The sequence below is a fragment of the Xiphophorus hellerii genome, chromosome 20 (assembly GCF_003331165.1).
Source record: "Xiphophorus hellerii strain 12219 chromosome 20, Xiphophorus_hellerii-4.1, whole genome shotgun sequence".
Taxonomy (NCBI): Eukaryota; Metazoa; Chordata; class Actinopteri; order Cyprinodontiformes; family Poeciliidae; genus Xiphophorus; species Xiphophorus hellerii.
The window spans coordinates 6,229,517-6,517,874 of record NC_045691.1 but is presented as its reverse complement, the minus strand read 5'-3'; the positions used below and the strand labels follow the sequence as shown (position 1 = coordinate 6,517,874).

The following is a 288,358-nucleotide window of genomic DNA, read 5'->3' as shown; positions in this document are numbered from 1 at the left end:
TTGTTTAAAATTAAGTAGAGTGATACATATCTCCTAGTCCCCTCTACTATCTGCTTGACAGTTTGTTTTAAGATATTATCATCTTTCTCCAACCTCCAGGGTTTGCTAGATGTCTCTCTGTGAAGTCTAAATTTGATAGGAACATCACCAACCTCAGTCAAAGAATGGAACCAACCACACTGCATGTAAAGAAAACAACGGATCATGAGAAGAAGACAAAACCACAGTCTGTAACCCTGAAAAAGAATATATTCACATCTTTATAATTGTCTTTAATTTCATAAAACAATAATTATTATATGTTTTGTGGATACCATTTTGGGATCTTTTATCTTACATTATGTTGTCAGACAGTTTCCATTCTAGTGATTTCCTAAATTCACCGGTCTAGCAGAAACTGAGCTCAGCGTTTTAAAAATGTGGTTAATCACAGTTAATTCATGATTTAACAAGGGATGCAATTACCTTCCCTCAGCAGGACAGGTTGCTTAGGATAGCTTTCTTGCCTTCATAAACTACATCAACTGAAAACTGTTTTCTTCTTACTTACACAGGCTATTTTGGTCTGAAATAAAATTTTGTGTGGTGATCTAAAATATTTAAGTGTCATAAACAAAAAAGACAGGAGGAATTTGTGTGAACAAATACTCTTTTACTGCGCTATCTATGTCCTCTAATGGAGTATGGAGGCAATTTTACTTCTGGCCAAGGACCCTGAAGTGCTTATGCTAAAGAAATGACAGAACCACTCCTGTTTTATTGATGCATGGTGATCACTGCCATGAGGGGCCAAAAATAATGACTTTGGTAGCTAATGAGGCAACATTGGCATAAACCAACCAATGACTGTCAGGGACAGCCAATCTCCATGCACAGTATGCTGGAATAACCTTGATAGTGGAAACTGAATTTGATTTAGCAATGGAAAAAAGAGAAATCAGTGACGGTGTGTTTTGAGCAAAATTTCCATACAGTAATAGGCTACACAAGGACTTACAAATAGGTTTCCAATTGTCCCATTAGCCCTAATGAAATAAGCGGAATATTTAGACTGAGCTAAACATTGAGAGCTGACTGGAGGGAATGTCAGCAGATTTGTAATTTTTCCAGACCAAATGTGTTTGATTTTCTGACATTGGCTTAGAAATAGACACTTTAGCCATGAATGAATGTGCTTTGGATTTCAAGTTTCAATCTATCAAGTTTATTTGTATAGCACATTCCAGCAACAAGGCAGTTCAAAGTGCTTTACATCACAAAAACACAAACATACAAAGTTATAAACACTACTCGGTGGAAATCTTCTTCAAGGAAGTTATTAAAATACAATAATCTGTTCATTGTCGTTTTTCTCATTTCTGTAGCTGTTAGGGCAGAGTTACATAGATATAGAAAAAGACCTTTGACAGCTTTATAAAAATGGTAAACTGCCCATCAGTCATCAAACACAAAGGTACTATCATAAAATCTCTTTTGTCCAAATACATTAAAAGGGGACAATTTCCAGGGAGAGGAAAGAAAACAGACACACTTTCTTTGTGTTGCCATTTTAAGTTATATCAAAATAATCCCTCTATTTTTTTCCTGGCATATTTCAAATTCACGATAGAAGTCTGGACGTTTTCAGGCTTCTCTGCAAAATTGCAAATGAGGAAGGCATTGGGTTGTACTCAGGGTTTGTTATTGAACTGTTATTGAAGACATTACACTGAAACCCTTATGAAGTTATAAGGGCCTAGGAGAGGGTTTTTAATTTAATTCTGAATAAGGAATAAAGCATGAGCGATTTGCCTGGCAGGAATCACAGGATGGGTTCTTGACACAGTGTCACTTTGACTCAGGGTGTGTCATTTCCATTAGAAATGACAACCAGCTTAACAGTCTGATGAAAAACAGAAAGAGGTGGAGGGGAAAAGAGTGGGAGGGATGATATAGAATCAGATTTTAAGGTTGAAAACATGAAATGTTTGCAGAATGCAAAATGAGAGTTTAATATGCCAGTGGGCAGGAAGATGCCACAAAGCTGAAATTTTGTTTGTCATTTCTTCTATTTTGAGCTAGATTAGAATGAAACTATTTGTCCTCTAAATGCAGTTCGCTGATGGTAGTGCACAGTACGTAAGGATTTCCTTGGATTATGTTCATCCTGTGTGATGAAACCTTACTAGAAAACAGATGCCCTCTGGGAATCTTACTTCCCGTGTTTCCTAGTCAAAACATAAACCTAAACATCCACACCATACATAGCTGATTTCCTCAGCTCATAGCCAGGCTGGTTTGGTGCCAGTTGATACATAGGCAACTTAGTTATCAGAACTGCATTGGTGCTGGGTCAGAATAATATTCTTTCATGGCTCATGACGTGGGTTTTAAGATCTGAAAATAAGGTAAGTATTGCACTTTTTTTTCTTTTTCTTATGCTGATAGTTCTGTGGAGAATAGTTGGAGTCAGTTGTCTTTCAGCCAGTTATTTGGGAGCACATATGTTGGATCAGTGGCATTTTTGCATTAATAACACAGAGGACGAGTTCTTGCTTTTGTGACCCCTTTCTGCAAAGAACATGCTTATGGAAAAACATGAACTTACAGATGTGTAACTTATTAAAATATCAAAAACTAAAAGGCTATGGTTCTGTTTGATACTTGTCTTATAGTTCTTTGATAATTCAGCTATACATGTAAGCATTTTGGATTATAAACTAGAGATGATCAAATGTGACCCAGTTTCTTAAAACACAACAAAAAATTACCTATGAAATTCCACTTTAATACCAACTTGGATCAGATATTAACAATAGTGTCACTTGGTCTATTTTTCCTACAGCACTTGCACAGCATAAATAAATTGGGATTCAACATGTGAGTAGGAAAGAAGAAGTTTAGGCGGTTGATTCCATGATGCTTTTATGTTGGGTACAGACTATTCATGGAATATTTCTTCATTAGATCTGGATGTTGTATTGAGGTTCCTTTATTTTTGCAGTTAATTACCATGCCAAAAATAGCAGTGTTTTAGGTTTTTAGTTTTAGGGGGCTTCTTCTTATTAGAACTTTTGTGGCCCCAGATGGGCCACCCTGGGCAGAAAGCCATGTTGCCTATATCAAAACATACCATTATGTGGGATTTTGTGGGGCAGGTGGATTGCCGGACCACTGGTTTGTGGCACATCAAGATCCCTAAATTGTTTTAACTGATATCTCTCACTGTTTTTTTTATAACCTTACAAGTTAAGTTGTGCCACATGATTTTTGGCATTATCCTGATCAGCCCATGTATTGACGAAATTAAGTCACACACTTTTCCCTGTTGTATTGATCCAGTTTTCCACATTCTACACACTTTGTGAATGGATTAAGCTACCAGACAAACAAGGAAAATGTGATGTTCCAACATCAGCAGGGGTGATCGATGGCCGAGACAGAGCAGGTCCACAGTTTCAATGGCTGTGTTTACTGAGGCAATGCAATGGATCAAGAGGGGCAACTCGGATAGTAGAGGCAAATTGGAATCAATAAAGCCGCTATAATCATTTACGAAGTTTATTAATGATGTTGCCTGAAGCTGGCAAAGAGAGTAACACTTGCATTTAGGCAAAAAAAGAAAACAACAAACAAACACTAGCATTTATGGACCTTGCTTTCTATCAATCACTACAGTCTACAATTGCTTTCAGCAATGGCCTGGCTACCTTCACTCACCACACATAAACACCCCCCTCAATCATGTAATGAATGGCATCAATTATATGGCCAAGCTGCCAAGATATACAAATGATGTAGAATGGCTCAAAGTCTAAGGGCTACCAAAAGTGACGATGCAAGTCTCAGTTTAATTCACTTTCTTTCACACGGCTCCGAGCTGCAGCTCAATAGAGTTTTCATGAATTTTAAAAGGTATTTCTTTCTGTTCATGACTGACAACAGCATCAGTCACACAGGATACAGCCATAAGGCAGCTAGCGTTTTCCACCAACAGGTGCAGCCTATGCTCATGGTATTCAAAAGATTTCCCTTTGGTAAAAAAGCTCTCCAACTCAGAGTCAGAGAACGTGTCATCTGCTCCCCAAGACAGCAGTGAAAAACACACAGTGCTTTTCAAGGCACTTGAATTGTTTCTGCAGGATGTGGCAGCTCTGAAGAATAACATTTTTCTTCAGTCAAATATTGTGGTTGTGCAGCACAAATGAACAAATCTACTTGTTCTGACTGTCAAATAACACTCTTGAGTACATGAAATGAGTGAAGAGAAAGACATAGTGGTCTGATATGCTATTTGATAGTTGAGAGATTACTATCTGAGTTTGCTATTAACATGGAGAAACAGAGATGAATAAAATGTGTCTGGACTGAGTATAGTTCTATTTACAAGTTATTGATCTGAAGACCAGGGTGTACTTGTAATTTATTAGCAAAAGAAGATAGCTGAAACCCATGGAAAAAAAAACATAAAGTAACATTTAGACCAGGGGTCTCAAACTCCAGTCCTCGAGGGCCGCAATCCTGCAACTTTTAGATGTGCCTCTGCTGCACCACACCTGAATAGAATAATTAGGTCATTAGCAAGGCTGGGAGAACTGATCTACACAAGGAGGAGGTAATTAAGCCATTTCATTCCAGTGTTTTGTACCTGTGGCACATCTAAAAACTGTAGGACTGCGGCCCTCGAGGACTGGAGTTTGACTCAAATAATGGTAATTGTGCATAAGTATACATTGACTGTTCTGCAGCATTGCTTCCCACTCTTAAGCCTTTAAAAAGATTAGACCCAAAGGTACAACACCATGTTCATGAGATTAGCATATTGAAACAGATCTTACATACTGACATAAAATTTTAGTCCGGTTTGACATTGTCTCCTTCACTGAACAAACTAAAGAGGTCAACCCTGGTTACAGTCCAGAAAAACTCAAAAATACAAAAATAAAATACATAATAGTGCTATATTTTGTTTGTTGTCATTCTATCTGGAGAAAAGGATGAAATAAATTTGTGTTACATCACCGAGTATTCAAATCAGCAGTTACCACATCAACATAATAATCTAGAAATCATTTATGTAACCCATCAGACTACATATTATACACATACTATGCACTGCATAATAACAGTTACAAAAAAACAGTAGAAACCCCAAATTTAAAAAAAAATCTATAAATCTTTGATTCATGAATATTTCATAGTAAACAGATGTTCTTTCGATGAATCAAAGCCATGCTAGTCATTGTTTGTTCTTTTTTTCTTCAAAGGTTCTTTGCAAAGGAATCCATAGAAAATGAACAAGTGCACTCCACCAAAAAAGTCTCCATAGATTTTCTCAGAAGACTTGAAATATAGAAAAGAAACAAAAGTGTTTCATCTCCATCTGTTTCATACTGGTAGCCTGCATGGTAATGAACGCTAAGTTATATCTAGAAAAACAAACAAAAAAAAAAACATGACTTAAATTTGGTTACTGTAAAGTTAAGTAATTTATGTAGTAATTAAATTGATTTAAAGTTTGATAAAAGAAGCCAGCAGTAAAACAAACACAGAAAATTAAGATTAAAGAACAAACATTTTTATTGCAATTACTGTATCAGGCAACAGTCAACATGCCTCTTTCCAAAAGTTTGAACACTTTCTAATGTTTCTCAAGGTCTCATGTAACTTGCTTCTTTAAGCTACAGTATTGCTTGTTCAGAAGTTATAATCAAGAAAAGGTATGAGATGCAAGCCATACTCAGACCTTAATCTAGTGAGGAATGGCTACACAGGCTTCTGAAAATCAAAATTCATGCCCATAAGGAAAGACAACTAAAGAAGTGGAACAAGCTGGACTGCATTAAGAAACTATCTTTCCAGTTCAGATCAGGCTTGTGGTAGGCCAGTGCACCCTAGCAGCAAAGGAGACACTTCACTGGTACAGAGGAAAATTGTCTCAATTAAATAGACTAAGGTAGATGCACACATCATAGAAAGTTATTCAGTGAAAAATAATGCAGAGTTGGAAAGAGGAAAGTTTCAACAAACGGCATGGATAAATGTACAGTATGTGCAGAAACAATAATATGCAAAAATGGTAGCTGAACTTTTCTCATTGCCCTCTGAGTTCCTGTATTGGAATATCACTGGAATTCAATAGTAATTAAATAATAATATAAAAAACCTGAATAAAAAAAACACTGTATAAAAACAAAAATGTTTATGAATTTACTAGACACAAAGAAACATCCTTTGTAGGCGTGAGATTCACAGGTTGGTTTTCACTGTAATAGGATTGTTCCAGAGGTTCAGTCATCTTGAAGCCTTCAATCAAATATGAAAACAACACAAGAAGCACAAACATAATTATCCTCACCCAAATAGTTAAACACAGAGAGGCCATGTTTCCCAGCACACCACCCTGTTTTCTAGGCTTTCTAAACACTTTCTCAGCATGAAAAATTTAAAATATGCAAAACAGCTTTGGCTAGTAATTAAAAATGAAAAGGACGTCAGCCCATGAATAGTATAAACACTAAACAAATGATTCATTATAATGAACAGAAGGTCAGACTTTGAAAGAGACAACTAATAAGACATTTGTTTGTGCACAACGTTGAGGTGTGTTGACATTTTGTGAGACAAAAGAAACATGCTGAATCAAGTATGTTGTTTTCCCAAAGAAAAGCAGGTTTTGTAAAAAAAAAATAAAAAAATAAAAAAAATATATATTTATATATATATATATATATATATATATATATATATATATATCACTGTCGCTTTGCATTCTTCTCATCTAGCTTCTTTGATAAAGAAAAAATGGTTTGATGTAGCTGAGAACTAAACTATCACAGGCTGTATGAAAATATTTTTCTTTGGTATACACTGAACACAGAATCCCACAATCCAGCTTCAGGGGTTGTTCTGGTGAGCAATAACACACATTTCTGTAATGGTGTCACTCAAACAGAATTAGAATTTATATGGGCAATGGTTTATTTTGTAAATGAAAAACACTAAGACTGATTGTAGACTGTCACCAATAAAAAAATAAAAATATTGAGGACATGTTCAGAATGAAAACGACAAGGAAATGTCGTTTAATTCACATGACTCATCGCGTGAATTAAGTTGACAAGATGCTTTCAGTTTCACATAAAAGGGCACAATGATGTCAGAATAGTATTGAAACACCAGCCATGAAACCTTATGATGATGAGTTGCTGTTTTTCTTTGATTGGTGCTAAAACAATTCTCGGAAACCATCATAGCAATGTTCCTAAATAATTTTTCATACTATATGTCAGTGTTGTAGTCTAGACCACCTAACCCGAGACCAAGACAAGACCAAGACCGAGGGAAGTCGGAGACCGAGTCAAGACCAAGGCCAGCGCCCCGTGCTACATGACACAATAAAATTTGAAATATGATCAAAATTGCTAATCAAATTCATCTGAAAGATTCACATTCCCATTAAAAACACCTACATATTAAATACTTAGAGCTGAAATAAATTTAACCAATATTAAAAGCAGAACAAACTCTTTGTTCTGCTTATATAAAAAGATTATGCCCTGGGCATTTGCCCATATCATTCATGTCAGAAATCAGGGCTGTAAGTGAGGTAAGTCCTATCTTCTTAGAGAAGAAGAGAAGAGAAGTTCAGAAGACTCGGATCGTTCGTGAATGTCTCGTCATCACTACATTGCAGACTTTTTGACACAGTGTTGTCCCATATATGCAACACGTTAGTCAACACCCCCACACAATAATTCAGTGCAGTGAGTGACTTTTTTTTCATCACAAATGCTTATGCGTCTCTGTACAGCTAGCTTTGCTAACGTCACGTCAACAGAGCTTACCTTTCTTTGAGCTTCTTTTCTAAGTGACGCAACATTTTTCCCAAATCTTATTTCAGGGGGTGTAGTGAGAAAGTTAAAGTAAAAAAAAAACAAAAAAAAAAAAAACACCCTGGCATTAAAACGTTACTATGTAAAGTTCTTGTCACTGGTACAGAGTTGATGAGAAGTAAGAAGGATTAAGCTAAAGTTGGAACAGACTCGGCCACATTAAGACATGTTTGGGTTTTGTCCCTGTTCATACAAATTCTGGTCAAAAGTATGTGTAGCTCTTTCATACAAGTGTAGTAAAACAATATCATCATCACTCCACATCTCTGTCTTCAGGGTCATTTTCCAAGATGCCAAGGTTTTGTCATCACAATTAAAAATGCTTTGCTTCGCTAAAGGCTCGAGGGCTTATTTTTCTTCAGTGAAAATCTGATAAATCTAATTTCTTTAATAACTGTATTAAAAAAATTGAACAACTGAGATGTAGAAGAGTCATATAGAATATGTGAACATTTAAAGGTGACATAGAAATACATATTCTACCTTTTCAATCTGCTGATATGTGTTTAAGAACTGTCCCTGCATTTATAGCTTGTTGTGTGAATTATCTGTTCTTATTGATTGCCTGCTAATAATATGATCATTATTATTTGCATGTTTTTTTCTGCTTCATCATCTCATATGATATTTACTTTTTATGTATTTTGTATTATTGTATCATTTATCTGAAAATTTAGAAATAAAGTATTGAAAAAAGAAAGTGGATTTCTGAAAATACAATAATGAAAGAGGTAAAAATGCATTCATTGAATATACTGAGGCAATAAAACTCAGACAACATACAAGCAGACAAACGGATGAAAGAACTAAAATCTGCATCACGTACAAGAAGCACTAAAGCACACGTAAATTGATAATAACAGCAAAAATCCTTTTTCACATAATCATCATTATTTCGATTATTTTGCTGGATTATTACCATATATTTCTCATCGGAAAACACAAACACACATCAAAACAAAATAAACAAAGAACATTTACAGAGTACTGTTTTATATCAGTAAAGCAGTTAAAATTACCCTTTTAATTAAGAATGCCTCATTTCACAGCTGAGCATTTGGCAATTTGCTAAGTTCACAGTTGTCTGTGCTCTAGGGCAAAGAAACACTCTACTTGTGTTTCATGTTCTGCTACTAACACCAAATGACAGAGAAACCAACATACACATAAACGCAAATGAATAGATCAGCTGTGGATCATCTAATGATGAATATAGTCAGTAATAGTGCACTTTAATCAACAACGTTACACGTTTTTATTTTATAATGAATCACCTTATCAATCACCTTACATCCATAAGGTTGTATCACCTTATGGATAAAATAAACTGAAACCTGAACTTTACATTTTTTTTGTTGAAAAGGTTGAGTGCAATCAAAGATTAAATTGAAAAATCCCAAAGCCAATTTTTTATCACTGAATGCAGTAATCTTAAAATAACAGTAGTTTTAAAAAAAATACCATTAGAAACAACATGCTTTCTGCAGTCCAGAAATATGCTAGACAAGAACGATTAAAATAAATCATTTGACTAAATATGTTTTATTAAGTTTAGCTAATCCTACAGAGTGAATGAGATCTCTGATGAATGGAACATTCCTCCAAAATAGCTCATCCCCAGGGCTGGACGGCTCTCAATAGATGAACCAGGCAGCATAAACAACAAAATCTTGTAAACAACTCCCACACTTGACAGTTAGTCCTCTGCTGCTCCGTATTTTAAGATTTATGAATATGATGCAAATGTGTTCAATTTCTTTGTGTCGTTTCTGCCCAGACTCATGTTCATTCTTGATGAGCAAAACAGAAACGACAAATTACCAAAACAGCTTCCTTTACTTATTTTGCTTTGTGTGCCCAGCAGAGAGGGCTTTAGCACAAAATGAATTTGGAAATTATATTTCTCTTACGGTCTTACTCAACTGTGTCCACTAGAGTCATTTTGTATAAATCAAACAAACCACCCTCAACATGAAATCCTCTCATAAGCTGATGGGAAAACTGACACATCAATCAGTCAGTGGGAAAATGAAAGCAGCTGCTTCCACTGTAGTGTTTCATGGGCTTTTTAATTGGTGGGTAGGTGATAATGGAAATTGGACAGAGGACATTCATCCTCCGGTCAAAGCTCTCTTTAGGACAGAAGCAATCTAAGGCCCTGCGTCTCAAGGGCAGAAAGCAGACAACTGGAGACTAAGGAGGTTTTAAAATGAGCGAGTGGGCATTTTATTTAGTCACTTTGAAAACACTTGTATTTCCCACATCAACTCTGAAATTGAATTTGTCTTTTACTGTTAAGCAGAGGTTTATTTTACTTTTCCTTCTGTGCTGGATTCATTTTGCACAAAAGAAACTTGAGCTTGATTCCTACCATCCAGTATAATGAGCAGGAAAGACAAACTCTCTCTCTGTATTTATTTAAATGTCTAAAATTGTGACTCTGCAGCTCTTGCAACAAGGCCTCGCGGTTTAAGGGATAGATTCTTCTCTTTGAAAGCCTCAGTGCTACTGAGCAATAACTCCCTGTATTGATAGAATATGATGCTCAGCAACAGTGCAAGAATCCTCAAAAGCTGCTTTGAATTATTTCTCATGAGTGCTTTCTTGTATTGTTTAATTTTCTCTCTCTATGAAGTACAAAAATCTATGATATACATTGAAGCACTTTATGCAAGCCAGTGGCCGATAAAACATCTAATTGTTCGTCTGTGCTAAAAAAGAAAAACTAACCAATCTAGCCAAATTTGTGAATGAGTCTTTTGTGATCCAACAGGGACAATTTATGAAGTCTTGGCAGCCTGTGAAGACCCATTACCTAATCATTGTCGGGCTGTCACTTCCAGATGACCTCCTCTCCACAGAAACACAGAGAGGAGCATTAAAGTGAAATTCCAAAACAGTGTGAGGCTGCCTCCTCCACTGCGTCCTCCATATGGTGCCTCAACTTTATTTTTCTTTTTAATTAACACCTTTTGAAGGTAAGCAGTGGCCTGCTTTTTGCAGAGGGCAGGACAAAAGCATGGAAAAACCAGTTTCTGGAGGAGGCTGAGACTGTTCAGATAATCAGGGTGAGTTTGACAGAAAAAGAAAACGCTGTGAGGAATAAAGTAATTGTTCACATCTTTATAAATATTCTTTTCCTTTATGTTCATGCAAACAGGGGGTCAAACTCAACAATAAGTAAAAGTTAAAACATATAATCATTTATGTAGGCCCTTATGGAACTGACATTTAAGTCTTTAAACCTTAATTTGTCCTTCTTTAAACTTAAGTCAAAACATACAGACTTAACAGCATAAAAACTGTATAAATGTATTAATGACTGCTCTTTCCCTCATAAAGAAAATCATTACACTACCAAGTGAGGTTCTTTGAAATTCAAAATGTCATTAAATATTTAATAAGCCAGTTAAATATCCCTGAAATGAAATTAAATCAGAGATTTTGCTTATGTACAGAAAATAATACAATCTTTGCTTGTAAATCAATTTAATTTAGAGTACCTTGCAAAAGTTTGTGTGTCATTAAACACACAAACGCAAACTTTCAGTTAGTCAACAAAAATGTTCTTACCATAGATTTTTACTTATATTTAGCTCTGGATTCTGACCAGGATAGGCTACCATATTAATGCACTTTAATCCAAAAGTAGTTCATTGCAAATTTGGTGTCATTGGAAAATCTGCCCCTGTTTCATGTTGTTTTTGCAACCTTTAAACAGACCTTACATTCACACTTTTGTATTGCTTGGTACATCTTCCCAATAACTTTGACTAACCTTCTTATTTCTGAAAAACAACATCCCCACAATGTGATGATGTCACCATCATGCTTCACAATGGGAATTGATGTGCTTATAGTTATACTATATGTAACATTAGGTTTCTGTTAGAAACCTAATGTTGCACATTGACCAAAGAGGTTCAAATTTGGTCTCATTTGACTGGAGCACCTTATTGGAGAAGTTTAATTTGTCCCCTGAATGACTTTTGGTCTGGCATAGAGAACATCATTTGCAGCACACTGCATTACCTTTGGTGCACATACTGCTTCAATAAGCAGTATATTTTGTCTTGCCACCATTCTACAAAGCTCAGATGTGTGGAGTGCACTACTACCTAAGTTGTGGACCTCTGCAGTTCTTCCAGTTAAGGTTGTCATGGGCCTCTTGGTTGCTTCTTTTATCAAGGCTTTGCCGGTGAAGTCCATTTACTAATCTGGTGATTTGTGATGCAATTGGGTGTTCTTGTTTCTGTATCAGGTTAAAAAGGGAGCCATGTATATTTGCACAATAAGAATTAATTTGTCTATTCCATTAAACTATCAGATCATAGCAGTAAGAAAAGCTGCTCCATTTCTTTATCAGCATCTCAGAGAACCACTTGAAATCTTTAAATCAGCCATCACAAGACTGTGAATCTCATTTAGCAGCTTCGTGTCACCTGTCTAACCTCTCCTTTAGTTTGGGTGTCAATGTAGCCATTTGTAATAACCAAGACCGTCAGGATCGGCTGGTCAGACCCATGAGAAAATAGGCGGTAGATATTGCCTCAGAGTTGATGATTATCGTCTTTCCCCAAGCTGAGCACAAAGCCTGTCTATTTGAGCTGATTGGGTTGAGCCTGGTGATGTCAGTTCTCAGGGAAAATGGCTAATGGTATTCTGTATATTATTTTTGGGACAAATAGTTTTATTTTTTCAAATCAAACAACCACATGCAGTTACACAAGAACAGACATTGGTGAGAGAAGTCTGATTAAAACAGGATGATATCATTTGTTCTAAACAATCAATTCTACAGAAAATCAGATGTTCAACTGTTTGTTACTTCTTGTAGTATTACAATCTCAATGATAGATGTAGAGTTGGCCTGGAAGGCTCTTTTGTAATTTTTCAGAGTATCAGCGTTGCCAAACTATGCTTGAAAATTCAGTCAGTTTGGTGGCAGTGAACTATGGCACTATTACAAAGTCAATTAGGTACGCTCCAGTCTGCTGGACTCCTATTCTAAGGGTACAGTGTGTGTGGACTCAGCGGTGCCTAAGGCGCCTGTGGTTTGTAGTTAGAGAAGGGAGGTCAGGCAGAAGTCAATTGTTTTGATTGAAGCTGGGGCTTCTGCTTTAAAGGTGAAAATAACATGGAAGCTATTACGCTGCCACGTAGCATTTTAATGTCATGCACTTTCAGTGAGTGATTACAGCGACATGCCTGTGTCAGTCCATTTTGTAGTGGGATGTCTGGGATGATATAGTATATTTGAAAGGTGTCTTATGGTTGACCTGGAGGAGGGCTCTAATTAAATTCACTTTCTTTTATGTAAATTTGATATGGCATACCCTACCTCCTTCCTGTTTTGCTCACCCTTTAGAAGGAGATTCATTGTGACACTGTGATTTGGTGTTTAAAATCACTACAATGATTAGTTTGATGCAAATTAAAGGTCAGCCTTCTAAGCCGACAAGTTTTGACATCTGCAATGTTGTTGTTCACCCTTAACATGAAGCTTTTATGAAGGCTTCTTTTACATTTTGACTTATTAGTGCAAACAAAGCATAGATTTGCTTAGATATATTTCTTGGAACTTATTCAGGTGTCATAATTGGGATTCTGACCAAATTTCTTTCAAAATGTAAAATTCATTGAATGATTATTTATTAATCTGTTTTACTGTTTGCCATTGTACCGTTAAACTAAAATGGAAAAGAAGGAAAACAAATCAACAGTCCTCTCTCAACACCTCACTGCAGATGACAGCAGAACATAATAGAAATATAGCACTTCCAATATACAGCAGTGCAGTGACCGTTCAAAATGTGCCTCTTTTCAACGAACTGATCAGGGATTGGAGAGTGAGTGATTTAAGCCAGTTGTTTCTGAAGGAATGGAATATGCTATCAGTGATGGCTGAGGTTTCAACATTTATATTGAATGAATTAACATACGCCTTAGAATTGAGACCACAATTGATATTAAATAAGTTAAAGTGAAAATAATGACTTTTATTCACCTATACAGTATGTTAACATAACCACACACACACAAAAAAGGATTGAACAAGGGGCAGAGATAATCGTACGTGAACCAGGGATGTTACTGGTTTTGACATAATCAGAACATTGCTATGAACCACTGAGTTTAAAATTAAACATCTTAATTGGGGTTTTTGGAAGAAAGTTAAATTGTGTGACTGTTCTCCATTGCAAGGAATGTTGATTAAATACATTATTATTAAAAACATACCATTGTTTGTATTTTTATTAGTGACTCATTCTGCTGCCAACAAATACACAACCTCAGTTTTTTCATGCAAACAAAAAGGGACTACTGTGGATTTATGACATGCCATCTATCTTTTACATCAAAATAAAATCTGATTGTGGAAATGACACGCCATCCTGAATAACCAAAAACATGAATCCATGTTTTAGTTTTTGAACAACCCATGTTTTTAAACAATAACATATTCATATTATCTCCTGTACAGTTTATTTATAAGATTCAATGTAAGCTTGCAAATGCCCATTAGTTCTCCTAAAACCGTGACAATGATATATATATATAAAACTTTAAAAATTTGTCCTTGCATAATTCACATGGTTTCATGAATTCATGCAAGACAGTGAAGCCATACAGTGAAACCCCTGGTCAGGACAGTGATGGAATAAACTGATTCAGGCTAAAAGTTCACGTGAGTAAATGAAAAAAGACTAATTTTCACATCATTATCACTTTGAGATATCAGCATTAATCTGGTCATCCCAACATTAAAACAAATTACTATAATCAAAGTAATGATTTTGTTGGCAGGTTATTTAATCCAATGTCACAGTTAAAAACACACAGCTAATTTAACCCTTCACCTTCTTGCTACATTAATACACACAACAGTTATATTGTTGATTGTCTGTGGGAAAAAATAAAATGACCTAAAACACACAAAAAAAAAACTATTTGGTGTATTTGGCACAATTGGTTTGGTTAACCTGGATCAGAAATACAATAAAAAGAGCACTGTGTGCAAAGATGGAGGAGATTTCACTGCTTAGGAAATGTTCTCCTGAGTTGCTTGTTGAGTAATATTTTTACTCTGTTACTGTATTCTATATATTCCCGCTTTTTATGAATTGAGTACTGGTCACCAGTAGTAACAATAAGTGTAAAACATTTTTCTCAATCTATTTTGGTTGAATCCAGAGTCTCACTAGAAATTAACAACTTATTGTTTTGCCTTTGGTCTATTTTTTATTTCAAATATTTACTACTGCATGCAGATTACAAGCCACATTTTCATAGATTTCATAAAAAAATTTTTTTTCTTGCCCTGATGTTGGTTTTGTGTAGATTGCACATTACCCAAAAGTCAGTATTAATTTCAATTCGTGTTGGCTGACTGACACTTGACTCATTCTTTCCCACTGGATTCATGAGAATGTGTTAATGTGAAGATAAGCTCTCCCTTACAGACTTCAGAACAGCAAAAAAAGAAGCAGCCTTTTGGAATCCAAAGCAAAACATGGAAATCAAGATGGCATGTGGCACATGTTAATTATTTACTTGAGTGGTTCCACACTCTCAACTAACAATAAGACATGAGTGGTGAACTAATAACAGAGGAAAAATGTACAATTAGGAAACTTGGTGGAGCAGAAAAAAAACAACAAATTGTGTTCTCAGGCCTAATACTTTAGTATTCTGTTTTTTTAACTGATCATGAACTGAAAATGGCCAAATCATAACATATCACTATATAAAACAATGTCCAATTTACAATAAATAATCTAATATACACCTGTACAATATAAACATTTTTACTTCTTCTTCTTTTCCTGATTTCTGAGACTCAAACAGAACTACAGATATTCTATTATTGAAACATAGATGTAAAGATAGCATTTAAAATAATTTCATTTATATAATAAAAATCTTTGCAACCACCAAACAGAAAACTTGACTGTCTCCGTTTTAAACTTCAGCAAAAAAAAAAAAAAAGAAAGTCATAAAAAATATGACTCTGGACCTCTAAGTTCCTTTTAATTTTGAACGTAGAGCCACCTATGAACTTTGGTGACTTTTCAGCTTTTCACATTTCATTTGTAAAAGCAAAGTACAGCTCCTGGGAACATTATGATAGTGAATAGTTCAAACATTTCCTTTTAAATGTCATACTCACAACTGCTAGATCATAAGTCTGCACACATCGTGATCCTATCCAGTGCTGACCTCCATTAAATCATTCTGTTATCCTCAATTATCCAGCAATAGCTGATTATTACAGGTAATTTAGGACTATTTATATTCACTCTGAGAACATCCGTGACTTTCTTGTTTTTTCGTGGAATAACTTACAGACAAAGAGGTCTCCACAGAGCACTGAACAAGAGAGCTACAGCGAAGGAATTAAAAAGCTGTTTGAAATTAGCAGGACTGCAGCTGATTTTTATGAATTGTCTGAAAGACCGTCTCCCAACTATTTTTATGAATTATGTCTGAAGACCGTCTCCCAACTATTTTTTTCACAATAAAACAAATTGAAATGAACAATAACATAAACACATATATAAAAATTTAGGAGTTTGTACAGAGAAAAGTATGTTTATCTACCAGAAAAAAATTAGGGCACTTCATGCTTCCTTCTTTTTTTAACATATTTTATGGAATATTGATTTTATTTTCCAGCAGAACATGGTACCAGCTTACACTGCCAAGAGTACCAAAAGTTGTTTCAGTGACCACAGTGTTACTGTGCTTGATAAGCTAAATTAAACTCCCTCTTAGAGAATCTATGAAGTACTGTCAAGCAAAAGATTAGACCCACCAGACCCAACAATGCACATGACCTGAAGGCCACTGAAGCAACCTGGGCTTGCATTGCAACATGCCACACCTCACTGATATAGTAATTCATGCAAAAGGGGATCCAGGCAACTGTTGAGTACATAGAAATGAGCATACCTTTGAAAAGTCTGGCATTTCTGTTTAAAATATCATTATTTATTGATCTTATGTAATATTCAAATATTCAATATATTTTAGTCACCAAATTCTGAGTTTTTGTTATCTGGAAGTTATGATAATAAAATTTACAAGACATGAAGACTTTAATTATGTCCCTGTGTGCAATAAATCTTTTTAATATATGACTTTCACTTTCTGAAATAAATCATGATGATTTTCACTAGGGCTGAAAGGATTCCTCGAATGATTCGACTATCTCGATTATTAACATTAAAATGTATCTGTCTCGAAGCTTCGTTAAATTATGTTTTGTTATTTAGTCCCCCGTGTTCCAGCCGAGACAATATTTGCGTTGCTCAGCTCTCTCACTTCTGCCTATGAGTTGTTGACGAAGCTAAGTTTTAGCAGCATAACGTCCAATTTTCAAGTTCGGCCCGTGGGGATTTTATTGATTGATGATAATGCCCGGGTTTTCATAGTTTTTGGGGGACCAATAAGCATCCTTAAAATGACTGGCGTGATGCCTGGAGTACGGCAGTCTTTGTCTTCTGGGAGCTGCTGGCTCAAAGCGAATGGTGGGAAGAGCGCTGCAGGAGTATTTATACAGGTAAGCGGATAGACTGACGACGGCGGGCAGCTGAGTATATGATGCTTATAGTGTAAGTGTAGCTTTGCAGAATAACCTCACAATAAATTTCATATCATCCCGGTATCAATAAACAGGTGACGGAGCGCATTGTGGCAGTCCACAGCTGGTAGATGTGTTTCTGTGTGTGATGAACGAAGGTGTCAAATCCTGTCGCTAACATAAATACAAAAGCTACAAATGGCTGGGAAAGGTGAGAGTTCATCTATTAAACTGACTGGAGATGAACACATAAACCAAAAGCTGGAGCATAGACATTTTTATAAGCGAATTTGTGAGTATGACTCTTAATTATTAACTTGAATATAATTTCAGAATCTTGCATAACTTTTCTTCAGGTTAACTTAGAAAGCAAGCTATTATTGTTAGAAGTTAATTTTCTAAACTACAGAAAAGTTATTGTTGGGGATGCTCAGATACAGAGGTGTGACCAAGTCACTGTGTTGCAAGTCTCAAGTAAGTCTCAAGTCTCTGTCCTCAAGTCTGAGTCAAGTCTCAAGTAAAGACAGGCAAAAGTCGAGTCAAGTCTCAAGTCAGGAACCTTTAATTTCGAGTCATTTCGAGTCGTTTTTATTTTATTTTTTTTAATAATTTGCAATTATACATAAAATTCAAATATTAGACCATTTGTTCTTTTTAAAATATGTATTTGAGGTTCATTTGTGATCCTCTTATTCATCTGGTATTCTTCAAATCTGTCAGAAGTAAACAGATGTCAGAAAATAAATTATAGCCTTTCATGAATTACATTTGACTTCAGTTTACTCCTTCTATTCATAAATAAACATCAACACTACAACAATCATAGTTTTCAAAAAATGAAATAAGTATAAATGAAGTTATCACAAGTAAACTCAGGAAGGTCTGGTGCATTTATTTTTCTGCTTTTATTTCTAAGTATGTTAGTTTCAGTCCTCCGTAAATATGGGACAGATATTCTAAACACAAAATTTATTTGGGACAGTCACTGTATTTGGTCTTTTTTTTTTTCCAGCAAAGCTATACTACTTGGAAATGGGTTCTGTGCGACATGTGACAGTCACGCCGGTCAGTGCATTAAGTCAAAAACAGTTGACTTAATGCACTGACTGCAGTAAACAATATATTGTCAATATAATTTTCCAACGTAGATGTCTTCAAATACACCAACCATCCTTAGATGATACTAGACCCGGCTCATCATCATGATGGGACAGAGAGACTCTGTTCCCTGTGTTCAGGTCCAGAATCTGCTTTCTGTTCCGGAGCCCCGCTCACTATCCACCGGCTTCCTGAGCTAACACGGTGCACATTATTTGTGGAGGCATTTGAAGGACCGGATTTATGGTAAATCATCACCAATTTAACCCGGAGTACACATGCTAACACGAAGTTAGCTAAAGTCAACTATCTTACAGCAAAAGAAAAGTGCCACCTACCGATCTTTGTGAAGCTTCAAATGCCGGACAAAGTTGGACGTCGTGGCATCTCCATCCGATATTCTCTTCTTGCATGTTTTACAAGTTGCAGTTCGTTTTTTAGTCGAAAGTTCATAACCTACGTAGCCAAAAGAAATTACTCGCGGAAGCATATTCGAGCGGTTATTTCGTATTTCGTTCCCTGAGCTCTGCAGCTTTGCCGCGTTTTTTTAAACGTCCAAATCCTGTTAATTTGATTGGTTGTGCTGCAGCTACGTACACATACATACATAAGGAGAGAGGAAAAACATAGTGACGGTCTGCGCATATTGATACGGAATGAGTGAAATTAATTAATGACGCCACTTTATAAATAATGTGTTTTAAATTTTAAGACTTTGAGTAAAAAATATCAAGTCTTTTCAAGTAAACAGCTTCAAGTCGAGTCAAGTCCCAAGTCAATGGCATGAAAGTCAAAGTCAAGTCCGTGTCTTTGAGCATTTTTTCAAGTCAAGTCTCAAGTCGTGATTTTAACGACTCGAGTCTGACTCGAGTCCAAGTCATGTGACTCGAGTCCCCACCTCTGCTCAGATATGGAAAATTGGACTGATGTTGATATCCAATAGTAGCACTGGTGTTATGCCAGATTTAATAATATTTTATTTTATCAATTTTTTTATCTGATTAATCGTAAGAATAATTGATAGATTATTCGATTACTAAAACATTCGTTTACGACAGTCCTAATTTTCAAATTTATTTAAGATGCTGTGTACGATGTAATGTACTGCTGCAGTACATTACAGTGGATTTACAGGTCGACTGCATGACTGCTGAGCTGATATCTCTCAAATTGGAGGAAATACACAAGGCATTAAATGTATAGCAAAAAATATGATCAAACAAATTAAACCCTCAAAAAAGACAGTCTGTTATACTTTTTTGCTTGTGTTTCCCACATAATTGCCCTAAATGTGACATTTTGTTGTGTCTGAGCAGTGAAAAGGCGTTTTACAACCTTTTAGAGCAGCTGCAACGCAATTGTGACCAAGAGGCCTTTAAAATAGAAAAACAATTTCCAACAAAAGGATTGCTAAGAAGAGATACAAGTAATGAAAATTAGGGAGCAAACTTAACCAAAGCATTTTCAATTACATTATGTTGAAAAGACCTAAATATATCATTATACTGCTGGCTTTGATTGCAAAGCTTTACTAAAGTTTATGTGATTGGGGGTATAAAAGCTGAGAGGAAAGGCGATAAGAAAAATGTCTCATAATATAGAAAAGTTTGCCAACATTGCTTGAGGCCAAAATGTGTGACTTCAGTTTTTGTAGATTTGAGACATTTTTAAACAGTCTATCTGTCATTAAATGATGTGAAATGCATGTCTTTTCACATATTTTCTGTTGGATCCGTTTATAGATGAATTGCCTCCTTTAGCTGTAAATTTATAGTTTCTGTTTCTGTTCACATACTTCAAACGGACAGAAATGAAACATTTGCTGAAGTATTTGCAAATCTTTCCGAAGTTCAGTTGCCATTAATGCATTTGTCTTGCTTTCAAATTCATCTCCCTCTGCATGTTTTATTCTATCCGTAAGGCAGCACGTTGGATAGATATGTGTAAAAACAAAGAGGTTAGAGATAAGATGGCTCGTCCTTTCTCACAAAGACAGACACCCTCACTGTGCCGGGCCTCGCACTGCTGCAGGTATTTGTCTATTGGTTTCCATTAATTCCAAGGAAGAGAAGGACATGGTACCGAGATAAAGTCAGGATAGCCATCTATGGTGACATGTGAGGAACTGGAGGTTGATGCTTGCTTTGAATGATTTCCACTTATCGAAACTCACCCATTTAAGTAAACACCTAAAATGGCTGATAATAGAGACTATTTGAGTCAACAGGACAAGTGGGTCATCACAGGCACATCCCCAAGGATGAAAGGTTCTCATGACTGCAGTCAGGACACACAAACATCACCCAGCAGAAAACCACATACCCAAATAATAAGCTCAAGCTTAAAGAAAGCAACTTTTATTATTACAGATTGTGCATCCTTATTATGAAAATTGAAAGGACTCAATTTTATGAGATAATTACTCCATCATGATTATAAATTCCCTTGACAAATTTTAATATTTTATTTAAATTATGTTTCAGTTACTTTTCTCTTGCTATGCCACAACTGCGTAAACAACATGTTGTAATATAATTATTTGTATGTAATATTTTTTTATGTTTGGGTGATGTAAAAATGCAGTTTTATTTCTCTACAAATGGATTTTTGAATACCATTTTTATAGCAAAATGTTGTTTTTGGTGTCCATAAAATCTAAACATAAGTAATCTTTTGACCATTTAAAGCAACACTGAGACAGGAGGTTTTCAGTATAATCCATTCTATTTATTTCTGTGTGGGAGACTTGCATCTAGACATTTATGTAGGTGGTGTATAAACACCACACAGAGCCAAGACTGAGAAAAGTGTGACTAATTAATTTGTTCATTGATTATGTCCTGTCCTTCTAGTCACACTGGTCAGTTTCTGTGACTGCTGTCATGGCAATAAAGTAGTGCCTGCCTAAAATGATAATAAGCACAAGAATACTGTAATTTCAGGTAGTTGCTTTTGAAGAGTTTTGCTTTTGCAGGGAAATTGGAGTGTTCAATTTTTGTCTGAACATGCAGGTTTTTTAACTTTGCATTACAAAGCTACTCTTTTAGTTATTTTGTGCAAAGTCTCACATTGGGCAACAGCATCCATCTCCTGCTGTAGTAAAGAACCAAAGTATTCACATAAAAAAGATACGTTCATGCATATCTGCATTTCATTCCGAAATTTAAGATAATGCCAGTGCACATCGCCAAGTTTAACATACAAAAGCTGTGCAAAAAAATACTTCGTTTATTTGTTTTATTGAAAATTTCTTAAGTTTACACATGCATACATTAACTATTGATTTGTGTTATTGAAATTAATATTACAATTACAATTGGCTGAACAGAGTAAACACAAAGTATCATTTCAAACATGTTTTGCTCAGAGTCAGTGCCTCAATATCCATGTTATTACCTTGACAGAGTCCCTTATGTCAATAAACCACATTTCTTTCCTGTTTATTTATTTTTTTGTTATACAAGATATATCACATGTGGTTGAAGGAAACAAAATCCTAAAGGTAGCAAACTTTCTTTTTCCTGACAACTGAGTGTTTATTTTCCTTTGATTTTCATTTTTGATATATTTAGTAATATAACATCACTAAATGTTCTTTTCTTGTTTCAGGTGGTGTGTGCATCTCACAGTCAGTTAAGATTCCCCGAGAACCAAAGCAGGGAGAGTTTGACAAGATTATGCGAAGACTCGGAGAAAATACAAATGCAAGAGTCGTCATACTTTTTGCCAACGAAGACGATATCAGGTAAAGCTTGGATTAGCTACATACTGTAATAGTGCTTTGAAGATAAGAAAAGCAGGACTACCGCAGACACAGGAGTTTCTACCTGTCCATCGGCACACTGTGTAATGGATTGTGAATCAAAATCAAAGCGGAGCAGGTTGGGATGCTGACCTTATCCGTGGCAACATCTGTTTCCTCTCCTTTGCAGGAGACTACTCCATGCAGCAAAAAAGGCCAACCAGACGGGTCATTTTATCTGGGTGGGTTCAGACAGCTGGGGCTCAAAGAGCGCTCCGGTTGAGAACCAGGAGGAGGTGGCAGAGGGAGCAGTCACCATCTTGCCGAAGCGCCAGTCCATCAAAGGTAAAACGAGCACTGCGCAGGCATCATGTGTCCTTGTCTTTTTAAAACTATGTGCACGAGTTAGTGGAATATTCGCCTCATGTGAACCAAGGTTGTTTCTGTTTCTTTTAATGCTTTACATGTGCAGTATATAACAAAACATTATTTTTTTTACACATTTGTTAAAACTGTCACCATATCGCGACAGTATGTTATGAGACAGATAACCTGTGACAAAATCAATCTCCTCCCTAAGCTACTATTGTTTGAATGCACTGGTCCCAATTTATCCTAACAAAAAAACACAAAAATGAGTGAGGAGGAATGTCTTAGCACTGTCAATAAACCACATTTCTTGCTGCTTAATGTACTAATGGCAGCAAAACAACTTATCATAAGAGGAAAACAGTTTATCTGCTGTCACCAGTGGCTACACTAAATAGCCTGAGCTAGTTCGTCTGGGTAGTAATTCTAGCAGAGGACAAGTTGGTACGCTGCAGCAGCACCTCACCAGGCAACAAAGGAGGAGCTGAATGGGGAAAGAGCAGTGCCACATGAAGAAGTGATTGACAGCACAAAGACCCATTTCCTGGCTCGCACTGGTTGTTTCTGGGAGCACTGGGAGAAGGCAGAGGAGATAAACTTTTTCACAGATTATCTGTCTCATACTATACATAGTGACAGTTTCAACAAATATATATATATATACAGTACAGACCAAAAGTTTAGGACACACCTTTCTAATTCAGTGGGTTTTCTTTATTTTCATGACTATTTATAAGGCAAGAAATCCCACTTATTAACCTGACAGGGCACACCTATGAAGTGAAAACCATTTCAGGTGACTACCTCTTGAAGCTCATCAAGAAAATGATGATTACTGCTTTGCACACTCTCTGCATTTTCTTGATGAGCTTCAAGAGGTAGTCACCTGAAATGGTTTTCACTTCATAGGTGTGCCCTGTCAGGTTACTAAGTGGGATTTCTTGCCTTATAAATAGTCATGAAAATAAAGAAAACCCATTGAATTAGAAGGTGTGTCCAAACTTTGGTCTGTACTGTATATATATATATATATATATATATATATATATATATATATATATTATAAAAGTTACATACTGCAACTTTAATGGAAAAATGTTTAACAAAAGTTGATTACAAGTAGTAAATAAATTTGAAATATGCATATATTCTGTATAATTAATTGTAAAACACACTCAGTTATATTACAAGTTATCACCTAGCCATTGCTCTGAGATTGTATCACCTGTATTGATTACATTGGCTGAACTTATGACAGCGAACCCATTGATGTTTTCAGGGTTTGATAGGTACTTTATTAGCCGCACACTGGAAAACAACAGAAGAAATATCTGGTTTGCTGAGTTCTGGGAGAACAACTTCAAATGCAAACTCAGCCGTCACGCCGTGAAGAAAGGGTCCGGTCTCAAAAAGTGCACAAGTAAGATCTTCTCTTGTTCAGGAAAAAGCTATCTCATGTGTGTTTGTTTAAACATTCACCCAACTCCAAAATATTCTGTCTACATCTGTGACACATTGGGCTCATCATGAAAGTGTTTTGGAAAGCATTGCCCACCTATAAAAAGTTGAAGTGCTATATATTCTCAATTCAAACCCACAGTTCATCTGGCAGTTCGTTTTATTGCTGCTCTGTACTTTTGCTGACTCATGTTTGTTTACCCATATGGCCATAATGAGTGAAAGGCTTAGATGGGCTGCATGAAAAAGCCGGCTCTGTGCCAATCTTTTTACGGCTTTTTAGTACAATCTCACTGCGTGGAAAAGGAAAAGCATTGCATAATTTAGAACTCTATTTAGTGGGACAATATACAGTGATAGAAAAGCGTAAGTCCCACTCTAAAGTATGCTGTGCAGACATTTACCAAAACTAAAAGAAAATATATACAACCTCATATAAACAACAACATATTCCATATTACAGATTTTCTGTTGTTTTTCAACAGAGTATACAGTTTTTCTATACAGCAGTCCAAACAGTTGCTAAGCACAGGCATCTGGCTAATTGAAAGTAATTTAAGCACTAATACAGAAGCAAATAAATTAATACTTTTCCATCGTTATGTATACTTATTTATAATATTAAATTTGCCTCAGGACGTGCCGTGGTGGCGTAGGGGATAGGGGATATTTGGAGGCCTTGAGTCCTCGAACGCGGCCGGTTTGACTCCCGAACCCGGCGACATTTGCCGCATGTTCCCTATTCTTCCCTCTTCCTGTCAGCCTACTTTCGTATAAGGACACTAGAGCCCACAAAAAGACCCCCTGGAGGGGTAAAAAAAATAAAATTGCCTCAGAGTAGTTTACAAAACTCCACCTCCATAGATCATCTGCTGGAGGGAACTCTAGAATCTCTGAAAAAAAACAACAACTTTTATTTAGTTCTTTTTTTCTCTCGTAATCTGAAAAGATGTGGGGTTTTTCTAATAAAGCTAAAGAATTGCTCATTAGTAATGTGAGTTGCAAAAATTAAGGATACTATCCAGACTTTTCTGTCTAATAAGACCAGTCAGTCTGGGCCATAGCTTGTCACTGATATAATGTCATGCCATTGTCAGTTTGTCATTTCCTTGTCTATATTTAGTTGTGATAAAATTAACCCTTTAAAAAAACTTCACTATATCCAATCACTCCCATTCCATGACACTGAATTCAGAATTCAGTTTTTTTATCTGAGCTTCCAATTTGGCACTTGAGTAAAGTGCTATTTTAAGACATTGTAGAAAATGAATGGTGGGTAGAGCAGTCTAACTATTTTAGGTTTTGAACAAGAGCTGATCAAAGGTAATCCAGATTCTTTGACTATAGCAAAGTAGCCTTTCACCACCAAATTGCCAAATTGAAAGCTGCAATTCAGATGTTAAATTTAGTGTCATCCCTTCCACCTCACAAAGAAACTTTTCAAACTTCAAAGAGGTCATCCAGATAAACCGACAGGACAGGCAAGTACTCTGAAGTAGGCAGCATACATCTATAGCTCAGGTTGGAGAATGTTGTCAAGACAACTATTAATCTGGCCATTGTACTGTAAAAGAATGGCAAAAACAAAGCTATTGCTGAGACAAAGCCATAGAAAGAACCATTACCAGTTTGTCTCAAGCCATAGGAGAGCATGTGGGAGAAAGAGACAAGGTGAGACCAAATTTAGATTTTTTGTCTTGCAAGCAAAATGTCATCATATCCCCTGAATACACCATCCCCACAGTAAAACATGGTAGTGACAATGGCATACTGTGGGAATGGTATATTCAGCAGGGACGGGCTATGTGATGTTTATTTATTTTAGATAGCTTTTTTATACAACAGTAATGGTGGAGGCAAAAAGAAGTTAAATTAGTTTTATAGATGACACATTTAGTTTGTTGTGGATCTCATTATTTTCACTAAAATGGTCCATTTGGCAGGAGTTTCTGCAGTGTAGGTTATCGTGTATATTAGTGCAGCATTAACGTTGCAATTATATATATGTATATATACATGTATATATATAAAGCATTTCTTTTTTTTTCTAGAAAAAGCTAGCTAACCTTCTTCAATTCTTACATAGTGGATTTTTTAGTCTGCATCAAACATTGGTAAAGGCATACCTTAGTGCTTCCAACTGGAGTAATGCCATTATTACACTCTTTTCCTGGGGTTGCATCTATTTCCTCATATTATGCCTGCAGCATTAGCAGAGCAGAGCACATAGTGCTGGGGGGAAAGGTGGAGGCCCACAGTGCAACAAAATCTGTAGAGAGGAAGTTATGATGCAAGAAAGCTTTGAGCTGTGCATAGCATAAGAAAAAAAGGACAATTCTGATGTTACGCTGATGATTTTGAGTTCGAGCTTATTCATTTGGGAGTATGTACACGAACATTAATCCCACTATAAAGCATATGCACTGCATCGGATTAAGCCATAGGGTAATTTCCACCTGCAGTCCTCAAGGAGGGTAAAACACAAAATGCTTATAAAAATAGAGACAAAGTGAAATTTTAACAACATATCTTCATCCACCACCAACAACAAAAATGTCTATGGTTAAAATATAATATTTAAAAATAAAGAATTAAAGATGTGCTTGTACATACAACAAAAGTATTCATAAACATTAATGTTTTCTCCCCTTTGGTTATGTTAAAGCGAAAAAATGTCAATGTATTTTACTATTATTATTAATTATAATATATGGTTATTTATTAATAATATAACAGCACACAAAGATGTTCTTTATCTAAGGAATCCATACCACTTATCAATCAAGTGGTATGGATTCTTTCGCAAAGCAATATAAACAGTGCTGGAGGAAGTAACATTATATTGTGTCCAAACAAATGCCTTTTTAAAACGCGAGGGGCGCAAGTCCCTTTCACACATAATTATTGCAACTTCCATGCTCCACCCCATCAAGTTTTTTCTCTAGGACTGCTCCATCCATTTTCATATGAAATCTGACTGATTAACTGGTCCTTGTTAAAAAATAAAATAAAAAAAAAGAAAACATTGCCAGGGCATGATGCTGCCAATACAAAAACATTTCAGCTCTGGATTGTGTGATCAGGGTGATGTGCAACTTTATTTACCCCCAAAAGTATTATTTTTTTTCCATGAAAAAACCTAATTATTAGTTGTCCTGGGAAATGCAGAACTAAAACTTATCATGATGACATGTGAAAAAATTGTCTGAAAAATTTTAGAATGTATTGGTAAAACCAAATATCTAAGCATTGTGTGGACCTGCTTAGAAAAAACTAAACTCAACACGTTACTTGGTAAAAAATTATTTTCCCTACTTTGTTCTCACTCTCACATTGAATAATTAATGACTACAACATTGCTTTGATACTGGAAATGTTCTGCGATGGAAAATATTTATGAACACAGTTCTCCTGAGGAGTGTCACAATACAATTAAGATAACTCCTGCCTGAAGCATACATTAGACTATCATTCTCAGAGTTCTTCATCTCTAAAGTCATGCACAGTGGAGGAATTTCTGATTTGATCTGCTTGATACAATCCAGATTTCCATTTGAGATGGAGACTAAGCTTTAATTCTCTTATTGAACTGTGACAGAGGCTTTGATTTGTATCAATCATACCTATATGCAACCTGTTTGCTGACATTATCCAATTAAAATCTGCACAGGAATTAAAAGCACTAAAAACTACCATTGAAAGGTTCAGGACATCTGGCCACTTAAAGGCTGAGAACTTTACAATCATTCATTTAACATTAAACATGTTCATTTCAAAATATTCTTTTAAAAATGGGGGATTTTAGTGGCACTGCAAATGTTTTTGAGGGAGAGCACAATATGGACTGGAAAACACAAAACTAAGGCTGCCAGCTTTTCAGAGCAGCTTGGAATGAGAATTGCTCCCAAAGGAAAGAAAGCTGTGATTGTGGGTAGGAGACTGAGGTCCAAACGTATTTAGTCTCCCACTTAGAAACAACAAGGCTGCTTTAGATGTGTTAGAATAGCAATTCAGTCTTAAAAAGATTCAGCTCTGACGAAATAACAGTTGTAAGAAGACGACAATGAAAAATAAAATTATATCAAAGAACCTATGCTGGTTCTTTGATTTATTTATTTTTATATTTATTTTTATTCACCCAGTATTTTCAACTGATGAATGTAGAAAAAAATCCTCATCACCAATATTCTAGATCAGCTAAGAGAGTCATGAAAACGAAACACACCCAGGGAATAGCGGTACATGGATGATTTAGCGGAGACTATAACTAAATCTCATTGGAATTCTTTCAATTCATTTTCAACCCCAAACCAGTATTGTGAATGTTTCTTTGATTTAAGGGGAGGGTGGTGGGGTACAGATTTCTACCCCTTAATAATGTAGATGTTTTTTAGGTCCACATTATTAAAGTATGCACTTTGCATTAAACTGTATTCACAAAAATGTTTTCTTTGTTAATAAAAACAGTATCATGTATAAGAAAATTGATAAATTCCTGTCTTTTACAAGGATAAAGAAATGTCTGCAGGCTTAATAATGGTTACATGACATCCAGCAAATGGGTATACTATGTATTCAAGAAATTGGGCAATAGCCGATGATGTAAAAGCTTCTCTAAGGAGTAACATATTTCATAGTGGAATTAGCCACTACCAGTGCCTCCAAATCCGAGGCCATGGTCTTGAGCCGGAAAAGGGTAGAGTGCCTTCTCCGGGTCAGGGGGGGTGTCCTGCCCCAAGTGGAGGAGTTTAAGTATCTCGGGATCTTGTTCACGAATGGGGGAAGAGGGGAGCGGGAGATCGACAGGCGGATTGGCGCAGCGTCTGCTGTCAAGCGGGCGCTGTACCGGTCCGTCGTGGTGAAGAGAGAGCTGAGCCAAAAAGCGAAGCTCTTGATTTACCGGTCGATCTACGTTCCCACCCTCATCTATGGTCATGAGCTTTGGGTCATGACCGAAAGAACGAGATCGCGGATACAAGCGGCCGAAATGGGTTTTCTCCGTAGGGTGGCTGGACTCTCCCTTAGAGATAGGGTGAGAAGCTCAGTCATCCGGGAGGGACTCAGAGTAGAGCCGCTGCTCCTTCACATCGAGAGGAGCCAGTTGAGGTGGCTCGGGCATCTGGTCAGGATGCCTCCTGGACGCCTCCCTGGTGAGGTGTTCCGGGCACGTCCCACCGGGAGGAGGCCCCGGGGAAGACCCAGGACACGCTGGAGGGACTATGTCTCTCGGCTGGCCTGGGAACGCCTCGGGATTCCCCCGGAGGAGCTAGAAGAAGTGGCTGGGGAGAGGGAAGTCTGGGCCTCCCTTCTGAAGCTGCTACCCCCGCGACCCGACCTCGGATAAGCGGAAGAAGATGGATGGATGGATGGATGGATTAGCCACTACCTAAGGGCAGAAGGATAGAGAAAGAAAGAAACATAGTTGCTGCGGTAACCTCTAACATTTTAAGAAAGACTATGTAATAAGTGGAGTACCATATTGTTAAAATAATACTTGCAGGGTTCTAACCTAAATCACAATATAGAAAATAAATGTAAGGGAAAGATCAAAATATTACTGGAACTAAACCTACATAATTAGTGGTAAACATGAATATGTCTATGTTCAATCACTGAAAATAATATTTTATGTGTATTATATTAAAGGGAAAAAGAAAAATGCAAACCGTTTTTACAATGATTAAATTAATCAAGTACAGTGTTAAAAAGTTGGTACCATAGCATACCTGCAACATGATGTTTTACACTGTTGACATCTGCACCCATACATCCTGCTTGGATCTGATTTAAAAGGTTAATAAAATCTAAAATCAAATCTCACCTTAAAAGTAAGGGGAAAGTAACGTGCAACACAAAAAATATTAAAAGTATAATTTGACAGTGTTGCATAACTACCATTGACCAGGAGGAACAGCACAATAAATCAATATCTTTAATGGACACAAAGTTGAACAATTACTGTCACCTTTCTACTGAAGGGCAGTTTTGTGGCTTGGAGTATTTGCATATTTAAGGCTCTGTTTTAGAAGAGAATGCACTACTTTCAGAAAAACAAAAAGGAACTAAAACCCAACACCTTATTTCTCTAAGTTAAAGGCGCTAATCACTGAATAACCACACCACCTGGAGCCAGATTTGCAAATACACAATCTATAATCCTATACACAGTCATGGGTATTTCTAAATAAGACTGAGTCATGACAGTATTCATGCAGTGTGTCCTTATAGGAATTATAGCATAGAAACTGAGATCAGTTTATCATCCCACAAAACAGCATGAAAAGGAATAAAACATAGGATAACCCTTTGATGTAGCTTTCCCAGATGTGTGCATTTGTGAAAATGTGCATTTTTTTTCTCATTTGTAATAACTTTCAAGTAAATGTATACAGAAGATCAGGAACTAATTTAATTTTAGATCAAAAATGTCAATCACACACTGTCCTGTCTTGTTTATATGAGTAGGAATAAATTAAACATTTGATTCTTTTTACAAGTGCAAACCCAAACCTCCCAGCGACTGCTTACTGTGTAAGAAAAATTAAGTGACAAAACTAAACATCATAATATGTTTGCTTTACAGCAGTTTATTATCAGGGTTTTGCCAAAACACAACAGCCTGTATCATATTTGTTTCACTAAAATAAAAAAACAACACTCCGAGTGGTGAGTGTTACACGACACTAGTTAATGGAATCTGTGCTGTGAAAATGTACATTACTCTGACTCAGGTTAGCTGTTGCAGGGTCGCAGGTAATTTCCTCTTCAACTATTTCCTTTTTACTGTTTATGAGCAACAAACTTATACATTTTAAGGACATCCAAAACAATAGATTAGCACTCCCATATTGTGTCTAAAAATATGTTAACTAAAATTTTGATTCTACACATTACGGAGCATCTGCAACATTTTCAGTCTTCTGATGGCTTGTTGTATTACAAGTTAACCAATAAAAGAGGAACGAAGTATAAAATGTAGCCCCATAGGGTTAACCTGTAAGAGACTAAATATTTAGGAGACAAGCAATGCCCTGTGGTAAAAATATGTGAAGGGCCAGAAAATGAATACATTTTTTATTGCAGCAGGAAACCTCAACTGAAAAATGTAGGACAGTCCAGCATTTTATTCAGTGGATAAAAATTCCCACTTAGGGAAATAATAGCTTTTAATAAAATGACTGTTTCTGCTAACAAATTCTATTAAAATAAATATGGATGAAACATATTTTTTCACACTCGGTTGTCAACTGAGAAGAATATCACTCGAGCGTAAGAAAGTCTGCAAGCTCTAAAAAGTCTGCAGATCAGACTGTAATGAACTCTGTGTGTGTGGGCCTGCCTCTTTGTTAAAGGCTGTGGGATCCTTTTTATTCTGTATAGAATCATGAACTTTTAAAAGTAGCAACATATTTCTAATATAAATATGGCTTTTGTCAGAAGAATGGTCATTAGGTTGTCTTCAGAAAAATTCTAAATATCTGGAAAATCTCAAATTACATTGTTCAACAGACACTATCAGCTTCTCTCCATGTCCATTTCAGTTCTTGCACTTCAACCTTAGAGAAAACTTGTGAGATGAGCTAAAGAGAAAGAAATATAAAGGACTAAGGCACCGAAAGCCTTGTGAAACAATGTCCACTTTACAAAAAAACTGTTCAAGGGAGAGGTGCCAAAAGTTTAGCAATTCTAAAAAATTAAGTATTAATTGAACTTTGCCCCTACTGGATTATACTTTTGTTTTTCTCAACATTATTTGCTAATGTGGTAAAAAAAATATATCTTATTTTGAGGCTATTTGCACTTCTTTATTATTAAAAGTTCCATTAAGAGTGAAAAGGGCCTGTAAATTATGCAAAGCAATAATCTAGGTGTTTCCACTTTATCAAGTCGTTTGGTGAGAAGGTTAAAGACTCTCTAGAAATGCCAAATGCTCACCCCACACAATACAGATCTTCTAAAGCAGACTTTCCCTATTTGCTTGGTTTTGTGGCAATGAGAATGAGTCAGATTTCTTTTGTAGCATATGTGTTGTTTCTGCTGAGATGAAGAGCGCTGCAGTGTCCCTGAGGCAGCTGCGCAAGAGCCACATGCCCTGTCCTGCAGAGTTATCTGTGTCCGGAGGAGGTAACTCTGCTTCTTAGCATGATCAATGTAGATGCGCATGACTCACTATGGAAAGAAGGGGAAAGCTGTTCCTTTCCCTACGTGAAGAAGAGGTAAAACTGATATTGATTAATGCAGAGAGCAGAGATAAGGTAGAACTGAAACCAGTCAAACTGTGGACTCTGCTTTGCCGGTGCATTAATGATGTGGGAGAGCTGCAGAAAACAAAGCAACACAGACAAAGCGAACATGTGCTTTTCCATCCAACCATCTATTTTTTAAACCGCTTATCCTGAAGAGCCTTGCAGGGTGGCTGGAATGTTTCCCAGAATGCAGTGGGCAAGAGATAGGAAATATTTTGGAAAGCTTGTCGGATTTGTAACAGGAGGATTTTCTTTTGTATTGTAAAAATGAAATTCAGCACAGAACATGTTTTATCTATTTAACAGAGATACTGAAATGTAAGTTTTTGCAGCAAATCAGGGTAGTAAAATGCACCTGGTGTTTTTTGCAAGCATGCTCTTATATTAACTTCTGTAAATCATTAAATTATTAGTATGTTGCATCCAAGTCTGTGACATAGAGGCTATCACCCTGTGGTGTAATGGAAGCCTGGAATTGCTTTCATAGCTGCTTTCAGGTCATGTGCCTTGTTGGATCTGGTATCTCTCATCTTCCTCTTGACAACAGCCCATAGATTTTCTATGGGGTTCAGGTCAGGGAAGTTTCCTGGCCAATCAGGAACAGCAATGTCATTGAACCAGGTTTTGGTATCTTTGGTAGTGTGGGCAGATGCCAAGTCCTGCTGAAAAATAAAAACAGCATCTTCAAACAGCTTGTCAGCAGAAGGAAGCATGAAGATGCTCTAGAATTTCCTGCCAGATGGCTGTGTTGACTGTAGACGTCAGAAAACACAGTGGACCAACACCAGCAGATGATGTGACACCCAAAACCATCAGACTGTACAAACTTTACTCTGGACTTCTAGCAACATGGATTCTGTCTTTCTTCACATACTGGGATCTTAATTTCCAAATGAAATGCAGAATATACGTTCATTTGAAAACTGGACTCTGGATCATCGCACAGCGGTTCTGAGACCCACAGAAGAACACAAGATTCAAGTATAACATACCAGTAACTTAAGGCATCTGTCAGTTTAAAGTGATGAACAGCTGCAAGAGGAGGAGAAGAGAGTCCAACGTTGCATAAAGTAGAAAGTGTGGTCTCTGAGTTCAGTTTGTGTGTATGCGTATTACTGAATGACTCCTGTGAAAGCCAGGGGCCTGTTGTTGAGGGGGAAACAGAGAGATGAGCAAAGGAGTAAGAGCCCAAAGTTCAAATGTGTAGGGCAGTAGGACAAGATGGGAAGGCATAACAGAGAGAGAGCTGAAATTTCTGACAGAGTTGTGGATAAAGCTTTCGCTAAGAATGCTGGTTCTGGCCCAGAGACTGTGGAGTCTTTTTCCAGATGGCAACAGACAGAAGACACCATGAGAAAGGATAGAAGGAATCCCCAAATTTCCTGTGTAGACAGAAAGGCAGACAATTGATAATAATAAACTTCACCAGTAATGGGCGCAGACCACAACAACATGGCGACAGGCATCATTACATAAACTCAGCCTATCCATGATGTTATGTGCTTCCTAGTGGAATAGCTGATCAGGCTGGATAGGATTTAGCTATTGATCCTTTTTTCGAAGTTCAGAAAACTTATTTTGTGTAGTCTGGCTTGTTTCCAAAGACTGCACAGTAGCCAGTAGGGCTAGCCAGTTTGTATGACTTAGCCGAGCCCTGTTGGATCCCTCCATGATCTCTGAGGGGTGGAGTAAGTTACAAGACTATGTCTTCATCATTGTTTTAAATTAAGAATTAATACAAAGAATATTTTACTAGGATTTTGTCTCATTATATTCATACACATGTACTGGCTTCTGAAAATATTGGTAATTGACTTAAGTGATATCCTGTTTTGAAAAAGAAAATGAAATTCCAATCAAATGATACTCTCTTCCCAGATTTATATTGTTCTGTAGATGCTTTTTTAAAAGAAGATGTATTTGTGTTAACACACACCAATCTATATAATTAGTCTAACAAGTTTACACTAATGATCAGTTAATAAGGTGAAACCAATAACTGGCAGGCAGCTTCTTCTTACCCACTTAATTAGAATCAAAGGTGTCTCTATGTTTTCAAACTGTGCTTCTGCATTTGGAATTAGTTTTTTCATCATTCAAATAAAAAGGGGCAATAACTGTCACATGTTGCTACTATGACTCTGTCTTCACTTAATTTTAAGAACTGGCATCAGCATAAAAACGTACTAAATGTGCTAAATAGTAAGATCTTCAAATTGAAGAGGCTGTAGGTTTCTGTTGTCTTGCTCTGGGTAAAAATTCTACCATAAAAACCAGGAGGAGATTTGTTGGTTTAAAAAAATAAAATAAAAATAATAATTAATGGAATGGAAATGGAACAAAAATGTGATTATAAACAAGACATGTATGACATTTGAAATACTGTTTGACAACCCTCCACTTATACTAAAAGGCTGTCCTAAAAAGTGCATACAACTCTTTCAGGTGTGAAAACAAAGGCAAAGTTGGTATCTGATTCAAAACTATCACCATGACAATTCAGTAAGTCAGACCTTTTTATCAGCAGTTAATTCAAAGGGATCAAGCCGTATGCTAAATTCAGCTCATCAGACAAATAGCAAGCTGTAACTCAGGGACAATTTTAGCTAGTATGAACTCTTGGACATTATGTACTGAGAATGATTTCAGCATCTTAATACCAAAAAGGTTGCAGGTTAAAATCTGAAGACATACCGCCCAACCAAATTCTTTGATTCCACTGACAGAAAATATTTTTGCTTATTCCCCAATTTGTTCAAATTTATCTATTCAGGAATACATAAAAGAAAGATTTAAATGCTATATATCCAATATAAATAATACATATGATATTATTTAGTTCTGGAAGGACCCAATGTGTACCAGCTGTAAAGTTTGCATCCCAAAAAACATCTTTTAACATAAAGTGACCAAATGATGACCAGCAACTCAGCACAGAAAAACTTTCTAATCTGTTTGAACATTCATGAACAAAAATAATGAACCTATGAAAATGCTATTTAGCTAAGGAAAAATACTGAAATCAGACCACCATGGAGGATAGCTTGTAGTTTCATACAACTGTCTTAGCAACTGGAAGCTCTAAAAGAAATTAATTACATAATTTTTTTTATGATTTCGTGTAATCAAATATACAGTATATGCCAATACACCAAAGTAAAAAAGTGTATATGTTTTTTTAGCTTTTCAAATATAAACATCAGTAACTTAAATCTTCCTGAAAACATGTGATTTACCATTAATGTAATATTTGTATTTTCATTGAGGCTTTTCATTGAAGTGAGGCTTAAGCTGCTCAGCAATACAAATGATTTATATACTGTAGATAGATAGATCTTATTTTTCACACCAGATATAAATTTCCACATAGAAGATTCAAAGGAAAAATATAGGATTTTAAAAAGGTACATGTGGGACATATAGCAGTAGTGTCAGATTTATTAGAGAGGATACACAACTGTCTTGGCAGGGAAAGACTGGCTTGCCTCTGGCTCATCACAAGCTGAATAAAAAGGTCAAAAGTCTTTAGCCCACACTCTCTGTCACATGAAGTCTCGTGTGACTTCTCAGTGGAGAACACCCACACTTTGCCTGCGTTTTATGTAATCTAAAAGGGTTTCTCTGAAATGCCAGCCGGGGAAATGTGTGTAAGAGAGCCAAAATGCTGATGAGAGGGAGCTAAAGAGAGAAACAGGGGGGGAAAAAAAGGAAAATGGTCTTATGGAAAATACACAACAGAAAGTTAGTGTGGGTGGCCTGCCAAGCCTCCAAGGGAAATATCACTCTCACACCCACTGTGGCTCACAGGATTCCCCATGGCATCAGTGTGGCGGCCAAAACTGTGGCAATCTCTGTCCAATCAGGGGCCTGTGGCTCCTAATTACCGAGTCGTAACCTCCAACAATAATTCATGCATTTCAAAAGCTCATGAGATAATAGGGGACATTAAACCCCCTCTGGTGTGAAGCGAGGAGCTGGAGACACCGGGAATGAAAGACAGCTGACAGAAAGCAACCTTCTCAGATTCAGGGTCCAGGACTCTCTCAGATTAAAGTGGCCAATGAAAATCGCCTGAACAATAGGAAAGGGTCTGTTGAATGATAATAAAAAATCTGCTACGAAATGCTTTGTTACGGAATGATATTATTTACACCATGAGCCAGTCTCTCTTTACGATTACTACTGAATGGAGAAGAATTCTTCAAAATAAACCAAAATGTTGTTTTTTAACATATAAAGTGTAACATTTTTCTGAGATTGTCTGAGGGATACATTCGTACATTCACAAAACTCACTTTCCTCTAACTCTTCCAATCAATGGGCAGCCTCTTTCAAATGAGACTGCTGTGCTGTGTTAATGCCTGCTTTGCAAACTTCAGAAAGCAGCTCTGAAAGCCTGCCTTTCTCAGGCTCAGCACACAGAGCTTGGATCTTGATGTTGACCATTAGGAGAGAAGCTGCCCGCCAGGCTCCACCTCCCCTCCTGTATAAATATATATTAATTTATGTTACACTGTATAATCAAATACAGTGCAAGAGTTCTTATTTTCTAATTGTTGGATGCAATATTTGTCAAATGAATTCATTTATCAAGCAATTTATGTTTATTGATAATTACATCAGAAAATAGATATAAGCTTTTATTATATAGTTTTCTATATAATATAAGCTTCTTCTTTGATATGTTAATATTTTATCAAGGTACTTTGTTATTTTAAATTATGTCATATTTAACTCACTCAGATAGGAAACTATTTTAATCACTGTTGGTTTCACTTAACAGTTTTTGTAAATATTCCAATGACAATTCAGTTGCACAGCATTAAACAGTTGGTCTTTTTTGCCGAACATTACAATCATAATTGCAGGAATTTTAGCAGCATATCCCTTGTTATAGTCTTATTAACTTGCAAAGCCTAATTGGATTCCATTTAGCAGTTTTATGCTGCTCTATCATTAGCTCATCCACAGTAATTAGTCTATTGTTAATCTGAATTGAACACACCTGATTTATTATTATTTTTTGTTTATAATCTCTTATGCACAGCAGAGTTACAATGTGAATGCTTCGTGATTTGAGGCTTAGGGAGAGAAAAGGGTGAGTTAGGATTGACATATTGTGTCTTCTTCACCAGCATTACCTTCTTCCAGCAATTAACAATCACAAAAACTATGGAACAACTTGGCCAAAACATTAATCAATTCTTATCCCCAGTTATTACATTGAGACTATAAGGGGATTATCCCTGTCCTAAGGAGGCATGTCTCCATTTCTACTTTTAGTCTGTGCTTAATTGGAACCTGCCAGGTCAGAATTCACTCAAATTTGAACTAACATGAGGTTATTTAACCTGCTGACGCCACATGACATGATGTTAATAGTTAATGGCAAAAGAATGTTAGCCCAATATTCAATGGTTACAGAGAAGCTAAGAGGGAATTGCATTCAAGCCTTAGTGGAGATACAAGAAAGATTTAGTTTTTTTAACTGATGAGATTTCCCAGAAGAGGAAAAACTTTCCCTCCAGATATTAAAATTGATTTGCTCCTCTGTAGCGATCCCAATGTTTACCTACTAGCTAATTGCAAGAGGCAGAACCCATTCAGTGGTGAAAGAATAGGACTCACAGAGGAGAAATGCATTTTCTTCTATGTCTTTTGGATTACAGCCATATCCTTCATATGGGTGGTTCATTCCAAATAGCTTGCCCAGATTAGTCCAACTTGAGCTGCTCTACAATGAGTTAAAAGAGAAGTTTTACCAAATGCTGGCACACTTGAAGAGCATCTTTAAGTTGCTGAGTGAACAAGTCTCAAGATGAACATTTTCCTTCCTATTATTGCACAAAATTTGCATCTAGAAACAGGGTTCATTTCAGATTTTATGAGGTCTCTTTTTTATTCTTTTGTAACTGTGTATGTCAATTCCAATTTTAAAATTTTATGTGTTATGTCATTTTAATTTTGACACAGAGAGAGAGAGAGAGAGAGATAGACTTATGCATATACAGTATGTAAAACTGGATGTATACTTTTGGCTCTAGGAGACAGGAGAAAATCCACTATATGTTTAAATATGATCAAAATTGTATTTTGTGCTGTCAGTCCTCCCTAGAAAAACAACACCAAGATGAAAAATACTTCAAATAAGTAATTGAAAACAAATCCAACATGAATCAAACATGACTGTAGTTGCAAATATTGTGGAATAAATGGTTTGAATTTGCAAATGTGCCTTGTGTCTTACAGATCAGGAGCGAATAGGAAAGGACTCGGATTTTGAGCAAGAAGGAAAGGTTCAGTTTGTTATAGACGCTGTATATTCGATGGCTCATGGCTTGCACAACATGCACAAAGAACTCTGCCCTGGGAAGGTGGGTCTCTGCGCAAAAATGGATCCCATCAATGGTACCCATCTCCTCAAGCATATTCGTCGGCTAAACTTCTCAGGTCAGTTCCTTCCAACAAAAATGTCTTTCTCTGCTCAACGACAACAATGAAAAAGAAAAAAACTTTTTTCATTTTGTTCTATGACCAATTCTAACATGTAAACAATATTTGCTGAAACGCTTTTTCATATCTTAATTCTGCATTTTCAAAGCCAAACTCATAAACATGTTTATTTTATATATTGGCACATATTGGCAAACAATCACATACCTATAAATAGTCACCTAAAATACTTTTTTCAATTAACATGAAAGCAGTAAATGAATGAAACCAATACATATTTCATAAAATTTAGGTAAAACATATTGCAACATTGCAAGCTGAAACAAGAAAACTACTGAAGGTTTTCAAAATTGCTTGGAGTACAATTTTGCAGTTACAAATAACTGAAGCAGCAGTGCTATAGAAGCCAAATATTTGTATAATTCCTGTCTGTGATCTCCAACCTATTGATTCACACAAATTAATATCCTGCTTGCTCAAAAACTTCCTTGATTTGAAACAAGTTGGTGAAATTATCTCAAGATTATCATGATTGTCTGATTAGAGATGCTTGGAAAAGCAGCAAAACCTAAGAAACACAAACCCAGAGAAAGCAAGCTGTTATTTACTATGCTGATGGAAACAAGGTTAAGTCACCATGTGCCTTGCAACCTGTTTTTTCTGAACTTTCTCCAGCGAGTAATAACAATTTTAGTGTTTTTTCTGGTTTCTTCACAGTTTTTTCTCTCTCGTTTTCAGACTTCCTTTGATAAAGCTGTTCAGGTTCTCTACACACTGCCACTATGACTGTCAAATATGTGTGTCATGATGTGAAGCAAAGTACCACTGCGTCAAGAATTTCAGGGCTGTCTATTAGAGTTTTCATATTAATTAGTCAGAACCTCTTGGTGTAAAAGCTGCCACTGTCTCAAATGTAAACATTTAAAATGATCTAAGAAAACAAGTTAGTGTATTATCACACTTCCTAGAAAACACAGCGCAGGAGTTAAGCCAGTTTTAGTGTAATGTGAACCAGCTGGTGCATTTATGACCTTATTGGATTTTCTCCTTGAGTCGATGACTGTTTACATGAAAAAAAAAAATCCTCAAAGTCTCTGGCAAGTGTTACCACATTGAGTTAAGTACTATTTTAATATCAATGATATATTCTGCCTAAATATAAGCACTTACATTTAGAACACAATCCAATCCCAGAGTAGACCTAGGTTTTACACGTTTTGGTCGATATCATTGTGTTTCCATAAATACTGTATGTTCTAATTTCAGATTAAAAAAAAAAGATGGTGTTTGTGATAACCCTACCGTATAAACCCAAATAAAGCTAAGACCCACTACCGGATAGGAATTGCAACATACACATATTAAGCCAGGGAGGTCTTATTATGTTAACCTTGACATGATGAAAGTGTTAGATGAAATCGCTCTGTATAAAGAATTACCAGGAGTTACTCGGTCGGGCACCATGAAAGTCATGGCTGAATTTCATGATTATCCATTTTAAAATGTCACCCTTGATGCATTGTGAATGAAAAAGTCAACTAATTTGGATTAAGATTCAACCTCTGGCAAACATTTTATGTTTAGCTCCAAAGGCAATTGTTAAGATGCTTGATGGCTCAAAGAACTTTGTTTATAGCCCACTGGCCTCATATAGCTGGAAACAAATCTAACCTTCTAGTATTAGATTCACAAACTGCAAACTTAAACTGAAATGAATTTTTGCAACCAAAGACTATCAAAAACTGGGTAAAATATAAATTCCCTTAGTTGTAACTTCATAAAGCACTGTAGCTTGTGATTATGAAGGCTATTGGTGATGAAAAGAAAATCCATGTTCAAAACCCTTTCAGTTAATGGATAAAAGATGCCAGATTTTGAATGTTTTGCTTGACCTTATTCATAAAAATTCACAAGCAGATTTCCATCACAGGTTCTAGACTGTCCTGTTCTTGAGAGTAAAGTTTAGAAGTAATATAATTTATCATAGCTTCCTGAAAAACGAGGCCTTGAGTCTGTACGTGGGAAGAAACCAGTTGAAACAAATCTATTATTTCAGCTGTTTGAAGTGCTTCATATAATCTACTTTATGGTGACATTGTTGGAAACGATATCTTTTCACAAGCACACAGTTTACTAACCTTCTCCTCCAGCAGACACAAGCACCAATGTACAACTCTACTGACTTCGTTCCCCTTATTTTTTGGCCTAATTTCCCTCCCTTCCTGCAGCATTACATTATACCCACTTATCAGTCAAGTTCACTTTCATGACTGGCATGTTAATAATTGACTGCTTTCACACAAAACGCACTGATCCAGAGTTCCATTATGTAGACACTGTTTTATAATGCTACGGGACTCAAGACAATTAAAATTCCTTACAGAGACTTGAGTATGCACTGTTTATACAGATAAATTATTCATTTGAACTCCTGCTCTTCAAGCTAATTTGTCATTCTAATATCTACTTATTACAGAATGTCAGTTCAATGTTTAATTCACATTTGAGAGGTGAAGGGAAACATTTTCCTTCAAATAACTGAGTGAGTCATTGTGCTGTCTTTCACATTACAAAAGATCAGGCACACTTTATTATGGTAATAAATGCTTTCATATATCAGACATTTTCATGTAATTTTTGGTGTTTAAAATAATAATACTTGATGTCACCTGGACTCATCCAGCTGCTGCTGCTCAAGCAAAACACTGGTTACTGCCAATTAGAGACATCTTCCAATGTGATCCTGTTTTCACAAGAAGAAATTAATTTTGATTTTTAAGTTTTATTTTCAAGCCTGTTGAGCAATGATTTCACCACAGACCTAAATTGAATGAAAGTTATGAATTACTTGCGTTATCACAAAGGAAATATCATACTAACACATGAAAATTGCTAAATTAATTCATTTTGTGAATGGTGAAGCATTTTATATTTGTCAATTTGTATGGTAATTGATGTATTTCTGAAATAATATTCAATATAGGTTGATTTCTTACCATCACATGTGACTTAGCTGTATGAGCTTGGTGAGAAAAAAATCACACAGAGTAAATAGTGTCCTTCAAAATAAACTATTGAGATCCCCTTAATGTCCCAGATGTACCAGCTGAGCAGCTCAGAGTCCCACAGCACAGAGCAGGAAAAAACTGGAGATGGGATGTTGTTCACAACATGCCTCATTGTTGTATTAATGCCATACAACAGCTTCTGTGTTCTCCTGTTAGTCCTAGACAAGCATTTTGATAAGTAGGTGTTTAGATTAGTGGTCTATACTTGATTTCTATCTAAAGTACTCCTGTGAGATCTGCACGTTCAGATCGAATCACAAGAGTTGTGAAATATTTTGACACAAATAAAAGAAATAAAAGAAACAGTAACTGAATGAAAAATTCAAATTTTTATTTTAGAACACAGGTGTTGCATGACATGTAGGTTCATTCAAAGCAGTTTGTACAATGTGGAGACCAGGAGGTGGTGTTGTGTTTCCTACTAGTTTTTTTTTTTTTTTTTTTTTTTTTAAGATGCCTGCAAGCAGTAACATGAAGCTCTTGTGCAGTAAGCACTTTTTGGTTGATTTTTGTTTCTACCAGGCAGACACTATTCACACACACTGTCCAGGAGGGTTGCTTTGAGGTTACACGACACTCCATATAATTGCATCAGCTCACAGCTGTATATCGATCTGGCGTGGATCCATAAACCAGCAAACTGCTGAGAGTAGATTTGCTACGTGTCACATTTTCAAAGATGATATTTATCTTTGTGTTGTGTAAATTATGTGTTACACTTCAGGAAACAAATTGTTGTTCTGCCTTTTTTCTCTCAAATCAGCAATCGAAAAAAATGCTTACAAAAGTAGGTCAGTTATTTTCCTTTTGTTGTGATGAATAATTTACAAGCAGTGAGAGTGATGTATTGTTATGTTTTATGTCACAGTTTTTCGCTGACATCTGCAAAAAGATTTGTTTGGACTGCATCTATTGAAACTACACAAACAGCTGGTTGGATGAAGAAACAAATGGATATTATTCACATAATATCTGCCAGGATCAAGCTGGCTCATACTGCAACCCTTAAGAAAAAAGCAGAAATCATTTTTTTTTTTTCAACTGTGATTGTACAGCATTGTCACATATGTGCCTGCAATTGTGAAGACATTTTCTGTCCTGAGCTGCAGCTTTTCTTTGGAGCAACCTAAGCCATGGCCACAAAAACAACTGAACAACCACATTTAGACCATCCTTCCCTCAGTGAATGTCTGGTAGTTGTTCAAATTTTATTGGGCCACAGCTGAATGAACCTTTCTGTCAGCGTTTATGTCTCTGGCAATCACATCATAGAAAGGGTGGTGTTCCTGTTCCATTCACACACCAAAAAATCAGTACCTTATCCACTTTTGTTCTCACTGAGGACATACGTCACAGTGTCTGCAATAAAAGAAATCTTTTAGAGCTCCTTCTTTTACACGTCCCTCACTCTCTAAAAGATTTTGGTGTTAGTTGTTGTGTAGCTAAAGGGATTGTTCCAGCTGACATGTTTGTGATAATTCAACAGAGTCTGTATATGAGTGTGTTAGTCAGTCATGAGTTTGACACATGCATTTATTTTGGTTCTAGATATAGACAAAGTCGTGGAATATTCAGATCTTTATTTTCTCTACATTTTATGTATTTTATTGGTATATTTATGATAGACCTACACAGGTTTGCCTTATAATTTTGAAGCAGAAAAAATATATATGTTCACAAGGTGTTTTAAAATGTTTACAAGTAAAAATCAAAAAATTATAGCAAACACTACTGTATTTTGCTATAAAGAAGTGTCATAAAAAACCAGCTTTGCAAGATGATGCACTCATCCCCATATATTACAGGGGGAATGGCGATTATGCACAGTATTAGTTTTCCTCCACATGCAGAATTTGCATATGAGCCAAAGAGTTCAATCTTGGACTCATCTGACCAGAATATTACGCCTCTCATGTTGGCTGTGTTGCCTACATTGGCAAACTACAAAAAGGACTTCCTTTGTCTTTCTTTCAACAATGGCTTTCTTTTTGTCTCTCTTAAAGGCAACATTTTTGACAACCAATAGTTCTCCTGTCGACAGATTCTCTCACTGGAGACATGAAACTAGACAGTTCCCATGGGCTTCTTATTGGCTGCTTTTCTCATCAATGCTGTACTTTCCCAGCCTGTCAGTTTAGCTAGATAGCTATATCTTGTTAGGTTTGCAGTTGTCCACTAGTGCCTCTGTTTTTCCAGAATAAGATTTTCAAACCTTAGGAGGTCATATAGTTTATGATTGTTTTTCCCCCTCATCCTAACTAATGTTGCCATTTTCATCTAACAAAAGGGTGGTACCCCCCTTCCCCCAGGGCTGCAGCCTTAGGCACCTGTCTATCATGTCATGTACAAAGTTTGTGTTTATTCTTTGGACAGGTTATACTGAAATGTGAATTTCCTTCTGGGATTAATAAAGTACATTAATCATTCATTTATTCTCTAACTAACCGTTGAAGCCTTCCCAGAACAACTAAATTTATAGGTAAATTAAATTACACACCACTACTCTACTAAGTAGGTCCCTTCTGAAAGCAATGGATTGACTTAATTTTGATTGATTTTCCTTAAAGGTAATAAAGCATAAGTGGAGTGGAAGGAATCTCCTCTGCTCTGACTGCTGGCGGTATGCTGCATAACGGAAAACTTTGTAACACTGTTTACAGTGCTTAGGAAGAGGGAGAGGCCCATGTTAGCACTCAAAACAGAGTGGGAACTGCAGCAGAGTTGCAGAGCAATTGGTGCTTCACATGTCACCATAAGAGTCTCCAAAAATACTGAAAAAAAAAACGTAATTACAGTTGTTGCTCGTCGCTTTTTTGAAAAGTTGCTAGAGGGGCCTAAAAATAGACTGATAAAGTGCCAAGCAGGCAGCAGTGTTTCTTTCATCCTGACCACTGCTACATCCCCTCCGCTCATTCCTGCACTTGGCTGTGCCCCACACTCTCAGTTGGCGCCACCTGCTTTGTATGAATTATTCAAAAGTTTCAAAAGAATTTTCCTGTTTCACACAGGGGATAGTTACACTTTGAACACTAATTATATTGCAACAAAATGTGAAAATTTAATAACTGTGAATGTTTTGCAAGGCCCATCTATTCTTTTTGGACTCTACAATTTTTATTTTTTTTAGGAGATAGGGGAGAAAAAAATTCAAATTCTTCTTCAAAGTCTTCTTTACATCAACAACATATTCACAACTTACAACAAAATTGTAGAAGCAGATGAAGCGAAGAAACATTATATACTCTTAAAATGTGAAGTGGGATTTACGCAAATTCTGCACATGGGTTATTAGAGCTTAATGATTAGCTGTCATGTATTTGTCAGTCACCAAATTGTTTTGCTTGTTTAATGATGCAGGAAAAGCACAGGTTGGATTAATTATTTCCCCAGTAATAATTAGAGAGTGTATGTATACAGTGGTGAAGACGAGAGAGGGCCACCATCATTAAATATTACATATAATTACAAGCACTTCATTAACCTCAGCTGTTTCTTTAAGAGCACAAAATAAAAGAGCAGATGAGTGGCCCATAGTACATATGTGTGACCCCAGGTTATGCACAGGAGAGCGCAGTAGTGGCAGGGGCCTCAGTGGAACTCATTATGCCTCTAACTTTTGAGTGGACTGTTTAGACAAGCACTTTATGGAAAATGACAGCCTTAATTTCTCATCATTAACTCAAATACTGGCCATGCTGTCTACAACAGCGTATCTCTTTCTTCTGACTTCTCTTCTTATATGTTACTACAAAAAGCAGAGGAAATAAGACAAAAATATTTTCCCTTTTTTTTTCTTCTATGCCAATGATTACAGAATTGTAAAGTATTTTTTTGACATAAATGGAAATACCTTGTTGCACATAAGAAAAACAAACAAAAAATATTTTAGAAAATATCTGCTTCTTTGTTACTTCAAAGCCTTTACATATTTAATGTTTGTAAATTATAAATATATATATTTGGTGGCTTAAAGTTGTAGTTGGAGAAGAAGACAGCTTTAACTGAATTTCTACGTTTTTTTTTTCCTCTTTTGGTGCAGTTGTGTCCAGAAAGACTTGAGGAGATGGGTTAACTCAAAGACTTCAAAGCTCTAGTTTGAGATCTGAAGATAAACCATAAAATCCCTTTGCAACCATGGAAGTTTGAGAAAAAAAAGCACATCACTATTAAAATCTTTGACAAAACATGTGACTGTTTAGAAGTGGGGTAATAGATTAATGTGTTTATGCAGACATGTTTCCCCTCAGCTTGATAAAGTCACTGTAATCCTGCAGTGATCACTCAATGCTTTAGTGTGGGCGGTATTGTCACATAGGCAGAGACTGGGTAAAACAGTAATGCTTGTAATCCAGTAGGGCTGACTCATCGAGATATGGATTAGGGCAGTATTCTCCGGAGTCGAAACAAAGAGCAGGAAAAACAATGCTCATCAGCAGAAATACTTTGGCTGCAAGTGAACATGTTTATCCGCCTGGTCTTAAACAGGATGTGCATTGTGTTTGGGACACTTAATAATGACACATCAGTGGCCTAAAACAGAAGGAGGGGGTGCTTGAAGTCAGGTAGTTGTTAAAAGCAGAAGTGAAAAGAAGTTTCTGTGTTTTTCCTCTGAGAACTATGTATAAAGTTCTCCTCCAGATTCTGGTAGAGAACTTGGTTATTGTTTATTGTGACTCATAATTATGTATTGCCTTAAATGTGGTAAAATATTTTGTTATGTATAGCTTTAAGAATGTCAAAGCTATACATAAGAAAATCTGACAGTCTTAAAATAAGGAAGTAAGATCATTGTTAAAATAAAGTATTTTTTTTCACTGACTAGACCTTATTCATATAATCTACTAAATTCTAAAAACGCTGTTTATTATATTTTATCAATATATATGATCTTAAACATTATGTCAGTTTTCTCACGGTTGTTTCTTCATTTACAGCAGTTTTTGTCTCCTTTCACAGTTCTATCTAACCCAAAAGACATTTTCGGAGTGACCTTTCAGTTGACAGAAACAGCTACGTATCAGTTTGCACAATGGAACAGACCTTTCAGTCACTGCACTGATTGGAGATATGGGCTGTGATATAGAAATATAGAGCCAGGCTAGATAAATTGTGGCTGCAGTAAAAGTTTTTTTTTTTTCCAACAGTTAATGTGCTATCTCCTACACAGCATCACATTCTGCTTTCCAACATAAATAAGGTAAAAATGAAAGTCAGGATTGTGTTTAAGGTCTTAAAAGGAAAGACGTTTTTGCACCAAGAGTGCTCAATAGTCCATCCACATTTGTTGGAAAACCTTTCAGATTCAGATTATGTTCTAATGTAGTAGAATGACAACTGGTGTAACAAGAGCAATGGCACGTCTTCCTTTCACAGATCACTGCTCAGTACACAGAAACCAACAAATGTGTTGTAAATTATAATTGTCTTTCTCTCATCTAGGCATAGCTGGCAACCCAGTGCTCTTCAATGAAAATGGAGATGCCCCGGGACGCTACGAGATCTACCAATATCAGATCAGAAACCGAACACCTGAATACAAAGTCATTGGTCACTGGACAGACCAGCTACATCTGAATGTAAGTACTTTTCTTTCCCCTTCAATTTATTCTTCACTTACACTCTGCGGAACGTTTGTGTCCGTGTTTCTAATGAAAATCTATAAAAAACATTTTTTTAGCACTGAAACAGCTTGTTAGAACTGCTCCCAAATCATTTGATAGTGCTAAGTCCCATCTTCAAAGGTATAAATATCCAGAGGGGGCTTTGAATGATTAACAGGGCAGACAGTGATGAAAAGAGAGCCATAAGGGCTTAAGGACAGACATATTTAATAAAATCTCTCCAGACGCATTCAGTGACTTAAAAAAAAGAACATTGTGGGGAGACAATGTCATAAAATAACAGTGATTTACAAATAGAAATGGAAATGTTAATGTTTTATAAAAGCAAAGGAAAGGGACTTTAACAGGCGGGCAACTGAACAGCAGCTTAAGAGATTTTTTTATTTTTTATTTTTTACTCGCTGACATGTTGTAGAGAAAAGAAATACTTTGAGGTTTGAAGCTGGTACCTGCTGTGCTACTTGGCTGTACTGATTCTTAAGGCAGTATTTAATTAGTGTTCTTTGAGGTCTTAATTAAATGCACATTTAAAGAGAAATTTACCGGCTTTGAACAAATAGCCACAATTGAATAAAACTGATAACAGTAAAGAGGAAAGACCTCGTCTGAAATCAGGGATTTAATTCTTCTTTTTAAGCATGTTTGCAAAAGAGGAAATCCACAAAGGAAAGCAATATCTGGAAACGAAATTTGTGTTTTATTTCTCTGATTGATTTTTTACACAGTTATTTTCTCTATAAACCTCAAAAAAAAGAGAGACACTGTTGTCAAATCCCTGTGGAGAAAACAACAGGTTTTCTTTTTCATCTAACATTTTGTCCTTCAGATAATTTCACCTTCCACTGAAACATTTTGCTGAATCTAGAGCGAATGCTGATGTGAAGCCTAGTCTGACCTTTTCCACTTACTCCTAAAATAAATACTCACAACTAAGTTTACAGCAGCCGAAGGTCAAACACTCGAACATTAAGTAACTACCTTCTAGATTCTCCTTGGTCTGCAAAGTTCTCAGGGTCTTTCTGGATCAATAAAGCCTCACAACCTCCATATGCCTCTAATTACAGGACAGAGACTATCCACCTTCTCCAATGTTAGAAACTCTTCTCAGCTTTTATCTTGCTCTATGTTTCCAACTATCTCTTTTTTTGTTCCTCTCTTCTCTGCAGGTGCGTTCGATGCAGTGGCCAGGTGGAGTCCGTCAGGTTCCGACCTCAATCTGCAGTCAGCCCTGTCAGCCAGGCGAGCGCAAGAAGATTGTGAAGGGCATTCCTTGCTGCTGGCATTGCGAGCGTTGTGATGGATATCAGTATCAGGCAGACACCTACACATGTAAAATGTGTCGCTTTGATTTGCGTCCCAATGAGAATCACACAGGTTGCGTTCCAATCCCCATTGTTAAGCTGGAGTGGAGCTCCCCCTGGGCTGTCATCCCTGTGCTCATCGCAGTCCTTGGCATCATGGCCACTTTGTTTGTGGTGGTCACGTTCGTCCGCTACAATGATACTCCAATTGTGAAGGCATCAGGGAGAGAGCTGAGCTATGTGCTGCTAACTGGAATCTTTCTCTGTTATGCCACAACATTCCTGATGATTTCTACCCCTGACGTAGGAATTTGTTCCCTCCGTCGGATCTTCCTGGGCCTGGGGATGAGTATTAGCTATGCCGCTCTGCTCACCAAAACCAACCGTATTTACCGGATCTTTGAGCAGGGCACCATGTCTGTAAGTGCACCCAGGTTCATTTCTCCAGCCTCTCAGCTTGTCATCACGTTCACACTGGCTTCAGTGCAGCTGCTCGGGGTGTGCATCTGGTTTGGTGTGGATCCCTCCAAGGCCATAATCGACTATGAAGACCAGAGGACATCCAACCCTGTGCTGGCTCGTGGTGTGCTCAAGTGTGACATCTCTGACCTATCCCTTATCTGCTTGCTGGGCTACAGTATGTTGCTCATGGTTACCTGTACTGTCTACGCCATCAAAACAAGAGGAGTACCCGAGACATTCAATGAGGCCAAACCCATTGGTTTCACAATGTACACAACCTGCATTATTTGGCTTGCATTCATCCCAATCTTCTTTGGCACTTCACAATCAACAGAAAAGGTAAGCTTGAGTCCAACTTATTTTTTGTCAAGGTTTGTGGTAACAGACAATACTGTGATGAAAGTCTTAGACATTCATTAAATAATCTAAAAAATAACCTCAAAAGAAGAATACTAAATATATAAATAAATACAGTATATACTATAAAAATAGTAAAAAAAACAAAATGTACAGATAACATGGGATACTTATTTTTCTGAGATCTTACCGATCAAATATGTTGTTACAGTTTATTTTATGGTAACAAGAACTTTCTAAATGAATCTTAAATTATCTTAAAACAAAACTTTGACGGGATGTCATCTGAAATTTTTAGACTTCATCTGCACAAGCTACTAAATGAAAACAGAGTAATAAACAAAATCATTCTCTAATGACTCTGAAGGCTGCACGAAAGCTTATGACTCATATATATGTGACGGCTGTATGCCACATTGCATTAGAGGGCCATGAGCTGTTTTCACAAACACAAGCTCACTCTCATATTCCCATGCCAAATCAATGTGCCCAGCCTCATGAACCATGAGTCTGGATCATATCCAGTGGAAGCTCTGGAAGTCCGCAGGTCAAAAGGGATTCAAAAAGGCCCGGGAAACTCAAGGCCGAGTGTAGACCTCACACTCAGAGGAGACAGTCCGGGTAAAAAGCTAACAGGGTACAACAATGACAAAGAAGAAATGTGTCAATCCAGTTGAAAGGGTTGTTTTGGCAGAGTAACAAAAGGGTCTCAGTGGTTACAACAGAGGACAGTGGTGATGGAAAGACTCATACTGGCATGAACACTGACAGATGCAACACATTAATCCTTACCTCCTTCCTCTTGGGATTTAACAAAACAATGCCTCAAAAAGCTGGTTTGGAAAACCTGGCTCTGACAGTAAGCTGTGGGAAAAAAACATTCTTGAGAGACCTAGAGTATGCAGTCTTTTCTCAAAAAACACCAAAAACATATTCTAAAATGTGAAGCATTGCATAAAGTTTGTATGTAATTCCAGCCAATTAATAAAGCTATATGTGGCAATCAGAAATTCCATTTTTAGTCAGCATAATGACATAATGACTTGCAAAAGTATAAATCTCTCTTAAACCTTTTTCACATTTTGACTTCAAATTTTAATGTATTCATCTGATAAGCCATCACAAACCTTTGCATAATTGATAAGTGGAGTGATAATGATTGTAGTTTTTATAACTTCATGTTTAGCTCTATACATCTTCTATTCTACACCATCTATTCTGATCAGTTCACTCTCCTCTATAAAAGAACATCACTTTTGTTATTGTGGACACAGCCAATGTTGGAGACACAAATGTTTACTCTGTCTCCGACATGGCTTTTGGCAAACTTACGAGGGGACTTCTTATGACTTTTTTTTATTCTATTTTGGCGTTCTAGAGGGCATGAATAATTTACTTGTCAACAAATGTTCCTTTCTGAGCTGAGGATCTTTGCAGCTTTTCATGAGTTAGCTATTGTGGACCCAGGCTGCTTGTCTGAATAATGAGCTTCTACCACATCCTGCTACGTAGACAGCCATGTCTTTGTAGGTTTGCAGTTTTTTGCAGGGATTGAACCGTGAAAACTTCAAAGCTTGGGATAATATTTTATAATCTAACCCTGATTTAAACTTCTCCACAACTTTATCCCTGTCTTATCTATTGTGTTCTTTGGTTTTAATGATGATGTTTTACAATGAAATTGATAGTGCTAAGTCCCATCTTCAAAAAATATTTTTTGAGCAAAATGTTGAAAATAGTTTGTAAAAAAAACCGGCAATGTTTAAAATCAGCAAGCAAGCTGATTACCTTCTGGTGGCATTTTGTTACATTTTGTTACATCATGGATGTATCCATGGATGTATCCATTGAATACATCTTGGATAAATACACTATAGAGTCAGCATCACTTCTCATTCTTCATGATAACAGAAGTGGCATGACTGAGGGGAAGCAGTCCAAGTGCTAAGCCCCACATTATTTTTTAATGCGAGAGATGCACATCTTAAGTCGCATGTCAACAGGAGCCATGGATATCAGTGAGTTCTTTGTTTAATCATTCCATCTAGTCTCTCTGAAGATGAAAGAGAATTATACAGTCACAGAGAGACGAAACAGCTTTTTTTGAGGATGAGGTAATCCATTAGCCAGCATGGCTTTGAATTGATAAACAGAAAATGAAGGGAAACTCTTTGAAGGGTTAATGAAGTCTTATATTTTGTTTTGTGCATTATCCATCAGATGAAACTTATTTCCAAACCCTCAAAAAAATTTCTAGGTACAGGATAATTTAAATTGCTCTCCCTTTCTTGCTCCAAATTATATAAGTTGCTTGTCACCTATTAGTTTCTGTAGACAACTGTACACAATGGCTAGAAGATGGTTTTACTTTTATCATTTTCGAAATGTTCTGACATTGCCCTGAGCGATCTTAAGGTAAGACCCATAATGGAACACAAAATGGAAGTTTAGCTTTAGGGAAAAGTTTATTTTTTCCTTATTCTATTCTCCTTGGAGAGAAAATAAGCATGTGCAATATCTAACCAGGTTCCTACAAATTTTAAGTGTCAAGACCAAAAAACTCAATTGAACTTGCTCAGTAATTGGTTTCTGCTTGTCAAACTATGCTTAAGAAGGTATTCCACATTTAACGTCAGAAACTATCTTCATAACTTATGTTTAATACCACCAAGGTTACAGTTCAAATGCAACCAAAAAAAAAAAAAAATATGGCATGAAGAACAAAAAAAAAATCAATTAATACAAATAGATTAGACCACAAAAATGTCTAAATAAATCACTTCAAGCTCACATTTTTTAATACTCTGTACAGTGGCTTGCAAAAGTACTGTATATATTGTATATATTGTAACAATATATACAGGTCAATGATAGCTGGAAAGTTACCAGATTTATCAACAGCAGGTACCAATTTTGCTCCAGTTCCTCTCCTTATCATTACTGTTGATATTCCCTGTACGAAATGTTGAATAAACAGTCATGTTGTTTCCACATTAGGGCTGCAACGATTCCCCGAGTGATTTGAGTACCTCGATTATTAAAGTTTCTCAAGGAAAATTTATCTGCCTCAAAGCTTCGTTAAATGATATTTTATTATTTAGCTCACCGTGTTCCGGCCGGGTTACTACTTGCGCTGTGCATTGCTCTCACTTCCACCTGAGTTGTTGACGAAAGCTAAGTGTTAGCAGCATAACACTCAGTTTTCAAATTCGGCCTGGGAGGATTTTATTGATTGATGATAATGTCTGGGTCTTTGTCATTTTTCGGGGGACCAATAAGCATCCTTAAAATGACTGGCGTGATGCCTGGAGTACGGTAGTCGTTTCTCCTCCTGGAGCTGCTGCCTGATGGCCGGTGTTCAGAGCGAACAGCAGCGAAGAGCGCTGCAGGTGTATTTAGACAGGTGAGCGGATAGACTGAACACTGCGGACGGCTGCACATTAGATAATTAACGTAAATGCAGCTTTACGAACGAACCGGAAAATGTATTTCACATCATCCCGGTCTCAACAAATGGGTGGCGGAGCTCATCATGGTGGCACGTAGCTGGTAGATGTTTCTGTGTGTGACGAACAAAGGTGTCAAATCCAACTTGTGGTCCAGTGTTGTACCACTGGACCCCATCAGTTGTAACACTCCACACACAGCAGGATGATCGGGTTACAATTGTCGCAGGTAAGTGGACAATCTTTGAACTTGGAACGTTCTAAGATTGTCATAAGGGGAAAATTGGGACAAAATTTTTTTGTTTTATCTCTACCAGCTTTGCACATCGAATGACTGAAATTTTTGCCCATTCTTCTCTGAAAAATAAAAAAATAAGTAGTAAAATAAAAAAAAGGTAAAATAAGATTGCTGCTTGAATAGTATGGAGAACATTCATTCAGCATTTGAGAGAACAGTTTTAAATAAGATAGACGAAATTGTGACAGCATACTTCCTTTGTGCATTTGTTATACAGCAAAACAACTCGCTGGCAACAATATCCTCTAGGCAGCGTAACAATAATAATTTTATAAAATAGCTAAATGCTCATCAGTTGATGTGATGTACATCAAAATTGATGCAACACGATAACAAAATGAAGCAGTTGAAAAGGAGTGAAAAGAAGTACAAATACATATTTCTTCTGTTGCCTTATTCTAAATTACACTCAACTTCAAACACAAATAATCAATTTATCTGCTATCCTATAGAAATTATACAAATAGCAATTGCAAAATTGCATTATTGATGTATTACTTTCTAGAAATCTAAAATTTATACAGTCATAGGCTATAAATAAATATTGAATAGATGTAAAACATTTTATTTGGACCATATTGTATCATGAAATTGGACAAAATATCAGTATTTTTTTAGTATTATTTGGGCAATAATACTAAAAAATTATTTTAGTATTATTGACCAGATTACCAGCAGGTAATCTGCAGGTATTACCTGCTGGTAATCTGACCTGATTACCAGCAGGTCAGTTATTATTTGACCTGCTGGTAATCAAAGGAATACTGCTTAATTTCAATTACTAGGCCTATTGACTTGTGCATCTCTAGCTGTAAGGACGGAACATGCCAAAGCAAACACACTTTATCTTCATCACATTATAAATGACAGGCTCCAAAAAGCCTCACAGCCCACATCGACATGTCTTTCTGAACAATAAAATGATTCACATCTTTCTAATTTACCTTATCTTACCGCCTCATCGTTCTAATCACCAGTTTATAATGCTTCTCTGCAGCAGCACTACAAGCACTATCATTTCTGTGTCATCTGGTGTAGGGATTGATGTAACGAGTGCCATAGGAGGCTTTCTCTGTCATTCAAATGAGGACATCTGGTCTATCTATGGGGGTTCATCATCAGGCTTTATACTACCTTCAGGAATAGATGTGACACCTGCTTACCTGGAGAAACAGTCTAAATCAGTGGCTGTCTGTAACACTGAAGCAAGAGGAGGGGCGTCAGACAATAGGCCATGCATTGGAATGAGGCTCCAGCACAATGGGCTCAGTTCGAATTCAATCAGCCCACACAAACAGGTCCTGCCATTACAGTGCATGAATGGCCTGATTAATTGAGTGGTGTTATTTATTTCCCTCATGAAGCCTCCACCACACTATTGGCACTGTCAACAAAAATGCTGTTAGCACACCAGGCAGACAAAGAGTGGGAGTTACAGTGAGTTCAGCAAGACTAAAAAAGTCAAACAGGGGTATGCTTGTGCGGTGTGTGTGTGTGTGTGCGCTATGTGTGTGTTACTCAGTGTGGATTTCTGCTACCTGCTACTACTCCCCCAATTCCCAGTGCTTTCAGTGTCTCTGCATGGTAGAGCTCAACTCGACTCTCTTTTCTTTGTTTGTCCTCTAGAGATAATACTTTGTACTTGGGTTGAAGTTTCAAGCAAGCTAAGCTGATACTAGACAGCGATTTTGAAACACTGCAGACCACTGAGATTCATCACATGTTGATGTTACAAAGTCTCTCTAGCAACTTGAACTATTGCACTCAACTTGTTCTCTGGAGAAACATATTTGCAAATGCATGCCTGGATCAGAAATCTGTTTATATAGATGTAGATGGGTAACACCAGGTTGTGAATTGTCATGAGAGCACAGCAACATTAGTAGCTTCCATGTATGCTTATATGGCAATCTTCGATCAGATATTGCTGCGAGATTTGTTAATTCAATTTCCACTTAAAACGTAAGAGAAAAATCTGTATTCTTCAATCACAGCATTTTAACTTGGTAGAAATTCAGCTGATTTATCTAAGAAGTATATTGAAGGCTTCAGCATCTGCATTCAAAGGCAAAACAACTGAAAATCAAGTTTGTGAATCAAGAAGCTTCATGCAATGAAAAAAAGCCAGTTCTCTCTTCTCATCTGTAACAATAACAGCATTATTTGCACTAATGTCCCACAGGCCTAATAATGAATAATAAAGATTAAGGCAATGGAGCAGAAGGAGCTGAGTGACATCCTGGACTTCATACAGTGCAGTTTTTGCATTCATTAGGCCTACAGTGCAATGTGCAACACCCTCTGGGCCTCAACTGCTGACCTCTGGGCAATCCAATAACGCGAACAGCAAATCAAGGCCAAAGAATTGTGATCTTTATAAATGACACTGTCCCGTGAAGCACACATTATTGTGTCCCCTTAGGCTTCTATTTGTTTATTGGCTTAATTAGAGCGCAATTATAGTGACTTCTCATGCAGCAAGCCCTTCTGTTGAACATTTCCATAGCATGCTGAGAAAAATCACAGTGGCTAAAATGCAAAGTGAGATTACATAGTTTAAATTAATCTCATAATGTAAACTGTGAAGCAAAGGTCCTCCCTGGGTCACTGATTGAAAATAAACTCCACTGAGAGTTAGTACTTTTTTAAAATACCAGTTGTGTTGCTCTTTCTCTAAACAGTCACCTCCACCACAAGTACTGATGGACTTGTGTTGTTTTTCTTGCATGCACTTCAGTGATTAATGACGCTATGAGCTGCTTCGTCTCTGTCGTGTTTTGCTTCGAGCATGATCTGCTGATGGTGGTATGATGACAGAAACAGAAGATATACAGCAGCCCTCGTTTACGATCTCCACTCAGCGAATGCTCAGGTGCACTGCAATCCGGGAAAACAAATTAATGGATTGAGTATAGAATTTAGCCTGACAGTAAAAACAGGACTCCGTGCAAATGCAGCCTCATGAGGCAGACTGGGGACGGACGTTTCTCTTCTAATGGCACATTTACCGCACCTGATGAAATACCAGACAGAAATATACTGACTCAAACACCTTTGCAGTAATTTAACCGATACAAATCATGCAATGATAATATAAAATTAGGTATTTGGGGGGTTATGTTGCATGAAGGTCTGGTGTATTTAATGAAATGGATGGCCTCAAAAGCAAAGAACCTCATTTTGTTATATTGACATATCATGCCAAGACATCAGCCACAAAGTCATACTTGGCACACAAGTGGATCTTCCAAACAAACAGCAACCCTAAACATAGTGTCAGATTAATAACATTGTAGCTTATGGATCAAAAGGACAATGTTTAGGACGGCCCTGATCTCAGTCTCATAGAGAATCAATGTTCATACACAGCAGGCTTTAATAATAGTGAGGGTGTGTTCTTCCTGTTTGTATTGTCCAGTCTGTTTCATTGTTGTCTTGCTTCATGAGCAACCTTTTCAAAGGTATAATTTTGTAGCCTTTTGTGCATATTTATAACAATGTTCCTGATATTTGGCATACATGGGAACTGGACAGAACAGCTCATACAGACATTTTCTGTCACACATAATCTTACACTCCTGGCTTTGAATGTTAGCGCTAGGAAGAGAAAATCTGCACATTCTAAAATCCAAATATCACAAAACGGATTTTTGAGAGATATTCTAATGGTTTTGAGACTTACTTCAGATTTATTTGTTGGCTAATTTTTTAATTTATTCTAACCATACTGTCCATGTTTCAATGTTCACTTTCAATCTATCAGATAACCAGTGAATAAAGTAACAGATTTCAGTGTGTGTTTCTTGTGTCCTTTATATTTGTTAATGTGAGTAGGAGATTTGTTTGACTGGTCAATCCTTAAGAAAACCAAGCCTCGAGCAGTACACTGGTTAATACTCTCTGCAGCTGGGAGGGGACCACTGCAGCTGTTCTTTCTTTCATACTGCCGCCATTCTTCCAGTCTGCTCTTCAGCCAACAGACTCACAAAGTACCTTGGTTGGCGTCTGATGAGATGCAGTCAGGTCTGGGGGGAGAGTGCCCTGGAGACTTACAAATAATAATAAAAACAAACTAGATATTCAGGCCAAGGTCACATCTGGGAGTCTAAACGCTACTCTCCATCCAGTTACTAGAAGGAGATCTGAATAAATGTAACGTCATAGAAAAAAAACAATTAAATCCTGTGCATGAAGGATTTTATGAGCTGATTCTAATTTCATGCCACGTGGAAATTACTGATTCTGACTTGCTGGTGTGTGTGCTCAAATCATTTATATGACTATTTCAGCCAGCCGTGCTTTAATTAGTTCTAAATCAGTTTTCATGGTAACCTAAGAACAGTATCAGTTGCTCAAGCTGAGATTCACACCACATTTTCCTTCAGGCAGAGTTACATGAAGCAAAACTGCTCCTGGATTCTTTAGAAATAAAATGGACTTTTAAATTAACAACCCTGATTACACAAAAACCAAAAATCCATATCTTAAAGTGGGAAGCCCACTTGTCAGTGCTTGATTAGAAACTTGCATGGGAAAATACAGTGAATGGAGCTCGGATACCCCGTGAATTTGCTTATAAAAAAAACCGATTCGCATCAGACCTGTAAATAAACTGCTAACACAAGTGTAAACGAAAACATATCACTGATTAAACAAATAAAGATGATGTTGGAGCAAAAAATGTCATTTAGCTAATGTCTTCATTACAAGACATTGCCTGACAGGTGAGGTAAACTGAATCATCCAACTTACAAATTGACAGCATGAACAACATGCTGTCAAACATTACATTTTCTTCCTGATTGTCAGCAACTTTGTCCAAAACTTTCAGCAGCCGTCCTTTTTTTTTTTTTTTTTTACTTTCCCTCTCCACTGGTGTAACTGATGTCTTTTAAGCACAGGCGTCCAATTATGCATCATGCGGCCCCCAATGAAACTATGCATCGGACACAATGAATGAAAGGTGGGTTTGCAAGAAAACCTTTTAACGGCTGTTCTGATAACCATCATCTCTGTGTGGAGCTTTGCCTTTTGTAAAGACAGCCAACATGGAGAATGTCAGGATTGTATTCCTCTTTGCTTTGTAGTACAGCTCAGTGCTGAGTCAGACCTGCAGAGAAGTGTTCTGAGGTGACAGGGCTAACTACTGCTCCATTGATCGGCCCGGTGATGTAGCTCAAGATTGAAAATTGTGTTGTAATCCCAAAATGCCTCATGTAAACAGAAATAATCTATCACCTACCACTTCTAAACTTAAACTTTATATATAGGAACAATTTCCAAACTATTTCACACAATCATTAGGACAAAATACAGTGGACATTTACACAGTTAAATGATTGGATCTGATACAGATGCATTTGGATAAATTAAGATATCAATGATAAGGTAATTCATTTAAATAATTCAAAAAGCAAAACTCCTTTTTCTATCATACATTTCCTTCCACATCTTCTTAATATTGGATACAACCCCCTGTGAAAAACTGATTCTTTAGCAATTAAACTGTTACTGACTGTCTGCTGGACAACAGTTAAATCAACAGTGCTGTCCATAACAATGTAGGCCATAACAGTGCAGTTTTAAAATGTTTACTTTAAACTCATTTTATCGAACATTCTCATTCTCTGAAAATCTGAAGTTTTTGTTTTTATATGACCTGAACGCAGGAAGAAATAATCTTAAATATAAATGCTTAAAATATAACTTTGTGCAATGAGTCTATACACATTGCAGGTTTTCTTTTGAGTCAGGTTTTCTTTTATTTTTAAAATCAATTTACTGTAATAAATTAACACTTCTGATGAATTGAAATCCACTTATACAAGCAACACAGAGAAATAAACCTGATAAGACAAAATTTCGAAGATCTTTTTCTCTCATCTTTTTACAAGTTTTAAATTGGACTCCATCTTATGAACATACACAAACAGTTTAGTTCTGTTGGTTTTATGGATTTGATTTTGAAAAGGAAATAAAAGTACATTACCATCCCAGTATGAGACTATGTTTCAGTTGGAAATAATTTTAGGAGGTCTTTCAGATGTCAGTACCGCAGTTAAAAAGTCACTATAGTTTTCATAAGTTTAGTTTTAAAGTTCATGCCTGTAATCCTGGGGCTCATTAGCTGCATCAGTGGCTGTACTTCTTGTCTGCTGTCAGGCAGTTCAACCTATCTTCAACCACTTTAAAAATCCCAGTTTAGCATTAGCATTAACCTTGCTTATCAGAGCACTTGCCAGAGAGATTCATCAAGTTTTTACTGCAGCATTTGTTAATGTGACTGAACCAAAACCAGATAAAACAGCCAACTTAACTTTAGTTGGAACTGTACTCATTGTACAGTTTGTTAAACGTTTTTTAAAAAAAGAAACATCTGTAATTCCACCATAACCTAAGAAGGAACATTTAGTGTATACAAATAAAAAGGTATATAAGTAAAGTACATTCAGCCAGTTAAATTAGAATATGTAATTCTGAGTTTACAAGATAATCTACAGATGAGTAGATCAACAAAAACAGTTACTTGTATTGTACAAAAAGGTTGTTTACATGATATTCAATGCTGCTTAGTGATTTTCTAAAACAATCTGTGTGGTTCTTATCATGTACCAATTTTACTTTTCTTTGAATTTGGAAGTTGTAATTTCCAAGTTACACATTTGGAAAATCAAACAAAACCTCTTGAAATGTAAATGACGACTTTGAAAGTCGTCATTTTCCCTAATTATCCTCTAATTATCCCTAGGTTCTGGTTCAATATAGCTGCATATCTGAAGAGTAGCTAAAAGGTGTTGGAATAAATTGTTTATTTGCACTTCTGACAGTTTGTAGCTCATTAAACCAGAGGCGCCCACAGCCCAACACATCTATCTGTGAGGTTAAATGCTGGAAATAAATAGATATGTATTCTATTGATTTTCTTTGCTAATAGTAGGTAGGCTGGGAACTGAACACAACACTTAGGAAATCCTAATGGTTTTATTCTCTCAATATTATAACTCAAATGACATCATTTTGAGATTCGAGATCCAACCTTTGCTTCTGCCCTCACCTTAGGTGTGAGGGCTTATTTTCGTGGCTGTGGCGAAAGCTCATTGTATGATGCTTCTTTGATCTTGTTAAGATTATTCAAATATGGCATCTGAAAATTAGCTAGTTTGCAATGTCACTGAATAAATAAACAAGATAAAATAAACAACCCAAACCGACCATTACCCGATTTTTTGCAACATTAGAATATGTATCATAACAACTATCACATAATTAGCATTAACGATGCAATTTAAATAAATTATTAAATTTCCTAACAGACAAAGCTGTGGAATCTGAGTTGTTTGATTTTTTTACTTTTTCCACACCACACATCAATTTAACACAAAAATGGTCAGATACTTAAGAGACTACAAAAATATCCTAGTTTGTAAAACAATGATGAAAGATATATCAAAAACGCCTCTCAGTTCAATCCATAGTCTTAAGTACTAACAGCAGAAAGTATTAGAGAGAAATAACTTAATTTTAACAAAATAAGTGTCCAACAGGACAAGACTCTAAACGTTTACTTTTCAGTTGACTGAGTTGATGCAGGGTCAGTTATCATGTAAAACACATTTACATAAACAAAAAATAGAGTTCTAGGGTTTCTAAAATATTGTTTGAATATAATTTTGTGACTGGAGTAGTTAGCAGAAATCTGCTTTGACTGAAAGCCATGAGTTCATGTGCTTTTTCCAAAGATTTTTTTTACCTTATTCACAAATATATTAAAAAATACATAACTTTTTTCATAAATTATGTAAGTTATTCCTTTAAGGGCACCTATCTATCTGACCTGCACCCTATGGTTTAAACCAGTCGTGAGAATTTTGATATGAATTTATTATTTTTCCGTCCATCCATAACGTCCATGGTTATGTTGCATAAAATGTTATTTTTTTGTTAGTCCTGATATCCACAGTATTACAAGTCTGTAGAAGCTAAAATGCAACTTTCCCAAGGTAAAATATCTTCTTTTAATGGCTCAATTGTGAGTTATGTTTCTGTCATGAACAGTCAATAAACAGTTGGAACTCAGAAGTTAAAAGTGAATTACTTCAAAACTGAATCAGTTCCTCATGGTGTAGCTGATGTATAGAAATGACAATCTTCTCCTCTTCCTCGAATCTTCCGTTAACATGACTCATTAATTTGCTGCAGCTTTGCAGACGATTAAAATGGAATGAGTGAGGCTGATATTCAGAGATACCCTCCCTCCTGGTCCGCAGGATTTGACCATGCGTAAAATTTTCATGAGCTTGTTTCTTTTTATGAGTCTGCTTGTTATGAATAATAGCAGCGTCCAATTCACTTGAAGTTATGAAATCGGTTTCCAGCTTTACGTGATGGTCATATTAAAACTATCATTGCAGGAAATTTAGCAAATATGCTGGCCTTGAGTTGCTCAGCACAGACTTCATAAAAGAAGAGATGCTGATTTAAAGCAGGTTTTATCACATTGGTTGTGTTACAGAATTTTCAACTGGCAAAGAAGAAAACAGGAACTACTCAAATAGCAGCCTGGCTTACCCATGGCTCATTGGATGCTTTCATTCTAATGACTTAAAGCAGATGTCACTTGTTCTTTATGGTGGTTATTTAGAAAAATCTGTTTGTTTTAGCTGTTTTTCTGGTGTTTGTCTTCCGCAGATGTACATCCAAACAACCACACTAACCATCTCTGTGAGTCCTGAGTGCTTCGGTGTCCCTCGGGTTGCTCTACATGCCCAAGGTCTATGTGATTCTTTTACACCCAGAGCAGAATGTGCCAAAGCGCACTCGCAGCCTGAAGGCTGTGGTTACCGCCGCCACCATGTCCAACAAGTTCAACCCCAAGGCTGGACTCAGACCCAACGGAGAGGCCAAGACTGAACTATGCGAAAGCCTGGAAACACAATGTAAGAACACAAATGCAAATCAGATACCCTTTGACTGAAGACCGACAAAGGTTTGTTTTCCAGAAGTGTTCTGTCCTTTTGTATGCAAAACAAACTCAATTTATGCTATCATATAAATCTGAAAGTAAAAAAGATTACTTTTAAAAAATTGAGTAGCAAGAAACTTGAAGCTTCACTGAATCCAGTAAATGTGTCACTCTTGCTGTTTTGATGCAGAGGCCAAGAGGGTATTGGTGTTAAGAAATAACTTTGGGAGTTTAAGGTGTGTTTTGCTATTGCTATATTATCAATTAGAAATATGGTGTTTTCTGATGTCTGTACATCTCACAGTCTCTTACCGTTTTACTAAACTACATCTTATCCCATTTAACATTTCACTTCCAAAAAGCATCTTTTCATACGTCTCTGTTTATACTGTTTGTGTTCATGCCTAAATAATGAATTATTCCCTTTATTAACATGATGCTGATTGATTACCAGTTAAATACAACAGTCCTGTTTGCACCCCATCCCAGTCTCATCTTTCAGTTGCTTTCCACCATCTACCTCAATTAATTCGTTTCGCCTCCACACGAGTAATTTTTTTTCCAAAATATTTAATTTTGTTGTTGCATCCATTTAGTGTCTAATTGTAAATGTTCAGTGTGTACAGAACACATTGCTAAACTACACATTTAGATGTTTAGACAAACAACACAAGTCTATCATTAAATCTACTATTTTTGTACATATTAGTAACTAATGATGTTTTCAGTTAATAAAATGAGAGATGGCTTTAATATGCCTTTTTAAACCACATACATCTTCCAAAAAAACTAACCCTGCCCATTCATAAATTATGATATATGGCCTCACCATACACGTTATAATTTTAAAAAAGCAATGAGGCAGTTTAGGATGATAGCAGGTATTGCGCGGCATCACCAGTCAACACTATGCATTAAATTTGAAAGGAGTCCTTGCATGTCACTCTTTTCAAAACAAAATTGCAGGCTAACTTAGTGCAGTTACTTCATTTATATTTCTCACCTTCTTATTATTCTTCTAAATAATTATTTTTGAGTCTTGTCTAAGCTTGTAAACCCTGCTGTAGACTGGTTGCAAAAAAAAAACACCTAATCTTTTTGGATGAGATTTCCTGAAAACTAACGGCCGATCTGGCTTTACAATTATTTATTGTCTTTGAATGCTGCTGGTTCCTTTTGTCCACTTTCCAAGCTGGACACAGTTTATCTTGTAAAAGCCTTGTTTTTTTGAATGAAATCATCAATGGTTGCATTACAAATGCTGCCACATCAAAATAGTTAAGCATATACAGCATAACAACCAAAAACTATATTTTCTTTTCTCCAAAAATTAAAACAAGACTGAATGTTTTAATAAGCCTAAAAAGCTATTAGCCCATTCCCATTAAATTGCCGATTAAACTTAGTTTTTGAAGAGCAAACACAATCATTAATCAGAAATGTAATTATTGTTCTTTGGTAACCAATTTTAGTAATTTTCCTACATGCACAGCCTATTTCCAAGTTTCCAAACATATCTTCAAAGGAATTGAGACAAGCACAAATTCTGAATATCTGGACACAATCAGAATTTGAATAGGAAGGCCGCCTCGGTTTGCACTTTTAGTCAAATGGGAAAAAGGAGAAGCTTCTCCTTTTATGTTAATTTAGATCAGATGTTTAGTGCTTAATTCAGTTTCTTTACCATTTTATCAAGTATGCTTCTACAGCAATCCAAAACAAACAAGCCAACTTTCTCTTGACCATCTTAAGAACAGACAGGGAGATGGGCTCAAAAACTGTTTATTTTTTTCATCTGAGATATTGCACCTATTTGTGATTTTTTAATATCACCTGGTAATTTAAAGATTTTTTTCTTGTAACACAGTATGTTCTTTAGTTTACTCTTAATTAAATCTCATGAGACAGAAGAGATCAAGAGTGACCTGCTTCAAATATACTGTACATACAAAACAGAAATTAACTGCCATTTGTAATGCTCCTGCTACCGATCGGAAATTAGTGCAAAGCATTCACAAATTCAGCCTGTTGTTTAAAACACCCTGAAAAATTAAGCTTATTATTAAAAAATGGAAATGTGAGGTAAATGTAGTTGGTGTATTAAAATGGTATTTTCTTACAGAAAGATAGATAACAATAGACCAGATCAAACATTTATTGAAAAAGAGATTTCAGTGATGGAGCAATCCCTTCTGTGGAAAACCAACTGAGCAAAGAACTGGCTCTACCATCAGCTCTGGTTAGCCCTGGATCTGCATTTGTGGAAAAATCTCCTTTAAGAAGCAGTCGAAGACTTCAACAAGTAGCAAGTTGTCCTCTGATTATTCCTAATACCCATAAAAGTGTACTGCGGTATCAGTGACACAACCAGGGTTTATTCAAGAAAGGTACATAATGACAACTGAGGGAGCAAAAATACTTATGTTGCGTTCAAAGCACTCTTCTTCTGCTTGCCTTGGGCAGGAAGCAATTTTAATCAGTTTTCTCTGTCAACAGAAATCAATTCACTCAGTCTGGTCTGAACCTGGCCTGAAGATGGAATCAAGGCTTTTGTTGCACATATTAAAGCTTCAGTCCCATCTATTATTTTAACACCAAGAATGGAAGTGTTTTCTTGTGCATACAGAAAAAGAGCTGACGCTGTTTGTTTTTTTACCTTAAAAACTTAACTGTATAAAAAATGTATGACAATGCAACAACACAGTAACTAAAGCACAATGCTCAGTTTATAGTAGAAAGTGTACATGTATTTCTGCTCGAGATTCAAGGTTCCTTTAGGGTTTAATTGGGCCTTTTGTTACCATAAGTGGTGCGAAGGCAAAAGACACAGAATTGATAGCTGGATACAATTTATCCAGATGGGATTTCAGTTTCCAGAGGCTGTACAGTGCTTGGCTATTTCAATAAGAACCATTTGTCATTGTCAACGCTGGTGTGGATGAAATTGAAAAATTCCTGTCTAGGGCAGCTCCCACAACAGCCGAGATCTGGTTGCAATATGTCAGGATTTATCTGCTCCACCTCAGTGAATCAGCTAACACGGTATGGGGACACAACTGGATAGCTGACTTTTGACAGTTGCAAGAAAAGAAGGTGGAGAGGTCGCTGTAGGCAACGCATGTATACAGTACCGCATAAATAAAAAAACAGAAGAGAAATATTAGGAATTACTGATATTTTATTACTGTCGTGTGGTGGCTGAAAACTATTTAGCTTTTATTTTTATCCATTTTTTTTTGGACATTTCATGTGATAGTTGTTACATCAGACAAACAGCCAAAAGAAAAATCTTCACATGGTAGATATTCCTCTTTCCCTGTATTTGAGTCTCAGTTCCCTCTCTTATTTCTTCTCTTTCAGCCTTCTCCACAAAGCAAACCTACATCAGCTACAGCAACCATGCAATCTAAGGGACAAAGGTTCTTATCTCAATTCAAGATTTCCACCCCGGCGGAGAAAAAAAATACAAGCCGTGGAATTTCACAGTAGAAAAAAAAAAAAAGAAGTGTCATTGTGTAGTGGGAGATCGCACAAGCATTGCCCAAAGACATGACACGCTGAGGAGAATCCACAAAGAGGGGCGGAGATGGACAAAAGAGACGAAGGGACAGATAAATGTACAATTTTAAGGTTCCATCTTCTGTCAACCAAGAGTACACACACGCCGACAAAAAAAGAAAAATACTAACAGGACAGAGGCCTGGAGACTGAAAGATGGAGTTTTTCTTTAGTGTTTACATTTCAGTTATGCCGTCTTTTAGAGACTCCTGTCATCTTACGCACTGCTGACTGGAACTGAATCCAAATGTTCTTAGTGTTATCTTCAAGTACTTTAAAGGCATCACAAGGGATTAATCAACACCAAAAAGGCATGAAGACATGATCCATGGACTTCTAAAACGGGCTTCTGTTTGTTTTTATTCATAATACATTCCAGTCTTATGACTCAGATGACTGGGAACGGGGATCATCTCAACAATGCAGCAGATCTGTACCAGACTACATGTGTTTTTCTGTCCTCTGTCAAGGTCCAACTGAGTTAAGAAGGACCACGCTTATATAAGAGGATATTTGCCGTTTTTGAGCATGCCAGTTTCAACATCCTGTATTGTGTTGTTTACCAAATAAAATAAGGAAAAAATTATGAAGAAAAAAATACAATATCTTTGGAATGCTTTTAAACTTTGTTGCAGCGTTGTTGAAATTGTTTTGGCACGAGCCTACTGTACGTTCAAAAATCTGTTCTCAATTGGTGAAAAGGTCTAGTGAGTGATTGTTTATCTGTGCTTAAGTGAGATCATGATTTGTATTAACAGCTAGCCTAAAAGGCTGCCACTGCCCTCCTCATACTTGTATGTACTTTGAAACGGTGGACCACAGTCGGTGTTTTAGCCGTGGGGATCTCACTGTGAGCCGTCATCCAGGATGACCCTTCCATCACTGCCATCAGTTACCCTCCCGGTCACATGAGAAAACGTACGGCTGAAGCTTAGCTGTACAGATCCATTAGCAAGGGAATTAAGATGAAGTATGCCCTTGAGGAGATCATACAGCTTGCCCTGAGGATGATATCCATAATGGGCAGGCTACAGAGAAAATTCATTACTGTACATGTCCTCTTCTGGCACTCTCATGATAAGAGGGAGGGGTAAGAAAGTTGTAAAGCTTTTCAACAAATGAAAATCAAATTGCAAAAGATATGCTATATCTCTATAAATCCACCCCCAGCTCGCTGAATAGATTAATATTTGGCTTTGTGCAGTATAAAAGCCCTCTGATGTCTTGGGAAAAATGTTGTGGGGTCATTTGTGTTGTGAGTTCAGTGCTGCTTCTCATGCCTCCCTCTTTATTACTTTCAACACCATTTGTGTTGCAGAATAAAATGTGAGTGCTGACCAAATTAAATGGCAAGTTAATGTATGTTATTAAATAGATTGATGATGTCTGCTTTATGTCCTGACATATCCTAAAATTGAGGAAAATTTACAAAAAGATGCAGTGCCTGGCTATATGACTATGTATTTGTAAAACCTCAAGAGAACTTAAGAAGTGTGTGAAGCATGTTTAGTTTTTTTTTATACAAAATTTATTATTTCTATTAAAAATGTTTTAAAACATCTGTGTCCAATTTTAGGATTTTGTCTATGAAAAACTGGTTCGTGTTTCTGTTTATTTGATCAGTTGGGTTAAACAAGTCTCTTCATTTTTCAATAAGAAAAAAAAGGAAAACTATGTCAGCAATTGCCTGAAAAATATATTTTATAGCAGGAGCTCTGATAATGGCACTAGAAAATGGTGACTCAGAGGAAGGAAACATAAAATTATTTTCAATTCAAGGCTTAGCCGTGCTTAAATCTGAGGTCTTTGAAGGCAGCATGCTTGCCGCCGTCATCATCTTCCTGCCTTTCCGTACAAAAGGATTGAAAATAACAGTTGTTACATAGCAAGTGTGCTAAATGCATGTCCACAGTGCACAATTACAACAATATACATGGGGGAGTGTACATTATCCTCCCACAACACAATGGAGAGACAGTGGAGGGTAACCTCATGAGATTGCAGGATTTTACATAATACACCATCACGACTCCTGTTTTCTGCATGTTTTGAACAATGTGTTTTAACAAATTTGACAACACCATCTATTCTGCATAAAACCTATAGATCTAGATTATCTGTCCTGATAAAGTCAAAACAGTCAAAACTTACGTATATTTTAGAAAACACACAAAGAAAGTATGAAACAAATAAATTAAACTTGACCTTTTACAGAAAGAGCCTTTTAAATCACTGTCAAAACCAGATACATTTATAAGTGAATGATGACTTAACATATATTACTGATCTGTCCAGAAGCATGTCAGTATCTATAGTTATGTTCACACAACAGATTTTTCTGGGCACAAAAAATTATTTTCAAACAGGAATGTGTCCATAGGCAACACAAAAAAGGGATGCTAGGAAATGTGAGTGAGCTCTGTGGAAGCTACCATAACCGGTAAAGAAGTTGGATCTCTTCCAACTTCCAAATAATATCTTTATTCAGAAAAAAACATTTTGCCCTAGGATTATGAAATAATATGAATCTTGGATTTAAGGGGGAAAAAACAACCCAAATCTTAAGGGTGGCAATGCAACACAGTTCTTGCGACGACTAAATCAGATAGTTCAAACAGGAAGTGAACATAAGAACCACCAAAGATAAAGTAAAAAACTCAGCAGGTAGGAAAATATTTTAGGTTCTTCCTTATCCTTAAATGCCTGTCCAAAGTGCATTTTACATGACCTCTGTCAAACACAAAATGTTGATGTCCAAACATTGCATTGTTAAATAAATCAATATCTGTTCTCTCAAAATATTCTTTCCACATGTCTTCTTTGGGTAGAAAGCTACACCAGCAAATTGCTTTTCACTGTGGCTGAGCCAAATGAAGGATAAAGCATTTTTCTACACCAGCCATCTTATTGTACATAAGTATTTAACTTCAGGTGTAATCACAATGTCTGCAGCATCAACTCAAAAGAAGTTTTTGGTGCCAAATAAGAAATAATGACGAGGAAACTACAGACAGACTTCTAAAGCTTGAGTGGTGTGGCAGACAGAATCCTGAGCTATTATATGTCACTGTAGTGCAAACAATACTCCTGGTAAAGCACAGGCTGTTCATGTGCAAAAAGTAAGACACACAATGGCTGAATGACTGTAATATAAAAAAGGATGTTGTAGTGACTACAGCTGTTTAGAGGAATGTGATGGTACAAGCCCATGAGCATCAGAGTAGACATATTGGTCAAAACTGAAGAAGAAATTGAAACACCCAACCTTACTCCTGTTCTTTGTTGTAAGTGGATTTCAGTTCCGTGATCAGATAAAAGCAGGTTGGAGTCTGACTCCATTATTCTTTATACCTGAATAAGTAGTTATAGCTCTGTATTTAACTTCAAAGCACATTTTAAAGAGAAATTAGAAACATCAAATACATTTTTTTCTTGTTAGTATTTTATTCTATATTTGTATTATTTATTCTATGCAAACAACTAAACATATAACACTGAGTTCATTTCTGAGCTCCTCTGTGATTTCAGGCTCGAAATATAAGGGGTTTTCTTGTAAATGTGGCATTGACAGCCGAGTATCTAACAGCTGGTGTCTCTGTGCTTCGATGAGCCTGTTTGAGTCTGGAAGGCAGCTCATTTAAATTTTAGAACATGTGTAATGTTTTTTTTAGTTTTAAGAAAATGTTCTGTGTTGAAAAAACTCAAGACATTCATAATGACATGTCAACTGAAGGGGTCAGTGCAAGCTGTCCAACTGTTTTTTTTTTTGTGCAGATTAACGGATACAAATTCTCCTTCTGAGGGAGAAAAGTTTATCTGAGGAACTGAATAAAGTATTACAGCAAACTAGAATGAAAAAGGTTTTCTCACATGTAATTGTATCACTATACGATGAAAGGTAGAAAAAAAATCTGTCTTCAGGAAGTACATACAAACACAAAAGTATTTTGAGGTGCAACTTCTAACATTTCTATAAATTGCAAATACATTTGTGAATGTTATTCCTTGTGTTGAATAAAAACCCACAAATGATAATTTCATTTAGCTTGAGTCATGAAAGCTAACTGATTCTATTGATCATTTAAGCGGTATCTGACTGCTGTGGAAGTAAGCTGGAGTACCGATGCTGAGGCAGTCCTTGTGCAAATATAAGTGGTTGAGCAGATGAAATGTTTATCCACTAGGCACAGACCTTTTCTCATAAGCACCTGAACACAGAACAATACAAGTACCCTCAGGTGACAGAATGAACGCAGGAGTGCATTTGTCTGGAATCGAGCATCAATTTACAGCGGGATTGAGAGAAGCGTGGCGGTGGTGTTTTCTCTCTGGGCTCCTGTGAGTGGGCTCTCTCAGCTGTGTTCTGATGCCATTGTGTACTACGACAAACAGGGGCTGCTATGCTGTAAAAAGCAAAGATCTGGAGGCTGCATCAGAGACACAGTTGGCCAATTTAATGCTGAAAGAAGACGCTGAAAATGTATGTGTCCACAGTTTTTTTGTGATGTTAAACTAAAAAAAAGAACATTTTCTGAAAGCTTTGAAAGTCCGCATCCCACTTATAAACAGTCGGCCGACGTTTCATTCATCTTTTGTCTTAGTGGTGACTGATCCCAGAAGACATGCTACTGTAGCTAAAACACAGTGCATACACTATGTTGCTAGGAAACTGCCTCATGAATATCCTGCTGTTATTGCACAATCAAAGAAGTAGGGTTCTGACAGCTAAGTAAGTGTGTGAAAGCAAAATTCTGCACAGATGCACTTTTCAGCAGTGCTAACTTACTGCTAACTTATGACTAGCAGTAACCTTTTTTGTATATCTCCCCATTAATCTAACCCCCCCACTTTCTCAGACTTTACATTATTCCATTCTGCTTATACAAGCTCATCAAGGCATGTTTGATGCATGTAGACATATCGAATCAGTTAATCTGACACCTACATCATCCGTAAAAGGATATATGTTTTTTGTTGTTTTTATTTTCTCCTAAACACAAATGCATTTGACTCTTGCTGTGCAAATCAACAAATAATTCTGATTCTGAAACTTTTGTTGTAGTTTTACCATTTCTATTCCACTCACACTTTGGCACAAAATCCTAATTTGGTTGCTGAAAAAAAGAAAATGCACATTTAATCTAAGGAGTCCACTGCAAACAGTCCTATAGATTGCAGCTATATAACTGCTTTACATGTTACAATGTGAAAATATGTATCATCTGTAAACGGTTTGTATTCTGGAATGCCTTCAAAAGTTTGCAACATGACCTCTGAAAAGTTCAGCTCAAGTCTCAGAACAGTTAAAGTGAATTTGGAACATAACCTCAAAATTTTTACCACCATCTTGGCCGTCCTTGAACTGCAACCTACGTACTAAGAAAGCAAATTTTACGTAGTTGATGACTCATTGCCCGTGTTATATGCTGACTAAAGCTCTAACCAACTGTACATAGTTTTAACGAAAGTTACTAGCCTTTAAAAAGCTTCAGAATATAGTACGTCTATTGTTTTACTTCTTGTATCATATGCTCAGAATAAGAAAACAGTCAAAATAAATAACGAATGCCCATTTATCGATTTCCCTTTAAGTCTGCAAAGAGTTTACATAAATAATAAAATTAATCACTAACTATTCGGGATATTTTAATCCTTCCACTTTTTTGCTATTGTAGATCTTTTCACAACTTTCAGTGTTTTTCACACATGATCACATATGGGAGGGCATTAAATTGATTTTATTAATTAATGCAATTTTCTAGATATAAGTGAAATAACTAATTCTGCTTTTCACTAGTGCATCACATTTAGTGGATTTATACTATCCTCTAAACATTATCTTGATTTACATCCATATCATTGAACTAAAGAAGAGAAGTATCTTTATGTGTATTTTGTTATAAATGTATGTAATCACTATGCACAGCAGATAAAAATGTCCTTAGGACATTTAGCTTTAAAATTGAGACTTTAGAGATTACAGTTGTCTGCAACGCACACCAAGTGATCATCTCAAAAACAGAAAAATGTTTCTAATTGAGCCCAGGGGAAGATGAGAAGCCAGACAAATGCTTTATGTAGAGATCCTGAGGTCTAAGAGAGACACTTATTTTCCTCCGGGAGGGAAAGACGAAGAAGAAAAAAAGAAGTGTGAGGAGGTGGGCAAAGCCTCTGCGATGAAACTAGGCCATCCTAACAAGGACAGGGAACGGCTGTGACAGAAGAATCTAGTCTTGTAAACGACAGCCAGCTCTTATATTTACCATCGACGTTTCCTTCATTTGCTATGCACCATTTCACCCTCTGTTTTAGGCTCTGTTGACCTTCAGTGAATTATGTTGTATAGTAAACACAATTCATTACTTTCAGTGCTCTTTCAGAAGCTGCTTGACTATACACAAGATGCAAGGCACATAGTATGACGAGAAGGTCAACTTGTTTCTTCTGAATAAAAGAGTGTCACGTCTAAGGGCTAACATAGTATTCTTTCAATATTTAAAGTACTAATAAATCTTGAGAGGAACATTCTTTAACAGTAGATTCACTCTTCCTACATTCAAAATCTTTTGGTACATAAAATATACTTACAAATTTGATACAATTCCTCCAATTTGTCATGAAATGTACATGTATATAAAAATCAGTTCCTCAAGGTCTTAGGCCAATGTATTCAACCGGAAAAAATGTGAACTGCTACGTCCAGGTTTTGGGTCAGTCTTTGCCTCAAGCGAAAAAGTTCAAGTATCTGAGTGTCTTGGTAGGATGGAGCTGAATGATAGATTAATTGGGGCTGTGTTAGCATACAGGCACTGCTTCAGTCGTGTTGAGAATTAGTCAAGTCATTTTTTTGTAGAAATAATTTTACACTTTGACATTAAAAGGAGACTTTTTTGGATTTTTTTAAATAAAAAAATATGTTCATGATAGTTGAGTTGTAAAAGCAATGAAAATGATAACATCCCATATAGAGACACATTGAAAGCACATCTAGCATAAAATGCCACTCTCACCACTGTCTGCATACTGCCCTGGAAGGAGAGCTTACACTGACCTTAAATGTTTGTTTTACATCTCTGTTTAAGGGGGATTAAACCTGCGGTATGCATCAATTATGAAAAAAAGTTCCTTTTGTTTTTAACATATTTTCAAAACAGTCACTATGTCATGAGAGTACAACAAATCACACTGTCAATCACACTTGTGTACACTTTGCTCACACCCTTCCCCCTTACTCTCAGCTACGCTACAGCTGGTTCACCACACCTGTGTGTTGTGACAGGTCCAGGTAGTTAGAATAGACAACAATGACAGCAAATAAACAGTTCTCCTGTAATGGTAAGTTGTTTCTCCGCCATTAACACATTTAGCAGCATGCACACAAACTTGATTTGCAACACTGACACTCTCCTCCTGGCTCTGATTGATGGTCTTTGACCAGGAGCAGAGTATTTCTGCAGTAGGACCACAGGGAGAAAATGGAGATTTGTAATGTTTTTGTTTTGTTTTGTTTTACAGAATGTGTGTCTCATGTTTTATTAGTTTAAACGGTCACAGTATGGTGACAGTTTAAATAAATATGTAAAGAACATGTTTTATAGAAAACTACATACTGCATCTTTAAGTGTTTCACATATTTTATTCTTTCTACATTTTTTTTATTCTGCAACCCAGTGGACTTCTGTTTTATCATATCTCATATCCGCTTTTCAATTAATTGTTAGTAAATTGGAAGACCAATCAACTTTAGATTAATTCGATAACTTGCATTTCTAGTGCCTATGCATTTTGTTGCAAATAGGCAGGAGTAAAAACCTAACATAAAAATATTAAGGGTTGCATGTTAAACAATTTCAATAAGCTGTAAATGGCTACTCATATTGGTGGAGCAATATGACAAAAAGACCCAACAGCATCTTTACCTTAGCTGTAGAGTAAAGTTAATGTTGATCTTCCGAAAAACTTTCTTCTGTTGTTCAACATCTGGTAGAAATTTTACCCGTACGTTAGATCTTATAAAACTGTGACACTATAGCAAGAAGGGGTGAGTATTCCAGTGTTCGTACATAAGGTTCCACAAAGTGAGACACTATGTATTAATAGTCAAGCTGGTGGGAGATACATCCATCCATGGATCCATCTATCCATCCATCCAGCTTAACTCTGGTTAAGCTGGTTCTTCTGCTTAACTAGAGTTGGGTCATGAGGGTAGCAGCATAAGTAAGGAGGCATAGACTTCCCTCTCCCCAGCCACTTGGGCCAGCTCCTCCAAAGGAATCCCATCTGGGAGATTTTCCTTAGAAAATGCCTTTTACTTTTGTTGAAAACAATATGCTCAACAATTAATTATGAGGATTTTTGTGAATTTGCCCCAAACTTCCTCAGTGTCTTCTTTTATACTGAGGAATTTAACCTAATTTCTGAGAAAATAGTATAGTATACATAGCATAGCACACATGATGTAAAATTAACTTTCATCTGTTTGATATGTTATATCTTTACAGTTTTACCATTGTTAAATCCGAAGTGAATTACAAATACAGCTTTTTATTGAAGTTTTGTTTTTAAAAATTTCAAATTCTTCCTGTTTATTTTTTAGTTTGAGTAGCATACAAACCACAAACCACCCTATTATCAATACGTGGTTTAAAATAGCCAAACGTGGGAAATGCACCTTATCATAGTGTATTAAAAAAGGCATTCTGGTTTTCATTGTAAGAGGATACTTCACTATTGTAAAGTCATTTTTGGCTTCACTTGAACACTGAAAGAAATTGTGCACTTAAGTCATCGTTGACCAAAGATCATTTAAGATTTTATGTATTTGCATCAACATGTTTTACATCTCTTAAGTCAGCATAATCATTAGATTCCAGCACACGTTTGTCTGATGTAAATTAGGACTACTACTTATCAAGTAGAACAGCTACAGTATGTTGTTGCATAAGCAGAGATGCCTTAGCAAACACACTAATTTGTTGCACAGGAGAATAATGAAGTAGAATGCGAGTTAAAACAGTACACAAGTCATGTGACCAGGACTGGAGTGACATCATCTGTGTATAACTAATGAAGTGACAAAGCGGACAATGAGCACAGAGGGAAGATCCACATTTATCCTTTATCCCACAAGGGTACTCAACAAGAAGGTTGTTAAGAATTTGCTAAGAAGTAGGTCATGTCTAGATAGAGGTGAGCTCCCTGAAGCTGTTGGAAATCATGATTTATTGCGAGTCATTCAAAGCCCCCCTCTGCAGTGTCACAGTAGATGACACTGTAGGTAAATCTGATATATGGGCTAAAAAAGCATTCGGGTTTTATAAGTAGGGAGTGTCTGGTCACAGAGAGGATAGAAGTTCATACTGTAAGACAAATAAGAGAGGACGAAGAAGGAAATAGCTCCTTATTTTTAATATACTGGAGTTCCTCCTTCCGGCTAGAGACTTGGGCCTTTTGATATAACCACTCACAGTCAGAAATATGAGCTACTCTCTGAGCAACACTTGCTTTGATTATGTTTAAAAGTTTTTGTTCTTACCAACTACTAGAATTAATGACCAGGATATTCTGTCTTTTGTCATTGAGGCAGGTTGGAACTAAACTAATATGAGGAGCAAGGGAATCTTCATCTCCTTGAGGTTCACTTTTGTACCACATTAACTATCATTCAACAGGATTGATTTGGCTGCACAGACCACAATTAACCGCATACTGATGAACTAATGTTTTGCAGAATCATTTTTCAGTGAATACTTGTGTCCATCTTTCACATGACCCAATTTTGTCTTCACTCATCCACCAGGGTTGTGTATAGTCATTATTTCTCCAAATAAAAGATACAATTTGTCATAACAAAAAGCATTTGAGTTTAGCATATATTCCTGTATGTTATCCTGTAGAGTTTCAATATTTTGCAAACAGCTGCGACCTATCACTGACATTCATTTTCAGTAAGCTACTAAACAAAGTCAAAAAAGGCTGATGTACAATAGGAAGAGGCTCTCCAGTGATAATAAAAAGGTTAATGGGCCAATAGCAGAGGTTTAACCAAGTCATTGTTTCAGAAGTCACACATAAGTCTCAAGTTTAAGTCCCAGGTCAATACTGAAGTAAAGACATGTACAGTAAGTCCAGAGTCAAGTCTAAGTCCTAAACTTTAAATTTATAGTTATTTGACTAAAAGTAAGACATTTGTCCTGTTCTGCCTCCAGTCATGAAGGACTGAACTACAAGTAAGATGTAAGAACGAAAAATCCCACAATGCACTGCATGATTATACTTTCACTTTCAGCAGGAATAGGAGTTTCATAGCATGAATGTGAAATCAGGTTAACAAAAGAGGGCTCCTGTAGAAACTCTGCCTCTTTCTACACTCATCTGTGAGGACGGCATTGTTTCGAAAAGCCTCTTCATCTATTGTTAATTTTAAAACCTAAGCCTTATCAGGCAAAAATTTATAGATGATAAATGAGGTTGAAGTATTTGACTATTATTTTCCCAATAATCATATGGTGCCCGATTTGACAGTTTTTATTTAAATTGCTTGTTTTGTTAATCATTTCCATAAGCAGTCCTTTATATTCATAATCAAACCAAATTGTTGCAGATCTGACCAAATATGTCTCTTAATAAAATAAGTAATAATTAATCTGTAGAATGTAAACCTTGTTTTTAAAAGGTGTATTATGTTTGTCTGGGTGACCAGGAAGAGAAATATACAAAATTTAAAGGACGAGATGAACAGTCACAGCATGAACTAGAAAAAAAAACAAAAATAAAACATGTTTTATGTTTGTGAATCCTCTCCCAGGTGTACAGGGTTGTTGTGTCTAATGCAGTGGCATTGATTTTTATATTACATTTAATATGTATAGAGTATAGTTAAACTGATACACATATAAAAAATAACAGACTGGGAAAAATAATCACACTAGGGAGATCTTTGCAATAAGCTTTTTTATTCACTGTACAACAAGACAAGGTGTCAATTCAAAAAATGGTGACAGATTGTGTTTTAGAAACACACACTGCCTGTGCAGGGAATGGAAAGAAGTAATCACAAATTCACATGTCAAACCAGAATTGATTATAATTATTGTCCAGGACTCAAATTCTCTCTAAAACTAACAACACCTCACATATGCAAGAACAAATCAAAAGTCCTTTCAGATGCAATTATGCATGTTTTAATTCAATTCTTTGTGTTTTTGCAGTCATTAGTTTAGGATGTGATCCTAACTAAACTTAAAATTTGTAAATCATGTGATAACTTCTTCAGTTTATCTTTAGTAATATTCCACCTGTATTCAGCAGCTTCGGCTGCATGGTGTTTACAACCTGTCTTCAGATATGTGGAATGTATTAAGACGCCTTTTCTCTGAAAATCCTACTGACAGAGAAATTGGTACAGTGTTTCATCAAGTTTTAAAAACCATATTGCTTCCAGATTCAAATACACAAAGTGGCTCCGTCTATGCTTTTTTTGTCGCCTTAAGGCCACAGTTCATGCAATCACAAAAACAAAAAACACAAAAAAGATGAGAAACTACAGTCTTTTCATTTCAAGATAGAAAAGATATTCTGAAAACAAAAGCATTGGCATGTGAAGGATAATGGTTTGTATTAGCGTCTATATAGCACAAATCAAAAGGCAATACAAACTGCTTATTAGACTATAAGCTGAGGTGCCGAGCCAAAATCAGAAATCTGCTGCAAAGAAAATTGGCACATTTATGGAAACCACATAGCATCTTTTGTCAACAACTTAAGCACACCAGTCCTCACTGATGGTCAATTAGGCGTGAGGAATAACAGGGGGCAGTCTGCTTTCTGTGGTAAGCACAGCCAGAAACTACGCTCATAAAACTGAAATATTTCAGCCTCCTAATTACCCACCACCATCTGCATCACAGGAATCCTAAAAGTTGAGCTCTGAAACAAACCGTGCCAAACAAAAAACCAGGAGTATATATTATATATTGGTCTTTATTTAGAGCAGTCTATTAATAGAGACAGGTTCACCTCAAATATTGCCATAGCTTTGCATTTAAATATGCAATATTTACTAAAAAGAATGAAATTTGTGTTTCATAATTTAAATAAAAACCACATGGAATACAGAAAAATGCAAAAAATATGACTGAGTAGGAAGTCAGAGAATCAGTGAAATGTATACTGTTCATCTTGAGGGCAACTGAACTAAGCTTTGCAGTAATTTATTCACAGATTTCTAGGGAACAAATATTATGTGAGTCTGCTTGAAGATGTACTGTACACATTAAAGGATCAAAGACATTATTTGTCCTCTGGAAAACAGACTTTGTAAGATGCTGCTGTCTGAGGAAGTGTTGGCCTTGCAGGATCTAACATTCCAGCAAGCTATCTTGCCAGCATGAATAATGTGCTTGTGAAATGTAACAAACTCGTGTACATTTATTATGATTAATAATTTTAGGTTTCAGTTTAACCTACAGACTTCACATTCAAGTAAATATACAGATTGGTAGAATAGATAGAACAGACATATGCAAGCAGTTTCATATTGTTCACAAATAAAACCTTTATTAGTTAAATTAATTGAATAAATGAATGTATAGTATATAAAATGATCAACTTATAGGATGCGTTGTAATACTCAGGCCTACAACAACACATTGAATGTATGCATCATTAAATATATTTGGCACTAAATTCAAAGGCATAAGAACTTCTGCTCTTGACACCACTTTGTTAGAAATGTAAATTCTGTTGCGACACCTCCAGGCGCTGCAACCATCTTCTGATGTCTATTCATTTCTCATTTTGTACTATTTATTTCTTTATCTTTGTATATTATGTATATACACATAACCTGCATCTTAACTCGAGTCGAGCAAATCTCAATCTCGTTGTAAACTGTTGATGACAATGACAAATAAATCTTCTTATCTTATCTTATTTGCACTGACGACAAAATTATCAAAGAAATGAACCTGTACATGGCACATGTGGCCTCTGAACTACAATAGAAAGGCAACAGTAACACACTTTTTTGTAACATTTAAACTTATACAAACAATAGTGGAGTAAAGCTAAAAAAAGAACCAATGTGTGTTTTAATATCAGAATAATAACCAGACGGTCAAAAGAACCATTTGTGAATCTTGAAATAGTAAAGTTACATGGTAACATAAGCAATATTTCCACTACATAAATTGAATAATTTCCTCAAAAGATAGGCACTAACTCAAGACCAGTGTGGAAAGACATGGGACTGGGTCCCACCGCATACAGTTTCACACACAAAGCTAAGTGTGCATATTTAAGATTTGAAAGAAAAAAAAATAAAAATATGTTATATTGTGGACATATGCTAAGGCATATGTCCACATTGCCAATCATTATCCTTTCAAAGTATTCCCTAAGCAATACCAAGGAGTCTAGAAAGTGGAGCATTTCAAAGCAAGCATTCTAAAAGCCAAATGAGTCTCACAAAATTGTTGAAAACACTCCAAGAAATGACTACAGGGAGCTGCTCTGCATGTGTGTGAAAAAGTTCAGACAGCATAAAACCTAATGAGTCTCAGTCACATAAGCTGTGAGTGAAAACATGTTTTCCTGGCTTTTTATCTGGAAATTTTTGCGCTGATGGATATTACCCTCCCATAGAGTCAATTTAGGGAATACTGTCGAGAAGGCTTACAAGTATCTGAGGTTGCTTACAAGTACCTCTTTTTCTCCAATGTGACTTGCTGGGATCTGACACCTCTGACATACTAAGATGGTGATAACCTGCTACAACATACTTACCTAATGAAGTTGGGAGTGAAGAATAATCCAACATTTAAAATGTTCTTCTGTGAATGGGTCATCGCAGATGTAAATGTAAATGTTTTGTCCAGGAATGTTTTTGTAAGGTATCCTATCTGGCAGGGTAGAACTCGAATCGTTGTCAGAGTACAAATGAGAAGCCCAACAGATTTACTTCCACAAGTCAAGCATTAAAGATTTCTCTATAATGCTCTGGAAAAGAAAGGGAAAAAGAGAGCTAAGAAATTAACAAAGATGGGGCAAAAAGTTACAAACAAAAGAGGGGGATAAGAATAGAAGAGAGGGAGAAGGATAAAGGGACTACAAGAAAAACACCAGCAAGTCTGCTTCTACTCAAATGTACTGTTGATCTGTGTTATTAATACATTTAAACAGGTAGGGTTGGGGGACAGCAGAAATGACCCCGATGACCACAATTCACTGGTGGTCATCCATTTGCCGAGATCCATCAAGAGAGGAAGGCCCTGGCACCTCCACCCCATGGTGTCCACCAAACCCCAGCACAGAAGATAAGATACAGCCACCCCAACATTTGGTCAACCCCCGTAACAAATAGAACATTATGAGCTTGCTACAATTTAGAAAGCACCAGCAATGAGATGATAATTTCCCTGCTGGCTTCTAACCCAGACCGATGCATCAAATGTGACTACGGGTTCCCCAGACCTCAAAACAACCACGATATACCAGCTATGACTCAAGCCTGACGTACCTTAAAACCCCAATCCCACAGCTACCAGAGCAGTATGTCTGCTTGCAGACTCTCTAAAGGCATTGCATGTAGCTGTCTCAAGTCACCTCTTAAAGTCCCAATACAGACACCCCCTCCACCAGCAACAATACCACAATACCTCACGGGATGAAACCAAAGGCCCCCCCATCCCTGTAGGTGAACCAATCAAAGGAGCCCAGAGAGATTGATCTGATGTAGACGCAGAGGCTGTCTCAAGACTAATATGGTCAAACAAAAGGCCTCTATATTGGTTAACACCAAGAGTATTTTGCTTTTCCAGTTCTGGAGGACAGTTTTCTTAGCAACACATAAGTCAGTGAGAACCATGTGAACTGAATTTCAACTGAATCATCAAAGTTGTCCAATAAGTAAACACGGCGGCAAGGTGGAATGCTACATTTCAGACACTTTGATAGATTTTCACATATCCAGCCCCAGAACATCTGAACAGGTGGGCAGAACCAGAGTACATGGATGTGACTGTCAGGTATATTACCTATGCACCATAAGCAGGTTACCCCTGTCATTCCCCGCTCCAAATAAAACAACTATTTTTGTGACAAGAAACAGTGAATTGTCTCACTACAATTTCAGTTCATCTGGGTACAGAAAATGGCAGATGGAAATTTGCATTGGAATAGAAAATCCACTGAAGGGATGGATATTATGTGAACATAGTTGATTACCAAGTAAGAAGGTGAGCATTTGGTAATAACTGCATTATGGGCCATTCAGACACATAATGCACGGTCTGAATGACTGGAAAAGGAAGATATTCCTGTGTTTGTGTGTAAGTGAACTGTATGACACAACTTTGTGATGATCCCTTCTGTCACAACAAGATCATTATCTAAGAGCGTTGCAGTGTACTGCTGTGACTCACAATTCAGGCTGGCACAATTGGGTCTTCGTCTAAACTTCAACACAATGAGTAGTGCCACCACATGATTTTATTTCATTACAAAAGTAGATGCACCGGTCTTAAGGCTTAAAGAAAATCTGTTTCTGCTATTAACAGTGATTGGAGTTGAAATTTCATCACAATATTTATAGAACTATTTTTATTAATGACATGCTACAGCAATCATCACAAACACAAATGCTGCTCTAAACATAGGCCTCTTCAGGACACCAGTGACTTAAAAGTGTGCTGCACACAATAAGTGCATTTATTAATAGCTTTTGAATGTATTGATTTTTATTCTTGTGCTCATGGAACAAATGATGGCAAAAAATCATGAAAATAATAATTCAAGCAATACAGTAATTTTTTTGTAATATCCAAAGATTATAAATTGGAATATATTACTGTCACGTCACGATAAATCAAAATTCTCACAATAAATAAGATATTGTCTATATTGTGTATAGACTGACTGCAGCGAGTAGTCAGTCTACTACTCGCTGCAGTAGTAGACTGCAGTCTATATGCATTCTGTGTACTAATAGTACACGAGTTGATATCTCAACTTTATTGCTCCATTTCTCAATGTTGCAGTCATTTAAAGTATTCATCAGTTTATTTTTAAGGCAATACATTTCAAAAGTATCTTTACTGACCAAACTGTGGAAAATTACCTGAACTAAAGTTTGCAAACCGAGAACATACTGCTGAATTTAAAACCCTTGAAAACTTAGAACAGTGACCACAGGAGAATAAAGAAAAAGGACAAACAGTGCAAATAAAACATCAGCATGAGGAAACTTTCCTAACAAAACACTTGGGCGTAAGATGCAGAAGGAGTAATAAGAAGCAGAAGTGCTAGCTCGATATCCATGAGAGCAGAGCTACAATATTACACCACATTTCCTTCTGTGTTTGCTCTGTGCACAGTTCGTAGCAGGCCTTTATTGGGAAAATTTGCTGCTTGCTGTAAAGGAGAGGAATGTTGTGCATAATAAATCCAGGCATAAAATAAGTTTCAAAAAGATAAGACTTTTATGATGAAAAGAAACCTTGGTGATACCAGTCAACTTTACCTGCTGAGGCAAAAGTACTTGTGGGCTGAGTTCTAGACAAAAAACAACCTTTAATTCCGGTTAATGGTTGTTATTGGTACGACAAGGCTGGTTATTGGTACGACTTTTTTTGCTTCAAGCCAGAAAGTCTGTGAGAAACAGTTGTTTGTTGCACCTTTAATCTAAGTAATGTGAAAAATCTCCAGCCTGCCTAATTTGTAAATCCGTCAAAATTTTAGAAAGACTTGCAACATTGCAAAATGAATTTTGCTCAATCCTAATGCAAAGTCAGAGAACTGATGAGTAGTTCTTGTTTTTTTTTTCAAAAGAAACAGACAAAACATAAAATGAAATAAAGCCTCTTGAATATAAGACACGATCCACACAATCTAAAAAACTGCTATAGATGAGACATGTTGTGCATAATTGGATGTATGTTGTTTCCTACCTTTAACTTATTTCAATAAGCTTTTTTTCCCCACACATGCACAGTTAAATCATAATAACTAAAAATGTTGAATGATAGAAAGAACATAAGACTTTGAAAGAACTGGATCTGTTCTATAGCTCGCAGGTGCTCGGATGAATCAGTGCAGAGTGTGAGTCTGTCAGCTGTTCAGAGAGCCTCCCTGCTGCTTGTATTTTAGTGCAATCACAAGTCCTTGAAGCTGACTAACTGCTTTCATCTTGCTGTAATGACTGAAGGCACTAACAAGGAGCAAACACAAGAAGAGGCACATGTTCTTTGTGTGTGACCCGTAAAAAAATGAATGTCAGCAGATGGACTCTTGAATCAAAATAAGTTGGCACGGGCAGATAAACAAAAAGAAAAAATACTGAATCAATGAAGAAGGTTTGTGCAGCAGTGGCTCTGTACACAAACGATCAGAGGTGAGATTCCTGGAAAGGTTTTATTTGCTGAATGAAGTTAACAATTGAGTATCCATACCAAAAAATCTTTTTTTTTTCGGTATCCTTTTGGTAATAATTAGTTGTGCTGAGCATAACAAGTTTAGTGTTAAAAAAAACAGGGCTGTGACATAAACAGTTATTACACAGCTAGTAATGATGAGGAGAAACATCCAATTTAATGAATCCATTCCAAATATAAGAATATTTGACTTCATTTAGCAGGATCGCGCTACTGTATAAGTATATTCATGAATAATTTTATTTAAGGGCCACGATACAGAAAAACACTGAATAATAGTTCATGTGATTATACAGAGGTTTAGGCCACAAACCCCGTCTATTTTCCTATTTGATTTACATTATTATTTATTTACTTTACAGCAGCAGGTTTCCTGAGGATCAGGATGAAGGTGGAGCGTTTGAAGCAGGAGCACCACACATAGTTTCAGAGACTGAGTGACATAACGGAAAGCAGAAGGCAACTGGTCAGCACAAACTCTTAGGAAGAAGGGAGACATTTTACTGTTGTTTTGCTATGTGGTTCCATCCTAATTTAAAAAGTCATATCACTTTAAGCAAATGATTTCACTTCACTATTGCTCATCTTCAATGGCATACTTGACTCACAAGTCCAGAGACACTCTGTGTGTCATGAAGCATAATTTTATTCATTGTCGACATGACAGGTAAAAAGAACTGCAGCTCTCTGGCATGCTATGTAAAACTCTGTCAGTATTGTAACATAACCTTGAATATCTTTAACAAAATGCATACTTCCCCTATAGTTAGACTTCAAAGCGTGCAAAGCTACAATTTTCTCAGTTTGCTTGTAAACGACACAGAACCAGTCCCCCTTCATTTGAGTCGAACACTGACTGTGTTTAAATGCATCATTCACAGTTGGAGCTGCATGACTCAAGTCACTACAAACATAGCTGTAAATGACAGAAATAAAACCTTATTTAGTCATTTTATTCATGGCGATTACACTCTAAACACTAGCACACCTCCACACAAGCTTGTAAACTGATAAGAGGATAATATATATAAGAAGGACAGAAGAGAAAAAAGCGAGAAAACAACTTTTGGTTTGGTGGTGTATAGAAATCTGACCAGAGCTGAGTCAAAATATGAATTAATATGTAATAATATATTTTTTTATTTTGTCTAGGGATGCTCCGATAACGATCACCCATGAGGCCAATCTCTGCCGATCTTTGCTGATCACCTGGACTGGCTGTTAATTTTTCGCGTTAGTTATAAATGATACTATGTGATCTTCCAAAATGGAAAAATTATCTGGCAATAAATTCACCCCAATTTAGACATAAAATATGCAAAATATTTGCAGGCACAATACAGCAGCTGCTCAGTCAAAAGGACAACTGAAAAACCTCAATCAGTAAAACAATATTTAACAGTAAATAATGTCAAGTAATGTCAAAAAAAGGAAACATTCATTCAATGTTAAACACAGGTTGCATCAAAACAAACAATCCTGAGTTACTAAATCATAACTTCCTGGGGACTTGGCTGTTTTGTGCTGGTTCTGATTGGTTGGTTCTTACTGAGCTGAGTAATTCTGCAGAACACAGGAGGAGGCAGACGAGATTGATTATTATTTCAGAGATTATACATCTTAAACACAGAGAAAGTTTTAATACATATGCAAAATACTTTGTCTGTTTAACTTGCATGCTGCAGCTTTCAGCAGACGTTCGATGTGAGAGTTCACTGTGGGATGAAGAAGAGGCGCTTTCGTCTATGAAATATTACAACCAGTAGTGCGTAGCGGCGGTCCAACAACGAGAGCAGAACCAGCGTCTTGCACTGCTAGCTCGTTGATTTAAATTATTTTTCAGGTTATCTGTTTAGCTTTCTGACCGTGATGCTAACCTGGGTGAGTGTTGGTAGTTGTGCGCCGCTTTACCTGCTGTCTGTTCGCTTTTCTCCTTGCCTTGAGCCTCGATGTAGCCAAACTCCGTCAAGTGTTTGTTTTTTAAATGTTATATTAGATTCGTTGTGTTGATGCATTTTGATGTGCTTCAACGACAATTTTTCCGCCACAACACACAAACGTCCCCAATCACTCTCAGTGCGTTAAAGTTCCACATGGCATCGCTTAGGACTTGTTGCCGCGCGCTGGCATAATGTGAAGGAAAGAGGAGATGAGCTGCACACGCAGGCTGCGAAAGTGAGGTACAGGTGATCGATTTTGGTGATTGGCAATAAGAGACCGTGATCGGCGATCACCGATCATACACTTTTTCACGGAAATCGGCCGATTTTGATCGGTGGCCGATTGATTGGCACACCTCTAATTTTGTCTCATATAGGAGCAAGGCTACATCCAAAGTATATTCATACTCTGTCATTCGTTCACTGTTAAATCAGATAAAAACTACATAGATATAATTGATACAAAGCAATGGGCAATTAAAACTTTTTTTGAAAAATATTGGACAAACAGTTGCAAACGTTCTGGATAGGCTCTGGCTAGGCTTTCCCATGATGCTTAGACTTGCACATGATTGAAAAGATGAATGAGTTATGAAATAAACTGTATCTTCTCTTCTAAAAGAAAGCCACATCTCCATGGAAAAAAGAGTTTAAAACCTTGCCTTTAAAATATATAACTGAAAAAAAATAAATAAATAAAAAAGAAAGCCAGTGGTAAGTACATGTGGACAAACAATAAGAATGCTGGGTCTAAATGGCAACTCAAGTTTAAGAATAACTCTTACAGAGTGACTGATTGACCCTGAGCATGGTGGAAAATCAAAACCAAACTGCACACAAAAATTCCAGACACACCAAATTGTGAGATGCAAGTAAGAATAAAGGAATAAAATAAAATAAAAACGTGGACTGCAACAAAATCTGACAAATTCATCAGCCTGGTCAAGTTAAACCATCAGTCAGTTGTGGTTCTCTCTGATGAGTCAAAACAACTCTTTCAGCTCTTTGCAGGCAGAGCCTCTGAAGACGTTGACATGAAGGCCTCTACAGTCAAACAGAGACAGACTTATTTTCTTCAGAGAAAAGGGAAAGAAGAAAGTAACAATCTGCCCTTACATGGCCATAGCTGGGGCTGTTTTGGTTTTCTTTATTGAATTCAAGATTTAATAAAACATCAACTAATTCTATTCAATAAAAAATAAGTCTAAGGTCAAGAAAGAATACATTGCAATTAAGTTTTTAAATCTTTACATAATCTGTTGAACTTGACCTAACTAGAATTTGAGAACTCTTCATGCTTCAAAAAAGTTTTCAGATTTATGAGAAAAAATTTACTTTAAAAATATTTAGGACTTAGGAAATATGGGAAAACAAAATCACTTTAGGATTAAGTTATAAAGAGACCTAAAAACTGTTACTATTTATATATCCATTGAACCTATTCTGCCTATGAATTTTTCTTTGCATTATTGCTTTCACATTGATCATAAACAATATCCCTGTGATACAAGCACTCAATATAATTATCTCTCAGTAAATGTTCTCTGTCTGCTTTTTGCTGCCTGTGGTATCTAGAATAAGGTGCACAGAAAAGAAAGATATGTCACTATGTTTACAGTTTGTTTGATAATGTCAGTCAGATTTTACATTTGTAACCACTACTTAATTTAATTAGCAATAAATTCAGTAGGAAAGTTACTTTTGTAATCCTCTTCTTAGGTCACACAGGAGGATGATAAGCATAAACTCACGTTTATTTTTCTTTCCCCACAAACAAAATAATAATCCAGGTAACACTAATTACTTTAATAAAAATTAAGGTATAAAACTTAAACTGTCCACCCTTATATAAAAATATCAGATTAATATATAGAAAATTGAGGGTAGTATTTTTTTTTTTAAACAGTAGCTTTAAAGCTTATTTCAACAAAAGAAATTACATATTCCAGTTAGTCCTTCAATATAACAGTTCAGTCAGTCAGTTCAGTCAATGTGCACATAAGTTGTCCGTTATGAAAATGTTCATGAACAAATAGTTTGTGGAATAAAAAAAAAAAAATTGGGGGCCCCCTTTTTGTTCAATAAGCTTATCTGTTGTCCACGCAAAACATCCAGCTCCAGCAGCTCCAGCAGCTCCACTCCCTCCGTCTTTCCAGGCTTCAGTCCCGAGTCACAAAGATGGCGGCGGAACCCTCCTGCTTCTGGAACTCCACTGGCTCGTTCAGGTATCGGTCGTCCCAAAAAAAAAAAAAAAACCTGCATGCAGAGCGTTAACCGATCATGCAGGTATACGGAAATCATAGAAATCTTTCAATTACTTCTCAGTGAAAATCAAATTAGCGTTTAAAATAAACCAAAAATGCTCAGTAATAAAGAAATTACTTAATAAACATCACTTCATCATAAACAGTCTCATTTCACAGAGCTATGCTACTTACAGAGCGACACTTTATACTCCGGTTGGGTTTTTTTCCCAGTTCGAAAAAAAACTGAGCAACGTTAGCTCCAGCTAGGTAGCCATTCTGAGTAAGTAAGCAGCTGAAAATAAAACAACAGACTCACCGGAGAACTCTCAGAACAGAATGTACATTATCCAGTTCAAAACAAACAGATTTCTTTCATATCACAGCAGCACTTATGCGTAGTAACGTCTCTACTTCTGCTTGAAATGTGCTTAGTCTGCATAGACTGCCATTTCTTTTTTCTTCTTTACTCTTCTTCTCGTACCGACACAGGAGAAATGTGGGTCTAGTGCCCTCTACAGGACATTCTAAGAACTAACAAACATACAGACAGATCAGCATTGTTTATGGGGGTTACACATTTTATACATTGTCATTTTATATTTTACATACATTTATGCACGCTTATGTTTTTAAAAAAGAATGCTCCATAAAACTTCATATGTTGATGTTAAAATTCTGGTTTTCATATGTAGTTTTTTTCATTAATTATGGTAAAAATCATGAGTATAAATGACTCAAAAAATCATGATAGCTGCAAACAAAATAATCCTAATCCTTTACTGCAGAGGAATAGTCTTGGTGAGTCATCAACACAAAGGTGGTTTAACCTTTTGGTAGTTCATCTGAACTTTTCAGCAAATCTCACAGCCATGCAATGAACCATGGTTATGTTTCAATAGTATATTGGCTACTGAAATTTTAGTTTTAGGGGATTTTCTTTATTAAAATGATTTTTTCTTGTCTTTTGTAGCTGCAGGAGATAAGAATAAGTGAAGCACAGCTCTTTGCACAATATGACAAGTGTGGAGTCTGGAGGGACTACATTGAAAATCTACAATAATATACCTATTTCTTACCCTTCGACCTTGAGGCTAAACCTGTCATTCACATACCCTCTAACTGAAAATATGTGGATTAAATGTTTAAAATCTGAAAAGTACATAAAAGTTCAGTTACTTTCTGCAAAGACCTTTTACATAGCGTTTGTATTCTTGCAATTGTGTTGTGGTTAGTAAATTTCTTGCAATTTTGACAAAGTGGAAGATGTTTTGGGGTTGGACAAGCAAAAGCTCATCAGAAAAGGTTATGATGATGCAGATAGAGAAATACTGTAAATATCCAAGCTGTTTTTTCTACTTTCTATTGTTTTTTCCAACACTAGAAACATCTCTGGTAGTAGAAAGAATAAAATCAACAGTTCTGCTCCACATATATATATATATATATATATATATATATATATATATACTATTGTATGTCAGCTACTGTATGAGTTTTCCTTCCTGTTTAATTCTACCTCTATCTTTACTCTGTTCCCTGGTGATTCATCACATGAAAGAAAAATGGTTTCTGTGTAGAGATTGAGTAGGGTAGGAAGTAAGCATAAAATCTTTTTTTTTTTCTTCCCAAGACAGAACATACTGTTTGGTTAGTTGAGCTCTACATACTTATTAAATATTACAGCAGCGTATTGTTTGACAAAACTACCAAGATGCCTTTCATCTACGATTTTTGATATTTTCAAAGAGACTAAGACAAAAGTAACAAAAGATCATTTGAGTTCTCATTCAGATTTATATTGCTGTTTTGTTCACCTCATGTACTGTAGACAGATGCAGAAAAGTCCCAACAGAAACTAATTCATGGCCTTTCAGGCTCCTCAGCTAAAGAATGGATGTGTAGCATTCAGTGTAAGCAGGGCCTGAAATATAAAGTTAACAGTTTTTTTGTCTCTCAATTTAAATGGAAACAGACAAAGCTACTAAGAAAAAGTAAGGTCCAAAGTAATAATAAACAACAGTATGTACAACAGCAGCAACTTTTCACAAGTAGATGACTTCTTTCAGCTGTGAACTCCACCAGTACTTAAAAAAAAATGTGTTACACTATATGCCAAAACTGCATCTAGAGTAGGTTTAAATGTCATGTTCACTAAAACGTTGATTTATTTTAAATCTTGTCTTAAACATGTAACTGCAGCTTTAGTTACAAAACAGATATTTGCTCTTTGTGCAAAAATTGTTCACTCTAGTTTTTTTAAAATAAGAATCTTCTTAACACACAATGTATTCTTACATAAGAGCTTGTTTTCGGACAAGGGATTCTCAACGTCATGTTTATGCACCAGCAACTGATTTGCATTTGCATGGAGGTGCCCTTTTCCAACAGTCAACCTACTACAACATATGTATTATGTATTCATGAAACAGCATAATGCAGGCATAACATTGTGATAAATCCTATGACAATTTGTAAAGTAAGCAAAATACAAGCAAAAGAGTGACATTGAATTATTAAGCTGAACAGGATTTGGTATGGTATGGTTCGGTATTGTGAATAATTTGCATCTGAGGAGTAATGTCCATTTGATGTGGCCTTTGGGATTAGTAACTGTGATGACTTCTCACTGGTAAAAAGACTAAAATTTGGTTAATCAAATTTTAGGTTTACAATTCATAATACAGTGTAATTAATTTGCTTATGGTTACCAGCAGCTTTAAATGCAGTGTCTTCAGTTAAAAACCCATCCATCTGTTATCTACCAGATTATCCTTGCAGGGTTGTGGAGGAGCTGGTGCTCATCTCCTGCGGTCATCAGGTGAGAGGTGGGGTACAACCTGGGTAGGTGTCCAGTTCATCACAGAGCAACACAGAGACACACAGGACAAACAATCATAGATACCTACTCATGCCTAAGGGCAACTTTGAGCACACATTTGACCTAAAACACATATTTTTGGAGGAAATCAGAGTACTCAAAGATAACCCCCACATGCACAGGAAGAACATGCGAACTCTATGAAGAAACACCTTAAACCAGGATCCAAGAAAACTCCAAGAGAGCTGGAGTGATGTTAGTTCTTTTGTTTGTTCCATTTAAGAGTCTTGCTGCACAGTTTTGGGTTAACTGAAGATGATCAAAGGATTTTTTGTTCATCCATGTGAAAAGTTAATCTCAATAGGGTAGACTGTAGGAAGTACAAATATGAACAAACATTTCAAAATGCTGTTTTTATGCAGCCTTCTTAGTTGGGAAATATTTTTTCAAATACTTAAAAGGGTCAGCACAAGCTGTTTTGCATGACTCTTATGAGATATTAATTGCTTGAAAACAACACCTAATTCCTTTAAATTTGGCTTAAATTGTCAAGTAGAAATATCTAATTTGTTGCCCGATCAGAAGAATCTTTCTGGGGCAATAATCAGGCACTCGGAGGCACTTTCAGAGTTTACCTAACCAATTTGTCATTTTCTTTAGGTAGTCAAGTAGAACAATGATTTGAGGATTGCAGAATCTTTGAAGGAGGAGTATAGCTGCATGTCATCTGCATAAAAATATCTCCATTAAAACCCACTTTCCATTAATGTAGGGTTTATTGATGCATGAATTTGATACATGAATTTGAACTTAAATGGTTCACTAACAGCATCACACGTGGACCTTGGTCTTACTGGTGAAACAGTAGCACATATTCATAAGTTGGCCCATGCTACAGTTGGGCTCAGATGTGTGTACTTCTGGTGAATGAAATTCCTCCACATTTTACACTGGCTTCTACATTGGTATTTTCAGATATTCACAGGAGTGTGGAGCATTCGCTCCCCTGAGTTCCTTTTCACATGGGACTTCCAAGAGAAAGATCCGTTACTGGAGAAATATTTTTATATTAGAAATATATTCCTCCAACAAAGGCTAGTCTGCCATCATGGCTGTGCAGGGGTCCATTATTGTACAAGAGTTATTGTTCCTGTCCCTGCTAACACTGCAGTACTCAACAGCTCCTATAAGGATGAGTTATGGTGACCAAGACGGAGAGATATATTACAACCAGGCATCACATGATGGATTACCTCTTTGCCTGGGCTTATTTTGTTGGTACTTAGAGCAGGCTGTGATATATACCAAAAGCTGTGGCCCAGTACAAAGGTGGATTGTCTATCAGGTCAGTTAACATTCAGGCCAATGAACTCAAAGAGTAAGAAGGTTGTACTGGAAAATGCATAATGTAGAGATTCATTTTTTGTGATTTTTTTTTTAGAGTTAAATTTGCTCTTTTGTTTTAGCTCCATACAATAGGGGTTATCACATAGATTAAATGACAATTTGTTGGTCCACTGGTAAAGAGGTCCACTGTCTTCCCATACACCCACACAAGCTTTCTCTCTGCAAGTACAAACTTATTTTTATTTACATATTTAATCCTATATTTAAAAAGAATAATCTCATGCATGACATTTGCCATCTGTAGCAATGGTTAGTGCAACAAAGGTAACAGTTACTTACTGTCACATCTAGACTCCAGCTAATTATCATCTTTTAGTCTACTAAATTCTACTAAATTCTTTAGTAGAAGAATTTAGTATATATATATATATATATATATATATATGCACTTTGGTGCAGTTTTAAACCCATTTTTAAAAGTGCTATATAAATAAATTTGATAGTGACATTAATCCTATCTTAAAATCCCTGATCATGACACGGACTCTTTTTTTTCCTAGGTGTAGGAGAAAAACAGACCACCACTTAGGGATACAGAAAAAAGGATAAAAGTGTAGTTATTGGCTATGTATGTATGAAGGATGTACAATTAATTAAATTTGTATTTCAATCTCCTATTTGGCATCAAATATTCACAATAGCAAAGTAACACATTAAAAAATGAATTAGCAAGCAAAATATTGGCCATATTTGCAGCCGAATGTGTTAAACTCATTTAAAATGTATTGTTTAGTTAAATTTTTGATATGTATTTAACAAGAGATTTGTTACCACTCAGCCACATAATCTTTACTTGTGCTAGTGAGTTGGAATGTCGTGAATAGTCAGACCAAAGGCAAGAATTTATTTTTTGAATTTTAAAATACACATAAAAACCCCCAGTCTAAAGTGAGGAAAGGTATTTTATGAATAAGCCTATTCAGTCACAGGTGTTGAAAAGAAGCCATTTCTCACTCAGCTGCTTGAAATTATTTTTCTCAAAAATAATAGTATGCAAATTATCTTAAAAGTGTAATGCGGGGTAATTCACGATGCAGCCTTTTGTTAGATTACACATTAAGGTGAAGGCATGAATTCAGCAGAGCCATTTTAAAAGTCATCTTTACAAAGTTGCCTTATAATGTCCTTGACACTCTCTTCTCTTTGAAGCTTCTTGCTTTGAAATGTTGCTTCAAGAATAAAAGAAGCCAAATATTCTGTAATTTAAAAAAAATAATGTCTTAACAATGTTGGGGTCAAACAGAAAAGAAAAAAACAAAGACACAGAAAACAATATAAATGTGGAAAAAATAAAATGTTCTAGCTAAAACAATTGTGAAAATGAATTCTTGCATTTTCACAATGAACGTTTCAGACATGTTCTTTTTTTCACTATTCCCATTTCACAAATCCATCCATTCATTCACCAATCCATTTAAACATTGGTGGACTTCCAGCCATCAAGGACTGAATACAGGAGGCTGGTATAACTATTGATACATTGATAAATTAACTGCCTTGACCTACTCTGGTTCCAGCAAGAGTAAGAGGAAGAGTTTCAGGAAGGATACCCTGTAACACAATGGGAACCTTATAACCCTGGACGAAAACGTAGGACTAAGACAACAATCAGTGGACAAAAAGTATTAAAAGTGATGTCTGATTTGTTTATTTCAGAGACGTTGTCTCAAAAACTGAGACTAAATAATTTGAGTACTTTCCTGATAACTAAGTGGTGCTCTGACTTAGTAATTCTGATCTTAATTACTAATTTTATTAATACTTGCACTAACCAATTATTTAAAGTTATTTATAGTCAAGGAAGACTCTCATTGCTGCACAGTGCCACGTAGGTTCTTAATGCTACACAAATCTCCAAGTCCAGGTGAGCTCTTTCTATGCAATTACAATAACTAAATGATACAAGGTGTTCCAGTGAAGCAAAGACCTGAAATAGTTTAGCACAGTACCATACATGCTGTTGGATTACATTAACAACATACAATTCAAAAGATCCATCACCATCATTATAGCATTTCTGACCTAAAAATTGTCCCCAGACAGTGTGAGTTGGTGTTTTTGGCACCTTTTTCCATTTCCTCTCACTCACTCACTTCACCTACTTATATTTGAGGTTAAGCCAAGACAAAGAAAGACAGATGTTTCCCAACCTATAAAAACAGTTCCACTTTATTGCTGTGGATTTTTGCAAAGAAAGCTATGGCGGGCGTGTATCATAGTGGTCCCCCATGATAACATTTCCAGATATACAATTCACTTGCATATAATCTTTCTAAATCTTTTTTTTTTTTGTTTCTGAAAACTTTGTTTTCTTGTAGATTTTTTTCTGTTTAGCAAAATAACATGCTGCTAAACAGGGAAAATCTTTGTTTACCAAAATACCCCAGTTAATGTGGTAAGGCCTTTGTCTCTCTCTTCACCACACTGCTCAACACCTCATAAGAAATAGATGATCAATAAGAAAAGTTTAAGGTATTTTCATTCTCGAAGATGCATCTCATTTAAAACTATTTTGTATTCTACTCTACATTCTTTACTCTATAAAATCCCTTTAATGCACTAGTCACCTTTCCAGTTGTACCCTGTTGACTGCTGAAGATGGACAGAAGCCCACCCTGCCACCCTAACAACGCTGAACAGGATCCAGTTGGAATAGAAATGGGTGGATATATAATATACCTCATTTCAACAACTGTGCTGCACAGTAATATAACAAAGGTGATTGAGACAGTTGTAAAAAATTCAGGCTCAATAAATTCTGGGCTATGTTTTTCAGAAGACCTTTCAACCCAAGATTTCTTCCAAGTATAGAAGTAATTTCTTGCTTAGTAGGAGGCCTGTCACTGGAGGGTAATATAATACACTAAAGTGTAACAATGCCATCTAGTGGCAATACCCATAGCAAAAGAAGCTTACCCGAATAAAACAACAAAACTGTGTTCGTCTCACCACTAAAACATATTTAAAATGATCAAAAATTTATCAGTACAAACTAGTCTTTCAATCACTGATCCATAATGCAATTGAATAATGCAGAAAGGTTTTGTGTGACTTATCCTCATTTATGCACTCTGAGGAAATTGGATCCGTGTTTTTGCTGCTGCTCAGCACCGACTATCAGTTTTCGAAAAACTATTTTAAACCTTGCTGGCGAGACACAGACTACTTATATGAGAACCCACCTTCATCTCACTGTTATAGATTACTACCTTAAAGGTTCAAGACACAAGGCATGTTTAATTTAAGTAAATCAATAATTCTCTGAAAGTTTAGAACAATATCCATCTTGACTATATGATGTCTCTTGTGCTGTTTTTACCCAAACATATATGTTATGGGTGTGCGTGTGGGGGTGGGCATGTGTGTGTAAAAAATGTGATATTTTATTTAAAGATATATCAATAATCTGATTATGCTGCCATCTTTTTTGACTTATTTTTAGTCCAGTTAGGATTATATATGTGTGCTTTTCAATGGTTGTTTAATCGTCTACCTTACAAATTCTGAAAAAAATTATTTTCAGAAATTCATATACACACCACATTATATGTGTTATTGCTGTTTGATTTTATTCAAAAGTATATAATCAGTTAAAATTGTTACAAAAAATACTGGAACTACAGAAATTGGAAAAAAGCTGTTTATGCGAGTGTGTGTGCAAGCAGCTCAAATGTCAAAGACGCCTCTGTTTACTGTTACACAAGAATTAAGTTGAAATGGTTCAGAAGCTCTGGAGCAGAGTATCATCCATCATCTTCAGGGGAGAGTAGGACAAGGGGAAACTAGTGACCCTAAGGTCATTTAAGCTAATGATAAAAAATTAACAAGATACTGAAAGATTAATCACTCTATAACATGTTTAGAAATTGCAGGAAAGTATACCAAAAAAAAAAAAAAACATCACAACACAAAGATATAGATATTTAGGTAAAATCAATTAAATACTTTAAAAACTTATTTAAAATGGATTGGAATTATAACACACATTCTCTGATGTAAGCATATTTTTACTCATAACTCACTGAAATGCCTCTGATGTTACTGTACACACAACACTAATTTAATGCATCAATACTTTTGGTTTTCTCTGGTTTCTTTAAATTTCATACAGAGGACTAGGTGAGCTGTGAATACACACGTTAAATGTTGAAAACTTACCATTATTTACTCACTAGGTGTAAGTCTTAGCAGCAAAGGGGCAAGAAGTCATTGCTTCAGCTTTTACAAGAATTAAAATTCAATCACTAGCAATGTCTGATTGCTAGAAAAATATTTGTTACAATTGTAATTAATGTACAATGTTAAAGCTGCATCTTCAGAAACAAATATTGAAGTGCTGAAAAATAGATGATCAAAATAGTTATCAAGCCCCTAAAACATACATAAAAGGGTCACAATATTTCTGCTTTTGAAACAATGACTCATGGCCGCTTTAAACAGCTACTTTCTATAATTACATTTCCTGCAATGTTCAGACAACTTGTTTCCTTGAACATAAACAGAAAGGATTTTAAGATTTGTTTTCAGCTATATTATTTAATTGCTATCAGTGCTAGAGCTTCCAACATTTGTATGATGTTGAAGAGGTTGCTGGGACTACTGACCATATTTCCCAGGGTGCTTAGCAGCATGGATAGAAGTGTGTTACATTGACATACCTAATTATTGATCCCAAGCCACAGATGGTTACACGAGTGTCAGAAGTGAAGCTTGAAAATGACATCATTAAGAGAAATTGAGCAGCTTTTGGTAATTAGAGAGAGGAGGAGCAAGCACCTTGAGGTCAGCTCCTCGATGAACACCAGAGGTGTGACCAAGTCACTGTGTTGCAAGTCTCAAGTAAGTCTCAAGTCTCTGTCCTCAAGTCCGAGTCAAGTCTCAAGTAAAGACAGGCAAAAGTCGAGTCAAGTCTCAAGTCAGGAACCTTTAATTTCAAGTCATTTCGAGTCGTTTTTATTTATCTATTTTTAATAATTTGCAATTATACATAAAATTCAAATAATAGACCATTTGTTCTTTTTAAAATATGTATTTGAGGTTCATTTGTGATCCTCTTATTCATCTGGTATTCTTCAAATCTGTCAGAAGTAAACAGATGTCAGAAAATAAATGACAGCCTTTCATGAATGACATTTGACTTCAGTTTACTCCTATTCATAAATAAACATCAACACTACAACAATCATAGTTTTAAAAAAATGAAATAAGTATAAATGAAGTTAGCTAAAGTCAACTATCTTACAGCAAAAGAAAAGTGCCACCTACCGATCTTTGTGAAGCTTCAAATGCCGGACAAAGTTGGACGTCGTGGCATCTCCATCCGATATTCTCTTCTTGCATGTTTTACAAGTTGCAGTTCGTTTTTTAGTCGAAAGTTCATAACCTACGTAGCCAAAAGAAATTACTCGCGGAAGCATATTGAGCGGTTATTTCGTATTTCGTTCCCTGAGCTCTGTAGCTTTGCCGCGTTTTTTTAAACGTCCAGATCCCGTTAATTTAATTGGTTGTGCTGCAGCTACGTACACATACATACATAAGGAGAGAGGAAAAACATAGTGACGGTCTGCGCATATTGATACGGAATGAGTGAAATTAATTAATGACGCCACTTTATAAATAATGTGTTTTAAATTTTAAGACTTTGAGTAAAAAATATCAAGTCTTTTCAAGTAAACAGCTTCAAGTCGAGTCAAGTCCCAAGTCAATGGCATGAAAGTCAAAGTCAAGTCCGAGTCTTTGAGCATTTTTTCAAGTCAAGAATCAAGTCGTGATTTTAACGACTCGAGTCTGACTCGAGTCCAAGTCATGTGACTCGAGTCCCCACCTCTGATGAACACTGGCTACACTGTCTCCATAGCATAGCCACCACTGACTAGAAAGGGGAAGCAAGCTGCCTGTGTCAAGCCAGGCTGAAGAACAGAGCGTGGGAGGGAAACAAGCCAGCAACAGTTGACCTGATGGAGTCAGTGCCGTCTGCAGGCACAATTTGTCAACGCTAGTAGGTGCCCGAATTCTAGCTTCCCAGCCCACCATGGTGATGCAACAGCCTGAAGAAAGGACCTCTGCCGTGGAACTGCATTTCAGAGTTACATCATCCAGGTTGACTTGGCTGCTAAACTGTGTAACTGGTCCCTTGAGGAGACACCACTGCAGGTTGCCCTGGGCTTAGAGATGGGTGCCCTCCACGTACTGTCTGACATAAAACCAGGGCAATGCCACAATTCACCATTGGTCCAGGAGGCTCTTTCAGAGGTCCTTTAGGAGGAGGAGCTATCCTGAACATGTAAGTTAATCACCTGCTGGCGTCTGAGGGGTAAAACCCTATTCTGCTACAGACATGACAAGGTTATTCTGATTTGGTGATAGAACAGAAAGAAAAAAAAGAACTTGCCCTGCAAACTTTCATTAGGTTCTGGCTGGCCAAGGGGTTCTGACCAGCCAGACTCCATGAACATATTTGTTTGTAGTCCTCAAATAGCTGGGGACTGGTTTGTGGTCCTTTTGGCAGCAGAAAGAATGGAGTCCATGCTGAATGTCAGAAATGACAGCCCAGTTGCAAGTTTTGATTCAGCCCAAGCCAGTAGTGAGAGTCATGAGAAGGAGGACTACCCCTCTGCAAACACCTCAGTGGCAACAAAGAGGAGTGGATTGCTTCTGATGTGGATAGCTGTTGAATGCATCAACATTCAACAGCTATGAATGTTGATGCATTCAACATTTGTGGCTGTCCAGCTCCAGGCCCATGTAAGAAAAACTTACTGCCCACTTTCAGCTGAATGGGGGTAGTGCTGAGGAGGGCCTACCACGACTAGAAGACACTCCAGTTACTGAAACTGCATTGTGGTTGGACTGGCAAGGCAGATTGCATGGATTATAAAACAACATCAGGCTCATTGGCATTCCCCTCAGTTCCCTGACGAACACTGGCTCCACTGTCTCCATGGTCCAAGCAGGCATACTGCCTAGCACTAAAAGACCAAGTCCCAACCAAGAAATGCACTACCACAGCCACGGATGAGCGACTAGTGGGTACTCAACGTAGAGGACAATAGTCAGAATAGCTGACAAACACCCTTGACTATATTGCTGGGTACAGTTGGTTCAGTACCACTGACCTCTGCAGTGGCTAATGGGAAGGGTACTGACCCATGTCCTGTGAAGCTGCTGTTTTGTCTACCTGGATGACCTTCTTGTGGACTTTTTCTGGGGACAAGGTTTGGGTGCTCAGTGTAGAATAACTGACTGTCCTAACGCGCACCAACCAGTAGGCTAGACCCTCTGTGTGTGGTTCTTCACTGTGACTGCCTAGTTCCATACCAGACAGCTTTCAGATTAAGACACAGGGCTCATTTCTCCAACGGAGGCATCTCCCTTCCTACGGGTTGACGTAGGTGAGACTCTTCACGCCAGTCATAGACAATGGCAGTTGTTAAGTCTTAAAGATTTTGTAGTTGATCTGTAAAAAGAAATTGTTGTGTTCTGGTTATGTTATGATAACAACAGAAGGTTCAATATATAATACATACATACAGTTTTCATTAGAAGAAATAAATTGTGATAACCTTCCATCCCTCCAAGGATGGCAGCCATCCTCTAGCCATAGATTAACACTAGATTATCATAAAATCTAACACTTCTACAGTTTTCAGAAGTAGGTTAAATTAACACCTAGCAGTGTTTATTTATCACTGCCAGGTTTTCGGATAAAGGATTTTTTTGTAATAATAAACATGTTACATCATAAAATTTTCATAAAACATTTCAAAAGTACATGAAGGAAAAAGTAGATGAGACATAAAAGATACATTGTGAGGCAATTATCCAATATGTTTCAGTTTCTTCAGGTTAAGTCTTCCTTAAGTTTGCAGTGGATCTAGTAGAAGCAATTGGACTCATGTCACCAGTAAAAAGATACTGTTGTGGGAGGAGTATATTACTAGTGCCAAGTTTGCAGTATCCTAAGTTAAGTGTTGCGGCATGCACCAGAAACAGGTGGCACCGTTATGAGTGCTCCAAGTGCTGAATGACATAAACAGCACTGGGTTTACTGCCATGATAGGAAAGTAGGAGGGAAGAGAAGGCTAAAGCAGGTGACAGATAAGCAAATAGCACAAACAAGAAGGTTTTCTCTGCTCTGGTTGTGCAGTGTATAGAAAACATAATGTTAAAAAAGTATTTGTGTCTAGTGTTTATTTCTAATTAATTTTATGGAATAACAACCACGCTGCTTCTTGGTTGGAAACAGTCGTTCTAAACGACTCCTACTCTTTCCTGCCCTGTAATTGAATTGCAGGCAAACCTTGACCTCAGGGGGCCTCGAAGCTAAAACAGCTTCTGATTATGAATTGAGTCAAATAAATGTCACACAAAACTTAATTTTTCTATTTCAAAAACTTATTAAATCTGTCAGTTATATACATGTCTTTACCAGACAGCATAAATCAGAGAACCCAAGTATATAACTTTAGGTTAGTGCAGAAGCAGAGAGAAAACAGTCATCCAAGCTGTTTACTCAGCTTTGTGATATTGGGTTCTTGTCTCGTTTACAAGATGTTAATAACTACACTTGTCTAACTTTAATGCCAGAAATAGAATGTGTTACGGCTACTGCAGCAGTCAGTAGGGACAAAACAAGTCACAGTCAAAACAAGTGGGGATTTTCAAATTAACAACCACATAATGGGTATCTTCCATGTGCACAGCTGCAGTGTTATCATTGACGATGCCGCTGTTTGCTAAAAGAACTTCATCATGTAAATGGAACCGCTAGAAGGAGAAACAACAAAGGAACAAAAATTGAGAGGGTATGATCCATTAATCAGTCGGGGGCTTGTAAAGATTCTCCGTTTTCACATTGACCGCAAAACCAATTTGACAGACATTGTGTGTTAACTTGCTGCTGACTATGCATCACAATGCACCACTTTCAAAGTGAAATACATTTTAACCACAGACAGCACACAGCTTGCTAAACATCACACTGTGCTTGATGCTGGGCAAGACTGCAGTCGAAAGGTATGTAATACAAACATCACTGGTGCTGCTTTAGTTGTGAGAATAGTTTTAGAATGACTTTGTAAGCATGTGTTTATTTAACATTAAGTAGAGTTACAACATACTTCACACAAAGATAATCAAAGGTTCTTTGAGTGTGATAGCTGCTTTAGTCAAAGCTGTCTTTGATCAGTGTCTTCTGGTGATGTAGTAAAGCAATATTTTAAAAGTGTGATTCATCTCAATTTGAGTTTTCCATGCTCTTGAGTCTGTGACAGAAACATGATGGGCACCACTTTAAGATCAGAGAACTGTGAAGAGCAAGCATTACATTATTGTGGATATAAAGTAAGAAGTTTAGCAGCTTTTTATTGCTCAATGTATGAATATGTAAGTGCTTAAAATATGAGTTCAGGGGTCAGATGGAGGCCAACTACAGCCAGACATAAAATAATTTTGCCTTTCTGCCATTTAATTATATAAAAAAAAAAAAAAACACAGGAACCTATTTTACACCAACACATTTCCATCTTATACATGTAGCATACATGTAATGAGAACTGATCTGTAAAAAAAAAAAAAAAAAACTGTATTAAGTCAGGTACATTTTTTTTACATTCTAAGGAATAGAAAATGCTTCCAGATTTATCCATCTGCTGCTGTGGCCTGAGTCCCAAGCTGTGTGTGTTAGCATTGTAAAGCTAGCAGAGCAGTAAATCAAGCTCATGTTGGGACCTCATCAGCCCCTCACCTCTTACAAGGACTGGAGGCATCAATTTCCCTGATCGCATGGTGCATTTCCCGAAGCTTTAAAACATTACGAGAAGCTGATAAAAATGTCTTTCTGATTATGAGACTATTAAAATTATCTAGACCAAAAATATGGGGCAGCCACCCAGCAGAGGAAAGCTAGTGACCTGCAACACTGGCTGGAGGAAAACTGGTTTCATGTCAGACTGATTTTAACTATGAAAGGTCTCAATATTCTCTAAATTTCAAATATAACTCAACCAAAAGATGCAAAATACACAAATAAGGGATATTGCAATGGATATATGCTTAATTTGTAGTAGTAGAGCTCTGACATACAAATATTAATATTAATCTATTGTGACTCAAATTAATTAATAGCAAGAGCAGAAGAGATACTGACGGAGGAAGCCGATTTAAATCAAGGAATGGGATGTGCTACACTTATAAATATAGTTTTATAACTGGATGGTGAATTGGAGGTGAGAATTCTGAGAAAGGACATTAGCTAAGATTTGGTGAGTTATAAATCATAACTAATTTATGTTTATACTGAAATTGCTAAACCTTCACATTTCTATGTGAATATTTACAATCCTTATATATTTCAGATCAGTTGCTACTTCCTGGTGATCAATGATCAAGTTTATTTGAACAGCATATTTCAGCAACAAGGCAGTTCAAAGAGCTTTAAGTCATAAAAAACAAAAAAACAAAGTCATAAAAATCATCACACAGTCAACAATTGAGAAAACCAGTAAACATTACACAACAAATCATATATCCTTAAACATAACCAGAGAAACTTAACCGAGTCAATTTATTCAATACATAATGCAATAATAAAGCAAGTCAAAATTCGCAGAAACTAAAACCTTCTGAGATATTGACATGAAGTTTGTATGTGGTAATGCACTATAAGCTACAAATGTACTCTTCCTATTTCTAAGCCTAAACAGACAAATCTACCATCCCCTGGAAGATGACACTTGGAAGTAGAATTCTTTGCGTACAGTGTTTCAGATTTATAGTTGTTGTTGTGTGCTGAAGTCAAACTTTACTGCTAACGCCATAAAGATTTGGGGAATGCTGTAAGACTGGCATGTGGCTAAAGAAACACATTTAAAAGGGGAATGCTAGTCTGTGTTTGTTTAAAAATATTTGGTAACATTGGTATCATTTGTGGGTGCCTTTACAATTTTCTATATGAAGAATAAAACAGAACACTTTGATATGCAAGATATGAACATGCTGATGCTAATGGGAATGTACATTTTAAATACTGAGTAAATAAGAACAGATACTGTAGGAAGAGTACAAATAGAATTGGATATCACTTGGTCACTGGATGTTGGATGCTAAGGATCAAATTGCAATGTTTGTCTGAAGTTGCTTTTAATAGTCTCCCATTGTATGTGCATTTGTGAAGGTGAATGTTTATTTGTCTGAGTAAATTATGATTGTGGATGCTTTAGGTCAAATTTCAGTTGGAAATAGAAACAACATGGCCTTCCTGGCTCCAGTAAAGGCTGAACATATGATGGGATGGAATAATGTGCCTCTTTATTTAAGTGTTTCTGGACAGTGACTGGCATCGTCTCCCTTCTCTTTAAGTAATACATCTACTCACAATGACTAAATGTAATATTAGAGGCTTTAATAGACAAACATGTTTCCAGCTGTAATCGTTAACTTTAAGTACGCTTTCTTCAAGTGATATATTTTGAGTACTATTGTTGTCTGACCACTTCTAATTATAAGACAATATGGATTATGGCTTTCAGTTCTGAAGTGTCTGCAGCAAAAATTGTCAAAGATGATAGTTTCCCTAAGTATTAACCTTCATCCAATTGACATTATTGTCATTATTTCCACCCCAGTTTTTCAAATCAATATCAGCCATTTCAAGACAGCTTATTTTGTTAATTAAAGTTGTCAGGAAAGTAATTGCTATGTTCAAGTCATCAAGAATCAATTACTGGAGGTGAATGTCTAAATCAGTCTGTGAAATTATAAATGCATGAGACAGCACACAGAAAACTGCACAGATGTTTATGTTTGTGCACTTAGAGACTTATCTAAAACAAATGTCTGCAGTTCAGCATTGCACCTCTAATAAGAGAATAACAAGTTAAGGATGCCACGCCTTAAACATTCATGGTTTCTAAGCTGCAGGGCATTTTTTCACCTCCAAACTAGAGCCAAACTTGCATATCCAGACTGAAGTACAAAAAAACCTTTACGAAGTATTTAACCCACCCTGCTTCACCGCCCACTTGACCTCTAATGCCTCTGGAGTCATCACTGACATGAAAAAAGCCTAAATGGCTTTTGGCAGTCACTGGGTCTGAGCTGAAGTAAAGCATCAAGCACTGCTTTGCAAGCTGCAGGAAGGATCTGTTACAGTTAAAAAAAAAATAGGGGAAGGCACAGTGTGACCAGAGTGCTGACTGAAAGAGAAGGGAACAGGTAGGTGGTCCACAAAATGAAGGCTTGATCAGAAATTTTACAGAGCAGGGGAGTAAAAAAGATATATATTTTTGCATGTTTCCACATGCTAATATCCAGTTTAATGCTTCATGTTGAATGATGATGGGATAGAAAAGATAAGTGCACTAGTCTAGGCAGTTGCAGTGGAACTGTAGAAAAAAACAGGAGTGTTATCCTTGTCCAAGAATAAAGCTTGCTGTTTTAAACTCAGTACCTTGAACACCTGGCATTACAGTGCAAAGTATTTCAAAAAGTTATTCATTAGGCTGTAGATTAAATGTTGCATATTTGCTTCTGATGCTTGAAATTTCCTTATGCTGGTTACTGAGCTTAAATTTCAAATTTTTAAAGAGGTTGTATCAGTGAAATATGGTCAGAGATGTGAAGCTGTTGGATGACAACTAAGTTTAGATGAAGGTATCAATTCAATAGTAACCTGAGCTTTAGGCACAGGGGAGCAAGAAGTGGACTGTAGTTTGGCAAGTGATCAATTTCTTTTGACGTTGAAGAATCTGCTGTGGTTCATGTTGTCTTCTCCATGCGTCTTTAGGTGGTACACCTTAAAATGTATGCATATCAAGATCATTGTTAGAAACATAAATGTCTTCAATGCAATTAAATAAAGCAAATAAAAATTTCTGAAAGGGAGAAAGCATTTTTTTTTTCAATTTGACATCATGCTATTTTTGAACACATGAGCAAATCCAAAGGGAGGTTCATGTAGCACCATTAGAGCTCATTTGTCACCAAAGGTCTTGCCATTAAGCTGAGTTTTGTGAGTTACATTGCTCAAGCCACTTTCTGTCTTGTTCACTCTTCTGCGATCACTGACATGTTGGGGAAAAAAAGCAGGGAGCGACATTTGAGAAGCTACTGGATGCCATTTTCAGTGTATGTGGTCAGTGGTGCAGTCAGCTGAAGTGGGTGGAAGCTGGATGTCACGTACTGCTATTATATTAAGTATGTTCTGACTTTGTGTTGTGCGATGACTTCAGAGACTTTTCAGAAAACTTTTCTTTTAAGATGTTGTTTGTTCTTTTTACAGGAATTGGTAAAGGATAGCTGAAGGCAAGTTATATAGGTAGTAAAATATTAAGAACATTACCCAATGATATTTATGTACATATAAATGTTTTTAGATTTGTGTTTACTTTAAAACACATGCTACTAAAGTGCATACAACATTATAAAGTTTTGAACATGTCCACAGTAAATCAAATGCCAGTCCAATATTGCTTGTTGTCGGCTTTACAGTCAAAACTGATTCAAATTTCAGTTCATTTCAATTTATTTATTTATGCAATGAAAATTGATAACGAATGGCAGAAGGCAAACAAATACATCAATATACAGAAATATTTAACACTTTCCATCAAACTACAGAGGCACATTCAAAGTCAATTACATACACACCAATTCAATTCTAGTAATAAAACAGTTCCTCAAGTTCAGTTTATCATGCTAATTGGTTATAGGTTTCCAAGGGAACCCACCCAACTGAACTGAGTTACTTACTTTAAAGCATTCAGTTATTAACTTTGCAGAAATTACTCATAATGTGCATGAATGTTGTGACCATGGAAAAGAAGACTTACCTTTAAAAGGAAGAAAACTACTGCAGAACCTGGTTCAGTGTGAACAGTTCTAAGTCACAATCGACTAGAGATTTAAGAAGACAGAGGGAAACTCAAGAAAAAGGAAACACTTCCTTTGTTTAAGAGAGGAAAAATTCTAAAAAGCTCTGAGTTAGTGGTAAAATCTATGGGATGCTCAACAAACAGAATTAGTTGAAGCAACATCTTTAATGCCTTCGCTTAGGAGAGGATTGAACACAGAAAGAAAGGGGTCACATTTGTCATAGACAGACAGAAAGACATATATATCACTTCATGCTCTTATGGTGATGAATTATTCCTGTATATTATACCTGAGCTATTATATCAACTAAGGAGTGGTTCGATGTAACATCCTGCTCTGAGATTTTCAGCATTTAAAGTAAACTGCGTCAGACACCCTGGCTGAAATATATAGTTTCTTTTTTTCTTTTCAGAGGTTGAACATTTCCAAAAGCCTGTCTCTTACCTTAATCCAAACAACTTTTCAGGTTACCATCAATGACAACCTGCCTCTCTGTATACTGGATATACATAATGGGATTATTAGGCATGCATTATTTTTTTTTCCACTCTCAAAGCCAAAGAAGTTTCTGCTGAAATGTAGCCTGCAGCACAAATCACAGAGTGTTGTTCAGGGTGGATTCAGAACTATTTTGTCGTCAGTACCCCTCCTCCAGAAGTCAGAATTCATTAAAACGGAGTGCAAAAGCCAAACATTGCACTCTACGTGTAATGAGCTAAAACAAAAAAAAACTAGAGAACATGAGGGTGGGATATCTTTCATTACACAGAACCTCATGCCAGCAAATCTTCACCAGCAGACTGCTTTGGTCTTACATATGTGGTTTATAATACAATATTGCTGCAAGAACTCCTCACTTTAGAGTACAAATGCAAAAGCATGGATATTAAAAACATATGCTGCATATGTGCTAAAACAAATTAAATAAAATTACAAAAAGGCTGACTTTCTTTATAGAAAGACTGCTAGAAGAATAAAATGTTCTGATAAATTATAAATACTGAAAATTCTAAAAAATAGTAAAGTTATTCATCACTTCTGGAAATCCAACTACCTTAAATCCGAGCCCAACCAGAGAGAGTCGATAGGTCAACTTGCACGGCAGTGAATTACGTAGCTTTGAAGCGTCACATGAGTCAATTAGCAATCATTGCAGAGTCACAGATAAACCAATGTTTCTAAGTGAACTACTTTTGACATCTTTAACAAAAGACAAAGGTAGAAGCTTTAACAAACAAAACAGGAAAAAAAGAATGTATTTCTAATTTTCTTTTTTTGTATGTTTATATTTAAAAAGCCTTTATTGAGAGCAACGTGGAACTGTAGCTAAATTCCTTGTTTGTGTGAACAGAATTCGCAAGTAAATATGATTCCGCAAGGAAAATATAGCAAGTAGAATTGAGTGGCAAAAACAATGATACAGGTAAGGCCATAATTCTTACTCCTGCCAAATTTAGCTTTAAAGTGATTTTTTAAGATAACCAAAATGTTTTTCTAAATAGCAGCAATATGAATGTTTTGAAATCTGAAATAGAATCTGCAGAGTAGATAAGAGAAATGTTAAGAGTGATGGGAAGGAAGCGTTCCAATGTCAAAGAATTGGACCTAATAAAAAAAAAATTGTCAAATGCAAGTGGAAACGTGTGAAAAGATATTCAGCTGTACAAGAGGGATTTGATTGCTGTAATGTCAAAAATGATGTTTTCACTACTTGCAAGTAAAAATTGCAAGTTTTTGAGCAGATGTTTTGCAATTAAAATCAAATAAATTTCATTTCACATTGTCTTCTTTTCCTTTCAAAGATGTCTGTCTCATTTCCTATCAGAAACAGACTTTTCAGTTGAAAGTAATTTTCGATTAAAACATATACTTAAGTCTGTCATGGGTGAAAATTATTTTGGGCTAAGTAGGTAATGTTAAGATTAGATTCAACATATAGTCTTGAGTGTGTAATCTGCTGATGTGAAAGAAGTTTACATAGCAACAGAGAGGAACTAAAACAGAGTTCCTAAAAATTTAAATTCAACACCAGCACTCACATCTCTACCATTTGTTCATCTATGCATCAAAAGGACTGTCACTGAAAAAAGTCACAGCACAGCATATACAGTTTGTCAGGCCTTTATACAACAATCCATGACTAAAGAGATGGTTAGAAAAGATACAGCAAGACCCTGTATCTCTTGCTTATATGTATTTTTGGATGTTATACATTATGAGTTTCCCTGCATTTTTATTTAACAACATGGTAATTATACAGCAAAAGAACATGAAAAGATTAAAAAATATACTTCAATCTGGACAGATGGGACTAAAATGGATAGAGTGCAAATTCCAAACCAATTAATATGGTGTTGTTCCAAACATAAAAAGAATAGGTGTTTAGAGAGACATTTCTATTGTAATCCTTACTGCCCAGATAGCTACCTATCATTAGTATTAAAAAAAGTTTACAAATTAACACTTGTATACATCATATAAAGCTAATCCAAGCCTCAATTCCCAGGATAAAAAGAACCACACTGATAGCTTTTGTCAAAATTCATGTGATGGGAAGTATGACCCTTTTAGTCAGTTCATGTCTGCATGAAGCTACAGATGACTTTGTTGCTTCAGTACGCAGAGCTTTGCCAAGTTGTACACATTTCCCAGGGCATTGTACCAGCAAATGTCGTCTTTTATACCTGAAAGTAGCTTCTCTTGTAGAGTTTTTGTTCTAAAGATATGGAAATTAATTTCAAATGCCCAAACACTGCCACTTTATGTAGTTTTAAATATTCAATTCTTCTTCATGCATCTTTAAGGCATCACTAAAATCTGTGCTTAATTTACAGCTGCCTGTGAAGACCTCATGAGACAGGAACCCAGATCATGTTATGACCAACAGTTACTGTAAATAACACCAGCTGCTGCCTCTTACTGCCAGGTTTAGGTAACTGCAATCAGTGGGCAGGAGTGGTATAACCAAAAAGCCTTTTGAATTTGAAGTAAAAAAAAATTTTCCAAAAATGGCAGATATTTCTGTAAGAATCTTTGAGTGGTCTGTCCTTATATTTTCAAAGAGAATTCATTAATAATAAGCTATAAGCCATCTCTAAGTTAAGGCTGTCTCCTCAAAGTCTGGGGAAAATATGAGATATGTATGTATGAGGTGCTAAGGGTTTTTGTTTTATCTCTCTGTCTTTTGTTCAGAGTCCTCTGAATCTGCTGATCTGAAGAGGAAGCAAAGATGTTGAAGAAGACAAAGGTGGCTGATGAAACTGCCACTGGGCAGGCAGGTAAGTGCAGAAGTCAGCCTAAGGTTGGTATTCCAGCTGCCTCTCCCTACATTTTCTTTTAATCCAGAGATCAACGTGATTCAACTTAACTACACTTTATAAGTAAACTTCATAGTCATTTAAGATTGCAACCAAGAATCAAATATGTACAAGACGTAGACATACCCAACAAAACAGCAACGACAAAGAAGACAGTACCAACGTCGTCTAATCTCGAAAGATCTTTGAAGATGTGGAACCCAACATTTTTGGTTAATGCCGTGAACAGCTAATAATTGCAGAGGAAATAAAATCAAGTGGAGGAACTCCAACTGTCAGTGACAACTTATGTCCTCTTTAGCCTTTAATGCCAAGATATCTCACCAAAGAAGATACGGACAGAAACGGTGATGAGATCACCCAATTCCTGCATCACAAAGACAAGAAACAACTATCAAGTTACACCGGTGAGAATTGCATTCTGATTATGGTGCTTTTCTCCAGGACAGAATCACAAAAATTTAGTGAAAGAAGATTGAATTAAACCAAGCTGTAACTACCAAAGAAAATCATCATAGGAAACCTCTCTGTTCCTGATGAAATGTGGTAAAGAAATTACTGAACGTCCAACACATGACCTGATGGCAACATGGGAGGCAATGCAGCACATTAGGGATGCTTTCAAATAGTCACAGAATTGAAACATTATCTTTCTAAAATGGATTTTCTTACAACCTGCTTTTCTCCAAGTATTACCTGAATTAATCTCAAGCACCAAGCAGAAATCATCCTGAGAAGTCTGCAATATGGAGATATGTAAGAAAGCTCTGTGTTGAGTCTTAACAGTTGCACGGCACAACTCTTACACGCCATATAATATGCTGCATTATCTTTTGTCTATCACTAATAGTTTTTGTTGTGTTGTCAGTCTCTGCATATTTGATCTGCAGATGTTCTGTGTTGTATTTGTCCACCCAGCCTTGGGATACAAACTGTATGTATTATGTGGTCCCTTGTGTTTCTTCTGTGTTCTTAATCCTGTCAAAGTTCCAACCTGGTTGGTTCTTCTGTCAGGATTTATATTTACCTGTCCTGTGCCTTTTCCTTCTGTGCCTTTGCGTGTTAAATCGACGGTTCTGAGGGAGTACACCAGGACGACAAAGGTATGCAAGAAAAAAAGATAATCAAAATACAAATGAATAATTTTCTGCACGCATGATGCCATGCTGGGTTTCGTTGCATGAAAAATTACATCTTCATTATCCTTATCATCTCTGTCCTCAACCTTGAAAGGTGCTTTCCAAAAATGGATGACAAACCTTTCTGTGGCACAATGGATGCATTTCATTGTGACAACCTTCATACCATGTGAAAACTTGTGACAAGCTGTGACAGAAGGCGCTGTGAATGATTGTGATGTCTCTACTTTAGCTTGAGAGTCGATGGGAAAATGCCACTTTTTACTGACAACCTTGAATCCAGATCTGTCCTGTACAAAGGTGACCTTCAAGCTCAACACAGGAAGCTATATTGCAGGAAACATCACATATTATGACAATCCAGAGAAAGTGACTGATGCAATAAGCTAATGTTATTGTCATTAAGCTCAAAATAAGTCAAATTTTGAATTATTTACCCACAAGGAAGGTTAATTATAAATGATTGTTGTTTCTCAGAGAAAATATAAAAAAGAGCAAACTTAAAAAAATAAATAAATACTTCCGAGACATTTGACCTTTTTTTGTTTTCTGACATATAGCTGTCATGGAGTTGCTCGGATACAAAAACTATAAAATGTGTAGTCATTTTTTTACCCCTACATTGAAGGCTTATGATAAGCAGCTTAAAGGACACCCCTGACATGTGTAAGCCTTGTAAAATAACTGATACTCCTTGAATGTTGTCACAGTTTCCAACCTTTAATGTATTTTATATGGATGGTTTTTACAAATGATTTCTAATAAAAATCTGGAAAGTGGAAAATACCATTTGAAAATCAATTTTACTCTTATACACAATGCACTCTTATATATTTAGCCACAGCATTATCACAGCTTTCAGGACTTTGTTAGAGATTTGCAAAAAACCCCCCCAAAAAACTAAAAACATTTTGAGTTTAGATCGGGCCTAAAAATACAACCCAACCCAGCTGGTCCCCATAAGCATTGTGTCAGAGTCTGATCCAACCCAACTAATTAATTTTAACTAGAGGACAGTGCCCAAAGTACAACAACATATCATTTTAAAATGTTACCAGTTTAAATTTTTTCCAGATCTCTGATTTTGCTCTATTTCCTTAGAGCAACTTTTCCCATTTTTAGCTTTTATTATCTTCCTGCTCCATCTGTCACTTTTTGGAACTGCAGGGTGAGTCAAGTGCAAATGTTCCATAAACCTGCAATTTGAAAGCCAAGTACACCATTACTAACATATGGAACAATTAAATATTTGATGTACAAAAAGATGTTTAAATTATATTCTGAATTTAACAGGGACCTAATAGAGAGAAGCTAATAGGAAAGATGTGATCTCTCCTTTTACATAGTTTTCATCTTATTGGTTTTAAAACCAGATGTGCCTTGGAAGCCTGTTTTCTTTGTAAACAGATTACAGATAAATTTAGAAATATTGGTATCAAAATAGGATTATCCCCAATTTATATATGATGTATGTTTGTCTCTGGAGACAATAAAACAACAACAACAAAAAGAAATGAAAAAATCACATTTTTCTCCAGACAAAGCTTCGGCACAAAAATGCACTTCGTTTTGCATCTCCACTGTTTGGATGAAGAAATGAAAAGACAATAGGAGGTGAGGTAAAGCAAAAACCCAAGGTTTATTAAGTTTGTCCTGAACTCAGGGTTAAAGATCTAAACATTTTTAATAAGTTCTGTTTCCTGAAGCAGGACCTTAGTGGCAGACAAATTTCACAAAGACTAACTCTTATTAAAGATTTGGCTTTGTTTGTTTTTCTCTTTAGGTAAATTTGGGAAAGCGACTCCTTTGCTCATACCACTGAGCAAGGGAGAGTTGGACAATTTTAAATACACATTAATAGCATATTACATTTGCAGTTTCAAGACCATGAAATTCATTATACATTTCAGGGGAAAAAGAAAAACAGTTGAAAAATTCTTTAAATATATTCTAGTTCATGCATGAGCTGTGAATGATGTAAAACAGATGTAGTTCTTATTTAAAAACTACCTCTATGTTAACCCAAGTATGAATATAGATTATGTCCCTGTTGGAAAAAAAGAAGGATTTAACAATTTATCTTGCTCTTTCATAGTAAGCATTTTCCATTAACTCTGCTCAGTGCTACTTGTGTTGGTGAGAGGTCAGGGTAAAGCGAATGCAAAAAGAAGCAAAGTAGGTGGGAATGGAAATTGAACAAGTTATATTTTATCCCAGTGAGAATAGTTTTTGGATTGGTAAAAACCAGGAGAGCAAGATAAAAATAAAATAAATATTGGCTGGGTCAAACAATGGCAACTTACCAAATATCCATTCCCTTCACAACTGAGTTGGCTAAAATAAATCAGTTAGGTTAGTAAAATGGAACAAAATGTAGTGAAAATCTTTTGTGGGTTTGTATAACAGCATGTTTGGGTCACAGTTTGTTCCGTTTTAGTGGCATTTTCCCAATAGGATCACACTCTTTTTGGGTAAACATACATGCCTGATATCTAGGGCCCTCTCACACCAGATTAAAACTGCACAATGGCATAAAAACCTTGTGGGGTCTAGGAGAGTTCATCTGTTAAATATTAAAAGCACAGCAAGCTTCTCATTATTCACATGAGAGTTCCCTGACTGTTTTGAACTTTGACACAACTTATGTAAAGAAATAAGTTGTTGTGGTTTCCTAATTCTAATGCCAGCATAGAAGTCCTTGAAGAGGCATGGGGGAGTATAATGGCACCAGTAGCAGTGGAGCAGTGGAGCAGGCTTGTTACTCTGAGAAGTTGAAGCTGGACTGGCCATGCTGACCTCATGCTAAGGCTTCTATAATTCTCTCCTTAGTATGGCTGTTATGTGCAGTGCATTAAGCCACTGCTCTGGCTTCAGTCAAAAGGACATAAGCAGGCAGCTAGTAGTGAACAATTCATGTTTTCTTTGTCAAAGCTATAGCAGTGTGCTCAAACCCCCTTGGACAAATAAATTAATAAGTGTTTGGTTCATTGCTGGAGAAGGACACCCAGTTAGGGAGAGGATTACACACCTCTAAATTCTCCCCAGGCTGTGATTATTGAATGACTGAAAAAAGATTTGAGTTTTTCAGGCTGCACTTTAAATGCATCATTTTGCAGTTTTACAGTCTAATTTTACAACACTCACAGTGGGTCTCAAATCACAACCTAAGGCTTTAGCGGCTTGGCTTGACTGATTCACAAGTATCCTAATGGAGTCTTGTAGCAGATTGCAAAATGTGCTCCAGATGGCACGTTTATTGGTGCACAGCAGTCTGTATAGACGGCTTTTAACATGCTGAAAACACTACATGTGTTTCATTCTTTACAGTAAGGTTGAAAGTGGCAGTGGAGATCCAGAAACCTCCGATGTTTGCAGGAAAATTGGACAGTTTGTGACAAGAACCATTTTTCCTAGAGATGTGATTCTCATGAACTGTGGTAGGATGACCAGAAAAGCAGAAGACAAAAATAAATAAATCTGATCAGGACAGATAATATAGTCGCATTCTGACTAACTTCAAACTAAAAGAAGGTTTTAAAAATTTTCTGCAATCCATAGATGTTTGGACTCTTGTGGAGCTCTTCAGACCACACAGCAGTCATAGCCTGGTGCGAGTGGGCTTTAAAAAGATAATCATACATCCTGTTAATTTTTGTTTTGTTTTCATTAGGAAATCAGTTTCAGTGCTATCCAACTGTCTTTTTTATGTTATGATATGTACCTGATGGAGAAGAGAAAATAACAATTTCAATGATTAAAATACACATTTAAATGAATTTCTGCTTAATTTTTGCACTTATACTTGGTTTTGCAACATTCTGTTTGTAAGCTTATTAATTGGTTCTTAATTGGTTCATTTAGGCATCAAGAAGAAATCAAAAGTGCCTGGTGTCATGATTACACAGTTTATGGAGGAACTTCCTGAAGGAAAAACAACTCCAGATTTCACACGAAAACCCATAGCCCTTACTATCCAAGAGGGTAAGATTTTTCTGTCTGCAAATATGAACTATGTTTTCAGATTACCTGGAAAGGAGCAGAATGGCTGGGGACAGATAATCTGAGCTCAAAGGCTTGAAAGTACAGGTTTAAGAACCAATACACCTTTTTAAAAAAAACCTCAAAACACTTGCACATGTCTGTTCTCTGCAAGAACTAGGAATTTTAGACAGTTTTTTTTGGTCAAACTGCAACCTTGCCACAATTAACAGCTGAAAAATCAATGCAGTAGGACAATATAAACAACCACAAGGTAATGTATTGCAAATATATAGCCCCACTTCTAAAACAGAAAACGATATTCACGATAATAAATGGTTGCATGTAAAGAGTAAAGGAAGAACTATAAAGAGAGAAAAATGTGAGATGGATTTATCAACTCTGATAAGATATTTGCAATACGTAATAAGAATTTCATCACTGATTTTCATGAACCAATATTTGAAATGTCACAATCAATACTTCAAAAGCCAATTAGAATTTTAACAAAGCTGTGATTTCTTATTTTCCCTTTGACAATATTTTGATGTCCTCTCCAATTACAATTTAAGAGATCATTATGGTTACCCTCAGTTAGGTCTCTTAGAGAGCTTCACCATCTCAGTCACCAACATCCTAAACATTACAGAAAGTATTCCATGTACTATTAAACAAGGACCTTGTGCTGAAATATGATCATGTTCCAGGAACAATGTGTTTCACAATTATATTAAATATTTACTTAACTACCGCTATATCCATAAATGCACATATTTTTGTTAGAGACTGGATCTGATGTCAGCCAGTCTAAACAAACCATTATCTAATTAATTTTTGTAAATAAATAAATACATTAAAAATACATTTTTAAAAAATCCTAAATTGTTCAATTAAAACATTATCTATATTTACTCATTTAAGAATAATATGTCTTAATTTTGGTTCATGGCCAATTTATTTTGAAGGTTGTTTTTGTTCGTTTCTTTTTAATTTGACTAAGAGTGCTATGTTGCAGGCAAATTTGCATACTTTAAAGCCATTGTGGTGGGAGATCCAACACCTACTGTAACATGGAGCAGAGCAAATGGAGAAATCATTTTTCACCCTGATGTGTGTCAACAAAAATATGATCCGGCAACAAATGAACATACCCTCGAGGTAAGTTTTAATACAGCAAAAAATACAAATTGCTGTCATCGACAATAAATATAAAACTTTAATAGGTAACAATGACACATTGACAGTATGACTAAAAAAAAAAATTGATGTGTCCTCTATTTACCCTTGTACTAGTTCCCTAAGGTAGCTCCAGAAGATACTGACACCTACAAGTGTTATGCAGCCAATGAATATGGGAGAGCTGTTTGCACCGTTATTCTGAATGTTATTGAGGGTATGATTAACTGTGTCAAACTGAAGTTGTTTTATTCTGCTAAAGGTATCTTTAGATCATGCTGACACATTGTGAAGCAGAAATTAAAGTTTTGTATTTTTTGTTCACAGTGGGATTCTCTAAGACCAAGGAACTTCAAAAGATTCAAGGAGAAGGTAAACCTTACACAACTAATCTTTACGCATATAAAATCATAACTGTCCTTTCATTTGATTTTGTTAGTATGCTGATATACTAAACAATGCATTCCAGACTTTGAAAAAGCCTTAGGCTAAAATAAGATTTCATTGCAGCAGTACATTACTGCAATGAAATTGAAATGAAATTATTTTGACAAAATAATAATTTTATCACTGTAATTACTTGGGTAACTTTATTCAGTGACAATTCTGCTTTTAAAAATATTAAATACGTTTTTCTTTTTATAATTAGTTCCACATTTACTGGCATCTCTTACAAATGTAAAATAAATGTGAAAACTTTTTTTCTACTTTCTACTTTGTCTAGACACTTTAATTTAGCAATCTATAATTATGTTTAACTAGTTCAGGAAAACAGTTACATTTCAACAAAGACAGAAAGACATCCCATACTTTTTTTTTTGTTTTGTTTTGAGTCAGTGAATTGTGAAAAGAAAATGTCTGTTTACATAAACTATCCCACAGTTTCCCTAGATGCAACAGAGTTCAGAAAAAAACTCAAAACACGGTCAGTAAAATGTAATATCTTTTATGGTTGCCTAGTACCTTTTCTACTATAAGAACTAATATTTTAGTCGAGCTCCACACAACAAATGTGTCACTTTGCAGTAATCCTGATGGAACACGTAGAGGAAAAGACAATGGATGCCAACGAAAAGGTCTGGGAAATCCTGCTCAGTGCAGAAAAGAAAGATTACGAGCAAATCTGTGTAGAGTATGGCATCACAGATTTCCGTGGCATGTTGAAGAAACTTACTGAAATGAAAAAAGAGCGTGAAGAGGAGATTGCACAGGTACAGTTCCTGCTGTTTCTTGTTTTGGATGAGTTATGATATTGCCCAAAAGCAAAAAAGTACTCTTGCATGATTTATTTTTTCTAATTATTTTCATGATTTACGTTCACCTGCTTATTTTTGCTATAGTTCATCTCACATATCAGGACGCTCAAACCTGTGGAGGTCAAAGATGATGACAGTGCAACAATTGAGTTGGATATGGACCTCTTAGATTCTGGCAACAAAATATTTCTGTACAAGGTGAAGCACACAGACAATCCTTGTTTATTTTGAAGAATTTTGATAAGCATAAACTATCATATAATTGAACATTTCTGCAGGATGGTGTCATGGTGCCATTCTCAAAGGAAGACGGAGAAGGAATAAAGCATAATTTAAAACAAGTTGGCAAAAAATATGTGTTCACAATCAAAAATCTAAGTAAGAATGATGCGGGGCTCTACTCTGTGGATGTTGAGGGAGTCAATGTATTTTCCACAGATTTTAAAGGTAAGAGCAGATTAGGCTTTAAGGCAACTTGAAATATTTGTGTTTGTTCCTTTTTTTTTTACAATTCACAACATAATTCAAACTTTAAGATGTACTCGCAAAACAAGGTGAGATTTGTGCCACTTTTTTCTATGATTATATAGTGATAGTTTAGAAGAAATGTCATCCGACTCCAAAACAGAACTGGCTCAAGAATATCTGCTTTGTGAAAGAAAAAACCATAAAAAGTTATTGAGAGCAGTAAATTTTCTAGTGACTACATATAGGACAGGAACACTGATAAATATATAAACTCTTAGCCAGTGGTAAAATATCCAAGATGAAAGCCAAAGTAAAATTTGGTGGCAGCAATGTCTCCTTTATTGCTTTTCCCAAGCAACTGGGCTAAACATACAAAGATATGGCCATTAACCGACACAGAAACATAGTCACTGATTGCTTAACACAGAAACAGACATTGAACTTATATGAAATAAAAATAAAAAATCTGCTGGGAAATTCTTTGCTTTTAAAATGTAAAATATCTCACTCAATGTCAAACCGATGTTTGTTTGAATCAAACATACACAAAGAAAGTGTCCATTAATGAGACTTAGCTAAGTTGGCATTGAATTAAATGTATAGAAGTAATGAAAGGCCTTTATCTCCCCCTCTTCAAACTCTGCAGTGCCTGAAGTTGACTTTGCCGTCAAAATTCAAGAGGTCAAGGCGGAAGAGCGAGAGGATGCTCTCTTTCAGTGTGTACTCACTGCACCAATGAATGAGATCAATTGGTATGGCAAGAGCGCTCTGCTGACAAATAATGAGAAGCATGAGATCATTGTATCTGAAGATAAACTCATCCATAAGTTGATTGTGCGAGACTGCCTGCCTCTGGATGGTGGCATTTATGCTGCTGTGGCAGGAATCAAGTCTTGCAATGCCTGGCTTGTGATTGAGGGTGAGAAAACTTTTATTGCCCACTTTCGATGTTTGGAAATAAGCTCCTGACCGACTGAAGATATCACAAATATGAAGATAGTACAGTTACAAGACCACAATTTTGTTTATTTATTTATTTACTTATTTTTTCTTACAGTGGAGAAAGATCCAGCCAAAAAGGCCAAAAAGGCAGTACGGAAAACCACCATTGCTGGAGCCGGCAATGATGAAGAACTGCTGAGAATAGCAAAGGAACAGCAAGAAAGATATCAGAAAGAAATGGAAGAAAAAGCACAACTCGCCAAAAAAGCTCAAGAAGAGAAGGAATTGGCGGCTGCAGCTGCCCGAGCAAAGCAAAAGGCAGAGGCTGAGACTAAAGCTACAGCAGAGGCTGAGGCCAAAGCTGCAGCAAAGGCAGCGGCTAAAGCCGCAGCAAAGGCAAAGAGAGCAGCCGCAGGCAAAGATGGAGCTGTTAGGAAAAACTAAGAAAAAAGTAGCTGGTGCTGGGGAAGGATCTGCCGCCAATGGGGCCAGTGGGGCAACAGGGGGCGTTGTAGGTATTGGTGCAGGTAGTGCTGCAGGTGGAGCTGCTGGTGCTGCAGGTGGAGGTGGTGCAGCAGGTAGTCTAGTTGGTGCTGCAGGAGTTAATGGTGGTGCTGCATGTGGAGGTGCTGGAGGTGCTGCAGGTGGGGGTGCAGGAGGTGCTGCAGGTGGGGGTCCAGGGGGTGCTGTAGGAGTTGCTGCAGGAGTTGCTGGTGGTGCTGCAGGAGTTAATGGTGGTGCTGCAGGTGGGGGTGCAGGGGGTGCTGCAGGAGTTGCTGGTGGTGCTGCAGGAGTTGGAGGGAGAGATGGGAGTGGAGCTGCAGGTGGGGCTGGAGGCATTGAGGGTGGAGATGTGGAAGAAGGTTCTGAGGTCGAAAGCGATGAGGATTCATTTGAAGATTCAGATGAGGACATTGAGGGAGAAGGAGTGGGAGCAAAAGGAAGGGAAGGAGTAAAGGAAGGAGAGGGAGAGAAGGGGGATGTGGGAGGCAAAGGAGAGAAAGGAGAAGGAGGAGAAAAAGGAGCGGAGCGGAAAAAACGAGTAAGAGCTGGCCCACTGGTTCCTGATACTGTTATAGGTAAGAAACTAAATCATAAAGTGAATATTATTTTCATTTTCACTACCACCAAATTAAATTTTTCTTTAGGTTCATCTTGACCCAGCAAAAAATGTGTAAATGTAGAAAATGTGCTGTTTTTTTTTTAATGGTGGGTTTTAGAAATATTTTACCAAAGTTTTCCAACAAAGATTGCTGACTTCATATGAGTCTATAATCAACACCTAACATTAATCTACAATTATCTACTTTATTTACAAGTATTTTAAAATTATTACAAACATTTTGTATATCAAACGATGTTTGTTATGTTTTATGTTGGCTGATGATAATTTTTTACAAAATTGACTATCATTACTGGTAGAACACAAAGGACAGGGGAAAAAAAAGATCCAGAAGAGAAGAGGAAATATCTAAAAAAGGAAAACAAAGTTATACCATTAATCTTTTTTCTCCTCAGCTACAGAAACAATTAGCTCCAATTCACAAATTAGCTTGTGAAAATCAAGCAGCAACTTTTTTTTTTTGGCCAGGCAGTGTATTTGATATATTTGGGTATTCTGTGTAATAAGTGTACTTATATGTCTGTAAACATGTCTGTCTTCATTGTGTTATAAACCTCTTGTTTGATTCATAAAAATTGTGAACAAATTGGCAGGATTTAAATAGAAATGGTAGAAATCAACCTAGATATGGACTGTTATGCATGCTTGCTTTTATGGGTACATAAAAGCAAACTTAACACAAAGCATACAAAATGCATCCCATGGTTGATCTTCTCCATGACCCTGTTCTCCATTATATTTTTTTCTGTTGCAATTTATCTTCTCACTATGCTGATTTTCAATCTTTAATGTTTTTTTTTTTATTTTTTTTATTAATGTTATTTGTCAGGCTAATTCTACAGCAAATGAAAAAAATATTGACTTGATGCTATTTAAAATGAAATCAACTAAAATGAAAAGCCAATAACGTTGGAAGAAGATATGCCCGAGGTGAGAGTTGCATGGGCGAGCAGCAAGCTGTGATGATGAGGGTGCAGATGAAGGTGAGCCAGCAACAGCTGGCAAATGTTCAGGCAGTGCACGGCACATCCCATTGATCGAGCAGAGAGTTAGCGGTAAGATTGCAGAGTACTGCATTATTTGCTGCATGGGAGGTATCATCATTGCAAAAATTATTTAATGCATTGATTACATTTACAGATATGGTATGTGGGTTAACAGAATAAGTTCATAACCACTGGGCAAAAAGCTGTTTATCACCATAAATTTGCTGTTAAACTTAAAATACAAAAGAGTTAATTAAATCATGATTGTGCCTTAGAGGAATGTTAAATATGTCTGATTCCAATTTATGTTTTGTAATGTTTGTGGAGTATTCGCTATATGTCAGTCTGTGAATATCAGAGACAGATTAGTCATTAACTGTGTTTCTTTGACCTGCAGGTTGGACATCAGCAGAAAATCCTTTTGTTTGTCTCAATGTTTGTCTTTTGTGGACAATTTGAAAGCTTTTGTGCTTTGAATGCCTCTGTTAACATTCCTGCTTGGTGTTTCAAATATTAATTCAGGATGAGTTGGTGCACTAAGGCAAATGATTTTAACACAGAGAAGTAGACACACTGCGTAAGACAATATAACTGAAATAGTCACTGTGTACATGAGGTTTTAACATAACAGAAAAATCAAGAAAGAGATGAGCTGACCTTGGAGGATGGTAATGCCCAGAAATATTTTTTTTTCTACTTTTTGTACATTTACTAAAGACCGACTTCCCATAAGAGAAATAAGAAATTCTTCAAATAAAGAAGGAACTTTCAGTACTGAAAGGATGATTTCCTTTCTCAACAGCTTGTATTTCTGTCAACATAAAATGAATAGAGGAAAATGAATGGCACAGAAGACTTTCTTTTAAGCTTTAAGAACTCAACTTGTCAAACTGAAGAAAGCCTCTAAAAAATAAGCCATTTAAGTTTCATGTTCATGAAGATGTCTTCAAATCAAATGAAGGAAAAACACACTTTGAAATGTTATTTTTTTCCTGACTTCATACATAAATTCTATTGAATTTAAAACATTACTTGAGATGTAATATTTTGCAGGTAAGTCTGTATGCAGAGAAGAAAGACTGTTCATTTATTCATATAAAGTTCAATCCAGATATTCATAAACACTGCTTTAAAACAACTTTTTTCCCCATTACTGTCTGGCATGAACTCATACTTTTCCTGATTAAGAACATGTAGGTTGACCAAAATTATTTCCACTTGCAAAATGTGAAAATAGTTTTTGTACTTTCTTCAAATTCAGAAGTTGACACGACATCTTAGCATATGATTTGATTTAATTTTAATGTGAATGACTGGGGTTAAATATTTTCTGACAGATGTGGTGAAACTTAGTAAAAGTTGGAGGCCACTTTGCTCCCACACATTTTCTCGGGATTTGGTCAAAATTATATACATGCATAGTGATGGTAGGATATAAGAATTCTTGGATTTGAAGAAAGCAGCAACAAAAAAAAAAAAAAATCATAACTCTTCTAAAATGGAGAATATGTAGAGTGGTTTTATGTCTGAGAGTGAGAAAAAAAGATTAGATATTTTTTCTGGTTTTAGTTGTATTCATGTTTAGAAAGAAGATAAAAATTAAGAAAACATGATTGTAAAAGGAGGGTAATGCATGCATTTATTAACTCACTTGCTTCTCAGACCCAGGCGTTCACTTTCACGCTGGACTTTCTGATTGCAAAGCCATTATTGGAGAAGCAGCAGAGATGGAGTGTAAAGTAAGCAGTGAAGAGTGTGTAGGAATCTGGTACAAAGATGGAGCTGAGGTGAGTTCAGACCCCTAAAGCAGTCATTATCAGCAAAGTATACCTGGATGACGCTGAAGCAATAACGCACTGTTGTAATGTTTGTATTTTTTCCTCCAGATTCAGTCATCTGAGAGTTTAACAATTTCAAAGGAAGGATGTTTCCACAGGCTTAAAATCCACAAAGTCACAGAGGAAAATGCTGGAAAATATAAATTTGAAGCCGATGGCCGAAAAACCGAGGCTGAAATTGCTGTCGAAGGTAAAAACATTCCCATAATTTACCAGAGTGTGAATGCAAGTCTTTAAACTGAATTTTAAAAAAAGGTTTTGTGCATTTTCTTGGTTTCAGATCCCCCTCGATTTGATAAAGAGGAGCTAGAAGCACTTAAAGCTCCTGTGACTGTAAAGAAGGGACACAAAGCTACTTATAAATTGTCTTACATTGGCCGGGAGCCAATAAAAGTCCAATGGTACCTTGAGGGTGAAGAACTTTCAAGTGAAGGCAATATAAATATTGACACTTCAGATGGAACCAGTCGTTTGCTGATGATGAAGCTGCAGCGGAAAGACAGCGGTGAAATCAAGATAAAACTGAAAAATGTGTTTGGGACAATAGAGGCCGTAAGCCAGCTAAATGTACTTGGTATGTATTTGACAAAAGTAACATTTAAGCATAACACATTTTGATCAACTAAAATACTATATTACCGTACCATCTTGTATTCCGACAGATAAACCTACATCTCCAATGGGACCTCTGGAGATTGTTGAAGCCTCCTCCTCTGTAATTGATTTCAAGTGGAGACCCCCAAAGGACAGTGGTGGATGCAAGATACAAAACTACATCCTTGAACGACAACAAGTTGGACGGAACACCTGGAAAAAGGTCGGACCAATTGGTCCTGAAGCCAAGTATAGAGACTCCGACGTGGATCATGGTAGGAGATACTGTTATCGTATCAGAGTGGAGACTGAAATAGGAACCAGTGAAATGATGGAAACTGAGGATATTCAGGCTGGAACAAAAGGTAAGCTCAAGTTAAAGGTGTCAGGTTTTTTTTTTAGCAACCTGAAATAACCAATCTGTAGTGAAGATCAATATAACTGAAACAATCAGTGTTGTTCACCTAAGATGTGTTCTGTGCCTTAGAAGCAGGCTTATTATACATATGTAACCATCCTGACTTTGATGTATGTCCTCACTAAGTTTGACATACTCAATAAGGAAATAGTGGTAAACTGAATATTTCCCCTGTGTCAAAATTATAGTTTTAAATTGTAAATGATCTGTGCTTTAACAAATTCCAAAATTTTTGAAATCTTACCCAAATAGTCAAAACCACACACCAAAGATTCCTTCATGTAATCATTTATGAAACAAAAAAACAAAATGGAAAACTTGATACTTGAACTTGATAATTGAAACAAATGTAAATTTAGTTTGCACGTGAAGATATTCAAATTGTGTAGATTTTTCTCTTCTCACATCTCTTCTGTTTTACTCAGTGATAACAGAATGTTAAATTTGACACCTGACATTTACGTAAATCAAGGAATTAAAACAAACATTATAACAAATGCATGCTGACTCATTTAAAAACAACTTGAAACAAATGTTTGCTTTTTGTGCATACAGCATATCCTGCACCTCCATCAGCACCAAAGGTTGCCAGTGCCTTTAAGGACTGCATCAACCTCACATGGTCCCCTCCTGCTGACACTGGAGGAACCAGCATTCTGGGATACAACCTGGAAAAACGCAAGAAGGGCAGCAACCTCTGGGGCCAAGTTAATCCCCCAAACGAGATTATTAAAGGTTACTTTATAATTTATTTACGGTTTCTGTTAATTCTTAGTATATTGTTATTTTTAAGGATAAACTAATCAAAAGTAGTCATTAATGTTCCTATTCAGGTAAAGGATTTGCTGTAAAAGACGTGGTTGAGGGCATGGAGTACGAGTTCCGTGTGTCTGCAATCAATGACTCTGGAGCTGGCGAATTCAGCACTCCATCTGAGTTTGTTTTTGCCAGAGACCCTAAAAGTAGGTGGATGTTTACAAATGTTGTGACAGAACTGTCATTGTTAATCTACATAAAATATTTGTGTGACATTAAAAGTGGCACCAAATCATGTGTTTCAGAGCCTCCTGGTAAAGTGCTTGATTTGAAAGTGACAGATTCCACCTACACAAACTTGTCCCTGTCTTGGAACAAGCCCAAAGACATTAAGGGAGAGGAGGATGAAGCAAAGGGATATTTTGTGGAAATCAGGCCTGCAGAAAACACAGAGTGGGATCGATGTAATTCTAATGCAATAACCATGACTACATATACGGTAAAGGGCATGAAGTCATTGGCCATGTACTGGGTGAGAGTTATTGCTACTAATGATGGAGGTGAGGGAGTGCCTCAGGAGCTGGACAATTACATTCTCGCTATGCCCCCTCCTGGTAAGAACATTTGCACCTAAATCAATCTCTAAAAATACATTTAAAGAAACAGCATGCAAAACCATGCACTGTCAGTTTTCCTCTATTACTTGGGGGGATTTTAAAGTTACAATAATTATTAGAAATTGAATTAAATTTCAACCAAAAGTCTAATCATGAAGGCTTATCTTCCAAATAAGTTAAAAGGACAGAGACAGCTAAAACTGCACCGTGTGTTGGTCAGTAATTTCCACATGGTTAGTAAAGTGGTCGAAAGCCTGTAAGCCTTTTCCAAAATAAAGATTTGAAAAACTTTACTTCATCCGTTTGTAAATGGATTCATTTGTTATATTTCACCTAGTATGAATAGCTGTGTTAATATTAAACTTGGTAGTGTTGAAAGTGATAATTAAACATAGAAACTGATGTACCATCTAGAACAAAAATGCTACATTGCAGATTGCTTCCATGTAACTGCAGAACGTTTTTTATTTTAGTTAATCTTTTAATAGATACTTTAACATAACTTATATTGAATAACTTATTTGGTTATGTTAGGCCATGTCTGAGCATTTGATACTTCAACAAGACTTCCTGATAATTTGAGCAATATGGGGGAACAAAGAGACATCTGGTTCATTTTAGCTTCAAGTGCATTTTATCTCTAAACAATATGAGATATTTTTCATTTCAATGCATTTACAGGATATCTCAACAAAAAAAGATGGGGTGAATCATGATATGATTTTACAGATGTGCTTTACTATATAATCAGCACCATTACAGGTTATACAGAATCATCGTCTATGTCAGTGTAGTGCATAGGACAATAATAATAAGTAACTAAGTAAAATTTATCTTGAATTTTTGCAATGAAATGTGTTTGTCTTTTTTCAATTTTAATAAAACAAAATTGTTTTTTATTCTTTAAATAGTGAGACCACGATTCACAGATACCAAAATCAAGAGTTTCATGATTGTGAGAGCAGGAAATTCTGCAAGATTCACCATTAACTTTGAGGTATTTTATCAGATGACTTACAGAAGTTAATTCATACCTATAAACTCCTGGAAGTAATGTTTTCATATTGTGTTGTAGGCTTCACCATGGCCAGAGGTAACCTGGCTAAAGGATGGCGTGCCAGTGTCTAAAAAGGTCACCATCAGCAATGCTGAGGGTACATCCCAGCTTTTGATTCCTTCAGCAGAACGTTCAGATACCGGCATCTATACCATCATTGTCAAAAACATTGTAGGACAGGAAACATTTAGCATTGAAATTAGAGTCACAGGTAAGTTTAAAATAGTGGTCTTCTTTCTCCTTTGATGTATAATTCAGTAGAGTGAATAACAAAAATGTTGAACTCTAGATGAGCCAAAGCCACCAGGTCCTGTGGATCTCGATGAAAACGTTCCTGGCACAGTAACCATCTCATGGTCCGCGTCTCCAGACGAGAAGCGGGATGACAGGCTGCACTACATGGTGACAAAGAGAGATTCAGTTAAGAGAACTTGGAACACCATTGCAGATCGAATCTTCAACAACAAATTTACGGCCTGCAACATCATGCCGGGTCGAGAATACCAGTTTAGAGTCTATGCTAAGAATGACATGGGCTCCTCTAAACCATCCGAATCTGCAAAGTGGCTCATTCCTGCCAAAAAAGGTGACCAAATCTGCTTTTCAGGTTTAGAAGCATATGTTGCAACACTGTGCAACTATGCATCACAAATCCTAAAGTAAATGCAATATTTTAACAATTTTAAGTTTTGTTTTGTTGCTCAAATACTGCTAAAGCTCTCCAAATATATTTCACTTAAAAAGACAGATTTTAGCCCTTTTCTTATGACAAGCCCAACAAGCTTGTCATAAAAGGCATTTTTAAACTAAAGTGTGAAGAATTGCTTCTTTATTTTTGAAATCAATAGTTATATTGCAGTTATTTTTTTATATTGATTCTCTGCAGAAAAATTCACTGTGAAGATGCCAGAGTCCAAAGCCTGTGACCTGCGATGTCCTCCTAAATTCCTCGTCCCACTGAAAATGCACACTGCTCCACAAGGCTATGAATGCTACATGAGCTGTGCCGTAAAAGGAGATCCAACACCTCACGTGACATGGCTCCGCAACAACATCAGTCTGAATACCAACACCAACTACTTCATCTCCAACACCTGTGGGGTCTGCTCTATGCTAATATTAAGGGTGGGAACCAAGGATACAGGAGAATACAAAATTGTTGCAGAAAATGGTTTAGGAAGAGCAGAGAGTTCAACTAAACTCACAGTCAGAGGTAAGTCCTTAAGAGAATGCTTTGCACAAGTGGAAAGATTACCAATACATCTCAATAAATTAGCATACTATCCAAAATGTTATTTATTTTAGTAATTTAAGTTTAAAAGTGACAGAAACAAACTGAAGGAAAACATTTTAATGAATAAAAATTCATTAATTTTTTAATTTTGAAGGAAAACATTTTAATGAATAAAAATTCATTAATTTTTATTCATTAAAATGTTTTCCTTCAGTTTCGGTCAAAGATTATTTCTCACAGCTATAAAATACAAAACATATAAACACAAAAATGTTACGTAATGTAGGGAGGACTGTTAACTTGATAGTGTACAGTCATTGAGCCCCTTCTCAAGGAGAGCAAGACAAAATGAAATGCAAAAGAATCCACTTTTCACAGTGTGTCTGCATTCAAGCACATTCATATAATGTTAAGTAGAAGGAAATGTGTGGTAAAAAATAGCTGCACTTAACAAGGATAATGGCAGTCTCCAAGATGCATTCTTTTTCTAAAGCCAGTTAAGAAACTGAGACATAAGATGTTTTTAAACCAGTGCCAAGATAATAACCTGAAAAAATGTGAAGTAAATAACTTACCAGTTTCTTTAGTCATCCCAAGTTATGTTATAAATGCACTAATTCATAGCAAATGACCCCTTTACCAAGAATTGAGAGCACATGCTGTACAGTTCATGGGCAGGCTTTTTGGAAGGCCAGTTTCTGTGTTAGACATATTTGATTTATTAGTCCTATGCAATAGTAACATTTTCAGAGAAACAAAATTTTAAGTTTTTAATAGCTGTAAGGAAAATTCATCAGAATTAACAGCAAGAAAAATACAAAATACACAACACTGTGCATATTAACTATGAGTAAGTTATGAGGTGAATTACTGAAATAAATTTACTTTTTGAGGATATTATAATTTACCAGTAAGTTAAATGAAAATGGCTAATGATCTCTATTTGCTTTCTTTGCAGAATAAAGGGATCTACAGACGATGCCACATAAGCCACGTAGTTGGAAACTGACATGCGTTTTACAATAAAGCAAATCCCAGACATGTGTAAAATGTACATTCAGTGTCACAGATGAAGCCTTATCTCGAAAAGTTTATCGGCAAAATCTCAATGTGCAATGTAAAAAAGAAAAAAAAAAAAACTAGGTTGCCACCAGAGGTCGCGCTAGGAATTTTTTTGTTCTCTTGTCATTTTGACTGACAGCATTAAAAAAATTAATTAAATTAAAGATCCGGTCATGTACTATTTTTACCTGTCAAATTATAATTATATTAACATAGGCTATTTAGCCGCATTGTTGTGCGGTTTAGTTAATATTCACCTAGTTGAACCAGTGAATCCAGATCCCATCACGCATAAAGCAGATGAATGCATCTAACTTTTTCTCCGTAGTGACAAAAACCACTGACTGTGGCCCCAATAACTTATAATAAATTCAATTAAAATTATATGTCAATATATTAAAATTCCACTTAAATTACAAGCACTTAACCTGCTGGGGTCTGAACGCACAGCGCCTCACAAATTTCTCTTGGTCGCATCTGCAGAGAAATCTGCGCTAGTTCATCAGTCATGTCTGATCCAAACCGATCAATTGAACTCTGCGAGCTTTTTGCCCTGTGCGTGGTCCGGTGTGCGCTTTTACGAGGATTTTTTCGTGTGGTTTTGCTTCCCCGGCACTGCTGTGCTCATCCTGAGCGCCCCTCTCTTTCTGGGCGCGGTAGTGTAACGTCGCAGCGGCGGAACCGCGTTCGCATTGGCTGTGCAGCGGACTGCGTATTTTACGGTCTAATTAACTTTGGCACCTTTATTTATTTCCTCAAGATAAACTGCCGGGTCCTCTGTTTTAGACTATAACTGAATTAACACAACATCTCTTTAGTTTTCTCTGTTCTGAATGTACTGGAGCCCGGAATTAAATGCGCTATTTCAACCAAAGTTTGGTCTTAACCAGACGCTCCAAAGCGTCCGGCCCATAAACTCTTCAACATGCTGTCAACTCCCCTTCAGAAAGACTCATTTAGTTCAGTGTCCATGAGATGATATTCAGAAAGGATTTTCTTTTTTTAAATTGTTTTACTTACCTCTGCGATTAACTCTTTGCGTAAAGTCAATAATGTATATGCGCATGTGCACCAGTCAAGGGTGTTAATTATAACCTGTCAAATGACCGACGAGCTTCAAATTTTCCCGTCGTTTAAGAAAACGTCCGGTCAAATACGGAAAATATTCCTTTAACGTGACCTCTGGTTGCCACATATTCTTTATAGATCTAGTATTATTTACTTAACCTGTTTTATTTTGTTAAACTAGAAGGCTGGATATACAAAATACAAATTATATATTTAGTTTATCTATTTGCCACTTGAGTACCTGAAAGGTTTTATTGATTTGATTCTACTGTGAATGGCTGAATTAATAATTTTAACAAGAAGGTGATATAATTTTCTGCCGTTTCCCATTAGGCTGTTTTGCAACAGATGGTTGCCAACATTTTATTCTCCTGCAGACTTTGTTTTTGTTGCCTGTTTTCTGTTGCGAGTTTACCCGAGTATTATGTCAACTGTTATGAAATATGGTGCAAAGGCAAAGCAACAGTAAAACAAAAAATAGATTGATACGTAAAAAGTTGTTTGTTTTGCGGGGTTTTGCTTAATCTAGTCATACGAGATAGGTTCTGAGCAAACATATCAGGCTCCTTGGGACTTTATGGGGTTCCCACATGCTGGCAAGTTTTGAGTCCCTTACTCCTAAACATCAATATTTCACAGTGGGAACTCAGTAGGAGAAAATGAGCCCTCTTGGGAGAAGTGAAAACAGGAGCTGTTTTAGAATTTGAAAGTATGCTGAACTTCAATTAAACATTACTATTAGATAACACTAGCTGTTTGTAGGTCGCTGTGAAAATGTTCATGTTTGTGCATGCAAGGTTGCATTTTTAAGCAATTACTATGCTATTCATTTGCCAATTTGTGTGAAAGGTTTTAATAAAAATTGAATGTTGCATTTTGATGCAACTTTTTAAAACTGAACGATGAGTTAGTCAAGTACTTTAGACATAAAAATATATATTATGCAGAAGTGTTTCTTAAAACTGATTCACTAAAAAGTACATCCACGACGCATGTAACAAATCTTTATATAACGTGCCTCAAAATTCATCCCACGTGTCATTAAAGTTTATCTAAATAATGTATGTCTACCATTCTCATGTTGTGACTGTTCATGTTTTTGAATTGTTGAACATCCCTTTGTGGTGTCATGGAAGAAGGAAAGGTTAACAGCCTGAACAACTAAAAACATGAATAATTTCTGGATGCAAGTCCTGAATGCAAGTTGAAGCTACAAAAACATGCTCTGGTTTATTTGTGTAGTTTGCTTTTCATAAAAGAAATTATAGCTGAGCTTTTATAATAGTCTTTCAGCAACTTAACTATATTTCAATACTGACATTTCTTAACATCAAAATCCAATCCGGTGTTGGAGCAAAATAAATAAAACCCCTTACCTCTTAAGAAATGTAGGAAAAGCATGATAGAGGCTTTATGTGTTTTCTACCCATGATAATGAAAAACTACCCATGAAAACTACCTTTTGACACTGTCCTATGGCATCCTGCAGCTATCCTAAAGCTATGATTCGCAGTTTTGAGACATAAGGATTGCAGGTATTCTATGCTGTTGTTTCTCAGATGACACCCTTTCTGAACCTGTAGCCTATAGCGCTTTATGGTAAGGTGGCATATGCAAGTAAACCTATCTCCATGTACCACTGTAAAAAAGCAGTGGGTTGGGTTGCTCTCAGGATGGAGTGCCTTTATGGCCTCTTAAAAGGCAGAACCCACACTCAGGAATCCACTGGACCTTGGCTGGCACCAGACTGCAGAGGAAAGCAGCTAACGTAAAAAAGTTTTTTTTTAAAAGTAAGTACATTTATGGGAAGATCTGTTATTTGTAGCAGGTGATTGGATTTCTACATCAAACCAGATGGGATCTGTGTACTTCTAAAGCTTTTTGTGCATGTTTTCATAAATTAACTTCATGGTTAAAGTAAAAAAAAAAAAAAATCAGCACATGTCTATCAATTTGTAAGAATGTCTCTAAGGTTCTACTATGAAATTTCAATAATGGTCCTGATAGCTGTGTACTTATGTTACTTTTTAGGGAATTCAGAATAGTTCAGGTATGCCAAGTGATGAATAATGACAATATCATTTTCTGATTTCATATTACTGTAAAACAAAAATGGCGCTGCATATTATAAATGTACTTCACAATCAGAATAACTACGTATATGCTCATGACAAAATCCTCTTCCCACATTCCTCCAGACGGTGACATTAAAAGACTGCAAAAAATAGGTAAAATATATGTTCTGTTTCAAGGGGGGCTCTGAAATTTAAGAAAGAGACCTGACATTCATAAATCACCTGCACTCATAACATCAGTGGAAAAAGTTTTTTTTTTCTTTATATGCATCTACACAATAGACTGCTACAGTTTTAACATATGCATCTACTTTAGTGATATGAGAACTCTGCTTGACTCTTTCAATCTAACTTTGTGTCTTTGAATTGTTATTGTGCATACTGACTTAGCAAGATGTTCCTTTTGGGCTGGAGAACAAAACGAAAAAGTAAATAAGGCCATAGCAAAGCTGTTTCGAATAAGAGAAACATAATCTACATCAAACTAATATCCATAAAGTTACATGATTAAATACTTTATACCTTATCCAGTTATGAATTTGTCAGTATGATGTTATGATTTAAAGATTTTTCAAATTGATCTAAGTATTCTAATAAATGTGATAAATGTTACAGAAATCAGACAATATAGTTTAACATATATTTCAGTGACTTATTCTGATGCCTAATGGCCAATATAAAAAATTGGCAATGCAAAAATAGAAATATCTATAATAAAAATGAACTTTTAAAGTAGACAAAATAATAGGCTATTTCTTTTCAATTCAGAAACTAAGTTTAAAAAAAACAAAACTTTCCTCTTACTATGTAAGTCTGTTGATAGTTTCTTGAACAGTAAAATAAAGACTGCCGTAAGTGAACTACAGGCCATTATGGCCTGAAAATAAACACCATTTATTTTCACATAATAATGTACATCTTATATTTTATATATTTTAGTCTATTGCCTATTTAATCTATACTATTGAGTATTGATACCAACACTCCCACCAACACTGCATTTTCTAAAAACACATCCAACCATAAACCTCCAGTTTCCACAATGATAAGTGATACCCAGAACATATTTAGACCATCTGGAGCACATAAACTATTTTAAAGACAGTGACCAGTTTCAGAACTCACTGAAATTGAGTAATGTGGTATGTACAGAGCAAATAACCCAGGCATTCACTCAAGATAATTGAGACAAATTGCTATACAAATACCACTCAGGGAAAGCACAAAACAACATATTAAGTGATTTAAGAGTGCATTGTGATTATTCTGCATTAACAGAGAAGTTGGTCTGAAGATGTTTAAGATTTGCAAAGCAAAGGAAGAGCAACTAACTGCTCCGGGGCAGGGTAAGTCAAAAAACAAGTGGATTTTTTAAAATGTATTCAACTAAATTACATGTTTAAAACCTTGATTAAATCAATAATAGGACAGTTCAGACTACAGTTCTTTAACAGTATGGACATTATCAATGCTATCCTGAATTTCCTTCCTTTATCAAATTGTACAGATTATTTCATTTTTTTAATTATTATTTAATGGCAGTGAAAATTAAAAAGAAGTCACGGGTGCCCGGAGTTATGATCACTCAGTATGTGGAAGTATTACCAGATGGCATGAGCACTCCTGATTTCACTCGGAAACCTATCGCGCTCACAATTCAAGAAGGTAAAATTTGCTTAGTTTCCTTGTCTTTGATTGTGACATAATCCACTATGCAAGTTTTAAATTCTTTCTACTATGTTTGTAGGAAAAATGGCCTTTTTCAGAGCAATAGTTACTGGTAATCCAACACCAGTTGTGACTTGGATGAGAAACAATGGGGAAATAGATGCGGAGAGATACAAGTTTACATTTGATTCCATTTCTGGTGAACATCAGCTACAGGTATTTGCCATTTTCATTGTTTAATGGATGACAAACTGTACAATTTTCTTTTTCAAAAAACAGAGAAACTTTGTGTTTCTTGATAGATGCCTGATGTATGTGCAGATCAAGCGGATACCTACAAATGTTATGCCAGAAATGAGTTTGGAAAAGCAGTTGTTACCGTTACTCTCAATGTCATTGAAGGTAAGATGCTACCTATTTTTTCTCAAAGACAGAAAATTATAATGCGACTCAAATTTTCTTAATTTAGTTGGCTACAAGAAGAGTAAAGCGATGAAAGAATCCAGAACAGGTATTCAGACCACTTTTCTGAAAATAGGTTCCTTTTTTAACAAAAATAAGTATAACTCAGCTGCTTGTTGTTGTAGCAATTCGAGAGTTACCAGAAGACTTCAAAAGGAACTTGAGAAGCACGTAAGTGGAAAACAAATTTCTAACTATATATTTTGTCCTTCAGTCCGTGTTTTGTTTTTCAAAACTAACCAACGTTCTAATGTATTTACTATTTGTTTATTAATAATGGAAGCAATGGTTCACTCTCATTAAGTGCTCATCCAGGAGGAATGAACGCTGCAAGTCCCTGACTTGATGCAATCTGCTGGATTTCCTTAGATAGAAAACTAAACTTTTTAACCAATTTGAATAATCAACTAAACTTGAGTGCACTATTTTGTAACTATGTTCAATTTGAAATGCAGGTACTTCAATGGGCATCTGTCTGAAAGACTTGACTGAATTGACTTTTACTGTAAACAGCCTTTGGATACTGTGTTGTGACTTGGTGCTATTTAAATAAACTGAATCGAATTGAAATGTTTGTTTGTTCCCCTTTTGAGGGCGGACTTAGAGTCGAGGGAAGAGAAACAGCTAGAAATCGATGAACAATTTTGGGAACTGTTGTTGAGTACAGACAAGAGAGAATATGAGAACATCTGTGCACAATATGGGGTCACTGATTTTCGCTGGATGCTCAAGAAGCTAAACGAGAAGAAGTTGGAGAGAGAGCAGGAGCAGGAAAAGGTTGGTTTTCATACAATCTGTAGAAAACACATATGCAACTCAAGCTCAAGAAAAATATTTTTGTATAAATGTCAATATATTTTTCCTTGATTTAAACGAGTTTAGGTTGTTGAAAAACTCTGTAACCTCAAGCCCATTGAACTGAAACCTAATGGTGCAGCAGAGTTTGAACTTGAGATGTCACTGAAAGACCCCAACAGCAAAATTTTCCTATTCAAGGTGAATGTTCTTTTAATACAACATTTTAGTAGAAAGTAGAAAAATGAAAATTTCTGAAAGTAACAATTGTGTTTTTTTATATCAGTTCAACTTTCCTCTCTATCTTGTTACAACAGGATGGAGTTATGATTCCTTTTGATGCTGACGCAGAGATAAAACATGGACTTAAAAGAGTAGGAAAGAAGTTTGTGTTCAGTATAAATGGAGTTAATCCTGAGGATGCAGGATTATATCAACTGGAAATTGATGGAGTCAAGATATTCTCAACTGAATTACAAAGTAAGAGGATAAACAACTGAATATTTATTTCTTAAGGCTTTTGTTCAATTATTAAATTATTTCTACAAATATTGGATTTTTCCCATGTCAAACATATATATATATACACTTTTTTTTTTGCTTTGTCTAGTTCCAGATGTAGACTTTTTGGTTAAAATTCAAGATGTGAAAGCGGAGGAAAGAGAGGATGCTGTGTTCCAGTGTGTGCTTTCACGTCCAATGAAAAAAATCAGTTGGATGGGGAAAAACAACCCAGTGGAGCAAGGAGATAAATATGATGTTACCGTATCGGACGACATGCTGATTCACACTTTAGTGGTGAAAGATTGCCTGCTACTGGACAAAGGAATCTATTCAGCTGTGGCTGGACTTAAATCCTGCAGTGCCTGGCTCATAGTAGAGGGTATGGACAAATTATGTTCAATGGTGCATTGGAAGTTTTAAGCAGGTTTATCTTGTTCAAGTTTATAACATTAAAATCTACACTTTCCATCATATATAAGTGTAAATAGTCAGTAATAAGTTATTGCAAATTAACTAATGTTCTGTGATAAGACAAGGATTGTCAAAAATAAAAATTGTTTCAAAATTATAATAATATCAGATTAAACAATACATATATATTTACTTCAGACTTGGAGTCAGCTTTTCCGAGTCTGAAGCCATGAGTGTCAACAGGAAACCAGTGGATCATTCCCTCTTGGCCAGGGGTCAGTCTTTTTGGCTTAACTGTGAAGCATGAAAGATTGAAGAATGAACTGTCCCTGTTTTTATATGATGTAGTCAGTGCTCTGGTCCGTCAGGGTAGAGAAAAAACAAAAACTTCAACATTATTTTCAATTTATTCTGTTTTGTGTTCCAATTCTCACCTATGGTCATGGGATACTGTTTATAATTGGAGAACAAAATCCCAAACACATATGCCTGAAATGAGCCTGCACTATACAATGACTGGTTTTAGCCTTGGAGATACAATAAAAAGTTCCATCATTCCATCAAGTTGAGATATCCTAAAATACGCTGGAGTCCTAGATAAGCAGAAGACGATGGAGGATATCTTCTTCTAGTTGATTGACAGTATTTATTTTTGTTAGAACAGGTCTCCACAAACATGATTATCATATCTGATGTTTACTCCCATCTGCACAACTTGGTCAGGCCACTTTATAAACATCCATAGTTGGAGTAGAGTGTCTCCTCGAAAATTATTCATCACTTCATTTTGGTTTGATTGTTAGAAAAGTTAATACTTCAGTAACACTCTATGTTTAGCAGTACACTAAGCTTCCTAAAAATATTACAAGAGTCAATACAGCAAACATTTTCCTTCCACTTTTTATTCTTTAATAGGTAACACGGATCCAAGTATGGTTGGAAAAAAGAAAGCTCGCAAGACAACTTGTGCAGGAGGTGGTGGAGACGATGTTTTCAAAGTTGCTCGGGAGCAGCAGGCGAAGTTACAAAAAGAACAAGATGAGCTGATTGCAAAAGCAAGGGAAAAGGCAGAGGAAGAGGAGGCAGCAGCAGCAGCAGCAGCAGCAGCGGCAGCGGCAGCAGCTGAAGAACCAAAACCTGTAGAAATCCCAGAGGTAGATGCCACACCTAAAACTGAACCTCAACCAATGAAACAAGCAAAAGTAAAGCCAGAGACAAAACCAGAAGTGGTAGCAGATTCTAAACCAATAGTTGCAGAAGAAAAAGTGAAGGAAGGAAAAACAGAAAAACCTGCACCAGGTCCTGCAAAAGAGAAGGAGGCTGTTGTTGAAGAGAAAGAATTTGTTCAAGAGAAAAGACAAAGACTGAGACCAGGCCCACTTGTCCCTGAAGCTGTAACTGGTGAGGTGCATTAAGAAGTTATATTTATTCTGAGTTTTGCTGGCCATATTGTATACCATGTCCAAAGGCTGTGATGTATTTATTTCAGATCCAGGAGTTTATTTCACTGCTGGACTCTCAGATGTAACTGCAGTTATAGGTAATGATGCAGAACTGCTATGTAAGCTAAGCTGCGAGGACTGTGATGCAACCTGGTACAAAGATGGAAAAGAGGTAAAGATTATTTAAACTCATTAAGGAATAACTTCACCTTCATCATCTGTGACGCTAGAAGATTTACATTGCATCAATTTCAGATAACAGAAACAGAGGACATTAATATTATTAAAGAGGAGACTTATCGGAAACTAGTTATTAAAAACTGTAAAGAAGAGGATGCTGGAAAATATAAATGTGAAGCTGATGGGCGTAAGACGGAAGCTATGTTGAATGTTGAAGGTAATATCTGAAGTCCTCCACACTACATAAGCTATGTTGAAGGCTTGTTCAACTAAAATGGCACAGTTAAAAATTAAAGCATAGCTCAGTGAATTTTGTTAGAACATAATTATAAACACTGTTTTTCCCTGACATAGATCCTCCAAGAATCAGTCTTGATGACCTTGCTGAGTTTATGAAACCTGTAATAATCAAAGCTGGAAAAGAGGCATCCTTTAAGCTAACATTTGTTGGACGTGAACCAATGAAAATCCAATGGTACAATGATGGAGAAGAGCTGATGGAGGAGAGCAATATTAAGATTGAGAAGTCTTCCTCCCATAGCCGCCTATTGCTAACCAAGTGCCAACGCAGAACAACTGGAGAAATTAAGATCAAAATTAAAAATGAATGTGGAACGACTGAGGCCATCACAAAACTCATTGTCCTAGGTAAGGTTTGCCACCACATTCTAAAAAAAAATATGTTGTAAACACTTCACAGTACAAATATCAGATCCATATGGTCAATTTCTTAATACAGCTAAGCCAACACCACCACAAAGCCCTGTGGATGTCATTGAAAGTTCTTCATCTTGCATTGAGTTCAAATGGAGGCCTCCCAAAGATAGTGGCGGTTGCCCTGTCACCAACTACATTATGGAGCGCCAGCAAATTGGACGAAACAGCTGGCAAAAGTTGGGTAAGATTGGTCCGGAGCCCAAGTACAGGGACACAGATGTAGATCATGGCAGAAAATACTGCTACCACATCAGGGCTGAAACCGAACAAGGCATTAGTGACATGATAGAGACTGATGACATCCAGGCTGGAACAAAGGGTGAGTTTTCTCAAGATTGAAAATACACTGTGGTTGGGCAAAAACATTTACATGTGTGGCACGCTTTGTTGCACACTTTATGATTTCTTTAGCATACCCTGGACCTCCATCAACACCAAGAATTGTCAGTGCTTTCAAGGACTGTATAAATCTTGCATGGACTGCACCGGCAAATACGGAAGGAGCAAACATTTTGGGTTACAATGTGGAGAAACGCAAGAATGGGAGTAATCTGTGGGGCATGGTCAACCCACCAGATGAGCCCATCAAAGGTCAAGCTGTTCTAATATTACTAATTTTGTTTTTACAAGTCTTAAAAAGGAACTAAATTCCATTTAACACATAAAAGTATTTCATCTCAACAGCAAAACAATATGCAGTAAAGGATGTTGTTGAAGGTATAGAGTACGAGTTCAGAGTGTCATCTATCAATATGTCTGGAGTTGGAGATCCAAGTCAACCCTCAGAATTTGTGATTGCCAGAGATCCAAAAAGTAAGTAATAGCTTTTAAGATTTCTGAGATCACAAACATCTCAATGTGTAACTGTGAAACTGATTACACCTACAGAACCTCCTGGTAAAGTTACTGACCTGAAGGTGACAGACTCTACCTACACCACCTTATCGCTGAGCTGGACCAAACCAGCAGAAGAAGAAGGTGTCCAAGATGAGGCTAAGGGATACTTTGTGGAATTACGACCAGCTGAAAACCCTGAATGGGGCCGGTGTAACACCAGCCCCATTGTTATGACCACATTCACTATTGTGGGTCTTAAGTCAATGGCAATGTACTGGGTAAGAGTTATGGCCACCAATGAAGGTGGAGACGGTGAGCCTCAAGAGTTAGACAACTACATCATTGCAATGCCGCCACCAGGTGAATCACTGAAAATTACAAAACAGACAATTTTAAAATTTTACAGACAATCGGTGTCTAAAATATTTTCTCATCTTCACAGTTAGACCACATTTCACTGACAAAAAATTGAAGAACTTTATGGTTGTGAGGGCAGGGAACTCAGTTCGAATCAATTTCAACTTTAAGGTACTGTTTTCTTGATTAAATGAACATCAATCTAGTATATTGTAAAAATCAAAAACCTATTTATTATTCAGTGTCTTATGTGATTCTCCTAATACCAGTGCTAAGATAAAACAAAACATCTTCACTGAACTTAACAAGTAACAACTTTTCTAACCCATAAAGATGGTCTGCATTGGGAGTAAATTTCATAATAGATGTTGCACACTGCAATATTAATAGTTTTTTTAGTAACAAAATATGTTTCAACACATTTTTCTTCACAACAAACAATGGTGTACAGTATTGCAAATAAACAACAGATAATAACAATTATTAATAGCTAACAATAGTCAATGACATGGATGCATTCTCTTCTCATTTACATGCTTATGCTTGAGTGAAAGAGTTCTTTCAACACTGGAACCTGATCTAAGATGAAGTGATTTATTACAGCATTGCTTTGATACTTTACAAAAATACAAATTCCCATCCTTAACTGCATTTCCTGCTTTTTTGACAGGCTTCTCCAATGCCAGTGATCACATGGCTCAAGGATGGCTTGCCTCTACCCAAATATGTAACAGTGAGCAACACAGACACAGTCATCACAAGCTAATGATACCCTCATCGGAGCGCCATTACACTGGAATCTATACAATTGTTGTGAAGAACCTTGTTGGTCAGGAGACTTCCAGTGTTGAAATAAGAGTCACAGGTACAGAGAAAAGCTGAGATATCAATCAAGTCGATGTTTAAATGAAAAGAAACTTTTGTCTTTTTATAAAATGATAATTTCTGTGATCAGAAATAACGTCTAGTGTTGAGTATTAGCCATTTTCTTGTTGTTCTACTTTAGAGTAAATATCAGAATGATTTCTTACCTGTCTGTAGATGATCCTAAGCCTCCAGGCCCTGTAGAACTTGAGGAAAATGTGTCGGGAACAGTTACCATTTCATGGACTGCATCTCCAGATGAGAAGAAAGATGACAGACTGCACTATGTGGTCGACAAGCACGATTCTGTTAAACACACTTGGCATACTGTGGCTGACCATCTCTTCAACAACAGGTTCACTGCTGTCAATATTATGCCCCGAAGGCAGTACAAGTTCAGGATCTATGCCAAGAATGACATGGGGCTTTCTGCAGCGTCTGAGTCACCAATCTGGGAAGTAAACAAAAAGAAAGGCAAGTTTTAACAGCTTTGAAGCAAATCTGTGCATTAAGAACTGATTTGTTAAAAGTAAAATCTTTTTAATGAACTATGTAGAAACCAAGTCAAAAATAAAAAGGAAATAAGGCATTTTCAAATCTTTGACATATTGTCTGATACATGCAGTTTTCATTAGTAAACAAATTTTTATGTCAGTATAAAATATTTGGATTGATCTGTGTCAATCTGCCACGTCTTAGTGCAAAAGCTTGTATTTGTCATTCCATGCATGTTAACATTAATGTAAATTACATTATTTGATGCAATTGTGCATGAAAACTTTATGAATGACCACATTAGGTACTTAAGGTAAAAATAAATATGGATGCAGTATTGTTTGTAAACCGTAGATCTTCACATTACAAATACATCAAATGTCACATAAAAATAATAATAAAAAAATCTAAATCTTTGTTACAATTTGGCACCTAAAAAGAGGTATTTTATTAATATGAAGAGGCTCTTATTTGATTTCTATCCTTCTTGTACCGCTTTAGATCCAACAATAGACTGGATGAATTACTGTTTACTCATCAAGTAAAGTTGTGTCCTCTTTATGGTCACATGGATATTGACCTGCCTTACATCTTGAAATTCACAAGGAATCATTTCATAGTAAAATCATATCTGAAGGACAACATCTGGATAATTTCTGGTTAAGTAACATGCTGCAATAACTGTGCTTTGCTACATAAGTGACCGTTCATCAGCAATGCAGAGAAATTCGGCACTGCAAATTAGCATGTCCTTTCCCTTACAAAATAATGCATTTAAAATTGTAAAAATAATTCATTTTAGCACAGATGCTTAATGCTATTTTCACAACCAGATAAGTAAAAATAATTCAGTTGTTAAACAGACAGTCATTATGTGCTATAACAATTTTTCTTATGTTTTTTCAGAGAAATTCTCTTTGAAACTTCAAGATTCTAAAGCTGCAGCTTTGAGACATTCTCCATCATTTTCTGTTCCTCTAAAAATGCACCAAAGTCCTCAAAGATATGAGTGCTACATGAGTTGTGCTGTGACAGGGAACCCCAGACCCCATGTTACCTGGTACAAAAATAACATCAGCCTCAACACCAACACTAACTACTACATCACCAACACCTGTGGAGTCTGCTCCATGTTAATACTCAATGTTGGGCCCAAAGACAGTGGGGATTACACTGTTGTTGCAGAAAATTCTCTGGGGAGAGTAGAGTGCTCAACAAAACTTGACGTGAGAGGTAAAAAACCTAAATATATAATGTTACACATCAAATTTAACACCAATGAAAAACATAAATCATTGTTCTCTTCTTTTACTCCATTAGATTAACATGCTGGAGCAGTTCTGACCTTCTGTAGAGCCCCGCTGCATCAAAATCAATGAAGAAAATTCATCAGCTTCAAGTCTGTCAACATTGTTGATTCTATTTTAAGTGTGGAACAATGTAATATAATTAAATCAAGTCTGATCAAATAAAACTGTAGCACTGAAAAACAAAGATTAAAATCACATAAAACTAGTAGCGTTAAATTCAAGAAATTCTACTTGGAGCGGACCTGAAGACAAAGACAAAAGAATATTTGACAATCAAACTCACCAATATGTAATGACATTAGAAACATAAACTGCCATCTGACAACAGTCTTTTCAGCAAGCCAAAAATACTGTGTTTAAAAATATAGAATTAGAAAGGTGAAAGGTAAAGGTAATTTTATTTATATAGCACATTTTCAGCAACAAGGCAATACAAAGTGCTTTACATGAATTAAAAGGAAATACAAACAAAATAACAAACCAAAGGAAAGAGCAAAAGAAGAAAAAGCTAATAATGTTGATCCAAAGATACTCTTATTCAGGATTGGTAGATAAGTATAAGTTAGTATCCTCTGGTCTAATTCCTTTTCTGGTTTGGAAGACCAGGAGTTTAAAATTTAGTTGCTAAGGTAATTTTTCTGGGTTCCAAGTTCTAATACCTGTTCTGGGTTGCTAAATAAGTGTAAGTATTCTCTGGAATTCTGGGTTGCTAGATAAGTATAAGTATTCTCTGGACTTTCTAAGTGCGCTCTAAATTTGTAAAAGTAATGAGTACTTCACAGTTTCTAAGTAATAATAAAAACTAAATGTTCCTCTTCTGGAAGAATTTTTTTGGGATTCTAATATTGTTCTAATTCATTTTCTGGGTTGCAATAATAGGATAATCTGCATTTAATTAGTGAGTACTCTACAGTGTCTAAAATATAAGCTAAAGAATGACTAATAAACTAGAGTTTCTGCTTACTATCTTTGTTTTTGATGTGTTTTAGCATTCTGTGAAATGTGTTTTTCTTCAGTTAAAATGTTTTGAATTTTTATAAAATAAGTAAAATTTTAAGTATATGATCCTTTATTACCAGCACTTTTACTCATGTTAGCTTTTTTTTCCCAATATTTTCATCAGCCAGAATATAGAACATCTGAGCTCAATGACCTCTTGAAGTAAAACATATAAAAGGTGAAAATATGAAGTCACACACACACATTGTCTTCTGATGCCTGGGAGCAGCTGTAGTTCCTTTTGTTGCATAGCTTGAAATATTCCCCACCAACTGAGCATCATTCAATTATGGTGAATGGTCGTTCAAAGTTCAGACAAACCTATCTCCTGAAGACTTTTGAAATAGAAAAACATTTCTAGGTGATCAATGTGAACAAAAGTATATTTCTCCAAAATCAATGTTCAGAATATTTTCTTCATATATTCCAAACTTTTTTATTATATGTAGATTATACTTTATTTTAATTTAAAATATGATCTTATAAGTGATCATCTTTCTCATAAATCCAATTCATACTTGGGTTTATAAAAAATATACAAGTCAAAAATATTTTGAAAATTATATACACCTCTTTGAATAATAAACCTCCATTTGATTTACAGTAATTAAAAAGCTCCTTTGAATGATTATTCTGGTATTTGACAATTTTATTTTTCATCTTAAACTCCAAATCTTTGAGGTTGGAAAGCCTCACTTATTTTTAGCTCTCTCCCCCGTTTCTCTATGGGGTTTAATTTAGTTTAATTAAATAAAATTTGCAAATTGTGTTGCCTCAAGGTGCTACACATACAGCAGATCCAATTTATGTACAAACATACACAATCAACTTAATCCAATTGTATAGACAATTTTAATTCGATGCTGACTAATTAAATCATAGTTGTACTGTACTGCGGTTAAATTCATTTGGTACAAGGTTTTCAATCTATGGAAACCCAGTTGATTGAATTGAGTCATGGATTTTGCAGCAATCTTTTCTCTTCAGCAAAGATGTTCCAAAACAGGATGTTCAAATTTCTAAATGTTTTAAAACTCCACCAATTCTTAAACTGAGAACAGATGGAGAGCAAAGGAATGTCTCCCTTTTTTCAGCAAAACCAAGCAGCGCACGAACCACTTTTCTATGATACAAACCAGGGGTTTGAGAAGACAGACAAAAAACAAACACTCACTGGTTTGAAATATGTTTCTATATAAAATGAACGGAACAATCCAAAACTAAAAGATTACTTCAAATCCAATTCCTGTTAGAATCTCCATGGCTAATCTAGCCTAGTTGTATTAATGCTGACATTTGACAAAATAAAAAATGCAATTAAATGTGTACGTACTCCCAGAGATTTTCCTACAAATACAATTTCAACAACGTGACTCATATTTGCCTTTTATGAGAAAGCCCTCTGCTAATTAAAAAAACAATAATTGGAAAAGTTTAATTAAAATTTGCACATGCTTCATTGTACTATTGCTTCATGCCTCAAAGTTAAAAAAATTTTAAAATTAGGTCCCTACTGCCTAGATTGTCTCCCACTAGCTCTGTGAGTGTGAATCAATATTTAAAAACAAAAAAAAAGAGAGTTAGAAAGTGGATTGTTTAAAGTTGACTGTTATTAATAACCTGATGATTTACTGCATTTAAACCTATTTCTCAGTAAAGCTTTTGAAGAGAAAAAAGGCTGGTATAAATTAGAATTAAAATGTCTAAAATTATGTTGAAATTTTAAACATAACAACAATAACAATAGGTACAAACATATTCATCTAGTCATTGTTGTCATATTATTTGCATACTTAGCTGTAAACTCTTACGTGACAGAACATTTATTTGATATAATTGAGAAAGTGTAAGCCAAAAAAAGAAACAAGTTCAGTGATGATAAAGTTACTGTCTAATAACTTACGGCAACTCTTCAAATTTGCCATAAGTAAAACAAAAAACAAAAAAATTAGTAAAAGTGAACTGTTCATAGAAAGAAAGGCTACATGACAAAGACGAATGAAAGTAAACAAAACTGCCAATATAAATTTTCTGCAAATCCTTTTAAAAGTGCTAAGAATATACCAGGAGCAAGGATACAATTGTGATAAAAGAGCAGTACTTGTGAAGGTATTGCAGAGCAATATCTGTTAAAACAAAACCAGTGGGTGGGAAATTGGCTACCTGGAGAAATCTAATGAAAATTATGATAATTTCAAAACAAATGAATACACTGCTATATTTCAATTGTGTGCTGTCAAGTTCTTAGTTTTAAAAGAAAATAAGCTTGTCTGAAAGCAGTGGGAGTGGTCGTATGAGAGGGCGAAGAAAATAAGTACTTTTCCTTTATAGGATGCTTCAAGTCATTTAATGAAAAAATCTCTTAAAGCAACAAACAATATTTCCCTTGGTTTACTTTACTACAGAAAGCACAAATCTGTGTTCAGTGATTTACTTTATGTTGTATAAACATTATATATATATATATATATATATATATATATATATATATATATATATATATATATATATATATATATATATATATATATATATATATATGTATATATATATATATTAAAGTTAGATTAAACAGTAAAAATGTGAAAAGTAGATAGAAAAAAATGATTTTTAATGATTTAACACGGCCATATTTAATTTTCAAAATAAAATAAAATTCATTTGATTTTTCCAAACTGCTGTTTTCTTTGGATTTCATTGGCTTTGTGCTGTCAAGAAATTTTGATTCGTGATGAAAATATAAAAGTCAATCCCCTTTCTTGGCAAACATAAGGACTGGCAATGTGGGACTTTGTCAGAGAGCGCACGGTTTTCCTGTAAGGATTTAATGGCTTTCAGACCAGACAACTCTCAGATATCAGACAAGGAAAAAAGATCCATGGAGGAGGATCACAGAAGAGCCAAGTATAATACAGCATTCATCCAACTATCAGCTAAACCGTTTTATAGATATGTTAAATATTGAGAGATGGATACTGTATCAAAACATAAAACAAAAAGTTTAAAATAGCTGAAAACGAGAAAATGATGGCATGTGATTTGCTATTGATATTCATCCCCAAAATAACAACCAAATTGAAAGTGCACATTCATGGTCATAAACACTAGATTTAGGTTTAATGTGTACATGTCTCCTCAGTTTTCTAAATTTTACTTCCAGGCACAATTCATTAAAATTTAACTTTATTTTTAATCTCAATTAATGCCTTAAAGATTTAAGATGAATTTAAATTCCAATGCTATGCATTGTATTTGAGCAACACTAATCATACTTTAATTTGTACTTTCTGTTACAATTAGTTATCAAATAATAAAATATATTATAGTGAATCTTTGGACTAATTCCTACTTCTTTTTGCACAACCAAAATCCTGATAATTGCTTCTGTTGCAGTAATTATTCTTTTTCTGCATTTTTCCAGTCCCCAATGATCTACTACACAATATTTTAACCTAATATTACAATTTTGCAGAAATCAAAACTTTAACTTCTCCTGCTCTAATCAGCCTCAGCTTTAAAGATACCCATAAGCTTGTGTAAATTGCCTTTAGCTGTGCCTTGCATTAAATAATTTCAGCTTGGTTTGAGTATCTGTGAGGATATGGACTCCTGCTGGGAGCAGCATTGGTCACAGAAGCAGCTGGTTGCCTTAAGATCAGCAGCCAGCAACAACCACATAAAGCTATTTAGGATTAAAAAATAAACATTACACAACCCTTTCACATCAATGGCAATGTAGACTTTCAACAAAATCAAATCCAAGTAGTCAAAACAAATGTTAAATGATTAAATTATCTTAAAGTTCAGGTTTCAAAATGCTTCCGAATTTAATATATTTAGCTTTTCACTACCAGTATTACAAGTGAAGTAAGTCAGGAAAAGCTATATTTAAACATATATATATTCACACTTAAACCTATTAGGAATGTAGTACATATGAGCTTCATAGAACAAAAAATGAGAACATAAGTTGTTGTATTGGAAAAAAAATAAACACTGAGAATTGAAGCTGAAGTATCAATTATGTAAATGTCTTGCCTCAAAATGTCAGAAGATGTGAACAGAAAGGTTAAAATTCATTGCACACCATGTTTCATGTCACGTTGGCAACTCTGATTTACAAGCATATTAAGATACTTAGGCTGAGAGGTTCAGAGTTTTACACAGCATGTGACCTATCATGTGACTGGTTAACTCATCTTCTCGCAACCCCATACTGTTGAAACCCTAGAATATTGCATGTCTTTGCAGGATGGTGGTAACACTGAGCAACGACAGTATGAGGAACTACAGGCTGTAGAGGAAAACAAATTGTGATACAAATTACTGTTAATCTCCCACTTGTCATCTTAACAGCAAAATAAAATTTTACTTAAAGATGTTACTAAAATGTGAATTTCTAAGTTATGAATTGTGTATTTATACTTAAAGATCATTTTGAACTAAAGTAACAGTTTCATCTATATTAATTTCATCAACTTCACAAGCATTTTCTATGTCTGTAAAGCTGGTTAGAAACCAGGGATTGGATTCTGAAGACTTCCACCTCAGATTTTCTTAAAGTTCCAGCAAGTACTGGAAAACTTTGTTGTCAAGCAAAAATGAAGATTTATTTACTGGAGGCCATGACCCCCAGTTGGACAAAGGTAGATTATGAAGTGTGCATTCTCTCCAGCCACGGTTAATCTGCTCTGTCTAAAAATATCCCTTATTTTTTCTCCTCCTTTAAAAGTCCACATTGGAGTTAAAAAGTTAATGATAACATGGAGTAAAAATTATGGATATTTCTTAAGCATAGAGAAACCAGGCCAAATATGATCCCAAAACCAATAAGAATAATTGTGAGGCAAGTGATGGGGATCATCAAATCACAGCAATTCTATACAGCAATGTTCTGATGCACAAAGGATAGAGGATAAAAATACTGCAGTCACAAAGACTGAGAAAGAAAGAAAGAAATAGCAGAGGAAGGTGTTTGATTACAAGAAGGTCATTTGGTCAATCATCAATCAGTGGGTCTTCTGCTTAATTTGGTCAATTATCAGTTTGCTTTGGTAGTTACTCCCACCAAAAGTAATTAAACATACACAAAAGATTTCTTCTTAAACCATGAAAATCTGTTACATTTCATTTGATGCTCCAAGTGAAAAATTAAGATGCAACATTAACCACATAAAGATTTATGGCATCACATGAAGGACTATCTGCCCAGTGATCTACGTGTTGACATTTCTAAAGTCACGTTGAAATGTCACAACTTATTTGGAGAGCAAGAAACTTTTAACTACAAGGGTAGGTTCTTTTTTGCCACCACAAGCTTTGTTGTCAGTATTTGTTGTAAATCTTAATATTCCCCTCCCCCCTATACACTACCACCTATTGTATTTTTCAATGTATCTTAAATCCCTTAAGAAACTGCATCAGATTCCTAGTTTAATATGCTTTGTACAATTTCAAACATTCCTTTTACTTAAGCAATGTTCAGAAAATAGTAACCTCCCCACCTACCATTGATCAGTAATCATAATCTGTATGAAAAAACTCAGTCTGGTATCCTCCACTTCCACATTATAGAAACAGTGATGTTAAATCACTAATGACCACCTGCAGTAGCACTTGTGGTATGATTTTATGATGGTGTTAGTCAACTCATTTATCAGCCGTCTTGAAATTTAAATTAATGATAATACAATATTAGAGACAGATTTCTCAGATATATCCTAGTCCAGAACAAGTAGCAAATGTACAAACTCTAAAATAAGTTTGATGATACCTCCTTGGCAGGCATTTCATGGTGAGGATGATCCAGAAAAGGCAAAGATCTTGACCACAAGATAGTGGAAGTAATAAAAACAATGGGAACATACAGTATGTAAAAGAAATCTTTGAAAGTGTAAAGTTCTCTCAAGCAGAATTAATTCTCATGTTTAAAGTACACACGGTCTTGGATGTATACATCCACATGCCAACATGCCTGTAAACCTTAAAATGATTATATCTACTTCGTTCTAAGAACGATTCTAAGATTTTATAATTATTGTATAGGCAAACACTCCATTCGTTCTACAAACTAAGATGAGTATTCTGTTGATATTCCAACATCCAGCACAAGCAGACTAGTAATGTCTGACATGTTTCACAAACAGCTAAGCCAGGAGAAGAAAGTTTATATGTAAATTCAGACTTTTTGACGAGCAAAATGTCTGCCGGCACTATATCTGAGAGATTACCTCATTTTCTCCACCAGGTCAGGGGTAACATTTCTGTTAATCTGCACAAATGTCATCAGGCATCCTTCTCAGCTGTATCACCTTCTTTAACAAGCTTGGGGTTACTTCTCACAGTCTGAAAATTTCATGCGTATTTAACCTATGACAATATAAACTGAAAAAAAATCTCGGCACACAGTGTCCAGAGTAACCCAAACTCAATGATTAACTGTCTTTTTATAATGCAACAGCAGGTTCAGTGTGACCAATAAAATGCCACAGGCCTGCTGTGAGATTCCAGCTGATGCATACGGATAATTATTGGAACAGGGGATCCGTTAATACCAACAAAATTGGATCATTTTACTAAGTAAAATGTATCATGTTGATCTTAATAGACCAATGAAGTCCATACTTGAGTGGTCACATTACTAAAAGGGTATGATGGTGCCAATGAAAAGCTTGTGGATGGTGTTGTATGTTGCATGAGGGAAAACTAAAACACACATGTAATGGAGATTTATATGTCAGATTCTGTGTGGTACTGTGATGTCCGTTACAAATGTAGTGCCAATAGTGATGCATAGCAATTTATCATAGTTTTACATTCCTGATATTAATATATATTGCTGACATTTTCTTTTATGATCTTAATATAAATGACTTGATATATCTAGTATCAGTTTGAATGAACAGTTATAAAGATTGTTCAGTGCCAACTGGAGAGTGATCGCTTTCCTAGAGATATCATTTCGTGCTGTGGTAAAATAGGATTTACAAAGTGTCCATGTAAGGAGTTATTAAGCATTCCAAACTTTAATCACCAAACAAAAAGGGGAGCCACAGCTGTAATATCGCCTAGTGAGAGGAGCAGAAGCTAAAACATGTTTATCTGAGAAAAACCAACTGAGAGCTGAAAGTAAGTGTGATTTATTATTAATTCAGAAAAAAGTTATATGATCGGTAATTAAGTATAAACTCTTCTATAATTGGAAAACTGAAACAATGTTTTAATTAGTTCTTAAATTACTCAGATTGTCAGAAAACTAGCAGAATTATTGAAACAATTTGATAAAAGAGGGTAAACCACTCAAATTCGATAGTTCCAACTTGTTTTTTGTCAAAGTAAATACTGCATTTGTCATTCCGTAGACTTATACAGGTAGATTTCATTGACATTATTGAAGAACATATTTATATGTTACATGCTATGCTAAAGGAATTTTGTTCATAGCAAACTGAAGGAGTCATAATGTCAAATGCCAACATAACTGGCAGAAACATGATGTATTCTCAAACATTTTATACATTCGATCATTGAAAGAGCAAAAATCCAAAGAAATAAAGCCTGACATGCTATAAGCAGGTTTATAATATAGCTTGAACTTCCTGAAAACACCCTTACTTATGATCAAAGATTACAAAAAAGAAAGTGACAGAGGAATGTGACCTTTACGAGTGAGCAGGAGTCTGTGATCATTTTGTCAAACAGAATTTGTGACACATCAAAGGTTTAATATATTTTTTCCAAAGCCATAGATGTTGAAGGACATTTGCACCTTTTGAAAAATTACAGTCTTTTTAAATCTCAAAAAATTCAGAACAGCAAAGAAAACCTCACTGAAATAATTTTTTTCCAACTCTTTCTATTTTGGCTTTTACTTAAAAAGTCTTTATTCTCTGCTTATATCAGAATTGTTGAACTAAGAAAATATTGACCCCTACATTTCCATTCTTCTAATTTACTGGAATTTGTGGAATGGCATTTTATACTTTGTTAAAATTTCGTCATAAAACTCAATAAAATAAAGATTTATTTCTTTTATGCTTCAAAACCATACAGCGTTTATAGCTGTAGTATGACAAAAATCTACTAAAAATTTTTTTAATAAAGACACAAAACAACCTAAGGCATGAAAAGGCTTAATGTTAACTTAAAATGTGCCTCTTACTTGTCTGGTTGCTACAACATGCCTTGCTATGTTTGGTCCCAAAGCAGTTAAAATTGCTGGCCAGCAAGGCACTAGGTGGGATTTCACATTCCTCATTTACAGTTTCCCAGTTTGTCTCCAACTGTCTCCACAAGTCACGCAGCACTCAAGCCATCCCAATGACAGACTGATGTCATATGGCAACATTTGCCACCTGAGAAGCTTCAAGACAGTGTTTTAAACCTTCCCTGTGCCATGGCTCTGTTTTTAGGTGTGACACTGGGTTTATTAGAAGCCATGAGGGAAGAGTCGCTCAAGAATGTTAAAAACTGTAATGACTAAATAAATTACGACTTTATTCTCCACTAATTATTTTCTCCCTTTCTCTCATTTTAAGGTTTAACAAACATACATACAATAAGTGCTATATTAGCAAACTTGAAATCAAAAATCATGATTAATAATAAAAAATATTATATATATATGAACAAATTAAGAAAATGACTCAATATATACAGTAGATAATAAATTAAGAAAAGGAAACACAAATAATGTAAACTGCAGTTCAGTTTTTATAATCCTTTTTTTTTCTACTTTAGCCAAAAGACATCAAGAATTCAGTCACAACCAACAAACAAAATCTACAATGAGTTCTAAAATTCCCCAAGAGCAACCAAAATGCTCAGGTAAGTTTAATTACTTGTCTTTGTAGCTGTTGTTGTTGTGTGAGTTTTGTTTTCTGGATGGACTACTTGTTGGAGCAGTTAGCATTGGTGCCCTGCAGCAAAATGGTCTTGGGTTTTTAATAGGGTGTTTCTACATGGAATTTCCATGTTTTCCCAAATACATGAGTAGGTTCCTTTTCGGTACTCCAGCTGCTTCATCCAGTCCTAATTATTAAGTTAAAATGTTTTGATAAATTGTTCTCATAGGTATCAGTGTGTGTGTGTGTGTGTGGATGATTGTTAGCAAAACATTTGGAACAATTATGAGACAATCAAAGGATTTCCAAATTGTGGAAATTCACAGGTTTATATGAATTTTGTGTACAAGGTTTGGGAATTTATTCAGCATATTTATTAGATAACTGTGTGCTAAATATCACTGAATTATAGACATTAGATATTTAAAAAATGCTCGTAAATACAACACACCAGCCCCACTACTTCGCTCTGAAGACAACTCTGAGAACCCTCTCACTCCCTTAGTAGCATACTTGAAAAAGAAACCAAAGATGAAATGGGAGACTTTGAAGAAAATCCATTAGAATTACACCTCTGCCCCACCCTAACCATGGAGGAAATCACGAATCTGAACTGGCATGCATGAGCAGAATAGGTGAGCAGTCATAGTAATCCTCCTCTCGACACAATGTTGTTCTTTCTGGCTTATCCCACATGTAATTTTACGAGAGCAATGACCTGCATCAGTGACTGTGTGTAAATATGACAGTGGAACATCAGCTGCTTCACAAGGACAAGTTTTTTATTAGCTGATACGAAGGAACTGTTGTGTGGAAAGAGCTAATGATATACATGGCCTTCACTCTCATTTCGGCAGATGTTACCGCTACAAAAGGAAACAGGCAAATATGCTTAGAATATTATCTGAAATAATGCACAATTTTTATGTAAACGATAAACAGTATGCTCACACTCCAGGAATTGAAGCAATTAAGCTTAGAACAAGTACTGTTGAAGCAACTTTATCATTCACAACATTTTTTATTTTCATCGATACCAAATAGTAAATGAAACAATGTAAACATGTATGCAGCACATAGAAGCTAATCCATCAATTCTAATATAATTCTAAAATGCTGAACTTAACTTATATATCGTCTTGTTTTACACATCTAAACTTAAGATGTGTAAAACAAGACTATATAAAGAGTACAGACTTATCTATTCCTTAAAAGCTACTAGCAAAAATTACAAAATTAGTAATTCTTTTTCTGGAAAAACAGGAATATAACCAGAAATAAATGTGTTATGTAGTTAAGATAAAAAGAAGATGTGACGGTATACATTTTATGTAGGAAATGAAATGCACCATTCGATTTTCTATTTTCAATTAAGACTACTTCAAAGTGTCTTAAAGCAACACACAGTAATTCTCAAGGCAAAAAGCGGTGGCTCGGAATGGTTTATGCCAGGAATATCTGCAAGAACAGCCAGCACATTTTCTTACGGAAGATATCCTCAAGTTTGCTGCCGCCTAAATCCAACAGTTCTTCTGGGAGCAATTGGTATGCAGAAGAAAACGAAAGACTGCTATCAGAACAGACGTGGATTTTGAGAGAATCAATGCTTAAGGAACAAGGTTACAAGAATCCTCCCTGCATTCAGATGATATAAGAACATAAACCATCCCCCCTGGAGAGATGACACACAATTTGATGAATATTCAATGCATGTCCTAAAGCTGCAGTACGCCAGCTGGGGAAATAATTATGCCAAATTCATAGTCTAAAAATGACTCATAGAGGACAAAGTGCAATAATAAATAAGCTGGACTTAACTGTATATTTGTAAAAAATAATCACTTGCTTATACTAATTTGACTGATTTCCCATAAAATCATGTTCACAATATCTTTTTTTTTCTAAGTAAGCTCCTAGCAAGTTTGTATATGATTTAAACAAAACAAGTGTGAAAACTTTTAGTGTCAAATAAGTCGTAGTCAGCAGAAGTTTGTTGGCAAGTTTGACACTTCACACAGCAGTGCTATATGGTAAGTAGATCATTGATCTATTCATGTAAAGCAGCAGAAGAGATACACTTAATGTGCTAGCTAGAGGGTAACAGGAGCAGTTCAGAGGTGATGCACTGAAACAGATGGTCTGCTGGTGTTTGTGTTTGCAGTAGCTTTTGGTTAAATCTTATGTTGTCTACTAAGCTATCACACACATTTAAAACAAGGCTGGAACAATTATGAGAATATACTTTATTTGAGCAAAAATTTACACATTTGTAAATTTTCGGCTGATTTAGAGATAAAAAAAATAATTTTAAGAACTGACAAATAAAATGGTATCTTAATACATCAAATAAATAAACATGTTTTGTCATCATGTAGACAACTATAGGTATTGGCAAAAAAGGAAGGTCAACAGTGACCCCTGGTGTTATTCTGATGTTAAACTGCAGCCAGCACATATGCAAAAGTATTGAAATCAGTTGAATTTCTTTACATTTTATCTAGTGACAACTACAAATGTCATTGTGTTTTATTGGGCTAACATTTGCTAGAAAAGCACATAATAGTGCTTAACTGAGCCAGGGAAAATTTATGAAATGAAATTTGTAAAATTATTTAAAAAATGTATAACCTAGACACGGCTTCACCTTTGCACAATTGTAAACTTACCAACACATAGCCATCCACCAAAAATTAGAGTCAAGCAGGGAGAGCATTAATCAGTGAAAAACCAAACAGGGTCACATTAACTCTAGAAGAGGAGCAGAGATCAACAGCTCAGGTGGGAAAATCTGGAGAATTCCACTCAAAAGTTTCCCAAAAACAATGCAGGGTAGACAGCAAGCATGTAGAGGAAGGTACACTGGTGATGGTTGTGGAAGTATCATAAAAAAAAAAAAAACTGAACAATAGTTTCCCTAATATTCTAAAATTATGTGCAACTTGTTTAGATCTATTACTTAAAATATTAAACTTTGTTAGAGTTTGGGGATAAAACATGGCAAAATTTGAAAGCATTTTAGGGGTAATAAATTAGAAACAAATGTTCTCACTGTGGAGTTTACGCCAGATTATATGGAGATTAATGTTGCTGCTTAAATAAATAGATGAAAATTAGGTTTCGGTTTATGGTTAACATTAGAAATTTTAAGTTAATCTTACGCTCAACCTAATTTGAATCAATTTTAATCTAATTTCAACTAAAAGTTTAGTTTTACACATGTTGTAGATAGCCCAAAATTAAGTACATTCTTTACCTCACTCTGGGTTGTGTTGGAGATATCTGCATGCTGCTGTCAGTTGTTTTACCAGCATATTATTTCACTTACAGTTCAGACCAAAAGTTTGGACACACTTTCTCATTGAATTCAATGAGAAGGTGTGTCCAAACTTTTGGTCTGAACTGAGTACAGACCAAAAGGTTGGACACACAGTTGTGTCCAACCTTTTGGTCTGTACTGTACATTCAAATATACAACCATGATTCTTCCATATTAAATATATTTTCTTTAAATCCCAACAGTGGCCATCAAGAAAAGGTCCCGAGTCCCTGGGGTTATGATCACTCAGTTTGTAGAGCGACTTCCTGCAGGAAAATCTGCACCAGATTTTTCCAGGAAACCAATGACTACAAATGTTCAAGAGGGTAAAGTAAAATACTTCACAATATACAAAAAAAAATAAAATGGTCAAATGCCACTTTTGCACTGTCCCATCTGTTGCTGTTTTAACTTCCTTCAGGTAAAAAAGCCTTTTTTAAAGCTATGGTTAGCGGCGAGCCACCACCAGCTGTTACATGGACTCGCAACAAGGGTGAAATGGATGATCAAGAAAAGTACAGCACCAGATATGACAAACGAGCTCAAGAACATATTCTTGAGGTAAATACAAAAAAAAAAAAAGATTTCTGCTTTTGTTAACATATCAAATCCAAAATGTGTGGTGATAAGTTGCTTTTATATTAACAGCATTTCATATTTTTACAATTTATAGCATTTTATATTTTATTTTTAATTTTTATTTTATCTACAACTACTACTCAGTGGTAGTTGTTATTGTGTCTTGTCTCTATGCTGTAACTGCGAAGTAATTTCCCTGCTGGGATGAATAAAGTACTTCTATTCTATTCTATTCTATTCTATTCTATTCTATTCTATTCTATTCTTTTAGCAAAACAAATAAACAGCAATATTCAAAAGGTCTGAACATCCAATTTCCAAGACACAGCTTGAAGTAAAAGTTGGGAAAAAAGAAGGATGACTATATTTTTTTCCCTGCAGAAGAAATCCCCTTGCAAATCTGAAATTCTCTTATTTTCCAACCTAGGGCAACATGTAGTACCTGAAATGCTCAAATAAATAATCACATTATCTATAGAAAAATTTAAATTACATAATATTTCCTTAAAAATACAGATTTGCTTTGAAATTCATTGCTTAAAGAAAAAAACAGTTAAGACTTTGCCTAAGAACATGTAATACAGCTATAAAGTGTTACTGTTCTGGGGCAAAAAAAGTATTTTCTTGCACCTCTACTGAAATGTTATTTTTATTGTTACTTTGTCAGATAGTAAACGTTAAACTTGAACAAGCGGACAATTACAAGTGCTTTGCAACAAATGAGTACGGACAAGCAGTCTGTGCAGTCACCCTGAATGTTGTTGAAGGTATGAGTTCATATTTTCATAAGACAAAATAATTTTACTACACCACAGCTAGTTATTTGTCCTTTTTGTTGCTTGTGTTTCTTAAACAGGCTTCAAGAAGAAACCACAGAAATGGTACGAAATGTAAATACTAAATAAGAAGATGCATATTTTTTGTCTGTCAAGCAGTAATTACTGAGAGACACATCATAAGTGAAAGAATGATGTGTCTTTCACTTACTGACTTTAATAAACTTTTTCCCTCTAAAATGATTTTTTTTGCTTTTTAGCAAATGGGTCAAATGAGCAGGCCACACAAGACTTCAGATCTATGCTTAAGAAAACGTAAGTTCACCTCTAGTTTAAGAATTATCAGTCATTTAAAACTATAAAACCTAAAGGAAGATATTTACTTTTCTCTCTTTTCAGAACTGTAGCCACCAGGAAAAAACAACTCCCTCCACAAAAAGAGGGAGAAATTGATCCTAAACTCTTGGAACTGCTTCTGAGTGCACCAAAGAAAGACTATGAAAGAATCTGTTTGGAGTTTGGTATTACTGACTTCCGCTGGTTCCTGAAGAAACTCAAACAGATAAAAAAGGAGAGGGAAGATGAGCAATCAAAGGTGCTGACTGAAATTATTAATGACTGTACAAATAGTGAGAATACATTTTCAATCAGCAAAATACATTTTTCTGACAGAAATCAATTTGTATTTTGAGTCGCACCTTTTGTCAGAAAACCAAGACACATTTGCTTGATTTTAGTCATTTCTCTTTTTGCATGAGGCTTTTATGCCCTGCAGCTAAAACAGGGCATAATTATATATTATATATTAAAAGGCATACATTCAGTACTATGAGTTGCCAATAGTAAGCAACTCTGCAGCAGTATTAATGTATTTTTTTTTTATCTTTATGTCATAGGTTGTAGAAAATCTGGACAATATTAAACAAATTGAAGTGAAACCATCTGGAAGAGCCGAATTTAGCTTCGATATGAAACTACGAGATCCCAACAGTGAAGTTAATTTATACAAGGTGAATTCAAATGTCTTATTTAAGCATAAAAACAACACCTGAATGATCAAAAAAATCTTCAATAAACAAAATAAAATTCTTATTTTTGACAAGGATGGGACCTTGATTCCATATGATGACGACAAAAACTCAAAGCACAGCCTTCAGAAAACTGGAATAAACTATCTTTTCAGCATCAAAGACCCTCAGCGAGAGGACGCTGGGTTTTATCAAGTTGATGTTGAAGAGACCAATGTTCTTACAACAGACTTTCAAGGTAAGCCCTAATTATTACACTTAAAATCAATACATCTATATTGGGAATTTATTAGAAATAAAGCATTATGCCTTTTTCACCTCTCTTAGTACCCGATGTGGAGTTTGTAGCAAAAATCAAGGACAGTAAAGTCACTGAGAATGAAGATGCAATCTTTCAGTGCGTTTTGTCAACACCTCTCAACAAAATAACTTGGTCAAAAGAGGATGCATCACTGGAACATGGTGGTAAATATGAGCTCACCATCTCAGAGGACAAACTTACTCACACCCTGAGAATAAAAGATTGCCAAATGGCAGATAAGGGAGCATATTATGCCATTGCTGGCATAACCTCCAGTAGCGCCTCACTCACTGTCCAAGGTATATTGACCTTTTTCACTAAAAAATATTGGTATATGTCTATATTATCAACTATGATTTAAATCTAGTCTTTATCCAGTCTGCAAAAATTGCTTCATCTTGTCATTTCTAATTTTTTTTTCTTATCTTGCATGTGTGCTAACTATCATTCAGCTGATTCAAGTGGGCGTAAGGGCACCAAACCCAGTGATAAGTCTAAGCTGATCTCAGAAGAGCAGGAGAAGTTTCCAAAAGAAAACACTGAAATGGACACAGCAAAGCAAACAAAGGCAGAAAAAGATGCACAGGAAAAAGTAGAAGATGGCAAAGAAGGAAGAGTAGGAGGGGAAGGTGGAGATGGTAATGGTGGAGAGGATAATGGTGAAGGTATATGTGATGGAACAGGAAAAGGAAACGATGGAGACGAGAATGATGAAGATGGCAAGAATAAAAACCTACTAGGAGATGATAAAAGCACAACAGATGATGGCAATAAAACAAAGAAGCAATCCAGAGCTGCTGTTTTGGTTTCCGACTCTGCCATAGGTAAAACTTTGATCAAATAATGAAAATTAGTTCACAAGTTCATACAAATGTGCTAGCTCTGAAATATATCACTGACAGCAATACATGTACAATTATCACAGCTACTGACAAAAAGAAACCAGTTAGATGGAATAATGATAAACAGTTTTAACTGTAATAAAAACTGTTAGGATAAATATCACCATCTTCTTAAAATGATGGGCCAAGTCTTTTTTTTTTTTTTTGCCAAAAGTGATTTTTTTTTTTTTTTGCCTAATTAATCTTTTGGTCCAAAAAAAATCCCTACGCATTATTTTACTTAAGTTACAATACTTTAGTAGGTTCAGTGTGTACGCTATTTCAGTTCTTGAATCCATCTACTCATCCATAATTATATGTATTTATAAGATTAAATGTTTGACTTAGTCAGAAATCTATTTATCAAATTAGCCAAAAAAGTCATTTGTAAGAAAATGTTCTGGCTTAAACAGATAAGAAAAGTGTGCCTGTCTGCAAAGAAGCCTGAAAAATGGGCCTAAATATTTAGGTCTGAAAATGTTAAGATGGTGAGCGATCAGTTTTCATATGATGTTAAAGAGAGCAGAAGTTGTCTAAACGTTTTTTTCCTGTCATTGTCCCATTGTCAAAATGCAGACCGAGGAGCTCAGTTTGTCAGAGGTCTGTCAGATATAAATGCTAAAGTTGGTGACCGAGCAGAGCTGTCCTGCAAACTAAACAGTGAAACCTCTGAAGGACGATGGTATAAAAATGGAAAGCTGGTAAATCAATAAAATAATTGTACAGTACAGCTACAATGAAACCTTTTAACCATTTACACAAAAATGTCTTAAGATTTTTCAAATTCTTGGTATGTTTTTGTTTATCCGATAAGCTGACAGAGGAAGAAGGCATAAAGATAATCAAAGATGGAGCCTGTCACATATTAATGATTGAATGCTGTAAAAAAGATGACACTGCTGTGTATCGCTTTGAAGCTGAAGGACGCAAATCAGAGGCAACACTGAATGTCCAAGGTCAGAATAATAACAATTTTGAAATAAGATTTTAATGGCAACTTTGTCAAAAAAATGCCTGTTTTTTCTTCCACACTACAGACCCACCAAGACTCGACCCTGATACTCTAGGTGAATTTACAAATCCAGTGATTGTTAGGGTAGGTGACAGTGCAGAGTGGAAGCTGCCTTTCTCAGGTGGAGCACCGATGAACATACAGTGGTACAAGAATGACGACGAGCTTCTGCCTGCAGTCAATGTGAAAATTGACACTTCAGACACTGAGAGTCAACTGCGCCTCACCAAATGTCAAAGAAAAGATACTGGAGAAGTCAAAATCAAAATAAAAAATGAGTTTGGTGTCATAGAAGCTGTGTCAAGGCTTATAGTACTTGGTAGGTGTACATTGACCAAAGAATAGATCAACCTTTTATCCTTAGCAAACCATAAACTCCACCCATTTTGCCAACAGACAAACCAACACTCCCACAAGGCCCTGTTGAGATAACAGAAAGTGCAGTTACTTCTGTTGAATTCAAATGGAAACCACCAAAAGACAGCGGTGGTTGTCCAGTTACCAATTATATCATAGAACGGCAACAGGTGGGACGAAATAAATGGTCAAATCTGGGAGAGATCCCTTTTATCCATAGCTACAAGGACACTGATGTGGACCCTGGCAGAAGATACTGTTACAGGATTAGAGCCAAGAATGCTGAAGGCATCAGTGATTACCTGCAAACAGGGGACATACCAGCTGGTGTATTACGTAAGTCTTAAAACAGAGCTAAATTTATATCTGTGAAAAAGTGTGATATATTGTGGCTAAAAGCACAAGGTGCTCAACCTTTGACACATTGATAAGACTTTAGCCATAGTAACAAGTCAAGTGTGAAATGATCAGAGATTGAAAATGATCATGGAAGGAAATCCAAGTGAGGTCCATAATCATGGAAAATCACTTGCTATGCTCATACCCAGACTTCCACAAAAAATAAACTAAATATAAAAATCTATTCTTTTTGCAACAGGTTATCCTGGACCACCGACGGCACCCAAAGTGACGAGTGCCTTCAAAGACTGTATCAACCTGTCATGGTGTCCACCCTGTGACACAGGGGGAACCAAAATTATGGGGTACAACTTGGAAAAGAACAAGACAGGCACGAATTACTGGAGCCTTGTAAATCAAAATGGTCCAATTACAGGTATGACGCAAGCTACAACAGTTTAAAGAGTGATTGTTTTTAGCAGTATGTGGCATATGTCGACTTGAATAAAGACAGTGAGTGGCATAATAGCAGCTTTTTCCTTCCTTCTCAGATACAAAGTATGCAGTGAAAGATATTTTTGAGGGTGCAGAATATCGATTTAGAGTGTCTGCCATCAACCTATCTGGTGCTGGAGAACCCAGTATTCCATGTGAGGCAGTTATTGCAAGAGATCCCAAGAGTAAGCCAGCTACAAATTACTCCTGAATTGTGTTGAAGTTTGTTTTTTTGTGGTTTTTTTTTTACACAAAGAAAATTAAAAAATAAAAATCTTAAAAGGGAATATAGTTGTACTTTTATTTGCTTTGGTGTGCTTTCAGAACCTCCAGGCAAAGTGATAGACCTTAAGATAACATCTTCAAGTTACACTACATTGTCATTGGCTTGGACTAAACCAAAGGAAGTGAAAGGCGTAGAAGATGAAGCCCAGGGTTACTATGTGGAAATCAGACCAATAGAGAGCCTTGAATGGACCCGCTGCAATGCCACACCAATAAGATTAACTTCCTACACTGTGCTGGGCCTCAAGGCAATGGCTGCATACTGGGTGAGAGTAATTGCCACAAATTATGGTGGAAATGGGGATCCTCAAGGCTTTGATAAGTACATCATTGCCATGCCACCTCCTGGTAAGACGTCTTATCAACACTACAAGATTATTATTATTATTATTATTTTTTTTTCTGGCATTATGTAATGTCTTCATCAAAATATTAATCCATTACTCACAAAAGTGTCTCACAAAAATTCTTAAAATGCCTGTAAGTTGTTTTTTTTCTTCTAATTAGCTTATAATTACATAACATATAGTCACCAAATCAGTTTTTCTGGTCTTTGTGTAGTGCAATTTTGCAGTTTCAAAGTTGGAATAGTGAATAGTGGCAATTAACAATGGAATATGTTGACAAGAATAAAATAATGATTGTCCAAAACAAACAAAATTTGCAATGAGTTAATTAAAACCAACATAGTATTTTACAATTATTAAAGTAATTTGTTTTGGTAGATTTCTAGCAAAAAAACATTTTATGCAACACAGTGAGAATCTTTGTGCTGAGGCTTCAGCTTTTTCTGAATTCGGTCATACTACACTGTGAATGATTCACCAGGAAGGACATTAGACCAATGAAATGTGTACAGTAAATATAACTACAGCACAGGATGTGGAACTGATTTATGAACGCATTTTGCACACACTATTTTTCCCTGTCATACTGCCCCGACAGTACAAAATAAATAATGTAGCAATATTAATCTGCTATCTTGTAAAAAAAATTCAACTTAGATTTTTAAATTTAACATACAGTGAGACCAAGGTTCAAGGACCGCAACATGAAGACCTTGATGGTGGTGAAATCTGGAAACACTATTCGAGTTAACATCAACTTTGAGGTATAAAACCTTCTAATATGCTTGTGTGAAAATGTACCTCATCCAATGTTTTTGGTCATCATTTTGTTTGTATCATCTACAGGCTTCTCCGATGCCTGATATTTCTTGGGTAAAGGATGGAATTCCTTTGCTCAAACATGTGACTATAACCAATTCAGATAGAGGATCTCAGTTGTTAATTCCCACATCTGAGAGATCAGATAGTGGCATCTACATGATCATTGTCAAGAACATTGTTGGCCAGGAAAGCTTCAGTGTAGAAATCAGAGTTACAGGTAAAAGTCCAGCATTCAGATTTGGCTGCACATCTCAATGAACAGAGCAAAGCTTACAACGAAATCAACCATAAGATTAAATGTTGAAGTGAAAAAACATCGATTTAAAATGTCTTATCAATATATGGATCTGTTCAAAAATATTGGTCCTACATAGGGATAAAAATGCAGATCAAGTCTGTAAAGCCAATTAAATGCATATAAAAAAATCCCATCCTGCTGCCAAGAACTGCAGAAACCACAAGACACTTCTAACAGTTTTGTCCACACATAAGAACGTAAAGTTTGGAGTTTGTGTTGCCAAATCAGTTGTATATAGTTACATGTAGGATTTTACAGAACTCTTATGTAGTGTTTTAGAATTATTAAACTATTCAAATTACATAACTAAAGGAATATTATAAGCATTGGTTTCATATGCACCTGCACATATTACTGTCATTCAGTAATAAGGTCAAACCATAATTTCAGGGCATCATAACATGAAGTGATTGCTTTAATTTAAAACAGAAAAGGAACAGTTATTCCTTCTGATGCTAAGGTAATATTACATGCATTATTACATTTAGACAATGTTCTTTCTAAGACGTTTTATTGTCTTTTTGATTTTGATCTATAGACTTTGGTGAAACATCCACAAAATTTAGTGTGGATCTTACACTGTTTATTTTCTATGCATTTTATAGATCAGCACAAGCATGATGAAGGCTATGTACTAGTTTAGCCATCTTGGGTTACAGACATGTCATATTTAACTTGCTAAGTGTAGTTTTAAAACAGTGTAAGCCTTAACACATACTCTCTATACATTCAAGGAAAAAATTAATAAAATCAGTCACTGCAGCATTTTTCTGGCATCTTATTAACCAAACTTTACACCACAGGACATTTTTGACAAGAAAAAAAATCTGATCAGGGAATAAACTTTTCAAAAACCTTTTACACTGGTAACCAATTCAGCTTTGAAGAAAGAAATCCAAAATTTAAAGGGGGCTTCATCAGCCTGTCTATATATCTGTGTCCTAATTTTCTTTTAGATGACCCTAAGCCTCCAGGCCCTGTAGAGCTGGATGAGAACATACCAGGAACAGTGACTCTATGCTGGGCTCCATCTCCAGATGAGAAAAGAGATGACAGAATACACTACATGGTGTCCAAGAGGGACTCCTTCAAGCGCACTTGGAGGACAGCAGCTGACAACCTTTTTAACAACAAGTTCACAGTTGTCAACATTATGCCTGGGCGGGAGTACTACTTCAGAGTGTTTGCGAAAAACGACATGGGCCTGTCACCACCATCTGAGTCCCCTGTGTTTGCTTTAAAAAAGGAAAAAGGTTTGTGTGAATTTTGAGATGATTTAAAAGGGACAACAAATGAACGCAAAAATACATTCACGAAAAGAAATGCATATACATTTGCAATTCTAGTAATGGAAGTTATCTTTTAGTAAGGTGTGTTGGTTACATTTAATTTGTAAAATATATTTGCTTTTGAAGCAAAGCATGATTTCTACAACTGGCTCACTAAATGTGGTGCAAACAGAGAAAGTAACAGAAAGGACTCAACATCATGCATGGCTTTATATGAAACAGATTATTGTTATAGCAGTGACGACAAATATTTATGTAGGCATATTGTAAATAACTTAAGCCAATGCAGCATCTACTGAAATCATCTAAACAGTTCTAGTTATAAACAGCAGTGAGTAAAACATGTGGGGTCTTGATTTTTACTTTGGTATTACCAATACATCATGTTGTCTTGCGGCAACATTAATGAATTTATCTTTCAGGAAAGTTCAAAGTTGACATGCCACAGATGAAAGCCCTGAATTTTGAGTCACCTCCATCATTCATTATCCCCTTAAAGAGACGCACAGCCCCTGAAGGATATGAATGCTACATGAGCTGTGCAGTAAAAGGTGACCCAGGGCCACGTGTAACTTGGTACCACAACAACATCAGCCTCAACACAAACACAAACTACCACATAACAAATGTATGTGGAGTCTGCTCATTGCTAATACTACGAGTGGGACCCAAAGACAATGGGGAATACAAGGTTATCATTGAGAACAAACTAGGGAACGCGGAGTCCTTCATGACACTAAATGTTAGAGGTAAGCTATAAAAAAATTGTTTAAGATTCATGAAATGGAGAAATGTACCAAGATGTCACATTGAAACATTTGAGTCTGTGCTGCAAATGAAGCATGATCAAGATAAAAATGTGTTTCTTTACAGAATAAAGTGGACTAGTAACATCAAGAATCAGCCAGAACCATGAGATTCCTCACTGCGTTTCAAATCAATGATGGAAACTTGTATGGATTTTAAACTGCCACCCTTTTCAATAAAGCGATCCACCAAACTCATATGAATCTTTTTGTTTATCAAAGATTTGAAAATTGTAATAAGAAAAGTTGTGTTTGTTCCTTACAAACCTGAGGCCAGCAGGTGTCAGTCAGTTATGCTAGATCTGAAATTTGGTTTGATGACCTCAATATGAGAAACTACAGACTGATAGGAGGAACCAAAGAGCTCTGTAAAGGTAAAGGCAAATCTTCTGAAGTTGGGATAGAATTAAATTAATTTCACATAATTACCACGGTAGAAGCCATTTGTTTGTTAAAATTTTATGAAATACATTTGTTCCATTTGATGTTTGTTGTGAATGACGTATACTCACAATAGAAAGAGGTCATTAGTCCAACGTTTTAGAAACTACAGCGGCTGTAATGCGCCACAGCAAAGGTAAAATAACCCGAACAGGTTATCAACTCAAAACCACTCTTACCTTTTTACTCTCTCTCTCTCTCTGTAGTTTAAGCACACCTGTTACCGTGGCAACCGCCTGCGCCCAGCAAGACGAGCAAAGACGTTAAAAACATAACATTCAGTCCGTTACGATATCAAGTTTCCAGGCTTGATATTTATTTCTCGATTATTAATCAGCGCTTCCCTGAACACAGCGATGGTTGATTGACTAGCTGTACTTGATGCTAGAGTGGCTAACACGGGTAACCGTTTAGTCCAAAGCCATTTTCTGCTAAAATAAAATCTTTAGTGTATGTCAGATACAGTACACATTGCATATTGATCTGTTTAGCTAACGTAAGACTGTGTAGCAGACAGGCTTCAAGGTGTAGAAGTTGTATCAGTTCTGCCATTATGCTGTACTTAGCTAACGGGAAGCTAAGTGTGTTTGTGACACGGCCACGCACGTGACCACGTAGAATGGGCATCAGCCAATGAAAAGCGGCTCCTCTGGTAAGGTCCATTACAAACACAACCAACGGTACCTTTTCGCCACCGTTGGTTGCTAAAAGAAGCCACGCTGAATCCAAGCCACGGAGTTCTGCTCCAGTCATTACTGCCCCCAGCAAAGAAGTCAAAGACGTTAATTCAAGAAAAGGTTTCTAACTTTTCAGAAACGCAAGTATTGCTTAAGTTCTCGTGAATTTTCCAGCATCATCTGTTTTAAAACAAGTTAGTCTGTATAAAGCATCGACTTCTGTATTGCAGTAAAGAGAATTAGCTTACAAACTTCCAGCAGGTGGCGGTGATTAAAGGAGAGCAGATTAACTTCCCGTTCCTCTGCTAGCCACGTTTATTCTAGCGAAGAATGTCGAATATGAAGGCTAATATGTTTTATCTAACATTTTTTGTTATATAAATTTAGGGTCGCTATGTGGCTAAGTGGTAGAGCAGATAAGTCCTCAACAGTTGTCCCAGGTTCGTTTCCCGGGTTATTTACAGCATGTCTTTCCCTTCTCTCTGTCTTTTTCCCTGTCCAGCCACTGGACATAAGCTACCGCAAAACCCAATGAAAATTGTAGATTTTAAGCAGTTTATTAAGTAGAGTTCTGTTCAATTTGATGAACAGAACTCACCGTCTATGTTTTCAAACAGTACAAACTCTACTGTTTGTGAAATTCTTTAATACGTTATGTGGACAGAAAGTAAAATCTGAACATTTATTAGCTCAACAATTTTGTAAATGCTATTTTAATAGGAAATAGCAATTTTCTACTAAAATTCTATTTTCATGATAAATAAAAGGTTTTCAAGACGTGGAATCTGATCACGGGAAGAAATTTGCTCCTATTTTTACTTTTAATAAACATGTCATCAAGTCATTGTGTGTCTGTAGCGGGGCAGGGGGAGATGGTCACCCCACACAACGTGTAGGCATACTTAAACTGCCTTTTTTGGTTTTGTTGTAAGTACTTTTGAAACCAGCAGATGGTGCTTGCTTACTGAGCTGTAAAAATGAAGAACACTACACAAATATGAAAGACAGCTTGAGAATTTGAGAAGGGAAAGACAGAGAGGCACTTTTATCTCTCAGTCTATTGGTAAATAAGATAATGTTAACTTTGGGTTAAATGCAATGTTGCCCTTGCTTTTATGTGTACCTAAACTGCCAGAAAAATGTTCAGGGGTAATGCCAAATCTAGACTCTTTTTCTTTCTACTTTTCTACTTTTGTCTTGCTAAAGTATTCAAACTCATTGAAGAAACTCCTTTCACATTACAATTTCATAGTTTAATGCATTATACAGATGTTAGGTAAAAAAAAAAAAAACAGAGAATAATGGTAGTATACTTAGCAGTAGCACTGAAATGAAGGTTATGTAAGACATGGCTTACAGATAAATATCTGGAAATGGTTCTATGGATTTTTAATTAACATTACCTTTCTGATACACGTAAACAAATTCATTGCAGCTAGTTGCCTTCAAAAGTCACCTAATTAGAGTCTGTGTGTAATTTAATGTCATAATAAATCCACTTGATCATTGAAGGTCTCAAGTTTTTAGAGAACATTAGTAAACAAATAGTATAATTAAGATCAAGGAACACAGCAAGAGAGGTCAGCGAAGAAACTGGACATGATTAAAATAGGGTTGGATTATAAAACAATATCTGAACAAGCATTTAACATCTCACAGAGCACTACTCAATCCTTAATCTGGAAATCAAACTAAGACACTGCAGATCAAACTAGGATGTTACAGATCTACGAAGACATGCCAGTAGGGCAGAACAATGTGGCTGAAAAACATGTCACATTTCAAGCGTTTTAGATCTGTTGATATTGTTTAGTTTTTTTGTTTTATATATTTGAAATACTAGCATACTGGTGACATGACCTTTCCTGTTTTATCCATTCCTCTCAAGATGTTGAACACTCAACAGTCTTTATTATTATTATTATTATTATTATTATTATTATTCACAAGCATAGTAAACATTTGAATCACTTACTTCAGTAAAATATGTCACGTCACATCAGAAATGTTACAAACAACTTAATTTAAATCCATGTGTACACACATATAAACACACCCTACAGTCTACAGCCCGCCTACTCCTACCACTCCCCCACATTCTCAAACTTGTGTTCTTTCACTCACATCTGATATGTGTTTCCATCTCATGAAGATCACACTGGCATTCTTCAAACTGAGACAATCTCACCTGAATCCCATCTCGGGCAGGGTGCTTTTTATAACTTGTAATTTATTTATTTTTTCTTTGTTTTGGTATTTTGTATCAGAGTACAACTGTATGCAGTGGTCCCAGCAGTGTAAGAACAATGTCATCTCTACTTTCTCAAAACAAAGATGAGCCGTTCATCAGAAAATCGCTCTCTGACTCTTGTCCAGCTTCATCTGCTGCCAACACCAGAAGCCTGAGGGTAAGGTCTGATTTTCTTTCATCTTCTCTTTGTGTTGTTAGAGAACATGCCTAGATATATTTCATGCCAAAAGAGACACCATAATGAAATGTTATGATAGTTCCTGAGCAACTTTGAACGAAATAATATTTTTACTACCTTAAAGTAAAGATTGAGCCCTGTATTTTGGAGAATAATTATTGAAATGTTATATTTGAACATAAATAGAGATGACTGTTCTAGTACTTGTTGCTTCAAATAAGATAATTCCGGTGAAGGTATAAAAATACATAAATTCCGACAACGTGAGCTATGGGCTCATTCAGTTTAAGTATAATACACTAATGCTGTATTTCATATGTTATGTTGCTATTGAACAAAATATGTTTATGTTTTATGGTGCAATAGTTACTAAGTGAAAATTTATATTTTCCTATGAGAATCAAACATGTCTGTTTCTGAATTAGATCATAGTGTATTATGTAAGACCGGCACTATGTTCTTGATTGTATAGAGATGGAACTGACAAATACATTTAGCATGACTATAAAATCTTCAAATGTCAAAAACAAACTTTAAAGTATGGTCTTTATTTATATATATATATTACAAACTTTAAACATCACAACGATTGACCTACAATGTTATATAATTTTTTATGTTGATATCCATGAGAAAATTTTGGTAGAAAGCTTTGGTATGATTATACATACATATATATTTGATCTTATATATTTGTGTAAAACTTACTTATGGCATAAGGCAGGGATGCAGAAAATACCAGCATGTGAGGAAAAGCTATAGAGGAGAAATGTAGACTGTAAAGAACAGTGTAAAAAAATATGACTAGTTCAAAGACCACAATCATAAGGAAAAAGGACAACAGTTTGGTTTAGAAGATTGTGATGGTGGGAACTCAAAGTATTTATAGATGTTTATATCTCAGCTAATCCTAAGGGAAGCTAATATTTTCCACTCGTCAGTAGGAATAAAAAAGCCTTCCAAGGGATGTGGGAGGACTGGAGGAAGACTCAAGAGACAAGAAAAACACATTTAATCATGAATAATTGAATAATTAATTGGACAAATTTGATAGTATCTGTTTACATGATGTCATATTGTTTAAACCAACATGCTTGAGTCTATGATTAATAACTTTTTACCAAGTATAGTCACATGTTGTGAGACATCCTTTGAGGGGTTTATTTCAGAGTCTGGTGAAGATCCAGAGGTTCTTTAAATGTCTGAACAAAGGCACTGCAGTGTTTACACAAAGTGTCTGTAACACAAAGTCTTGGCTCTTCTTTCTATTTTAGACTTCCAGTTAATTGTGTTTGGCATAAATCTCTTTGAGCACAAATCTTTGGTCTACTTTTATGTTGAGGTATTTGGTGTGCTTTAAAATAGAAGAGTGCATAAGTAAACTGTCAGAAGTTATCTTTTTTGATATTACATCTTCACATGAAAACATAACTTAAATGTTAGCTTTTGTAATTCAAAATGACATCTGTATGTGTCTGTAAAACGTCATGTAGAGTATATCAGATTATGTTTCTGATACAATAACTAATATGACAGGGCATTCAAGGATTAAGAGTTTTTTATGCTTGTAAAGTAACACATCTACAATAGTTGAATCCTTATGTCATCAACCTAACAGTGAAATCTGATGCTGAACGTCGTGCAATTATTACTTTAAGTTGTACATTTGAGCAAAAGGTTATCTTATCCATGGGCTGACAGTGTAGCACTTATGACTTATGGTAGCTGTTATTCTAGTATGACAATAATGTACAAACAATAAATATTACTGAACACACAACAAAAATGATCAGGTAAATAGCTAAAAAAAACCATTGTCAGTCTTCTATCTAAGCTCACCCTTACAAGAAAAAAATGTGTTACACTTGTACAACACCACATGAGAAATGAGAAGATTACTCACTTGTGTTAGCTGGATATAGTTGTTAAAGTTTACTGACACATTTATTAGTTTTTTTTGTATAGCAATCCATTGGATTTATGTAATAAATATTGTGTGCACTACATTTTTTAAATATGTTTCTTGCATTTATGTTTCTGGATTACAATAAATTCAACACAATGGACTTTTTTTTCCTTTTGTTTTTCTTCTTTTTTTCTTCTTTAGAATGTTTGTATGAAACCCACTACCACTTTAATTATTGGCATTTTAACCAATTTAAATCTTTGTTACTGCTTTGACAAAGATTTTTGCTTGAAATTTTCTGAGGACATAGACCACACAACCTTCCCTTACTAAGCAGGCAAAAGTGAACAAAATGTGAGCGTCCCTGCCAGAGTTATTACCTTTTTTGGATATGTTTAGCTATCTCTGCTTGTGAGCTTATTTAAGGGATCATTTCCTCTCTCCTCCTTTAACTTGCTTTGGTATGTCTGACTGCCATAAACTGTTTCGTGGAACACACATCACATCATGGGTAAAATGACATTATTACAAGTAAAAATGGAAGCAGAAATTAAGTACATGTTAATTTATTGATAAAATTAAAAATGTTACTTTGGTTAAAAAGGGTGAGGCTAGGTTTACCTTCATTACAACAAGAATGCATGTATTTTGTTTAAATATAAGCTAAATATATTCTAAAACCTACTTTCTCTCTTCTAGCATGGAAGGCCGTCTAGGTAAGTTTTCTATGACTTTGGATACTGAAACACAAATAAAATCTATTTATATTTCAATGGTTGCTAAAGTTTGAGAGTATCTGATAATGAGAAGTTATGTCTTTAGATTGGGCTCATCTAGCTCATCTGACGTCTCCAATGACACATCAACAAACCATGCAGAGTCCTACTTTTTACAAAGGGAGAGCAGACTGTCTGCAAAGAAGAAGGCAGAAGAAGAGAAGATGAACAGTGACTATAAAAAGGCAAATGATGCGATTTGATTGTTGAACTTTTCACTTGGAGTTATTCTACAGTAATGGTGAAAAAAGTAAACCCTGTATCAATTCTCTTGTGTTAACACAAGTAATCTATATTATATCATATATAATTACATGATATATTAAGCTTATGTAAAGATTTGACCATTGCTAGCTCAAAACCTCACATCACAGATACCACCAGTTCATTGTTCTTTTAAGAAAGAAGAAGCAAAAAAGAACCCAAAATTCTTACCTGTAGGTGAGATTTAGTATATGATGTAGGGTGCCTACTCAGCAAAACGGAATTGGCTTTCATCCAGGTTTACTCATTCACACAATACAAATATTCTTTCCCTACAGGTTAATGTTGAAAGGAGAAATTACAAACTAAAAATGCAGTAATGCCAGTAGTGAAGCATTTCTTAGTAATTTTGCACTAAATCCTAACATGTTGCATACTTTTAAATAAGTCAATCTAAACTGAACACACAGTTGTACTTCAATACAAAAATGCATTGAAGTACAGTACATAATTGCATTAAAGTACAATTTTAACTTCAATGCAAGTTAAAATTGCATTGAAGTTGCAAGACAATTTCAATGCATTGCAATTTCATATAATTTAAAAATATATGTTATATTTAATGATTATATATAATCATATTTAATGATTATAAATAATCATTAAATATATATAATTAAATATGTTATATACACATGAAGAAATTAAGCTACCACAGACTCCACATTTAATTTTGTTGTTTTGTTATATCAGTGATCTATAGGTACGGTATTTAATTGAAGTTTATATAATCTTGTCATTGTCTGCATTTATTTAACCCTACTCCATTTTGTTTTATTTGTTTCAATTTCCTGCGCTGTGAAAATTAATGTGTGGACATCCAAACATATGTGAATTTTACAGATGTATGAAAAGGCACTGGCAACAAATCAAAGGCTTAAGTCCCGACTAGAGACCAGTAAACAAGACCTGGCCACAGTTCAGAACCAGCTGCAGACTGTGCAGGTGTGCAAATGAATTTCATTTTGGGCAATTTAACAATAATAATAATAATAATAATGATCATTTCACTGGAACAGAAGGGAAAACCAGATGATTGTACTTCAAAAATGCTAGAAGCAGAGAAAAAGGTACATACTCATCAATCTGATTTTGTATGTTTTAATGAAACTGCCCTATTCATGTTTAATAAATTATCTTTACAGGAAAGTTGGAGCCTTAAAAAGAGGATATCAGATATGGAAGAACAATTAAAGGTAATTTTTATTCATTTCATAAGCATGTTTGTGAGACATTGTGTTGATGACGGTTTTAGCTGGTATCACTTGTCACCATTCTGTTGTTGGCTTTGGAAGCTGTGAGTACATCAACACCACAGCCATAGTGAACAACAATGGTTCACTGTCAAATTACAATAGTCTGCTCTGTGCTGCCCAAGAAGATTCCAACAAGAGCTTTTTGTTTTCCGTCAATGAATTGCCTTAACAAATATGGGATACTAGTCTGAAAATAAACCCTGACACGATTGGTGTGTGTTTCTGTGTGTACATGGATGATTGTTTGACTGACTAAATTTGACCAGCTCTGACAGAATAGAGACAGAAACAAAACTACATTTCAAAAATTAAGTTTGCAACATTGTGATACTAACTGATCCATTTGGTGTTCAGTCATAGATATTGATATGTTAACTATAGTGACTATTAACTATTTGATGTATGATTTCACTTAACATGCATTTAGTTTTAAATTAATTTACAGTAAAAACTACTGATTATGTGGATGTGGAGTTTAACTAAATCAAGAATACTAAGTTGGAGGACCAACTTTTTTAGTCATGGTTAAAGCCACCAAAAGTTAGTTTTGATCAAACTGCTTAAAAAAGTTATTTAGGGTTTATTCACACAAGTCCTTTGGTCCACTTGTTTGGTACTGACGAAAAATTGACATTTTTGTTTTGTGCTGTTCATTTCACATTGTGCTTTTTCTGTAAATGGACATTAATTCGTAAGCCAAACCATGTGGGTGATAATCCCTACTCCCATTGGACAGAAAGAATGGAGGGCAGGACAAAGCACAGCCCCCGAAAAAATAAACTTTGGAAGTCCTGTGTGCTGCGTTTCTGTTGTGCATATTTGTGCTGTTGTTGAAAATGTAATACTGCTTTGAATGTTGAGAGCAGCTCATACAACACAGGTTCCACAAAGTGATTTTCTAATTTTGGAATGGCATCAGCAAATACTGCTACAAGCTGAATGAGACCAGATGCTCTGCGCCTCCTGACCCACAACATGCTGAAAGCAGCATTGCTAAGCAGAAAACAGCAAATTAGTAACAATTTCAGTACATGCAGAAGTAGCATTAGCAATACTGAAGGCCTCATTTTAACTATAATGCAAAGGAGTTGTGACTCATGAAGTTCAAACGGATGTTTATTTCCTGTAGTTGGTTCGGATCAAGGCCAGTCTTTATTCACACCAGAAGCAAACCGTATCAGAATTTGGTTGGAAGCGCTCAGAAACCACCTCAAAAAGTGAGTCTTGGGTTGTTTGCTCCTCACCAGGGTTCGCTTGAGTGTATTCACACCTGCATGAAAGGTCCGGACCAATAGAGGAAACAAACTTTGGTCCATTTAAAGAAGCTCAAATATGTTATGTGTGAAGACCCCTGTACAAAGTTATCTTTATATAACCCGCATCATAGCTACTGCAAATATTCATCCATCTAGTAGACCCACTTAACCTAGCAGGGTCATGGAGAGAGCCGGTTCCAGTCTTCAGCAGTCATTAGAGAAGACACTGGAAATGTAACCAGTCTTCCGATTAGCTTAAATCTGAACTTTATGCTTGTTTATGCTTTTCTGTGCTTTTTGTCTTCAGGTGAAAGCTGAGCTGAAGCTAGAGAACCAGAGGCTGAAGGATGAGAATGGGGCTTTAATCCGTGTCATTACTAAACTCTCCAAGTAAAACAGGAAGCAGGCGGGGGAGAGAAAGGGGGAACACATAAAAAGCTATTTTTAAATCCAGTAAAGGAATAAACTGACCTCTGAAATAACGTCTGAAAGGACTGTGGTTCTGCTGATGTTCTCTAAACTTTAGGTTTCTTGTACATTTTTGTTGTGTAAAATATTAATAAAAGGTGTCTACAAAAGGCTGTTGTTCTGGTTTTACATAATGTCTGCAGTGACTTAAAATCAAATTGTAGATCTTCATACTGCTTTTTATTTAGAATAGCAACACTTTTGGACACTCAAAGTGTATTCAGTATTTTCTTTACAGCTAAAAAAGTAAATACATAGCAGTGGAAATTTTGGTCACTTCAGGTAAATACATCAGCTAGAGAAAACTTATTGACGGAAAATAAATTTAAAGCACATGTTTTTGTGTCTGAGCAATTTGTGTAAATTAACATATGGCTAGTATTTTATATTAAATGTCATTTTTCTTAAAATCAAAGACTGCTGGAAAGGGACAAGTTATATTATTTTGTATTATCTTTGATTTGGGAGCTTTATTGTGGATTTAAATGCAGTTGACATAATTTGCATCTGCATTTCTGTTAATGGTCACTATTCTACACAGGGACTCTATTATATGTATTTATCTACCTAAACTCTGATCACTGCTAAGTCCTCATAGTAAGAATGTGAGATCTACTGCCTGTTTTGTCAGCAAGTGCTGCTTGCCTGCTTTGAGTTCATGAAAGAAAACTATTCAACACTGTCACCTACTGACCATGAGTTGAAATGCACTCTTGATATGTCTCTCCACACCACACAAGACGCTGATACACAAAACGTTTTTATTTGCTGTGATTACAGTTTGACAACACACAGGTATGTCCTTTCTTCCTTGAGTTTTATTATCTACTTGAGTTAATTCATTTTTACGCGTTTCTTTTAGTCTTTCTGTTACTGCAAAAATGACTTTTCAATTAAACAAAATCATGCATGTCACAAAAAGGCACATCTATTATTACTCTTCTACAGTAGACCAAAGCAAGAGTGAAGAGAGACAAGGATTCCCCTTGTCTATGCTTGATGGTAAGTTCTGTGTTGGATGTTATGCTGACAGAAGATGGTCGAATCTGAAAAGAATGTTGGCAGTATTGCATTGTGAATGTTTGGGTCTGCTCTGTGCTTGAGAGACGCAGGAAGACATGGGATTTTGTTGTCTGCATTTTGAGCAATGGAACCTAATTACACAATTTTGGTCTTAAGAAATGCAAGATAAAATGAAGGAAAAAGCGTTGACACATATTAGAGACGCTTCTAATGAGGTGTCTCTTCACAAAGAAGCAACTTGCAAATTAATATTTTATCATTCTCTTTGTTCCTTAGATGAATAGAGATAGTCTAATTGTTATTAAAAGTATATATCTCAATGAGTAAGACTAGTGAAGTTTGAAAAAAAAAAAACAGAACAGAAAATAATTAGAGAGACACAAATCAAAGCATGCAAAAGTGGAACAACACCATCTCATCTCATTGCAAACCATTAGAAAACAGGCTTTTCATTCAGAGAGTGGTATTTGAGATGAGAAGACTCATGCTGAGCAAGAGAACAGCCAGACCAATATGATGTGATAATCTTTAACAGAACCAAACATTGTATTAGGAATACAAAATGAATAATGTTATGTAATATTCAAACACAAAAACAGAAGGTTAGGTAGATTAATGTGGGATAAGGAGCTACAAGACTTTTTTTCTGTGTCTGACTTTCATTTGGCAGGAATGAACAATGGAAACACTTAGCGGTACACTGGGGCAAAGGGGTTTAAAATATATACAGTCTACTGCTTAGTGACAAACACACAGTGCTATTAGAAATGAACATTAACTGATTTTCAGTCAGAATATATTATAACACACATAAAACAATGGAAATAAAACACATTCATGCAGTATTTATTTTTAAACTTTGGAAGTTTGAACAATTATTACACAAAACAAACACACTGTTAACCTATTAAATCAGATTATTCAATCATACACTCAGTCCCAGTGAGGAAAAAATACATACACTTTTCAGTCAATGCATACGTTTGTTTTTACTCCATTTTATTATCAAAAAGTACACTGAACACAAACACACACACATCATAGTTATAGATTCTCTTTAAAACATGCTAATATTTACATCGTCTTGTAATTACATGCTGTAGACTATTAACAGCTAGGCATAATGCATAATTTCTGCAGCAGATGGAAGCACTGTGGATGAACTCAATTGCACTCTGCTGGTCAACATTATTTAAATAATTCAAATATAAAAACAAAATTCTTCTAAAGAAACTGTTCAAATCAACTGAACTCTCCTACTGTGTTTTTGGAATTTAATATTGAAATCACTAAACTACTAAGTCTAAACATATACTATTTTTCTTATGTATTTATCCATTTTGCTAAATTTTTATATCTGACAGTTGTTTGAAGGAGAACACTTTTAATACCACACAACTTCATATTTTCGGCTGGGAAGAAAACGAGGATATTGGACCTAATTCATTAAATTTCATGATGTAAAATAGTTTATTATTAAAAATTCACTGGTTTTAAAATTTCAAAATTAGTTTTTGTAATGATTAATACACACAATGTTGTATTAGAAGTACTTTGGCAAGGGGGTCAGACCTCTGTAGATTAACACAGACTTAGCTTCTCTATGATAAGCTGTTAATAAAGATTCTGACTGAGCATCTCCATTAGCATAATTTGCTGTGAAGCATGATGAATGCTAAAATCTGCAGCTCTTTTTGGTTTAGGACAAGGATATGTGCACTGTATGATGCAGCAGTCACCATGTTAATAGCCTACAAAGTTGAATTTTACACACAAATTCACATTCATTTAAAAAAGAGGCTATATTTTACGTTTCTAATCCCCTTCTATATGAAAACATTTTGCTTTTGACAGGGTGTAGGTTAAAGTACAACACATCAACCAAAGACAAAAAAAAGGACAACAAAATAAAACAAGTTTGCAAAAGCAGCATTTGAAAATAAGCCAAATGTATTTGAGCATAAGTGGTAATCTCTCTGGTGTCTGTATTCTTTCATAGATAAGAATTTTTTATACCCATATGGTCGGCACAGCTCAAGCCTTAATTCAGATGGCGCCTTCAAAACTTTTCAATAAGGCTCAGCCTCTAGGACATAAACAATGCATGTCTCAACATTTATTCATCAGGAAGGCACACTCATTTTCCCATTTTGCGTCTGATCTGCCATCTGTGTGTTTATCCTAAATGCATAGAGGTGTCTTTATGGCAAAACAAACGAGCAAACAATGTCAATTCTCTTGTCATTCTTGTTAAGAGTGGTGAATTGCCTTGCGTATTAAATGTTGACATAAAAATCTCAAAAAAGAAACTGCAGCACTATTTGCTGTACTCAGTGACCTCAACCGGATTCATTCTAAATAAATCTATTAATGCTAATGGATGCAAACCAGCCCTTTGCTCCACACTATCACACTTTCTATTGCAGGGCATAGCACACTTATAAGCAACATACAATACTAGGTATGCTGTGCGCAGAGCAGAGGGGAGGTAAGTAAAGCATGCTCCATAAACTAAACTAAAGCTTTTGATCCAGCATTGTCTTTAACATTATTTTCACCCATTTTCAGCACCCTGTAAATCAGCTTCTTTAGAGCAAAAAAGACCAAAAACTGATCATTCATGAACTACTGACCCAATAACTCATCACTATTTCCTTGCCACAAACTGAGATTGGATGCTTGAAAAGAGTTTCCATCAACTTAACTTGTGTATACGACGTTATCCTAAGATGTTTCTTTTTTGCTGAGCAAGATTTATGACAAGTAGTCATTTGATAAGTCATAGGATTCATGCAAAGAAGGGATGATTTTCCGAGTAAGAGCAATAGCTGGTTGATGAGGCTTGTTACTTCTTTGCTGCCAGCGCTGCAAGCTGACCATCAATATCCTCCTCTGGCTGCAATGGGTGCCACTGGGCGATGGGGCGGCGCGGATTAGCCAGCATGTCTGACCAGTGCTTAAGACCCAAGCTGGTAGCCTTGCTACCAACAAAGATCTTCCCAATGGCATCGTTCTTACCTATCTTGTCATAATCAAACACTGTGATAACTACCAAGATTTTCTGAGAGAGAAGGGAAGGGAGAAACAAGAAATGTGTTTAACAGTAGTTGGACTTCAATATATATGTTTTACTTTTAGCGTTGAGGCTCAGTGTTTCTTAGCAATATATTTTGTAGCTCAAACTACTACTCCAGATTAGTTAAAGAGGGACTATTATGCAAAATTTACTTTTTTATTTTTTAGCTTTATATCACATTAAAATGTTATTACATCATTTGAGAAATGCTTGAACTTCCTGTGCCATCCATTTGGGGTTGATCTAAGCGCCTATTTAACCAAAGCTCTGCCTTGGTGCTTCAGCCCCCAGCCAAGCTCCTTCCCCACACTGATCCACCAGACAAGTTGCAGCAGTAATTAGCAAACACCTGGTGGAACTGCACACCTACTGAGCTTCTCAAGCTACAACGCCGCCAAGATTGGTTGCAAACGGCATCAGGGGAGGACATGAAGAAGCTTTGTTGTGATGATGTGCGGAAGGGGGAGATTTGGAAAGGGCAGGAAGTTCTTGAGGAGACAGAGGCCAATTTCAAGGTGACTGATATGACTATGATGTGAAGTCAAATATTTTCTAAGTTGTTTTTAACATATACAGCATTCTCATAACAACTAAAGATAACATAGTTTCTTGATTGTCCTACAAAATGGCACTATGTACTTGGAAAATACATAATAACCCCCTTTATAAATGTTTATATCCATTTAGATTGCCACTGGGACAGACATTGCCTATAAAGTTTGCCCTGGACTAAACAAAGTCAAACTTTTAGAAATAAAAATGTTCTTGTTGAATGCCAATTTTCTTCAGTAATCAGCTAATGACTTTTGAATATGATAAAGTTTGTGCATCAAAAGTAATTTCTTGTCACTTTGGACACTACAATCTAAAAGCTATTTGCCTCTTTAGTTAAGAAAAATATACTTTAAAAACAAACTCCAAAACTCTGCTGTGAATAACACAACAGTTAAGCTAGATTAAAAGAACTAAATGCAAACATTTCACTTTAAGCCAACACATAATTGAAACTGAAATATATATTTTAAAACATTTATCTCAATGGAATTTAGAATATCATATTTGGGTTTAACTGTACCTGCATCTGTTCCAGTGGGATTTCAAAGCTGAATGATTCATTGTAATATGGATTCAGGGTGTTCTTCTTCACAGTTGTCTTCTTTTTCTTAAGACGCTTTCCTCCCTGCAGTAGCTGGATTTTCACATAGGGATCTGGATGAAGGAGATAATTATTTCCAACTTACTGAAAAGAAATATTGTTTTAATATCATAGAGTATTTTTATTGTGACCTAATATACTTTTAAAATTATGTTTAAACTACTTAAAAAGAAAAAGTTAAGGATTTCTCAAAATCACAGGTCAAGATCCTGTGCACTCTTACACTGTGACTCATCTTATTTGTGTCCTATTTAAAGAGGGAAAACATCTGCAACATCTACAGATTGATCACTCTAATCAATCTGTATCATTCCCAGTAATTTGCATTAATCCAAAAATAGGTTTACCAGACAAGCCACAGGCATCCATCTTCTTCAGATTCTTTGCCTCCAGGATGCAGACTGTGAGTTTTCCAGCAGTGGGGACGTAACGGAGGGAGATGCAGATGTCTCCAAGTTTCTCAGGCTGAACAGCCACCGACAAGAAAAGAATAATGACAAGCAGACACACGCATCAGAAAACTACAAAGTGCAAGTTTATAACAAGCTCATTTAAATATAACTGTCTCTCTCATGTCTGGAATTTTCTTTTGACTTTCGTTGTTTGAACTGAAATTCTGTCCTGCTTAAACTTCTCTCTTTACTTGTGTAAAGTAGTGCTATGTAGTTAAATTTTTGCATTCGATTTAGTTTCCCCCATAGTTTTTCCATAGTTTATCTGGTGAAATTTACTTCCTGTATTATTTTATAGCGCAAACTTTTGTTGTACTCTGTCGCCCATCCAAACACTTAAGGTATATTTATTGTTCTTTAATTTTGTTCCTGCTATTCTAGCTTAAGTTTAATCTCTTTAGGTTTTTGTTTAATTTAAATATTCAGACTATTATTAAGATGTAAGTGTTGTAAAACTGTAGGTTGCCTGGCAAAGACTTAATACAAAATACAATATTTTGTATTAACATGCTATTAAATAAAAAACATTTTCCACATGTGGATTAATCTGTAAGACAAATCATTTTCTAAAATAAACACACTCTTTAAACAATAAATTCAAATAAACTGCTAAAGTGCATCATAAATTTTCTGCTGTGTGAAGCTTTCACCAGTGACTGTACATCTGTTTTTGTAACACTAGTGGGTTTTTGCAGCATATTTGCATGTAAAGATTGAAAGCAGATAGACTCAAATGGGACCTAATTTAAACAATTCATGGTGTAATGGAGAAGATTATTTTATTATTTGCATCAGCGTTTTGTGAGTCGTTCCTAATACTTGCACTAACAGAAGCATTCTGTTTCATATATTGACATTTTAGATGATTATTGAAAGCAGAATATATAATGATCATGGCCACGGTTTTAAAAAAGCCTCTTATAAAAGTTTAATATCCAGAAAGCCACCTCCTCTTGGTCGGCGCTCTCAAGGTCCCGCCATTCTTCAATAGGACGTCCGAGGTCAATGGTATTCATGGGAATCTTCACTTCCCCAATGACGTCATGTTTGGAAAATCTGTCATAGTCGTACACTGACATCATCAGGATCTTACCACCCAGTTCCTCATAGGGCACCTGAGTAAAAGAAACAGTGTAGGTTTCAAAGCAGTTATCTCTCCTTTGTTTCTGTAGGGTTCAAGAAATAAATATTAATGTGGTCAAAATTCATATTATGTGTACTTTACCAAATGTCATGTCACTAAATCAATAAATTAAGAAAACTGAAAATACACATGAAAATAACAAATGACTTAGTACAGAATAAGTAATGGCATTCTCAAATGTACTCAGCAAAAATACATTAGTTAAAAATTAATATGAGGAAGAAAAAAATTGTGTCTGTGCCAGTAGCAGTTTTATGCGCAAAAAGTGAATTATTTTGGCTCTCTGAAGATTGTCAGAGAAAAACAAAAATTGTGCCACTGGTCATTTTGTTTTTTGCCCCTGAAAGACCGAGCGTTTTGATTCCAGCTGTGCTTTTATTCGTTTTGGATTTGCAAATTGGTTCAGCTGCCAGCATGTCTTAATGCTACACTGCGGGGGCCGTTAGTAAATACAGCAGAGAAAGCTGAAACGGGCTCAGGGATCTAAGAGCATTTCTGATAATGAGGGGACAGTTTGGCGAGACAGTTTCTGTATAAAAATACTAACTCAGTCACTGTCTTCTTGCTGTTGCATGTTATCAAACCATAGAAAACTTACCTTGAAAACAAATGTCTCATTGAAGACAGGATTCAGAGTTTTCTTGTGCACCTTTGTGTCAAACTTCTTCTTCTTGTCAGGGAAGAGAAGGACCCTGACATAAGGATCAGAGGTTCCACCGGAGTCCATTGACATGAGATCTGCAGCTTGAAGAATGCCAACTGTCAGCTGTTTATGACACGAAGAAGAGAAGTGATAAACACAGAGCGGTTGTTTTTCTTCTTTTTTGTAGTAACTCGACTGTTTTTGTATGTCATTGACCCTGTTTAAATCTATAACACGATATAGTCATTCACCTAATGTAGATCTTCATTAAATGTGAACAACTAGAAACTACTGAAAAAATTATTTGTCCGTTCTTAGATTGCATAGTGAAGTCAGAAGTGACAACCACATACATACCTTAGTGTTCTCAAAGTCATAATCTATGGAGTACTGGAGTTTTCCCAGTTTTTCTTGTTCTTTCTCCTCCTCCTCTTTTTCCTCCTCTGTCATTCCGGTCTCTCCTTCTTCTTCATCATCGTCGTCCTGTTGTTTCTATTGTGTGAAAGTGACAAGATAAAACACTGAATGAAATACTATTAAACTCAGATTTGCAACACAGGGATTCCCCATAACCATCAGCATGCCACAGACACTGGAGCTCCAGGAGTTTTTACATGGGAGATACATGTTTTGGTTAAGACTTACTTGCACAAGTCCTCAGGATCAAAACAAAGGACTTGTAGTTTCAAAGTGGAAAAAAAAAAATTGTTGATTACAAATGTGTGTCTACTTTTTTAGCCCTTCACTCCTCATCCTCTCAGTGTTTTTGGTCCAGTGGGTAACTCTTTTGACATGCTTGGGCAGGACGGTGACAGCCAGAATCAGTGGAGTTTTTGCATGCTAGTTCCACTAATGGGGGTAGAAAAAATGCAACAACCTTTCACTCAACTCAGAAAAAATAGAGTTCTTAAGTTTGTAAAATTTTAGATATTACCAGATGAACAGGGTGAAGCACTTTTAAATAAACCCCAAAGGAACTAGCTTACAACAGCATTACCAGTGCATGTTATAAAGGCAAACAGGATATTCTGAGCTTTATATTTCATATGCTAAACTTTTCAAAAAGATGTATAGCAGCCAAAGTAAACATAGCCAATTTCTAGAAACCATGTACACATGTTGTCTTAATCACAAACATTTATATAGATTGTGACTGGATTAGTGTTACCTGACAGTTAAGCCTACTTTTAGAGACTCAGATATGCACTGAAAATGTCTTTAGGAACCTGGATATGCTTTTCTAGTTAATTCTGAAGCACATAAGTTTCAGAAAATTTTCTCATGGCCATAATTAAATGGTTTGAGTAATTAATAGATTGTTCAGGTTTTATCAGTAAAATGTAATAGACTCCCAGGACTTAATCCCATCTAGGATGGATAAAATCACACAGATGGACATATTACAATAGGAGTGAGAAATATTGCTAAATATTTTGAAGAAAGTCTGTTTCATTTAAAACTTCAGCCATTTAGTTAACTGTTGTAGTGAAAGTGAACGATACGATCAGATTAACAAAAAAAGGTAAAAGCATCTTCTAAGTGTGGTAAATCAGTCATTTTATAATTCCAGATACGGAAAACAGTCAACTAGAAAACCTCCAAAAGAACTGCCAACATAACGCTCCATGTTTAACTTCCATAAAAAGATGGTTGTATAGGTGACACTCTGGAACAGACTACGATTAATATTATTGAAGGTATTAACTTAAGTGAAAGACTGAAATCCACTGTAAACAAGAAAAAATAAAGACTCTATACATGTTCATGGTTTCTAGAAATGTAAAAGTGAAACAAATTGAAGATTATTAGGTCCTGAAATAAGGCAGGATTATACTCCTCTCATTCATTCAAGATTTAGAATATATACCAAGCTTGAAGCACCTTCAGTTCTTGTTTAACTCATTACTTATGTGGCTAAAAATGCCTCATCTTTATCACAATAAACTGCTAAAAAAAATTGCTGCAAAGTTATTTTTGTGACCTATTAGAAGCATTCTTGTCAAAGTGACCATTAGATGTCTTCACATCCTCCTGTCTCTATGAGAATCAGCATCAAAGGTTTTTTGAACAGCTTGTCATGCAGTTTCATCAGCACCATTTCCATGTCTCCCAAACAACCAACCATGCCCTTCATCACATGCACAGATTAATAGTGTTAACGGTGTCTTGCACATCATTTTGTGAGTTACAGTTACATTGTCCAACGAACAATGTGTTAGATGGTTAGACTCTCCTCTCCCGGGTTTATGGAGGACATCATAGCTTTCCCATCATTACATTCTCAGGCTATCATAACAGAATTAACACAACAAAAAGAGGGAGACAACGGCAGCAAAGGAAGCTACGACTTTCATTCCATGAAACCCACCTCCGCCCTTGAGGCAGAAGGTATCAACACGAGCTATCCACCTACCGTAGAGCAGGGGTCCACCACAGTCAAGAAACACGAGGCACACATAAGACAGACACAAAGCGGAAAAAAAGGAGGAGAGCAGAGAGAGGAAGAGATTCAACTCACAAGACACCAAACACACAACAAGGAAAGAGGCAATCAAGACCACCACAACCACAGTTAGAAGGAGAAATGACACACTTGATATGAGGACTGTAGACAAATCTGACTGCTAAATCAAAGTTAATGGATCACAAAGAACTGGTGATATAAGCTCATTTGTCCTCTTTTTACTGTTAAGGATTTATTGTTATGGCTAACCAAACAAAATTTCCCCACATGGTGTCCCCTATTCTTTGCCATCTATAAATAATGTGTGTCATTTTTCACCATGAGGTCACAATGGAGTACGTCACATTATAAAACAACAACACAACATCAATTAAACGTGAGGGGACGAGAGCTCTCCTTGTGTCCTCTACTGCCTGGCTTAAAAGAGCTGCTGGTGAAAAATCAAACGGAGTTAGCCAGTCTTATTCCGTGCCATAAAATTCAGAATTTACAAGAGTAAACTTAATAAAGTGAAATGGATAAGAAAGAAGGAAGATCCCAACTTAATGCTAGCCTGACTTTCAGGGGTCCAGGAAGCTCGATCCGTCATACCTCACCACCCTGCATGTTCTTCATGTTAAATCCATCCTTGCCCTTCTTTCCTTTCTTGTTCTTCTTCTTCTTGCAGCAGCATTTTTTGATTATGCAGAAACAACAAGTGAGGACGAGCAATGCTGCCACCACAGCGATAGCAATCAAAGCCCATGGAGGAACTGGTTCAAAAAGCAAAGGTGCAAAATTAGAATTAGATTGTAAACTTTTATACTTTTATGCCTATGTAGTGTGACTTACGTGGGATTTTATCGATTTCATTTAAGAATTTGCTTTTAATCTCCTCAAACATGTCATTCTTGCTGATCTCTGTGTTGTTGGAGCCTGAAGTATCTGGTGCAGAGGTGGAGGCTGAGACCGGGGAGGGAGCCATTGTCACAGTGGTGGCACTTGTCGGCTCTGCAGCGGCAACAGCCTGAGGCTGTCTGAACAAGTTGAACTTCATTGTGAAAGACTAGGGGCTTTCGTGTCCCTGAAACACATACAATAAGCAAAGAAATCATTTATGTACATAGTGGCGAGAAGGATTAAAGGTGTATTTTGTAAACCTTTGAGAAAATAAATGCATTTGTCCTGTGTTGAACAGGTTCCAACATTTCAGCTTCAAAGTCTTTTATCATAACATTTGCATTGGAAAGGAAAGCTATGATGAATCTAAATATAGGGTACAAGTCAAAGAACTGTAGCACACATTGTTTTTTATCCATCTTGGTAGCAACTGTCGCAAAAAAATGTCACTGATTTTGTTTTGTCTTCTCAATTTCTAGAGCCAATTTAACACCCGTCCCTGCATTAGTCTTTCATGTTCCACAGGGTGAATCCTATCCACAGCAGAACCAGTAATGTTAATTTTAGCTCCAGCATGTAAAATAATTCTTCTGATGTTATTTAAAAAAAATCACAATGCCATAAAATGCTTCAATTTTAAAAGATTATCAATTGCAAAAAAAAAGCAGTTACATTTCTACTTATTAGAAAATGCACCACAATGCATGAATGCACAGTCACATAACTATAATGTATAGCAGAGGTCTTGAAATGAAGGGTTTGAGAGCTGATGTCAAACAACTTTTATACGCATTTCTGCTTCAACACACCTGATTCAAATAATGAGGTCATTAACAGAACTCTGGATAACTTGGCAGAGAAAGTGATCCAGCCATTGATTCAGGTGTATTCAACCAGGAACACATGTAAAAGTTACAGGATGCCTGGATTTGAAAACCACTAGTATATACCATTCTCAAGAATGGAAATTTGTAAATAAATTAACTTTAAATCTCAGATAGTAAGTCAAACAGCATTTTTTTTCCATCCCTAATGGCGGAGTGAAACCCAGCTGTTTTCTTTTTTTCTGTTTTTCTTGGGTCACTTTATCTTATCTTGCTTTTAGTTGTGATTCAAACTTAATTTTAGAAACAATGTGAATGAAACAGAAGCATGTGGATTTATTTTACTGAACATATAAGTGTAAATCAGTGACATGTGGTGGCTATAGATTGTTAAAGAAAAATTATTATTTTTAATGCTTGATACAGTTAATCTACGACATGTGTAACAGTTATAGCCAACACTTTAATTTGGAATAGTTTCTGTTGAGCAGTTGGGAATTCAGCAGACAAAGCAGGGCCTTTTTGCCTCCCCCGCTGAAGACAGAGCAATAAATTTGCATTCCGAAAAGGGGGAACAGACTTCTTGGCGCCTCTCGGCCAGGTCGGACGGAGATGGGCACGAAGTGGTTAGATAAAAACCAGACATCGGAGCTGTAAAGAAGGGGAGTTTCCGGGAGTTTCTAAGTTTCTAATTGGTCAAAGAACGGAACGCCTTGACTGCATATATTAAATAGGGAAACACCTCTTTCATTAAAAAGTACAGGTCAGCAAGCCAGCAAGAGAGGTTTTTTCCATCTTTTCCTCCACATTTTGGGCGCCTTTGTCTGTCTTTTGTGTTTCGTGTTGTCTGTTCTCTTGTCTGTATAAAATGTATATCTCTGTACCTCTGCAGCTTTGTTGTCGATTGCTTTGTATGAGATTAAACTCCGTGATCTGTGACGTCAACACGTTTTGTTGTTGTTTCGTTTTAACAGCACGCGGTTGCGGGTCGCTCATGGAGAACGCCGCTCGATCCCGGGCAAAAGGAAAAGAGGAAGGATCCAAAGGTTTTGTCCAAAGCTAGCATTTAATGATCCTCATTTTTTAATAAGATTTACAAATTAAAAATGGAAATCAAAAACATTACCCTATATTGTGATATTGTTGTTTGGTCCAGTTTCTGCATTTCGTGATAATTTTTACATTAAATGTTTTAGTTTAAAATAAATTATGTTGACAGGTTTGTCAACACATATTGATTTTTTACCTCATACATCAAATTTCAAAGAACATCAGAAGAGGGGCTGCAAAAAGAAACCAAATCATTAAATTGAAAAACTGTGGATTTTTCTTGAAACAGCCAAGGAAATGTTATTTCACTGCATAAAAACAATGCGCATTTTTTTCTTTAAAGCCACCAAGTTTAGAAACGTTTTGACTTTATTATGTTCTTGATCTGATTTGGTTTTGAAAACCAAATATTTTATTTTCTGAGGAGGAGCAAAGGGAAGACATTCCTGTTATGCTAAACCTAAGGACCTGCTAATGGTGTCAACAATTTCTATTTTCTATGTGGTGAAATATTCAACACAGTTGTCTTTGAGTTAAAAGTATAGATCTTATTTTTTACTAAAATATAATTTTGTGTGTTTTGTGTTTAGTTTTAGTAAGAAACCTTTATCACATGGAAATATGTGTATCAGTTTCATTGCGTGCAAGCTGTTCAGTTCTGATTAGTTTTATGTCAGACAACATATCAGAATATTTTGACTCTAAATCCAGAGACATCTTTAAAATTGTAAAGACTCCGCAATTAATTAACCAGCTGGTGATGGATGGGTGGCAGCCTCAAGAAGCACACACTAACGTGGGGCTACTCTTGAACGGAGTCTGTGACATGTTAATATAAAATGTACATGATTGTGCTGCAAAATGACAAGATCTGATTGGTCTTACTGGGACAACCTAGCAGCTGACAAAATTAACTTTCCTCCCAACCTGTAGTAAGTCTTCCATTATTATTAATTCTCTTTGGGCATGCCAGTTTCTGACGGTGATACTCTGTTAAAACATGCTGCTGAGTCTGAAGGTGCCAGGGTTCGGCTGTCTAATTGAGAATCATTGTTTAGTTGCACTGCAAAAAATACAGCTTCAGATAACAGAGTATCTTGCTGCATCACGGTTCTTTAATTAAAACCAGAGGTAATGAAGACAATCAAGAGGAAGTACTTGGTGCATACTAAGCAGTTGTTTCTTTTTTTGGTGGTCATTCACAAATAAAATGGCCTTTTAACTACTATTGAGAAATGCCCTTATTTCTCAATAGTAAGGGCATTTACTATTGACATTTACTACTGTGGCATCCACATCATATCTGAACAATATGATGTGGATTCCACTTTTCAGCTTTCATGCTCACCACAAGCCCAACCAAGCAGTGAAGAATAACTGGCAATTTATTCTTGAGCAATACTGCCCAGAGGTAAATTGCAACAATTTTAAAATAATACATATTCAAGCAAGCACAAAGAAATTGCATTCTTTGTTTTGTTTTCTGATAATGATCCTAAAGACGTTATTGAAATTTATGTGATTGTAAAAGTAACTGTATTTAATAGTGCTATGAAGATCTGTTTGCTATGAAGACCCCAACTGAGACAGAAATCACAAGAGCTACAGAGTTTCTTTTAGATATTTTACTTACTTGGCAGCAAGGAGAAAATGCAATGAGCTACACAGTTCATAGGTCAGAACATTCTCTGACAAACGAAGGAAATGATCTTGCAGAATTGCAAAAAAACACCTGGTAGAGGCCGTTCTTCATCTCAGTTTCACTTTTTCCAGCAAATGTCATGCTGCCAAGACTGACTGTGTGGAAACATAAGGTTAAATGATCATGAGGGAAAACTAAATAACACATGAGTAGATGACAAATCAAAAACAATGTAATCAATAAATGGAATTGACAATTAGAAGATAACATAAAATGATGATCGTGAACAAACATTTTTTGACAGATAGGTGTAACCAAATGGGAAAAGAGACAAAATTGAAAAAAAAAAATACTGTTAGAATTTGACCACATGGGGTTGAATGTGTGAATGAGTGTACATAATTTAAGCTCTAAGAATGTTTCAATCCTTAGGAATCTTCCAGAAATAGTTTCCATCACATCAAAGGAAAGTTTTCTGCTCATTTAATGACATATAGAAAGTGAGTACTCTAACTTTCTTGTGATTCAAATTGCCTAACCACTTTTCTGAATTTCCCCACTGAGGGACAGTAAAGGTTATTTCTATTATACATTTATTTCTGTTCTATTCTCAAAGTGCCTCATTTAAGTTAATGAGTGTTGACAGAAGCAGTGTGGTGTCGGAGGACATCAAATCAGCAATATAAAGTGAACCATCTGCATGCTAAAAACAATCATAGTGGTGCTTCCGCTTTATCGCTTTACTGGCCATGAATCAATAGGTATTGCATTCCCAAAATGTGTATTTCTGTGTAAAGTATCTCTCACAACAACGGATGAATCATTCTATAATTCATATTTGTTTTCTGTTCAGTATGGACATGTGATTTGGGCTCACAGATCATTGTTGCTAAGCAATCCTGACAGTTTCCATCAGCAACCCAGAATTGCTCACAACCTGCCTATAGCTGAGGTGACCAGCCTGTCAAATAACCACCTGGATTAAGGCCAGAACACAAATCAGTGCTCAAACAGTGAGCATGGAGATGATGTGAATACAGAGTTCTGTCACTAAGCTGTTTTGTCTCAAGGTTATGAATGGAGTTCCAAGATTCAAATCAACTTCTTTCTAAACATATTTTGTATCTTCAGTGTACATCCACCATAAGAACATCACCTTTGACATTTAGTAAACAAGCAAGGAAGACCAGGGATATTCAGTTTTGAGAATTTCTATCACTTAAATCACAAGCTTTTAAAAATTTGATTACAAAAAGCATACATCAAAAGAAGTTATGTCCTTCTTCATTTGTTTTGGCCCTACTCCTTTTTCTCTGTTTCATTATCACTCACTCTATACCTTCCTATGTTTTCACTGTCTGTGATCACAAGTCAGCGTCACTCTGTGGAGGAAAGAATAACGCTCTGCCACGTCAGTCATTGATAAAAATGCTTCAAGTACGGCGAATGCAGTCATACATGAATACTTTTGAATCACATAAACTATTTTCTGCATTCTGATTACATTCATGCCATGCGTTGCTACCGTATTAAATCAAATCGAGTGAACAATGCTGTTCAAAAGACAACTCACCAGTTAGATGAGGTATTCCCCCTGTGAAGTGGCCCATTCAATGAGAGTTTGGGATCCAGTTCCTCAGAGCTGTGGTAACATAGTCTGATCTCTCCCATTAACAGAGACTGCAGTCTCCTCTCACTTCTCTCCACTGCAGCAACACACCTCCTCCTCCTCTTCCTCCTCCTCTGTCCAATGCTCACAATCTCCCCCATATTCCTCGCTCCCGTCACACACCTCCCCACTTCTACTCTTATTTAGCCTCTATGTACTTATGCACGCAACCTCTTTACCTCTTTCTCCCCATCCATCTCTGCTTTCCCCAAGCCTCATTTGTGATGCTGCTCACACAGCTGATTGCAGCATACCACTTTTGTCTGGGATTGGAGGGCAGTTGTAAGAGATCAATAAGCACAAGCCCTGGGCTGAGGGGCATCTGAGCACGGCTACAGTTTATAGAAATGAGCAATGAAAACAAGCAAAATATCCATCAGGAACGCTGATGAACTCCGAAGGCCTACAGACTTTGCAACACCAGCCCTACTAATGGCATTACATCAAGCTGATGTAATTAACTGGATTGTAACAATTGGTCTTAGGAATATGGTTTAATTCTCCATAGAGACATCTCTGTGTCATGATGCAAAACAGCTGAAAAGGAGGAAATGGAAAGTTTCCAGTCAATCAATCAGAGGAATCACAATTTAAGCTAAATTGAGCAGCCAGTGTTCAGATAAAACAAGTAATTTGTGAAGCACTGTATCTGTGACCCACAATCTTATAAACTAACTGTACAAATGTTAAAAACTGAAATTAAGTTTGACTGTGGCAAATTATTGACTGTCTTCATTTGTTTTCAACCTCAAAAATAAATGCTTAACATCCATCATACCCATTGATGTCTATTTTTCCCTGGCCTGGAATACTGACTTGATGTTTCCTTTTAAGTCTGCTTATTTGATTTTGAATGATTATCTTGGATTAGATAGAATAGATAACTATTAGATGGAGGTACTAGACTTAATAAATAAATGAAATCCAAATTAATTCTGATGCATTTCTTAATTATTAAGAAAGACATTTACATTTATCAGCCCCCTGACCTATGGGTCAGAGCCAATCAAAGAAAACTGGCTCTGATTGGCTCAGGTGCATCTATAGACATGTCTTAACAGCAGTTATTTTGAACATTACAAAGTCCTTTTCTGTTCTAGCATTCATCCTTTTATCCTGTTTGTCTGAAAACCTCCCTATCTCTGCTCTCTTTGGGGAAATACCACGGTGTGTGCACAAGCTGAGCTGACAGCTGGTGGACGCCTGCATAAGGCGGCATGTTCCATCTCAGGCTATGATGTAATATTCCCTTTCTGCCAGAAGAGGGCATTAATCTCAAGTAAAACTGCTGCATCACAGAGCAGGATTTATTTATTTCTTTATTTTTCTTGAAGGTAGAGCAAAGTTGAAGACATTTATCATCTATGTTTTCTCCACGATTCTTTTTTGAATTACAAACGCACTTAGTAGCATTGTTTAAAGTGACAAGAGAACACTTAAAAAAAAAAAATCACTTATATACGTGAGCGAGCATCAAACACATAATAACAGATTCAGTTATGAATCAACAAGAAATACAACGGAAAATTCCAAATGAAAAGTAATTTTGCCTGTGCAGGAAACACAGCCCGACTTCACAAAGTTACATAATTCAGTTGCAAGTTCCATTTATGCCTGGACCCAATCTGCGCTTATAGGACAGGAGTTGTCATCATAGCGGAACCAGATGCTGTTCACAGTTACCACACAGCCACTCTCCAAGCTCTACATGACAAATCCGCAGACATAACTACATGCACAAAAACTGCAGCCAGCAAGCACCTGCGCTGAGTGGTGCAGGAACGTTTGGGCTGAGAAGACTTGTCTCCTCTGAGGCAGCAGAAAGGCATGTGGAAAATACTGCACCTCTCACAGCTCCTGCAGGGAGTGCTGCAATGCAGGGGAGTATCGGAGAAATAGAAAGCTGCAAAAGGGAGGTTTTCCAAAAGTCAGTGCCCTCAAACTCTTAAATTCAAGCCTAATTTCTTTGTGTTCTTTTGTCATATTGTTTATTTCTGTCTAAATTTGACCGTCAAATAGTCTTATTTTCATCACATAACCCACACGCACTTTCACACATGATTAAGTCAGCATCCATTCACTGGTCAGTCATCACTGCAGTAGTAAATAGGAAGCATCACATGGTTATAGTTGGCTTTATATAAATCGCTTTCAGAATTTAACTCGGTTGTTTTGTATACACTTGAGAGGTTGTTAAGAAAAGTACTACATGTGTGATTTTTTGATTGTTTGCTTTTTCACTTTTTTTCAGTGGGATTCAATTGCTATGTTGACAAAACTTGATATTTTTTTAAGATTGCTACTCCAGAAAGCTACTGTACATAATCGCTACTGAATATATTCATGAAACTTTCAGAAGCAGATTTTTTATTATGTGTTTCATAATCCACGAAAAACTACTTATAAAAGGCCTTGGATAAAAAAATCTTCTTTTAAAAACCAAACAAAAAAATAGAAGAAAATGAGCAGAAATGAAGGTAAATGTAAACCCAGTCTTGGGTGTTACAGGTGTACAGATTTACTAACACAGACTAATAGTCTTTTAAGATAATTATTATTTATTCCTGATTTCCAGGTGCTGCCCCGATGAATTAAATTTATCAAATTATTATTTTTTTGCTTGTGTTTTTCTTACTCTGAACTTAGATATTTTGACTTTTTGGTGCAATGGAAAAAACCCTTATGTCCTGACTACTGTTACTGTGAGGATGTGATGCACTGGTTAAATACTATAGGTCAACAGACACACAACTTAAACATGCACACACCTCAGCAGCAATTAAAACCGAGCAGCAGCTATGGACAATGTATTTCTTATGAGCTGAGATCTAACATGTTGCTAGTTGTAGCATTCTAATTCAGAAATCAAACCAGCTCAAACTAAATAGAGCAGTTGTTACCTGAATATATCTTGCGACAGCAACCAACCTAACCAGCTACCACAGCAAATTAGAAAAATAGCACCATCCTTTAGTCATTAATCGAGAATTTGGCATATGCTTCTGAGATGTTTTATACTATTATAATTTAAAAACCTATGCAAAAATGTACCTTTACAACCCGACTAAACTGCTGATGGATAAAATTCAATCAAGTACTTAAGGACATTAAGTTGTCCCTGAAGCACTCTGAATTGATCTGCTAATAAATATAGATCTTTTCCCTTAAAATATTGTTGAGGTTAGACTTAAACAGTCCCTATTCAAGCACAGTGAGGTTGAAAAAAATATCATAAATATATGAAGTTGAAATTCAAACAGAAATGCATTTACAGTAGTCAGTGTATGAGGTTGAAAAGTAACCTCTGTTTCCAGCTCATCCATTTGATCACCAACTGTTTTTTACATATGTAAAACTTCCTATGGAGGTTTAGTTTTTGAAAACACGTAGATATTTGCAGCATCTATAAACATTTTGTCTGTTGTGGAAAAACTCAAAAACAGTAAGCATCCTAACATCAGAAATCCTTGCATTATTGATATTGGTAATTTTACTACTTTGAGTTTTAAACTCTAGATCCATGAAAAACTGTATTCTGCATCATGACTACTTCATGTTTTCCGTTGTTGTATTCTCCTCTCCCATGTATCTTTCCCATGTTGTAGACTTTGCTGCTGCATTTTAATTATCTGTTAATTTACCGTCCCCCAGCCGACCACAAAAAGCTCAGACTTGATCAAACTTTTATGACTCTTTGATTGTGTTGCACACATAGTGAGTTAAGTTCAGAGAGAATTCATCACCTGAGCCACAGGTATTGACAATGCTTCTCTAGCACCTAGTCATAAACAGAAATCTCCTCCACCCTAACCCATCAGAGTAACGAAGCTGCTACTGATTTCACTTGAACAAGAACACAAAGACCAACTTCATCAATTCTGCAGGAATCCATCAGGATTTGTAAAAAATGTATTGACTTCTTTGTTTCTTAGGTAGTCAGTGTATAGGTTCAAAACCATCTGACCTTTGTACATAATGTGCAAGGATGTATAATGAGATAAATGTTGCTAAATCGATGTCCATATTTATTTCAGCTGTTTGTGTCTGAGGACACTTTTCACTCTGCAGTCTGTGGATCATCAAGAAGCACAAGTCATCTTAAAATGCAAAATGTTCTTTAGAATAGGCGGAAGAGTCCTCTGTACAGATGATAGTATTGACTTTATCCTTTTTTATTTTTTGACAGGGGTCAATAGTGTCATAAGACGCATTAGTCCATCAATACTGTATGTCATAACTTTGTTTCTGGCTCTCCACCCTCTCAGTCTCTGAAGATGTTTGAATCAGTGACTCCGTCTAACATTTCATCTTTACTTCCTGCAAAATAAAATAATCTACCAGTCCTAACTTATGTCTGCTGTGTGTTTAACAAGGTTTGTCCTGCTACTGGCCTGCTGTATTGTAGAACTGCACAATGCTTCACCTTTAACAGGCGTGTTCTATTAAGCATGAGACATTTTTGGATCAGCTCAACTTAAAATTTACAGACCTATCTCCAAGTTTCCTTCTATGTCAAAGCTTCCTTAAAAAAGTATTGGCAGAATAATTAATTTCTTTTCTGGAGAAAAACATGACATCATGACAACATAGAAACATCATTTCTATGCTGATGACATTCAGCTGTTCTTTTAAGCCAACTAAACTAAATATTCTTTAGTAAGATCAGAGGCTCTGTGACAACTTCTTGTAGATGAGCCTTAGTAAGACTGAAACCCTAATTATTGCTCCTCAAAACTGAATAGCTTATATCAAGTAACTCTTTGGTGTATTTGACCTTGTCAGTCAAACCAAACCTCCAAAGATGTAATATTTTTGATTGTGTCGTGTCATTGTAGTTCCCATTCATGAGAATTAATCATAAGCTGTTGTTTTCATCTAAGGAATAGTTTGAAGCTTCAAACGCTGGTATCAAAAACGGCATTAGAGATGAATGTTCAAGATTTGTTTTTTCCTTTTATCATTTTGAATAAGACACATCTTATGCAGTCAGTCCAGAATGCTGCTGCAAGGGTTTTAGCTAACACACAAGACAGACATTCACACTACTTCAATTTTTACAGTTTTTGTCTACATTTGCAAAGCCTATACAGACCCATTCAATAAGTTAGAAAGTTATTTAAAGGTCCACTTTAAATAAGAACTTTATCACTGAGTGAAGCACATTATATAGATTAGCTCCACACAGATGTATGTATTAAATCCTTTTCTTCTGATAATTAGGGCAATTTTCACTTAATGAAAACACGACACGATTCTCCCTCCTGAGCTGTGGATCTCTGCAGCTCCTCCAGAGAACCAATGGTCCCTTTCTGATAAATGCTCTGCTTGCCCCACCTGTCATTTTAATTTGATAAACCTCAAGTGTGCATACATTGACAAAATATATATAAAGCTTTTGCAGCTTAAACATTCATTTAGATTGGATATGTGTGTTTTCAGTGAGCTCTGTAAGACAGATCACCTGTAAAGCATCATACATGGTAAAGCTGGTAGCATGAACAAACCTACAGTCATCATTCCCCTCATAAGATACACAAAACAACAATATCATAACATCAGTGATCTCTTGGAAGAATGTCTGGAATGTAAGATATTTAGTTGTGTTTGTTTATTTTATTCCATTTTCATTGAACAATTAAGTTTAACAACTTCAGTAGGCAGTGCATGTGTTGGAGGAATTATAGTCTGATGAGGGAGAGCACACAGGTTTTCTGGGATTGTCCAGCAGTCTACTACTGCACTACAGGGAGGATATAAAAGTAGATATTTAAAAATTAATGAGCACAGCTTTTCCAACGAACCCTTTGGTGTTTTTATTGAAAGTACCAACCCAGAATGTTACTGGAAGAACAGATATACTCCTTACATTGTCTTTTGCAAGAAGAATATGACCATTACCAGGAATGCATTCTTTTACAATGCTAACCCCATATACTGACCTTGTAATACAATGGAGTACATAAAAGAAAAAATGTAATATGTACTTTCTGCTTGCAAGAATATACTCCAGTAATGGTGTATTTGAACATTTAATCTCTTAAACGATAATAACAGGCTCTGCAATTGAGGTAATGCCTTGCTTAAGGAAATGTTCAGCAGCGTTTGTTAGGTCAATGATGTAAATAATCAAACTTTGGAAAAAATGCAGGGTTGACCAGAAATCAAACGCTCCCTCCCAAACTGCATGACTAATCTCTGTCCCAGTGTGTTGGCAAATGGTAGCTCAGCAACACAGCACAATCTTAAATGTGATTTAGTATTTTACGTTTAGTCTCATACAAGGTTTATTTTGAAAACAATCAGTTACCACATTTACTCAATGTTTTACGGGCATCTTTGAGAAGAGAATTAAGGTAGTCAATTTATATTCATATTATATATTTATTTATGTTATAAATATAACCATTATTAAACATTATTGTGAAAACTGAAGCCATGACTTGTTTTATTTTACCACTGTTTTATAAATCTAGTTTCTCATTAATGTATGTATATTGCAATTGTTTCTGATCTCATTGATTATAAACTGTGTATGTATGTAAATATATGACAAAGGAAATGACCAGACAGGTCACGTAGAATAATGTGGATTTCAAAGCTCCAAAACTTCCACAATCCAGGTAGAAGAATCTATTGACAGGTTCTCCAATTGAACGTTTTTGCCAACATGCAATTTGCAATGTGTGGCAAAGAACCACGCATTGCACGTAACTCTGAAAACAGAATCTCTTTGCTGAATCACTGTGTTGGCAGCATTATGCTGTGGGGATACAACACATCTTATTCTCTACCAAAGCAGATAAAGATTTCTTGCACCATCTGAAATGAGTTTTTATACAGTAGAAATTAGTGCCCAATACACTTTAAAACATTTTTAACGAAATATTAAGAAACAATGCATCCTTTTTTTTTACACTATAATTACATGCTACTTTGTGTTGTTTTGTCACATGAAGGGTTATTGGCGTAATTGATTAAATCTGGGGGGACTTTTGTGTTAGTAAATACATTGAGGTTAACTTATCAAATTTAGTCTACAATGATTTGCTACCTTCAGATAAAATCAGCAACTTGAAATACTTTAATCTGAAGGTAATGTGTTTTGACCTTGTCAGGCATCTGCCAAAGCCCTTAAATTCATCAACTGGCCTATTTGTGTGAACAAAGACACTTTGGAGTTTCCTTGACTTCCTAATTAACCTGATCTGAAACCAAAAAGAAGTTCTTATTAGGAACACCCATTATGGATTGTCCCAGCATGGAGAAAACACTGCGTCACCTGATAACTGCTGAAAATAATGCTCAACCATGGATCTTTTCTAAAGATTTTCTAATTCATTCGTTTTAAATAAATTAATTAGAAATTAAAGAAACAAAAGATGCTGTATCCATTTGAGATTATCACATATACAGGTGAGGAGACAAAATAATATCTTTGTCTGCATTGCTACAGAATGATTCTCTGTTAGGGGGTGTATTGTTGAATAATCAAGCACAAATTAATACTAACACTGTTTTCTTGCTGGTATAGTTATGGAATAAAATAGTTTTTCTAATTTTGTTTAGATAAAGGGCTGCAGTGAAACAGGTTTACAGAACCACTGAGATTTATTTGAGCTTTAAGAAAACTCAGCAGACTGATGTGGACGACATTTGCTACCTCAGCAAATTTGGCTTTGCCTCCCCTCTTTCTGCTTGTAATAGTAAGATTACTTAAATCATCCATCTGAAAACTTGATACACGGCAAATATATCCAAACGGAAATGAATTTTAAACAGTTTTTATCAACTTTCAATTCGGTTAATGTTTAAATGTCTCATTTTCTGCCCACCTTTGATATATTCAACCACTAAGAAATATGTAATATTTTGTTTTCGTTCAAGTTCCCTCCCATGTTGCCACCTTACTCATCCACACTTGTTTTTATTATGTAACAATATACTGCAGTACTACGAGGCTACGCACCAGTCAGCAGGACTCACCGGCAGGCTTTAAAAGTTGGCATATTACTGCAGGACCGTCTGCAGTAAAATTAAAGGGGACCGGCATAATGTTAACACCATCTGCTCTAATTACCTCTAGACCATTTATTCTCTGTTTCTCTCTGCAGAGCTCTTTTTTTCCCCCCCATTCAGGCAGGATGTGTGTAATGAGGCTAGGTGCCTCTGTGACAACCTGCCACGCAGGAAAGCTGCAGTAATAGATGCTGCAGCCCTGTACAGAGAAAGAGGCTGCTTACCTTAAGGAGTGAGCAGTGGAAGCAGAAAACAGGATCAGATACGTGCTTGACAGAAGATAAACAAAAAAACCCAACAGTCAGCTTTTAGGATCCTCCCACCCTGGAAACGCAGTGTAAATCATCCAAAAAAAAAAAAAAAAAAAAAAGTAATAATAAACCCCGGTGCTGACAAATCCCACAATCACCTGGGGTCTAGTGGTCCAAAGAGACACTCATAAACAAGATCTCTTGGCTCGGAGTGCTGCTGATGTTAGCTCAAATGAGGAAGAGAGGATGGGAAACACTCACGTAGATTAACATAGTTCAAACACTGAAATCATCCCCAGCATCAGGACCAGTGGAGTTCCACTGCTGTATTTCCCGGCACTGCTCTCTGATTGGCTGAGGAGCTACTCAATAAAAAGACTCTGTGTCATCAACCGGGCAGGGAGGGAGGCAGGTTTTCTTTGGCGCACTAACAACCGTGCTCCTCCTCTTTTCCTTCAATACACTATCACTTTTTTTTTCTTTCCAGCACATACAGAAGAGGAGTGCTGAGCTTTGAGAATTAAATGCAGGAGGAAAAAAGAGGGAGGAGCAAAGACAGGAGAATCGATGGGTGAGGAAAAGAGAAGTGGAGATGGTAACCAGCACCCTGCAGTGGTTCTCCGGCAGCTTGGTTTAGGTCTCCAAGCTGCTGGGTGAAATGAATCTGCAAGAACCTTAGAGTCAGTGAGGCGTGATGAGCTGCATGCCAGGCTGGTTTTACTGCAGCAGAGGGGAACATTTTTGTTTTTTTCATCCTTTTTATTCAGCTGCCCCAACAGGACACATGGCTACTGTAGTTTTGCCTTTACTTGTTCATAGGCATTTAACGTGCATCTCATAAATAATTTAGAAGAAGAGAAAGTAGAAAAAATTGAAGGCGGATGACCAAATCAGAATAATTAGAAAAAAAATGTTTACATTGACAAACGCTGAAAGTCCCTGAGGTTTTCTGTTTGGTTGCAGAGAAATGTTTCTGTCTGTTACATCACATTTTTAAAGGGTCAGAGAATCTGTTCTGCTTTGTTTTCTTTTTGTTCAAAACATTTAATTTTCTCAGTTTGAAACCATATTTAATTCACTTAAGCAAGCCTTATTCAATTTGAAATCAATAAAGCTGACTTCCTGCTCAGAGAAGATGCAGAGAACTGCACCACCCTGGTACTTTATATTTCAGAGGAACAAAAAAAAAAAGTTACTTATGTTGCATTAATAGCACGGTTTTAATACAACTTATCTAAATATAAAGCAAATTATGGATCACACACATTGGATCATCATATCTCTTGAACTATTCAAATGTAAAGAAAGTGAAAACTGGGTTGCGACAGCCTGTCTAGCTGATTTACAGGTGAAACATTTGTTAATGGAAAGCAACAATTGATGTGAGTGCCAGCTTCCCACTTACACTTATTAGAGGTTTTGGGAATGATGCCAGATCTCTGCAACAAAAGCAAACCAGGCTCCCTTCAAAAGGGGCACTCAATTTCATTGCCTTTGGAGTTCCCCTTGATGAAGCAGTGACCAGACGCTGTTTGATGCATCACCAGTAATCGCAGGAACGAGCCTGGATGAGTCAGGAAGGCGGCGTCATTAAAAGACGCTGCTTTTATGTGAACTTCACACCCTCAGCAGTTGCTTCTCATTGCTGGTAGAACTGAGAGTAGCTAAAATCTCAAGGCTGCATCTAATTATTCAGGGAAATAAATTTTATTGTTGAACTTTATTGACATTAATGAAAAAGTAAATGATAGGAAGGCAGATATGTAACTTAAGGGAGAGAAATGTGCCTGGAGCACATATAGCTTTAACCTTACCTGTTGACAGTGAAGTGATCACCTTCCCAAGCATGGGCGTAGGTTTGGGTATGGACGGTCGTGACATGTCACGACCAATATTCAAGGGATATAAAATAGTCCCGACCAATTTTTGCCATATTAATTAAAAAAACAAAACATATGTATTCTTTAACAAAAACAAAATAAATAAACGAAAATCTACATTAATTAGTTTAGTAAGTTGTAAGGTCCCACCAAAACGTAGACCAAACCTACGCCCTTGTTCCCAAGTATGTGTACAGATTGATTCGATCAGTTCTTAATCAGGGGCTTTATGCTTCACTTAATAGCTATTTAATACTAAATATTACATTATTTATTTTTCCTTGACATCTGCTTTTGCTTTTTCTTAATACAGAGATATTGTGCTCTGACCTCTGCCCAAAAAGTTGTATACTGTAAAGATGTTTTTATTATTATTATTATTACCTTTTTACTGTGCAGGATCTAAATTAGCAAAGAATTGTCTTCTTCTGTGACCTTGTTGGAGCATGTCAGCAACCAGGGACATCAGAAATAGGCCTGAGACCTAATATGGGACGTAGCCTACAGGTTAAAGCTACACTGCTCAAATTATGCACACAATTCAAAAAGGAACAGCTATACTATTGGATGGTACTCAGAATAATTTAATTGTTTAGGCTACATGCTATTTAGTGACCTTTGATACCTGATTTATGTATTTACAAAGCGTAAGGTATACATTTAGATGTTAGATCAAGTTTGTTCACTTATGTTGACTAGTGTAGTTACTCGATTAGACCACTAGAGGACAATGAAACCAAAGAAACTCTGCCTACTTTCATCTTTGTTCTTATACCTTAACAGGATTTCTAAGAGTGAATTTTGTAACACAGTTCTGAATAAAATAAATCTTAGGAGAAGAGCACTTTGTGTTTTAATGTGCTCTGACCTCTACCAAAAAGAAGTTGCGTCAAAAGTGTAAAATAATAAGGTGAGATAAGATTATCTTTCTGTTACATTGATTTTTATTCTTTATTTGTAGTTTTCCCACTCAGTTAATGTAACTAACACCGCAGAAGCAGCTGAGCTACTTGGTCCTAAAATAACCTCAACAAGATGGAGCAGCAAGGCTAAATTTGTCAAGCCTCTGGGTCAACTCTTGTGTTTCTGTAACCTCAATATCGCTGGCATCCAAACGCCATCACTATGCTAGAAACTCCAAAATGAAATAGTTACAAGATCATTTCTTTAGATTTGTATTATCATTATTGTATTCCTGGCATACTACGGTGCAGCCTGTCTGAGCTAAATGAATTGGGCTGCTGTCTCCAGGTGAAGAATAATTATCTGTCATCCGAAGTAAAAATATCTCACTAAATGTTCACTTTTAAACATTCTAGGTCAAATTTGTCTAAATACTTAAATATATAAGCCACTGATCAGTTTGACTTTTTTTCAGCAATTCCCTTTTTTTATGAATTTAGCATTTGATGCATATTGAACTTCTTTGACATGTTTTTTACTCTGTCCTTGCATCATGTTAATATCATCTTTGCATATTTTGAGCGATCAGGGAAAAATTGCTGTTTTGCACTCATTGGTAGTAATACCTCCTCAACAAACACAAATACAGCTCAAATCATTTGAACATTGTGAAAAAGTTACTTTTTTCAATCATTTCAGGAAGCGAAACTTATACTGATTTTTTTATAGTTTTGATGCTACGGTATACAGATACTAAAGAACCAAATTCAGTGTCTCGGAAAATGTGAATATTAAATAAGAGCAATAAAAAAAGATATTTTTCACATATATGTCAAGTTTCTGAAAAGTATGTTAATTTCAGTACTTGGTTGGATCTACTTTTGCATGAAATACTGCAAGCCTTCAGGTCATCTTCATTACTTGGTCTTGTGTCTCTCGTCTTCCTCTTAACAACACTCCATAAACTCTCAGTGGCGTTGAGCTCAGATGAGTTTACAGGTCATTGGCCGATCAAGCGCAGTAACAGCGTGATGACTGAACTACCTTTGACGGTGTGATCCCGGAAAAAGAAATCAACATTCGCCATTAAGTCTATCAGTGGAAGCATGAAACCTCCTGGTAGGCTGTGCCTCTCTACACTTCATCCAGACTCTGGGACATTGATTTCCACATGCAATTCAAACTTTTCTTTGATTTAAACAGAAGACTTTTGACCCCTATGCAACAGTTCAGCTCTATTTCTCCTTTGCCCAAGTATGATACTTTCGACATTTATTCTGGTTCAGGAGTGGCTTGATATCAGAAATGCAACATTTGTAGGCCATGTGTAGGATTCTTCTGAGTATAATAGCTCCTTATGTACTGGCTTCAGACTCAGTCCACTCCTTGTGAAGTCCCCTCTAAATTTTATTTTGACTGCCAATTAAAATAAATAAGTTTCGCTTTCTGAAATGAGTGACAAAAAGTTTGAAACCTTGTTGTTAAAGACAGACATCTTACTAGTGACACATTAGTTAACAGATTTAGCATTTGACATAACCAGTTGCAATGGACAGCTAAATATCTAAAAAATAGTTTCCTAATATTGTGCTAAATTGGTTCAAATTCCAAAGCGCAAGTCTGGATTTAGTTTGTGTTAATGGCAATTTTCAATCTACTGTAAGTTAGCAACAATTACATGCGGGTTTCCTCAAGGCACCTCTCTAAGACTAATTTTATTCAATATCTGCATGATCCTAGTTAGCCCAAATTACAGAGTAAAATAATACAGGCAGTCACTTATGCTGATGACGCAGCTCAAAACATTTGTTTCATCACACCACGATTAATGATTAACTGTTCATAAAATCAATGAGCACTTGGGACAGAAATTCATCCAGCTCAAAGCAGCAAATAGGTCCTTAAATAATGAAAGGTGAGAGATCACCATTCAGACTCAATGCCTAGAAGAGTAAAGGCATGACAAAAATCTAGGTTATAGACCCTGACTTATATTTTCACAACCACATAAAGGCGACTTCTAATTCAAGCTGATACAACTTTAAAAATATTACAAGAAATGTGTTACTTGACTCAGAACGAGACACAGCAGAATTTGTGCAGGCCTTGTAGTAGGTTCTATTTTTGATTATGTCCTTAAGGGCATGAAAAAGTAGGCAGTTGCAGTTCATCCCAAATCCTGCTGCTAGAGTCTTAACACAAAGAGACAAACACATTCTACAATAGCATTGGGTCTCTGTTTTGAAAAAGAATGATTTATCACTTTATTCTATCTAGTAACCTTTTACCTGAACTTTTAATGGTAAGGTATGTCCATTTAATTTTCTTTGTCATAATGCATTTCTTAGCCACAGTAACAAACTTCAAATTGTTTTGTGAACAAATCAAGAAGTATGTGTCAGTTTGCCTTGCCTTTCGAATGAAAAAATAGTTCTACATGCATGACTATCACCAAATGAGTATATTTAGCTCATCTGCCAGGATTATTAAGTATAAATATATAAGTTAACATGTTGAGAAAGATGCATGTTTTAAATCATATAATGCAAAAGTGACACAATTTCACCATAATAAAAACAAAACCAGAAATTAAATTATTTATTGATATAAACACATAGATGTTACATGTAGTTCTAATATGAAGAACAGTAAATTCATCTGAGTAAGACTGGGAAGTTGTTTAAGTAGTCCAATGTCTGAAGAGGTCATAAGATAATAGTTATTAATGAGAGTATTCTTGTGAAAAACAAATTGTGGACATGGATGTGGACTTAATATTTTTGTTCTAGGCATGAAGCGATGACAAAAATTGTTCATCTTAGTAGATGTTACTCGGTAAGACGTCAGAGGCTAAAACCCGTTGGCTAAGGAATCACCAGCCATAGATAGAAGTTCTTCCAGGAATCCAACCGATCCTGTGATGACAGAGAGATAACCTGAACTTTAACATTTGCTTTAATTGTTGTGGACACTGGCTTTAGAAACACTAAAAGTGACACACACCTTATACTGCAAAGACCTTACCCTCTACTCCTAATTTTAGGATTGCAACAGAACAACAGCAAAAAAACAGCTGTTTAGTGATCTGAGAATATTTCCTGCAATTTAGAAGTATAACGCAGAACATTTATACACAATATCAGCTCCTTAAAACCCTTTATATAAACATAAGCCACCAAATTGTCCTTGTACCGGTATGAAGAAAAGATCTTACATGTTAAATTACTGTATGTTCTGAAATACGTTCTTGTCACTGCTGCTGAGTCTTGGAAATGTGATTAAGTCACCTGACTGAGTGCAGCGGGAGACATTACAGATTTAATTTATGGGTGCTGCCGCTTAGACCCTGTCAGATGGGAGAGGCCAACTATTCCAAGTTTAGTGACCTCCATGTATGGACACCCTTCTCCATTTAAGTCATAGAGGAAGCTGGAGCTCCCTCAGCCCTTATATATGTGTCACTTGAACTAGATGGAGTTTTACAGTTTTATTTGCATGGCATGTGGGTGATAAAGATCCAGGTACAACTGCCACAGACCTATTTTGAACTCACTTCCATACATAGTGAGTATAAAAATTAAAAACAAAAACAGAATTCAGATCATTTTGTCACCTGTGTTAATGAAGATGTTCATCTATTTCTTGTCCGCGTCTGGATTTACTGCCTCTGTTAAACAGAAAGTTTAAGATTATTTACAGTTGAAACTTAAAACACTGGCGCAAACACAAAGCGCATGTTTAATGAATAAACTGAAAGCGACGGTAAAACCTCAAATTCTGGTCTTACGTTTGACATCCAGCTTGCAGCTGATGATTGCTTCTCCATGATCATTCTTGGCTCTGCAGGAGTAAACACCACCATCAAAGTTCCCAGCTTTCCTGATCTCCAGAGAACAGATGCCCTGGACGCAGATCTGCCTGAACTTGGGGTCATCTCCGATAATCATCTGGTTCTTCATCCATTCAATCTTGGGCTTTTGGAAAACAAATTAGCACAATGTCACATCACAAAACCGGCAAAACAATTAGTGTGCTTTTCCAAGACTTGAGCCAAATGGCAAGACAAAACATACTTTGATTGAAGAAGACACACAGTACACTCTTGGTATGGGACTTTTAATGACAATGATATGGTGAGAACCTCCCAGGGCTCCACACAGAATGTTAAACATCCAACCAAGCTTCCCCATCCCCCTGCTTCTCCTCTTCCCATGCCTCAAAAAAGAATTCTGTTGACATTTCGCCCTGTTGGTGCACCCAGCTGATTATTAGCCAAAAGAGAGGGTGAGAGGTTCAGGTGGCAAGCTAATGAAGGCAGGTGAATATCTTCCACATTGTCAAGTCAAAGCCTGTGTACTGCAAGCAATGCTAGAGCAATGAAGGGAATGCTGACAAACAGCCAAAGTAAGTATCTGATAACAAAATAATATGCCTTGAGATCTTCTAAGACACCTTTATACAGTCAATCCCATCTGCTCTCATTTGACAGTGTCAATAAAAGTGTCATAATTTCATATCACAGGTAAACAACAGACAACAGATGAGGCATTACTCTGATATCTGTGATAGTGGAAAAATCATTAAACAAATTATTTGCCCTATTGATTCTGTGTGCCTGTTGCTAGTGGTGTAGAGTCAACAAATTTTCTTTCGGTCAAAAAAAAAAAAAAAAAAAACAGAAAAGTTTTTAAATGAGCGCTACAACATAAAGTACATAATCTCAAATGGATTTCAGCTTTAAACCTTTTGGGGTCTATGGTCACGGCAGTATCCATAGACTGCCTGTGATAGTGCTTTAGATATTACAAAATGTCTAAAGCACAATAGAAAACTTCACTTCAGAGAACAGATTTCAATCTTTCTCGGTTCTTCTGAAGATAACTCCCCTCTTACCCATCCCCCAAAAAAATCTTCATATCCTATTTGCATTATTTTTGAACTTATCAACTGCAGGATGTACCATAAAGAATTACAAGGGTACCTTGGGGAATCCCCTGACGGAGCATAGCAGCTTGGTGCTGTAGCCGACAGTGGTGGCTTTGTCGCTCAGAGACGTGGTGAACTTTGGTGCTTCAGTGAAGTCATGTTCCTTATATTCAGGAGGCTTGTAGTCGATACCTGAAGAATCAAGAACAGTCTAGAGTTTACTTTGTGTTGATGTTGCCTACCTCAAAAAATCTGCTTAGTATCTGAGTTAGGGAGTAATACAAGAAAAAAAAATTATGCTTGAATAACACCAACAGAATGATTTATTTAATAGCATTTCTCAATTGTCTCCAAACAATTAATTCTTTTCAAGACAAAACTTGTTCCCCATTTTGATGGACTGCACCTTTATACATTTGAAATTACTTACATAAAAGTCCATAAATTTGTGAAATTGGGTCATTAACACAATATACTTAATAAGAACCAAATAACCATTAATTAGGGGATAATATATTAACATTCAAGTCACTAAAAAGCTAGTGAAAAGATAGATGCTTTGTATCCTAGTAGACAAAAAAAACATTTTATCTCACTATCATTCACCCTCTTCAACAGTTTGTGAGTTTATGACCCAAGATTAAGATTTTGAGACTGATTAACAATTTGTTCACCGGTTAAAAAAATCTAAAAGATGATAGGGAAAAATAGCAGACTACAGCCAGAGTACTCTAAGGATTTAATTTTGTCTGGAAGTCTGAGCATAGAAGGGGGTGTTAATACCACAACAAAGGGAGGACAGAGCCGACTTTGCAGCCAATCTTGTGCTTTTGTGAAAGCTAATGGAAAAATAAATCATAACTCCAACACATTGTGCCAATGAAGTGGGCTTTGTCCTCCTCCAACATTATTTTCATTTATAGTAGGGTGGAGCATTTTCACCTTTTTTTTACAAAGTATGAAAAATACTGCTTTAGGTGCCATTTGTCAAAACTCCTGTACATTTATATTTTTTTAAAATAAAGGACCTAAGGACTTAAAGGAGGTCCTAAGGTGACTTTAAGAAAGTATTTAGAATAAAAAAACATAGCTAATAATAGTAAATGAAAAAGATAAAATGAAGTAGAGGGTTGAAATAAGTTATTTTCTTAAATAATCTGAAACTGACACAAAACCCTAATTAATTTCCAAACAGTTGTGTCTCTTCACAAGTAGTAAAACACTACTACTACTAATTTGCTACTAGTTTGCGTTAGAGTATTTGCTGGTAAACTGTTAGTCTGTGGTTTGCTGATAATTATTGGAAAACTTGTTACAGTTTGAAAGAAAGAATTCAGTACAGATTATCAGTGCTTGAAAACTTATTGAACAAAGATTTTAAAATAACGGTGAAAAGGAATGTACTGCTAATGCTTATCAATAACTGGTTTCTGTGTTGCATCCATTTCTGTTTCTGTGCTCCCTCTTACTATATTTCATCGTTTTACTGCCATTGTTCAGAAATAATTTATTTCTTCAATATTTTGGTAATAAAAACAATAACTTGAACAAGAATCTCACTTGATGTAGCAAAGACTTTTAAACTGAGCAAAGTGAGAGCCGTTTGTGCATTCAACACGTTCTTACCAATTGGCTCCCCTTAATTTATTAATGGAAGTAGCTAATATCAGCAGACAAACTGTTACCTGTCTTCAGGATCTTGGCCTCTTCCTTTGTGACAGCAGCCGACTCGCTCATTCCACACTTGTTCTCAGAAAATACTCTGAACTTGTAAGTGTTGCCCATGATGAGGTCAGAGATGGTGGCATTCAGTCTGTGGTAATGCTCCAACACAGTGAAATAATCCTGGAAAACAAAGCAAAACAAAAAAAAATGACAGCAAACAGTGCCTTGTCAACCTCCAAACAAATACTGAAGGAACCAAGCTTCCAATACTGCCAATACTGTTCACGTGTTTAAGGCATATTAGCATGAATGTCGGTGTTCTCAGAGGTTTTGAGGGTTTGTCATGGCATGATAAAGTTATGGAGAAGTTTAAATCAGGGTTAGGTTATTAAATAATATTGAAAGCTTTGAAAAGCTCATGGAGAAACTGAAAAATAAAAAAGAGTTTACACAACTGCAAGTAAAATTCTGAACTGACACAATGAGCCAGAAGAACATTAACCAGAGAAGTAGCTAAGAGAACCACGGAGGAGCTGCAGAGATCCACTGCTAAGGTGGAAGAATTAGAAAGCTGTTACTCGTGCAATCCACAAAGTTATTGAAACAAAGCAATAAGAAGTATGCAGTTTGCCACAAGTCGTGTACGGAGCAACACATACAGAAGAAAGTTGTTTACTACAAAGGGGTGTAGTAAATAACTGACACAAACCTGAATACAACTTCCACACAATGAAACATGGTGATAGGACAGTTGTTTAGTGGAGATGCTTTTTGTTGCAGAGACAGGAAATCTAGTCAGAACTGATGGAAAGGTGTAAGGAGCTAACAGCTTTGCAATCCTGAGATGGAATATGTCAGTGAAAAAAATCCACGGAAATATCCCAAAACATGTGCACCTGTACTTAAAACAAAAGTTGTGGTTCTCAGAGGAACCCTGAATGCAAATGTTTTTGGATTTTTATTTGTAAATGATTTAAAACTTTTTGTAGACTATTGACACAACTCATTAATGTTGAGAACTTACTCCAGTCTTTTTGTCAGCCTTCTGGATTGTATATCCTGTGATCTCAGTGTTTCCATTGTCTTTGGGTGCAGTCCATTCCAGAGCAACATTGAAGCCCCAGGTGTCAACAATCTTCACAGTGGCAGGAGGCCCTGGCAGCTCTGTGGGCCATGATTAACAAAAATCAATAACAGATTGTACCATCTTAATTCTCACCTCTGTGTGTGCTCATTTTACTCACCAACAATCTGAAGGGTCAGTGAGGCCTTGTCTTCAAAGCCCTCCACTTTCACACATATCTCATACACTCCGGAGTCATCTCTCTCGGCTGCACGGATGAACAGGATGCTGTCTCTTTCGGTGCTGCGGATGTTCACTCTCTTTTTGTCCAGTGCCGTGCCGCTCTTTGTCCAGCTCACCTCAGGTTTGGGTTTACCCTGAGAAAAAAAAATATATTGAGCTTTGATTCTTTTTATTATGTTTATATTGTGTTGTGTTACATGTAGATATTGTGTGCTTACTGTGAAAGGGATGGTCAGGTTGATCTTTTCCCCAACATGAGCGACGAATCTCTGCCTAAGGAAACGAGGCAAACGGACCTTTGGACGATCTAAGGAAATAGAAATGACAAATAAGTCAATAAATTATGTAAGAAAAAAAAAAACTTCATACAGAATTTAGTTTTGTCTTGGTTTTTAAAGAACAGGTTAATTCCAAGGTTAAAATACTGCTTTCCCTTATATCAGGGGTTGGACCAGAGAAAAGCAGAACATGAAACCAACTGGATTTTGTACAAATGACAACAATGACAATTTAAGCTGTGCATAGTATTATTTTGATGTAACCGAAGTTATATCCATGGATGTGGTACAAATTGGTGTGCAGTTAATAGACAAATATATTTTGTGGATGGATTTGCTTTTACTTTACAGTATGGCTAAAACCACTAAAGATATTTACATCAACTTTACAATTACTTCTTCTTGTCCTCATTAAACATGAATTAAGGCAAAATGTTCTCTGCTCTAGTTTAGTTAGAACTACCAAAAAATGTTATATTGTCTGCATGCCAGAATAAACAGAGAGGATCTTTATAAAGAAAATGTGATTGCAATATCCAAATCTATACGATGAAATATATTTTACATAAGGTAGATAAATTACATTTTTAAACACTTAGGTCTGCCATCATAACCATCTCACAATCATTTGTAATAATTTATTGAGATAATAGTTTGCATAGTCAAATTCCTTTTTCAATGATCAGGAAAGATTAATGGCACAGCTTCAAAATCATAGTAATGTGACCTTGACTTGTGCCTGGATGAGTGAGTCAGTGACTTGTTGCATAAACAGCTTTAAACTTCATGTTTGTTTTAATCAATTCAGTTCATTTCTACATATTCAAGTATTTTTTTTTTGAAAGCTATAAACAGTTAACACTAGGAAACAGACTGTTATGACAAAATTAACTTCCAGTAGAAGTAAACCTGACACATTTTGCATCAATTGTATGGTTGATTTATTCATTCATTCCTTATTTGGTCGTGCACAAAAATAAAAATGTCCAATTCAAACAAAGAAGTATGAATTACTGGACAAGAGTTCTGAATTGCCATCTTCTTCAAATTCGAATAAATGTTCTCTTGTTTTTCTTGTATGTGTTCAATGTTTTTCACCAGTAGAAAAAATAAAATCTTCTTTAACAGGTTAGACAACAGACTCAAACATGATAAAAATACATTCTTAATGAATTCTAAAAGTTTACCTCCTTCCTTTGCCCTCTGTATAAAGTCCTATCTCATTAAAAGTTGAAGGTATCTGATAATCTCTTTGATATATATATAATGACTATCATGGGTAGTTAGTAATTATGACTTCTGATGTGATACAGAAGTCATACTGTTGGGGACTTGGAAGTATCTCGCTGGAGCTCACCACCTGCTGAGTGCAGCATAACTACATTTGTCAGGACTCTAAATAAAGAAGGGATACTATAGCACTCACTATGTCAGCTCTACCCTTGAGATCAAATTTGCAGATGATATGAAACTACTAGCTACAGCTCAACAGCAGCCAATTTATAGACATACAATCAATTGTATAGAGTAAAATTTGGTAAAAAAATTTTTTTTAATTATATTTTTATATTAAATATATAGCTGTAAAGTTAAAATAAACTTAACAGTTAGGGCTTTTTGACATAGTAAAGATAGGGATCAGGCTTAATGAGCCTTCCCCTGTAAAGTCTGTAGCATGTTGCAAAATAAACAGTAAATTGCAAGAGCTGCTATGAGATTTGGGTGCCATCTGAGAAGTCAGAGTCATCACCCTGTTTCTGGGAGACAGGCCCTGCTGGAATTCACCACCCCCACTTCTCTTCACAGCCCCCACCTGCTTTAGGTCCAATCACTTGACACCATCAATCTTGCAGAAATTAGCCTGACCCTTTCCTCAGCATGAATCCTGACATAGATCTTTATGCACTACAGACTCTCAGTAAAAACTATTTGCTACCAGCAGGTATATCGCAGCTATTTTCCAAATATGTGCAGCAATTCTGCCAGAAACCATTAACAAATTTGTTGCTAATTGTGGACCATCTGGTTTGGTGAACACTGTCTGCTGCCAGCTGAGTCGGGATCATGTTGCCATTCCTCCCACTTTGCCTCTTCTTCTTTAAGCATAAAAACAATCAGAGAGATAACGAAAGCTATACAGCTCATTATTTCAAATCCTCAGAATCCAACCGTCATCTTACCTGAAACTGCCACAGATTAACACTGTTAGGTGTAGAGGATCCTGAAAACTGTCAGTTTAATCTCACAATCCAGCAGGTTAGAACAGTATTTCAACTAATCATGGAAGGGAGTCATCGGGACATGGTTTTATCGCATTAATACTGCAAGTATGTGCCAACAGGAGAGGGAAGTCGAGAATAAAACATTGCTGAGCTTTTTCTGCACTTTACAACTGCATCCATCCATCCATCCATCCATCCATCCATCCATCCATCCATCATCATCAGCTGGTCCCCACTTCCAGTGGTCATTAGGTTAAAGGTGGAGCCAACCTATTACAAGGCAACAGAGATACTGGCAGGACTTTGCAACCCATCCTACTAAATTAATAAATGTGAAATATTTAGGCCAAACCCAAATTTAATGTGTTCCAAAATGGTTGCACCTGTGAAAAAGCCTTAACATAATACACATTTTGTGTTTTGTCTTCTGTAATAATGACTTCTTTACATCTTTGCATCATGTATTTGTCCACTGGTTTGCCTTGTTGTCCTTACTCCTGCGCTGACATGTTTTACTGATGCAGCTTAAACTTTGTTAAATAAGGATAGCATGTAAATAAAATTTGGACAAAAATTTTTGTCCAATTTTTTTTGCTTTTAGTCCTCTGCCCCCAAAAAACAAAGAAAAAGCTTTTCTTACCTGCAACTTCCTTCACCAGTACGGGCTCTGGGAGGGTGACAGGGGGGCTGCGGCCTCCTTCGTTCACAGCCACCACACGGATCTTCAGGTGGTCACCGGTGGTCTGGTTCTTGATGACGTAGCGACTGGACTTCTGCAGATCCTGGTTGACTGCTTTCCAGTCCTCAGCTGGATGGAAAATTGACATATAATGAAGTTTATTGAATGTTCTATGAATGCAGGAGCTATTTCATAGAAATTACATTAAGATATGGTTCTCTTTCTGGACCCCCCAACAAAAAACACATTTGCTCTAATTGGATTTTTTTTCTAACCATTACAATGTTTTCCAGACAAGCACACAAACTGATTTAAAGTAATACAGGTTTGTTTAGATTTTTTTTTTCATTTGTTGGCATTATTAAGATAACAATGCTCACAATGAATGCTTTCATACAAACATTTTTGTTTGCTTCTTGCTTTTCTACTGCTTTAACATCACTTTTCCAGAGAAGTACGCATTAATTGACATCGTTGCCCCTACTTTGGACCCTCATGAATGTCTGAACTAGAAATAAAACTATGTTTACTTTGCAAGAAAATAACACCCAGCAGCTATGGACAATGTCTACAGTTGACAAAACACATTTTGCATGAACTGCTAGAGATGCAAAGTCAAAAGGAGTCCAAAGTTTAAGTAATCATTGTTGTTATGTTTTCTTCAGGTACTGACGTTTACAATGTGTTTAATTGAAAAGAATAAAAATTTTAAAAAGCAACTCCTTTATTTATTTGATTATAGCATTCTGTACATTGTAATCTTAGTCTAGACTATTTGGTCTACCATACTGTTTTTTTTAATTGAATTTTTTTTTTCTCTTAACTTTCTGGCCAGCAGTGAATGTTTTTGCCCTTTCACTACAAAGGCAGAAGGTTAGCATAGCTTTTTTTTGAGAGTTTAGGTAAATAATGCCTAGTAAAGACAGCATACTGCGAACTTTTGTAATTGAAATAATGGTACATAGTACATACAAATTGTATATTTAACAACTAATCACTTTGTGTGTGTTTGCTAAATGAAGCCTTCACTCAGCCACTGCTGAGATTAGCCTACTACTGTAAGTCTAAAAGCAGGACTGTCCAGCAGGACCACACCAACGCTGAAATGCCTCTTCCCTTCTAGGGAGAAGTTAGGTAGCTCATGATATAACTGAGAGGCTGACACTTCAGGGGACAGCTGCAACTGATCCGGCTGACCCAAATTAAAACACCAATTTCACTTTTTCCTCAATGGATCTAAAATACTATTAGAGATTGTGTTGAAAACTGAGACCTTAATATACTTGCACATGCCAAAACCAAAATCAGTCTGTTTTCACAGAGGTCAGCCTTTTAGTGCACACGGTTCAAGACAGAGAGGGACTTACTTCCATCCTTGCAAACTTCAATGACATATCCGTCCAGACCAGAGTCCCCAATGGTCTCAGGCTGGCTCCAAATGATGGTCACTGAATTGTCATTTTTGTCTTCAACAAACAGATCCACAGGGGCGCTTGTGGGCTCTAGGAATAGTCATTGAAACATTGGTTAATTAGCTAAAGATGATGTTGCTCTTATTGATCTTTTTCTTTTGGAGCAGAGTCTCACCTTTGGGTGGAGGAGGTGGAGTGGGTGGCTTAGGCTCTGGTGCAGGTGCCTCAGCAGGAGCTTCCCCTGATGGTGAATAGAGAAATGTTTTATTGTTTGCAAAAATAATTAGCAGTTTTAATTTACAGCACGTTTTGTGTACATTTGACCTCATATTTTTAATAAAAATATGAGAGTATATAAACACTTTTCCAGGGTGGTTTACCGTCAGCAGGAGCATCTGACTCTGCAGCTGGAGCAGCGCTCTCTATGGCTGAAGCAGAAGCAGCTATTATTAAATGTTAGATATTATTAATTAGTACTTTAAGCAGATGGGACATGTTTTGACAAATGACTATGCGTGTCTTGCAACTGTCAGCTTGAGAAATTATAATAAAGAAGCCAAATAGTGAGCTGAGCTTTAGCGAGAATAGGATGACGGCTTATAATCTTCCTATTTCGGTTTTTGAATTTTAACATAAGCAGCATTAGAGGGTGTTTCCTCTGCAGCAGGTACAGCTGGTGATGTTAGTAGAAGACACTACAATTAAGAGAAGCTAGCTTTCCTGTAATAGGAGGTTGGTTTAAGATTAGATGCTCCACTTGCTGCTGTTATACTTTTAGCAGGGACCACAGTTGCTGCAGAAGCAGCTGATGATTCCTCAGTAACAGGTGCAGCAGATGACTAATATGTGGAACCAAAAGTACCTAATAAGCATATGCAGAACAGTATTTAGTAATATTTCACTGTGTATTCTATTATTTTATGGGGGTGTGTTGCAGCACATCATGAATTTATCTTAACTCTAAACCCTAACTCTGAAAGTTAGTGAATGAATTCAACACTGTTCTAGTCAAGATGATTGGTTAGGGTTAAGGTTGACCAATCAATCTTATTTGATAAACCATCATTTCTGCCACGTTTTGGCACTTTTGGAACTCTATAGAACAGTAAAGTGCTGGCGGATATAGCTAGCTGGCTTGGCCATCCACATGGCAAATTTGCCTTAACAACCAGAAACAAGTGATAGGCTGTAACAAGTAAATATGGATTTCAAATCGCTTATAATGCAGTAAAGCTTAGCAATCAAAGAAAACAAACCAACAAAATGTTGCAGCAGAAGCGGCAACTCAGCTCTATTAGTTAAAGCAGTAAAGCGTGAGTAGATTTTAGAGTGATTCGATTAAATATATCTAAATAATGTATTTTTTTCTTTTTTTTTACAAAAAGGAGCAACAAACTAAGTTTTAATGAGTCCTTCACCTGAATGCTTATTAAATAATGTGCAATTAACAGCTAATTTCCATAAATGCGTGGAAGCCAATGAAAGAAGGCACTTTAGATGTAATTATTGCAATGATCTCTGGTTGATTTTAAAAGCCTGGGAATTCTCAATAGAAAGTATAGGCACCCTCACACGTGCGTAAAGGTAACGGAGATCTTACCAAGACGGGCACACACATATTACGATTAATTTAACTTCTTATAAATATATCCAAGGATCCTCCACGGAGAAAAAAAAAAAACTAATTTAAACTATTGTTTGCCCTGAATAAGTCAGCGTGGTGCCACGCCGCTGCCGACATTACCCTCGGCAGGGGTAGCGCCCTCAGCAGGCGCCTCTCCCTCAGCTGCAGCGGCGGGGGCTTCCTCGACGGGAGCAGGCTCCGGGGCGGGTTCGGGAGCCGGCTCTGGGGCTTTTTCCTCCTCTTTTTTCTCTGGTTCTTTCTTGGCCGCCTTCTTGATCGGGGCAGGCTTGGACGGCATGTTGGAGGTCGCAGCGAATTCCCAACTCAGTTAAGTCCTTCAGACTGTATCCAATGCCATCATTTCTCTGGGGGATACCAGGCTTATATGCCGCTCTGCACGATGAGTCGCCGCCCCTTTAATGAGCTGCATGTAATAGATACTAAACATGATGGATGACTAAGAACGTCATGTCAAAAGAGAATCAGCATCTTTAAATCTTTCTTGACATCATCTTTTGCAATTAGTCTGTCTGATAAAGTTTACATTCATTACTAGTTGCTGTATTTTATCAAAACAGATTTCTCTTCTAAATGAGATTTTAGATCTCAGAGACAACCTATATAAATAAATTTTATCTGCAAATAAAATCAGATCTATCCAAGTACTTTACCTATAATGTTTTTGGAGTCAAAATGCACACATTAGGACAAGAAATAAATATGACATGTATTTTATTAAATGCCAACAAACAGTGATGAGTGGATGAAAGCCTTCAGGAGCACCATTTATCCATCTATTGGACCCAGCTCTGATCAAATATATTTTTCTATAGTATGCTTTCTTTTTCCACCTCAACGATTGTTGCTGCATCCAGAATGTTGACCAACTGTATTTACAGTCTTTACATCGATGTCCTGTACAAAGTAGATAAATCAAGTTTTACAAAGGATTATTTTAAAAAAAGAAATATCAAATATTTGAGTATTTTAAAAAAGAAAATGTCTAATGATTTTTTTTCTAAAGTATATGGTAAGGTGAACTTTTTTGTCTCATCACACGGCAAGTTTACATGCATTTACAACACCTATGAACCCTTAACATATGCACATCCGTGACATTACAAACAGCATAGCTTTTTTTAAATCTTAATTTAGTCCACAACAAGCTTTGCAAAAATATGACTATTCAGCAACCTGTATTGGCCTAAGAAATCAGATTTAGAGCTGATTTAGGCTCAGTTTGATCTTAAATTGTCTTTGACAATTTATAGCTTAAGTTACATTTCTTCTTGTTGTCATTCATAAACATAAAATGTATCAAACAGCTTACAATTCTTACCTATCTTTTGAACCCTGTCTTTAAATTCCAACTACTTTAAGGCTATGTCTGACTGGCTGAAACAAACTTTTATCACTTGTTTTCTTGTGATGCATTTTGATCCAAATCAGGAACTTAGGAAAGACTAGATGAGAGCACAAAGCAACTAACTGCATGTGAAGTTAAGACCTCTGCCAATTGCCAACACCAGTAGAAGTTGCTGCATAGTCCTGATACACCAGTAAGCAAACACAAATCACAGTTTATACAGAGCAACAGGCACAACAACCAGAAAATGAGATGAAAAGCTGGACCTCATGGCTTTAGTCAACCTGCAGAAACGGGTTGGAGTGTGGCCACTGGCCATTTGATACCTGGAATATTTACAGCAATGAAGCTAACTGGTATTGTTTTCTCTTCAATCAAATAATTTGTACCAGCCAAAGCAGCAGAAACACAATCTAAATGGTTACACTTCCTTATCCTGCTGTCATTAAAATTGTCCAACATTCAATCAGCTAAAATAATGGTCAGTTTGGGATGATGGATATTGCACAACCATATATCCTACATTTCATGTACTTCATAAGGACCTCTTTACACAATTCTACATCGAGCACCTAATAAAGTTTATGTCTGTGTCTATATAACACTATTTTGCTGTGTCGCATACCCAGATTATTCTCAGAAGAATACTGTACGACATTGAAGAGGGTACACACGACACATTGTCTCAAGTTACTTCAGAACGTCTTCAACATTATTTAACATGTAAAGTCATATTTCCATTTAACATTTTGCTAACCTACTCTGCAATACAATCCTAAAACATTTTGGGGCCTTCTTTTTTAAAGCATCATACAAATCTAACTGATACTAATTAATGTGCATGACTGGTGAGAGACTGTTCAGTTTGTAAAGTGTAACAACTGTGGTGGATGAATTCACCATGTGCAGCTTCAGAGTCGCTCTGCTCAGCCATTGTTAAACGTGTTTTGAAGTACTTTGATAAGGCTTCTTTGAAGAGCACCTACTACATGATATTATTGTACACTTAAGTGTTTCATAAACATTCATAGCTGAACTTAAACTAAGTTGACAGTCAATATGCAAAGTTAAAGTAAAATATTTGGTTCAGTATATTAGATTTTTTGCACCAACTAATGCAGATAAATAAACGGCAACACAGCCTGATTGTACACATTATATACACAATGTCATGGGGAACATTTGAAACAAATGTGCTCTTTTGAAGATAAATTACAATCTAAATTGGATACAGTGAGCATTCACTTATTTGTTTTGATCAAACAGTGTTTCTTATCTTATGTTATCCCTGTGTAGTAAGTATCTCATACCTGATATTTATGGCAACCTTAGTGGCACTGCTTGTCTTCTATGAAATAAAACTCTGTTAAGTGCTTCATAAAAGTGGAGCAATTAAATCACATCTATATTTAAGCTCAGTTTTATATAAAAGAGTATGACAGCAATGTATTCCTATGAAATAATTAAAAAAAAAAGTTTAATCATTTTCATTATAAAATTATAATGATGAACTGAAACTACAATATATAGGAACTTGGGGAAATAAAGAATTCCTGACTGAATAGTGGTAATAATATTGATGAAAGCACCAGTAAACTCTGCTTAGGTTGAGGTGACATGAACATCTCTGCTGTTAAGGCATTGTTTACCTGCTGGAGTTGTAAAGTTCAAGATTGCATATGTATTAAGAATTGGCCTTCAAAGGCTTTCTGTATACAGTAGATATGTACCAAAGACTTTTGCGTTTAACAGTAGTGTCTGTCATGCTGTCATACTCTTTTCCAAAACAAGGTCAATGCTATTAAGGTAAGAGTCATCTGATGAGAACTCACTATCCCAGGATGCACTTAAGGAGAAAACAGGACGGACGGTGCATGTTTTTTGTAGGAATCCCCTGATTTGGTGCAAACACCAATGGATTTCAGCGTAAACAGTTAGCACCAATCTAATAGTACTTAGGGCAAATGTGGTGGTAAATTGTTATACATAGTCTTGTTACAGAATATAGCTTTCTATTTATTAGAGCTTCAGTGTTCATATATGCATGTGTTTTAATAATCTGAGTCTAAATTGAAAAGTTTCATCAACTCTCTATGGTAATGATAGTTAAACTCTCTTCAAAATCATTTCCCAAAGTCCATTTCTTCCAGATCATACACTGCTCCGACACAGTGAAACACATAAAAGAAAGTAAAATCTTTACTGGTGGGTCATTAAGTCTGAGTTATCTGTTCAGAGCTTAGGCAGATCTTCTTTATCTGGAGATTCAATGTAGTTAGCAGCCTCTTGAAGTTTCAGAAGCATTGCCATCTGCAAAAAAGGAAATAATTCAGAAACAAGAATGCATATCAAAAAAGTGACACAAAGTTCATAACATGTCACATTCTTTCCTACCAGAGGATCAGATTCCATAGAGCTGGACGGAGTTTCTTTGTGAGGCCTCTCCTCACTGGACTGACATGGGCTACTAGAGCTGATGCTGGGAGGAGGTAGATGGAATAGCTTCGCCTGGTCCTGCTGGGCGGACGGCCATGGCAAGGTGCCCCTCACCCACTCCACCGGGTCCTCCCATACTGCCTTCTGGCCATGAACCTGAAGAGGTGCAAACACCCAGAAATGCAATGTAAGGCATGAAGTCATCACTGAAAGACAAACTGTACTGAAATAAAAGAGGTCAAAGACTTTAAAAATAGCAGATAATTTGTAGGATCTGGTGGGGGTTTTTTCTGTGCAGCCTAATGAACATCACTATATGTCATTGTTCAGCAGTTTCTTTGCATCTTTGTCTAGTATACTGCTGTTCTCTGCAGTGCTGTAGTTTCATAAAGAGGAGTGCTGGGCAGCACAATAAAAAGCGTAACACTGAATTGAGGAAATACTCGGCTTGGGGATAGTTATCTGTCCTGGCTGACAGAAGGAAATTATGCTCCAAGACAACCCACACATACACACCAGATTTCAACTTTTATCTATAAAAACTACAGGTCTCTCTCTCTTCAAAATGTTCTTGCAGAACTTTTAGGTTGAACTACGTCAGTGATAATCACAAGCTTCAAAATGAAGTTATTTTATGTTTTTTGCTGTTATGTTCAAAAAAAGGTTTTGTCTCGATGTCTGTCAATATACATAGTTAATGTAGAAATTCACTGTATGATAAATTCATGATTATCTTTAAATCAAAATACTGATTTGCGTGGCAACCCAATCCGTGAACCTGTCCTTTTACTCATTGGTGTGGATCTTGGCGTCCAGACAGCACTTTCACTGCAGAAAGATGCAGGCTTTCTGCATCTACCAGGATGGACCTCAGAAAACCCATTAAGAAAGTTTGTCCAACTGGGTCAGTGAACTGGCAACACATTCAGAACTGCCATTAATAACCGTTTTTGTTTCCAGTACACACTTTGCAACACTGATCCAATTTAGCTTCTTTTTTTTTTTCAAGAATTTTGTTTTGTTTTTCTTCTATGCCTTGAACTTGTGCTCAGTGTCCATTAGTAACTTTCTTAAGATATTATCTTAGACCAAATGGTAAACGGATGTACCATTTGTTTTTTTCTGATATTTACAAGCTCACTAAATTAGCAAGTGGGCTTCATTTGCTTTTTCAGCAAATCCATTGAGTTCGGCATCTACTAGCTCTTTCTTTTATACATTATTTCCATTTTAATTAATGTGTTGTCAAAAAGCTAACCCTGGGGAAATTACAGAAATCTATTATTCTACTTTAAATATGTGATAATGATCACCCAGTGCCAAGGTCAATAATTAATACTTCAGCCTCATTTTAATAGATTGAAATATTGGTGGGCTTATAACCTTAAAATAATTTAATTTAGCATACTCTTCCTTCATATGCCTGCTTTGCTGGTGCTCTGATCCCAGCAGTGCTAAATATCCTACTTCAGAAAATTCCTCATGTGTGAAGATATCTTACCTTGACACCATCTTTTGCTCCTTCTTGCAGGTATGGAATAATAGAGTGGTTCCACAGATCAATGAACCAAGACCGAAATTCATCAACTGAAACTGGGCAAGACAGGAAAAAGCAAGGGCCTGAAGAGAAGTCAAAAAAGAAGAGAAGACATATAAATCACACACATAATTGCCGAAGAAAAAGTTATAATAGGGTTTTTTTTTTTGTGTTTTCCATACCAATGAGAAAGTCTGATGTGCTGTGCTTCTCAAGGAAGGTGTGCAAATGATACCACAGTTTAGGAACCCAGTCTAAAACCCTGATGAGGTCTTCGTTATTTAAGCTCCTTTCATCTTCTGACTCCATCAGCTTCCGGTGCAAATACCGTGTGAGGAAGCCATTAGCTGGTTCCACGTTGTTGGAAAAGGTCACCATTCTGAAACAAAAACAAAAAAAAAAAATGTGCACAAATATCTCACACAATGAAAACTAGTAAGATAATTTTGCACAAATAGAAAAGCAAGAAATTACATGAATGCAAGTAAAAGTAGAGACCAAGATGTTATAATGTCAGACTTGATAGATATATGTGGTAATCAAGTCTACAACATTATGAAAAGGATATTCTTTATCTTTATCAAGCCTTCATCTAAAACCAACCTGAAGCTTAGATGCAGGCTGTGGTTTGCCGTCATCTTCACTGGCTGATTGCTGGTTCCAATAATGTAGGGACTAAATGCACAGACAAAGTTACAGATGTAAAACCATTTCAACATAATCTCTGAATATGATTTCAGTATCACAAATTTATCACAAATTTTTACCATTTGTGATATTTGCAGGTTAGAGCACCATTAACAAGTTCACTGATGGAAACTGGATCATGAATGTCATCTAAAATAACCACCAATGGGATTTCTGATGAACTGGTTTCCCGATCTATTTGATTGGCCAAGTTGGAAAGATAAAGCTGTAGTTCCTGGGTAAAAACAATGGTGAAAATGACACCTTGTCAGACCAAATAACCTTAATAACATATTGATCATAATAAAACATCAGTCTCTGTTACCTTGCATGACTGCCGGTGCATGTTGAAAGTGATCACAATCCCGTCTGTGATTTCACGAGCACTGCGGTCCACCAGGTACTCGGCCAACCGGGAAGCTAGGTAAGACTTTCCCGTCCCGCTCGGTCCAGACAGGATGAGACGGCGATGTTTGAGTAGAAGACTGATGTAATGTTGCATCATGGGTTTAGGGATGAGAGTTTCAAACACAAGGCTGTCCACACACTTCTCCTTTAAACCTGCATTTTAATGAGAGGAAGCGAGAATGACCTGATGAAGAACTGCTGCGATAAACAATTCAGCTGATTACTGCCTATTAACTGTGTGAAAAACATAAAAGAGGGATGATAAAGTGTAGCTTTAAACTTCGGCTGAAATTTTTAACACATGGAATATGTATTTCAACAGGTCGTTCTTTGGCAGAGTGATGTTTTGAAGATAGATTTTTATCACCTCGCATGTCCTTCATAAGCCTCACTAAGCTCAAGCACTTCACTCTGAAAATAACTTTGGTTCAAGTGTGGGAAGTCTGCACGCCCAACCCCCAGGCTGCAGGGGAGGGATCCGCTTTACACTTCTTTGGGGCCCATGTGTCTGAGGCTGGTTGACCAAGAGGATCTGACAGCACTAAGGTCATGTTGCTCAAAGGTCTGCCTGCACTGCTGCTAACAGTACAGCTCACCTACCAAACCTGCAAACATGGAGAAGGAAGGACTACAAACCCATGTTTTTTTGGTGGGGCAAATCTAAAGGAGAATTTGCATTTTGAGTTTAAACACTGCATAATAATTCTAATTCAAATTCTGAGCTGTTGAAAAATAATTAATGGTTTCTATGTTGGAAATCATGAGTTGATCAACTCTGCAGACCTTTTAGTGCCACAGTGATGCTGCTGGGGCCTCGTGACATGCAACGAGACGGCTGTGTCTCAGGAGATTCGCCTCCCAGCACTCGTTTAATGTGGCCCATGCTGTAACTGTAGACTGAGTCTGTAGAAAGACCCAGGCTGGAGGTGGGGTCCACTTTGGCTATATAGACCTGGAATCAAATCCATAAAAAACACACCAAAAAGATATTTCAGTTTAAATAAAAAAGCACTTCTTTACAGATAGGTTTCAACACTTGTTACAATTAGGTTGACTGTTACTGACAAAAATTTGATTTATCCCAGGACTAGACGTCCTACGAACTCAACTATGTTTGGACATCCTTGTCCAGACAAATGCCTTTTTTTAAATAGCGAAAAACCTAAAATGCAATTTCTGAACACAGTATCTCACTTTGAAAGCCTGGCTGACAGCAGAATCCAACATGACCCAGTCCATCCTGCCATTCACCCTGACAGTACCAATGAAAAAATCCTGCGGTTTAGCCTCCTGTTGAGTCAAAGTGCAAGTATTAGGTGTCACAGAATATATAATTATTCATAAAAAATTACTTAAAGTGAAAGAACAACGTGCTCACATCTTTAAAAACCCGTAAATCCGCCACACAAACAACCACTTTGACACGGTGGTCATCTCTCTGTGAGGAAAGGCTGAGCGAATCAGCAGAGTGGACATCTGCTAAGGAGTAAAAATAACAGAAAAAAAGCAGAACTCAAACTCAACAGCTAAGAAAAATCAGAAAACATTTTTTAAATTAAAAATAGTTAACAAATTGGTGAATTACTGTTGCTCTTCACAATGTTTGTGTTTTAATAAGGACCTTCAACTTTGAAAGAAAATCATTTTCCATAAACTTTAAACTTATATTAGATGTACTTAGATTCTAGGATATAGAATTTTTTCAGAGGTATATTTTTTTTAAGTTGTCCAGTCTATCACTATTCCTTACATGCTAGGCCTAGTTATCCATCACCCTGTTCTATTTTTACTCTGCCTGTCAGAGACTGGACTGTACCTGAGCTGCTCCCCTCACTCAGCCCTCTGCTGTAGCTTTTGGGCATGTGCATGGCAACTGACTGACGGGGGGATGAACTCCCCAGAGCTGTGAGACCCGAGGACTGGGACACAGAGCTGGAGGGTCCAGGAGACGGACAGGGAGACAGACTACCTGTCTTCAGCTTATCGTTCTCAGTCTTCAGGTTCTCCACTGTCATCTGCAAAAACAAAATCGCAACCATTTCAGGACAGTTATTTTAAAAAATGTGCTGTGAATACTTGCAAAGATACTCTGAAGCTTTCTGGTTGTAGTGAATACTTAAATATTTACGTATTCAGCATAAAAAATTCATAAATATACAAGCACATACCTGCATGTTGGTCATGGCCTCCTGCAGCTGCTCCAGCTGATGTGCAGAGCTTAAAGCCTCCAGGCGGATGTCTGTCAGCTTCCGCTCCTTCTCCCACAGCTCTGAGCGCAGCTCTGTTACAACTTTATCATCCTCCACATCATCTCCTTCACAGAGTCTGAAAAACAAAAGATTACATCACTAAAGATACTAGAAAAACCAAGCAGATTGAAAATACTAAAAAAACCCATCAAGAATTAATAGTTTATGGAGGCTTACCCTGCCAATGAGGAAGAGGCAGAGGATTTTATTAGAGGGCTATCTCCAGGAATGTTGACCTTTGGGGAAGAAGGTGCAGAAGACTCTGGAGTAGCGATCTCTTCGATGTCAGCATACGGCCCCGACTTTGAGCCTTTCTTACTGAAAGCTTTGTTGAAGGAGCTACGCAGCTGGTTAGAGAAGGTAGGAACTCAGATCAGCATGTGCAACGGTTTTTAAAACACTGAAAACAACCAAAAATGTGAAATCTGGTAGTATTACATGAAAAATGGCTCCCAGGTTAACTTTTGAAAGCAATTTAATGATAGCTCTCTTTTACATGTGTGAGTTCTGAGAAAATGATGGGTAAATTGAAATGAATGATTCACAGCCGATGTACTGTAGATGTTGATAATGTCTGCTATAAAATTGGTGTCTATGAAAAATGTATGTCTAAAATCCTTCAAAAAAAGTTGAAGAACATGCAGACTGATGTGTCAGATTATGCAATGAGATGATATTATGAGGAGCTTAATGAGTAAATAAAATGCAAACACAAGTGTACAAACATTTCCTAAGTATGACTCATTAAAAACATGCAGGTATAGATTTTGTTTAAGGTTTCACCATCACTCACCTCAAAAACCTAAAATAAAAAAGGGGGCATGAAGGAGAGAATAGAGTCATACTTAATACCATGTGGATAAAAAAAGGAGGAGAATTAAAAGCATGCATGATAATGCAGGATCATTGTCTGGTTTCTATAGTCACCTTCGAAATGCTTTTGTGCTTGATTGTTTTCTTGTTCTGGTTTCTAAGATGTATATTTTTTTAAGAGTCGGTCAGCTTTCTTCAAATTTGTTCACATTTACCAGGTTTTGCCTTCCAATCCAACCTAGTTTTATGGTTCTCTGCTTTTGTTGGCAGATTCCATCATTATTATTTTTGTAGAAGTATCTGTTCTTTCAAGTATAATTTTTCCTGCAGGCTTTGCTTATTTAATATAATTTGTTATTTCTGTTTCTCCCTCATTGTGTCTTGTTAGCATAATTATCATAGAATTCTCTTCCTGAAACTCTTTTATGCAAAGTCTGGGCCAATCATGTCTGTTGGATTGTTTTACAACCTAGAAAAGTTATACTTCAATTCAAAACATTTTTATGCTTTCACCTTTATTTCAGACTGGTTTTCTTGGAATGACTATAATTGCAAGTATTTCACTGGACATATGGTAGAAATAATGCAGAATTGATAAAAAAAAACAAAAAACATAATCATTTGAATTTTATTTTATATTGCTGATACACTTGGCTATGAATCATTCAAGACACCTTTTTTTGAAAAAAACACTTCATCTCATCACCTGAATAAAATTGTCTTTTATGCAAAAGTTAAAAAAAGAAACATAATTTATGTAACCTCAGACTTCTTGAAATCTTATAGCTTAATACTGATTTACGTTTGTGCTGTTATTTCCTCACCCAGCTCTTCTTTTTCTTCTTCTTGGCCTCCTGCTCCTTGAGACTTCCCATGCTCGAATGGCTTGTAGTGCTTGTGAGACTAGAGATGCTCTCTGATGAATTCTGTCGATTTATCAGCAGCTCTGGGTAACAGCAGGTAAAACAATCTGTTCATACTCCAAAAAACACATGTGGAAGAGTTTACATAAGGAATGACATTATGTACCTTTAGGTGTGATTTCTGGGTTGCTGAGAGCAGTTTGAATGATTTCTTGGGCTTCTGTATTTTTGGCTTTTAAAACCTCAATGGTCTGTTTCAATTCAGTGAGCTCGGAGTCCTGCAGAAAAAAAACAATGTCAGGTCACAGTAGCTGACTGGCTGAACAGAGTTTGTTTTGAGCTGAAGAGTAGCAGTCAGGTTCTCACTCAGGTTTTTAGATTGTGTTAAGTAGTTGACGACAACATGAATTATTCTGCCATGTAAACTTTGACCCTCACCTATTTTCCTGGATAAACTTTACAGCTACATCTCTGACTTTGCACAAGACAGAATGTTATAGACCCTGATCGCACAAACTATAAAATACTGAAGACATAGGGTTCAAAGTTTTACAAAGTTGTATGTAAATGGACCACAAAAAAATTGTAAGAAATGGGCTTTAGACAGATGAGAGCAGAATAAAGATGCTTAGCAGAGCATAATGTTTAGATAAAGGCAAACTCAGCATTTCAACATACTAGCTGCCAAAAGTGGCGGTGGAGGGGTGATGATTAAGGCTTCTTTCATGTCTACAGCACCATTTAAAAGAATGTCGTAAAAAAAAATAAAAAATTCTTATCACTCCAATGAAATCCTGTGCAGTAATTCACTACTTTTCTCATGTACAGACTCTCATTTGTGGCATAACACCAACAAGATACCTTTTGTTCTGAGGAGACTGACAGTGTCTGCAGGCGTGCTGTCATCAGTGCCAGACTCTGCTCAAATGCTGCAACCAGATTAGCCTGTAAAAGGAAGAAAGAGAGGTGAACAGCCACAGAGGGAAACAGTGTGTGCAGATGGGAACGGGTGATAGGTATGAGTCATGAGCTGAATAAAATCGGTCTGCAACCTCAGTCAGCACATCAAACAAATGTCTCTCTGTGGTTAAGTGGGGGAGAAAGGAAGGGATGTAGCAGTCAAACAGCTGTGGATGATGTCAGAGTTGAAAGCAAACATTAGGATAATGATGGTGAGGCAGAGCAGAAATGTGAAGTCAACCCTAATGTAGCAAGTTTGACTCATTTAGGCAACTACAGATGACAAAAAGAGGGCGAAGAGTGAGTTTGTGTTACTTCATAACGAACTAAGGAAAATGTTTCTGGACTCTTGCCGATAATATCATGCAGAATTAGTAAGAAATTTAAAACTGACTTAGAATGAGAGGCTTGTAGTTTTTGTGCAGATTCAAAACTAGCAGACCAGCATTCTGTTTCCATTAAATTTGTTTACACAAATTTATTTGTAAAATATTACAGCTGCTTACTTTCTAAAATCAAAGTTTTTATCTTAATTTACAAAAACTAAAGTTTTAGCTGGTCTCTGGCTAAACATTGCTACCGTTCTAGAAACACATAATAAAATTGATCTGAATTAATCTTTAATTTATAATTTGATGTATGAGTGCTTAGAACATTTTTGTCATTTACAAATGTAACATCAAAATATGTGTAGACTCTGGCAAATCATACATCCAATGCGCTCTGATTACACCATGATTTTTATGCCTTATTCTCATAAAAAAACAACAACAACAACAACAAAAAACAATAGGCAGGACATTGGGAGGTAGGAAACAAAAAAGGTGGAATAACATGCAACAAGACTCCAATTGAGAATTAAAGTGAGAAGTAAACCCTGAGGGATTCTTCCTCTACCTATGTGGTATGTATCATAACCATAATTTCTCCAGTCTGAATGACTGCTAAAAGATTTAGAGAACAATAAAATATAGATTTGTCGCATTCAGATGGAAATACTGCTTTGTGCTGTATGGAAACAGGAACAAGAAAATGTCACAAAGGTTGCAAAAAAAATTTGCAAAAAGCACAAATGAGGCTGTTAAAGTATAGAAAGCAGATGTGTCACTGAAATGGTGGTCCAGAGACAAAAGACAGCTGCATTATGGAAATTAATTTATTGCTGTTGCTCCAGCCAATGGGATGCACCATGCCACACCACAACCCCAACAGAAAGTTACAGTTCAACACAGTATTTTGCTCTAACAAACCTGGCCTAGCTGTAACACCCAGCATCCAGAGGTGTGAGTCATTGGGAAGCAGGCAGGGGGCAGCAGTGAGTCCAGCAGTCAATACAGCCAAGGTAAAAAGAAAGGGACAGATGCATTAGATCTGGGGAAAAAAATCCTATGCAAGTCATATAAAAAAACACACACACTGCCCACACACACAAAAGTGGGCTTCCTACACTCCCATCAACCCTTTAACAAATATACCAAAACAAAAAAACTTCTTCTTTCATAGATTTGTTATTGAAATTCTGAGTTTGTTTCTGTTAAACCAGTCAGATTCATGCATTAAAAGCTGAACAAAGAAATAATACAATGAAGAAGCAGGGTGGAAAGGTTTTCAGGTAAAATTCTAAAAACTGAGAGCTACAAACAGGCTTCTGGTTAAAAGGTTGTGAAAATGTGTTTCTATTTAGACGAGTAACAATGGTTAAAAGGTTTTTTAATTCTAACAGAGTTAGAAATGGAAATATGTTATGCCACTGTGAAATTCACTAAAAGAGAAATAAATTTTTACAATTATCAAAATCTCATATGGAAAGTAAAAAAAAAAATCAAGTCATCTTGCTTCTGACTAAAAGTGATTAGAAAAGAAGGCAATGACTGTACATACGTTAGCAGAAAGCTGCATCGTCAGGTCAGCCACCTTTTCCTGGGACGACTCCAGCTCTCGTCTTAACTTCCGGATTTGCTGCAGAAAAAAATCTTATAAGGTCTAAGATGCAAGACAACTTGATCTTCAGTCAAAACTGCAAAAGTGTTGAAGGCTTTGATTTTGGATATTGAACCCAATGATGCAATGGTGGATTGGGATAAACACACTACTTTACAACCACAATATACAAACAACATAATATTGAGGTTACTGCACCACGAAAAGGAACTACAAAGTGAGTATGGAGAGCATGCACTGAGAATTGTATTGGGTCTGGACTGTGTTTATTAGATTTTGGGGAAGGGTACTGGAGTTCAAAGAATATTAGAGATAAAACAAAATGAGTTATGAGCTGCTGAGATAAAGATCTGTGGCCTTCCTGGAACACTGTGAACACAGTCGGATGACTGGACACATTCCAACAAGTCTCACAGATGAGATATAACATGAACCTTACCTCTCCTTGTATTCTTTCCTCACTCTTATGAAGCATCAACACAAGAAAAGGGGATTGAGTTGAGGATTAAGTCTAATTACCTTTATATTATAAAATAACGATTTATCTAAGATTTCAAATATGAAACCTTAAAGAGTAAAACAAAACATGGCCGTATCTTTACCGTTTTAATGTCTATTTAATGAAAAGATTCTATAATGAAACAGTTTTTGAAAAAACATAACCTTGTGAGAAGTTGCCAATTTAATTAAGAAGAAACTTAGTCATTACTATTTTCTAGTATATATCAAATATATTTGATATTTTCTATCAAATATATTTTTTAGCTAGATTAAAACACAAGACTGAAACTACAGCAAACATAAAATAGATAAAAATGTTCTTTATTCATATAAAACAGCTGTGTTGACTCACCGCAGAATAATTAGATGAAGCATTGGATGCCAAAGAGAGCACAGAGCCATGCACTGAAGAAGACAAAGGAAAGATATTACCCCATACAAAAACTAACAGTTTTTTTCACAGGGATACTGATTTAATCAGTAAGAAAACAAAACAACTTTTTTCTTAAAAACTCTCTCTTAGACAACGAGATGTCAAGGTTTTGGAAAATAAAAACATGTCAAGTAATAAAGAACAGATGACTGCAGAGAAATAATTTAAGAATATGACTGTCTTTATGAACATTAAAATCATAAATAAACCTGAGTTGACTTATTTTTTCACTGTGTGTAGCAAACCTTAAGAAAATAAACAATGGAAAAGTAAATTAAATATATGTGAATACAAACTATAATCTATCACTTAAAATTTTACTATTAGAATGTGTTGCAAAACTTGTCTTTTACCTACAACTTTAAGATGTATTAGTCCAAATCTTGATTTAATTCACTATTAGTCTAAAATAACCATATAACACTTCTCTCCATCTTGCTTGGCAATGAAAGCAAACTGTTTATGTTGAAATATTCAACCATAAGAGAAGAAAAGCAAGAACATTCACCATCCTCTCCTGGTTCGCGGAAGGATCCGGATCGCATCATACTTTTTGGCCGGTCAGCCAGAGACATACTGCTGCCCAGAGGGGAGGATCCATACAGATCGCAGGCTGGGTCACTGGAGGGGCCTGTGCTGTTGGAGCGTGATATCCTTGGGGTGCCACATGAAATTGGGGCAACTATTGTGCAAAAGAGGCAAACAAAAGGATAAAACTCAATCCCACAAACGCAGCAAGCATGACTTTACTTGAGTATAAGACAATTATTCCAATGACTGAATGAAAGGCAGAATAAATAAATAAAACAATAAAAGTTTCAAAAACTGATCTAAAAGACTACAGTCAGGAGATTATCATCTTTTTTGCGTCATAATCTTACAGTTTTAGGAAATCTTTTTTCAAAACTGGAACAGACACACTCACCAATGTTGGTTAGAGTAGTTTTGCTGGAAGAAGGGTGGAGAAGGCGGGTGGGTGAAGGTAGCTGAGGGGGGGTGTTGCTCTCCGTCATGCTCACTATGGTGTGAGAGTGACGTCTTCCCGGCTTGCTTCCATCGCTGTCTGAGAGGCTGGACCCGTAGCGCCTAAAAACAGGTTGTTTTAAGTGAAAACAGTGATGTCATATTAAACTGAATTTAAAAACAGGCAATGCTATTTGGACTCACTCTAAGCCTTTCTTTGGCAAAGTGTTCCGGTCCGTTTGCACACTGCAAAAAAAGCAGAGTAAAAAAAATTGCTCTGCATTACTTCCAGCAAAAAACTGTTATTGTGTTACAGAATCACAATTACCAACACATATTTTTTGGATTTTATTAGAAACCCTGCCAAGTCATACTGCTGGTTTGCATCACTACTTCTACATTTGAGCCATTTAATAAAGTATACACTTTAAAAAGCCACATGTGCGATTGTCTAAATGTGCAGTTGCTTGCCAGAAAATAGATTGGATGATCTTCACCTTGAAAGAACAGCAATTCTGTGATGGATCCAAACTTTTACCTCTTATTCAAAATGACAGGTCACAGTTTCTGCTGTCATAAAAGTCCCACAAAATCAAAATGGATTGGTTTGGTGGCTGCCAAGGACCCTGTATTTATGCTTACTTTACTAAACAAGCATACAGCAAATTATCAGTGGCAAGGACAAATACGGTTCTTTCTGCCAATATTGTTTTAGTGCCTGTGGCATAGTCAGTGGTCCTCAGATGTGAACTCTGAGCCAGTTAATACAAAATTTATTCAGATCACTCTAAAAATCCTGGGAGAGCTTTTTGGCTTTCACATTGAATTAATTTGAAATTAAGAGTAACAACATCTGCAATCTGCATTCTTATGTAAGGAAATAACAAATACAGGATAAGCTGATGAAAACATCTTTTACCACACTACTATTTTAAATAAAAATTGCAAACTTGCCTATCCGAGAGATTGAGTGACGTCCTACTCCCACTCCTCCAGGTTCCTGAAGCCCTTTCTTCTTTATTGCTCGTATCTTGTGGTACCAGCCTTACGCTGGAGGGCACACTCATCTGTAGGGGTAGAGACTCCAAGCTGCGATGCATGCCAGAAAGTTTGGGGTAGAGCATGGGGGATCCACTTAAGCTCAGGCTTTCGCTGGTATAGGTGGGGGAATCAATGTGGAGGACAGGAGCCGGGCTTGGAGTAAGACGGGTGGATGTGTGGGAAGCAGCCAGGTCTTGAAGCTTAGAGTATGGTGGTATTTTAGGTGGAAGGTCCTGGATGGTCACACAGGAGTCAAGACTGTTTGAATTCATCTTGTCCAGATGAGCCAAGCTGGGAGGGCGACCAAGAGACTTGGTATTCAGCATCCTAGGAATAAAGGAAGGCAAAATATGTCAAAACAAAAAAAGGAGAAAAAAATCTGCTATTTGATGTTGATTATCAATTTTCTCAAATTAGTTATTGTTTCCATCCATCCATCCATCCATCCATCTTCTTCCGCTTATCCGAGGTCGGGTCGCGGGGGTAGCAGCTTCAGAAGGGAGGCCCAGACTTCCCTCTCCCCAGCCACTTCTTCTAGCTCCTCCGGGGGAATCCCGAGGCGTTCCCAGGCCAGCCGAGAGACATAGTCCCTCCAGCGTGTCCTGGGTCTTCCCCGGGGCCTCCTCCCGGTGGGACGTGCCCGGAACACCTCACCAGGGAGGCGTCTAGGAGGCATCCTGACCAGATGCCCGAGCCACCTCAACTGGCTCCTCTCGATGTGAAGGAGCAGCGGCTCTACTCTGAGTCCCTCCCGGATGACTGAGCTTCTCACCCTATCTCTAAGGGAGAGCCCAGCCACCCTACGGAGAAAACCCATTTCGGCCGCTTGTATCCGCGATCTCGTTCTTTCGGTCATGACCCAAAGCTCATGACCATAGATGAGGGTGGGAACGTAGATCGACCGGTAAATCGAGAGCTTCGCTTTTTGGCTCAGCTCTCTCTTCACCACGACGGACCGGTACAGCGCCCGCTTGACAGCAGACGCTGCGCCAATCCGCCTGTCGATCTCCCGCTCCCTTCTTCCCCCATTCGTGAACAAGATCCCGAGATACTTAAACTCCTCCACTTGGGGCAGGACACCCCCCCTGACCCGGAGAAGGCACTCTACCCTTTTCCGGCTCAAGACCATGGCCTCGGATTTGGAGGCACTGATCCTCATCCCGGCCGCGTCACACTCGGCTGCGAACCGCTCCAGCGAGAGCTGCAGATCACGATCTGATGAAGCCAAAAGGACCACATCGTCTGCAAAAAGCAGAGATGAGATCCTAAGGCCACCAAATCGGATCCCCTCAACACCTTGGCTGCGCCTAGAAATTCCGTCCATGAAAGTGATGAACAGAATCGGTGACAAAGGGCAGCCCTGGCGGAGTCCAACTCTCACCGGAAACGAGCCCGACTTACTGCCGGCAATGCGGACCAGACTCTGACACCGGTCATACAGGGACCTGACAGCCCGTATCAAAGGGCCCGGTACCCCATACTCCCGGAGAACCCCCCACAGGGCTCCCCGAGGGACACGGTCGAACGCCTTCTCCAGGTCCACAAAACACATGTAGACTGGTTGGGCGAACTCCCATGCACCCTCCAGGACCCTGCCGAGGGTGTAGAGCTGGTCCAGCGTTCCACGACCAGGACGAAAACCACACTGCTCTTCCTGAATCCGAGGTTCGACTATCCGACGGACCCTCCTCTCCAGGACCCCTGAATAGACCTTGCCAGGGAGGCTTAAGAGTGTGACCCCTCTATAATTGGAGCACACCCTCCGGTCCCCCTTTTTGAACAGGGGGACCACCACCCCAGTCTGCCAATCCAGGGGAACTGCCCCCGATGTCCATGCGACATTGCAGAGTCGCGTCAACCAACACAACCCTACAACATCCAGAGCCTTAAGAAACTCCGGGCGGATCTCATCCACCCCCGGGGCCCTGCCACCGAGGAGCTTTTTAACCACCTCGGCGACCTCGTCCCCAGAGATTGGAGAGCCTAACCCAGAGTCCCCAGGCTCCGCTTCCTCAGTGGAAGGCATGTTGGTGGGATTGAGGAGGTCTTCGAAGTACTCTGCCCACCGGCCCACAACGTCCCGAGTAGAGGTCAGCAGCACACCATCCCCACTATAAACAGTGTTGGTGCTGCACCGCTTCCCCCCCCTGAGACGCCGGATGGTGGACCAGAATCGCCTCGAAGCCGTACGGAAGTCTTTCTCCATGGCCTCTCCAAACTCCTCCCACGCCCGGGTTTTTGCCTCAGCAACCGCCCGAGCCGCATGCCGCTTCGCCCGCCGGTACCCATCAGCTGCTTCCGGAGTCCCACAGGCCAAAAAGGCCCGATAGGACTCCTTCTTCAGCCTGACGGCATCCCTCACCGAAGGTGTCCACCAGCGGGTTCGAGGGTTGCCGCCGCGACAGGCACCGACAACCTTGCGGCCACAGCTCCGATCGGCCGCCTCGACAATGGAGGCACGGAACACGGTCCACTCAGACTCCATGTCCCCCACCTCCCCCGGGACGTGTTCGAAGTTTTGCCGGAGATGGGAGTTAAAGCTCCGTCTCACAGGGGATTCCGCCAGACGTTCCCAGCAGACCCTCACAACACGTTTGGGCCTGCCAGGTCTGACCGGCTTTCGCCCCCACCACCGGAGCCAACTCACCACCAGGTAGTGGTCAGTGGACAGCTCCGCACCTCTCTTCACCCGAGTGTCCAAGACATACGGCCGCAGATCCGATGAAACGATGACAAAGTCGATCATCGAACTGCGGCCTAGGGTGTCCTGGTGCCAAGTGCACATATGGACACCCTTATGCTTGAACATGGTGTTCGTTATGGACAATCCATGGCGAGCACAGAAGTCCAGCAACAGAACACCGCTCGAGTTCAGGTCGGGCGGGCCGTTCCTCCCAACCACGCCCCTCCAGGTCTCACTGTCATTGCCCACGTGAGCGTTGAAGTCCCCCAGCAGAACAAGGGAGTCCCCAGGAGGAGCACTCTCCAGTACCCCCTCTAAGGACTCCAAAAAGGGTGGGTAATCTGAACTGTCGTTCGGCCCGTAAGCACAAACGACAGTCAGAACCCGTCCCCCCACCCGTAGGCGGAGGGATGCTACCCTCTCGTTCACCGGGGTAAACCCCAACGTACAGGCGCCGAGATGGGGAGCAACAAGTATGCCCACTCCTGCCCGACGCCTCTCACCTTGGGCAACTCCAGAGTGGAAGTATGTCCAGCCCCTCTCAAGGAGACTGGTTCCAGAACCAGAGCCGTGCGTCGAGGTGAGACCGACTATTTCTAGCCGGAACCTCTCGACCTCACGCACTAGCTCCGGCTCCTTCCCCACCAGAGAGGTGACATTCCACGTCCCAAGAGCCAGTTTCTGCAACCGAGGATCGGACCGCCAGGGTCCCCTCCCTCTGCTGCCACCCATCCCACACTGCACCCGACCCCTTTGGCCCCTCCCACGGGTGGTGGGCCCATGGGAGGGGGGGCCCATGTTTCCTCTTCGGGCTGAGCCCGGCCGGGCTCCATGGGTAAAAGCCCGGCCACCAGACGCTCGCCATCGTGCCCCCCCTCCAGGCCTGGCTCCAGAGTGGGGCCCCGGTGACCCGCGTCCGGGCGAGGGAACACCAAGTCCAAAGTTTTCCTTCATCATTGGGGTCTTTGGGCTGCTCTTTGTCTGGTCCCTCACCTAGGACCTGTCTGCCTTGGGTGACCCTACCAGGGGCATGAAGCCCCAGACAGCATAGCTCCTAGGATCATTGGGACACTCAAACCCCTCCACCACGATAAGGTGGCAGCCCAAGAGCCAGTTTCTGCAACCGAGGATCGGACCGCCAGGGTCCCCTCCCTCTGCTGCCACCCATCCCACACTGCACCCGACCCCTTTGGCCCCTCCCACGGGTGGTGGGAGGGGCCAAAGGGGCCCAGTTATTGTTTTAATTCAATAATTTATTCAGACATATTAAATGTTTGGATAAATGTTCCTCTCGCTCGGAACGTTAGCTGGAGATAGGCACCAGCATCCTTCCCGACCCTGCTAGGGACAAGGGTGTAAGAAAATGGATGAATATTAAAACAATGTATCATGTGTTTAAGGGAGCTCATTATAGTTTCAGTTTACAAAGTCTTGGTAGAACTGTTTTCAAGACTTATCGTTATCTGCTGTATAAATCCACAAAAACCTAGCTCCCACTTCTCAGTTTTCCTTAAATACATTCTTTAGTGAGGGCTGTTAGGTATTACTGTTGACATTAAGATAACTAGAGCACTTATTCTGTAAACCAACACTGCTTCGTTGTGCTAATACACAACGAAGCAGTGTTGTGTATTCCAAGCCAAATCGGAAAATTCCAAGCTAAACTTCCATGGCTTGAAAAAAAGGAAAAGTAAGAAAAACTTAGATTAATGAGAGACCTTGGTGTTGTGGGAGAGGACAGTTCAGGGTATTTGCTGCTGCTTGTGCGTCTCAGGCCGTGTAGTTTCACAGTTGGCTCTCCTGCACACTCTGACTGGCTGTCGTCTCCCTTCAGAGAGCCACAGTCCACAGCCTTGGCCTTGGCCCGTTCCTTTTCTTTTTCTCTGTCTGTCTGGTTCACAGGGCCTGTACTCGTTCTGCTCATCATTTTACCACTGCAGCCGCTTGACTCTTTAATCCTGGGCCCTGTGGAAGCCATGGGTACAGGTTTCAAACTCAACAGAGTGGGGTCAATGGTTCCACTGGCAGGACGTGCCGCTGGGCGTCCGATCACACTCAGAGCACTCGATTTGGCTGGTCGGGGCAGGCTGCGGTACTGAATGCTGTTTCGGGCATTTGGCCCCAGGAAGCCGTGCTCGCTGCTAGCATCGAAACTGTTCTTTCTGCCCAAGCTTGTTCCTCCACCTACAGGCTTGACAGGGATGCCAGATGACTTGGGTGTTTTCCCCACTGTAGCAGAGCTTCCGGGGATATGGGCGCCCCCTGCTGTCATAACCGAAGCGGTACCAGTGGCTGTTGACATTTTCTTGTAGCCAAAGGAACCTCCAGCAGAGGGTTTGACCAAACCTGAAGGGGGCTTACGGTGTTCTCCGTGAAAATCTCTGCCAGCATCTGAACGGGACCGTTGTAGGCCAGCAGTTTTGATGGAAATTTTAGACTTGTCTAGAGGCTTCTCACTTTTCGGTGCTACAGAAACAAAAAAAAAAAAAAAAAAATGGAATACATTATTTTAGAGCTACTGAGACATGTAGCTAAATTTCTAATAGTCTTTGAAAGCAGATACTTGGAGAATAAATTGATTTTCAATAAATATTTAGAAGTATTCTTACTCACTATTTGTTGGTATAAACCTGACATTGGCAGATTTTATGAATATTTTAAAACAGGGTTGACAAAAAGTTCAGATGTCAAAAATTAAAGTTATTGTCTTAAAAATACCTTTTTCAAACAAAAACATAAAGGAGGTAAAAGTGGAGATTAATAAATGTAATGTCCACTTCTTTGTGGCAAAACAAATCAATGTTGCCACTGATCTGTCATCCACAAGTACCTGGATTGTTTAAATAAAATTATGAAGCAGGTAATTTCCTACCTTACATATAAGAGAAAACATGCAAATCATGTCAAGTAAGTAAAAGAGCAAGAGTTATTATTTTTTTATTATTATTTAAGGAATATATCTGTCATACATGCTTGATTTTATATGTTATTTTCTTTATTCATTGGTACATTTTTCCTCAGTCATTAGTTCAGGGGCTCACGCAAATGCATTACATTCAGTTAATGGCACTTTTCTTGTTCCCATGTAATGAATCGCCTCTCCTACAGTTATAATTAGTTTCCATCACTCATTGTCAGATCCTTCTGTTAACTGCCCTACTTATTTAGCTGTCCTTCTCTTTCCTCACCTCCTAGTTGATTGGCCTACTTGTTGTTATCACGTGACAGTATATATTTGGTATAGATAACATTATTTTAATCATAATATTCAATATAATATGGTTTTTGCAGTAGTGAGAAATTTTGACAAATACAGTCACTATTTTTGTTTAAATAGTGTAAAAATCAAGAGTATATCATATTTTAAATAAGGGTAATATATTGTGAGAATCTAATAAAAACCCATAGTTGTTCCTATTGAAAATAAACATTGATATGAGTAAGCCCAAAATACTCAGGATTCTTTTTGTTAGCACATAGTACTGGATATAATTGATTCACTTATGTCAAAACATGGAATTAGCTCTGGAAAAAATTAAAGCAAGACATTGTTGCTAAAAAAAACAAAGGAGTGATTATTTTAAAATACTTTGTTTTTTATTATGAAAAATAATTAAGAAAATTCATCAAAATATTTCTGCAGACATAGATGGTAAAAGATAATAATAGCATGGGTGCATAACTTTAAGATGATATTGTTCTTTTTACATGTAGTGTGCGGAATGAATCAGACCCAGACTTTCATTAGCAAATCTATCTCTTCAATGTTCCAGATAACAAGCAGGCATTTGGCCTGGCTGTTACATAAACACACTGTTTCATGTTTGCCTTCCTGAAGTTGGGGAGATAATTGATGACATGGGTTTTCATCTTAAAACAAGCTAAAAGTAGTAGCTGTGGGTAGAATTCCTTAAAGAAGATAAACAGGAGCGTTTTGATGAAATCTAGACGAGACCAATATGCAACAGTCTCTCACCTGCAACCTTGAGCATACTCTGGGAGGTATGGGTAATAGGGGAGGTCACGCCCACCGGAGGATTTCTGCACTTCTTGAAACTTCCTGGTTGACCCAAACTCTGAGGCTTCTTCAAATCGGCTTTAACCCCAAAATCTTCGCTGAGGCTCGGCGGCTTCTTTCTCCACTTGCTTGGGGCTTCAGATTTGAGGCTTCCTGAGTTGAAGCTGCAGCTGTCAAGCTTGTGGCTGGTTTTGCCATCCTCGCTGTACCAAGAAAGGCCACTTTCCACCAGAGATCGCTTCTCTGCATCAGTGCGGAGCTGAAGAGAGAAATGGAGAAGACACAATCAGATGTAGCCTTTATTATCTTTACAATCAACTGGTGTCAGTAATTTTGCTTTGTATCATATTTGCATTCCAGAAAAAAAACATAGAAAGATAAACTGAGGCACCATAAGAAAACTGAAGACAACTGCAGATGAAAACAAATGAAGTTTAAAAAATGTATGGATTTAAAACTTTTTAAGACTAAAATATCTTGAGTTGAAAAATTTAAATGTGCTATTTTTAGAAAAATGACAGTTATACATTAATAGATATCATGTGGTGCAAGTGGAGGTGGCACTAAGGACAAAATCATGCATGCTGTTTCTTGGCATGTTATTAAAGTGATATAAAATGGCAGATGGCTCATAGAGCGGCAGTAATGGCCATGTCGTCCAACCAAGCATTCTTCAGTTTGGCAAAAGCAAACCCATTGTTTGTCTACAAAAAGGTAGAGACACTGACAAGACATTTTAGCATCGAAATTTGTGATTTCTTGAAGAGATGATGTTTGTGTACTGTGTAATTTTTCTAAAGCAGTGTTCCAAAAAACATTCAGATTGAATTACGTTCATGACTGATTAATGCATGGACATGTAGATATAATCAAACCATTTCAAAATTGTGCCTGACACAATTTGGACCATAATTAATGCCACACACCATCTCAAACAATCAATATTTGTGTCACTCTAAGATTTAAGACATTGTTAAACTCTGAATGCGCACTAAGCACAGAGAGGCCTTACAGCCAATGGAAAATAAAGACAAGCAGAGCTTATCTTATTAGAAGGGACATTAATCCACACTGGAATGAAGAGAAAATGCATTTTTACAGCTCACCATAACAGAGGAACTGCGTCTTGATCCCAAAGGTGTGCTGGGCAGGGAGTTCAAAAATGAGCTGGCATTGAATTCCTCTGAGCTGAGGTTCTCTGAGCCGTCACCATCACTAAGTCCGCTGCTGATGGAGCTGCTCTCATCCCAGCTGAAACGAAACAAGATAATTGCTTTAAAAAGTGTTTAGTCTGCCTTTAAAGACCAGAAAAGGAAAAATAAACTGCTGCACAGCATGGAAAATGTCTGTTTGTAGACGTTTGATTGGCTCTGGAGTCAAAGAAACCACTGCATTAAACAAAACAAGAACTAACATATCAGTTGATACATAAATATTAAATCATAATTTTATTTCATGTCATAAATCTCTCACTTCATTGGCGCACACAAAGCAAAACACATGTAACGCTACAGTTTCATTATATGTGTAAGGTCAAATATAACATGAGAAAACCAAAATTAACAACATAAGTTTCTTTAAAAAACTCAAAAGCATGATTAGTCGAAATAAGGTTATAAATCAACCTAAAGTTGTGACATCAGAAAGAATTCAAGTGTGCTCTGCCATGTCTTACAGAAGCAATTTATGTAAAAAGAAGTGATTAGCTTTGAAAAGTTTTCATGAGCTTCATGTCTCAATGGACCTATAAGTCACCTTGAAACAGACAATGCCTGACTGGCAAAAATTACAGGGGTGGACAGTCTCTGCACAACCTAAATCTTGCCCTGGAAGTCAGACTGCTCATATTTGAACACATTGAAAAGCTAGTCATTGTGCAACATTCAACAAATTGTGCATCCTTTCAGTCAACTAACATCCTCATCAGCACATGAGACCATTCAAGTCTAATAGGAGGCTATAGTTTTCTACTCTGAACAAAGTGATATCTGCTGAGACCATAAAAAGAATTCCAGCTCAGTTTCTCCATAATTATGATCTGGTTACCAGTGATTATTACCACTGGTAACCACAGATGGTAATACAATTTGTGTTGGCACACAAAAATGTGGCCTAGTGGAAAAGGTAAATTAATATGATAATTTCAAGTCATTGCTTGAGTTGAATCAGTTCTTCTCTTCTTTTGACTTCTCCACTGAGCTGAAAATGCCCTTTGTGGGTATGAAGTCTGCAATTAGCAAAGGCAGGGAGCATGGGATGGAGACAATGGGAGACAAAAATGGCTTGTACACATTCAGAATTGAATATAATCACATGGCAGGAAAAGAGTGGCATGGCTGAAGTTGTAAAACAGAGCAGTGGCTGTGAGTTACACTTCTTTAAGGTGCATGATTTGGACCATTTATATAAGTGATGGCTTAGAAACAGATTTGTGATTATGGGTGAATAGCTTCAAAGTTTGAGTTCAAAAACAAGAGAATAAAGGTTTGATTTAATATTTTCAAAAATATTTCCAACGCTGTCGACTCTTGGATTAGTTTAACGATTGCCACTCAGTGCAAATTTCTGTGGTATTCTCAGACAATAGCTCCTCTGTGAGGGGCGACACCGAGGGGCCGTGAATAACCCCACAGGGATGTCAACTTTTAGAGGAAGGCCTGTGGGTTGTTGATATTACAAGCCAAGTTGTCTGCTCTGTGAGGTAAAACCCAGACAGGGAGAGTGTGGGAGTACAACAACGGAGTGCATGTTTGGTGGGGCAATTAACTGCTGTTTCTTGCTTGCTATGGCTGCCCTCCAGAGTCTTTAAGATGCTAGTCTGATCTGTGATTCACTAAAAGTGTTTAAGATGACTGACTGGCTAGAGAGTGTAAGAAAGTGAGGACATTCCGACAACTTTTACATAGTTGGTAGGACATAAAACAGTAATCTAAAGGCTTACGGTATTGGTAAACATTCTGGGTATAAACAGTGTAAGGTTATAAACCACTTTATCTTTAGAACACTTCCTGATTTCACCTTGGTTTCAATTAAGAAGACCAAGAAAACGTATCTTGTACAGTCACTACCAAAAGTGTAAGCACCTCTGTTAAATTTTCAGGTTTTTATGAGGTTAAGACTTTTGTTTTGTATTTTCCCACTTTGCTTTGCAAATAGTCTCCGTATGCACTGAAGATATTTCTTGTTCACAGCCTTCTTTAGGTGACTATCACAGTTGGCAAGATTTTTAATTGGACTCAGCTTGGCCATTCCAAAACCTTTGTTTTCCTCTCATCACATTATCTTGATGTTGATTGGAATTACTTCTTGGGCTCACTGTGATGCTTAAAATATAAAATAATATTCAGCTTTCCAGCAAAACCCTTAAGGTATTAAAAACTGACTGTCAATTGGAACTGTTCATAATTTCATCCATCTCACAAAAAACCAGTTGCATCTGAAAACGTCTCATAGTGTGGCATCTCTTGGTAATGGTTGCCTTTGATTTTGAGTCGGATATATCTTTTATCAATTAGTGACCAAAGTTCACATTTAGTTCCATGCAGACCGTATTACATTATTCTTCAATGGTTTGGAAAATTTTAACCAATTATTTAAGTATTTCTTTATTTTATGGTTCATGCAATGCAACATTTCATTTGTCATCTACATACCAGACTTTATTGAAACTGGCAGTAGGTAGCCCTTACTGATGAGTAAGGCAGGGGGATGAAACAAATTGTTTGTGTTGCAGTGCTGAACCATAAAATGAGCTTTTTGCAAACAAGAACATGTTTATACTTTTAAAAAGTATATCTACATAATTGCTTATAGCTGTAATATGTGCACATTTAAGTAAAATATATAAATATGTTTAAAATGGTGGCCCTTCTGAACCTCCATACAGGAGGTACATTTCAGTAAAGGAGATAGTTAACAGCCACAATTCAGTGTCCATTCAAAATCTCGTTTCACTAGATTTAATAATTTTACAACCAAATACAATCAGTATTTTTTTTAAATCACGTGTTTCTAAGATGTTGTTTTTCCTGTGAAAATACTCAGTATTTTTGAGTTATTTCAATTATTACTTCATAATCCAACAGACTATAGGCGGTCAACGTCTATTAAAAAACCGTTTAAAGTGAACGAAATCCGCGGATTTAAATGTACCGAAAAGTGCATGTAGAGTCGGAGAGTTACCTTGGCGTAAAAAGTAAAGTCCTCCTTGATCCTGTCGCTGACCGCAACGGAGGCACTTTCAAAACACGACCGCTCATTTGTGTCTTTTTCTAGCTTTTCACTTTTAGTGGCAGTAAATCCTCTTAATTGTCCGTAAGCGAGTACTATTCACATCCCCTGAAAGCAAAGAGCCATTCTCACCACTCATTCAGCCAGCAGAAAGGAGTCAGGCTACACCCATCCCCAAAAGAAAACCGAGAGAGAGGGAGACAGGACGCGCGAGCCAGGCAGCGAGAGAGAGAACTGACTCCGATATTTAATGGAAGGATGATCATAATATCATCCTTTAATGATGATATTAAAGGATATCATTAAAGGGTTAGTGACGACGCTAACCCTTTAACCTTAGCTTGCCTTTCTAGGAAGTCAACACACATATCTACGGAAGAGGATTAGGGCCACCGAAAAAAAAAAAAAAAGAATTCTGACTTTAATCTCAGAATTCTGACTTATTTTTTTTATTTTTTTGGTGGCCCTAATCCTCTTCCGTACATATCAGTTAATTTCCAGTTTAGAAAAAAAAGCTCTCGCTCTATAATAGTTAATTAACTTAAAAACATCCTTGACCTTAGTTCTCTATGGAGGCTGTTTGTTATCAGATCTGAAAATTTTAAAGGGGGCATATTATGTATTTTCCAGGCACATAGTGTCATTTTATAGCGCAATCAAGTAACTATGTTACATTTGTTGTTATAAAAATTCTATGTATACACTATACCAAACATAATTTAAATTAAATTTGACTTTGCAATTTGATGGCTTGAAATTGGCGTCTGTCTCTTTAAGACTTTCCTACTTTGTCGAATACTCCACCTAATGCATATCATCAGAATAATGCTCCCCCATGATGCTGTTTACAACCGTTCTTAAGCTCATGGAACTGAGAAGGAGTTCGTATGATAAGCGCAGAGGATGCGCTAGTTTCACCAAGTGTTTTCTCCCGAATGACTGCCAGGTGAGATTGAAGGATTTCCCAAACATGCATGAAATAACTGAAGCAACACTACACATCTGTTTGTTATGACGGAATTACATTATAACATGATATAAAGCTCAAAAAAGTTGATTTTACATAATAACCCTGCCCTTTAATAAAATCTAAAAAAGAACAAAGCAGTCAAAAGCCAGCCTATAGAGAATTTTGCAAATAGTTTGACTTTTATGTTCGCTACAAAATTATGTATCATATAATAAGACATTTTTTAAATGCAGTATGGAAAAAAATGCAGTTCAAGGTAGAAATCTAAATCTCTGCAACTGAAACCACAAGCCCACAGATGACACAAGGATCTCCAGTGATGCATGAGCAGCCTTGGAAAACCCAACCTCCCCCTCTCATTGGTAGTGAAACAGTTATATTCATTGCAATTTCTGGTGATCTCATGTCAGTAAAAACACTCCAGAAGGTCAAAGCTTTGGGACAAGACGGATTTGCAGCCCCGTCCACATCATCAGTCTTGATTTGTAAATCCTCTAAGTTATTTAGACTGAAAATGAGTGTTCAATGTGACCAAACAACATACTTACCAGGTAAATAATTTCAAAACATAACAGCACAACTATGTGCTTTCTGTATCAGTGATCTTTTAAATGAATGTTAATAAATGCACAGAAGCTATTTCTATGACACAGTGAAACATATCTACGATTTATTCAGGAAAGATAAACCAAGCTGCTACTTTTTAGTATATTGTGCTTTCTACAATAAAAATTTGTTAGAAATTTTCCATGACAATTTATTTCAAGACTTTTGTACACACTTTTACCTTAAGTGTAAATAATGATAATATTAATGGAGAACACTATTTCTTCTGGTGTCTGTTGATTTTCTTTGCTTTGCTTTGCTCACAAGGATCATAAGTCAGTGGTTTACATAGTTGTTGATCACATATGGCATTTATTCCTTATTATCCTTAAAAGAATGAATATTTGTCTTCCAAGAATGATATTTGATCTGAATTGTTTACAGGGCAAAAAAAGTGTGTCGGTGCTCACATATCCTGTTTATCTCAGCCTAGACCACACTCTTACAAAAAAAGCTGTCATCCAAACAGCCTTCCAGCAATGTTTGCACTTTATAGTAACAACTGAACTACACTGATAAGCAAATGGGTTGTGTAAGAAAACATCCTCTATACATTTGCTTGGTATGTTTTGTAAAGCTGCCAACGTGAGGTTTTTGGGACATTTACACTTGGCAAAATCAGAGAGAAATCAAAGCATCTGGCTTTGGCTGAGGCATAAAACATTCTTACATTATGAACTTTAATTTTAGTTGCCTTTGATCTCTTATTTTTGCTGTTTCCTTCACTTTTGGTAAGAAACTGGTCTTAAAAACATTTGATTGGCTAGTCCAGTGTCATTGTTAAAACAACATAAGACATAGTAAAAGACAGGAATGACTAATTTAATTTAAAGATTAGTTTGGCGGCTGCACAGTGGCGCAGTTGGTAGAGCTGTTGCCTTGCAGCAAGAAGGTCCTGGGTTCGATTCCCGGGAGTTTGCATGTTCTCTCATGCGTGGGTTCTCTCTGGGCACTCCGGCTTCCTCCCACAGTCCAAAAATATGACTGTTAGGTTAATTGGTCTCTCGAAATTCTCCCTAAGTGTGTGTGTGTGCATGGTGGCGTGTTTCTGTGTTGCCCTGCGACAGATAACCTGTCTAGAGTGTACCCCGTCTCTTGCCCGGAACGTTAGCTGGAGATAGACACCAACACCCCTCCTGATCCCACTAGGGACAAGGGTGTACAGAAAATGGATTAGTTTGGCACTTGGGAGCTTAATTTGAACAGCAGTTTGACAAGAGAAAATAGGAAGACATGTGGCAAAATAGCCCAAGACAGCCACTTTCTGATCTGTTAAGTAGTACATGAAATCATAGCTAATCTAGTAGCATAATAGGTTGAAAAATAAGTCAACAAATTTGTATTTTGCTCTAAAGCAATCTGTTGGACAACAATTAATCCAGTCGGAGACAGCTGCACCAGACTGTGCTGTTCCTAGTCATTCAAAAAGTCAATCTCTCTATTATAAGTTTCAAAATGTACAATCTGCACTGCATCTAATACTTTATACTTTGAATACTTTGAATTTCTGCAGTTTCCATGTCAGGTAATGATTTTAAGACACCAGCAGAGGGCAGAAATAATTCAAGCTCACCCTGGCATAAAAATGTAGCGTTCATCCTCTTTCACAGTGTATCAAAATGAAGCACCACTTAGCATTCAGAAAACTAAACGGCTTTTGCATCATAGGAGGAGTAGACATTTGTCTGTTGCATCCAATTCTGAAGCACAGTGTGGGAAATTACTACAAAAAGAAAGCATCAGAGCATAGTACTGTGAGCAGGGGATTTATGTCAGCATAAGTTTATTTCATTTCAAACGAAAAAAGATGGAAAAAGAAGCACAATCTTGGATCCTCCTGGTGCATGATTTTGATTCATATCAAGGCTGACCACAGCCAAACAAATAGGATTGGGCAGCTTTCATTGCAGAACAGTAAATGGTTCTGAGATGCATCAGTGACTATGTCACAGAGTGTATTCACCATATATCTAAGGGGCCTAGAAACATGGACATGGCAGTTGATTACTGGCCTAGAAAATTAATGTAGAGTCAAGATCAGCGTGATCGGTCAGATGAAGTCTGAAATCCCACTGAAGCAGCCAACAGAGAAAGTCCTCATGTGGCACCAAATCTGACAACAATTCAACCATTTTAATACTATCTGGTTTAATAGGTTTCTTCTAATCCGTGTTTATGTTCAAAATGCTTTTTTTGCTGAGTAGCTGCTTGCTGTGAAGAGGTTATGCTGAAAAAACATAGCTAACCATTAAAAAATCATTTCTGTACCAACTTTGGAAAACTTTCCACCTGGGGCTGAACAGCAAGCACCACAAACATATCCAGACGACCACACGCAGACATGATACAGGGATGATTCATACTCCCGGGGGTGCTGCTGTAATGGTTTATTATTCACAGCGCTGAGGACTCTACTGAACGTAAAGGCACATTTGGTTTTAGGGGAGTCTTTGTAAGTCAGTGTTTCAATGACCCTTGTTGAGAGCTCCATATTGACCCCAGATGTGTTTTAAAGAGACTGTGAGAGATTGTGTGCTCTGTTGGTATAACAGTAACCAATGTTATACCATAACAGACAGAATTATGTCTCTTAAACAAATGTAAACTACAAATTTGTACTCTTTAAAATGATGTAGTGATAGTCAGAAAGACTCAGAAATTAGAAATACTTTTCACTGGACCTCATAAAAGTGTATTCTCTAAAGTGTTTGTCACAGACCAAAGCAGCAACTTTTGTACTGATAGATTTAAATAGGTCAGAAAAATATGGGAGGCTTTAACAGGCAGGGAGGTACAAAGTGACTAAGACCAGAACTTAGACAGGAAAGGGAAATTAAACACAGACTGCTGAGGGAACCGATCCAGGATCGGATGACTGCAGCAAACCTTTGGTGCATAATGGAATGCATTTGTCAATAGACAGTTTCCAGTGAGTGAGCGAGTATGAGCAAGGCTGTTAGTATTCCATCATTTCAAAAACTGACCTAAATATGGCACATTCAAAACATTACAGATATTCACTAACTACAGACAACATTGCTTGGCTTGGGGCAGCATACCTTTGCTGATGTTGCAAAATTAGTCAAATTCGTTTCTATAGATCACAGAAGCAATGGAAGAATTTATCACACACTAAGTGATATGTCCTAAACCTAAGTTAGCTAATAAAGCTACATTTCTCCACAATTAGTGTCACTGCTAATCTAGGGAATCCCATCTTGTAAATACCAGAAAGAAACAAATAACATGCACACTGTTTTGTCCCTCAAAGAGTAATTATTAAAAAAATCTGTCTCATAATAGCTTCTCTACAGTCATTTACTTGAATGGCTGCTTTTTCTCCAGTTTTTTTTAGCCCTTTTATTTCACACACAAACCATCAGCTGAATCTCACACATGCATCCTCCACACATTCATTTGCTCAGCAGCTACCACACTGACACACAAGGCAGCCCATCACTGGGTCAGTGGAAGACGGTTGCCATGGCAGCCCATCCCGAGCTGTGTTGGTGCTCGATTGTGATCAGTGGTGATGCTGCTGCTGAACCAGCCTACGTCCTTTACTTTGCACTGCTGCCTCTGTGCTGGTGTATAGACAAAGCCCCATAAATATCTACATATCTACTATGGTCCCATTGTGTAAAGATATATAAAGCGATATGTGTAATATGTGACACTGTGAACATCCTGTTGCCAGTAATGTAATTTTATCTGAAAACTGAACCATACGAATTATCATAAAAGGAAGATCAAATGTATTTTTGCCATAATTTGAGAAGTGGAGATAGTAGTTCTGGACAAAATTAAAAAAGAAGCTAATGTCTGCGATCGACTAGCAACCTATCCCGTTTCTTTTCCAGTGGCCACTTAAATAGATGCCAGAACCCCAAAAAGGACAAGTGGGTTGGACAATGGATGGATGGAATTGTACTGTGTTTGAAAATGCAATTGTTCATTGTGTTTTGAGTTTAATCTCAAATGCACTTTCTTTACAACGAGAAGGAGAAATTATCCATACATTCCCTGCAGAAACGGCTGTAGAATAAGATTTGTGTTAAGATTATGTTGTTGAGCAATTCATCAATTGGTCTTTAGATAAACCAATCCCATCCACACAGACAGATGTAATTTCAGTGCTACACACCAAATTTACTTGGTGGCTAAATTTGGTGCTTTTGAAAATATACTTTTTTAATCAGGTCAGGGAGAAATTTAAAAAATTAAAAACAAAAGAACGTGTGATCATTGGATCACATTTTGGATCACCCACTATTTCCAATAAAAGAGAGTAGGGTTATAATGGTTTCCTAGTCTTACTGACAAATGTGTGGTGTCTTAATATGTCTAAAATTATTATTTATAATTCTTGTACACTTTCTAAGTGCAGGAAAACAGACCATGAATAGTGTATGGATAATTCAAGTAATTTCTGACTGACAGACTGAACAGAGGACAAGTCTAAGCAAATACTTAGTATGTTGTTGTATCAGATTACTACTGCTGAAGCCAAAGTGATTAGAGTCACACAGCACACAGTTATTATACAGACAGACAGTATTGCCTGGACTGACGGAATAAATCAACCCTTATTATACAACAAACAATGTACTGTTTGAGACTTCAAAATTGAGAAACAGTACAATCATTTTTATCCACAAATCTATATGTAGAATCATTGTCATATTAAAAATTTAGTGAAAAGATGGCATTTGTAAAAATAAAATAAGTAATTTTGCTAATCCTAATTTCAGCTCACTATGTAAAGATGAGAAAAAGCTGGGCCTTTACTGAAAGGGAACAGAAATCCTCTTTACAGTCGATTTTCAGCTGGTTTCCATGGTTACCATGCAGGAGCCTGGTCTATTTTCAAAACCAGGGAGCTAATGGTTCTCAATGAGCCGAACTGTAAGTGTGTGTAGGGGGATGTTGTAAGAATGCAAATGGTTCACACATTTTGTAGGAAAAAACTGGGAGCTTGGGCTTCTGCACTCGCTTCATAAAGTGGATTAGCTTCTTATCTGCTCCAAAGGTTGTTGGGATATTTATGAGGAAGAATTAATATTTGTGACATAGTACCACCACAGAGGTTTTTCCCGCTGCAGAAATAAGTACATTTTCCACTTATTCCATGTAAAGAGTAACGAGAAAAGCATAAGAACTTACAGTTTCAGCAGATTCCAAGTTTAAGAATACAAATCATCAATAAATGGATCTATCTATCTAATGGATTTATCCATTTAATGTATACATCTTTTGTGCCTTGGCACACAGCATGATGAGCTGTTCTTATGAAAAAATATTCTTTGTATTATAACTTACTCAATATCTGGGCTGCATATGTGATATAAAAAGCAAGGCAAATGGGTCATAGTCAGACTCTCGCATAAATGTATCTGGATTGGTGTGTAACACATGTAAATTTAAGTAGATTGTAAGGACAATATTCTGCACTTCATTTTCTTTTTATTCATCTTTTTCATCCCATTCCATCAAACCCAATTCCAACTTGTTCCAATTTAATTGTTCTATTTTCTTGCTCTAATTCCAAATAACTTTAAATGTGTGTCATCTCTTCTCTTCGTCTTACCACACACAGTAAGAATGTGACCTGGCACACAGGGCCTCGAGAGTGCTCCAGAGGCTGAGCTTAAATCCCTCCACATGTGCAACAAAGATAAAGCTGCTACTCCACTCTAGAGAACTGTCCTTGATTCTTTTTATGCCGTTCTCCGAGTCTCACCGTCTTCTGAAAGTTGTGGGAGGAAATTAAATGACACACAAAGGACGGTAGATGACAAGTGCCGTGGTGACAGTTCAGTGCGCAGAAAAGAAAAGCAAGAAAAAAGAGGAAAAACAAAAATTTCCATCTGTGAGATGTAAACTATTTAATGCATTTGGCACTTGTTGCATCTTTACAACAAGTGAGAGGCTATCTACTTTGTAACCTTATGAGATTCTCAATTGAGACAAATAAGATGTTACAGTCAGCAAATAATCCCTTTAAAAAAAGCTGTAAATGGTAGAAAATATGTTTTTACTCCAAAGTTTGCAAATGAAATCTGTTTAATAAGGACAGTATCATACCAGCTCGAGCCATTGGTTGGGTACCAGTATCAAGCTATAGCCAGGTTTTAAGAGTCACCATTTAAAACCAGACAAAAAAAATCATCAGTGCTCTGATTATTTAAAGTAATTTTAATGAGATGCAAGAGAGACAGTTCCTGAATTTCCTCAGTCTCTATCAAGCATATAGTAATGAAGTGCTGCCCCGCCTCCTCCCACATGATGCTGTTCACTGTCGACCAGCTGGCTAAAATAGGTTATTACTTTTCCCTCACTTTAAAAAAGACTATTTCAATTAAAACATGGACATGATGTGGAAGCTGAAATAGGTACATCTTATGAACGTAGTTAAAAAAACAAAACAAAAAAACATTTGAGAGTCTAAGAAAGTCTCTTAAACTATGGATGCTGGCTGGCTACCAAATCAGATATCCTGACTAACTAAGCAACTAACTTTATCTTTTTATATCTTGAGTTTTCCCCAAAAACTCCCATTTTCCCAAAGCAGACTGATCAGACTGCTTTGGGCATTGTTTGAGCATCTGGCTCAAACAACTGGCTTAAATAATCCAGTTGTTTGAGCCAGATGCCCTATTTTTTGGACCGGTTCCTGGCCATCGTTTTGACTATGACACTGATCACCTCAAAGTAAGACTGAACTTTTTTTAAAGTGTCTGGGTAGGGACAAGTTAAAGTTAAAATAGAATCATTGTTTCATAATGTTGGTTTAATGTGTTTTTGAGTGGCTAAACCCACTGATTCCCTGAGGAGTTGCTGATTGCATGCTGTGTAATTCTTTCTTTGCTCTGCTGAAAACAAATGTGGCAAATAGAATTTTGAATAACCAGGCCAAGACTGTGCAATGGTTCTGCTTCCTTTTCTCACTTACGAAGGTGCAACATAGATGTCCATCCAAGTTTTTCATGCAGCAAAGGAATCTGAAGAAACATTTGCTTTGTCTCTCTAAAGACTAAAGGGTAGGCCTCATGTGTAGTGTTTTATTGCCCTTTAATTTGTTCCAATTTGGCGCCGTTTTGTCCAGATGTGGACATTATCAAGGCTCCCTTCTCCAACCTTCAACTTTAGCTCTGACACACACACACACACACCAGCTTTCGACATACATGCACACACACACACACCCTTTCTCCCCCTTTTTTTCCCTCCTATTCGCTCCACCCCATATGTCATTGCTGTGCTGATGTAATATTATGTTTTGCTGACATTTATATTATTAGTTAGTCTTGAAGCTGTTTTTCAGTGTTCTATTCTCTTGATCATAATTTTGATTAGCTGACTTAAATTTCTGATTATTCATTAACTTTTGACAACTAAACAGCTTGCATGATTAGTAGTACTGGTACAGAAAGAGATGCTAAAATACCACTACTTTCTTTATCAAATGTTTCAGACATCTACACCAGATGAGCAGAGTGATGTTGACCAAATATATTGCCTGTCTTTTTCTTTTGCTTTCAAAATGCTGCTCGTTGGTATGAATATGACATCCTGGTGAGGTCTTCAGTGTTTTTTTACTATGACCTGATTTATTAAATGCCATGCTTTTTCATCACTACTTTAACAGACAGGTGAGAATGTGCCATTTTTTGAACTTATTGTTTGTTAGAATGAAGTCCTCATTGGTTTCTGCTATAATGATAAAAGTTTAAAAGCTTCCTCTCTCACCCATTGGCCAAGTTGTCATCATCATCATCTGGCAGGCTCTTTCCTTGAAGGTCAGTATCACTCAGGTAGCCAGACTTGAGATCAGGATCATCGTCGAGACCTTCGATGAGTTCAATGCGAGAAGTGCTACTAAGGCGACTGGAGCAGCGAGCTGGCATGGTGTGGGCTGTGTACTGGGAGGAGCTCTTACTGCCCGGATATGCGCCACCTGTGGAAGATGGGGCATCGCCAGCCTGAAGACGAGGACTGGACTGACCATGGCGCCAGGACAGAGGTGAGGAGCGGTTTGACATGCTGGAAATGCTGCGGGCATTGGTCTCATCACTGTCGTAGCCCACGTTGCTGCTATCCATACAGCTACAAAGATACAGAGAAGGTTCAGAGTGTTCCACAGTTGTATTTGACTAAAAAAGCTTAATATGTGCAAAATGTCACACGTGTTCAAAAGAGCACATTTTTCTTTCTCTTAAAGGAGTCCTTTAAATAAGTTAGTCCTTTAAAGAAACTCATATTAAGGTGCTCTTGAACTAGATAAAATGTCAAACATTCTTCAGGGAATAAATCATGTCAAGTTACCTCATGAAACATGAAGACACAAACAAGGATGACCTGATATCGTGGTCCTAATATTTTTAAATCCAGTTAAATGCAGCAATATGTATGTGAATCCCAAAGTTTACTTGTTTTATAAGTAGGTCAGGGTTAAAAACGCCAAGCCTCGAGCATCTATGTCTGTGGATTGCACAACTCGATGAACCGAGTCAACCAAATAAATAATGCAAAGTCTGTAGGTATTTTTATCTGTTCTTTGTGGATAATTTATAATGATTGAGAACAAGAATTTTTCTTTTTCTCAGTTAACTGTTGATTATCTTGTATTCAAATGGCATCTGCAAGAAACAGAGGATTTAATACAAGATTTCAGACAAAATTACTTGGTAGAAGAAATAAGCTCAGTAAATGAAAAGCCAGTTATTTTTCTGACATTGACGATTGACCAAGCACTCACACAACACAAGTACTATGTGTAAAGGCATGTTTTAATTTCAGTCAGTAAAAAAATCAACGCAACTTATTTTGATTTCTTTTAATTATAAAAACACATAGCATGTCTTTAATTATGTCCTAGTTTACAGCAAGGATTGCAAAAATATCACATTCATTCTGCTATAATTGTTGTACATTGCTCTTGTTGTGACAAATTCATGTTTAGATCTATTGTTGTTCCATCAAAAACAAAGACTTCTGAAGTGAGACTATGAGAATGAAAAGGAGAAAGCCATTTGAAAGGAGACGGAAACCAGATGTGCACCAGGTGGAAATTCCCCTAGAAGCTTTGGCACAACTGTTTACTCTTGATTATGTTATACATTGATTCATTCCGTGAGTTAATCTTCTTCAGTCCAGGCTTTTTCTTTAAATATCAATCGTGTCTGATTAAATAAAACCAAACTTTATCTTGTGCTGGTATAGAACACAACCGCTTACACTAAAAAGCAAATGTAGATCCAGATGTGTTTACCTGTGGGTCAGCTGGGAGCCACGCAGACTCGACATTGTGTCTTCCAGATTCTGGCGGAGGTCAAGAACATTCTGCACAGTGCGCTTCCTCTGGGAATCTGGATCTGTGTGAAAATAAAGAACATCTTAGAGGTGTCTTCTGTTTCATTTATGTTTTGAGTGTGTATTGTTTTATAGTGTTTTTACACACAAACACTGATGAACTACATGCATAAAAGCTGGTTTGCATTATTTGCGTCTGCATTGGTGTGCCAGCTGTTTTCCATGCAGAAACTCATCCAGTGTATGTTCAGGTCATTAGGCAGAGTAATGGGCTGTTTCACTATTTCAGACTACACCCCTCTGAACTGATGTGGTACTTCCTCAAGTTGTCTGTAACTTAGATTGCCCGGCAGGGGGATTCCCACCACACCCAAGATCTCTTTCAGATGTTTTCCTTCTCAACTGTATTTTTCCGATCCACTGATCATTAGCTAAGACTCGCATGCCTGAACTGTACCACCAAGCTGAATTGCACCCACAGCAGAGTTACTCTACTGTCAGCTTATTTTCTCCCAGCTGCATGCATTATAAAGTCACTGGGTTATGACCATGTCAAATCAATATTACAGTACTATTAGGGGTCTTGTTGTGTTAGCTGTAAAATATGTGTCTATAAAAAAACAAGAATCTGGGGGTTTCCACTGCACAGCTGAGGCAAATAACCCAAGGGAAAAATGTACAATAAATGCATTAACTAGGAAAGCTGGGTGAGTGGCAAAGACGTCAGGGGACCCCACACATAACAGTAACATGCTGGGCTTATATGAGGATGTTTAACTAATTTAGTAATGATCAGAAGAACATAAATCAGACAAATCAACTAAGTAGAAACAGACTTTGTGTATTTAAAACATGTTGTGTCACCTACTTGTAAGCAAGGAGGCAAAACAGAAAAAGAAAATCTGTTATTAAAGGTATGTCCCTTACATGTAAGGTGACCAAATTGGTTCTTGGACTTTCATCCAGTAGAAGCTAACTGTAACAAAATATTTTTGGAAACTGCCATTGTAAACCATTAAGCATTACATAGCTTAATGATAGACATCGTCATCAAGCTATGTAATTTCAAAAGCTGTGAAAGTTTTAAAATATTTAAGTCAAATTTCAATTTGAGTGAATTTGACAGATGACCCAATACAGCCAGCCTTTTGCCAGAAGAAGACTGGCAAAAGAAACAAAAGATGAAACCGAAATAGAAATAACAGGATTTAAAAAAGGAGAAAGGAACCAGTGGTTCTACAGCTTGTGAAACCGCCAATATCAGCAAAAACTTTAAATCTTTGTTCTACAAATTGATGTGCAACAATCATTAGTAATTAGTAATGTGAAAGACATTAGTAATGTTATATTATTGATGTCTTTCCTTCCTGGTAATGTGTTACCTTGGAAACCTGTATGTCCCTGAGAAACAAACTGCCAAGACCTCTACTTTTAGAGAGGCGCTCACAATCTGTAATGATTAAAATACGGTTCTCCTATTAAAGCAAAAAATTTATAGTTATTTTATTATGCAACTTTAAACTTTTGCATATAATTTCTTTTTTTAGTGACAGCCTTGAATTTTTGCATGTTTTTGAACCAGATCATTAATTCTTACATCAAACTCAAAAAGGGATGTACTGTGCTTCCTCCCATAACTTGATATAACAAAAGGAAAATCTAAATTGTCTGCCAACTAACAAATACCATTTTTTTATATAGTTAGAGATTTCTTATGAACAAAATGTGCATATACTGTAAATTCATTAACAAAAACAAATTGTTACCGAAGTGCTATTGCTCTACTTTTTTTCACTACGTTTTTGTTGACAGAAAATTATAACATTTCTATTTTCTCATAAATAACTTTGTCTCCTCTGAGTAGATAAGAACTTCTTTTTCAAAGTAGAAATAGTTTCAAATAAAATTACTCTGAGAAAAACAGGAAGTGTTATCCATCCTTTTTAAGAGATTAAACATAAGTGGTTAGAAATATCTAGTTCTCCTTTAATTTACTGCTCAATGTCTCATTTAGGCATTTAATACACTTTAATTCTGCAAGTTCCTTTTTAGTTGTGCACTGAAGGACTGATTTTGTCCTTCACATTTAGTTACTGTTACAATTTGCAAAGGTAATTTTAAACATTTGAGATAAAAATAATGAATAAGAGGCAAAATAAACCCGTGACTCTTGTTCAGGTTTCTATAAATATGAGAAAAGCTAAATTGTTTTAGTGGGATATAGCAGCATCATATGGTGATTTTTTTTTTTTTAACATACCACCTGTCAGCCAAAAAAGTTCAAGGGAAACCAATTTTATTAGAATGAAGAGGGATGAACATCCTACAAAATCAAATTAATCCCATGGTATGCACTGAAGCAGGAATGCTCAATATATGACACTGTGTGAATTCCATCTGTTTTGAATACATCCTGTATGAAGCATGCACTGGACCCCTGTGTAACAGCAGGTCCGTTAGCATTCTGCACTGCAGCAATGCCAACACAGAGAAGGAAAACTTGGAATGTTCCTAAGGCAGATAGCACCTGCGAATAATTGCCCACTGTCAGATGGTCTTGTTCATAAATGTTATGATTTTTTTTTTTCATCTGCCACGGTCTGCTTGATGTAAAGCAGACCTAAATGGGGAACATTTTGTGAATGGAAAATAACTTCAGACAAGTTTCCAACTAATAAAGAAATAAACCAGCACATGTCAAACTTCACAAAAAAACTGGCAATTTCTATCTGACTCTTCAATTATGGCCAAGTCAGACAGAAGGTCTTGCACATTGCATGAATTCATTAAGACAGTGTAATAAATAATCAAAGATAGCAAGGAGAAGCTTTAATCAGGCGCCATGACTACTTTTTATTTTGCTTTGCTCTATCTTCCCAGAAAGAAAAAAACATGTGACTTTATTACACAAGCATTGACTTTGCTTAGTGAAGTGGCAGGTTAGCAAACAAACAAGGAAGATCTAATTATCCTACAGACAAATAATATTCATTCACTGTATGCAATGATAAACATGAAATAAATGTTATTCTGCTAGATCTTACTGAAATTCTTTTAACTTTCAAAATTACTTTCAAAATGTATTTATTGTTTTTGGGGCAAATACCAAATATTTTAGTATTGGCGATAAAGTGACACATTAATTTATACATATTTACTCTGAAAACACTGAGGAAAAGTAAACATTGCCAAATACATAATTGTAATACATTTGATGGTGAATGTGCTATATTTACCTGAAAATATGTAAGTAAACATTTCTGACTCCTGAATGTCTTTAATGTTTGAAACAATGTCAACTATTTTCCTGTCCCATTTTCCTTTCCACTATAACGAATAAAGGCTATTATAACAGAGATCTGACATGACATATTCCAGACAATTATTATGAAATGAGGTTGTTCCTTTTCTTTTTTACTTTGCATTCAACAATTGGTCTGTTCTAATAATACACGTCGTTCAAGGATTCAACGCTGCAAAAAACAGTCACTTTGAGAATATTTTCAAACTTCTTATCTAAAGTAGAGTGAAGTGGACCTGATGTCTTGGTCCACTAATGTACAAATTCAGCATGAAGAACACATTTTTATGTTCACCTCGTAAAGGCAGCATTAGGGATATTTTTTTATCCCTGTAATACTTGAAGCATAAATTTACATGGACAGCTTAATAAATGAGACCACTTAACTAACTACATCATTCTTGATGTTTTGCAGGAAAACAAAGAGACCTCCTATGTTCAAAAGTAAAAGCATTCTTTCAGGAGACTCATTATAAGGTAGTGCAGCTGAAGCAGCTCAATATAAGGCATTGACTGAGCTTTAACTTTCATGGCTAGCATCTTAAAGTCACGGCTGACCTTAACACACATACAACCCAATGTTGCCAGTCCTCAGTTTTCCCCACAAATGTAGCTATGATCAGACCACAGAGCCTGTTTTCACATAATCTCCATAAGTTATAGTTTTTTGCTCTGAATGCATTTGCAAAATGTATTGTGCCTTGTTATGTTGCCTTTATAGCAATGGCTACTGAGGGACGTTTCAGAGCAAGTTAAAGTAGAACTTCTTTCACTGTGGATAATGACACTCTCCTGCCAGCTACAGTAAGCATTTCCTTTAACATTTTCTGTTGCTTTGGGGTTGATACACAAATTTTACAACACAACATCTTTGCTACAAATAATCAGTTCCCTACTTGAACTCAATAATGAAGGACCCTTGATGTACTTGCAAATAATCTTTAAAACTTTCAGGCGTCTGGAAATAGGGAAAAACTCTTGTGCTCCAATTCCTTGCAGTCCCACAAAGGACATGGACGTGTGGATGATGCCATCTGCCCTGTGTTGTTTACAGTTCTCACTGGCTGATATATAATTTGTGACAAACTTGAATGATTGATTTCTATACTGGTTAATGAGGCATGGGTAACATGTCGAATTGCAACAGATGTGTTCATTAGAAGGCCTGAGGAGTCATGTTGATGATACAAAGTAAATCACATGTGAGCAAAACCATGCTTGTTTGTATGAGATTTAATGTTGCTTTACTATAACGGTGTGTGAAATTGTGTAGATGAATCAATCGAGTGATCCAGGTTCATCAGTGGTAATGCAATGTAAAATTTCTCTCTTTGGTTATATTTATAGGGAATTGCATTCTTTTCATGCAGTTTTAAATGTAGCATCAAGTATTTAAGTAAAATAAAAGCTGAAACATAGTTTTATTTATTTTTATTTTTTTTAGGAACGACTGAGTGCATGTAAAGCAGGCTTTGTGTTAAACAAGATCTGGCTGATTTCCAAAGATAATGCTTTGTTCTCTGATGTGACTACAGGTGATAATGTTCCACTTGCCAGTGAATACAAAAGACTGCATGTGTGAAGAGAAAGAAAACACAAAAGAATCAGCCATCAGAATCCTAATCACCATCTTGGATGATTAAAATTCTCTTTTCATGTATGAAGTCTATCCAAAAACCTGACCTACACCTACATCATCAAAGTAGTAAAGAGGGTGTAAACCAACTGTCCTAACTCTGGAGATGGATTGAAGCTGAGAAGAGGTTTATACGTGTCTGAGAAAGGAATTCAATATGGCAAAATGTCGTTCTCAGCATTTTTTGTCAACATCTTTTTTTCCTTTTTGGGATGCATGCATGGATGTCTGGATGGAACCTTGACTGCATCAACACATGTTCCAGTAAATGAGAGCTCTAGAAAGATAGGTCAGTATGCTGGTAATAATTTCACAACCCCCCAGGCTTTATGAAGTCATCTTGTAATCTTTAATTTAGTGAGCACATTTCACATAATTGAAGCCTTTGGGCATCAGACGTCTGAGCCACATGTTGGAAGAGTATGAACAATGGAGTGCCATGATGTCCGACTATCTGCTCATCTTTCTGTGAAACAGTTCAGCAAATATGTCATTCAATAAAACAAAAGAAAGACCAGCATGCTGTGCTCCCTCCCCCTGGTGAACTGCAAAAAAACTCGCTCAGGAGAAATCTCGACCTGCAGCAGAAGCAGGTGCCGTGTTGCTGTATCAAAGGGGGCGTGGTCCAGAGAAGGGGATAGCACGATGAGTGCTTCTAGCTCGTAGTACGACACCCAAACCTACTGTCTGCGGTACTTACCTAACATCTGACTGAAAAGAAGCTGTTCCAGGTCTCCTAGTACTGTCACCACCAGCTCTGGGTCCACCTTCAGGAAAGGCTTATCTCCTCCTTCCTCTCCCTGGGCTTTGGAGCCAGATTCTCCTCCAGCTCCGGCTCCAGCTTTCTTTGGAATGGCCTTCGCTTTGCTGGAGAGGATTTCATCGTCTGACTTTCCGTCATCAAGTGCCTTGCTTAAAGGTTTCACCTCAGCAAAAGGACCACGAGGTATGCGGCTCTGCTTGCTCAGGGCAGAGGGAGCAGCTAGGGCGCTGAAGGGCTTGGGTTTTCCCTGGAACAGTGAATGTTCAGATTTGGATAGGTTTCGAGAAAGGGGGGCACCCCCGCCAGCACTACTGCCACCCCCTGTGGTCTTTGGCTTGTTGGTCTTGGTCTGCCCTGTTCCAGGCTTGGCCATGTCATCACACCACTTTGGCTCATATAGGTGCAGCTTCTTCTCAGCATCAGTGAGGACAGCCAGGTTTGTCATCGACCTCTGCTTGCGAAGATTGGAGGGCACTGGTATCCTGCCCTCAGAACTGCCAGCCCGATAAACCTTCAGCTCCCCACGCTGTGTGCTCTGGGGCACTCCAGACTTGGCCCTCTTAGCTGCCATGCCTACTCCTTTGCCATCTGCTTGGCCGTATGCCTTGGTGCTGTCCGTCCTTTCCATCTTCAAACCTCCTTCTTTACCTTTCACACTATTCCCAAGCACGCCTCCTCCATGAGACCATTATCAAAATGCATCAGGAGGGGAAAAACAGTCTTCCTTAGTCAAACTCCTCTCCTTGTGTGGAATCATACATGTAAATTTCCCCCTCCAAGACAATCCTGCTGCTTTCTCTTCCTTCCCTCTGTATCCTTCTATCTCCCTCTTTCTTCCTGACGGGCTGCTGCAGCTGCTGCAGTTGCAGTGCAGCCCAGGCGCTCCCTTTCTCTCCTTCCTTTCTGTCCCCCTCTCCACCGTTTTTTCCACTCTCCTCCCTTCTGCACGCCCTCCTGCCGCTGAACCGCGCAGCAGCAGAATGACAGTGGAGGCACACGCAACAGCACTCCCTCCTCCCCTCTGCTCTTTGCTGTCTCTCCTTCGCCTCTGCCTTCCCTCCCATCCTCCTTCCGCTCGTCCCTTTCTTTGGTTTAAAGATGCTTTACCTTCTCTCACCAGAATAAGTCAAATACAAGTGAGCAATGAGAGAATGGATTTTAACACCGGCATGCAATAATTCTCTAACATATCTTGATTTCTCACCATTTTCTGTGATTCCTTTGTTCTTCCCCTCCCCCTCTTCACCTCTAGGGTTCACTGTTCAATACTTTTGATGAATAAATCAGATTTATCCTAGTTATTAATAATCAAAGCAATATATATTCAGATGCATAGCTGCAAAATATAGCACATATTATAATCACTGTCATAATTCAACACAGTGTAACAACTGGAGCAACCAGATTATCTCTTGATCCTGTCTGAGCTTCCTTATGATATCTACTTCCAAAATTCCAGTCCCTACAAATCATTTGCTGACCAGTTCTACACTGCCTTCCAGCTGTTTTCTATATAAACACAGGCAATGAAAGATTATGTATGCAAAAAAAACCTGCAGCTTGCCAAATAAGAGAGTGAATGACAAGATGTGCCAGCATAAGCAAGTGAAGTGCCCAAAACCGCACTTTGGAAAAATCTTCTAAGTCACTTTTGAATGCATCTAAATTTGCACAATAAAATAGCATGGGTAAATTAAAAATACAGTTAAAGTATTAAGGCAGGGAATTGTTTTCTGCCAAAGATATTCCACACAGTGTCCCAAAGGGCACAGGAAGATTCAGGGGGCTCTGCGGCATTCGAATGGAAGACTGCTCCATGGAAACCGCCCTCTCTTGCAGCCTGCATGTCATCTGCGCCAGACTTCAGTGCTCAAAGACACATTTACCTTTTCCACAGGCTACTATGACACAACCCACAGTTTTAGCCTTCGATCATGCTAGAACATGTTCAGTAATGATTTGTATGCAAGGAGGAGACCATGCTACATGTTACAAATCTAGGTGATTTCATTAGTGCTAGCTGCCATGTCCAGAGGAGACTTCCAACTCTCACAAAAGGTTTCACCACACTCTACTGCCCTCTTTATTTGGGTTTTAAGACTCCTGGTGTGATTTAAGCTCCGCTAATTTTCTAATCTGGGAATTAGTCATTGGAAACAATGACAAGACTTGTTCCTCGACATCACGAGTTTGCTCTTCAGCTGACTGAAGAACACCAATGATGACCTTATATTCATTCCTGTGATGAATAGCTGATTTGTTTCAGGGTGGGAATTAGCAAATACATTGCAGCAGAACTAATTCCTGCAGGTGTTGCTGCCTTTTTATTAATGATAGAAGTCAAATAGTTGTTTGTTTAAATTAGTTTATATATTTACATTTAATGTTTGTATACTTTGTGCATACAAAACCAAATAAAATCATCTAGTTTTATTTGGTAAGTCCAATTTCTGTTGTTTACTTTAAATAAATGAAATAATAAAATGTTATGAAGACCACAATTAAACCATTCAATTTTTAAACATCAGTTGTAACAATTGTAATCAGAATATGCACACACAATTAATTTTATGATAGGTAAGACACACTCTAATTTCTATAAGTGAAAACAGGACAGGTGAAAGCAAAATGCAAGTGCAAAAACAAAATTTTAAAAATTCCACTAACATTATTCCCTCATTCTCACTCAGTGAAATGGTTACACACTCTTGGTTGGTAGTTTTAATTTTGAGGGTCTAACATGAATCATGTGTTAAAACGCTTTGCTCATTCAGTCAAAGTGAATCGCAGCCAAGCCTCAGGAGGGAAGGGTGGAGTAGAATCTTTCATTTCTTCCAAAATTATGTTTGATTTACATTCTCCAGCTGGCCATCCATGTGACTGTGGAACATCAGTGCGTGTATACACACACACAGTCACACAGCTGTCTCCTGAGCATTTCCCTGGTCAGTAGATGCGATCAGTTTTGTGCTTGTCAGCTGCTATGATGCAATGAAATGAGTAACATTGGGGAGACCTCCATGTGTTCACTAAGGGGGAAAACCAAAAAGAAAAAAAAAAAAGTAAATGTACTCTTTCTTAGTTATAGCAGTGTAGAAGTCTAAGGAAGAAGACCATTCTATAGAAAAAGGCTTCAGGTTCATTAGTTGACTCATTGCAGTCACAATCTGGGCTTAATCAAATTGTAACTATCACTGACAAAATTCTTTGGCAGTTTTTTTATACTTTTCTGGAGGAAACTTTAACATTTTTGAAAATTTTCCAAATTAGTCTAGCTCATTACAAAATTTTCAGTTTCTTTGGTTCCTTTATACTTGGTCTTCAGAAATCTGCGTGGTATTTTTGATTATTCTGTATAATTTGAGTGCTATTTATTTCCTTAAAAAAGTGTTTTATTTAAGGAAAATACTTCCTTGTGGTCAATCCACTGGCTCAGGTTGTGATGTAATAACTTGAAATTAACATTATGGCAACTATAGCTACTATAAATAACTAATTGTTAAATCAGTAAATTAAAATTAAAAATCTAGAAGAATGTAAAAGTTTAAGAAAAAAATTATTATAAATATCATTAGCATCACTCTTCAAATCCATTAAGAAATGTATTCAGATGTTTTCATGTATAAGATATGTAACTTTAACCAAACAATGTGAATTTATTTATTTAGAAGCAATATATACTTTTCTTTCCTGAGAAGTTGCATTTTTGAAGAATCAAGTTTTCTAACAGTTGTGTGATAACTTCTCACTGTCTACTTTTTAAGCATTTATCTATTAAAAAAAACAAAAAACTATTAAATCTTCTCATGAAAAGCTAAATGCTAAAGGCACATGAAGAGTTTTCAAAGGTCGCATGACAGTTCATGTGGTGCAGTAACCTCAACAACAATCTCCAGTGAAAGTAGTGAGCTGACTGGAATGCAACCAGACTGAGGGATTAGGAGTTTCTCATTTATATATTTTGCTTTCGGTCAACATTTTCTTTATTCACCATGTAAAAGTAAATTCACAGGAAATGACAGCAAAGTTAATTCAAACTAGTTAAAGAGTGATTAATTTGACTGCAACAACTGAGCCTTCCTACCATCAATAATTCATTTCAAAGAGATTATGACTGAGTGCTTTTTGCTTTCCTTTCAGAACAATGGATAAAAAGTCCATATTTTACCTTTCAACCCCTTCGCAGTTGGCACCAGATTGATGGTTAACCAAGAAACATCTCACCACTCAACTGTGAAAAAAAGGCTCTTAGTCCCAGACATGAAATCCGATCTGCCCATCAAAATAGTCAGTCTCAGCCCTAAAGCTGTCCATTCTCTTTGAAAGACAGCTCATTTGTTTGTCTGGTTTCTCCCAGAGGAGACTGGCGGGAGAGTCTCGGCCTTCAGTCACTAAGATAATTAGGATGTCCGTTAGACGCTTTCATGCACCTCAGTGCAAAGAGGTGAGGTCATCAGGCACAAATATTATACCAGACATGTCGTTAAAATATTCTGATTTCAATGTATTCCCAATTACCTCAGACATGGTGTTAATTGTGACATTGATTAAAAGCACCATTTGCGCAGCTAATTATGTAATTATATAATTAAAAAACATAGTTTATTGTGATAATACATGCCATTCACAGTTCTAAAAGGGAAATCTTGATGTATTTTTTTCCAGCAACATTGTATAATTTTACAGAACAATAAAGTAATTATGTCACTTTCAGTTGTAATAAAAATGCTGTACAAATCAGACATGGCTTAAAGGAAATTTGATTTTGCAACTTAATGCTTTGAAATTGGGCCTCTGTCTCTTTAAAGAGTTCTTGCACTTTCCAACATGTTATAACGCGAACATTCCTCTGTTAACCATCTACAAACGTTTATCGGAAAATTGGACTGAGTAATAGTTTATATAATGAGCTCAGCAGATGAGCAATTCCACCAGTTGTTCTGAAGGAGTTTAGTGGAGGAGTAGACGTGCTCTCTGACGCTTTGAAACTCTGAGGAGGAGCTATGTCCTCAAAGGCAGCACTTAGTCCCACCAAGGACTTTTACAAACCCAAATGGCCATACCAAAAATTTCTCAAACATGCATGATTATACAGATATGTTCTTGATGAGAAGATACATTATAACATGATGTAAACCTAAAAAAAAATGTTATTTTATATATTCCAGACTCCATGTAGTTCTTATGACAAAGGAAAAAGCATCGATATGCAGACAAACTCCACCAGAGCAACGGTATTGCATACACACACCTTTACCAATTTTGTGTCACCTAAGAGGCCATATAGTAAAGGTTAGCATGTTATTTGTGGACATTAACCCAATACCTGTTATTTGTGGACATTAACCCAATACCCAATCAACAGAAAAACAAATTGCTGGTTGTACGTACAAATTAGCACAGGATCCATAACTTTTAAACACTGATGAACTTATAGAGTGCTTTTTGGTACATTAAAATCATTTTACAACCATACAAGACATCATCCAAATCTGCAGAAGACATATTTTAGAGCATCCTTTATGGTGGAAATATATGGGGGGGGGGAAGCAATAGGACCCAGGGTGGGAGAAAATTACTGCAGGGAGTCATCAAAATGGTAGAGAGGATCATCATTTCTGACCTCTCCTCCATGGATTACACACACTAAAAACCAACACACAAGCTATAGCCAGAAACACTGCAGTCTTGTCTGGAATTCATTAAAATTCCTTTTATGTTTTATTTATTTAGACTGTGCTTCAGGGCAATAACAACTTTTTTAGAGCTTGTTATTGACCAAGTTCTAAGTTTTATTGCTGTTTATATGAAATATTTTATTGTTGCAATAAGACCTTTGCATATCACACTGCTTTAATACTGCAACATTTTATTTTAAATTGGGCAAGAACTACAGTACCCCTGTATGCACTTGTTGCTCTTAAAATTTACACATACAGTATATATACAGTACAGACCAAAGGTTTGGACACACCTTTTAATTCAATGAGTTTCCTTTATTTTCATGACTATTGACATTGTAGATTCACACTGAAGGCATCAAAACTATGAATAACACATGTGGAAATATGCACTAAACAAAAAAGTGTAAAACAACTGAAAATACCCCTTATATTCTAGTTTCTTCAAAGTAGCAACCTTTTGCTGTGATTACTGCTTTGCACACACTCTGCATTTTCTTGATGAGCTTCAAGAGGTAGTCACCTGAAATGGTTTTCACTTCATAGCTGTGCCCTGTCAGGTTAATAAGTGGGATTTCTTGCCTTATAAATAGTCATGAAAATAAAGAAACCCCATTGAATTAGAAGGTGTGTCCAAACCTTTGGTCTGTACTGTATATATATATATATAAATTTAATTAAATCAATTTCCTTTATTTACAGTAGATCAGTAATCTCTCTTTCTAATTAAACTTAATTGATTGGATTGTCTCAGGTCCTTCAGCTAGTTGTGATTTGAATTCATTTAACAACATTAGCAAGTATTGGCCAAGACAAATACAAACTGAATTTGTAATTGGATTTATAAATTGTGTGGAGTGTAGCTTTACAACATGGTTCAAGTCACACCAAATATTTAACTTTTATGTTTTTCTCAGCCCTGCCAAAAAAAAACAACAAACAATATAAAAGACAAAAAGAAAATATTGAATTAAGAGTGCCTTGTGGTTCTGAGAAATCTGCCATTTACCAGTACTATCTTTTTTTCCTTCTTCCCTTTTATTTTTAAGTACATGAAGAAGTGGAGTATTTAAGGAAACCCTGATGCACAAAACAGACAGCACATCCTGCTTGAAGCTATGGCTGTGTGTCGAAGGCAGACATTGAGAGAAAAACAGCCATGCTGAACAGTCAGCAGTGAGCCTTGTAAAAGTTTGGGTGTTACAGGATGCAATAAAACACAAATGGAAAAACTGTGTTCTGCATAACCAACTGGCTGACCTCAGTGAAGTGTGTAAAATTTGTTTTCTTAGTCTAATAAACTTCTTTGGGATTAGTAGAGGAATGGGGAAAGTACCTTGAACATCTAAGAATATTTGTCAAGTGTTTGTTCTTGGGTATCAATACCCCTTGAAAATTTTCATATTTTATCACACAACCTCAATGCATGTAGAACCCCATTTCACTGCAATTACAGCTGTATGAATTTGGAGTAAGTCCTTCCTTGCCTTGCAGGTATATTGACTGGGATTTTCTTCTTTGCAATAAAATTCGAGCTTACTCCGACTGGAAGAAGAACATCAGTAAATAGCCATTTTTAAGTCCTGCCATATATATTTTTAGTGAATGGGCAATTCTGACTTAAATGGGCTTTGATCTAAACCACTCACTTGAAACTCTGGCTCTATGTTTAGGTTAATTTTCCTTTTGATTCCTTTTCATTTTCATTTTCCTTTTCTCTAAATTCACCATTTTGAGAGGTGAATTTAACCACCAATGAAGGTTTTTGTTGTCTCTTTTGTTTTCTTCCAGGATCATCCTATTTTATTTCTCCTCCTTTATCTGTATTTAAGAAAAACTTCCCTAATGAAGTTCCAGAAGTGTGACTACTTTATTTTAAAAACACAGATACTTCACATTTGCAGATTTACAACACTTACTGTACTCTTCATTGAATATATTCAAAATTCCCCTTGCTATTTTTGAATTGAGTGAAAAATTGCAATAACAGAACAATATGTAATATTAATACTGAGGGGCCTAAATGACACATCACTTGAATTTGTGGGGAAAAGTATTCCTTTTTCAAGGGGTTCATTTTACCTTTCAATAGAAGAGAAAAGAGAAAACCTGTGAAATTTTCTGAAACCACACAGATTCTTATAATAGACTGCCTCTGCCTCATAACCTTGAGTGAGCCAAATATTCCCAAATATGAATTGCCAAAGGCAGCAGCCTCACCTAAATCATCACAGCAGACCTCCATGGAATCAGAGGAGCAGTCACTCAGGTCATCAAGTGTAGCATCTGTATCCTCACTGACCTGAAACCTGTAGTCAAACACAAGAACAGTTCAAACAACATATTATAAAATAAATCTATATTTAGCTTTCTTTATTCAAAGGCTACGGAAGAGTTAAAATCAAATTTCAATCAAAAATTAATATATGAGATCATCTTTCTAATTTAAAAAAGGTGAAATACTGCCCTCACCTGAACCTAAATGGAGCAACAGCAGCCATGTTGATTTTTCCTGGCTCGCTCCCTCTTCGTTTCATGTTAAACTTCTGGTAAGAATCTTTTGGTTTATTACCACGAAAATCTCCCACAAAACCTCCCAAGTCCTGGTTTGAGATGTTCCTCACTTCTCTTTGGAAGTGCTCCAGTCCAGCAGAAGAAGGACGTGATCTTTCATTCCCATTTGTCCCTTTGGTATAAAGGAAACTTCCTCGTTCTCGGTCTGGATAAAAGTTAGCTGAGTGCTTCGGTAAGGTGTCCCCCTCTTGCGCGTTGTCTAGACTCCTTAGACGACTCTTTCCAAAAGTCCAGTTCTTATTGGTGTTTCTCCTTAGCTGTAGGTCTCTCAAAGCCTTGTGTGTCAATACACTGTTTCGCAGATCCAATGTGTCTTTGGAACGTGGAACGTCTCGTTTTGCAATCTGAGGGCTGCTGTATGCCGAACATGTTCCGTTGCTTCGCTCTGTACCGACTGGGCCTCTGTTAGAATGCAAACCAATCTTTTGCTGCATTAGGTTAGCTTTTAAAACTTTACCTCTCACCAAGTCTGCAGGATCTGAGGAAACAGATGATGAAGAATATGCAAGTTGTCGTCTGGAGGCGAGCTGATACTGCACTGTGGGAAGGGGGAGGCTGCTGTACTGTTTGGAATCCATCTTTGGCAGAGGCATCATGGTCTGAGGTAAACGGAGACTTGAACTGACGCTTGCATCACTTTGGCTTTGGGATAAAACTTTGATGTTGGCTCCATTGTTCATGGTTAGTGGGAGTCACTGTATCACAGAAGAGAAATCTAAAAAAAGAAGAATTGACATTGAATATGGACAGGAACAAACAACACAAAGTGCATCAGGAAACTGTAAAGGTCAATCTGATAACTATTGTGATTACTTAAGGAAAAACAACAATCATTTCTTATAGCATTAAAACAAGCAAGTGAAATTTGCTGCCTAACATTTTTGGAATATCTCACCATGCTTCATTCTCCATGGTGTTGTCATCCATTACAACTAAAGTGGAAAGCTATGGTTGTAGTCCCATCTTGAGGCAGTTAAAGGCGATAACAGCTTTAAAAACCATAAACTTTATGATTAAGCAAATTGCAGTAAAACAAGTATTGTATTTTATATATATTTCTTTGTAATATCCTTCTCACAGGTAATACAATTTGGAGCGAAGTAGGAAAGGAAAACAGTAAATGAAAACAGCTGAAGCCAAATCTCCACATGATTATGCTAACCACATTTGAGCTAGCATTAGCATCATAGCACAGCTAGCCCTTGCACAAAGTTAGAAAGTACTACTTTAAAGCAGCAGTTTTAAACCATTACTTTGAAAGTAACTAACTAATGAAGACTTGTTGATTAGTTTTTGTTATGTGTCAACCATCTAAGCAGTTGTTTTATTATTGCTGAGTTTTTTGAGCTAGGTAGTGTGTCATCTGCAGTCAGCTCTAGTCCAATGCAGTCAGTTGTAGGGTAAGAAAACACATTGCCCTGCTTAAAATATATCTTTAAAATTTCATGCTGCATTCATTTTCTGGTAGACTTGGTAGACTCTTGATGTAAAAAAAATGACATTTTCTTTTCTACAGAAGCAATCTTACTACTAATATTTTTAAATCAACTGTACAAATGTACAGTTAATCAATCTGCTTGCAATTTTAAAAAATAGGTGTTGGTACTTGGTTTTTATGTGTTTAATATAAAATCCTATTAAAGACAAAGCCAACTGTTAAATATTGTTCAGGGTGTATTAACACCAGTCCTGTTTATTTTGCTTTAATTGAACACTAGCTCCTTGGCCTAGAAATGTTTTATTTTGGGAAGTATAATGTGCAATCTAACTCTGATATGGACCAAAAAAATTAATTCTGTCCCACCTAAAAACCTGAGTTGGTTCAGTTCAAGTGAACTCAAGAGCATTCAAATGCATATGTGGATGCAACTGAAACAAACGCTAGAGTCTAGTAAGAGAAATATCTCGTGATCTTTCTACAACAACAAAAAATCAAAGAAATCCTGCAACTGCTGAAATCTCCTGCCACTCCATTTTTATTTACATTTTGGTAATGTGATGAACAGGTTTCTTCAAAGAGTTTGGCTTGTTTGACACAGTGCAGTATGAAAGTGAACCGCACCAGCTGAAAATGTAACAATTTTTACAATTTTACCAATAAAAATTGGTAAAGACCTTTCACCCCCTCTTGGGTGTGAAAACATGCTATCTGTAACCTGAACTCTTTGTAATAATTTGCTCTTAAGGCTTTTCAGATTGTGTATTTAATGACTGAATGACAAAGGGGCTGGCACCTGTCCAGGGTGCACCCCGCCTCTCGCCTGAAACGTTCGCTGGAGATAGGCACCAGCACCCCTCCTGACCCCGCGAAGGGACAAGGGTGTGCGAAAATGGATGGATGGATGATGAAGGGGTATGGAGCTGAGAAACCATTAACACCCTCACTATTTTCTCTGTATTGGAGAGGCACTTCCTCTGGTCCAAACAGAGTTGGCATGGCCTGAAAGGAGCATTTCCCCCCTGCAGAACATGCCAAGTGGTGTCAGTCTGCCACCAGTCTTCACAGCATGTTTCCCACTGGAGACGTGGACGTTGAACCAAGAATACATTAGGTAAAGCTGTTAAAACATATGGTGTCTTTTTAGATAAATAACAGAGCTTTGATTGATTTATGTTTGGATTTTTGTTGGCAACCTTTTATTTTAAGACTAAAATAAATGAAACTAGTTGTCCTCAGAAGGGGTTTATTTAACCCTCATGTAAATGACATAATAGTTTGTTTCCTTAGAACAACTCCAAGGATAGGCAAGTGAAGATTATATAAACATCATATGACTGAGGTTTCTGAGTTGAGGAACTTAAACTGGTGGCTAGTCTGGAATCCAGACATTTAAGCCTCTTGTACATGATATGATATTCCTTTTACCTTTGTCTGCTCTCTTTTCTTTTATTCACTTATGCTTGCATTCACTCAGTTGGTCATGTGGTTCAACAATGTCTCTGTGAAGCAGACATCCTGGAATGTGCAGCTGTTTCACTGCATTTAGTGCAGCATAAATCCTAAGTGAAAGCTCGCTGTCTTTGACAAACTGTAAAGCATAAATGGATGTCTGACTCCCAGTCATAATTACTGCACTACAGTCATTATAGCAAACCCACACAGATTTGTATAATACTTGAGTTTGGCTTTAGGAGAAGCAAATAATAATTTTTCCATTTAATCATTTTTCTTTTTCATTTAAATCAGAAATAAATAATTAGAATTACTATACAGTGATTTCCCCTGGGTGGACTTAACTTATAAGTAAAACATAGTTATCAAAATCTGAGTTAGTGAATTTTCAAATTATTTTTCCCTGATAAATATTTTTTGCAGCTTTTAATTCATGAGGAAAAATTCCAGCTGATGCCAATAACATCCCACTAGAGGAGACTACCAAGTAGTTCCAATTGGGTGCAATGTGTTTTGCTAACTGTTGTCGTGCTAACTTCAATTAGTTACACAATATAATAGAATTGCATTTCCCTCCAGATGGAAGAAAGCATTCTGTGCTTTAAATTGCTGCCAGGAGGCAACACTTTCATACTTTCTCCTCTTTTTATTTTATCCACAAAATGTATGTTGTCTAGATTTGTTGTTACAACCTTTTGAATAAATTTGGAATTTTAGCCTTTTTTTCAAGAGTTAGTTTTGCATTCTTTCTTTTCATTCTGTTATGCACAGTTCTGAAATATCTCTCCTGCAAATGAGGAAAATTCAACTTTCAACTCAACCCAATTTAATAGCTACAAGCAAAAGTAATCAGTTTACTTCCCCTGATCAGTAGCCTTCCTTTAGACACTTAAAAATAGTTTAAAAACTGACAGCTAATTTGCTAACTTTGCAGAATAATTTGAATGTGGATGTTTTCTTATGCTGCAAACGTAAGCAAAAACATCTAAGTTACTTTTACTATCCTACCTGATTTAATAATGGTCCAACATCAGTCAGTATTCCATGCAGAAACAAAGAAGAGGCAGCTGTATGTTGCAGTGGAGCCAACTTTCCTATAGCAGCCTACCCACACTTAACAGTGGGATACAGCTTACAATAACACAATTTAGACCCACATGGAGCTTTAGAGAGGGTGGGGGTGGATCGATGTTAGGAGACAACAAGTGAGTGATGCTTCTAATGTTTCATCCAGTTTTTCCCCTTTTCTTCCTGCAGCCATTCACACATTTCATCCATTATGACCAGACAGATTATCATGACTCATATTTCAGTCTGTCTGGTGACATCATGCATAGTTTCCCCCTTGGTGCTCATGTTTCTGTCACAGCTTGAGTGTCACTTTGATCTCCTTTTTTTCTTTTACATACAGTGAGAGCATGGAGTCAATGCAAAGAGGAGCCCGAGCTGCTCTGTTTTCACCAACCATATAATCCAAGCCCTGGGGGGTTCAACCAAAGATACTTCTAAGAACTAGTAGCGTGTTGCCACAAAAATATTCTTACCGCGGCAAAATCTCAGAGAACTCTGGGCAGCAGGAAATCAAACAATGTAAACAAAACATTACAAATTCACTTGCTGATATAAACTGATCATTCAGTAGGCTTTTGCTTCACCAAATGTTGCTTTATTTGGTGAAGATTGCTTCATGAAAGGCATTCAATGTTTTAACTGACATTTGTGTTTGACAACTTCCCTTGCAAGCTAACCTCAAAAGCATGTTGATATGATTAGGATGAGTGGAACATGAAAGACAGATAGAAAAAGTGAAATTAGGTTCTGCTGTACTGTTCTGCTGAGAGACTCATTGATCACCACAAAGATCATGCAATATCTGAAACATCTTCACAGGCTCACAGGTATCAAGCCCCTGCACAATTGCAAGCTCAATTGTTCCAAAGTAAAAAAAACCTCTCCAGATCGTAACGTTACCTTCTCCTGTGTAATGAATATTACAGATGAGAAGTGGAACTCATTGTCATGCCAGTAGTGATGGAAGCCATGACAAATATCCAGAATATTTTCTTCCACCTTTCACTGTCCCATAATTGGTTGCTCTTCCAATGGTCGAATTGAGGCATAGCTGTTGAAGGTCTTTTGTTGTTCCTTAACCCTTCTTTCTCTTCTGGGTGTTGGGCTGCAGAGAGCATCAGTAATATTGCAATATTATTGCAATATTGCAGCACCAATTTCATCCCTGCTCATATGATTTTAATTAGGAGTGTATCATCTACCGTATTTTCCGGACTAAATCAAAATCAAATCAAATTTTATTTGTATAGCACATTTCAGCAGCAAGGCATTTCAAAGTGCTTTACATCATATCAAACACAAAAACACAATGCAACATAGAATCAACAATCAAAACACGACATTAAGTCACTTTCCATCAATAAATTTGTAATTGATTACGTTTCAAATACAATCCTAAACAGGTGGGTTTTTGGTCGAGTTTGCATCCATAAAAGGTTTACCTGTTACACTCCTACTGTGTTATATGGAACAAAATACCTATTGCTATTTTTATTCCCACTCACGCTCACAATCACACAGTTTAAACTGTAGAGCGCACCTCACTATAAGCTGCACCCACAAAGTTTTTTTTAAAAGAACTGGAAACGTACTTATATAAGCCGCACTGGGCTATAATCCGCTGGTATCTCTGCCGCTCTCGGTTGACCAAATCTGTTATAAAGGACGCATATGAACTTCTTCGTGTGGTTTCCATGATGAGAGGGTATGAGTTTGAAAACATTTTTCCGTCATGCCTGCTGCTAGCATGTGCCTGTTCTAAATGAAAATCAGCACTTTCTTCTTTGATTTCCAATTTTGACTTCCAATGATTCACTTCCTGCTAAAGAGCCCCCTGGCGGTTGAAGAAAAATCCACAGAAAAGCCGCATTGGGCTATAAGCCGCATGGTTCAAAGTGTGGGGGAAAAAGTAGCGGCTTATAGTCCTAAAAATACGGTAACCAACTATTTTAAAGCATAAAATAAAATCCTTAGTTCATGTTCTAACCAGGGTCCAAATACTATGAGGTTTCACCTTTTGCAGACTGTCAGCTTACTGTGAGATATACTGCAGTTTATTGATTGGCAAAGTCTAATTTTTGCAGGCATAAAAATGTAGCCCATAACCAAAAGATAACTTAGCTGAATATGCTGCTATCTAGTCTTAGAAGAGTTTTGATATTTTTTTATGTATAGCACTAAGTCCCAGATTATTCCTTTTCTCAATTACCTTATGCCCCAGCTTTGTCGTAGAGAAATTCTGTAGGGAAAGCCATGGACTGATGGGACACCAGACTGATTAACAGCACACATATTTAGGAGGACATAAGAACAACGAAGGAAGACATGGCTCTTCTTATTTTGCAAAAAAATAAAATAATTTCAACTGGGTGACATCTCTTAATTTGTTCTCTGTTTTGCTTTGAAACATGAATGTTTCTCAACTTCTTTGCATTTATTATTAATTGTTTTAAAAAAGAACAGTTTAAACATTTTATAAAGCTGTTACATTTCAGTGGTAAAAATAAGCCATCTACATTTCTACCTTGTCCTCAGTGTTTTGCAGCTTGTTTGTAGCCTGACAAGTATAGATTTTAGTCAGATTTTCCCAGTCACATTGTGGCTCTGATGTCAATAATAGTCCTTCTCCCTCACTTTTAGTCCATCATACATGCTAATAAAATTACAGCACTCTGCTAAGGCACTTATCCGAATTGTGTGTATCTGTTTACAACTGAAGAGATGTGCACTGTTAAACAATGTCTTCTTCCTTTATAGTTAAAGATTAAAATAACAACATGAATAATTAACACTGCAGGTTTTTTTATTTTGGTATTTTTCTGGCATCCAAGATTAGAGTGGATTATTCTAATGACTGATTAAAGGGATTTACTATAATTCACTTTAATTAATTGATTAATACCATTAAGCAATGCCATAAAATTCTTAAAATTGTGAGTCATGTTAGCACTTTGCAGACTCCTTAGGGGAAACTAGGCTAAAATAAGCTTTTTTCTAAATGGAGCAAAATTCACAGTAAATCTGATATTTATCACCAAAGTGTTCATTAGATTTCTAGGTAATACTTTATTTGACGGGTTGTGAATAAGACTGTCATGACACCGTCATAAACATGACATAACACCTGTCATGAACATGAGTAAGTCTTCACTGATTAAACTTTAGCTTTAATAACATAAAGCTACATAATCTTTTAAAGTTTAATCAGTAATACTTTTATAACAAATTTATGTCAGATCATGATTTCTTGGTTAATGTCAAGTTGTCATAACAAAGACATTTTGAATAATGTCAACTTTGTCTTAAAAGTGTCATGATTTACCGAATGACACTTTATGACAACAGTCATAAATATTCATGAAGACTTACTCATGTTCATGACAGGTGTTATATCATGTTTATGTCGATGTCATGACAGTCTTATTCACAACCCGTCAAATAAAGTGTTACCGTTTTCTACATGCAGCCAATAATTTGCAGTGAATAGGGACACATTAATTGCTCTTATAATTTTAACATAGAAAAATGCACTTTGAAGTTATTTGTATTTGTCTAAAACCTAATTGTAATGGTAAGGTGTTAATTTGCTTATTTATTATGTCATAACAAAAATGCAATGTAACATCATTGCAGAAATGATTCTGATTTTTTTTTTATCTATCGTACAAGTTGGTAGCCTATATCTATTCTCAAGAACTAACAACAGTGTTGCATAGATGAAAAGGTGTTGCTCTGTTACAAGATAGACAAACTTTACTTTCAGATGTTGAGCTAAATGTTCCCAAGTTAAGCAAGGGGTTTGTCTCATCATCCTTTGTCTAATTTATGTTTTCAAAAGATCAATATCTTTTATGAGTTTTGATCAATGGCTGGTTTAGCTTTGTTTCACCTCTCCATTAAAATGTCAGCAGTCTAGTGAGGCACTGAAATTGCAACATCTGCCTTGATATGCACCAACATGTTCACGTTTTTGTCAGACATTGTCAATTTGGCACTTTTATTACATTTAATGAAGACCAGTTTAGTTTTATTTTAATTGGTTTCCTCTGATTGTCTTTCTACTTACCAATTCTGTTCCAAATACAAGTCTTGATTGTTGCTGTTTACTCACACCAGATTCTAGTTTTCTAATTACCACATCTGCAATGAATCGGTTGTTTCTTTGCCTAGTACATTCTGTACCGGGTCTTTCACTCCCTTCTGGTAAATCTCTGAATTAGCATCAGGAAAACATCAACTCTAACATCAGAAACACAACTATGTAACAAAGGATTTTTTTTGTGAAAGACTCAAAAGTCACAATATTAGATATGCCTGTTCAGTTTCTTGTTGACATCAATATAGAACAAACCAATCAAATGACATCCAGATGTATGACAGCCAATTTACTGGTGTTCAAAGGTTTCTCTCCAAATGAAAAAAAGGATGGTTGTGGGTACTTCAGAAACAACTGATCTAATGTGATTTTCACACACAATCATTTCTTCGGTTTACAGAAAACGTATCTAGGGAGTGACAGTTGGGAGGATGAAAATGCCTTGTCTCCTCCTCCTCAAGGTTAGGAGGAGATAGGACAGACAGGATCAAATGATACAAAGGCAACAGTAGCTCAAATAGCGATTTGCCATAACAAAGTTATCTGGAATACCATCTCTAAATGCACCCCAACTGTTGCCCATTTTAAAGCAGATGGTTTACAGCTCCAGATGTTTACTCTGACCGCAACCCTGCCAGCTACAAATAGAAAATGAAGGCTACAAAATGCCTAGGCTCATTAAACTTGGACAAAAAGAAGGAAAATAGTTGCTGTTTGAAAGAGTTTTCAGTTGCAACACTTAGATTGTCAGAATTTGGCATAAACAACATAAAGACACAGAATCATCCCTGTCTTGTTAAGAATTAGGGGACCTGTGTGACACTTGTCACACAGGTGTCCTTGTCACTTCTAGTGACAAGACTACAGTTGTCACAGAGAACTAATTATGTGTTCTCATAGTACCAAATGAGGATTTTTAAACTGCCATGGCCTGGTTAAGGTGTTTTGATATCAAGTCTGTGGTGGCCTTCCTAGGTTCCAAAACCAAACTTTTCCAATAAAGGCTGTAGGTGGCAACCTGTGGTCTGGTTCTTCACTGCACTTCCAGCTTGATTGTTTGAAAAAAAAAAAAAAAAACTTTATTTCTTGTAAAAATATAGACAAAACAATTACTAAAAAACCTCTTATAACTTAGTTGAAAATGAAAGTTAACTTAATCTGATGTTTCAAGTTCAAAAAGTGGCTCAAAAAAGCCATTCTACAAAAACCTCCTGTCATCAGACCGGATATTTGCCAAACAAAAATCACACCTAACGTTTGGTCTAAAAGTTACCAAAGTACTCTACTATTCCACATATCAAAATTAAAAAGAAAAACTAAATTGATAGAACTTACGATTTACAAAAATTCAACATAAATGGCTACAACACATATCCATCCCTCAGTGTCACAAAGCTCTGAAGATAGAACATCAGACCTCATTCAGTAGTTGTGGAATGGGAGATGTGGGTCATGGATTTACAGCTGTCAAATCTTCAGCAAAACTATAATGCCATTATGTCAATATGGACTAATATTTTTGAGTGCTTAACCTCCAATAATAATAATTTTGAATTTTCAATAAGGTATTACTTTCAAAAACCCAGAAGTTGAAGCCAGAAGGTTTACCCCTGACATTTAGCCACAGCAGGCCTTATATGACGGATTTGCCTCTAGCAACCTTTAGATTCAAAGATGAATCCATGTCCTTTACAATAAGGACACGGATTTTTACCCCACTTCCCTTCTACTTCTGTTGTCTGTCATCCTAAACTTCATCTTTTTTTGTTATGTAATAGTTTCATATAAAATATGCATCAGCCTTGTGGTCGGAACGCATGTCATTTTTGGTTTGTCAAGGGGGAACATGTCCACCAGTGGAGCGTGTCTGTGGATTAGATTTTCCAAACAAGACAAGCCACATACACACAGTTGGATTCAGGACACAAACAGACGTGGCATTTACAAGAAGCAAAATTTGCCCTTTGAGTATGAGAACCCACTGGCATTTTAAAGGCAGCTTCGTAACATCTCTGCACATACTAGTCGTTTAATGATTATGAAAATTACCTTCAGAAGAAATTTGAAATCAGACGTGGATTTTCTCCAAGTCTATATTGCTGTGTCTGTGAGTGAATGATATAAGAGGATGCAAAGTGTCTACAAAGTGTCTGCAAATCCTGCGGGTCTAAATTTGTCTGGAACAGAATAGACAAGACAAAATTGTGCCTCAAGCAGCACATTTTGCTTTAACCACCAACTCTTTCACTCTACATGCTGATAGACCACAGAGAACTATTTATGTGTTCTCATACCTATAATTCAGAATGGCAATTGAAAGTTAAGTTCCAAAATGGAGCACGTTGCACACATGATGGATCTATTTTATTGGCACTGACATCACCCAACATTAGTGGTATTTCTTCTTGGTTGTGGATGGAATGCCAGCATTGAATTGAATTACTTTATGGTTCATATTATGTACATTAGCGGCTGCTTTAGCCATTTCTGGTTATTCAAGATGTTTTTGGTGCATTGAAAGAAATTATAAAGATCAGATTGACATCGGAGTGGTTGATAAAGATTCTGTTTACCGCTAACAATATGTTCACATTTGTTAAAAAAAACAAAAACAATCTCTGACATTTTAGAAGGCTAAGTAGCATACATGTTAAAAAAATGACTGTAAAGCAAATAACATTTACAGCAACATAACCCATTCAAAAATTAAGATAGTGAATGTAGCAAATGGTTCATCTAAATGTTAGCATATTGTCTAGGGAGTTGTGTCAACCTGCACAATGATCAGGCAGGAAATTACTCAGAATTATTGAAAACAAAAGCTAAAACTGTCTTTTATGCTTTTATTTATAGTATCTATGTGACAAAACTGGTAATTTTTTTTTTCCTTTTACGTGACACTGTCAAATTAATTTGTTCATTTCTTTACCCCGTCTGTACCCCACTCAGAGGTTGATAAAATAGTTACAAATATTTGTCCAGCATAGTTTAATCGTCGGTGATCTAAATAAGCTCGGAAATCTGCAGATTTTATTCTCCTTTTGCTAATTTTCTTTTCTGTTGACATCTTAGTTGTTTAGAGTTGACTTCTGGAGCATTTTCAATAGAAATAGTTTCTTAAGTAGACATAATGACAATAAGTAGCAGTGAAATGCTAAAACAACACTATAAAGTAAAAATTTTCAGTTAAAATGCTTAAACAATAGCCAAATCGTTCTAAGAAGACACAGAAAACAGAACTAGTGCATTAGATCCTTAAACCAGCATATAGTGTGAGTCAGCAAGCCTTTTCGGAAATTACTGAACACCTGATACCAGATCCCAGGAAGAACTATAGATGTTCTGCGTAGAACAAAGAGTCAGCTTTACATCTTGTCCATGTCTTGTCCCCAGCAGGTTGAATCACACTCTGAGCCTGGTCCTACCTGAGGTTACTTCCAGGAGTTTTACCTTTCCACTGTTTCAGCCGTGACAAAAGCAGCTAAAAATGTCACTTTTATATGAGGTAAAATTTGTTCAGTGGTCAGTGTTTTTATTTCTTAGCATTAACTATGTTTTTTAATTATTTCTATGATAGTTTTATAAAACTACATAACAGTTTGACTTTATTTTTTTCAGTGCACCTTGTTCAAAAATGTATGTTGAGCAAGCTAAGACAATAAGATTTTGCAGCCTACTACTGTGGACAAGACAAAAGGTTGAACAAGGTAATTTGTGTAATTATGCAATCTGTCTTATTGGCCATGTGTTAACTTTAAGCGTCCTACTTGACCCCATCTGTCCTTTGATGTTTGCAGTAGCTTAGACATTTGAATTGTTAGAAGTGATGCATGGTTCAGTCTTTTGACACCTTTGTAAGAAAGTGTCAGGGAAAAGCCCTCATGGGGTAATTCACACATTAAGGCCAACATGTTTCCTTGTCATCAGTTACAAAAAAGGTGTGCATGTGTAAAACAAGCATCAGAGTCATTTAGCTGTTTTTCATCACAGAAATCCACTCAATTAAAATTCATATTAACCTGTACTGCATTTACAGTAGCCAGATCTAATAATTAACTAATAAACTGTTATTTCTTAGAATTCACCTAGACATTCACACTCACCTGCAATGATGCTGACAAAACTTGGTGTGATGGAGTCAAGTGCGCATGCAGGTAAAATCATTTGAGTAATGAGCATTGCAGTCAAGTCTCCACCTCTCTGTCCTTCTGAAAAAAACGTCTCTCTGATGGTGACACACCAAACAGCAGCTTCCAACTCCAGAGCATCTCAGCTTCTGTCCGATGTCTAGATCAAGTGGGGCTGCTCTCTTCCTGCTTGCATAACAATACTCTAGACAGATCCCATGCTGCAGTTGCTGCATGTGCATCAGACCACTTTAGCCACAAGGCGCGCTCTCTGCCTTTTAAATGGACCTGGCATCGTTCCAGTCTACTTCCTTTAGAACAAAAGTGCTGAGCTAAAATTGGGCCGTATACCTGATGGAATACTCAAACTGTCCTCTGCGGAGGGGGGGTTTATACGTTTTGTCCCCTTTTTTCAAATCCCTGCCTCTTTAAAACGGTCACCAAAGCATTGCGGGCTGCGTATGCATCTTTTCCATCCTGAGTCACTGCCAGAGCCAGTGAACTGGATTAATTTGAATTGTCACTGCATGTTTGTAGCCGGCTGCCTACAGGGTACAGGCTGCCTCACCGCGAACCTCAGTGAGAATCTGGGCCAAATGGGAACAGATTCAGAGGTGTCAGTTCAGGAATAAAAGACTGACAGGAACTATGATGTGTTGAATTCACACTCTTTTTCGTTAGATCTTCAAAGTAAGGATTACAATCTGTGACTAAGAGAATCTCCCTATGTGAGTGTTGTGGGTAAATATTATAAAATGACTCAACTTAGGAGAGAGTTTAAAGCAAGGACATGTGCTGGAACAAATTTGTTGTGTGCCAGGAGCAACAAAATGACACATACAGTGGTGTGAAGATAAGCCAACGGGTGGTTTGTTGGTGTGACATGATCTAGTTTAAGCTCAATCGAGAAATTTGTGCTTTTGGCTAAATCTCTTTGCAGGATGACTAAAGTCTGTGGAGTCTGTCGCAATTTGAAAATAATCACTTTACTTCTGAGAGGACATAGAGAGGATTACAGAAAAAAAGTGCAAAGGATATTCAGAAACAGGAAAATTATCTGCACACACTTAATATTGTTTCTATTTGACCTTGGAATTCAAATTCTTTCCCTTATCATTAGAGCTAATGCACAGGCCACAGCTAAATCACTGCATAATTAAAGGGGCTCAGATAAGTAATCAGCAGGTCTGAAGGGAGGTATGAACTGAACAAGTGAAGTGATAAGAAATCTCTGATACGTCACTGTTCTCTCTGCATACTAACTGTGTTTTTCATGCTTCGATGCTCGGGTGTTTTGTTTTGGTTAATAACCCCTGTCGTCTTTTGCATCAACAGCACAAGTGACACACACCAAAATAGAGAGAGCTGGAGGAGTCAGTATATAGGGTGTGTTTCAGCACCAATAAAATCTAATCTTAGGCCACATCTGACCTCTACTGACTAATTTATGTAACTGCATTCTTGGTCCACTCTATAGTCCAGCAGAGGAGGAGGAGTCAAACAGAGCCGTAAACATTAAACTATCTGAAGCAGACAGACAGGAAGGGTCATTCTCTGCAAACATCCATACAATGAAAACAACCATCTTGGTTCCTTAATTATGTTCAATCAAATATCAGTCTATGACTAAATGAGTCATATTTTACAGATTGTTAGAACTAAAGATATAACACCTTTTTCCATGGTACCTGACTTTTCTGAGGAAAGACTCAAAATGCCAAGGAACAGAAATAGAATGTGAGCTGAACTGCTATTTAAGTTTGGAAAGCAAGATATATGTTAAATGAGTATGCCTGTCTATTCTGTACTATTCCAACAGAAAAAGTGAAGAATACATTTGAGGAAACTGATTTTGACTTTAAAGAGCCACATTTCCCACTTAATGCTGCTAACTTAAAAAATTCTCCAAAACATTCTGCTAAATCTGATGCAACATCTCCATTTTGAAGAATTTGTCAATGAAATTTTTAACAAAGAAAGCACAATAGCTGCAGCAGAACATTAAGCATGTGTTGATCACACTACAACCCATTCACGTTCCCTACATGTGAAGTCATCTCACCTCTTCCAGCTCCTCATCCTCACCTGGTGACTTGGCAACGTTTTAGTAAAAAGTGCTTCCAAAAGCAGACTCATTCGTAGAGAACTTCTGGTGTAAATTTAGGACAATTGTTGCAAAAAAAAAAGGAGCTAAGTTACTCCATAAAACTCGAACTGATCATCCGGCATTCTTCACTGATTGATGGACCAAAGCCCACATTCGTTCCTGCCTCTTTTCTTGTTTTGCCTCCAGTCTTATCCTTTTCTAGGGGATTATTCAGCTCAGTGTCTCTGAGTCGACCTCTCTCTCCCACTTGTGTCGTTCTTTGTCATGAGGGCAATCACATGCACGCATACTCTACAACCAAGCAAGGCGGATGTCCACAGAGCAGAGACAGGGGGCTAGTGTTGGCCATCGCAGGCTATAAATAGGCGTCTTGAGTTCATCATTGTCTCTTCCTATGATGGTGAAGAGCCTGGAGGGCTCAGAGAAGGAGGAAGACACACCAAACAGCATCCTTCTCTGCCAACTATCCCTCCTCATCATCATTTTTGTTGGAGGATAACTCATCATACACTTTGATTTTACTGAGTGACAAAGTAAAACGAGAAAAATAATAATCCAAGAGACAGATTCTATTCTTTCTTTTTTGTTTGGAAAAAACAAAAGGGGAGCGATGAAATGATGAAAGGTCACATGTGCAATGCTTTCAATAAGAAGAGAATGATGGTGAAAGCCTCTGTGTACTGTTGTTGAATGTCACAGTGCAGAAGATCACCAGCAAAATGCCTGAAATGCTTTTCATACTGAAGTAGTTCATTTTCTTCCTCATTTGCTGCATTTGCAGCTCATGCAGCTCACTTGGCAGAATTGGTTTTATACTTCTTACACTAGAAAAGAAAAACACATTCATATCAACATTCCTTAATTTATTGTTAGAAGCATATTATACCTAGCATATTATTATTTCAGGAATGGACTTCAGACATTGCTTTTGAGGGTTATAATCCTAAATATTTTAGCTATTGTTTGAAGTCAGTTTTTATGGACAAAAGAATAAATGTGTCATGTAAAAACTGATTCATTACCTTTATGTAGCTTACCATGTTCCCATAATCTTTCTTTATATTAAGCTAACATTTTATTATCATTTATTAAAAGAAGGTATAAGTCTCCTTTGACTCGTCTTACTTGCAGAGAATCATTAGTTCTAGCATTGATGTTTTCCTTTATGTAATTAAATTATGAATAATCATAATAATAATGAATAAATAGTTGCTGAGAAAAAACATGTCGGAGGAGCTCTGAATATCCAAGTTTTTGTTTTTTAAAAGACACTGTTATTGCAGACAGAAAGGATATTCTATCACAGTCCAAGATCAAAAGGATCCAACAAAGCTCATCTATCAAAAACTCTCATGAAGGCTATACTCAGGTTGTCCTTTATGTTCTTCCTTTTAAAAAGCACTATTTGAACTATCAAGACTCCAGAAGAGTTTCCATACTGATGCATCTACTCCAACTAATGACTGCAGAATAAGTGGAAACTACCAACCACAAATAAAACATGAACAAAAAAAAAAACAACAAAAAGCCAACATTTTTTTCTTCTTACAAATCCACAAGCATCGCCTTTGTTGTGTTCACATTTACGATGAGATAACTGCTTCCACACCATGACACAAAGCGGTCCACCAGTTCTGTGTATTCAGTTCTTTGTCTCTCTCAGAAACACAAGACAACTGCAGTTTCATTGTAGTGTTTTTGCAGATGACAGCACTCTGACTTGTACAGGAAGTTTGGGGCAGACAGAGTCAAAAGAAATGAAGGAAAACTCATTTTCTCCTGTGGTGTTCATCTGCTGTTCACCTTAGAACACACAGTAAGCCTGGCTAAATTGTGCTAAACTCACTGGATAAACTACTGGACAAATTTTCCTGCAGACAGATGACTAATGTATGAAACATCACATTACATATGTGTGAAAGAGCAGTCATGGATATTATGTAGTTGGAATATTATATATTCTGGCGTAACATGCCGTCTCTCCTCACAGCTGCACCCTGTTTCCAATCAGCCACCTGTTTTTTCTCCAGTAATCAAGTTTCCTTGTATTAAGCTCCTCATTTTCTGTCACTCACTGCTGGATTTTGTTGTTGTCTCCCTCATCTTTCTCTGTATATTCTCATAGCCTCAGGCCCTGTGGCTTTTTCTGACACATTGTAAGTTAATTTTACTTTTCTTATTAAAACTTCCAAACTCATCTCCATCGACTCTCTCCACTAAACATGACGCCAACAATGGAAAAACAGGACTGAAGAACCTCCGACTTTTAAAATAGCTTGTGGCTTTGCTAATTTTCTTTGAAGAATATTGACCCAACATGTCTCTTAGGAGCAGTCGAGGCTATAGTTGCTTAGTAAATTGTTTTGGTTTAAAGTAAAACTCCCCTGTGTCCTTTACTCATTTATCCATTGGATTGTGATTGTATTACAACAGCTTATGGTAATTAATTTCTGCTTTTTATACCCATGATGCCAAATACATGTTCTATCTGCTGCTATAGCATTTTGGGGGATTTTCAGCCTGGAATTCCAATTACTTATTAATTCAAACAGACTCATACAAGGAGTAAAACTTCTTCTACTCATTCTCCTCAGACCTCACCCACTATCTTCCTCCTCTTTTTTTCCTCCCTCCACCTCTCCCTCTGTGCCTCTCTGTCCTGACTCCTCCCTTATTTTAGGCTGGTGTCCTCACAGCCTGCCCACATCTTCTCCTCTTCTAACCAAATTTTTCTACTCAACTCTGTCTATTAGTTCTTGCAAAAAGCTCAGACAGTTGCAGCCTTTTACTTCAGGACAGGTAAGTTGGTACATGAGCAACTATTGTGGCTTTTATATTTATCTTCTTTGTATTCTACATATGTTGCTACAGCCTCCTAAAAGTGTTTAATCTGTCATGTATGCTATTTACATTTGAGCTTAAAGCAATTAAGGGAGTTTTTGTTGCTGAAGTTAGAATGGATGTTAAAAGATTTGCTCTTCATATCCATATAACACCATTGCCGTATTTCAGTTTGTTTTGAAATTACATTGTAATTATGAGGCAATTAGAAATTAACTAAAATTAAAAGTTTCTTGTTTATTTAGAGAGTTATAGGGGGGAATTGTCTATTTGGCAATTCACACTGAATATTTTCCAATATTTTATGTAATCCTCAACAAAATAACTGAAAAGAAACCCTAACCTAGAATATAAGTAGTCTGACAGCCTATTCAGGTTGTTTCTGTCTTATCTGTGTCATGCTGACAGCTTTTTTGCATTTTACAATATTCTCCTGAATAGCTCTTGAGATATCCACTGCTGCCGGCAGGCGCAAGCAAAAGGGATGGAAAAGAATGCAATATATCAAAGCAAACCGACACTTTTCCTTTTATAGTCATCACTGTATCAAACCCAGAATGTTGCAGATGTTCTCTGTCTGCTGAATCTGACAAATCTGAACATCAGATATACAATGAGTGAGGAATGTACACAAGCCAGTGTTCTATGTTTGCAGAATGCCTTTTGGAGGAGGAAACAAGTGTGGCTGCTGCCAGAAAACTGTCTACTTTGCTGAGGAAGTGCAGTGTGAAGGGAAGAGCTGGCATAAATCCTGTTTTCTGTGCAGTAAGTACTTATAATTCACAAGTAATCTGTGTATGACTTCTTTTGACTCCTTTCACACATACCAAATAACATGCAGGAATGCAAAGTATTTGGCACGAGCATCCTCAGGTTTCCACTCGGGCATCTCTGGCCTTATTTGGATCTAGACGCAGGGGTGCCCAAAGTCGGTCCTCGAGAGCTGGCATCCTGCATGTTTTAGTTATTTCCCTGGTGGTACTAACAACCTTCTCGGCATATCAGTATTTTCCTAAGGCCTCTAATGAGCCATCATTTGATCCAGGTGCGTTAAACCAGGGAGAGAACTAAAACACACAGGATGCCGGCCCTCGAGGGCCGACTTTGGGCACCCCTGCTAGAGTAAACATGACAAAGGTTTGGTCTTCCTTATACGGAGAAAAGGTTGCACATCACAGATATTATCTGAATAGGCTGACAGCAGTGATATTATACAGTTTTTTAAATTATTTTTTTCTGTCACAAAAAATTGGTTCAGAAGGCTTCGACTACATTGATTGCTTTTGAATAACCTTTCAGAAGATACTTTATAATAAATGCCTGCCAACAATTGGACAATTAAAAAAAATAATTAAAAAAGACATTTTTCCCCCCCTATTGATGTAAGTGGTCTGTAAAAAGAACTTGGACAGCACGACTGTGGCTGTGCATGGAGATGAGATCTACTGCAAGTCGTGCTATGGCAAGAAATATGGACCAAAAGGCTACGGATTCGGAGGAGGAGCAGGAACCCTGAGTATGGACACAGGAGAAGGACTTGGAATCAAACCTGAAGTGTGAGCAAAATACTATTTCCTCTCACCATTTAACCTCTGAGTGTACCATAAAGTTCCATAACCAGAACAGATGACTCTAATGTTAAAATTCAGAAGGAAAGAGGTTTACAATAATTACTGTAAAGTCAGTTATGAAATCTATTAAAATAACAGTTAAAGTCATCCTCCTTGAAGGGATTTTTATATGTCTGCAAGATAAACAAATGAGTTTCTCCTCATAGACAAGCTCCTCACCGACCTACAAATAATCCCAACGCCTCCAAATTCGCCCAGAAATCATCAGGGTCAGAAGTGTGTCCACGATGTGGGAAAACAGTGTACTGCAGCAGAGAAGGTTGTTGGTGGAGGCAATGTAAGAAAAATCTTAACTATTACCTCAATGTTAAATTTTTAATCTAAGCAAATATGAAAGCTAGCTGACTGTTCCATTTAATTTGAAATATTTTTTTTTCTTCAACAGTCGTGGCATAAGGGCTGTTTTCGCTGTGCTAAGTGTGGTAAAGGCCTGGAGTCCACGACCCTTGCTGACAGGGACGGAGAGATCTACTGCAAAGGTCTGTTCACCTCAGCTGGAAGTAAAATGGTGATTTAATTAGCCGTCAGGTGGAAAATTGCATCATCTATCATGTCCTTCTAAGTCAAGTAAAAAGAATTTCCACACTATTTTTACGAAAAACTCTTTTATTCCAGGAAGGTATCAACAATAGATGTGTTTTCAGACCTTTGACAAATTAATTAACCCATTAACCCATTTAATTCCAAATTTTTTCCCTGCAAAATAAATGTATGCATTTCAATTCCTTGGACCTCCGTAACAGCATGATATTTATGAATTATTACATTTTATGTTGGTTATGTTAGTGAAAATGTAGGTTTTATACTCTGCAACAATTGTTGCCGGTGGGAAACTGCATAGTCTAAATAACACAAATCTGACCTATTTATACATAGAAAAAATAAGAAAAATCATGACATGAATAACCTATTATAACAAAGAATGGTTACAAGAGTGTTCAGAAATATTTTAGATACATAAAGATTCAATGCCACATCCTGCAGATGTCACTGTCTCAATGTGCCAAGCGACCTTTGACCTCATTTGGTCATTTCATCAATGAGCCAAAATCAGGTGAAAATAGAAAATGATATTTATGTGTTCAATGTCCAGAAATCTCTTCAGTTATGATTTTAGGACTGCAAAAGCCTTAAAGTGGCAATTTGGTTTGTAAATACCTGACCTTTCTAGGATTTGTTTTCCTTATTAACCCGTTTAATGCCACCGGCAACAATTGTTGCCAGACATTTTTTCTAACTTCTGGAAGCTCTAGAATTGTTTAGACTTTTGGCAGCTAATTGAAGTTTTAAAATAAAATAATAATGTGTCTACTCTAAGCAATATCAATTTCATGTATCTAGTGTGAAAGGTCACACGACCAGACCTCTTTACCACCCGCCTGTAACGCTGGAGGTAAATGTCTGTCACAAACCTGTACAATAGGAAGTCAGTAAAATATTCAAATAAACAAATATAAATAAAATATTTTGAGCATATGTTCTTTCAAGTCTCTTCTACTGATGTATAAAGAAAATTGTATCCCTTCATTCATCTTCTGATCATAAGAAGAGTGAACGTAAGCATGGCAGCAATTGTTGCTGCTAGCATAACATAGACAGCACTAGGCTAGATGCCCGTAAGCTTTGCTGTTTATTCTACATACCTTGCTGTTTCCACACAGCTTAAAACTATCAGATGTTTTAGATCTTCTACACCTGAAGGAACCTCAACATGATGTTTTCTACATCACTGGCATTCTCACAGGTGAAATCCTCCTCCCACAAGCCGATCCTTTCCACAAAACGTGGCCTATGCACTGAATGACCACTACAAGATGACACCACGCATGAAACTAGTTTAGGACAAGACCAAGGTGTAGTTCTTGGTCTGGTGGAACAGGGTAACACTGTTGCAGCAAGACGTACCTGGGTCACCTTGCAGTTTACTCTGCATCTATATAATTCATGAACTAATTGAACAAAGAATAAAAACCTGTTTCCTTTGCCTGGCTTCTAAGTTCTTGATATCTTGCTCATGTTAATCATTATCCTCCTAATTTTTTGATTGCATGTTATTTCATCCCCAGGGTGCTACGCAAAGAACTTTGGCCCAAAAGGCTTCGGTTTCGGGCAGGGTGCAGGAGCTCTGGCTCATTCACAGTGAAGCCGGAGGCCGCAGCCAACGAGGGACTGACAGCTGGTGTCCTCTGATATTGCAGCTTCCTGGGTCTTTGCATCGATTTCTAACCTTTCACTTTTCGCTGTAGGCAGTCGGCAATGATTCACAAAAGAAATGGCTTTTTTTTACCCGCTTACCAGGCAGACTGGGGTGCTTTGGAGGGAGGTGCACATGAGCTAAACACTTAAAAAAGCTGAAATTTGTCTGTTTTTTTATTAGTATAATGTGTTTCACTTCAGTGTTTAATGATGTGGTATGAAAATTAAAGATTATAGCTGCAATGTGAACATGTGGTGTTTTTAATTAATATTGAAAATATTAAAGGGAGTATGAATAAATAGAAATCAATGTATGTCCAACGCTGATTGAAGATAGTAGGTTATGCTTCAGGTGATCAAAATAAAGTCTTGCACATATTGCTTTGCCTTTCAGTTAGTGTACTAACGGGTAAGTATTTAAAAGTATTATCTGCATATGTTTTGACAAAAAGTTATGTTTTGCAAAACAAGCATATAATTCTTCTCTGACACCAATTTCCTGTGACTCGTAAGAATACGAGTCACATAAATCTGTATTTGAGTTGTTGGGTGTGCTTGTGGCTCTTCTGAATTTTGACCCACGTTGTGACTGAAAGCAAGTTGTTGTAGTGAACAATAAAGTCTTAGTGTTCTGCTCCATCTCTGGTTGTGCTGAAGAGTTGGCACACTGGCCGAAGTGCCAGGCAGCTGTGGTGGAGGAGGTGGGTGTCTGGGTGGGGGCAGCTGTTGGTTCTGGCACCAACATCCACATGCGAGAGCCACATTCAGGTGCAAGCCTACACCAGAAACCCTTTCAAGAGGAACATTTTACCATCAGGTTGGTTTTTGTGTTACTGAATGTAAAACAATTGATCAAGAAGTCTTCCACCCTTGCTGCTATCTTTAAATTGATAAAGTTCTTAAAATAAGTATAAAATTACACACAACGTCTCATTAAAGGGCCGTAGAAGGTGTAAACAAACCTCCAAATGATTGCCTTTTACTTGTTTTTGACTTTGTGACTAAAGTTGAACCAAAATGCTACAATGGCTTAGACCTGTGCAAATAGAAATTAAGGTAACACAGCTCTGCTGGAGTCAAACCGCAGGAATGTCTTTAATAATTCTTTGAAATTTCTTAATCTGTCAGCAGCTTTTAACATGGGTAGATGAATTATACACAGCAGCAACAGTGAAGAAGTTTGATCTCTTCTTTTTTTTAGTGTAAATCTCAGAACATCAAAGAGCATGTTGCTGTTTGA

At 36.7% G+C, this 288,358-nt stretch overlaps 10 protein-coding genes across 22 annotated transcripts in view; 6 read left to right on the top strand and 4 right to left on the bottom strand.

Moving 5' to 3' along the window:
- LOC116710870 (metabotropic glutamate receptor 4-like) overlaps positions 1-68,391 on the top strand; it is a 178,869-nt gene extending 110,478 nt beyond the window's left edge. Inside the window, 9 exon segments of the mRNA XM_032550153.1 lie at positions 22,165-22,300; positions 22,488-22,642; positions 23,946-24,086; positions 38,620-38,820; positions 47,331-47,467; positions 48,679-49,614; positions 62,065-62,103; positions 62,105-62,312; positions 65,699-68,391. Of these exon segments, the coding sequence (XP_032406044.1) occupies positions 22,165-22,300; positions 22,488-22,642; positions 23,946-24,086; positions 38,620-38,820; positions 47,331-47,467; positions 48,679-49,614; positions 62,065-62,103; positions 62,105-62,312; positions 65,699-65,748 (2,003 nt within the window). The 3' untranslated portion in view covers positions 65,749-68,391.
- Positions 68,392-103,814: 35,423 nt separating this feature from the next.
- On the top strand, positions 103,815-129,697 carry LOC116710795 (immunoglobulin-like and fibronectin type III domain-containing protein 1). Its single transcript, XM_032550037.1, is given in 26 exon segments — positions 103,815-103,949; positions 108,801-108,886; positions 113,926-114,045; positions 115,058-115,200; positions 115,336-115,435; positions 115,546-115,590; positions 116,101-116,143; positions 116,245-116,275; positions 116,277-116,429; positions 116,559-116,672; positions 116,753-116,921; positions 117,589-117,861; positions 118,000-118,318; positions 118,320-118,963; positions 121,656-121,780; positions 121,880-122,021; positions 122,112-122,405; positions 122,494-122,790; positions 123,399-123,578; positions 123,677-123,805; positions 123,905-124,213; positions 125,128-125,213; positions 125,292-125,484; positions 125,563-125,859; positions 126,160-126,486; positions 127,466-129,697. Coding segments are annotated over 25 exon segments (4,587 nt in total). The 5' UTR covers positions 103,815-103,949; positions 108,801-108,837; the 3' UTR covers positions 127,471-129,697.
- A 113-nt stretch (positions 129,698-129,810) lies between these two features.
- Positions 129,811-141,199, top strand: LOC116710796 (immunoglobulin-like and fibronectin type III domain-containing protein 1). The gene is given in 23 exon segments (XM_032550038.1): positions 129,811-132,377; positions 132,460-132,596; positions 132,683-132,782; positions 132,850-132,891; positions 132,968-133,013; positions 133,436-133,619; positions 133,725-133,838; positions 133,955-134,117; positions 134,248-134,520; positions 135,468-135,953; positions 136,042-136,166; positions 136,250-136,391; positions 136,529-136,822; positions 136,914-137,210; positions 137,303-137,482; positions 137,576-137,704; positions 137,780-138,088; positions 138,171-138,256; positions 138,756-138,833; positions 138,836-138,950; positions 139,127-139,423; positions 140,351-140,677; positions 140,765-141,199. Coding segments are annotated over 23 exon segments (4,059 nt in total). The 5' UTR covers positions 129,811-132,247; the 3' UTR covers positions 140,770-141,199.
- Positions 141,200-154,364: 13,165 nt separating this feature from the next.
- On the top strand, positions 154,365-163,725 carry LOC116709846 (immunoglobulin-like and fibronectin type III domain-containing protein 1). Its single transcript, XM_032548520.1, has 21 exons — positions 154,365-154,473; positions 155,159-155,258; positions 155,348-155,372; positions 155,528-155,582; positions 155,667-155,862; positions 156,164-156,277; positions 156,371-156,533; positions 156,623-156,895; positions 157,049-157,420; positions 158,054-158,178; positions 158,292-158,433; positions 158,515-158,808; positions 158,886-159,182; positions 159,445-159,621; positions 159,737-159,865; positions 160,005-160,313; positions 160,991-161,076; positions 161,159-161,351; positions 162,389-162,685; positions 163,144-163,470; positions 163,595-163,725. Exons 2-21 carry the CDS (start codon positions 155,247-155,249, stop codon positions 163,597-163,599), a joined length of 3,591 nt encoding a protein of 1,196 aa, XP_032404411.1. The 5' UTR covers positions 154,365-154,473; positions 155,159-155,246; the 3' UTR covers positions 163,600-163,725.
- A 3,033-nt stretch (positions 163,726-166,758) lies between these two features.
- Positions 166,759-174,376, top strand: LOC116710530 (protein phosphatase 1 regulatory subunit 12B-like). Of its 4 annotated transcripts, none has more exons than XM_032549623.1 (8): positions 166,759-167,053; positions 169,680-169,696; positions 169,803-169,941; positions 170,864-170,965; positions 171,043-171,090; positions 171,166-171,216; positions 172,406-172,493; positions 172,840-174,376. In XM_032549623.1, the coding sequence occupies exons 1-8, from the start codon at positions 166,952-166,954 to the stop codon at positions 172,848-172,850; spliced, it is 558 nt and encodes a 185-aa protein (XP_032405514.1). In that variant the 5' UTR covers positions 166,759-166,951; the 3' UTR covers positions 172,851-174,376. The 4 variants fall into 4 exon arrangements, with proteins under 4 accessions (XP_032405514.1, XP_032405513.1, XP_032405516.1 ...); XM_032549622.1 differs by having other exon boundaries at positions 171,040-171,090; XM_032549625.1 differs by lacking the exon at positions 172,406-172,493.
- Positions 173,748-197,638, bottom strand: LOC116710529 (synaptotagmin-2-like). 6 transcript variants are annotated; one of them, XM_032549616.1, is made up of 10 exons: positions 197,448-197,638; positions 197,263-197,362; positions 183,790-184,021; positions 183,550-183,710; positions 180,852-180,986; positions 180,450-180,617; positions 179,655-179,822; positions 178,603-178,720; positions 178,175-178,308; positions 176,869-177,084 (listed from the first exon to the last, which is right to left on the bottom strand). In XM_032549616.1, exons 3-10 carry the CDS (start codon positions 183,992-183,994, stop codon positions 176,869-176,871), a joined length of 1,305 nt encoding a protein of 434 aa, XP_032405507.1. In that variant the 5' UTR covers positions 183,995-184,021; positions 197,263-197,362; positions 197,448-197,638. The 6 variants fall into 6 exon arrangements, with proteins under 6 accessions (XP_032405511.1, XP_032405507.1, XP_032405508.1 ...); XM_032549617.1 differs by having other exon boundaries at positions 197,263-197,307; XM_032549619.1 differs by lacking the exon at positions 197,263-197,362.
- A 5,016-nt stretch (positions 197,639-202,654) lies between these two features.
- Positions 202,655-214,554, bottom strand: mybphb (myosin binding protein Hb). 3 transcript variants are annotated; one of them, XM_032549699.1, is made up of 13 exons: positions 214,323-214,554; positions 212,941-212,988; positions 212,736-212,801; positions 212,516-212,650; positions 211,110-211,277; positions 208,188-208,276; positions 207,908-208,103; positions 207,688-207,827; positions 206,684-206,843; positions 205,054-205,190; positions 203,860-204,046; positions 203,686-203,739; positions 202,655-202,987 (listed from the first exon to the last, which is right to left on the bottom strand). In XM_032549699.1, the coding sequence occupies exons 1-12, from the start codon at positions 214,480-214,482 to the stop codon at positions 203,708-203,710; spliced, it is 1,518 nt and encodes a 505-aa protein (XP_032405590.1). In that variant the 5' UTR covers positions 214,483-214,554; the 3' UTR covers positions 202,655-202,987; positions 203,686-203,707. The 3 variants fall into 3 exon arrangements, with proteins under 3 accessions (XP_032405590.1, XP_032405591.1, XP_032405592.1); XM_032549700.1 differs by lacking the exon at positions 212,941-212,988 and having other exon boundaries at positions 214,305-214,554; XM_032549701.1 differs by lacking the exon at positions 212,941-212,988.
- Positions 214,555-214,899: 345 nt separating this feature from the next.
- Positions 214,900-258,862, bottom strand: nav1b (neuron navigator 1b). 3 transcript variants are annotated; one of them, XM_032549695.1, is made up of 31 exons: positions 257,839-258,862; positions 252,161-252,263; positions 250,639-250,995; positions 238,190-238,334; positions 237,042-237,342; positions 234,784-235,531; positions 230,296-230,709; positions 229,546-229,587; positions 229,304-229,464; positions 228,887-229,060; positions 228,298-228,350; positions 227,884-227,907; positions 227,385-227,462; positions 226,754-226,762; positions 225,405-225,488; positions 224,710-224,821; positions 224,505-224,626; positions 223,661-223,669; positions 223,045-223,214; positions 222,787-222,943; positions 222,435-222,633; positions 221,997-222,097; positions 221,813-221,908; positions 221,402-221,570; positions 220,536-220,771; positions 220,291-220,445; positions 220,127-220,198; positions 219,706-219,902; positions 219,488-219,606; positions 217,945-218,142; positions 214,900-217,860 (listed from the first exon to the last, which is right to left on the bottom strand). In XM_032549695.1, the coding sequence occupies exons 1-31, from the start codon at positions 258,527-258,529 to the stop codon at positions 217,783-217,785; spliced, it is 5,574 nt and encodes a 1,857-aa protein (XP_032405586.1). In that variant the 5' UTR covers positions 258,530-258,862; the 3' UTR covers positions 214,900-217,782. The 3 variants fall into 3 exon arrangements, with proteins under 3 accessions (XP_032405586.1, XP_032405587.1, XP_032405588.1); XM_032549696.1 differs by lacking the exon at positions 226,754-226,762; XM_032549697.1 differs by lacking the exons at positions 250,639-250,995; positions 252,161-252,263; positions 257,839-258,862 and adding an exon at positions 241,266-241,440.
- A 1,359-nt stretch (positions 258,863-260,221) lies between these two features.
- LOC116710569 (uncharacterized) lies at positions 260,222-280,395 on the bottom strand. Its single transcript, XM_032549702.1, has 4 exons — positions 278,320-280,395; positions 266,055-266,871; positions 265,803-265,891; positions 260,222-260,930 (listed from the first exon to the last, which is right to left on the bottom strand). The coding sequence occupies exons 2-4, from the start codon at positions 266,834-266,836 to the stop codon at positions 260,848-260,850; spliced, it is 954 nt and encodes a 317-aa protein (XP_032405593.1). The 5' UTR covers positions 266,837-266,871; positions 278,320-280,395; the 3' UTR covers positions 260,222-260,847.
- A 2,689-nt stretch (positions 280,396-283,084) lies between these two features.
- LOC116710571 (cysteine and glycine-rich protein 1-like) lies at positions 283,085-287,757 on the top strand. The gene is given in 7 exon segments (XM_032549708.1): positions 283,085-283,249; positions 283,947-284,056; positions 284,679-284,847; positions 285,069-285,168; positions 285,170-285,199; positions 285,308-285,401; positions 286,989-287,757. Coding segments are annotated over 6 exon segments (579 nt in total). The 5' UTR covers positions 283,085-283,249; position 283,947; the 3' UTR covers positions 287,066-287,757.
- Positions 287,758-288,358: the final 601 nt, after the last annotated feature.

Bases quoted from the DNA above. Each gene is read 5' to 3' on its own strand.
- LOC116710530 (XM_032549622.1), top strand. From the start codon at position 166,952: ATGTCATCTCTACTTTCTCAAAACAAAGATGAGCCGTTCATCAGAAAA. The intron at 169,942-170,863 runs GCAAATGATGCG...TGAATTTTACAG, and splicing joins TGAACAGTGACTATAAAAAG to ATGTATGAAAAGGCACTGGC. The intron at 171,217-172,405 runs GTAATTTTTATT...TATTTCCTGTAG, and splicing joins ATATGGAAGAACAATTAAAG to TTGGTTCGGATCAAGGCCAG.
- LOC116709846 (XM_032548520.1), top strand. The intron at 156,278-156,370 runs GTGAATTCAAAT...ATTTTTGACAAG, and splicing joins GTGAAGTTAATTTATACAAG to GATGGGACCTTGATTCCATA. The intron at 162,686-163,143 runs GTTTGTGTGAAT...TTTATCTTTCAG, and splicing joins TGCTTTAAAAAAGGAAAAAG to GAAAGTTCAAAGTTGACATG.
- LOC116710569 (XM_032549702.1), bottom strand. From the start codon at position 266,836: ATGAACAATGGAGCCAACATCAAAGTTTTATCCCAAAGCCAAAGTGAT. The intron at 265,892-266,054 runs GTGAGGGCAGTA...GTTTGACTACAG, and splicing joins GTTGCTCCATTTAGGTTCAG to GTTTCAGGTCAGTGAGGATA. The intron at 260,931-265,802 runs GTGAGGCTGCTG...TTTCCCCCTTAG, and splicing joins GGTCTGCTGTGATGATTTAG to TGAACACATGGAGGTCTCCC.
- LOC116710529 (XM_032549616.1), bottom strand. From the start codon at position 183,994: ATGAAGTTCAACTTGTTCAGACAGCCTCAGGCTGTTGCCGCTGCAGAG. The intron at 178,309-178,602 runs GTAAACCTATTT...TCCTTCATCCAG, and splicing joins GGATGCCTGTGGCTTGTCTG to ATCCCTATGTGAAAATCCAG. The intron at 177,085-178,174 runs GTACAGTTAAAC...CTTCTCTCTCAG, and splicing joins TCCCACTGGAACAGATGCAG to AAAATCTTGGTAGTTATCAC.
- mybphb (XM_032549699.1), bottom strand. From the start codon at position 214,482: ATGCCGTCCAAGCCTGCCCCGATCAAGAAGGCGGCCAAGAAAGAACCA. The intron at 212,989-214,322 runs GCGCTACCCCTG...CTTCTGCTTCAG, and splicing joins GGGAGAGGCGCCTGCTGAGG to CCATAGAGAGCGCTGCTCCA. The intron at 211,278-212,515 runs GTAAGTCCCTCT...TTTTCCATCCAG, and splicing joins TGAAGTTTGCAAGGATGGAA to CTGAGGACTGGAAAGCAGTC.
- nav1b (XM_032549695.1), bottom strand. From the start codon at position 258,529: ATGGAAAGGACGGACAGCACCAAGGCATACGGCCAAGCAGATGGCAAA. The intron at 220,772-221,401 runs GTCTGCAGAGTT...ATTAAAATGCAG, and splicing joins CATCACTGTGGCACTAAAAG to GTTTAAAGGAGAAGTGTGTG. The intron at 219,607-219,705 runs GTATGGAAAACA...ACTTCTCTTCAG, and splicing joins CACATCAGACTTTCTCATTG to GCCCTTGCTTTTTCCTGTCT.